The following is a 243,793-nucleotide window of genomic DNA, read 5'->3' as shown; positions in this document are numbered from 1 at the left end:
TCTAAATATGCCTTTACCTTCATTCCCTTCTGAGAGCTTCCAGAGGCACCTGTCTGAGCGCTATTGGAAACAAAATGCTAGATGGACCTTGGTCTGAGAAGCAAAATAATTCTTATGTCCCAGTAGGAGTTTCCCATGTTCCTAGCTGGGCCCTCCAAAGTAGGGATGAGCAAAAGGTAGACTGGAATCTACTGGTAAATCACTGTATGAGTCATAGTGGACCAGCAAAGGGTTTCTAACTCCCTTTTTAAAAAAAAAGTAGTAATAAAAGGCTCCTCTCCACTTCAAAATCAGAATATTAGACTCTCTGATCTGTAGAAAATCAAATGCTTTGATTTGTACTTGTATATGCAGGCCATCCCTTGTATATGCAGGCCATGGCTAATGTGGTGCAGTAAGTAATTGGCTCTGTCCTCTGAACTATCATTTTGCATCTGTCTCCATTTGGTAGATCTTAGGCTTCTAGTAGACCTCATAAGCCTGAAATCTGACGACATCTACTGTGATGTACAACTGGGAAGTGGTACCTTCTGCCTTTCCCTTGTGTCCTCTGCCCTCATTACGAAAAGCAAGCCATATGAACATCTCTGCCTGTGCCAGTCGCTGGCAGCCATGAGGCAAGGACAAGAGTACCCTGCAGGTTGCAGAAAGTTTTCTACTCCCCACAGTATAAGTCATCTGGAAGTGCCCTAAGCTAATGCTGTCCTTGATGGCTTTTTATGGTCAGCATCACGAAGGAAGAGAGGATGTTTCCTTTGAAAATTTACCGCAAAGATGCAAGTCACAGCTGGCCACCTAAGGCTGGGAGTGAGAGTGGGGGGAAGAGATCATTTTACAATTGTGCTAACTTTGTATCTGGAAACTAACGGCAGAGATATAATCTCTGTAATGCAGCCTTTATTTGATTTCTTGTCCAAGTTTGCATAGAAGATAAAAATAAATGCATCTAGTATACAAAGAAAATGAGTCTGGAAAATAAATCAAGAGAGTGATTTTACTCATCTAGGAGCAACCCATTAACACATTTAGAATAATACACTGAGCCAGATGTACAGCATGTAGCTGGACCACTTGAGAGGGAGACACTTTTATCTACTCTGCCTTGAGGCTGATGGTTCCCAACGCTGCCATCTATAGGCAGTCTCAACACACAACTTTTCTTCCTAATCCGTCTACTCTGTCCTGCATGCATGTGTGTGTGTGTGTGTGTGCTTGCGTTTTTTCTTATTTATTACTCTAAGGAGACAATAGTTTAATTACATTGAATACGTTGCGGCTGAGAGAGGAAACAAATCTAAAGGAACTAACTACTTTAGAGGAATTATTTCTGTTAGAATTATTTCTGCAACAGTTACAAATGAAAAATGTGAAAGAGATGGAAAATATTTGCATTGTACTTTATTCTTGTAGCCTTTCGTAATCTACCCAGAGAATGCCTGTTATTGAGCAGATTAAAAATATAATAAATATGTATGTGTAAGAACTGAATAGATTAAATGTTAGTATTTTTCACATAGATAATAATGTTCTGAGTACAATATAATGACTTCCTTAAAATCTGAATGGTGCAGAAGATTTAATAAAAGTGAGATAAATGTGAATACTATGTCTATATGGAATGAATAATATTAGTGTACTAAGGCCACTTTCTGGGTGCTTATAAACCTGAAGGAAGAGGGCATTAGGAACTTTATATGTTCCTCTTTACTAAAAATTTAAAAGAATGGTTTTAGTAAATCGCAACATAAACATATAACCAGATTAGTCATTTCTGTCCAAGATAGAAATTACTGCTTATACTATTCATTCTGGTAATTTATATATTTTTACAGTACTTAAGTTTCCAAAAAAGCAAAAGCAAAAGAAATGGAGGGGGAGGGAGAAAGAGAGACCAGAGCATGAAACTGATCCATACACAGTAATCATTTACGTCACCCTTGCTATAACTAAAAGAAAGGGTGGGAAGAATTTAACACTTAAATCTCAGGTATATTCATTAATATAAGCAGTGTATAAATCCAAACAAGCACCCATACAAAATTGACAGCTGCAAGACATACATTCAAACATAGAAAGATCTTCAGTCCGTTGAATGATAGGTGGTGGGTGTTTATCCTTAGAAGCTTGAGGTTTAAGCCTCTTTGCAATGGTAAGGGATCTCAGTATCTACTTTTGCTGTCCATTCATTAATTCCCACATCACAGGGATGCAATTTGAAAGTGCCTGAACATCTGCTATGATCACAGATTTTTCAAGAACAAAATTTAAATGAGCAATGCCTTCCATCCCCAAAGAAGCCACTATAAGGGGGCATGCCCACATGATATGTCCTCATTACATTACCAGTGTCTGGTGGAGCTAGCCAGCTTCTTCTTAGCAAGCCTCTGAGGTCCAATATACATGAAACATCAATTTTTGTTGAAGGAGCATCAATTTTAATTATGCAGAAATAGTATATATGGAAGCTAGTCCAACTTTCCATTGATTAGACTGTATAAACCTTTCCAACTCCTTATGCCATTCCTGAACATCTATTTTACTTCATTTCAAAAACATGGCTAGAGTTGAGCCAAGTCAAAATACAGGGTAAATGAATTTCCCCCTTAATACTTTCCTCAGTTCGATCTTATAATTTATTCACTAATTAATTCTGTAGTAGTTGTTTTAAATCACTCAGTTAACCAAAAACATTTGTTTAAAACTGATATTCTGTATGATATTGATTATATCTGTACCTGGACTGAAATTATAAAATCCTTTCAATTTTTGTATTGTAGTCCAGTACCTCTGACAGAAAATGCTGTTAAATCCTGTTTTCTTTTTAAAATATTTTTTTCTCCACAATATCAACTGAGTACTTTCTGCCTCAACCATGGATTACACTTCATTGGTGTAATCTGGTATCTTAAATTAGACTTCCGCTCTAATTTGTACTTTTGATTTTCTGGTCCTCCATTAAATAGGACAACTCTTTTAACAACGCTTTAAAATGTATGGCCTTTGAAACAAACGTGTGAGAGCCCTAGCTTGAAATGTCATCATAGTTCAGTGGATAATAAAGTGTCTAATTTGAAGCAATGGGGAAGAGAGAGATTTCTGCTTTTCCAGTCTTTCTAACTTTTAGAAAATTAATAAAATAACCTTGCTGGTCCGGAAGAAGTCTTTCCACATATACATGTCCAAACTCTCCCCTACTGAAAAACAAATCCTCCAACCACCCCTATTTGCCAAGCATGGTTCCTATTATCTGGTCCTGTCTCTGGTCTCCAAAGGTACCAGTTTAGGGCACAATAATAGGTCCTTGGGAGGATGCCCCAGGGGCTGTAGGATATTACAGGTGACTCTCTCCACAGGAGAAGAGGGAGGTCTGCCCTCAAGAGCCTCCTCCCTGCAGCTGCGAAGAGTTCCACTGCTGTTGCTCCTCTGCCTTAGGTGGCGTGACAGCAGAGAGGGCAAAAGGGGGGCATTCTGGGAGAGGATTCCGTGCTCCAAGAATAGGGGGGAAGGTACACCACACTGGAAATGACACACTTATTTCCCCTCCTATGGTGACCAATGGGAAAGGAAAATCATTTTTTAAAAGTCAACAGACAGAAAACAAGGGGAAAACAATGCCCTTCCTCCTTCTGCTGCAAACCAAGAAGGGCTTTGGATTTGGCAGTTTGTCTGCCCAAGATTCTCCCTCCCCCATTCCACTGGTTTGTTCTGCCCACGCAAGGCCATAACGGCCAATTCAGGTAGTAAATCCTGAATGTGTTTTCAGTTGCACTTTCTATAATAAGCACAACCAAGTCCACTGTGAACACGGCTGCACTCCGACACATTCTCACTTGGGAGTAAGCCCCATCAAATTTAGGGGGGCTGAACTCTGAATAAACATGGTTAGCACCATGCTGCAAAAGCCTATTAAGCATTCATAACCCCCCCCCCTTTTTTTAAAGAACACTGTCAGAATCCAGCGAAAGTCAGGGTATATATGGCAGGATAAATGGACCCAGAGCATAGTAGGCTCTTCAGGAGGCGTGTTGAACAATGTGTGATGGATAGACTGGGTGTTCAATCAGTGATCCTTGGGATGTTAACAGGGACATCCTTGTGCTGCCTGTCCCTTATTTTTATTAGTAAATTGTTGGGATGTGATGGAATAACTTCCCAAACTGACTGACTGAAAAATCCTTATGGAATAGCAAATAGGAGCTAGGTGATTCTGGGGGTATAAATTATCCTGTCATTTATTCTAGTTTTCAAAAATTGATTTTATGAAAGTCTTGTTTTGTCTAGCTTTGCCAGTCTATTTTATTTTAAAAAACTAAAACGACAAAAAATGCCTTTCAGTACGGGATTCTGTAAAATGATTTCTTACAAGTGCAACATATTCTGCATTGTGAGTTTTCAGCACTGATTTGTGATATTTTAATAAATACGAAGCTGTACTGTAAATTAGCATCAAAATGATCAGTGCCCCCTGTTCTACTGTCCTTGTTACCTGTGGCCTTCATTTGTTTATCTAATGTGTGGGGAAAACACAGACTATTAGTCTGTCCAGGATTTTTCCAGATGAAGAATTGCACCTTACTCGTGCTGCTCAGCATGGGACTTCATTAATTCTTCTTTCTTATCAGCTGCACCAGCTGTTCAAAGGCAACACTAAACTGATAGCTTTCACAAAACACTTTTTATGACTGTGAAAATATGTTTTGTTTACAGGGACAAAGTCACAAAACAACATACAAATGCACTGAGATAGTTGTGTTTGTTTTGTCTCTGGCTAATTTAATGGCATCCGTTATCACTTCTATAGTTAATCCTGTCAGCATTTCCTATTTGTCTGGGGTGTATATATGGAATGTGGAAAGTGCAAGTATCCATTGTCTTCATATGGGAGTGATTTTTCGTTAAAAGAACTTGTTCAGGTTCCAAATGCCAGGATTATTTTTGCAAATGGGTATCTGTAGGCTTTCCCCCCCCCTTTTAGTTAACAAATTCTGATTTCAGAAATTAAATATACCATATTTCTTCGATTCTAAGACACCATCGATTGTAAGAGGCACACTAATTTCAGTACCACCAACAGAAAAAAAAGCTTTGATTCTAAGAATAATAATCGCACCGGCGATTCTAAGACTCACCCCATTTTTAGAGAAGTTTATATGGGAGGAAAAGTGCATCTTAAAATCGAAGAAATACAGTAGTGAGCAATCCATTTCGTATATTGAATAATTGTATATTTTGTGTTTCAAGAAAAAATAGCTAAGGCAATCAAAGTATTTAATTATGAGATGTATCTATGCATTATATCTACATATTAGATACAGTATTCATAAGAGTTTATGAAGTCTTCTGTGTTTTAACAATAGCTCCTTTAATAAAAAAAACAAACGTAAAAACTATTCTTATTGACATCCTTTTAGGACAAAATTTTAGGAACAACTTTAAGTCTTATAATTGCCCTTTGTTAAATTTGCTTGGTTTTGCTTAAGTGTTGGCCTTGGCAAAGTTTTAAACTAACTATTGTAATGTTCCAAACATTTATTTTTAATGTGGCTATATTTTTTTAAGGTATGGCCCCCTTTCAGAAGACACCTTAAACCATGGTGGTTAAGGGTTTAGCCACAGTGGTTAAGGCTTTTTTTGTTAACAAAAAAGCCTTAACCACTGTGGTTTAAGGTGTTTTCTGAACAGGGCCATTGAATCACTATTGCTACAATGCTATGCTCATTTAAATGGAATAAACTTCATTGAACTCAAAGGGACTTACTTTTGAGTAGATATGTATAAAACTGTGCTATAACTGTTTCTTAAGCTTTTACATTTTTTCTGTCTTGAGGTTCAGTACCGTGTTGGCAGGGCAGAACTACAACTTACACAGGTCAGTAACTTTGGAAGGACACAGGGTTAAGCAAAATGTACACTGAATTAGTAAGTATATTTTGATACTTATGAAACTATTGATCTTAGACACACACATTACTTAACATGATATATGTTTGATAAGTTTATTTATGAAGTGTAGTCTTATGATTCTTGGAGAAAGTGCATCTAAATTAAAATCAACGCATTATGTGGTTTATTTCAGATTAACCCATTTACAACCAGCTTTGTATTCCTTGCAGCCATTTGTATAAATATCATAATTTTTCAGTGATTGAAATGAATATGTCTTAAAACTTTCCTTTCCCACAGAAAACAGGTGGATTTGTGCAAATTTTGGAGTATGTTGAAAATTATGCCTGAATGTGTATGCCATGTTTTATGTTCTATTTTGACACTCAGAGGAGATGCTGAATTGCAAGTCAGGTATCAAATTTTTTACATTGTTCAACCAGTAGTGGTTGGATTGGAACAATGTTCAAATATGACATGCATAATTATGTGCTCAGTGAACACACAAGGTTTCATAAAGTTCTAAAAAGGTATCTGATTACAAAGGACCGGAATCATCAGCTGTACTGACAGAAATGGACCCTTTCTTCCCACAGCAGCCCCTCCAGCCCCCTAAAAATTATGCACAGAGAAATAGGAGACCCTGTTTACTGTGGTAAGCAATAGTATGTGGGGTAGGGGGATCCCCAAAAATCGGGCAGAGGAAATTTTCTGCAAGAGGGACCTTGTCTTTCATAAAAGGTCCTTTCATCTTGCAGAAGGCAGATCTTGGATCCAACACAATACAAGAATATTTTACCTTGATATTTAGGAGGGCAGTTTGGGTCCAATGGCCTTGGGTAAACCAATTTATTTGGCCTTAAGTCTATATTTATTAGCTAACTACAAGTCAAGATCATACATTAGGGAAAAGTCTGTTGAACACAATATTTTTCAAACAATTAAGTGCCTCGTGAATATTGTGCCATGGAATGAGATCAGACATTATCAGCTACTGTAAAACATCTGAATATTACCTGAAAGTACTTAGAAAAAAATTGGTAGATAACGTTCAGATGACTTAAAATCCAAGCAAGAATAAGTTGATATAAACTTGGCTAATTTGAAATGATTAATTAGTGACAATGGAGGCAGTAACTAGATGTTAATTAATTAATTATTCTGCATTGGAGGTAAATATTAAGAGCCAAAACAAAGAAATAAAGCAGTAACCTTATGCAGACATTTGAGAGAGACATTAATTAGAGCAATTAATTTAGGGTGGAATACTATGCATGTTTAGACAGGAAAACATTCTATAACTCCCAGCATTCCTCAGTCAGCCATGCCATGCTGGGATCTGTAAGACTTTTTTCTGTCTAAACATGCATAGGATTGCAACTTTAATAATTTATTTATTTATATCCTACTCTTCTACAATTGTACTCAGAGCACTTTACATCAGCAATAAATACACAAAATTAAATAATGGAAATACAGTGGAAAACAACACCAATTAAAAACTAAAGCATCAATTAAAAACCAAAAACTACTTTAAAAACTATGAGGTTCTCTACACACAGGAAAATCCACAGCCTTACTGGGGCTTTTGTCCTCCTCAGTCTTCCCACCATTATGATACAATCCTTAACATGAGACCACATGATTTTGCATTGAAAGCTTCCCTTCTTGGAAAGGCTCCATTGTGTTGAATGAGACACTGCCATCTAGTGGTGGAATTATAGTGCAATCCCACCTTTACACACTGGGAGATCCCAGGTAATTCTGCGACATCCCAGATAATACCACATTATCTCTGTTTCTTTAAAAACTTGGAATACACATATGAAAAACATCTCACTAGACTTAAAAAACAGCTGCACTTGCACCCAATTTCTTTCTTGTCTTAGGCTAAGGTGCTGGTGTGTTGTTGTTGTTGTTTTGCATTTAAAGCCCTAAACAGCTTGGGATCAAAGTATCTTAAGGATGGCCTCCTCTTCTGTGAACCTTAACAGCTACCACCATCTTCTTCAGAGACCATTCTTTGGGTACCCATTTTCAGAAGTGAGGCAAGTGTTGATCCTATAGTTCTTTTTGCTGCTACTGTTTCCTGATATTTATGTAAGTAAAGTTGTTTTGGAGCAGGGATGCACAACCTTTTTGACTCTGAGGGCCTCATCCGGTGTCAGACAGGGCTCCAGGAACTGCACATGTGTGTACATGCACACACACACTACCAGTGATAGATGTTTTCACACACATCCTTTCATTTGTTATTATAATTCTGCTTAGAGAAGTACTTTTAAATGTGTATCCTTCCACTTCCACCATTTCCCCCACTAAGGCAATTTCATTTCATTTTACAAATTAATGATTCCCTTTTTTCTCAGATCAACCCCCACCCCCGCCAGCAAATTGTAATCTTACTTTTAAAAAGTGCACTCCTCCCAGCTTCCTTGTGGTGGCAGCAGCAGCCAGAGACCAAAGTCATAGAGATTCTCTTATAGGCAGCAATCTGCCAGCCAGTCACATACGGCTTTATGGTTCCTGCCCTCCAACTGTGGTTTTTAGAACACCCTCCTGGTAGTGGAAAGATGGTTTGCAAGTGAAAAGAGCAGGGAGTTGAGCTGGGAGGTTCATTTTTCCCACCAGCTGCTGCTTTCACAGTGGGGCTTGGGGTGGGGTAGAAACACACGATAGAGCTTGGGGCCACATGCAGCCCTCAAGTTGAGCACTTATGTTATAGTTTTAATTATGCCTGATCCTCTGAGAGGGTTTTACTTGAAGAAAAATGTTTTTCTGCCAGCTAATACTGCTGACCTGGGTGGAACCATCCACACATGCACAATTGTCTTAATTTTGTAAACCGCCCAGAGAGCTTCAGCTATTGGGCGGTATAGAAATGCAATAAAATAAATAAATAAATAAATAAAAGACATCCATAGAAAAGTGCAGGTGGATGGTGGTGGCTTCCAGGGACTCTTTACTGAGAGGGATGGATGCAGCTGTGTGAAGATCAGACATGCCATTTTGGGAAGTGTGCTGCCTTACTGAGACTCATCCAACCAACTGACGAATGTTCTCTTCTGCTGATCTATGTGGGAACAAATTTACACCCCAAGGAAATGTTGAATAGATCTCCAAATGAATTCAAAATTGAATGGATTCAAGAAGATTTTTGACACTGGAACACTGGGCGGAAATGAATAAAATGTAATTCAACAGACATACATTTAAAGTCTTACATTTGGGTACACTCTCCCCGCTCCCCCCAGGCACAAACATAGCATGGGAGAGCCCTAGTTTGCCAGCTGTCCATATGAAAAGGATCTAGTTGTTTAGTAAAACAGTGGCTGAATATGAGCCTGTAGTGCAAAGTGGCCAGTAATAAAACCTAATGTAAACTGAGGCTGTGTTAAGAGAAATATCATGTCCAAATCATGGGAATAGTTCCACTCTATTCTGTTCAGCTGCATTCAGAGTACTGTGTTCCATTCTGGGCACCACGTTTTAAGTAGGCCATTGGCAAAGTGGAGAGTCTAGAGAAGAGCAATCAGAATGGTGAGCGATCTGGAAACAAAAGCCTGCCTGAAGCAAGGAGGAAAGATATCAAACCAAATAGTAATGCAAGCACAATGCCACAATCATCAGTGGACAGAAGTACGTGCACAAGGTATTGCTAATTTGTAAGCAAGCACTTTGCTTGTGCTCCACATTGGGAGCTTCCTTCCAGCTTCAAATAGCAGCTCGGGATGGGCAGGGAATCCAGATCAGGACCATGGTGGGGGCAAAGGGTTAAAGCTCCCTCTTCCCTCCCCTAATCTAAATCATGCCCTCACCACTGCAGCTGCTATTTACTTTGAAACCATTCACACGATTACTAATTGCATGAATAACATCACATCTGCTTTGGCTCTTACAGTTTTTTTTGGTTTTTTTACAAAATCTTTTATATTAGGCATTAAAATTGTCTACTCAAGTTGTCAGGGAAGAGAGAATTGTGTCCAAATTTGCAGAAACTCAACCTTTGGTTTGTAAATAACTCTATTTCTATCAGGAATGTCAAAGGCAACAATTAAAAATGCAATGACATCTTCCTAGCTAGCTGATACTGCATGTCTATGGATGGAGAGCGTAATTTTGTCTGGATAATCTCCTGATGCAATTGAATTCAGGGCATATAATAGATGGGTTTCCTACAAGAATTAATGATCACTTTCCTCTATTGTTCCATCTCTTAAGATGATCTTTTTTTGCTCCATCTCCCAGAGAGTGAAGCAGCAGAGAATGGCTGCTTAAAATAAGCTTTCCACAGAGATGCCACAAAAAAATCAATTATTGTCTAAATTTACTTAAGTAAAAGCTACCAATAAACCCAAACAGTAATGTACGGAAATAGTCGAGCATTGGAAGGAGGTAGGATGCAGTAAATGTGATTGAATGGAAATATTGGTGGCGTTAGCACTTTCACAATATATTGTGGGAAACGTAGCTGTTCTGCTTTTGCTTTATTGCATGTTATTAACCATTCCGATAATGTGAAGATGTGCAATGTATGTTCAAAAAGCTATTTTCTATAATCACAGGTTTCTGCAATATGACTTCAGAGTGCATGGATTCATAAAATGTAAGAAGCAAGTTGTTTATATTACAAGTTCATATGAGCTTCCAAATGTCATAATCATGCACAGGAACAGCATCCAATGAAACAAACGAATTAGCCTTAGTTTGCATAATTAAGTGCATGCTTGATTTAGAGAAAGTATATCTCACTGGATCAATTTCATTGGTAAAGCTATTTTGTGCGATACTTTGTCACTAGAGCAAAAAGTCTCAAATAAGGAGAACTGGGCAGTAACCTAAACACCACATTGTTTTGCAGGAGCTGTGCAGATATTGTGATGTATCAGCCAGGGCAGAAGAGGATGCAGATAGAACACAAAGGGGAGGTAAAGACAGAATGAAAGGTATTCAGCCAGGAGCAGGTGCATTAAGAAGCATGGGACAAAATTGCAAGGGAGGAGCATGTAAAAGGCTATCACTAGGAAGGGTAGAAAAATAAGAGAATCCTCAAAGCAGAGATGTAACACACATACATGGCCCCAATTCTGATGATATATTCAAGAGTGACAGAGCCCTGCTCTCACTTAATTAATAGTAATAATTACCCCCCACATCTTTCAAGGATGGATCTCACAAAGGGTGGGTTCAAGCCATGATTGCTTTCTAACCACTAGATTATGCAGACAGCCCACTATGCCCCTTCTACAAAATGTGGATTCTCAGAGTGGAATGTTTGGGCGGATTAACCCATCGTGGGAGGCGGAAACATCATGGGCTCCAGGAGAAAATAAACCATGATGGGTAACAAATAACTTTATTATTGTTGTTATTATTTATTCAGGACACGGAAAATAGGTTCTAATACTAAATTCTGGTCCTGTGCCTGAATGAAGTCCTGAAGAGACTACTGGAAATGTATGTGTGGGGAAGGCCCAGGAAGTGTAGAGGGTTTCTGGAAAGTAGAGGTGCCTTATCAAGCAACGCATGGCATAACTGCATTTTCAGTACTGAGCAATTCTCACCCTAAACTGCTAATATTGTGACATGTCAAACCTAAATTATCCAGAGATTACAGGGGTGGTATGAGCCCTTCTGGCACCTCAATTTATTTGAAATGCACAGGGGGAGCTTCGGGGAGGGGCTAGCAACCTACCTGAAAAATTATTTGCTCCCTTCCCTATTGATTTCTATAGGGTGTTTATATCCCATCCTTAAATAAATTCTTGTATCATACCCCCACACACAAATAAAATTCACAGAATTTTGTTAAAAGTCAATCACCCTCCTAAGTTGGCCAACTTCTGAATTGGGTCTCTTTAGTTGAGCTTTTAACAGCCATTTGATCTGCAGGAATTTGTATTTGACAACGTTTGTCTGTATGCAGTGCTTAATTTCTAGAAAAAAGATCCAGCTGATGTGGAAATCCTCCTCTAAACCCTGGTGTGTGGGACTCCCTTCAGGTATTATTGGTGATGGAACAGCCTGTTCTTTCTAGGGTAGTCACCTCATTAAAGAAACCTGAGTTGATCATTTTAGTTGATTGAATCAATTTGCATGTTTACATATACAAACTAGTTCTGAAACAAGTTGCATATTTCCTGTGTTATTTTTTTGCGGGGGGGGGGAGAATCATGGCATAACATGGTAAGAGACATTCCCTTCTCTGTGATGGCTGCCTTCCATCCGCAGTTTTTACAGGTTGGTCGATTAAACATTTATAATCTGCTTAACCGGGGGCACCTTTTTAAGTAATTATCTATAAAACATGTTCCTCTAATTGATGAATCAATGGAATGCAGTTGCCCCAATTCTTGCTTCGTCTATTCCAGGGGCTTAGAACAGGCGGGCGTCAAGAGATGCCAGCACGCAGCTCTTCACGTGTCGAAAGGCGTCACTCGCTCATTTTTGCCCTTCTCTCTCCCAGGTACGGCAAGGACGTTTGTTGTGGGGGCAATGTTGTATTTTGACATGTGGGGGGGAGAATGCCTTCCCTCAAACACTTCCACCTTTACACCCAACTTCCCACACCACCACCTCCCCGATGATATTAGGCAGGGTCAGGCGGGACTGGGGGGGGGTGTCAAAGGAAGGCCCCCCCCCCCGGCCAAATCCTTGAGCCGGGTGACGCTAGTGCGACTCGCTTTCCTCCCAGACAATGCAACAACAACAGCAACAACTAGCAGCCGCCGGCGCCTTTTCCCTTTCCCGCTGGCTCGCCGCCCCTCAGAGAGGCCGAACGGGGCCCGCTCGCCCCCCAGGGAGCCGCTGCCCTCCAGCGCCGAGGCATTGGGCGGCGGCGGCGCCGCCGCGTGCGTGCCTGTGTGCTCGGTTAGCCTGGGGTAGAGGAGGGTTGGCGGTAGCAGCCAGCAGCTCCTGTCAGGGCACGAGGCGGGGGTCCCTCCTGCAGCGGTAGCGGCAGCCGCCAGCCGGCCCCGCCCCGCCCCGCCCGGCGTCTCCCCCCACCCCGCGTCGCCCACCCATATCCCGCTCAGGAGGTGCCGGTGGGCAAGAGAGCGCCTCCAAGCTCGGCCGGGACTCCGAGCAAGAGCGGAGCCCTCCCACCTTCTCCGCCCTCCCTCCTCTGCATCCCTAGCAGCAACTTCCCTGCTCGGTGGTTCTCCTCCTCCTCCTCCACGCGCCACTCAGCCCCTGCTCTCGCTCTCCCTCAGCAGCGGCGGCGGCGGCGGCGGCGGCAGCAACAGCAATCGCAACAACCCCAGCGCTCGTCTCCAGGGGACGATGCTCTGGCTCTCCAGCAGCTTGCGAGCGGTGGCTCAGCTGCTCCGCTCCCCCGGGCTCACCTTCGCCGCCTGGTTCTTGTTGCTTCACCTTGGACCTCCCATGCCTCTGGCTTCCTCTTTTCTGACAGGTAAGGGTGAGAATGGGGATGTTGAGCGGCGGGGTGGGTCGGTGGGGGAGTCGCACGCGCTCACTCTTTCCCGTGCAAAAGTTGCACGTGTACTACGCGGGCAAAAGGAACAGAGAATCGCTTCGGTGCGCGGCACAGATTTGTGTCTTCTTCAGTGCAAAGGGTGACGATGATGCATGCATGCAGCGCCAATAGTGCCGCGTTATGACACTTAGAGGACCAATGCTGAGTTTGGATCCAGACCTCCTCTTACTTAGGATGCTTTTAGGATGTTTTAACTATGTATGCTATGTTTTTAATCAGTATTTTATGTATTTATACTTATTGTTGTTCCCTGCCTCCATCAAAATGGAGAGACGTGTAAGAAATAAAATTATTGTTATTATTACTTAGAGTAGACCTATTAGAATCAATGGGACTGAAGTTAGCCATAACTAGTGTCAGCCCCATTGATTTCAGTGGGTCTGCTCTAAGCATGATGAGGTTTGGATCCAACCCAAGGTAAGGGTTGCTTTGGGCATTACTTTTTGAAAGTAAGCACCTACTAAAATTTTCTTTCCCTCTCTTCATTTTTGGAAACATGGGTACCGGTATGATGGTATTGGTATCCAAACCATCAGGATTGGCTGCAGCTCCCTTTTAAGTGTCAGACCTGGGTTTGGTGCCAAGTACTGTGTGAACTGTTCCTGCAGCCTATTGACTTGCTCTGAGGACGATTTCTTGTAGACCAGAGCAGACAGATAGATCGATAATCTTTGGATGCAGTTTCCCAGTATGAGGATAACCACGGTTTTGTTATGATCATGAGTCGTTCAGCACTTTCCTGGTGTCCTGAAAAGTACTGGGATTAATTTTAAAGATATCATTGCTTGTCAAAAGAGAACAAAAATGATTATTACAGTATATAAGTAACACCTTTTCCAAGCAGGTGAGGACCTAAGCTGCCTCCCACCCCTCCCTTGTCACTTATTGACACCTGGTGCATAAAGAGAAACGTTGAGTCCATTTCTAGAGAAGTGTTAGGTTTCCAAAAATGATGCCAACCTATGATAATGTGTTGGGGGGGGGGTCACCAGGGAGGTTTTGCTCAGTGGACTCATTTTGCTAATTGATGCTGCTTTATGTTTCAAATTCGCTGGTGGATTGAAAGACTGGTATTTCTTTCTGTTGATCTGATCCACATAAATTAACAATAGAAGCTCCCCCCTTTGTTTCCTTAGAGCGATCAAAGTTGCCTAAATTTCATTTTAAAATTGTAACCTTGCAAAACATTTGAGAGGATCAAAAACCATCTCTCTCTGCTGAGATCCAAGTATAATAAGTATCATACATTTAAAAGATGGTGGTTGTTTATGCTTTTGCTTTGTGTGTGTGTGTGAGGTAATAAAATAAAGAGTACTTTTAAAAAGTTTACAAATAGTTAACAAAATACCAATACTTCCAGCCAGATCAAAGGAAAATCCAAATGTATTGAAAAGTAGATCCTATTCATTTCCATGGGGCTTACTTCCATGTAAATATGCTGAGGATTGCAGACTTTAACTGCAGTCCTGAGCACAGACAATTTAATGGCGTTCTGAAGGTGAACACTGAATGGACAGAGTGAGGAAAAAGTTATTAATTTTTAAATTCCCATACAGGCTCTGTTGCAAATTGTGAAAATGAGGGAGAAGTTCTACAGATCCCCTCTATCACAGACAATCCTTGCATAATGTGCATTTGCCTGGTAAGTGTGAATTCCATTGATAAGATCAAATAAGAATGTCTTATGTAATCAAATATTGCTTATCTTTTTCCTTTGTGCAGCCAGCAGTTATCTTGCTTCTATACTAGCTACAAAAATTTCCAGTCCATAATTGTGGAATCATATCCTTGACTTTAACTTGGACACAAATCTTTCAACTGACTTTGCCCGTGACATTGTGAGGTTACCTGAATGTGAATGTGTTTGTGATTGAAGCTGTTTTTCTCCCCAGTGTCCGTGGTGCTGCGGACTGTTCTTTGCATATACAGAGTTTGTGCTCATGGCCAAGGAGAAGGAAGGAATTGACATTTAGTTTGAGCCTTTGCTTCTTTCAGTCCAAGCTCAAAAAATTGGCTCCAGAGATATAATGAGAGATATAACAGGTCAATAAGAGAACAAAATCCAGGTGGTTTGGAAGTCCAAGTCTGCTTTGAAAATGTAGTATGGTATACTTTCAGGCTTTGCATTCTTGGCTAGACGTATTGTAATAAAAAGACAATGCCAGCACACATGATACTTCTATCAAAAAACTGCACTCTCAGGATGACACTGGCTGTTGTTTGTTCGGGAAGTTCAGATTCCCTGTTAGCTAACAATGACCCTGGTTTGTATTCCACAGCAAAGGAAATACCCATTTATTCTTGCAGTGGAGCTCAATTTCACAGTAGAAACACTCTGCAAGCCAGACTTTGAGAGTCACAGAAAAATGATCGGTAATAGGTAGAAAGCAATTTTTAAAAGTTTTTTTTTTAAAAAAAGTTCTTTGACACAAAAGTCATATGGGAACTAGAGCAAAAATAGCTGCATTTATAGACTTTGGAACGTAAAGCAGGGGGTTGGCTCTTGCAGAATGCTTTTGTGGCCATAAAATGATGGTTTTCCATCGGTCAGGTCAGGAATGGAGACAGGTGTTCTTGGTCACTGCTGCACCCAAAAAACTAAGGCCTTTTTATATTTGTTATTAAGGTGCCCATCGCTTCAGTTCATCTCTCAAAGAAGGCAGTTGAAAGCATTATTCAGAGGTTCATGAAAACCTCTGGATCAATATTGCTGAGAGTAAATTCCGAGGCGGAAGAGAAACTGAGGGGAAAATGGGGTGGGTGAAGAAAATGAAATATAAGTAGCCTGTGGTTTTACTTGTCCTAAAGATGTCTGCAGGCAGATGTTTTTGTGTGTGATTTGCTTCAGGATATGTGGTTCATATCTAATCTTATTCAGTGTCCCATTTAAAAATGGAGTAAGGTGTTAAGCAGGTGGCACTGCTAACATTTGTGTAATATTCATAATTTTTGTGGCACAATCACAGAAGAGGTATTTTCCTGGTTAATGTTGTGTTGCTCCTCCCCAACTGCCTTTGTGTGTTTCAGAACTGGGGCTGCCCCAACTACTCTGAAGCTCTCTAGCTACTTTACTGTCTCTCAAACATATTAAGATTTCATCCCCTACCTTTGAGCCACAGTTTGGGCACCAATCTTTTGGTCTCTTGCTCCTGATCCATCTTAGAACATTATTTTAGCTCCATTCAGGGTCTGACCCTGTCTGAGATGGACCTGCTGCACACCAGTTATACACAAATGTGGCTGCCCTTTCCATTACTGCATTCCACATTACTCAACAGTTCCCTAGTCTGCATAATACAGTGAGTTATCATGGGTTAAATAACCCACAATGAACTGTTTTCATGCCGGGTGTGCGCAGCTATTGTTTTGAATCTGCATTGTTTAATTCTGGGTTGCTCTGTGTGATGCAAATTTGGCCACCATGGGTTATTCAAGGGTTAAATAACCCACGATGGTCCTGTCTTGTCATGTGAACCAGCCAGTTAGAGGTGTGGGGAGACAGGGAAACTCCCTTTTTCACTGGTAAACTATAGGAAGGACTGAAGTTTGGAATGTTCTGAAAACTGCAAACGTACCAGAGGCAGTATGCCTATGTACACCAGTTGCTGGGGAACATGGGCAAGATGGTGTGGATTTCCAGTCCTCAACTGGTTGGATACTGTATGAACAGAATGCTGCACTGGATGGACCCTTGGTCTGATCTAGCATGTCTCTTCTAAAGTTCCTTTGTACTTGTGTGATGCTATCTTTCACACTTCGTCTTCTAAATTCGGTTTTGGGAATAAATACAAGATTTTATGGAGTGGGATCCACCCATCACTAATTTTTTGCATACCCCACTAAACAACTTGTGTACCCAGCTGTTTCTGTGCATAATACCTGTTAAAACCAACAAACCAACAGATCAAAACAGTTCACCATGCAAACATAAGAAAGCATGTGTGTACACAAATTTCCAGATGCTGCAAGACTCTGTGTGTGTATGATTGTGCTGATAACTTTTTTATGTGTGAAATGTCATGTCAACCAGAGCAAGAACTGCTCTAAATTTCATCTGTGAAAACATCCTAACAGTACAACCTATACATATCTATTCAAAAGTTACACACATTGAGTTCAATGGAACTTACTCTCAAGTAAGTCCATATAGGATTGTAGCCTTAATGTTAGTTTTATTAGCTTGTAAGTTGGTTACCACTTCCACTATTGCAGTATTATTGAATTAAGTTGTATATGTGAACTATCTCCTAAAAGTGTGGGACCTTATGGGCTGAAATTCTTCGTTAAGCTACAGATAGTCCATCAGTCCAAAGCATCAGAATTTTGGCTGTGAATGGGCTTTTAATGAAAAATAAAACTGAAGTGGGAAAATTTTTATGAGATGCATTTTTCACCAAGAATAGATTAAAAGCAACTTGGGCTGAGCTGACTTCTTTGTATGAAAAAATAATAATGACTGTGTAATTTATCTGTGTGTTTCACTGCTGAAAAGCAGAAGTATAAGTGTGTGTGTGTGTATGTATGTATGTGCATCTATTTGGACAATCATTTCTATATGACCTTTTGCAAGGGCAGTGCTCTGTACTTGAATGGTACCTTCCATCGAAGCAGTTTAGACTACTGTACAAACCTTAATGAGTGGGGCCTCACATGAACTATGTGTCAAACAAAAGCAGGCAATAGAACCCTAGACTATTATCCTGTTAAGCCACATATCTGACACAAAGGATTCTGATTTTCTCAAGCTTATAGTAGACCCATTCAAATCAATGGGATGCATAAGTTATGGTTAACTTGAGTTCCATTGATTTCAATGGGTGTATTCTATGGTTAACTTGAGTTCCATGGATTTCAATGGGCGTATTCTAAGTGTGACAAAGTCTAGATCTAACCCAAAGTATTTAACTTCAGTAGAACTATTCAGAAGTAAGCACTTGGAGTGTTGAAATGACATGCCCTATTTCTTCTGTTTTCTTGAACCATAATCTTTTCTTTGCCCTCCAGAGCTCTTTCTTTTATGTGGTTGAACAACTGTATTTAACAGTGTTTGCTTTGTCATCGAATCAAAATACATTAAACTACATTGCCCTTTGCAGACAAAAAAATTTGTTGTTACACCTCTAAATATGCCCAATATCCATCCGTACAGTAGAACTTTAGCTTAGGGGCTGTGCAGATAGCTGTAACTTGTATGATCTGTGCAGGTCATGTGAATCTTGCCTATACATGTAGGTCCTTATGCAAAATGATCTACTGTACTCATGAGCATCACCACAATCATGATTTGTCCCTTACATGAATATAAATTAATGACTTTGGATGAGAACCATAGTTTCTCCAAGAGGTTCTAGGTTCACGGCAGGCCTGTTCTATGCCTTTGTATTATTTATTTTATTTTTTATTTATAGCATTTATATGCCACTGAATATAATAGAATCTCTCAGTGGTTCACAACATTAAAATGCAATATTAAAACACAGTATTAACGGACTGAATTAGGGCTTTCTAAAACCAGCAGCTTTTTTCAGATAAGATGAAAAGAGCCAGTACTGTGGCTGTGTTTGGACAACATGATCGTCAATGGTGGGGTAATAATCAACTCGACAACTGTTTATCTAGGGGGCATTCCCCACACAACATGATATTGACCATAGTGTGGATTAGGATCAGTGTTGAGTTGAGTATTGGTTCTTGCTGAGTTGACTCACTCCTCCCCTGCCCTCCCTCAGTCCTCCCACTAATATCCCATCAGCCATTGCTGTCAAAAATCTATCCTGCCGGCTGGGCTAGAGCGGCAGCCATCATTTTCACTGCTCTTGCTTTACGAATCTGTGGCTGAGGAAATAACCAACGGTGTCCTTCACACAACACAGTAACCAACAGTGGTTCAAACAGCGAACTCTGACCAGTGTTGGTTATTTGCATTGGTTATTTCGCCCAAATAACCAACCATTGTTTAAAAACTCCTACCATACAACATAACCCATGGTGGGTTAAATAACCAAGCGTTGACTATTTAAAGCACCGTTATTGTGTTGTCTGAACCCAGTCTGTGTCTTATAACTTACACACTTCAGTTTGGTAACTGAAATGCAGGATTGACATTCATGAGGCTTTTCTTTACATGACTCTAAATGAAAAGCTACATAACTGTAGGCATCTCTTCATATTAGGTGATGAATTTTGGGAATGTGGATGCAGATGTAGAGCTTGTTCAGACATGCATATTTATTACTTTACGATTTTAACATTAAGTAATGGCTTGCATGTTTGAATAGATCATCACAAAGGTAACACTACAGACAATTTAATATCACTGCAAACACAGTAGTATCCAATATATTCAGTTCAGCTGCCAGTCAAGTGTAGAATAATGAAATAACGTACAAGGATGTGAACCAGTCCTTGGACTTGGGGTTTTGAAAGAATTCTTGAAAGGAAATTCTTAAATCTGATGTTCGTGGAATTGCTGAATATGAGGAGACATGTTTTGTATGCAAGTTCTTGATATAACAAAGGGAATATTTTCATGTCCACTCTTTGATAAGTAAAATAAACTACCATATTTAGCTGAGTGCATCTATGTCTGAAAATAGTTCACATTGGGTATTGTAGCATTTCATGCAAATATGTTGGGCTGCAGTGTTACCTTTTAAAAGCTCTAAAATCGCAACGGCATAGCAGAAAAAGGTGAGATGAGAACCTGTGAGTAATTGCAGGATTAAAAACCCTTGAGGACTCTCCACAATATCAACCTAGTCTGAATTATTATTATTTTTTTGAGTTTTTAAATGCTGGGATATGATTATGGCTGCGAGGGCTGCAGCTTGGGTGGTGTTGGTGTTGGTAGAAGAACCGTATAATTTCATACCATGTGTCATTGTCTACTTAAAACTGGAGCATCTTACCAGATGGCAGCTGGGATCCAAGAATAACCTTCCCATAAGCTGTTTTTAGATTTTAGTTTCTAAAAACAAAACTAGTGTGTTTGTGGGGAGAATTTAAGCATGCTACTTCAACTGATTGGGTGATAGCAAACATAGGAATCCAGTTGTATTAGATGAGGGACAGTCACTTCCACCACAAAGATTTATACTGGCACAAAGGAAAAGGATGTGTGTCTGTGTCCACAAGCAATATGACAGGTCCACCAGCTGCTTTTGATGGTTAAATAAATGTGAAAAGCCAAAGAAGAACAGGGAACATGCTACATTTCTGGGTTAGAAGAAAAAAAAATCCCTGCCTTTTTTCATGCTTTGGCCTAGTTCTCATTGAGGTGGTAAAATTGTGTCAAACTTCAGTCACTGCAGGTGGGTGCTCAATTGATTGATACCGAAAAAATAAATCCTGCACAGAAAACGAGATGTCAAGAAGAAGAGTTCTAGCCCAGAGTATATGAAGGGAGTTTTCTTTTGGAGATGTATTCAGCCCCCACCTGCAGTCTGAAATGGTACAGCTCGGACACAGATTTATTATCTCAGTGAGAACTAGGACTTAGTTCACTTACAAATGTAGGGAATCTGGCACCGATATCTTACACCCTCACCATACCTTGGAGATGTAACCATAAATCTTAGAAAGTAGATTGTTGCAAGAGCTGATTTCTTAATTCTCCTGCTAAAACAGTTCTTCACTGAATCAAGATTTCCAGGTATGGGGCTTAGATTTTAAACTCTGGCTTGTTTGTTCATTTGTTTGTTTTGCACATTTTTGTTGTAGTGCCTTAGAAAAGCATGTGTGAAGCAACCATTGATAAAAGCCAGAGGACCTTGACAAATGACGTCCGTACCCATTTCCACTCCTTCCACCCCCACAACTTTAAACCTGCCAAGTGTACCTGAGCAGCAGTAATTGTCGTTTCCACCCTTTTATCACCTAAATGTAGAACAGAAGGAAGCCAATGTGAGCCAGAAAGTGTAACCTGGCATTGGAAACATGAGAGAAGTGGGGAGACAGGCACTCAGGAAACGAGAAATCGGAGCTTTGCTTGGCATGAGTTTTATTCACCATGAAACATCATTCCGTAGTTTAAATTTCCATTTCTGTATCCAAACATGCCATGTAGAATTTGACCTTGCAGTTATAAAACTGATGTGAAACTCAGTGTTATAAGAATCTGTACTCTACCTAGCTAAGAAGGGTAATGAAGGAAACCTAACATTCAGCACGTTTGATGTGAAATCATAAAATAAAAATAAACCTTGCCTACTAAAACTCCCCAAACTGTCTTTGCAGTCTTAAATTCTCTAAAGCTCTGTAACACCTGTATCAAACCTAGTTGTTTTCTTTTGCACAAACCTCCATTTGTGAGTGATGCCCAGTCTGGTTTGAAAGCAACTGCTTGGCATATGTCTTTGGTGAAAACAGCAATGGACTTAGTACATCAGGATCTGATTTTTTGTTGTGTCAAGGTATAATCTAGCCCAGATGAAATTTTGTGGAATAGTGCATAATAAAAGAAAATCATCAAACAGTACTTTCAAACAGTACTTTCATATCCATTTTCCCCACCCCCATATCCACATAATTTCAAGAGTTGATGTACATCATCCAATGGAACCTAACTGAATTGAATCTTCTCTTAATTTAAACATCTTTATTTCTGTAAAGAATAATCCATTTTCTTCTTCTGACTCTTAAGCAGTAGTTAACAGTAGCCTTCATTTGCCTCATACTGAAGGTTTTGATCAGAGTTTGGAAAGTGCGTCCCAGAGTAGAAACGTGACCATATGTGGTTCCTTTTAAACGCCTCCAAGAACGTACAAAATGTACTTGAAACAAAAAGCATGTTGAGGCAGGAGTGTATCTGGAACATGTTTCTATGTTGTCATGTTGACCAATATATAAATGATTTAAGCGAGCAATAACGTTGAAAGGGATGAACAAATAAATACATCAAGAATTTAAATGTTCATCAACAACATACTCATGCTGATGGTGCCCTAGCTGAAAGCAAGGTAAGCAGAATAACAATAATTTATATACCATTAAGTAGCCGAAGCTCTCTAGGCCACTGGGAGTCAGGAGATCCGGGTTCTAGTCCTTCACTCGGCCATGGAAGCTCACTGGGTGACTTTGGGCCAGTCACAGACTCTATGCCCAACCTACCTCGCAGGGTTGTCGTTGTGAGGATAAAATGGAGAGAAAGAGGATTATGTACTCCACCTTGGATTCCTGGAGCGGGGGAGGTGGGATATAAATGTAATAAGTAAATAAATGATGCAACATTATAATAAAACATAGTCTAAAAATTTTTAACGTGCAAAATTTAAAACAATTTAAACAGCTGAAAATTTCAATAAACTTTAATAATAGACTTGTTCAAGACATCTGAACAGAATTCAGCTCCTTGCCAGAGATTTTCAGCTATATAACTGCAGTCAAGTTATGTATCAGATCCAGAGTATTTATCTTAGTATTAACCCCCTTATTAATAAGAAAAATATTTGGGGCCTGATCCACAACTGAAGTGCAGTACATAACATTGACTTGTGGGAGCAAGTCATAACAGCTCACTGGTAAAACCTGACGGCCCAGGATATCCTATTCCTTGACTAAGACCTGTGTGTTGCAATTGCTTAGATCGTCAGTCAGAATGGTACCAGTGGTTGTTGCACATACCTTGTGCATAATGCCTCACTGCTTGTCTAGTGCAGGGCAGATGTAAAAACAGGTTGGATTACTCCAGCATGGTTGCTCTTGTAGGGAAGTTTTGTAGCTTAAGCCCTTGACCTAAAAATGAAAAATGATTTAAAAAAAACAAGTACTTAAGATTGTATTGCCTAAGCAATGTCTCTAGTATACTTCTAACGTAAACAGCAGTCCTTGCTGCGTAGAATATTAATGAGCATATGGAAGAAATCACAGGAAATTGAGGTTGAGCAGCTAATGGGAACTGGTATAAAAAATAGACAAATGACTAGATTTGTTAGCTTGGTTCAGAACCAACATTTGAGGTGGTTTTTTGGGGGGGTAATTGCTAACAAATTGCAATGAAGAATTCAGGAGGATGAGCTATGTATTATTATTTTCAAAAGGTCTCTCAAACATTGAGGATCAAACTGCATGTTACATACAGTTTTGTGATACTTTCCCACACTTTCCTGCTGGCGGCTCTAAGGTTGAGCCAATGACCAGTGGAGAGGAGGGGTCTGTTTACACCTTTCCATTCCTGCCATTTGGCCACTCTAAAGGCTTTTCTCCCAGCTAGGGAAAAGATATAGGAGACCCTGTGTCTTTTCCCCCTGTGGGCAGGAAATCAGCTGTGGGATAATCTTGAGCGAACAAATGGATGGAAGCGAAAGGATTAATTGACTCCTCCTCCCTATGTACTCTGAATTTTAGGAAAGCTGATTTTAATAAACTCACAACTATGATAAGTAAGGTCCCATGGCAAGTGACCCTAATGAGAAAAGGAGTCCAAGATGGGTGGGAGTTTTGAAAAAAAGAAATCTTAAAGGCACAATTACAAACAATTCCAACAAGGAAAAAAGATAGAAAACAGCAGAAGAAACAAATGTGGCTCCACAAAAAGCTTAGAGATAACCTGAAAACAAAAAGAAAAAGGATACATACAGGAAGTGGAAGGAAGACCAGGCTACAAAAGAAGAGTACAGACAGATAGCACAGAAGTGCTGATTGCTTCGGGAAGGCTGAAGCTGGGAATGAGGTGAGACTAGCAAGAGATGCTAATAGCAATAAAAAGGCTTTCTTCAGATTCGTGAATAGAAAATGACAGAGGAAAGAAATGGTGGTTCAGCTGCTTAATGAGGATGGCAAATTTATAACAAATAACAAAGAAAAGGCCAAAGTGCTCAATTCCTTTTTTGGCTCAGTCTTCTCCCAAAAGCTGGTCTATGACACCCCTGGAAAAGTGAAGTACAAGCTGAAGAGGCAGGATTGCAGTTTGAGATTGATAAACAAATGGTCAAGGAACCCCTAATTTCTTTGGACAAGTTCAAATTTCCAGGGCCCGATGAACTGCATCCTAGAGTAATGAAGGAGCTAGCAGAAGAAATCTCAGAACCACTGTCTTATTATCTTGGCGAAATCATGGAAGATGGGTGAGGTGCCGGACGACTGGAGGAGGGCTAACGTTGTCCCTTCAAAAGGGGCAAAAAGGAGGAACCTGGGAACTACAGACCAGTCAGTCCGACATCCGTTCCTGGGAATTTTTTGGAGCAGATTATAAAGAAGTCAATCTGTAAGCACCTTGATAACAATGCAGTGATTACTAGAGGCCAACATGGATTTGTCAAGAACAAATCCTGTCAGACTAATTTGATCTCATTTTTTGATCAGGTAACCCCCCTTGACTGTGGGAATGCTGTGGGCATAATATATCTTGACTTCAGCAAAGCTTTTGACAAAGTGCCCCATGATATTCTGATTAGCAAACTAGTTAAAAGTGGGTTAGATGGAACAACTATTAAGTGGATTCAGAGTGCTTATCAACAGTACCTTCTCAAACTTCTTTTTATTTTCTCCCTCTTCCCTCCCCATACACTTTTCCTTGTGTGTCATGTCTTTTTTTAGAATGTAAGCCTGAGGGTAGGGACTGTCTTCTTTATTGATACATTGTAAGCCGCTCCGAGAGCCGCTCCGAGAGCTGAGGTGCGGGATAAAAATACTCTAAATAAATAAATAAACTGGGGGGAGGTAACAAGTGGGGTACTGCAGGGCTCAGTCCTGGGCCCAGTGCTCTTCAACATTTTTATTAATGATTTGGGCAAGGAGGTGCAGGGAATGCTTATCAAATTTGCAGATGACACAAAATTGGGTGAGATAGCTAATACCCTGGAAGACAGAAACAAACTTCAAAGTGATCTTGATAGGGCTGAAAACAACAGAATGAAATTTAATTGGGATAAATACCAACTTGTACATCTAGGAAAAAGAAGCCAAATGCACAATTATAAGATGGGAGATACTTGGCTCAGCAATACTACAAACGACAAGGATCTTGGAATTGTTGTAGATCACAAGCTGAATATGAGCCAACAGTTTGATGTGGCTGCAAAAAAGCAAATGCTATTTTGGGCTGCATTGATAGAAGTATAGCTTCCAAATCACATGAGGTACTGGTTCCCCTCTATTTGGCACTGGTTAGGCCTCATCTTGAGTATTGCGTCCAGTTCTGGGCTCCACACTTCAAGAAGGACGCAGACAAGCTGGAGTGTGTTCAGAGGAGGGCAACCAGGATGATCAGGGGTCTGGAAACAAAGCCCTATGAGGAGAGACTGAAAGAACAGGGCATGTTTAGCCTGGAGAAGTGAAGACTGAGGGGAGACATGATAGCACTCTTCAAATAATTGAAAGGTTGTCACACAGAGGTGTGCCAGGATCTCTTCTCGATCATCCCAGAGTGCAGGACATGGAATAATGGGCTCAAGTTACAGGAAGCCAGATTCTGGCTGGACATCAGGAAAAACTTCCTGACTGTTAGAGCAGTACGAAAATGGTACCAGTTACCTAGGGAGGTTGTGGGCTCTCCCACACTAGAGGCATTCAAGAAGCAGCTGGACAACCATCTGTCAGGGCTGCTTTAATGTGGATTCCTGCATTGAACAGGGGGTTGGACTCGATGGTCTTATAGGCCCCTTCCAACTCAACTCTTTTATGATTCTATCATTCCCCACAGCCATTCTTTTGCTCAACCTTGAAGTTGCTCACAGCTACTTTTCATTTTTTTTGAAATATGGTGTAACAGGTAATTTAGCTCTGGTAGGTTGCTTATACTTGTGTTATAATATGAAACCAATTTATATCCACTGTTGCAGTAATGGAAAAATTGCAAGAGTTGGCATTCTGTTTGTGGTTGCACAATTTCTAGCAGAACAACTAATGCAACTAATACAAACAACATCTGGCCTAATGAAGTTATAATGAGTATGGAACACCTTGTGGAATGCCTTGCGCAACGGCTTAGGAACATGGGAAGCTGCCTTATTCTGAGTCAGACCATTGGTCCACCTAGCTCAGTATTGTCGACATTGACTGGCAGCGATTTTCCAGGGTTTCAGGCAGGATTCTATCCTCATCCTTCTTGGAGGAGCCGAGGATTGAACCTGAGACCTTCTGCATGCAAAGCAGGTGCTCTCTCACACTGAGCCATGTTGCAGAACAACATGTTCAACTGGAATCCAAATATTGTATTTGACACTTGTGCAAGGCTGAAAACAAGGTTTCCATATGTGGTGGAAGCTCTGTACAAGTGGAATGACACTATTGGGTACAATCCACAATTCCCACCCATTACTAGTTAGATATATATCTATGTCCATAAATCATTCCTGTGGAAATGTAAGGAAAGCATTTTAACAGTGCCAGTTTTTAGTTACCATTAAATCAATTGTGGCTGTGCTAGCTCATACGTTACTTATAGCCATAGGGCAATTCCACATGGAGGATTTTAGAGTACAGGCCTACTTCTTACCTCCAAACATCCACATTCTACACCACATCAACCACCTTCAATAGCAATCCCTCCCTTCCCAGAATTCCAAGAGCCATTGACCATCTTGTCTGGACTTAGTCCGCTAACCTCATCCAATTAACCATGGCCACCGGACAGATGTTTAGGTCTGAGACATCTGTTCCTGGTTCAAATATAAAAGAAAAGTAAAACCTCTGGACACATCTTTCCCAGTAGTTTTGTGTGCACATTGGATAGGCATGATAATGACAGTGCCCTGTAGAACTCTGGATAGCTCCCAAAATAAGAGGAAGCTACTTGCAGGTCAAGCAATCAGGTAAGGCATGAAACAGATTAAAATTTCAGATCACATTCACTTCAATGGAAGGGTCAATTTAGTGCATGAAAAGTGGTGCCTTCATGAAGTTGTCTCCTCTTTTGCTCAGGGTGGAGAATGTGTCTTTTGATGCACAAACTATACAGCAAAGGAGACGTGGAGTTCTGGAGTGAAGCAACTGTGGGAAATGGCCCCTTGTAACATAACAGGATTTTGTTTTACCATAAAGCTGCACCCACTGATAGATGTGATACAAAAAAGCCAATAGGTCTTTATAGGTGATGAGAAATCTATTCATTTAATATATCTCTGTCACACAGTGAAGATCGCTTATAGTTTCAGATTTTGATGTCCTTTTGCCACAAGGGGGATCGGATCAACACTACGGTTAATTAACTGATGCTGAGCTTCAACAGTAAAAAGAGTCAAGGGCTTCAGTATGGCATAATTAAGGGCTCCAGAAATCTGAATCAAACATATATAATTAAAATGAATAAATAATTAAAATTGCAAAGGGCAGCTCACTATAAACTAAATGGGAAAATCTAATGCAGGTTGCAAAACTCTCTGGAACGTTTCTCCTTTATATGCAAAATGGGTCTTGGTCTGTGCTAAGGAAGGATTATTGCCAATGTGCAATGTTGTTAAAGAGAAGGTTCAATATCAAAATTCAGTTTTAAAGGCATACTGTTATGTTTGCATACTCCTTTATAAGCTTTCAAGTTTCTTCTATTGAGTTGCTAATAGAGTTTTTAAAAATTACGATCTTGTAATTCAGTTGCAGGATTTCTGGTGTTCTGTTGATGTTGCCATATAAAAGTCAGTGTTCATAATGTTTAATATTTAATTTTTGAGATGGATACTTTAATGAATTTAATTCATAATTAAACTTAAAAGCACATTATAAAAATAAACATAACTTCGTATGAAATGTTTTCCTTGTCAAGACTATTGAAACTGCCACTCTTCAAGTGTTTTTATCATAATGTAATTAAAATAGTAACATTGTCCTTTAACCTAAAATAGTTTCACTTCTCTCAAGCAATGCCTTTGTTGTCTTAAGAACATAAGAAGAGCCCTGTTGGAACAGATCGCAGGCCCATCAAGTTGGACAAAATGTCCCCCTTAATATGTTTTTCCTTTCACTGGCTTGGATCCAACCCCCGCCACCATGTGAAATTGGAACCCCGAAGACTGCAGAGCCTGTCAGACCCCCTTCCCTGAAAACCATCTGGAAGGTCCTCTAACATTCTGGAGTTCAAGGAAAGGGAGACGGCTACCTCTGATGTGGGTGGGGAACGGAAAAGCCCTTTTGAAATGAGCAGAAACAACCTTGTGCTACTTTGGATCCAAGCCATTGATTCTTTGCACTTTGTAGGTTAGTATCTATTTCATCACTTGAGTTGCATAGGTGGATCCCTGCTGACAACTCATCATCCCTAACTCTTAATTACCGTGATATGAAATTCCACATGCCTCTGAAATGAAATTGGTGTTTGTTTTTCAAATTTTGAGCCTTATTATTTGAATTTCACCAACCACTTTTAAAGACTGAAACCTGGATTTTGCCAGGATGGGCAAGATTGGAAGACATTGCCCTTCAGTCAAGTGGTCCAACCACCTGTGGAGCATCAGAAGCTACACTGGTCCATCTAATTTAGTGTTGTCTACACCGACTGGTTGTGTCTCCCCAGGGTTTTAGGCAGGGTTCTTTCCCAATTCTACCTGGAGATGCCAGGAACTCACCCTGGAACTTTCTGCATGCAAAGCAGGTGATCTACCACTGAGTTAGGGCCCCTCCCAATCTATGGCTCCAGTAGCCTTCTGATTTTAGAGCTTGTTTCCAAGTTGGTGCCACCCTCATAAAATCCCAGGAAACCTTATCTTTGTTTTTCTGCGACTGCTAGGCAGGTTAGGAATCTTTCGCAAAATGCTGTTTTTCCCTAAACTCCTCCACTCCACCCCAACGATGCCAATGGGGAAAGCGAGTGAAGAGAGTGACTGGCACAAAATTATAAACCCTTAAAGACACTCGTCAATAGCAATCTGTACATGTGTAGTTGCGTAGTCAACTTGTTCTGCTCACTATTACCCCCTCCCCAATTCCTGCTTTTATACATTCCACTTAAATGCAAACCTGGAATTGTACACTTCTCTTCAAATGAATGTGGCATTTCAGACAGAAAAAACATCTGTAGCTGGCTTTCTTCCTCTGTGGATTTTTTCAGCCATGCATAATCCCATTTCCTGGCATTTGAGGAAGATTAGTTGGATTAACAAGATGCTATCTGCTGTCACTACCTATGGAAAAGTAACCTCCTAGCAAAGATCGTAATGGCATTTGATATATCACACAGCTTTTATAACCATCACGAGGTGTAACTGCGAGGGCCAATTCTAAAGCAGGTTGTGTTTCAAGTCCCACAGGGCCCCTTCTAGGCTTGTAAGACTTGCTGGTGGTCGAGGCCAACCCTGCAGATGTCTTTTACAGTGTCCCACTGGTGACCAGAAGTCACTTTGTCAAAATGACAGATGAGTTGTACATGTAGCTTTTTCACTCTTTCTGCTCATGTGTGATGTCAGCTCTGCTCACTTGTCAAAAGCAGGTATTTTTTTTACATCCAGCAGAGCTAGCGGGAGGGGGGAGAGAAAGAGAGCAAAGGAAGCACAATCTGGTTGAATTGCTTTTAGTCAACATTTACTGAGGATAATAAACTCTGCTCTTTCCCTAATTTGTTTTGTGTGCTTGGATGCAGAAGGAGAAACGAGACTTGCTTTCTCAAAGTGGTTCTGGCCCTGCAGGGTTAAGATTTTTCAAAAAGATATTATTATCCTCTCAGACATAATGCAAGACATTTATTCCCATAAGTAAATCCATTATGGGTACCAAACCTGCTTATGTGAATTATTGATCCTTAGCAATGAATGGGTGCATGAACTGATTCACTGAAGAGTCAGCTCTTGTTCGGGTTGTGGTTCTAGCCACTCCCTGCAGAATTGAATTTTCAGAAGAAAATACAATTATAACCATGGTGAAGTTATAATTATAACCATGGTGGGGCAGCTGGGAGTTGACTACTGGTCTAGAGCCAGTGTCCACACCATTGAGGGAACTTTAGGAGCTTTAGAGAGCTTCTGAGGCTCTCTGTAGAGATGCCTGGAGAGGAAGCAAAATGTCAGCTAAAGGCTCAGGAGGTTTTGAAGAGACAGGAAAAAGTGACTTCCACTCCTCCCCATTAAAGCCATTTTCTCTTGTTGCCCTTGAGATGTTTAAGAAAAGGTTCAAGATCTTCATAAACATGTCCGCAAAACTCAAAATACTGTTACTTCCTTTTCACACAGCTGGAAACTGTGTGGGCTTGAATGTGTGGAGTACAAATGAGATGAAACTCATTGGGAGGGTTTGTGCATAACGGCTGCAAATCTTGGGTTAATTAACCCATGATTTGCCTGGTAATGTACCACTGGCTCTTTAAATATGTCATCTCTGATCAGCTGGATGACAAGTTGTTGTGTGACATGCAAACCCAGACATTTTGTGTTGTTTGTGGGTTAAACAACACAAAGTTAACCCAACAACTAATAACAGGTTAATTAACTCACGATTTCCCGCTGTTACGTGCAAACCAGTTCATTGTATAGCATCCAGGGTTTTACCCTTAGAGGGAGCCTACAAATCATCTTAAATTACATAAGTACATTTTACACCTCTGGGGTTGTGTACACTGAGCCTACAATCACGTGGAGGTTGGGATCAAGGACAGAAGTGTGATCCATGTCATGTTTTCAGCCATCTGTAGAGGGCTATTGTAAAACCAATGATTTAGTTTAAATTCTTGTGGCTGAGTTTGTTTGTTTTAAATCAACCTTCTCTCTTGTGACCTTTGCCTACCTAACATTGTATGAATTTTCAAATGAATACACAAAGGATTTAACTCTGGAATCAGTCTCATGAGCTGCTGACTCTCTTTCAACTTTATTCACCCTAGTAATTTTTGGCCCTTAAGGGTGTAAAACTAAAATCAAGTGAAAACATGATTTAGGGATAGGAATCTTATTTTTTTTCTTTAGCAGATGTTAAGTAATCCTTGCAGTTATTCACTTTGCTAGTAATTCTGTGCCTGCTCTGGCTTAATCTATTTTATTTAATAGATGTACATACCGCCTTTCTGCTAGGGAGCCCAAGACAACATACATGGTCCTCCTCCTCTCCATTTTATTCTCACAAGAGCCTTGTGAAGTAGGTTAGGCTGAGAGCCAGTGATTTAAAGTCACCCAGTGAGCTTAATGGCCAAGTGGGAACTAGAACTCAGATCTCTGGAGTCCCCGTCTAACATTCTAACCACTACGCCACACTGGCTTTGGGATTTCATCTTTCTTGGATTTTAGATCTAAAGCTTCATATGAAGTGTTCTTCTGCTGAAAATCCCATTGAAGTGAATAAGACTTAGCATTGCATTTTCATGGTTGGTTTGCCAGTTAGTTTTCCTATTGCAGTACAGTAGTAATTGCAGTTGTGGGTTACTTGGGTAATTAAAGTCAATCATATTTGTAAAGCAGCATGAATTGTAGCAGTCATGATGTATATGCAGAGCAGTTAGCAACATTAAACTTCATAGAAAAGAGTGGGAATTTCTGCATGGTGCCTTTGAATTTGACCATGAATCCTACCATGTAATCTATAGCTGCATTGTGAAGGTGAACTGATTTTTTAAAAGAATATTCTTGCAGAATGTCAGTTTCATGCAAGTTAAATAGGTTTAGGTTTGCAGAGCAATTGTGTGATGACCAACAGAGTGGTCTTCAAAAAGCAGCTGGAGAATGGATACTATGCCCATATCTGTCAACATTTAAAAATTTAAAAGCATTTAAATGAGAGAGATCTAGGTTCTATTAATTCATAACAAAAGTAAAAATAATTCAGCTGCATATTTCAAAATTTGGATTCATTATTGTCACATTGCCAAGACGCATTAAAAGCAAAAATATTCAGACTTTTCCTATTGGCTTCTCTTAAGGTTACACAGAAAATTTAGATTTAAAGGACTTTAAGTTTAGTAGATTAGCAAAGCCTATCTCACAAGGGCTTCTGCTTTATCTGATCACCTTGCACTTGGAATTCTTGCCTTGTCGTAATTGCCATTCATTGGGATGTGCTACTAAAACATCTTGTGATGCTTTAGAGATGAAAACCATCAGAACCCAAGTGCAATGTAGAAACGATAAGAAGGGTTTAGGAAATTAGGCCAACCTTAAAAACTGTAGTATATTGCCTAAAACGTAGCTTTTGCAGACTTGAAAGTATCTTGGGTTTTTCATGAAAAATGACACACCACTTTTACAACTTTGTTTACATAGGTCTGCCAGGGTTATTTTCTCTCTCTTGTAATATTTGCTACTACACAGCACAGGCAAGATCACAGAAGAAAATAAAACTAGGGTCAGCCCTTACTCTTGTTGCAAGTACATTAAAGCAGCACTGTCTGGAGGCCTCTTGTTTAGATAATTTTGTAATAGAAAACAGATTATATAAATAATAATAATAATAATAATAATAGATTGCTGCTGGTTTCTTTGGGCTACTATTTTTATTTTACTGTTGCTTTTTCAAGCTCTTTGGACAGATTTTCACAATTTATGCAAAGACAACAAAGAACCTCCTTGACATGTTTTTTTCCTTGTGTTTAAACCTGTGGTATTATTTATATTTTGCTAAAACATACATTTCAAGTTAGAAGGGGGATTAAAAAGATGTACAGAGAATAATGCCTTAGACAAAAAAGGACACCATGCTTTTAACAGTCTTGCTTCTCCCATTTAGAACTGCAGATAACACGAAAAAGAAAAAAACACGTATTCCCCGTTGCTTCTTCTGGCGTCTGTCATACTCTTAGGAATACAGTATCATGAGAACACTGTAGTTTGGTGATGTATTAGGGTCATATATCTCTAGAAGATCGTTTCTTTAAAGGATATGAGCAGTAAAAGACATGATTCTGGCCAGACAGATCAGCAGGGGATTTTGCTTTCTTTTTTTCCTTTTTCTTTAATCTAAGTCTGTTTTTGTGTTATACAGAAGTGAATTTCTTCATGGGATATGACTTGATGCAAAATAAGCTGGGGGGCCCAGTGGGCTTTGTAAACCCTTTTGAAACTGAACAGCTTCAAGGGCCGCTTTGTTCAGAGATTTTAGTACAGGCTCTGGCCACAAGGAAGCCCAACAAGGTAATATTTGTCATGGCCCAAATCTCCAGTGTAAAGACCCTCTAAGCAGACCTTTGATATGTAGGAGAGAGAGAGAAAAAATCACAATCAAGGCAGCTGTGATGGATGCAGTAAGCTGAAGCACAATGCTAGTTGCATGAAATTGCAGCAAAATATTCAAAATGTCATTAATTTTCTTGATAAAATAAAATGGCGTAATACTAGAGAAATAAATGCAGGGTCTAATGATTCTTTTTGGGTAGGTTTATATGTCTAGACCAGGTCAGCCAGTCTGGTATTTTACATGGTTGGTATCCGACCCATGGTGAGACCAGGAAAGAGTTCTTGTTCTAAACTGATAACATAGGTAGGCTTCATCTGGGCACAGTGCCAATGATAAGCGCAACTAAAGAACTCATCAATTGTCATGCATATGTCCAGGAGTGATATCAGTTTTGTTTTTATGAAGCCCTACAGTATGAGGCATACAGACTTCTGATTATTGGAATTTTGGATGCCTCGTTAGGATTGGTAAATAAAGGATAAATTACAATTTTGGAAAGGAGAATAAGGGTCCCAGGGTGTGTGTGCACGAGACAGTTTTATATTTTTTAACTAGTTTCTTAATTTTATTATTGTGGTAAATTAAGTTGATGTAATGTGATTATTGTATGTGTAATAAAATTCAAATTAAAATTATTTTTTTAAAAAAGGATTGGTAAATTTCTCTTTATTTTGAAGGGTTGCTTCCAGGCATTTCTACACTACAAACCTAAACTTGTCCAACATTCAGTCGAACTTTCTGGGGACCTTTGGAAATGGCAGTTCTGTAAACGACACTTGGGATCAGAGAATTTTCAACATGTTCACCAAATGTCAATTTCCAAGATTCTTGACAGTCAAAATCATATAAAACAATGTATGTTTGTAGTGTGTGTACATTGCCTTAACTCCAGAACATCTTGGTCTGTGGGCAAACTAGTTTTACAGTTTTCTATAATTCTTCAAGCAGTGCCCCAGAAGAGTCAACAGTAGGCCCTAGAAATGTAATGAGCACCACTGGGTTTTTTTTTTAACTGCTGAATGACAGGGCTCACTAATGTATGGTTGACAAAACAGTGCACCTTCTGTGGGGAAAGTGGAAGGTTAATTGGGGTGGCTGAAACCTCACATAAAGCTTAGGGATGTGTGGCTGTGCTGGCAAAATGGAAACGGGGGTTATATTAAGGAGGCTGGGGAGGCTGGAAAACTGAGTGAAACCAAAACCTAGGAAGCAGGGCAGCTAGCACTGCAGCAATAGATCTGCTGTGCATTTTTGGTGCAAACTGTAATGGTCATCTATTGGGTGGTGCCAACAACTACATGGTTTCTCTTCAATGCTCAAATAAGCTTTGTAATTGTGTTTGTAACTATTTTTTTTAAACATGGAAGTATCCATGCATAACCATATATCTACATATGCTCATAAAGACGGGGGGCGGGGGGAAGCCCTGAGTTTTTCTTTAGGAGTGAAACCGGCTAAAGCAGCTTACTCCATTGATGCGTGTGAGATGAGGGGAAAGCAGTTGCAATTAGGAAAACAGAGGAAAGCAGATTTTTCATACCTTGCAAAGAAGCGTTCCTCTATTTCCATGTGTTTACAGTTATCTGGCTACCGACGTTACAAATCTCTGAACCTAAAAACCTGATGTTTTAATTTTCTGCATAGTTAACTGGAATAGCGGCCCCCATTCTAGGAAGTCCTGCCAGGCATGTACAAACCAGCATTAACATTTAAACTCATAAGGCTGTAGGGAAAGATTAGCCACATTTTTGCCAATTCTCACCTTCCAAAGGTAAACCCCAGTGCTGATTTCCTCTTTCCTTAGATGTTACAATTTACTCCTGTTTCAGGAAACTCACCCTATTGGCTGATCGCCCCTAGATCAAGTCCATACCGATGAGATTCCTTTAAAGAGGGAATAGTGTCCCTATGCATTGTCACTTATTTATTTGATTCATACCCTGCATTTCCACCTCCAAAAATGGCACTCAAGGTAGCTAACAATCAAATCAAGATTAAAATGAACTTATCCTTTGACCATATCAAAGGTGGCGGTGGCGGTTGGTTTTAGTTTAGTTTATTTACAAAATTTCTATACTGCTCCATATCTGAAACAGATTGTGGAGCTGTGAGCATAAGAAGTAAAGCAGTAAAAGATACAAAACCATTAAAATTACAATTTTTAAATAACAGAATGCCAATAAAAACGTGGCTATCAGTCAAGGAATGCTTCCTGGAATAGAGCTGTTTTCAGGAGGTTCCTTGAAGCAACACAGTGTTATGGCTGCCTGACCTCCAGGGTCAGCGAGTTCTAAAAAAAGGGGGCCACCATGCAAAAGGCTCTTCTTTTGGACTCCAATCATGCCATAGGAGCACATGGAACCACCAGGAGCATGTCCTCTGACAACCTCAGTGATTGGGCAGGTTGGTAAGGGAGAAGGCTCTCTCTCAGGTATCCTGGTCTCAAGTTGCTTAGGACTTTGTTACACTAGTACCAAAATCTTAAACCTGGCCTGGTAATGAATAGGCAGCCAGTGCAGTTCCCTCAGCAGAGAAGTTGCACGCTGAAAAGGGGCAGCTAATTCTGCACTAGCTTCAACTTCTGGAGCAGTGTTAAGGGCAGCCCCACATAGAGCATATTGCAGTAATCCGGTTTTGAGGTTACTAACACCTGTACCTCTGTTGCCAAGCTATCCCTGTTCAGGAGAGGCCGTAGTTGAAAAGTGAGCTGATGCTGGTAAAAGGCTTGTCTGTCTGTATATACATATGTGTGTAAGTGCACGCATACGCACAGAAAGGCAGCTCAATCTACATATTACTTAGGGACTATTTATTTTTATTTTTATTTTTTTATTTATCATACTTATACCCCGCTCCTCAGCCAAAAAAGGCTCTCGGAGCGGCTTACACTTAGCAAAAAAGACAGTCCCTGCCCTCAGGCTTACAATCTAATAAAGACATGACACACAAGGAAAAGGAGTCAAGGAGGGACGGAGGGAGGGAGGAGAGAGAAAGAGAGAGAGAGAGAGAGAGAGAGAGAGAGAGTCAGTCCAGCAGGAGCAGGCCCCGATGTTACTTCTGCCTGCTCCTGTCCCCTCGGTCCTTCTTCTTCCCCACAGGGCCAAGATGGCAGTTTGCCCTGGGGGTGGGGGAAGAGTCCAGCAGGAGCAAGCCCCGATGTTACTTCTGCCTGCTCCTGTCCCCTCGGTCCTTCTTCTTCCCCACAGGGCCAAGATGGCAGTTTGCCCTGTGGGGGGGGGGGGAGAGTCTAGCAGGAGCAGGCCCCGATGTTACTTCTGCCTGCTCCTGTCCCCTCGGTCCTTAACTTAATTTAAAGTTAAGTCAATTTAATTTAGTGGACTCCCATTCTATTAAAGTATTCTGTTTTAATAGGGAAATGGGTTGCTCTCTCTCTCTCTCTCTCTCTCTCTCTCTCTCTCTCTCTCTCTCTCTCTCTCTCTCTCTCTCTCTCTCTCTCTCTCTCACACACACACACACACACACACACACAGAGTTCTATAGTACTAGGGCAGTACCCTGCTGACAGGAAAACTCAGATGTGCAGCTGGGCACAGGAGAAAATTTGTTTAAGCATCAGGCACACTGCAGGAAGTGATTGTTTGGCCTTTAGGGACTGGTGTGAACTGCTTGTACAACTCAGTAGTGGGATGAAAATTTGCAGTGAAATGTAAGGTCTTTGTGCAAGCTCAAATCTTTGCTTTTATTAATGTATCCTTTGGGTCAAAGTGGAATGCCAAAGGGAATAATTGATGTTGGCAAAGGTCCCTTTTAGATGGATCAGTAACAGTAGCATCAGCAGTGCCTTGCTGCACTGGGCACCGTCGCCCTTTCAACCTGCAAGATTCAGGACCTGTCTTGACATTGACACAGGAGTGTTTTTGGAATGATTCTAGCTGAGGTGTAAGCATGTTGGAATTGAAAAAACTCACTGAAATACATGAGAAAAATCTATGGGCAGGATCCAGTAGGGACCCAGGATCATGGCAGAGTGGGCTTCCCTATATAAGGAGTTTCATAAGAAGAGCACCAATTGTAACTTAAAGTGTGGTTTCTTTTGATTCCACTACATGCCTTCCGACAGTGCCAGCACTTGAAGCAGGTTCTCGTCAGATAGATTTGCTTCTGGACAGGTGTGATGGAGAAAATTGTTTGATGTGAACAGAAACTTATGTGTGCACATTTATCTTTGTAGTTACTACCTATGTGACCCATGCATATATGGGTCCTGATCATGTATAAATGTATACATAAAAGCCCAGCTTCATATAAATTGTTGTTTTATGAGCTCTGTGTGTGTGTGTTGTGAGCCTAATGATTTCTCCCGTGCCCTTTTACATGTAGAATATACGCACCGGGGCCCTTTGTGAACTGAACGTACATGATTTTCATTGCTATCAAGAAGTTTGAGGGTATATAACAAAGGCTGGATTACATATTTTCCAGATTTATGAAATGCACAGGGTAAATATTTTTTAAATTGCATGATACTGAAAATACAATACAGGGCTGTTGAAAGCATCTTTTGTTGAAAATGAGAAAAAGAAAGCACAACCAGAATGAACATTGGAAGTGAAATTAGCGTCTTGAGGATTTGCATCTGCACTAGCTGTACAGTCTGTATCTCCTCTGCACCTGATAATCAAACTTTAGGCTCAGAACACAGCAAGTCAGATTATTCTAGATTGCATCCCAGATTCCCAAAAGAAAGCATAGCTCCTGTTCCAAGTCACATGCATGTTGAAGAAAGCAGCTCTTACAGTGGTTGATCATTTCTTCTTTCTTTCTTTTAGCGGAGACGCAATAGGGAATCCTGCAGGAATTTTGGCAGCTGACCTAAAACTGTGGTTTGGAATAGGTCCCATTCTAGGTCTCTGCCAAACATTTTAGAATTTTTTTAAAAAACCCTTTTCTTTTCATGTTGGCATTTTATTTTACCGTACCATATGAGTTAAGGATTTTTAGTCCTGATATGATTTGTCATTATAATGGGTTTTTTTAATATACACAGAGTTATTTGATGGTAGGTAAAATATAGGCCATGTTTAGGGGATGAATAAGTTATTGGTGAGTTGGAATTCTAGAACAGGCAACACTAAAGTCAAGCCTCTGTTTGGTTTCTCTTCCTTGTAGATGAGTTGACATAAGCTTTAATTTCCTAGAAAAGACAGTTTAATTTCAGAATTCATTTCAGAAATTCACTTTGCAATAGATAAAAGCAATGGACTTCTAACGAAGCGATCAGATATCCCTTGATCATTGTATATATCAAAGGCAGTTGCTGGTTTCCATCTGTTTGTCACATCCTAAAGTCACAATCTAGCATAACCAAGAAATGATAAGAGTGAGCTTAGATCCCATTACATTCTGTAGAACAAAGTGAATAGTCTGAATTGGTAAGATTACTAGGACAAAGACAAGGACAACCCCCCCCTTAAAAAAACAGAAAAGCTTTCCCATAAGAAAGGGCAGACAGTTGAATTAGGGGTAGATTGTAACATGTTTAACACACCTCTACATTCTCTCATATAAGTTAATTGTATTTTGGCTCCGCCCCTTTTTGCTTTTGGCCCCTCCCACTACTGGAATGCAGCTACTGAGAGCTTTTCTGAAAAGGAATTTGGCCTTCATGCTGAAAGAGGTTCAACTCCCCCACTCTAGGAGAAGGCAGAATTCCCCATGCATCTCAAGGAAAAAAGAGCTCAATTGATTCTTCCAAATAACAACAAATTCCTTATTCTAAGGCAAGTTGAAGATTCCAGGATGAGCAGTGTCTGGCCAAGTAGTCCAAGGGCAGTTTTATGAGAGGTGACATTATTATGTTTTATTGCTTTGAAAAATGCCATCCCACTGTTCCACCCCTTGGCCCATCCGGCTGAATATTCAGCGAAGTACTTTCTCACATTCCTAGGTAAAATGAATGGGAGCTGCTCAAGAGTTAAGTAGCACTGTGACTTAGCTTCCATTGGCTTCATAGGGTCTTGCACTAGGGAATGTCCTGGTGCCCTAAGTAGTTGTGTGTGGGTTTTTTTTAAAAAAAATCCTGTCTATATCAATTGTCTAATTTTTATGGTCTTTTCCTGTCTTTATGCATGAAAACTAAATTAAAAAACAAAACACAAAGATGTGAATCTATAAACCATCTGTTTAAAATAACTGTTGTGCATGACTATAATTACATGTTATTTATTATGAATCTTGGGATCCTATTATGGATTTTGCCTGCCGCCTAGGTTTATGATTTATAAAATGGTTTATGTATTTATGAGCAACATGTCTCTTTTGTACTTGCTCACTGATGCCAAAAGTACACGGCCGTCCTCTTTCTTTTAGAAAAGAGGGAGAAAATCCTGTATTCCCTGCCTTATATTAAAAAAAAGTTGGCTTCTGAATGTTGGAGTCTGAGAGGGATTTCTCTTTCTTTCTTCAGAGCAGCATTTTCAATGTATCTGTGAGCTTTCAACAACTTCTGAAACACATTGTTGACAATGTATATGGAGATTTGGCAGCGTACAGGATTTTCTTCATTTTTGTCCCGTTAGCTTTTAGTTTATGGCTCAGTTAAATGTATGGATATATTGAAATGTTGTGTTTTATGGTTAAAGATGCAGCCTATTTGGAAGAAATGGAGTTGTGGTTTAAAGCTTAATTGAGTTAATTGCTCTTCTCCCCCAACTCTCTCTTCCCACTTCAAAATATCGGAAACAAGAAAACAGATTTTACTAGACTAGTGGCATGAGTTAAGAATGAAATTTGGGGCTAAAGATTAAAACAAGAATCAAAAGGATTGTTTCTTGTTTGATGAGGTTTTATCTCCTTATCCTTACAATCCATATAGGGCCTCGGAGACCTGCCTTTTACAACACTAGGCTGCAATAGACAAAACAATGATTTACCAACTCTGCTTAACCTGAGAGGGCAACAGAAAAAGTCGGGTGGGTGGAATGATATATAGAGAAACATCTTCTTCCTCCACATCAAATTTTACTATTCATGACATTTCTGAAGATATAACCTACATGGTATGAATCATGTTAGACCATAACACATTTCAAAAGATATTCTGGAGTGGTTTAAGGGTCATATCTAGCTGGAGCAGAAAGCAGGCACGACTCCAAAGGTTTCAGTGGAATTACACATGCTTGTTTTAAGAGATGAATATTCAGCAGATCTTTTGAAGTATAGAATAGGTAATGCAATATCTTCCTTGAGCCAGCTGTGTGTTGGCAGAGAATCATGCAAGTTTTCAACCTGTATAGACCTCTTCATCAGGCAGGCTGGAATGGTAGAGGGGCTTTGTTTGTTAGCTGTATTATGAAGCAATGCTTAATTATAGGTTCTTTTGGCTGGATGGAGACAGTAAGACAGTACATTTTATGATGACCACAATGTTATGCATAAGCTTTTGAGCTATTCAGGACTTTCCTTTATGCTCAGTAGCTATAGCCCACTGTCAATGGGGAAGCGACTAAAAAATGCATCTGTTAGCTGGAAGGAAGGAATCGTGGATTAGCAATGGGTGAAGAGCAGGGTGAGTGGGGAACAGGTGGTTTGAAGGTTGGTAATTGTAGTGGAGGCTGGTGGCTCTGATCTACTGTGTGTGTTTGTGTGAATCCGGTCTGGATATGGAAGCACCTTGGATAGCTCCTTTAGAGATCTGATTGATTGATTAATTTGATTGATTGATTACATTTATATACCGCCCCATAGCCGAAGCTCTCTGGGCAGTTTACAAAAGTTAAAAACAGTGAACATTAAAAAAGGATACAAAATTTAAAACCATCAAAAACATAAACAGTATGAAAACAACGGTATCCATTTTAAAACAACAGTTTTGGGGTCCGTTAAAAAACAAACAAACTTAGCATTGTTAAAAGCTGTTGATAGGCCTTTGGTCAAATCCAGCAGGTCTGCTCTTATATCCTGCAGACATGCCAGGCAGCATGGGGCCAGACCCAGCAGGGACCATGATGCCACGGGCTGGAACAATATACATAGCCTCTATGCAAAGTTAACTTTCTTCTGGAACCGGAACATTTCCTGCTGTTTCTGCTGCTGCCTCCTTAGAGTATTAACAATAGCTATTGCTAGCTGCAGTGCTTCTCTTGGATAGCCGTGAGATCTTAGCGCATCCACCCTTGCACAGGCTGTAGAGACATGTTCATGCCAGAGGGGCCACCCGTGAGAGTCAAAGAGCGAGTTTTCAGCAGCATCATGGTAACAGTAGTTGGTGTACAGGTCACTGCTAATAATGTGCTGTAAGTGGCTGTCCTGCCAATGGAGATCGCACACCTCAATGGCTCGAGTGAACACCGTCCGGTGAGACCTGTTGGATGAATCTTGGATTGCATTTGCACCCTGAGGCAAAGCATTGGTTAGACTAGGCAGGTCATTTCCATGGTTCCCATCTTCCCAGGGACAAACATCAACACTGTTCCATTTCTTCAGCTGTTTTAGCCAACTGGCCTTTTGTTCCACCTTGCGATGCGGATTGAAGACTATGCACACCCAAAGAGCACCTAGTTCATCCCCGAGCTGCCTATATTTGTCTGTCATTGCAGTTCCTTGTTGCCTCCAAAGAGACAGACGATGGTCAGCCATGAACTGTTCTGTTATCAAGGTCAGCATTCGAACATTGATTGGCTCTGACTGAAACCCAGAGTGGATTCATTCCCCACTGACATCGGAGCCATCAGTCTCCACTGGGTAATTGCATGAGAGGAGTAATTGAGTTGAGGCTTTGGCTGGTTCAGGAACAGGTTTGCATAAGAAGTGGCCTTTGAGAGAGACTGGGATGATATTTTTCTACTAGAAACGGATAATACCCACTTCAGAAGTTGATTTCTGGGTGATGTTCAGAAAATAGGGAATTCCACTGAAGAGAATTCCCTGGATGGGAATGATCCTAGATCTGTTCCCTGTTCAAGTGTTCATCCTTCATGTGCGAAGGGGAGAACAGAGATGCATTTGCTGCCCCTGCCATTGCATCCTTGCTGCTCTGCTGTTGATGGGAAGGTCTGAAGAGGAAGCCAGCTCTACACATATTTATTTATTTCCAAAATGGATTAGTTGCTCTAAGGGCGTTATACAATAAAACAAATCCAAAAATCCATATACAGCAACTCAGAAACAACCAATTAAAACAGAGAAGCTTAAATAAAACCAAAATGAAACAAATGACCACAAATAGTACATCCAGCTTAAAATATCTGATAGATTTTTTAAAAAATTAATAATTCTAAAATGTAAAACTTTATGGCTTTACATTTTTTTTGAAGAAATTAAGTTTTTATAGTTTTTAAAATAAAACAGGCACCTCTGGATTACCATCCTTTGTTCACTCATGTTTTTCGGAGCATCCAGATAATCTGTTTCTAAACTGTTGACCTCAGTGTTTTCTGTGTTCTCCTCCCATGTTTTTGCAGACCTGGTTTGTAGAGATGCTTTTGGTAATCAAAATACTGTTGGAACTCCATTTTGGACAGCCAAAGCGCTGTTAAGGGTTTGCACCTTTAAACTGAATACCAGAAATAACACTATATTTTGCCATTAAAAAAGAAAAGAAATGAGCAAGCCAGGAATTAGAGATCCCCTCCACCCCCGCTGCAACACCTGGTAGCAGAAACTGACATGGGGCAATTCACAGAGAGGAGAAATCATTCATTAACCTCCCAGCTGGAATTATTAGGAAGGAAACTGGGCTGAACTTGCAAGCAATAAACATTTATTTGAAGTTCCCAAGGACCTGTGCCAACTGGAACTTACTTGTGACTAGATATTATAGAAAGATTTTGACTATGGGGAAAGGGCAGTGCTAATTAATGTAAGTGCTATATTAAATGTTGTGTGGAACCTCTGTTTTAATTGCACTGCTACCTAATTGTGAGAAATTGTTGCCTTATCAGTGCCAAAGTGGAAACACCCCAACTCTACCCACTGTATGAATACTGTTAATTAACAATTAAATGTGCCTATGTGCTAGATATACATGCCAAAGGCACAAACCCCTCTGCATAGGAAAAAAAAAAGGAGAGGGGCTGACAATCTTATTTGTATTAATCACGGGTTTAGTTATTAGAAAAGAAATAACCACAGCTGAAAAATACTCTTAAAGTACAGTGTTTTTCTGCAATTTAATCTTGAATGTCTCCAACAGTGGGTCTTTGAAGCTTGCTATGAATCTTTCTGTACTTTGAAATCTTTTTATCTCTCCCTCTGTCTTTCAGACATGGTGCCCTTTCAGAGTTTATTGTCATATGAGGAAAGCAGAATTTGGCCTTGAGATTACTTAGCCTGTTTCCTCCATGAACGCTGTGCCCTGCATTGAGCCAATTCAGAAATGCAAGGAAGCCATACACATGAGCAATGGTCCATGTAACCCAGATTTATGACTAAGAGTTTGCAACTGTATAGTAGTGTAAAACAGCCAGAAGAACACATGAGTGAATCATTTTGACAACAGACAGTATTCTGACAGCAGCTGATCCTTAGTTTGAAAACTTAAATTCTTCCTGCTCATACTTTATAGTCATTGCAGTTGAAATAATTGCAGATTTGGCTTGGCAAGGGGGTAATGAATCATATTTTATAACAAAACAGACACGAACTGCAAAAGGAATAAGAGAGAGTGTGATCATTTGGAGTTCCCCCCCCCCTTTTAAAACACACATACACACACCAAGAGGCTCAGATATAGCAAAAACTTTGAGTTATGCTTCCGAAGTACTTTAGCCCAGGCTGTAGAAACAAAGAAAAGAAGCTCGGAGCCTCTTCATTACTTAGTTTTATGATTGACATTCTTCTTTCCCTTTGATTCTCTCCCCCCCTTTTGGGGCTCTCTAATTATGCCATACGATCTACTAAGGTGCAGAAGTGGCATCTGCCAAATGGCTTCTGTGTCATGTAATGGACCAAACCAGTAATTAGAGGCGGAGCTTGCTGCAGAGGGGGGCCCTAGTATGCTGTGTTTAAGGAAGGAATTTCCAGTCGTAAAGTTTTATTTCTAAAAATAAATGGTGCAAGACTAGGCTGGGCCAGAGTGGCAGGGGAGGCTTAAAAATCTGAAGATGCTATTCATCGTTTTTGTTATTTATTAGCGGAATTGCTACCATCATTTGCCTTTGTCACCAGGTTTTCTTTACTGAAAACAAGCTGAATCACATGAGGAAGCAGCTCCCACACTCCTGAAGTAACTTGGATTAGTATTAGCTTTTAGACAGAAGAATATTTGCAGAGCGCCTAAATGTAAGGGATACAATTCAGACGAAGTTAAACGCATTTAAATGAGACATAATGCCAAACCATAGTTCATTGTAATGAAGATGAGCTGCAGCAAGCTTTAGGCTGGCTTCCTGCTTCTCCGATGCGCCATGAGGAGGTGCTCGGAAACTTTTGCTTCTGTTTTGGATTAACTGTTGTTTGCTGTGTTGTTTGAATCCAAACAAACTATGGTTAATCTTAACTATGGTTTGTTGAAACAAGCCAACTTAAAGCCATAGTTTATGAATTTGGCTTGTTTCAACTAACCTAGTTAAGACTATCCACAGTTTAGGTTTGGATGACACTCTAATGCTGCGGTTAATCTAAAACAGAAGTGAAGCCTTCCAGTCTCCTCCTTGCAGCCACTCTGGAAGAGGGGTGTGTGTATGTGGACCCAAGACTCTCTTCTGATAACTCTAAACCATGGTTTAGATTGATGTACAAACAGAGTCAATAAAACATAATCTTAATTCTCTGCTATTGAAATCAATGAGGCTTAAAGGTGCTTAATGCTTATTTCATGTATATTTAGACTTTTTCTATCCTTCCTTTCAGCATTACTGCCCCCCCACCCCGTGTTGGCCCTTGCTTTGCATTTATTTATTTATTTTAAAAAATGGAGTTCATTGAAGCCATCCTTGTCTTTATTTGGGTAAGAAATTTAGGCTTGCATTTTTTAAAAAATAACTGTAATATGTAGACCTGTTGAACAGTCGTGGCTAAATATTTTTGTTCGCACAAGGAAGTCCTGGACCAGGTATTCTAAAAGTCCAGCTACAGTTTACACAAATATTATCATTTCTACAGTATACCAAAAAGTAACATTAGCATGAAACGAGTCACATGTTTCCTTTGGCATGACTTTATCTAGGTTTACTCTTTTTAAAAGTTGCCATTGCTCCCCCTTTCTCCCCCATTTTTCAACTCCCCTCTGCTGCATATGGGTCACAAGGGAGAAACTGTGTATGTTTGTATGGAGGGGTAATAATATCCTCTCTGTATCCCAAATATCTCTTGTCAAGGAGAGGGAAAGTTTCCAAATCTGACTTCATAGTGTACTTCCTTCGGCAGAAAATGGAGACTGATAACTAGATTTTTGCTTTCCACTTTCTTCCCACAGAACAAAGAAGCGTCATGCAAACAAGAAAAGTGTCCAGTACTTTCGAAGGAGTGTGCTCTGGTCATTAAGCAGAAAGGAACGTGCTGTGAGCGATGCAAAGGTGCAGTGGTCTTCGTATTTCTCTCTCATTTCTATTAAAACTAATTTTATTTCATTTGGATTTGGCAGAATGAAGACCAAAACTGTACAGTGTTTGCCTACACACACATCTTAAAACTATTCCAATGGCATTTGTTCTTTTACCGCCCTTTTAATTAACAGGAGGCATAAAACTGCAGTAGAAAACATCTTCTTTGTTGCAGTAGTGAAAACACGTCCACAGTGTCCCTATTTATCTATTATTTGTGATGAAGATGGATTGATTTCAGTGATGTGTTTTATTTTATGAAAATAATGGACTTATGAAAAAACTTTCATAAGTCCATTAGTAAAAATGAATGAATGCCAATTGCAAATACAATATTAGGCAAGCTCGATAATTTCAAAGTTGTAGTTAATATATTTCAGGTCAGTATGTGAGATAATACATACATGACATTGAAATACATATATGTCAGAGTGAAATGGAACAAATAGTGGCAGCAAAACTGAAGGTGTCCCAGCAATTTTAGTGGAAGAGGTTTGAACTCTTTTGAAGTAGATGAGTGGGTGTCAGCATATCATGCATAGTTCTTTGGATTGCTAAAATTTTAGTGTGCCAACAGTTTTCAGAAACTTTTCCCCTCCTTAAATGTAAGGGAACTGCATGCTATTGTCTTTAAACTATTCCAATAAAAAATCTGCTTAACATAACGTTTAAGCATGGCTGGTTGGGGAATGCTGGGAGTTGTAGGACTTTTTTTCTATTTAAACATTCATAGGTTTGCATCCTAAATAAGTGTGCTTTAATCTCCCCCCTCCAAATATTTCAGATCAAATACTCATGTAGTATTGGGACAAAAAATTAACATGGGGTAGTTTTTAAAGTTTTGCTGTTTACCAAATACAAGTAAAACATGCTAAATTAGATCTCTCTAGGGCAGGGTTCTTTCATTCTAGCCAGGATACCAATGGTGAGGGATGATGGAAGTTTATTTATTTATTTATTGCATTTCTATACCGCCCAATAGCCGAAGCTCTCTGGGCAGTTTACAAAATTAAGACAATTCAAAGTGTAAAACAACAGTATAAAACCATAATACAGTATAAATGTATTAGGTCAAAACATTTGTAGAGCCACAAGTTGCTCTAGGGCATCAGAACATTTTTGATGTAAATTGAACATTTTCTTATGCAAATGGACCAAATCAACCTAATTAATTCAATATTTTACAACCCCCTATCACTGATTGATCAAGCTGATTTAAATAATTGACTCAAATCAACAAGAGAAGACCTTGGTTTAAATCAAGCTTGCTGCTGAAAGTTCTATGCAAGTAATATATTGTCTAGTTTAGCCCTAAACAGAACAGAAAATACAAGGTTCTCAGTAAAAAATTCAAAATGAACTCTCTCAAGTGTAAGAAACCTCACAGTACTACATTGGACCATTTAAACTTTTTTTTTGCTAAGTTTATAATATTTGATGGTACAATTATTCTCAAAACAGCCGTATCAGTCATCCCCCTCCCCCAAACACAACAGTATTAGTTTTATCTAGTATTCAGTTTTACGGAAGAGATATATCTGGTGGTCTGTGGACCCCTGGTGTGATTCCCTTTCAACTATGAAAAGTCTTCCTCAGGTGCTCCTGTAGACACAAAAGCATTCTTATAACAGTTTACAGAGACTGATAATGTTGAAAAGTAGTTTGTCTTTTCCGAATGACTGAATTCTTTCAGTGGTCTACTGGTTGGTAAAGGAAACCCCCCCCCAAAAAAAATGTGTGGGATAAGAGTGAGATAATCCTCTGACTTTTCCAACTCCTTCTTCCCAATGTGTAGATTCTTCCACTACCAGTTGCAGCCACAGCAGTCAGGAAGTGAGTACCACCATCTCTCTTAGGCCCAAAAGCCGTGGCAGTTTTTTCCTAAGGAAAAGTGTGTGTGTGAGAATATAGCAAATGGAATCTGTGCTACAGTATAATGTCATACCTTTTTCTTTCTAGTTTTTTCCACTGTTCCTTTAACACTCTGCCTCCATCCATCCTTTCCTATATTATCGCTCCACCAAACTCTTGTGTAAATAAAAACGCCTTACACAGATATTTGAAACAATTGACAGTGGGAGCCTGTCTGATCTCCAGTGGCAAATCGTTGCATAACTGGGGGCCAACTACCAAAAAAAGTCCTGGTCTCTGCACATTCCAAATTATAGTGGGGGACTATCAGAGCACCCTGCTCCTGTGAGCGAGTCTCTTGGCAGTGGGACACAGTAGCAAGGCAGGCACTCAAGTAACCAGGGCCTAAGCAGTGCAGGGCTTTATATACAGTTAAAACACACACACACACACACACACACACATATATGAATGAATGAGCAAAGCAAAAAAATGGAGAAAAAGAAAAAAAGAGAAAAACGTTACAAAACATCACAAACTTAACTAATAATATGATACACTATGTCTAGTAAAAGCACATATACAAAACATATAAGGCCATATTCCATTTGAGGCAATCTTCATGTCAGACATGTAGGCTGTTAATTACTTCCCTTTAGCCAGCCCAGTGTTATGTAATGACCACATCATATTGATTGATTGATTGATTGCATTTTATACCGCCCAATAGCCAAAGCTCTCTGGGTGGTTTACAAAAATTAAAACCATGGAAACCATTCAAAATATAAAACAGTATAAAAACGTAATATAGAATACAATATAAAAACAACCAGGATAAAAGTGCACCCTGGCAGCCAGTGGCCGTCAGTGGAGCTCTTGAAGCACCAAAGTGATAGAAGACCACTTCGGGAGCCCCTTGACCAACCTGGCTGTCACATTTTGCACAGCCTCTAGCCTTCAAGGGAAGCCCTGTATACAACAGGTTACAATAATCAAGCCTGGAAGTGATCAAGGCATGAACTGTGGTGGTAAGATTGGCCTCTGACAGAAAGGGGCAGACCTGGCAGAGGATATGTATTTGGGGAAAGCAGCGCCGGACCACAGCCGCCACCTGTGATGACAGGGTGAGGGACTGGTCAAGAATGACACCCAGGTCTTGCGCCTTTGTCACAATCATCAGTCGGATTCCTGAGAGAGACACATCTGCATCCAATCTGCCAGCCGCCAACCTCGACCAACCCACCAACAACTCGGTCTTCTCTGGATTAAACTTCAGTTTGCTTCCGGACATCTAATTACAGACCTCAGCCAGACAGAACAGCAACTTTAGTCAGAGAAACATAGGAAGCTGCCTTACATTGAGTCTGACAGAGCCCTGTTCCATATAGCCCAGTAGTGTTGACACTGACTGGTAGTGGCTCTCTAAGGCAGCCTTCCCCAACCTAGTGTCTTCTGGATGTTTTGGACTACAATCACTGACTATTAACTATGCTGCCTTGGGCTGATTGACATTCACAACATCTGGAGGGCACCAGGTTGGGGGAAGTTGCTTTAGGATTCCAGATGGACCTTCTCCCTGCAGTGCGCGTGTGCTGTATGACTGAGCTATGGCAAAGCTCAGAACTTTCAGACAACAAGAGCTGTAATTAGGCTGGACAGAGAGGAAAAACTGAAATGAATGCCCATGTTTGATTGGTAGGGAACTCCATGTGTGTGAGTTTGACAGAGCTATTAATTAATTTTTATGAGACTATAAATGCAGGTTTAGCAAATCTGTGATTAGCTTTAATTGTAACTGGGTTATTTTTAAAATGTGAGGGAAATTGTTATTGATTTTTAAAAATAATAATCAAAAAGCCTATTTAAATCAAAATATCCCATTTAATTTTTTAAAAAGTTTAAAAACAAACAAAAAATCATTCATTTTTAACCACCCTGTTTGTGATAATACTGTCATTGGTGCTGTCACAGTGTGCTTTGCCTGTTATATTATGGGACCGAAGAATTGGTGCAGATGTACTGCTGATTATCACTTAACCATGGTTAAGGGTCTCATTAAGTCTGCATTTTTGCATGTTCCTGCCCCATTGCCCTTTCCTTCCCTGGACTGGATTCCCCTTTCTCCTGTTAACCATGAATAAAGAACATATTCATGTCAACATAATCTGCAGTCAAAGCTATAAGATTGTCTCTTAACGTGGCCTTCTTAGCTAACTTCAGACTCTGGTTTCAAAATCTAGTTAAGTAAGGAGACCTAGGCCAGATCTACACCAAGCAGGATATAGCACTATGGAAGTGGTAGGAAAGCAGTATATGGTATGTGTCAATGGGCCTCAACAGTTGTCAGTGCACTTCAATACCACTATATAGCAGTAGTTTGGCTCCTGCCTCTTATATACTACTTTCATACTGCTATATCCTGCTTGGTGTAGATCTGGTCCTAGTTACCTGTAACCACAATGGTCATTGGTACTCATGTATTCTTTAACTTTGGTTAAGGTGGATGTTGGAGGGCTGCAGGGAGGGCGGATGTGATCCTGCAACCTGGTCCTGGTCTCTTTACTACATTTAAGAGAAGCCCCCCATCTACATCAGCCTTTTAGGTTTACAATGACTTACCTATGGAAAGTTATTCTTACACCAACTATAGGTTATGTGGGTTGTTGTTGGACTACAATTCTCATCATTCCTGACCACTAATCATACTGGTTGGGGAAGATTGGAGTTGTAGTCCAACTATCTGGGGACCCAAAGATGGGAAGCACTGTTCTACTCACTCACTGCATCAAGTTGTGGATCTCTGTGTCCTACTCTTAAGTCACTTGCAATGTTTTGGCACTCTCTAGTGTGGTGAATAATTGTGAAAATTACAGCCACTCATCAACCAAAGAAGAACAAATTGCACTAATTCAAATAGCTTTGCACTTGTTGACTTAGTATTACTGCTGCTTAGCACTGGGCATTTGGCTGGTCAAAAATAGTTGATCAGTTCTGAAGTTACTCAATTTGCTAAACATTTGAAGAACTACATTCAAGCAAGAAGATACTCCTTAAAAAGAAGAGAAAAACATCGAGAGGAAAGGTAGCACATGCTAGTTTTAATAAATATATTTATATATAAATAAATATATACTCACAGTAACAACAATAATGATAAAATCTATAATTATGTACATACAACTCTCACTATGTATGAAAAGAGCATGTATCTCGGGGTGGAATCTCATATTCTGTACCCTCTCTGTTATCCATTTACTTCTTATATACATTATTTTAAAAATCAAATTTCAATAGCAAATCAGATGATTAGCATGATATTCTTCAGGTATTAGATGGTATAGCGTTTCAGCTATTGCGCAGTATAGAAATGAAATAAGTAAATAATCTACCCAACTTTTCTAAATTCAATAAAGGGACGCTACTCTTCCTTAAATCTCAGGTTTTGCTGCCCTTTTGTTGCATAATCTGACAGACTCGATTAATTTAATGAATTGCACTATTTGCTAAACATGCTAAATCTTTGTAAAACTCTGAAAAGTCCTCCAGACATGAACAGAATAATTTAAGGAGAGAGAGACCATAAAATGTAGTAATGGGGAGCTCTGAACCTCAGATCTACTGCAAACATAGTACCAATGTACTGGGAAAAAGCATAAGGCTAGGAAAACAGAATATGCTATAATCCTGACAAAACAGATGTGTTGGATACATCCCCCTGCCCCCCTGGATGCTTAAAAGCATTTGATGGATGATATGTTTCTGCTCTTGTTCTGACATGCAGCTTTGGTTTTATGAATGCACACTGCATCCACCAATTTATGCAAAACATTGGCTTTAAAACAACAACAACAAACAAGCAAACTACTTTTTAAGATGACTGTGGTCTGATATTGCATGCATTAAAAATAGTTACTATCCCATAGGGTCCCAGTGGTCTCTTACTCGGCTTGTTGATCAGGTCTGTATTCACTTATCTTTAGCAACAGTGGGCTCATCTACACCAAGCAGGATATTCCACTATGAAAGCAGTATATAAAAGTCAGGAGACACACTACTGCTTTATAGTGGTATTGAAGTGCATTGACACATAGCATATACTGGCTGACATGATCCTTATTCATGCCCGTTTTGAAGGAAATCCAATCATGCCCTGAATTTTGGGAAATATTTAAAAGATTCCCCCCGCCCCCAATTTACAGAAATGCAGGTATCTCCGTCATTTCCCCACATACACACATCTAAGTGACCACCATGAGAGCTTCCACATAGATCCTTATTCATGCCCATTTTTCCAGAGGACCTTTTCTTCTGTCACCCCCGGATTGTGGAACAGCCTGCCAGAGGAGATTCGTAAAATTAACTATCTCTGTGATTTTAAGGCAGGTTTGAAGACTAGCCTTTTCTGGCAGGCCTACCCAGATCAATGTAAAATCAAGAATTTTTAAGATGTGTTGATTCCTGTACTAATGTTGTTCCCCGCCTCGATCCAAAGGGAGAGGTGGGTAAGAAATAAATATATTATTATTATTATACCGCTTTCATACCACTTTCATAGTGTTATATCCTGCTTGGTGTAGATGTGTCATGGGCCCCAACAGTTGTCAGTGCACTTCAGTACCACTATAAAGCTGTAGTGTAGATCCTGCAGTGCACTTCAATACTGCTATAAAGCAGTAGTGTGGCTCCTGTCTTTTATATACCGCTTTCATACTGCTTTCATAGTGGAATATCCTGCTAGGTGTAGATGAGTCCTCTGTGATATTGCATACTTCCAGATCATTGATTGGACCCTGCGTACTTTTAAAGAGTAAGCATCTCACTGACCACACAAATGATGTGTAACTAATCAGGTACTTTATAGTTTCAACTTATTAAATTATTCATATATTTATTTAAAATATTTAAATTTTAAATTTGTTCAGGAATCCAGAGCAGGTTGGTATACTTAGCCAGTGACTTCATTATATGATCTAGGTATTTATAGTTGTCTATCTGTTCCCTCTCTTCAGTGTAGACATGGGTTTGGTTTCAGTCTCTGCCTTTAGGGTGATTGTTGAAAACTGCCAAGGACACCTCATAATTACAGGGCACCGTATCAAGACAGGGAAGGAAAGGAAATTTGGCTATGATACAGAGAAATTCAGCTGAAAGATTTAGAGCACCTCATGCACCTAGAACAATTATAGCGTGGGAGGCTTTGTGTAAGCAGTCAAGAATCCAGCCTGTCACTAAGGAAGACAGCTATGCTTACCAAAATGATCTGAATCCAATGTATTCTAGAAGCTGTACTCCAAACAATGCTTTTTTCATTAGATAGAAACTGAAATCTCAGAGCCTTTCAACATAGCATGAAAAGCAAGTAAATAAACAAAAACATTGTAGCTTTATCAGTGGCTTGAGACCCCAGCTGGCCTTCTCCAATCTCTAGTTTGAAAACTTTCTCGGTTTTCATTGACATTGTGCACAAATGGTAGATCCACTGATGCCTAATAGACAATGCATTCTGTTAACCTACTATATTATAGCAAGAGTTGACTTAAATAAGATTAGTCCTGGAACCTGTTTTTCAGTACAAGGACCCAGACCTTGTGCAAGATTATGTGAAATAACAATTCTAAAAGTGTTGCTTAAGCATGTGGAGAGTGAAATGTGCCTTCTGATGGAGCAACGGCAACCAGCCCAAACACATCTGAAATGTCAGGGAAAGGCTTCCAGTTGCAAAACTTGCTAAGTTTCGCCAGGCCTCATTTCTAGAAGCTAGAGGCTCTTGGTGTTGAATCCAGACTTAGTTGCACTTAGGTCCCACTGAAATCAATGGAATTTAGTCACCATGACTTAAGTTTCATTGCTTTCATTGGGAACTAAACGTAAATAACTACTTTCTACTAACTAGATCCAACCCACAGTACTGGACTACTTTCCTGACACTGACAATCTTTACGCAGTTCTTCATATAGTACTAAACCATGAGTTTTGCCTGTTTTCTGCTACAGTTGTAGAAATAGGGCAAAAAATGCCTTTTCCCTTCTTTCATTTATTCGATATATTTAATCAAAACATATGAGATCACAGATTGCAATAGAAATGGTTTTGGCAGCCTCTCCTTATTTAGTTGGACGAAGATATGTCATTTTAATTTGGGTCTGTCTCCATCTATAACAATATGTATTTGCTTTCTGAATAAGTGTTTGTTATTAGTGGATTGGAGCTGGATAAGGTACGTTTATGAAAACTGTTAGGCGTACTCTGTTCTTGTTCCCAGTGTATACCTCCCATTGATGTCAATATGAATGCAGGGCAAAGATCACTCCCTAGAACCAGAGATGCAGAGATTTGGAGACGGACTCCTGACATCTTCTCCACTCCCCTTGTTTATCAGCATTTCCTAAATCCGGACCCCCAGTCCTTATCGGGGGGGGGGGTAAGCACCACTGTGGCCAAAGTGGAGGTTTAGGAGCACCACTGTTACCCTTGCACTCTCTGTGTGATTTTATTCAATCTGCAGTTACTTTCTAATTGCTCAGAAAATGCAGGTCAAATCTATACCACAAAGTTAAGGTGCTTTACTAGTCATTCCGTCTTCCCAAAGGAAGGCCAGGAACTTAGAATCATAGAGATGGAAGGGACTTCAAAGGTCATCTAGTTCAATGTCTCGATGCAGGAAATTCACTGCTACATTTTATCATGGATAGTATCATGGATAGGTGGACAATCCAACCTCTGCTTAAACATTTCTAACAAAGGAGAGTCCACTAACCTTCTGAGGCTGCCTGTTTCATTATTCCAACAGCTTGCACCCCCAAGGTGCAAGCTTAATGCTTAATCAAAATTCTTTGCCTTGTAATTTGATCCCACTGATTTGGGTCCTCCGGAGCAACAGAAAACAAATTTGCTCCATCATCTATTTTTCATTTTTGCTTATTTCTTTCATAGTGCCTTTCTGCATCTAACCAAGGCAGTTTACAAAAAGTTCTGTAAATAAAAGCTATAATCATATAAAAACAGAGTAAAACAGTAAAAGCTACATTAATGACCATAACAACACTTTAAAAGGCTAAGTTAAGAAGATATGTCTTGACCCCCTCCCCCCCCCCTTGATGAATGCAGAGACAGTCCGGACAATCCTATTGTGGCTATCCTATTGTCTCTTGCCTCTTCAGCAGGCTAAACATGGCCAGCTCCATCAAACATTCCTCATAGGACTTGGTCTTCAAGTTAGAAATACCCTAACAAAGAATTCTCAGCCCTTCTGGCTAAACTAAAATTGCCAGTTTTCTTTAATGACAATCAAAATGGTATAAAGCCAGTATGTTTGTAGTGTGAATGTGCCCTCATACTATCTGTGACAGACAGCAGAAAATATAACCCCTAGTTTTGATTAATTTGACATTTGTTTTGAGTACTTCTTGTTCTTTCTAAAGATCCACATCTCCTTTGTGAAGAGCAACCCCACAGTTAGTATCAGGTGGCTATGTGTTTACCTTTTTACCTGTGTTTACCTTTTTATTCTCCCAGCATTTTAACAGTCTATAAATAAATTTTAACTTGGTGTTTTAAATTTGTAATTTTGCATTGCTGCTGTTTTGATCTGGTTGAGCTTTTATATTGTATTTTATATTATGGTTTTATACTGTTGTTTTATACTTCGAATGTTTTTAATTTTTGTGAACCGCCCAGAGAGCTCCAGCTATTGGGCAGTATAGAAATGTAATTAATAAATAAATAATAAATAAATATTTTAAAAAATTGCTCATATATTCACAGTTGTTTACAGATTCTTTAGATGAAAGCATGATCCTATAGTTAGGTTTCTGTGCCTAACCAGCACTCTTGGAGAGTTTATTTAGAGTAGGGAAAATGCAACACTTAATTGTGAAAGCAAAAGAAAGTGCAATTTCCTCTTGTGTACTGTGCTATTCTGCCATACCATAGTTCCACCTAGAGGTTATATAGCAGAAAAGCAGGACAAGAAACATTCTTCTTGTAGTGCTGAGATCTGAGTTCTGCTACAAAACCGAAAGTAGATACAGCCAATCAACAGCCTCATATAGAAAAGCCTTAAAAGTCAACACAGTTTACAGGTGAAGCATAATCTGTGCATCTATGAATATATCCCTAAAGGACATTTTCCTATTTTGCAACAGTGATAGATTGGCAACTCATATTTAGATTGTGATTCATTACTGCCAGGAAAGCCTTTTCAACAACACTCAACCCTAGTATCTCCATATTTTGTGTTATGTAAGCATATCTTCACAACAACTACTTGCTCTACCTCTTCAAGGCCACTGAGAATTTTAATCCAGTTCTCAATAGTTTTTGCAGCAGTTCCTTCCAATTTTGTTTCATCTCCCTAATTCAAAATTTAATGTTCTTCACTGTTTTGTCCAAATCACTAATGAAAAGTGACCTAGGGCGGACTTGTCTTTGACATGCCCCTCACCTGTACAATCATCCACTAATGACTGCTCTTTCTGTCTGACAACCAATTGTAAACTCATTTTCAGTAATACCTTCTAACCTTATGCCTTTGGTTTAGATATGAACTTCATGGAGAATGAATTTGGAAAACTTAGCAAAAATCAAACGTTGCATTTATTTGTTACCTTCCTGTTCATAGAATCATACTATAGTAGAGTTGGAAGGGGCCTATAAGGCCATCAAGTCCAACCCCCTGCTCAGTGCAGGAATCCACCTTAAAGCATTCCTGACAGATGGCTGCCCAGTGCCCAGCTGCCTCTTGAATGCCTCTAGTATGGGAGAGTCTACTACCTCCCTAGGTAATTGGTTCCATTGTTGCACTGCTCTAACAGTCAGGAAGTTTTTCCTGATGTCCAGCTGGAATCTGGCTTCCTTTAACTTGAGCCCGTTATTCCGTGTCCTGCACTCTGGGAGGATCGAGACGAGATCCTGGCACACCTCTGTGTGACAACCTTTTAAGTATTTGAAGAGTGCTATCATGTTTCCCCTCAGCCTTCTCTTCTCCAGGCTAAACATGGCCAGTTCTTTCAGTATCTTCTCATAGGTCTTTGTTTCCAGACCCCTGATCATCCTCATTGCCCTCCTCTGAACCCCCTTCAGCTTGTCTAGATCCTTCTTGAAGTGTGCTGCCCAGAACTGGACGCAATACTCAGGATGACGCCTAACCACTGCCAAATAGAGAGGAACCAGTACCTCACGTGATTTGGAAGCTATACTTCTATCAAAGCATCCCAAAATAGCATTTGATTTTTTTGCAGCCACATCGCACTGTTTATTTATTTATTTAGAGTATTTTTATCCCGCACCTCAGCCAAAAGGCTCTCAGAGCGGCTTACAATGTATCAATAAAGAAGACAGTCCCTACCCTCAGGCTTACATTCTAAAAAAAGACATGACACACAAGGAAAAGTGTATGGGGAGGGAAGAGGGAGAAAATAAAAAGAAATTAAGGAGACTGCTTAGGCTGGTGGGAAGGCCCTGCTCCGTCCTCTCATCTCCCAATGGAGGGGCAAACCAAGGTGAAGATGTTAGCCCTGTAAGGGGGTGTGTGTCCAACTGAAGCAGGCTCTGATGGTGCCCGCCTGCTCCAGTCTCCCTCGCATCTTCTTCCCCACTGTTGGCTCATATTCAGATTGTGATCTACAACAATTCCAAGATCCTTCTCGCTTGTAGTATTGCTGAGCCAAGTGTCCCCCATCTTGTAACTGTGCATTTGGTTTCTTTTTCATAGGCATAGAACTTGGTATTTATCGCTATTAAATTTCATTCTGTTGTTTTCAGCCTAGCACTCCAGCCTATCAAGATCACTTTGAAGTTTGTTTCTGCCTTCCAGAGTATTAGCTATCCCACACATCTTCCAAGCACCCAAGGCATATTTGCACCCTGGTACTAGTCAGATCTAAGAGCGTTGAGCCTTTGAGATGGAACTTCGTTACACACTTCCAGTGCTTTCTTTGGAACTGAATGTAAAATAGAATGTACCTCATTCATTTTAGTTTGGTGCAGTAGCTGGTGTTTGGACTTTCATCCAGGAAACAGCTGGGTTCAAATTCCTATTGTCAGGAAAGTTCATTAGGTGACCTTGTGTTAGTCTCCCTTGCTGGCTAAGCTTCCTCACAAAATTGTTGTGAGAAGAAAATAGTGTGTGTTGGGGAGGGGAGATCATGTATAGTGTATATTGTTCAGGGCCAGCTCAAGACATTTTGCTACCTGAGGTGAAGTACAAGATGGTGCCCTTCCCCCATTCCAAGCTCTGTCCTACAACAGAAGGAAGGGCTGAGGAGGAACAGTTGACTGCGTTACTCTGCTAATAGTAAGACTGGTCCACAACTGCCCTAAGCGCTATGGAGAGATGACAGGATAAAAATGTAATAAACAAAATGTCCTTTTCACACCTAACAAATTGAAACTATTTTTCCCCATCTTCGACAGCACATTTGGCAAGATTTGTTATTAATTGCCAGTTATCATCCTGTTTCTTTCCAGATGCTTCCAAATGTTTTGTTTTATCGTTCTAACAAGTTACCAGGCATAATTTCAGCTATTGGCCTATAATTTTCCTGCTTCTGTTCCTCTCCTCCTCCCTTGCTTCTTGTCTTGAAGAAGGGCCAAGCTACACAAGATGTACCCAGCAGTTACAGCTTTCTTTTTTACTCTATCAGGATGAGCCCTCCAAGACCTGTAATTTTTATTGAAAAAAGGGATCCATTTGTTTCATTGAATCCACGGTAAAAGCTTTAAAACAGCTCTTACTCCCATGCAATGGTCGTGATCCAGACTGGGGCCCAAGTGCCTACTTTAAAGGAAAAAGGAAGACATAGCAAGTAACAGTATCTTCAGAGAAATATCTACGGGACCGCCTGACTTGCTACGAACCTGTCTGCAGGAGAGGCCCTTTTAAGGGTGCCACTAGCTGCACAGGCCTGTTTGCTGGGCACACATGAAAAGGCTTTCTCCTGTATTGCTTCCAAACTATGGAATGCACACCTTGTGTAGTTCTTGATGGCTGCTCCTAGACTCTGGAACTCCTGGACTCTGGCTAGCTCCATCTCTAATAATTTTCTTCTTTAAACAGGACTTTGGCCCATAAACTGATTCATACACGTTGTCGCAGCAATAGCACTAATGACATTGCACTAGCCAATACCTGTGCAACATAACTAGCACAGTGGGGAAAAGTGGCCTATGTGCCTCATTTTAAAGGGGAAATTTTTATTGCTGAATTCTGGTGGGAAATCACTGCTTTTACTGTCAGCACTAGTGACATTGCGCAAGCATTGATTTACGTTAGCGTATCACCATTAGTGCTAGTGCTGGAACAGCCTTGGATACTACTTAGTATTTCCTCAAGTTAAAATGCCCTTTTAAGTGCCCCGTGGCTAGTAGACTGAACATAGTAAACACACACACACTTCTGCCTTTCTATTTATGGAACACCTAAAGCAGCTCACAACGCTTTTATATATAAAAAAGACATTCACACACAATTTATTTATTCCGGTGGACTTCAGTAGAAAGCTGATTTGCATGAGTGGACTCATCTGTCTGTACTCTGAAGGTATCACAGCCATAGTGTCCCATTTTGAAATGTGAGAGTTCCTCACGCACTGGCCTTAACTGTGGTTTGTCAATGCTAACCAGGGAGAACTCCTAACCTGGAATCTGTAACATGCTTCAGTCTTTGGTTTCAACTCCTAGGTTATGTGGGCATGTGGTTAATCTCAGTGCAGACAAAATGATGAATCACAATTAATTGTGGAGTAGGAAGTTGTGTGTGGGAGGGGGATCAGTCCACTTCTACTCTGTTAACTATTGTTAAGAATTATTCCTGCAGCACTCTTAATTAATGAATGAGTGGGGATTATTACATGTTTACCATCAGTAAAATTGTCCACGAACAGAATTTGGGGCAATGCCAGCGATTTTATTCTGTTACAAATATATATAGGATTTGCAGTTCCTTAACTTTGTCAACATATTAATGTTTACGAAATACAGATGATTTCTTTTAGGGCATTGTTGGCTTCTCTTTATATTTCTACACTAGTTTGTCTGGACTTTCCTCTGAGGAACAATTTATCAAGAATTAAATATAACATGTCCTTGGATGTATTTTTTTTTCTTCCTGATGTTTATTTTTAATGCCAATAGAAACTTTAAAAAAAGCTCAGCGAAAGCAGCAAAAGAAAAAGAATAAGGAAACTCCACTGTAGGAAAAGGGGGTGATGGGGGCCAATCTACAGTATGTTACCGTGAACATTTCCTCTTGGGAGTATAGGAAATGACTTGCTTATAAAATTCCTGCAAGACTAAAATAAGCAAAAATCCCAGATGGATTCTGAGTTTCAAAATGACTGTTTTGAATGAACTCCCCAGGAAAAGGGCGGGCAGCTTATTTAACACTAGGGGATACACTGAAATTGTATAATGATCAGGAAGATCATGGCTTATATATACACATTAATTGCATCCTTTAAAAATAACTATGATAATGATGATGATGCAATCAACAGACATGTTATATGAATGTGATTTGTAGGGGAAAATAGACTGGTCACATTAATCTGCATAGCATTTTCTCAAACATGGCAGATTCAAACCGTAGGGGGTGGGCCATGCTCTACTTTTTCTTCAGTATCCTTATTTAGAGACTTTTACCGTAAAATGTGGAAATATCTCCTTTGGAAGATGCTTATGTATGAGTCCCAACCTAGAAAGGAAGATCCTGCTTCTGTATATGCAGTTGATGTAGAGGTGCACCTGCCTTGTAGTGTTTATGCGGGCTTCACTGATCTGGCTGGATGGCTCTTGTGATGCATTCGGTGACTGGGCATCCTCATCTTTGGCTACTAGTTGTTGCACTTGATTACTTGTTGCATCTAGTTAGAACTTGGTGAAGATCATGGACTAAAGTAGCACAACAGTTAAGGTGTAATGTAGTTTGATATATTTATATGATTGTTTCTGTTTGTACCTACATATTGGTGATTTGTTTACTGTTCTTGTGTGCCACTATGAGCAAAATTTGGAAAACTGACATATAAATAAAACTTGATCATGATGGTGATATCTTAGAACATGGATTAATAGTGAAATTACTGTTGTCATCCTATTGATATAATATCTGTGTTTGTAGATATTGTAGCATTGGTTATTTGCTTTCTAAATAATCCAGAAGACAAGGGCAGGAGCAAAAGCCATGATGACATTCCTCTGCCCTAGGCTGGAGATAATTAATGACAGAAAGAAATGGCAATTTGAGGCAGGAAAGTGGTCCAACCTGTGGAATCTGCTGCCTAAGTTTTATGATACTTCTTGATAAGGTTGGATCTGCAGAATGTAGAGGTGATTTCTTCTTCTTCTTCTTCTTCTTCTTCTTCTTCTTCTTCTTCTTCTTCTTCTTCTTCTTCATTTAAAAAATACTAAATGGGTAATGCAACTTTTTCTTTCTCATCAAGATGGGGGGAGGGAAGCTTTTGAGCCTTGGATGGATCTTCTTAGTAAAGAGCTAGGCGATTGTCTGCAAGTTTGAAGTAAATCCATAGCTCGTACAATTTGGCAAAGTACAGTTGAAATTTAAGCGGTCTGCACTTCTGCTGCCTATACTTTAGGAATACCCTGGAATAAAGCCCGTGGTTCTCCCACCCCCTTGATTTAATCCAGAAGTTTTCTCCTCTTCATCTGGAAGATAATAGTATGAATGGCCTTAATACTTGATTACGGTGTAATGAACAGGATGGAGAGCAGTCCCTTCACAGATATCTCTGAATGTGAGGAATTTAGTAATTGCTACTTTCTGAGCCAAATGTGCTCTGTGCTCAGTCATGTAGCAGGTGGAATTCTACCTGGCTGAATAAACCTGCCAAAGTTGAAGACATTTAGCACTCAGGCGATTTTCGGAAGAATTTTGCAGACGTTCGTAGCCTGATTAAGTGGTTTACAGCAGTACTTCTTTGCGATTGCAACTTCTTGAACAATGAACAGAACTGGGAGACAGAATGTGTGGCTTGGACAAATACATAAGAATGTTCTTGCTGTTTTCATAGGCAGTGCCTTTTATTTTAGTAACAGTAGATTGCTTAAAATGAAAGGAATACTCTACTTTTCCTTTCCTCCCTTCAATCTCCTAATTATCGAATAGCTAGAAAGGGTCATTATTACTAAAGCTCATCATAACCACACCATTGCCTCCCATCCTTTTCAGTGGTTCCCTGCCTCTTATATTGTGTTATGCTTAGCTAACTGACAGTTGGCACATTTTCAAATGTATTTTCTGACCCATGAGGTTAGAAACTTGCTTTATTTTCCAAGTGGTGACCTTTTTAAAAAAAATAAAGAATCCAAAAACGTGCTCTCAACAACAGATTATCTGTAGAGCGATATGTACAGAAACTGAGCAGCCCCGTATGGAATGCAGTGGTTTTTAGCAGCTTTGTGTAGATGGCTAACATAAAAAGAACTACTCTGCTTATATCTGTCTCTTTCTTTTCTTTCTAGGTTGCAGTTTTGAACAGAATTCATATAATAGCTCAGTGTCATGGAAGGCGCCAGACAAACCCTGTATCATGCACCAATGTCAGGTAAGTAATGGATTTAATGGATTTGAAAAAGTCTGGATTTTTGGTATTTCTAAGTCTCAAGAAAGGAAGAGAGTACTATCTTGTATTGATTCATATAGTGAACTTGATCATGGGTTGGGAGCTAAATGAAGAATCTAGAGGTAAGTGAAGAATGGAAGGCACCATTGGCATAAGGGTATTGCTGTGTGTATTCTTTTGCTGGGACATTTGCCTATGAAAATAGCAAGAAAATAAAGATCTCCCTGGGGAAAGATCCAGAGCTTTCTGTGAAAGCACTTTTAGAAAGAGAAATGGATTCAAGATGTTAAAGGAGTGGGTTTCTGAAAATCTGAAATGTTTATATTAAATATGAAACTTGCCTTAGGCTTCTCAAACCCAAAAATGTTAGAGGGTATGTCTAAACGTTACTTTTTCCTAACACTTGTGGGGAGCAGAAGCCAAACAGTAAATGTTTAGCTCTTGGATCTTGTAGTTTGAGAATACATTTGGAGGATACATAAGGGTAAAACATATGTCAGATTTTCAAACTTGATTAGATTCAGGTAGGATCCTAAGCAAGTATTTGAGGCCAACAAACTGAAGCTTATATGGGGAAACTTTGGAAGGTTTTTCAGAAAGTGCAGTTGGTTCAAAATATAGTGAATGGGACCAGTTCTTAATAGCTATATTGACTAAAAAAAACTGCCAGTTCTTAATAGCTATATTGACATCCTGATTATTTCTGTGCATAATTCAAAATATTTGTATAGGCCTCTAAAACCCTAAGTGATGACCCAAGTGCCTCAGGGAACACGGGGAGAAGTCCTTCTTTGGATATCATTGCCATTGGGCAGGAGATGGATGTTGACCATCTCATGTTGGGTAAGCCTTCTGTGTGGTAGCACCTTGGCTTTGGTGTAGTTTCTCCAAAGAGACTTGCCTCGTACCAACCCTTTTGTCCTTCCAGTACTAGGTGAAACCCCTTTTTAATTCTCACAGCCCATTTAAACCCTTGTTTTTCTATCCCTCCATTTATCTGACTGCATTGCCCTCCCATTTTGTAAGAATGTGTTTAACTCTGTTGTTATTGTTTATACTTTATATTTGGAGAGAATCTGAGAATTTTTTCACTGAAGAGCAGGATCTTAAATATCCGGGGCGGGGGTGTGGGGAACCAAACAAAATAACCCACGAATACCTTGGGGCCCAAAATACATGCAACATGAAATGTGTGGCTATTGCCACAAATGACAACTGCACATTTAATTCTCCTCTTCAACATCTATGCCAATGTACCCATATCCTGACATTGCTGTGTTGTGCCGCTCACCCCCACCCCCGTTTTGGTAATCATAGGCTGCCACTTGTGAGCAAGAAAACCCCTTAACTCTGTGACATCAGGATATGAATAAATTGTTCCAGATGTTGTGGGGAGGGAGGGAGGGATTAAATGCACAGTTGGTGTTTACGTTAAATTCAGGCTGGTTAGGCTACTTCAGGCCTTCGTACACTCTGCCCTTTCAGTGCCTAACTGCAGAAATGGCCTTGCGACTTCTATTTAGAACTCAGATTTGGAACTTTTGAAAAGTCTCTCTCTCCTGCTCTGTGCTTAGGAACGCAAACAGATACATCGGAATACAGCAACCTGTGCACAGAGATCTCCTTATGTATTTATCAAGATTTTGACTTCTGGAGCAAGGAGTGCAGGAAGTGATCATTTACTAGACCCCTATCAGCAGAAACATCAGAGATAAGAGGCTTCCATTCTGCAGGAGGAGAACCTTTTATCTCTTTCCATAAGCCCCTTTCCTCCAAGGAAGTAGGGTAGAAAGAATGTTTTTATCAGGTCTGTTACCATCAAAGCAGAATGGCTGATTATTTTCACGTTTCCTGTGTGCTAAGGACTTGGGATAATGCTGGAATTCCCCCCTCCCCATCCTTAGGAAGGTTTCTTGGTTTCCTACCTCATAGCGAGATCTGGCAGGCTCAGATTAGAAGGCCTAAATAACCCTTGACTTTTGGATTAATCTCAGTATGGGACATAGTGTGCAATTATCAAGTACAGTTGGTTTCCCTATGTAATGCCCACAAGCATACTGTGAATAGCTGAGGCAGTCTGCAACTCATCCTGGTAGCTATATGCTACCTCAGGTAGCAGAGACAGTAAGCCTATATACCCAACTTGGTGGGGATCATGGGCAGGAGGGTGGAGTTGCACTCATGCCTTGCTTGTGGGTTCTTGGTTGACAGCTGGTTGGCCACTGTGTGAACAGAATGCTGGACTAGATGGAGCCTTGGTCTGATCCAGCATGGCTCGTCTTATGGTCTTACCCGAAGCCCTGTTGATCCACTTCATTGATCCACTTCAGGTTCTTCAATTGAAACTTAGTACTTCATTAAGGACGTATCAGCATTTCTGCCATATTCTTTGGCATATATCATAGAATACCTCTTATCTCACTCATAGCTGTGTTCCTTCTCCGTTGACCCATGGGTGCTAGTGATTGTGGGGAGGAATGGAGAATTGGTAAGGAGAGAATGGGGCAATTAATCTTATTCCTGCCTGCCATTCTTTCATTCCAAATCATCTCCCACAGTTGCTTTGCCCATCATTGGATTTGGAAAGCATCTTTCCCTATCAGGCAAGCTTTTGGAACCTTGTGGAAGGAAAAGCTGTTGAGGGGCAGTTTGGAGTGGAGAAATGTACAGAAAAAATGTAAAGCACCCATCCCTCCTGCATCACTTCTCTGCTCTAAGTTATCCCCTCCCCAACCTCTTTAAGGAGCTTCTCCTTTAAAAAAGAAGAAGTGGTATTGGGGCTCTGTTACAAGCATTAGTATGTCACATGGTGAGATGGAACTATATTCTGGGGGAGGGGGGATGATGACTACAATGACAACATCACATTGGGTCTGTTCAGACAGCATGCTAAGCCATGATTAGGCACTGGTTAGTGAGTGTGTTTACACTGTGGGTTATATATCCCCCATGATTAGGAATGGTTCACATGACATGCTAAGCCATAATGTTGAGCTCAAAGTGCTTAACCTCCATGACTTAGGCCGTTGCTAGACGAGGGTTTAGCCCGGGCTGATACCCAGGCTCACCCCGTGCATCCAGATGCTAAACCCTCCCTTAGCCTGGGATAACCAGCACCGGTTGTGGCCCGGTATTTCCGCAGCCCCGGGCTGAGCAAACTCTAGCCAGTTCTACAGCTTTTCCCAGCTACGCTGCTTACTCGTGAGTAGCCGGGAGAAGTTGTGCACTGGGCACAGCGCTCTACAGGAGCGCTGTGCCTATCAGGCTGGGGGGGAAATCGTGGGGGGGAGAGATGGGGGCCAAGGGGGAAGAACGGACCTGGTGGGAGAGATGGGGGAAGAGCGGAGCCAGGGTGGGGAGATTGCGGCCGGGGGGGTGGAGGGGGCATCGGGCATGGCGGGCGGGCGATCAGACATGGCGGGCAGGCGATTGGACATGGCGGGGGGGGCGATCAGATATGGGGGGGCGGGCAATCGGACATGGCGGGCGGGGGCAGGAGGGAACCTTTAAAAAAAAGAAGCTTACCTTATAGTTGGTGCACTCCTGCCTTTAAATGTAAAAAAAAAAAAAATGGCTGACGCGACGGGGCTTTCCTTTACGCCGTCGCGTGTCACGTGTAGACAGGAGTGACAGCCTGCGCTACTTTTAGCGTGGGCTGGCCCCTCCACACGCCGGGATTTAAAGGTAGGTCTTGCAAGGCCTTTAGTGTGTCATCTGAACAGGGTCAATCTCTGCCCATTAAGTAAATGCATCAATTTTGACCTGACTGGGCTCCTTATCTTCCTTTCCCCAAATTTACATTCATGTGTACTCTGTTGTGCCTTACCTACTTACAACCATAAAAGATCCCTAAAGACCTGATGGTCTCAGGTAGTAGAGAAATGTTTTACATTCTAATCTTTTTATATTTCCTTGGTGGGGGGGAAAGTTGGTTTTAGCTTGCTAAATGGTTTTGCTGCCTTAGTTATGGTGCTTTAAATAAACTGGTCTCTACACCAACGCTGCTGATTTCAAATTTCCTTGGTCTCCACTACTAATATTTGGCTGTGCTGGTTAACATCCTTTCGTTATTATCTGGTGTTTTCTTTAATATAGATTTTGCTTTTATTTTTATGTTAAATACTTTTGCCTGAAGAAGCGTTATGTGTCACTTAAAAGCTTGCATCTGACATTTTAAGCATAAGTTGGTTCAATGAAGTTTCAGCTCAGGCTGATTAGGCTACGAAGAGCTTTCCCCCCACTTTTAGGGATGCTAAAAGGCACATGAGCACCTCACTTATGCAATTTGAGAGCTTGGGTGAATTTTGTAAAGAAAGACAGAAAGTAGAAAAGTCAATTTTAAATACAGCTGCAAAGAAAGACAAAAACTGCTTGAAGTTTTATGTGTGAAAATGCTTTCAGACTCTGATCAGTTTCTTTACCATTATATTAACTGTATATATCATTCATTTCTGTAGCTTTCTTAAGTGTGTGGACGGTTCTTTTGTGTTTGTAGCATGAAATAAAATAAATAAATAATGCTGAATGTTTAATTGACCCCAGAATAGTTGTTTTAAATAGATATTGTTTTTAAATAGATATTGTTTTTATGCTTTTAAATTTTTGTATATCTGTTTTTAATGTTCACTGTTTTTAACTTTTGTAAACTGCCCAGAGAGCTTCAGCTATGGGGCGGTAGATAAATGTAATAAAATAAATAAATAAATAACTGTTGGGTTTGTTGTGCTCCCTGGCAGGAAGGAGTGATAACAGAATCTGCGATTCACTGCATTGTCCACTGTAAAAACCCTTCAAAACAGCCAGGAATGTGTTGCCCGACATGTCCAGGTAAGATTCAAAGAGACAGTGTTATGTACATCTAAAGTATTTGAAAATACAATAGATCTAGGTTCTCCATGTTAATTATTACAGTGGGATTTCATGAATGGGAGCTTTTTCTGGAAATAGATGCATGGATAGATCTGATTGGCTAAGAGTCAGATCTGAACAGTTCTTGCACCTTAGATCCTTTTAACTATTTGCTTTTCACTGCATCGCTGTTCTTTCCCCCAGATCTTATTCTTACAGCTTCTGTGTGCAAGTTGCTTTCTGTGGTGCTTATCACCAGCTAGGAGTCTCTTGGCAGGGAAGACCTCAATTTCTCTGGCAGCCTATTCCTCCTCCTCTCAGGGCTTTCCATTCTATCAGGGCAGAACTGTCCAGGATTCCTAGCTGCCATTTCTGGCTGGCTTTTTCTGCTGGCCATGCATTTCCTGCTCATGCCAAAATAGGCTCCCGCATACTTTCCAACTCTCTGAATCTTCCCCAGTTTTGACATCCCCATTGAGTTTGGTGTAAACAAACCAATTAGGGACACTGCAGTAATCGGAGAGGTTTCATTCCTGATGCAGATATTGTAGTTCTGTTGGTGTGGACAATTACTTTGAACTCACATTTGGCCTATTTTTTATCTGATTTAATTTGTGTTGGGTGGGTGGGTGTCTGACTGAACGTGGCCTCTTGCATCAGCTAGCCGTGGGTTTAAGAATAGGGATGCACATCTGAATGTTCATGTCCTTCAAAGCAATGGGCAGCATCCCTAATTTTGGGGTATGCATTCCAACGCAAGTTCAGTTTACTCTTGCAATTTGTAAAAGTTAGGAAACTTTCCAGAATTTCAATAGATATTTGAGAACATGGGACACCAAAGCAGAACAAACCTTAGAAATAGAGGGTGATGCTTCACACGCCCCTCATCCTAATATTACAAATTAAGTCTGACCAAGTCTAGGAAAGGGATGGCCAGAGGATAGATGGGGATCTTCTGATAGATCTTTGGGCTTTGTCCATTCTCTTCTGCTGCCCCTTACGCCTGGAACGCTCTTCCAGAACATTTGAGAACTACAAGTTCAACCGCAGCTTTTAAAGCTCAACTAAAAACTTTTCTTCTTCCTAAAGCTTTTAAAACTTGATGTTGTGCAGACTTCTACTGTTACTTTCTACTGTTAGTTTTACCCTACCCTGTGCCTGCTTACCCTACCCTGTACCTGTTTGCATTCTCTTCCCCTCCTTATTGTTTTACTATGATTTTATTAGATTGTAAGCCTATGCGGCAGGGTCTTGCTATTTACTGTTTTACTCTGTACAGCACCATGTACACTGATGGTGCTATATAAATAAATAATAATAATAATAATAATAATAATAATAATAATAATTTGCAATAGATCAGCAAGGCTTTCTGACTTCCAATTGTTTAATGACAGCAACAGTAAATCAAGCCTCCCAACCATTATACTACTGAAATGAGGAAAGTTTGTGGTAATCAGGAATGGTTTAGGGTGTGGTAGGAGTGGTTTTCAGTTCAGTTTTGGTATTCTAAACAAATTCCTGGACTGAGAATTCTCTAGAATCTAAACGTATATCTATTGCACCTGGCTCCGGTTGATAAATCTTGGGATTCAACAAGATCCCACAAGCCTGAAGTCTGATCAGTTCTGGTCTAGAGAACAATGCTGCAGTTGATAAAACCTAAAACAAAATGTGTGTTTTGAACTGGAGCATCATATCATTGGCTGAAATTCAGTTCGTTATCCACCATCATGCCTAAATCATTTTTTAACATGCTGCTTCCTGTTTGTTTTATGGCTGTATATTTAGTTGTTCTTTCACCCATAGAGTGCTTTATCTTTGTCCTTGCTGATTTGCTCCTGCCTACCCTTTCTTCAGAATCGTTTCGAATTTTTCATTCTGATATTCTATAGTGATTGGAATGTGGCTGGAATAACAGTTTCTATCAACTGCAAATGTTATAATTATACAATTCACACTACTGTTCACTCTTGAATACATATCACCAGGAAGATAATGAATAATATGAAAACCAATAATGACTTTACAGAACATCTGGGGATACTTCTCTTCAATACAAGATTGCTCCATTAATTATTACTAACCTCTTCATTCAATTCGTTTGTCCAAACACTTACTATACCTTACAATAACTTATCATAGAGTGGTATGAACTTCTTTATGAGGATTTACAGTAATTGTAACTGGGTTGGGGCTAGGTCACATGTCTTGTAGAAGATCCATTTACCTTGATCACTAACCCCATTAGGTTGATCTGCCATTCATGACGCTCCCACCTCCACCTGTTATATGGGAAAGCGATTTTGTATGATTGTCACTGAACATATTAAATTGCCTTTTACTGTCTTGTGTGAAACTGAAGCAATGCTGGCATGCTTTTCTTTATCATGAGTAATCTCTACCTCAGTTCCTTATCACTAAGGGTATCACATTGATTCCCCCACCCCAACGAACACAATAAATCTCTTTAGTTTCTAAATAATATATAATCAATACATAATAGTCATATCCAGGGTTTACCTACCAGGATTACAAAGTTGTTATTTTCCCATGTTTCTTAAAACCCAAATTCCTGAGATGTGTAATGCATTAATCAGAACTCTCTGCTTAATGCCTTTTAATTAAGTTCCCAGACCTTTGTGGTTATGAAGATAACATTTAAAATGTTAATGTGGTGCGCCCTAAAGGCTTGGAAATGAAAAGGCAATTAACAGGAATCCCCACATGTGCTCATATTATTTTAGATAATGATTTTATCTGAACTTGTGATTTGCAAACAGTAGGTACTGGTAATACTTTTCTCCTGTGGTATTATGAGAGAGATCATGTGCAGATAGAGGGTAAGCATATTTTAAAATTTTCTGTTTCTTCCAGGTTGTACGTTTGAAGGTAGACATTACTATGAAGGTGAGGAATTTCGGCCTGAAGGGAACAAATGCATCACGTGTGCTTGTATTGTAAGTTTTTGGCATTGTATCAATACATATAACTTTAAAGTTGTTATTATTATTATTATTATTATTATTATTAGATCAGGAGATCAGATTCTGGGAGCAACAGTAGATTTATGGCACAATTCGTTTTTTTCTGTTTAGTGCAAATGTCACTTTGAACGCAGATTACTGGATTTTGCTTGGTTTAGGAATATGGGCTTGTTTCTTACTGGCATATAGGCAAAAAGTTTATAAATATCTACCAGTGAGTGTCTGTTGGTGTCTCTCCCACGGCCTCACACCTCAAGTTGGTGCTGCATGGCATAGTGAGCAAAAAGAAAGTTTGTCAAATCCAGTACATGGCCGTTTCTTATGGTGTTAAGCAGAAAAGACAATTTGGCACACCATAGAAAAATGCAGCATATACTTACAAACATTTGGCTAACTCGCACTTGTACAGTTCTTGCCAGCTGAAGATTTGGTTCCACATCCACCACTAGATCATGTTTGTCCAACCTCTGTTTCAGAGGGCCTCTTTGTTCTCTGGATAGTGGTCCTGAAGTGTGTACAAATGGATCTCCTCACAAACGGTTAAGCTCCTTCATAACATTGTCATCATCTAGCAGAAAGGGCTTCATAGCTAAGGAACAAATGTGTGTGGGCATAACATTGCATACCATGTTTGTACATACTGTATACATACAAAACACAAAAAGAGAGGTGTAACATTAAGTACAGAACATATTTATTTCTTACAACCTGAAAGCATTTTTCTGTTCCTTGTGTGTGAAACTGTGAGCAAACATGTTGCTATACCTTGATTACAAATTGGCAGGACCCCAGGTGGCCAGATTTAGCCCATGGGTCATCAATTGTCCACCGCTCCTTTAGGAAAGTAAGGATTAGTTGCCTTAGGTGTCATCTGCCTGAAATCTACTTTATGTGTTACCTGAAGCATGTGATTACTGCTGCCTCTGTAATTACTCTCATGCTACTCTGGTAACATGTAAAACTTCTACTATAGTGGTTAGGGCAGGTTGCAAGATTATATACCACACTTGAGATGCCTGCTGATAATGAATATGCATTTTAAATTCACTTTAGAAATGTGGAAAATGAAAAAGGGATTATAATTTGATTGGTGAGAAAATGCCTTAAGTGTAACCCAAGCAGAAAAGATTTCAGCTACACTCCTATACCCACTTAACTTGGAGTAAATTCCCTTGAACCAAAGGGATATACTTTTGAGAAAATTTGTATGGGATTTATTTGTTTATTGCACTTTTAGACTGCCCAATAACTGGCATTGCCTGGGTGATGTATAAGAAAATTAAAAACGTAACGAACAAAACAATAAACCATGATAGAAGGAGATATAATAAAACCAAGCGCATGGGTAAAAATAGTGCAGCATGTAAAATTGAAGTGAAAACAGCAGCAAAATAAAACAGTGAGAAGATATAGAAACCGTAAAAACAAGATTAAAGGTTTTCACCTGGTCCTGAAAAGATCTTACCATAGGCATCAGGAAAGTCTTTCTGGGGAAAGCATTTCACAGACATGGAACCTCTCTTGTAGCCTTGCCTCATTTGGCAGGGGCACCCGGAGGAGGACCCACTTCCAAAGATGACTATCAGGTCCAAGTGGGTGGATATGAGAGGGGATGCTTCAGGTAATGTGACTATATCCTGCCATTTAGAGCTTTAAAGATTAAAATTAGGTCTATGAATTGGGTGTGGAAATAACTTACAGCTAGTATAGACAGTGTGTCCTATGGGGCTTAGCTGGAATAAAATGTGAAAGGATCTGAATGGGCAGGGAGGAGAACATGCTTTAGTTCAGCCTTCCTCAACCTGGGGCGCTCCAGATGTGTTGGACTGCATCTCCCAGAATGGAGTTGTAGTCCAACACATCTGGAGCGCCCCAGGTTGAGGAAGGCTGCTTTAGTTAAAACCACAGCTATACATAAACAATACAGCAGTTGCCCGTACATTGTGCTAAATGCACAAGTATTATATTAACACAAGAACAATGCAACCAATTCGCCTTATTAGTCCAAAGAGAAAGATATAACTCTTATTTGCAAACTTTGGAGTCAGCCAGTCCATATGTTCTCCTGGTTCACCAAAGTGATGGACACTTCAGTTATTCCTATGAAGACAACTTCAGTTCCAAAACAACATCAGCAAATGGCAACTTATATACTGCAACTTGAAAGTGATAGGCCTGCAGTAACTGCACAGTTATAACAAATTCCAGAAATAGAAAAATACAAAAATAGATTTCCCATCAACCATGCACGTTGCATATTGACCATGCATCAGTTCAATTTACCTCATACACGGTGATAAGAACCTATCCGTATTATTCAGCTTCCCAGTGACACAAGCAGACTCCTTTCCTCCTATCTCTCCCCTGAATGATGATCCTGCCTCTAACAGGCTAAACCAACCAATTCATGGGGTTTACATTGGCATAGTACAATCGTCTCAGCCAGTCCCAGACAATAGTCTGATTTCCCTGTTTTAAACTGTTTTGGATATTTTTGTATCATTTCCAAAGACAGCCCCACATACATTGTACTGCATGGGTCCAAGGAATTGCACTGTAAAGGTGCCAACTGACCAAGTTGAGGCTCAGTATAGTATGTCACGTATAAGAAGTTCATAACTGAGAAGTCTTTTTAATTATTTGCCAGTAGTCCCATGTTCATGGACTCTATTTTTATCCTTCTCTTTCTCTAATAGAACATTTAATGTAATGATAGATTTTAATAATTTGATAGATGTGGAAAGTCATGCTGATTTACCAAATTGCATGGTGTATCATGCTGTTTACATGTCTTGCCATGGAGTAGACTGTCTAGTAGTGCTACACACATCTTGCCCCAAGTGTTACTTTTAGAAAGCCCCAGGTTAACCTGACATCCCCAGTGGAAGGAACAGAGGTGGTGGGGTTGGGAGAAGTCATTGGCCTTGCTCAGACGACACTGTTAACCATGCTGATTAACCTCAAACGGTTAATGGAATGGTTAGCTGTGGTTAACAGTGTCATCTGACACATGTTTTCTCTAACCATGCACACCTGTTAACCACATTGTGGTCAGCCTCACTAACCACATTTTGGTTGCATGGTTAGCGGCAGAAAATTGTTTAAAGGTGTCAACTGACACCCACCTGTGGTTAATGGGCCAAAATGATAGCGGTATTAGTATAGAATAGTTTAACTTGCTCAGGCTGGTCTAGGCTGCAGGCTCTATTGCTGCACTGGACATCTCCACTGCCGACCCTCTCAAAATGGCTGACGCAATCAGCCAAAGCTTGCTGACTCTCTCAAAATGGCAGTGGGAGCGGAACAGTGTTGTTGGGGGGGAAATAGACTCCACACAACTCCACAGTAAATATGATGCACTGAAACAGCAGTGCATCATATTTATTGCACTGCGCTCTGATGGTGAGGCAGAAAGCACAGGAATTGCTCACCAAACGGGCCAAGTAATGCCTGATGAGATTGCTGCTTGCACTAAAATGGCGGGCGCAACTGCCAGGGCTCTTAGTGGTAGGGCTGCTGGGATACAGGGCAGATCATTCAGAGGACTCAGGCACTCAACTAACTGTTATGTGGTTAGTGTGTGGTTACGGAAAACTTAACCACAAAAGGATTAATTGTGTCGTCTGCTAACTTTCTGCATGTGGTTAGCGTTAACCACAGCTGAACATGGTTAAACTAACCACAGAGCCCAGAGTGTTGTCTGAACAGAGCCATTCTCTGAGACCTTGGTAAGCTGGCGTTAGTGAGTTCAATGATATGATTCAATATAAGGCAGCTCCTTCATACATCCCCTATCTTGCAGTAGAGTGCATGAGCCCTGATTCTCTGTCCTCTTTAAATTTGATTTACTTCATTGTACCAATGGATTTGACAAGTGTCTCTGGAATAGTTATCCTTGGCTGATAACTACCATAAGCTAAAAGAGAAGCCCTGTATAACACCTTTCTAAACTGGCAGCTTTGCACATGGCACAGACATGTTGCGTAACTTATAGGATCTGGCCTCTGATGGCTTCAATTAATCATTCAGCACAAACAGATACCGCTCAAGTCAGATCAGAAGATGTACGTTTGCTTTTGCTGGAGGCGAAGTTGGCTGTGTCTCCTCTCCAACACCACCTGAACTCCATCAAACAGGAGTTGTATGTTGATTAATACGATTAATAAGTTGCCAGTTCGTCAGTATTTCCTTCCCCACCCCTGCCATTCCTACCCAAATAAAGCCAGCAGACTTGGACGAAGTATTTGTCAGTGGAAACAAAACATTTAGCAAATTAAATAGCAATGCAGTCCTCCTAGCCATGTTTGTCTTGGTTGTTGTTTTCTTCACTCCTTCTCTATCTCACCTGCTTATTTTCCCCGAAGTTTGGATCATGGTTCCACCTATGTAATTTAGCATGAACACGAACTGTGGAGCCAATATGAAGACACTTGCAGTAGTTTGCTGCCTTCGCTCGAATGGTTCCCCCCCCCATCCATTTTTTTAAAAAAGAAGTTTGCGGCAGCAAATCTCTTATCAGAGAAGTAGGGCAGATGTCTTGTTCCAGATACCTATCTAGTCATGCGATGGTATGGGAATTGGCTTGTGAGTGATATGCTGCAACATGTGAGGACTTTATTAGATGAAAGGTATTTTTCCCCACCCCTAATTAGATTTCCACTGTGATTTGAGATTGTAGTCATTCAGCGTGACTTCTGTAAGGGAGGAAGAAGCAAAGTGTGGAGGAGGAGGACCAAAGAATAGTTTCAGCAAGGATCCCCCCCCCACCCCCAGTTTTGGCTATTGGTTGGTAAATGGAAAAACACAAGACAGTTTCGTTCAAGTATAAACTCCCATTCTCAGGAATGTCTGACTGTCAGAGCCTAGAATAGCACAGCAGCATACTTAGAATAAACCAGCAAAAATGTAGCTAGACTAAAGCAATTCATTTTAATACAGCTGTGCAATTTGCCACCGGCCTGTTCACTAGGGGTGAGAAGCAATATCTTCCAGGGAGGAGCTAAGGGGCAGATTGCCCCTGTTGCCTTCCTACCTGTGTTTTCCCAGCATTCTACCATTTCCAGGTATCTTTCAAGCTGGGACTGACAATCAGCACGCTTCCGCTGCGCGACTCTGCTACTGACAATCAGCGTGGCCTTATGCTGGTGATTCCAGTCAGGGAAATGCACCATAATGCTAAGGCAGCTGCACGTGCAGCAATAGGAACCTAGGAAGTTGTCTTATTCAGAGTCATACCATTAGGCAATCTAGCTATTTTCTATACAGCGGCTTTCCAGTGTATCAGTCATGAGCCTTATGCAGCCCTATCTGGAATACAGTTTGACAATGGAACCAATGCCTGGGAATGGGGATCTCCACTGCTTGGAGTCTTCAAGCAGAGGTTGTAGAGCAATCTGTTGGGGACCTTCTAGCTCTGGATTCCCTGCATTGAGCAGGGAGGATTTGGACTAGATGTTTTAAGGTCTCTTCCAGCCCGATGATTCTAAGAATCTGATCCTGTATCTTCCTGGAGATAGAATGTGCAACATTACAGGAGTACTAGGATTGTAAAATGCCAGAGGCGTTGTGGAGATGGGTATATTTTACCATATGCTGTGAAGTCCTGTTAAAATTTCAAATTTTAGAGATGATATTTGGATTAAAATTGGTAGGATTGTCTACTTAATGTGATACAAAAGCCAAATGTGTCATCCCTAAGATTCAGTGATGTAGTTGCTGGAAAACAGGTCCTTGTGGATTAACAAGATCTGGCATGTTTTGGTGGTGGAAAAGCTTACAGACTAGGTTAGAGGGAACAGAGGTCAAGTGAGTCCAATTAATTTCTTAATAGTTTGGTTGCCTTTCTTGGAATATATTGAGGTTTCCAATGTAGCCTATCCTTGAATGAGGTTTCCAGTATGGTCTCTATCACACAACACACACTTAAGCGTTGCAACCTCTTTGGCACTGTTCACATCTTTTTCGGGGGTACGGTTTAGGTGTTGTTGGGTTGTTGTTGTTGTTTGTGTAATTTGCTCGTAAGGGGAGGGAGGGGGTGTTTAGAGGATTTTCATTTTATTCTTTATTTTTCCAGGCCTGTTGCCTTAATTTGATACTTCAGATAGGACTTGTAGCCTCCCAGATTTTCCTTTTATTCTTTCTATTTAGTTGTAGGTGATGTTTGATCAAGAAGAGGGCTTTGCAGTAATTTAGTAGGAATGATGCCTGATACATTCTCTGCTTCTCCACTATTCTAATGATCCTATTCTAGTGAGACTTCTGGATTTAACAGGATAGATGCTGGTTGCTCCTTTATTCATCTACTTCTGTACTCATATTATTTTATTTTATTTTTAATTATTCAATTTTCAGAGTCATGCACTTATCACACTTTCTTCAGAATCCATACCTTTGGTGGGTCAACTTATGCTTAGTGGAAGCTGGATTAAAACAAATGGACTTTACTGACCTCAGGTTTAGTCTCCATATGTTGGATAGGAATTGTTGAGTGTTACCACTCCAGATGGCATTCATTCTGACTCGTATCAGATGCTTGAAACACTCTCTGTTCCATTAACACCAAACGATCTAGTCCTTTTGGGGACTTAAGTCTTTCCTGATGAACATGAAAATTCACAGTGCCCTTCTTTTTTTACGTATTGCCTTTCCGTCAGTGAGTAGGTTTTAAATGGCTGGATCTCTCTGGGGAAGTACATTTATGTGTGAAAGAAGGGCAGGGTTATGCCGATCACTTACAGAAGCCCAGCTGTCCTGCTGTAATTCATCCATCTAGGACTAATGCTATATAGCACTTGCTCTGATGGGACCAATGGAGCTTTCTGGAGAAATCTTGGCTCTTCCCCTCCCCCTGCCCCCTTTCACCTTGAAGCATCCACTTAAGTGATAGACTAGTGACATTAATCAGGTGTTATTATTCAGAAAACACATTTACAAGAGCTTGAGAAGGAGCCCGCTTGGCTGTACAGGGAGGAGGGGTGGTGGAACTCTTGGCTTTCACATATACTTTCTTGCAGTCTATATTAAATAGTCGGACTCCAATTATCTTATTACTTTCCCACCCGCTTTTGATGTAACTGTTAAAAAAATTTTTTTTTTTAAAAAAAGAGCAGGCTTGGCAAGAAAATGGCTCTCGTGTGAGGCTGGTAACCATGGCAAAGTTTATTGTTAAATGAGAGTATTCCAAACCCATAGCCGGGCTCTTTTAATTGCAGAGTCTCCCGCATACCCATGTTACCGAGACTATAATCTTCATGAGCGCTGGCATGTGAGGTATTTGGAGCTATGGAGTACCACCATGCTGCGAGAGGCCATTGAGTAGTTTCAGAAGAGGACCATTCTACTTTCAGTCTCCAACAGGGAGTGGGGAACAAGGCAAGCAATAGATTGATCTATTAAGTGGTGAAAAATATGTGTTAGATAACTACATTGCTAGAGTGGCTAAATGTTGAACAATGAAACACACACAGAGAGAGAGAGAGACTGACTGACTGAGAGTTGTTACCATTTGACCTTCTCTGGAAGATTGCAGGAAAATAGATACTAAAGTCAGGTATTCTGTGGAATACCTGACTTTAGTATCTATTTTCCTGCCATGTGCCTAATTTCCCATTGGTTTAGTTGTAGTGTGCCATATCAAGTATCTTTAATCACAATAACACTATGGGGTAAGCTAGACTGAAAAGAGGAGCTTCCTCAATTGTTTCTTTCATTGCAGAAATCAGCAGTGCTTACAACTGTTGGACCAATTTGTGCCTGTTGCAATGGGGGGAAAGCAGTGAGCGAGTCAGGCTTTGTAACTTACCCCCAAATTACCCAGTGAACTTAAATTGAATATATAATGCATTTAAAAGTTGGCTGTATAAATTTGAAAGATATTGGGAGTCTCTCTTTTTGTGTGCTGTATTTCTTTTGCAGAACTGTACTTTGATGATCGCTACTGAATTTATTGAGTGCTAACAATGTGCACCACCAAAGCCTGGATGATCTTCATCTGGTGACACATTCTCCCAATGTTTATCCTTTTAAGATGCTTTCAGAACATCCTTACTTTGTAGTATGGATCCATCCAATCTAATATCCCATATTCCTTTCTTCTATGAATTCACCCTGTTCATTTTTGAACCTATTTATTCTGTTTAAAGTAGCAAGGCCTTTTGACAGCTGTACATCGTGTGAAGAAAATGGAGCATCAATCCCACTTCACTGAGAATAGGCTGACATTGCTACTGCTGTCTTTCACTCAGCTCCCATTTGGTAGAAATAATTTCAGATGCTCTTCACTTCCTTTCTTGAGGTGATGTGTATATTGATTTTTTTCATAATGTAATCTGAAAAAAGTTTAATTCGTAAAGTGGGAGGTTGGGCCTAAGGCTTTGGGTAAGGACAGAAAACTTAAGAGAATTCCAGTTCGGCTTTTGGCAAGAACAAGATTTTTATCTGCAATTATTCAAAAATAATAATAATTGTGAACGATCGTAGCTAGAAAAAGTGACTATTATTGCAGAGAAACAGTCAAAGAGTAGGCTTAGTAGATGTTATATTTCTACTGTTGAAACTTAGATTGTAACACCTTTGTGGGGGAGAAGCCTTTGTTTTTGCTTACATTACTTTGTAAAACACAATGCCCATTTATGGTACGACATTAATAACAAATATTTCTATGTTTATTGTTGTCAGAAGGTCAACAGTAAGAGACCGCAGGACCTTCACCCTCTAAGATGTTTACATCATAATCCTGAAAAGCCCTATCAACGTGTTCAGTACTTGTGAGGACCCCCCAAAAATGAAGGGGCAATTAAGCATGCCTAGATGCCAAAATGCACGCCAGCTACACTCTCCTGTTGATGGGTGATCAACATTAGTCTGAAGGGGTTCGTGAGTATGTGTATAGGGCTCCCTCCACATAAGGCCCTTTCAGACTGATGCTGATTATGTATTTACTTTGAGGCATGGTCTGCTCACATGACAGTATGTAGGGGTCGAGGGAAGCCTGCTTGTTCTTGATAATGCTTCCATCAGTGCCTGAACAGGAATCAAGGACTTGCTTGGTCAGTCAAAGGATGTACATGGAGAAGTTGGGGCCACAGACTGCCCTGAAATTGGTAAGGAAGAAACTTTACGGAGCACCTTTTGTCCAGATAGGTACAACGTTTGTTATTCAGTTGATTTTCTACAAAATTAGGAAACCATGAATACATCCTGAAAGGCCCCCATGATACGTGTGCCAAGTTTGGAGGAAGGGCTTTGTTCTGTTTTGTTTTAAAATTAATAGTGGATATTACAAGCATATATATGTATACACATACACACACAAAGGCTGTAAAACTGATTTTTAAAATATCAGTTTTAGTGTGGTTTTCCCATGAATAGTAAATGCTGTACTATGAAATAGATTTGATTCATTTTGATTTAAACAGCCTTAAAAAGAAAAGAAAAAGCCCTAGTAAAGTCTGAATAAAAACAAAGATTTGGAACCAAACTGCAAAGTAAAATGAGCCATGATTTTCTTAAGACAAAATGGGTTAATTGAAATATTTCTCATATGTCTTAATAATAATAGATGCTAATAGATTGTCTTTTAAACAAAATTATGAAAGGTTTGTGTATAGGTGCCTCGTGTGGCGCAGAGCAGTAAAGCAGCAGTTTCTGCAGCTGAAACTCTCCCCACGGCCTGAGTTCGATCCCAGCGGAAGCTGGTTTCAGGCAGCCCGCTCGGGTCAACTCAGCCTTCCATCCTCCCAAGGTCGGTAAAATGAGTGCCCAGTTAGCTGGGGGAAAGGTAATAACGGCTGGGGAAGGCAATGGCAAACCACCCCGCTATTGCACGAGAGGTTCCTTTCCTTTTCCTCCTTGTGTATAGGTAGTCAAAAGGGGTGTTTTTATACTCTAATATTTTCAAAACCAAATTGAATGATACACATGAAATAATCTTGGTCCTCCCTCCCTTCATTTTGTTTGACCTTCATTGTACTGGAATCATAGAATAGTAGAGTTGGAAGGGGCCTAAAGGGCCATCGAATCCAACCCCCTGCTCAATGCAGGAGGTTACTAGTTACTCAATGGGATGTACTTCTGAGTAGCAGTCCATAGAATCATAATGATATTTAGGATGTTAAGCCTGAACAGGGTACAGGAACATGTGTAAAAGGGATGTGGCTCTATCCACCTGCCCGGTCCCCAGTGCCTCTGATCTCCACGTTTTGAGTGGGAAGGACTGAAGGAGGATTTTACTTGCAAGTAGAACTTTGCACAATTAGGGAGGTCAGGGACTTGGGGGCGGGGGAGGTGAACATGAGGACATCGGGTGTGGGGTCGGTGCATCCAGTTCTGTGTCTCTTATTCGTTTTCCTGTTCTTTATTTAGGAATAACACCTGAATAGGGCTTCTGTAACGCTATGGGGCTAATCCGTAGTGGTTTTGTTCTTCAATATGGTTTTGCCTGGATAGGTTTCATTTGTTTAGATGCTGTCAGGTTTGTGTTAGAGAATGGCTCAGCGGAACATATTACTTTGGTCCTGTACAATCTTCATGGCATTCCTATTTGCTTCCAGGCTCAATTCTGAGCTGGTTCTACTTACTTTCAAAGCCCTAAAACAGAGGTGTTGAACAGTTTTCACCCTGATGGCTGGATTTCACTTTGGAGAAGTTCTTTGGCGGGTGTGTGGCATATTCCAGTGGTGGGCGGGGTCAAAGGCAAACACAGCAGGGCCAAAATACAAAAAATAGAAGCATATTTTAGTTTAAAGCTTTTACTGTCTTAGGAGATGCATTTCAACCTTTTATAATTGGGGAGGGGGGGAACTGCCCAAAAGTTGGGAAACCGGCTTACGCACACTTTTAAAAAAGTATATCAAACATAATGTGTCATTTGGTCCTAAGTAGCCTTGTGAGACATGAGGCTGTGAGAATTTCCTTGAGGTTTCCGCTTGTTTGTTTGTTTTTTAAAAAATTCTGTACCCCTATTCTTGTTCCTATCTTAGGAGAAACTGCTATTAAGTAATGCTGATTAAGAACCTTCCACTAAGGACCTTGCTAGACCTACCTTAAAATCCGGGTGTGCTGAGGGGCCAACGCAGGCTGTTGCTCCTATCCACATGTCCGACACAACGGGATAAAAGAAAGCCCCGTCGCATCGGCCATTTTGTTTCATATGTTAAAGGGGCTCACCAGCGACTAAGGTAGTTTTTTTAATTAAAAACAGGGTTCCCCGCCCCCCTGTCCCCGATTTCCCCACCCTGGTCATGATCCCCCCCACAATCTCCGATTCCCCCCGCAATCTCCGATCCCCCCATCCCCCGCAATCTCTGATCCCCCCCATCCCTGAGATTCCCCGCGATCTCCGATCCCCCCATCCCCGCGATCTCCGATCCCCCCATCCCCGCGATCTCCGATCCCCCCATCCCCGCGATCTCCGATCCCCCCATCCCCCATGATCTCCGGTTCCCCCCATCCCCCACGATCTCTGGTTCCCTCATCCCCCACAATCTCTGGTTCCCCCCATCCCCGCGATCTCCGATCCCCCCATCCCCGCGATCTCCGATCCCCCCATCCCCGCGATCTCCGATCCCCCCATCCCCCATGATCTCTGGTTCCCCCCATCCCCCATGATCTCCAGTTCCCCCCATCCCCCATGATCTCTGGTTCCCTCATCCCCCACGATCTCTGGTTCCCCCCATCCCCCACGATCTCTGGTTCCCTCATCCCCCACGATCTCTGATTCCCCCCATCCCCCACGATCTCTGATCCCCCCATCCCCCCCAGCTCCATTTTCCCCCATCTCCCCACCCTGCCCTGATGGCCGCAATGCTCCTGTGGAGCGCTGTGCACCATCCACCGCTTTTCCCGGCTACTCACGAGTAAATGTGGTAGCTGGGAAAAGTGGCGGAACGGGCTACACGCCCACGGTCTCGGGCTCAGCCCGAGACAACAGGAAATATCAGGCCACAAACGGTGCCGGTTATCCCGGGCCAAGGGAGGGTTACCCCTGCCTGAGCCCGGGATCCCCTGTGTGTCATCTGGACGCACAGGGATGAGCCCAGGCCTCGCACCGGGCTAAAGCCTGGTCTAGCAATGGCCTTAAGGATCAATTTCATAGTTGGGCATCCTATATCTGTTGCTTTCAGCAAAAAGAACAAAGAATCTGGAGGCACTTTAAAGATTTATTGTGGCATAAGCTTTAGAAGATTTGGCAAAACAGACTCTGGTGCTCAATAAACCTGTTAGTCTTTAAGGCCCCTCAAGATTCTTTATCTCAAACGAGGGGGGACTGATTTCAGGCATACTGCATATCTTTCAGTCACCTTCTCTTGATTTTAAATTAAACTTTTTGAGTAGATGAACCAATCTTTCCATACACTTACGGTGCAATCCTATGCATGCTTTGACAGAAAAAAAGTTCTACAGCTCCCATCTTTCCCCAGCCAGCATTTATATTACTTTTCAGTATCAATATGGTTATAGCACAGGGATGGGGAATTCCTTGATCTATGAGGCGAGACTTAGATAAAGGAAAAATGTTTACCTTTCATGTTGGGTTTCAGTCTACATAAAATAGACTATTAAAACAGAATTGTAGGGTAAGTATGAAAGAATTGGCCTGAAAGGCAACAGTGATTTTATTCATTTAATTAAAAATGTTATGAAATCATACTTGGTCACCAGCTCAAAAAAGGTGTAAGTTTTCTCTTTCACCTTCTGTGCTTGCAAGCAGAGCAAATGTTTGCAGTGTTTTTTTGTTATTTTTAAAAAAGGGCTGCCAGCAAATTTAAAGAAATTTAGTTGATGAATCATTTGGTTTAATCAATTAATTAGTTAATTAATCAGTCAGATGTATATAACGTTGCATGTTAACCAAACCTCATTATACTGTTTTTACAAGATCTACTCATTGTTATTTAAAAAAGGACTTCTTTTTTTAAAAAAACCAAAACACCAATACAGTGACCTGGCATGTAGGACTGGTGTAATGGTCAGAAATCCAGGTGTTTCTGGGGAATAATCGCATCCCTGGATTTGAGGACAAAGTAGGCAAATGTCCCTCTGTGTAAATCCTACGATGGAATTGTTTCTCATGTGACAATTCATTAACTGATGTTGGCAACTTCACTTGATGACTTACATGAGTGAATGAGCCATGGCAGACAGAATTTTCAAATCTCCCAATGTTACCCAGAACTCAATACTTTTGATGGAGTCACACATTTAGCTGTCATGTATTCATGCAGTGTAAACCAGCAAACCATATAGCCAAGAATGGAAATGGTGTTGTATTCACATGAAACAGAGGGTGTTCAAATTAACACCTCCTGAATGTAAAACAAAACAAGGAGGCATTTTCTCCGCCCTGGCATTAGAAATGGTGGTGGCCAACTGTAGAATCAAAATGGCAGATACAGCTATGGGTTCACATCCTAATTCATGTGGTCTCTTTTAAGTATGAGTATGGATATTATAAATAACCTGTGTTTCTATACATCTCCCCAGCATCTTGGTCTCTGGTGGAGGTAGGTAACTAAGATTGATCAGTCACTGGTTTAACCCATTAGGGTCTGTTCTTAAGTTTCTTTTACAACATTTGCTGGACAGGGTTCTTTTGTATTGTCCCCCTAGAGTGTATACAAACGGGGGGATATTTATTGAACACACATAATGATGTTAAAGGTTGACAAGTCCCAGTTCATAAAGCCTTCCTAATTAACAAGCCAGGATTGATTGCTTCCACTGACAAGGAAAGACTTAGGTTTACACAGTTCAAGCCATAAATGTGGGCCATTAACAGGCTGCCCCTGATGAGAACCTACATTTTTATGGGCTTGGGGCTTCACTGGAGTTCATAAATATGTTTGTTTGAATGGATACCTTAGAAAATGTGAAAAAAAGTTGTTTCCCAGGGACGAGGTGCAAAAGATGGAAGAGAAAAACAAAGCCTCTGGAAGCCACTTGGAAATAAATGAATAATAACCCCTGATGACCGTAAGGGAACGAAACCATAGCACATTACTGCAGACATGTCCAGAGAGCGCGGTGGATTTATGTTCAGCTGCTGAAGCACTTTTTATAAATTGCTTTCAAATGGAATGTGTGTGGTATCTCATGGGGCCACTTGTTTGAAAAATTGATTTAGGTCTAGAAGATTCCCACAACTTGTAGTAGGAAGCAGTAAAAGCAACAGCTTGTCAATGATTAGAGCCTTTGTTTGCGAAACATTTTATGATGAGTCTAGGATCCTTCTGGCTTGCAGACTGCAGTTTTGGATACATTTTCCAGGGACAGGTCGCATGAAAAAAACAAAGTGTAGGGTGAAATACACGCCGTCATGCCTTTATTGCGGTGCAGCTTACCACATGCTGGCTGCCATCGTATTTACCACATTTACCTCACGGCGAGATAAAACACGTCTAGCACATAAATGCCACTGCCTGGAGAGAGAAAGGGGAAGGTATGTCCAATACGAAGAGCAAGTGCAGAGGTGGCTGGGAAATGCACCATGCCACGAGTGCAGCAACTGCAAGGGTAGGTGTTCCGTAGGATTGCCACACCAGCAAATACGCTGTAGTATTCTAACCCTCTGCAATAATTGCAAGCGCTTCGTTCATTCTGGCAAGGCATCTGGTGTGCAGGCATTGCGGTAGCAGAAACCCATGCTTGGGGAAAAAAAAGGCTGGGGACAGTATTTTTGGCACAGGATAATCCATTGCTGTATAAACTTCTAATTTGGCAGCAAGTTAAGAGAGAGATTGATGCAGAGGTAATTGCAAGCCCCACCTAAACTTGGGGCCTTGGGGGAGGTAGCCTTCAGGGGAGGGAACTCTGCCTCTGAGACATAAGCTGAGCAACCACTTCGCTCCCAAGAACGTCGGCGTCTCAAGGGGTAGTCCAGTAGGGCTCCAGTGAGAAGGACTGTTTGGTTGCAAAGGAAGTTTTCATACGAGTAAAGTCTTCCTCATGAGTAAGACCCTCACGAGTAGGACTTTTGTGAGAGGGACTGTGATGAACAACAGTTGAGCCCTGGGTGGGTTCTAGACACGCTGGCTATATAAGCTTTTAGTTAGAGCGTGCTAGGTGCTCGAACAATGTGCTTTGAACTCTTGTTTCTCTGACCCGTTCCATGACTGAACCTTCGTACTGCTGACCCTCCAACTCCCGCTTGACTCTGCTTCTTGGACTACATTTGTGTTTGACACGTGTTTGGACCTGGGCTGCAACTCAGACCTTTCTATTGGAACTCACCCTCTTGCCTGGGCCTTTGACCATTGCCTGTTTCATGAATAGTCCTGCCTTGAACTGCTTTCTTGCTGAATTGGAAGTCCTATGACCATTTGGCTCTTTATTGACTTGTTATTGGATTTGCCCCTTAATTTGCCCTAATGCTGAGTCCCATCCAGCCAAAGCAGTATACCTACATTTGTTTGTTTTAAGAAACACAATTTTTGGAGGGGAGAACTCGGAGTGGCAAACTAGCAGACATGTATATCTAAGCCTCTTTCTGCTTTCAACTTCTCCATTCCAGTTCACACTCTGTATGCTTCAACAACAACACCCTCATTGGAGTTTCAAATGCATGTTTGCCCTTGATATGAACCTGCCTGGAAGAAAAGTGCCTCGGATGGGCAATTTGAAGCAGAGACGTGTCCTTTTGAAGCCACCTTTTATGCTTACTGTGTAACTAGCCCATGTTACTCTAGTTCCCACCATATTCTGCTAATACTGATTATACCCATCATAGTACCCTCATATTATATTTGCTCCAATATTTACATGACTTTTCCCCAGGGCCAGCCCTTCTATGAAACAGTGTGAGACACCCACATCAGGCAGTGGAGCGGGAGGAATGTTGTGTTGTGTTGCTTGCCCCCTGCCAGGAGGGCCTGCCGCTGCTGTCTCCAGCAGATGCTCTGGAGAGCCCTGCCAGCCACTTTCTCACCATGGCATTTGCCACAGTGAGAGAGAGCAGCCGACGGGGCTCCCTTGAGGAGTTGCCCACCCTCTGTTTCCGTGGTCGCACACCTCCTTGTGCCGCCACTGCATTGGCTCTATGGCGAGCTGTAGGGCTGAGAAAAGCAGTTGCTTCCCCAGAGTCTCACAAGAGCCCTGCAGCGGATTCTTCCAGCCACATGGCTTTCCACAGAACCGATGTGGTGGAGGTGACAACGAGAAGGGGAAGGAGGGAGCAATGTGGCAGCAGGAGGAAAGGGTGTGATGTATTAGGAAGGGCACAGTGCAATGGCATTATGTTCTCTCCCACCTCAGATGGCAAGAGAACTTGGGCGGGGGCTGCTTCTTCCCTACTCTAGTTTGCTTGTTTTGATAAACCCCACTGCCACTCATTTTACTAAAATCAATTTATTGAAACCTTGAATAGCTATTCCACAATACAGTGGCACCATTAACACTTCCTACCACATGAAAAATATGTACATCAAGTATTTATGGATAGCAAAGGCATGTTGGCACTTATTAGAGTTTTTTTTTTTTTAAATAGCTTCTGTGATTCAGGCCAGAACATTGTCTTGTTAACTAAGTTTCATCCCCAGTCCAAGCAGCTGAGGATCCCTGAGCACAAGTTAGAGCCAACCTCAGCTCTTTAGGTCTTCTGGTGTTAGTTGATATCAGTGTATTTCATCACAATCGCTTTAGTTTTGCATAATCAGAAAAATACCACTGGTGAAATTGTTTGTGGAGAAGCTACATGCCAGGGTTTATATTTAGAAGGGTTTTTGTTTTGTTTTTTTTGGCAATTCTTTGCATAACAAATACATCTTGAGAAAATGTGTGACCCATTTCAATCCATATTATATGCCTAAAAAATTAAATTTCCAATTGTGCTAGGCCAAGATTCAAGATACATAATCAAAACATAATTTCCACCCTGACCGCTGAATTTTATGACTGGGAAATCACTATTTTATTATACAATGGATAAGTACCAGTCCTTTAAAATATCCCTTTGGGCTGGTGAAATTATTTTATTTGACATCGTTTTTTTTGGATTTAAGAAAATTACACACACACACAGAAAGCAAGTAAGTTTGAGATGCATAAATTTGGAGGATGGAATAAATATTTCTCATTTGAGAATTTTGAATGGGATTTTTAGTTCCGTTGAAACATGACAAGAATTTGTAGAGTAGGGGAATTCTTCTTGAGTAGCTACAAAGATTGTTTCCTGGAGATTGCACATAGATGAAATATATGTTGAAAATCAGATACATAAACAGAAAAACCAAACCAGATAGTTCAAACCTTCTTAGGGTGAATTCTAAACAACATCCCATCATGCAACATTGACCATTGGTAGGATGAGCCATGCAGAGGAGTCTAATATGTGATCATACTGGATACTGGAAGCATGGCAGCTGCAGAGTAAATGGAACATTGGGCCCTTTGACATGGGCCAGTTCCTCAAAGTTCCTTTCATATTGTAATTGAGGTTTGTCAGCTGAAAATCGGGATCGTAATCTTTACATGAAGAACCTGATCTGCTCTGTCGTGCAGTCGCAGCAGCCCGTTATCAAGCTGGGCAAAGCACGCACACTTCCCAAGCCAGTGCAAAGGCACAATTTTGTCCCTGTTTTTTGTGGACTGCTCACCTCTCTGCACCAGGGCTGGAACAGCTTTAGATACAGCTATGCAGAGTCTGACAAAGAGCCCTTGACGTGATGTAGAAACTTGTCTGGGTCAGAGATGAGGTGGAATGGGAGGCAAGCATCTGTTTCTGTCCACCTTTCACAAACCGGCACTGCAAAAGATGGCAGTTAGTGTGGGTGCAAAAGGCACATAGGATAAGGTGACCATATGAAAAGGAGGACAGGGCTCCTGTATCTTTAACAGTTGTATTGAAAAGGAAATTTCAGCAGGTGTCATTTATATATATGGAGAACCTGGCTTTCCTCTTCATCACAACCGTTAAAGCTGCAGCTGCCCTGCTCTCTTTTCTATCTGTTCACTCTAGTATAGCTCCTGCAGCTTTTACTATTGTGATGAAGAGGGAATTTAACCAGGTTCTCCATATATACAAATGACAGCTGCTGAAATTCCCTTTTCTATGCAAGTGTTAAAGACACAGGAGCCCTGTCCTCCTTTTCATATGGTCACCCTAACATAGGATGGAACCATTGGTATGGCAGAAATTATTGCCAGGGAGGTCATTTTTGATGGATTGTGTGTGTATGTATTAACCACCTCAAATATGTTTGTCATTAATCGTGCAGTCTTGTACATGTCTACTCAGAAGTAAGCTCCATTGAATTTGATGGGACTTACTCTCAGGCAAGTATGTATAGGATTGCAGCCTACATCTTGCTTCCAAATAATTTTAAAATCAGTATATATTAGCAATGCTGTCTGATCCAAAGGCTTGTAATTTTTTCTTATATACGCTTTCGTTTACCTAGATTTTAGGTTAGGCAAATAGTTATATTTAGAAGATATGCTGGGGGATTGTGTTGGAAGTTTTAGTGTCACATCGTTGATTCAGCTATGCTTTTGACAAAGACCAATATTTTATTTCTTGAATGCAGCAACAAACAATATTGGAATTAGAACCAAGGCTGATAAATTAGATGGACCTTTAGAGCATGGTCTATAACCTTGTTGTTTTCTTGCACCACCTAGTGGTTTTCATGTGAAACGTCCTGGTTCTCAAGGGAATAGTGGGCATTATTTTACCTGTGCCAAAATTGTAAGTTACCAGGGAATGACTAAGGACTGAAAGGAGAATAAAATCCAGACCATGGCAGGTTGAAAGATCATAGAGATCTTAAAAATGAACAGCAAAATCTATTGCCTTGGAGTGTCCTAAGAACCTGTAGCCAATCCTATCAAAACTTCTCTTGTGTGGTGTTGGTTGATAGTGGAAAATAATTTTTAAAATTGCTGAGATATTTGAGCCATCTGAACTGAAGCCCACTGAATAATATAAACCAACTATTTTACATGATGTGAACAATGGGATAGGAAGTGTTAATGTATTCTTGCCATTCTTCTAGAGAATAAGTAAGCAAATGCTATACAAATGTAATTGCCAATGCAAGTGCAAGATTAACCTTTGAGTCATCCATTGTTATTTGCTTAAATTTAAAGTGAGTTCAGAAGAAAGAAGGAGGCATTCTGTGGTTTATTGTTTTAAAGGATCCCTGTGCACCTATATTAAATAGCCAGACACTTTCTCCTATTACAGTATTGTTTTGTAATCACTGTGCCCGAGTCCCAAATTTGGTGCTTCATTTTTGGTTGTTGTTGTTACTGTGCATACTTAACAATTTTATTACTCGTTTAATGAAATATATATATATATCTCCGAAAGGATTTTATGGGTTTTGTCCTTATTTCTTTCCAGGGCCTTATTAAAGGCAAAGACAAAAGGAGCTTAGATGCTGTTGGAATGTTAGCAAACTGCTTTCCCTGTATCACTCACATGGCTGCGTGTTTTACAGCTGCTACGTTTCAGCAATGGTTTTAAAAACACATACTTTAAAGGAGAGAGTGAATCTCATTTTGCCATTTAAAAGTGTTCAAAGGCTGGGAAGGGAGGAGTAGACTGCTGGCTAATGTCACTTGCACTTAGGGCAACTTGTAATGGTGTGTTTTCAGCTCTCCTGGGAGAACCACAGATGCTTGGTTGTGATGTCACCTCCAACATGGTGTCCACATACTTCCATGTCGTTTACTTTTGACTTCACCTCTTTGACTATAGCATTGTTCAAACCCTGCTCTGCTTCTTGTCAGTTGGTTCATTCCCTCTTGGAGATTTTGTCTGTCTGTCACATTTGTATCTTGTCCATTCTCCAAGTTGCTCAGCAAGACATATAACAGATTTATCTCCTCTTTCTGCTTGCGAAATCCTATAAGATAGGTTAGATTGGGCCTGTTCAGACAACATGCGAAGCCATGGTTAGGCCACTATTGCAGAAAATGGTTAGTGAGCATGTTTAAAATGTGGTTATGTAGCCACCATGGTTAGGAATGGTTCATACGACGTACTAAGCCATAATGTGTAACTCAGAATGCTTAACCACTATGGCTTAGTGTATCGTCTGAACAGGGTCATTGAGAACTAGTGACTGGCCCATGGTCACTCCATGAGCATAGAGTTCAACCCATCTCTACCCTGCCCAAATCCGTCACTCTAACTACTTGATCCACCAGTTCTCAAAAGCTTTGGAGGTGCCAGGCTCCCTCACCCCAAGCATGGAGCAAAGCATTGTAGAAATGCACTATTTGCAAACCCAGCTAAACTACAGTGGAAAAGATGAATGATGAGAAGAATTTCATTTGTTAAAAACATAAAGATTATGCCCATGAAAAGGAGTCAAGGGTAAGGCTTGCTACGCTAGCAAATCAGCCATGTACTAGTGTGCCATTATAAAATGTGATGTTAGTCTGGTGTTGCAGGAGGCTTTATAGCAACACTATTGAGATGAGTAAGTGCTACTCTCTCTATCTGACTAGCTTGCTTCTGAGATTCACCAGAACAAGAGAGAATAAGACACACGCTGCTTAGTGTTAAATTTACAAATCTTTACCAAATGTTTTGGGCTTCAAGAATTAATGTATGGGTAGTGGTCTCTGAAACTTCTCCTAAGCTAGACAACTCAAATATGGTATTAAAGAATATATATATATATATATATATATATATATATATATATATATATATTTATAGCTCAACCAGTCTATGGGAATAACAAGCTTTAGCTAAGATGAGGCAGATCACAAACATTCTTAAAAGTATAATGGAAGATCGTAGCAAACATATTGTTAACACAATAAAATCTAGTTTCTTCTCACTATAACAGTCAATATCAAAAGTTCATATTTACCTAAAAGGAGGGCATGGCGGGAGACGCCAGCCTAAGCAGGTATGGCAGGTTTCTCATCCTCTCAGGATCTCTTTCTTAAATAGATCACACTCTGGCTTTTTATAACCCCTATGATACTGATGACCTCATCCTTAGTTTTGGAACTGGTCATACCTCTATTTTCATTTTTTTTCAATATAGCAAGGTCCGCCACTAATACCAGTGACACCTAGGCCCTTTCTACACCTATGGATTATCCCAGGCAAATGGAGGGATCATCCTTGCCTGCTGCTTCGATCCCCTGTGTGTCATTTGGATGCATGGGGATGATCCTGGGACGATCCCGTGACAAACGTCTGGTGTAGAAACAGGTATCCTTGCAAAGTTAAGCTACATGCTGCTTCTAGCACTTGGCTGACCCATTTGTGGCAGCCTACCTCTATTTCCAAGAATATATTCTATTGCTCATAGTTATCTCACAACATATTCATACAGAAGTAGTTACAGCTACAATATACAATACATTCTTACAAATTTTACACACTACAATGCATATTCCCCTATGTCGTGAGCAATTATGTCAAAGCAAATGCTTAGCGCTAGGATGTGTGCTGGCAGATCATTGTGGGTTTTGTAATTAATATATTTATATCTAATATAATGAATCAATATAAATGATTTTCCTTTTAATTTCTTATATATTTCCCCTAATTTGTTCCCCCTTCCTTTTACCTGCCGATAACAGTTTCTCCTAACATTGTGCATCTTATTTTTCACTCTGTCATTTTAAAATGATCATCCTAAGTATTTGGAGATAAAATGCTTCCTATTTACAACATCAGCTGCTCATTCATAAAAATAAAATTGGACATATCTAGATTATTCACCTTTATTTCTTTTTACCTGTGCTCTAGGCAATTTCCTTTTTAGCAAGACCACCAATATTTGGGGAAACTGATTTACTCAATTTGATTGATAGTGCCACAAGACACAGAATTTCTCTTCCATCAAAGATTTCACAGTGTCCATTGGATATCTGAATGTCCTAGCTTCTATTTGTTTAAACGTTAATGTTTCTTGACATTTCACAGATGTGTGTGTGTGGAGATTATTTATTTATTTATTTATTTATTTATTTATTTATGTATTTATTACATTTCTATATCGCCCAGTAGCCGAAGCTCTCTGGGCGGTTCACAAAAATTTCAAAGATGCAGTAGTGTGTGAGGAGTTTTTACCATGGACCCCATGGTTCTGTTCCATGAGAACAAAATTAATAGGATCAGTAGAATAATACTTATTTAAGGGTGGTTCATACCACTTTTCAGGCAAACCTCACAAAGACCCTGTTCAAATGACACACTAAGCTGTGGTGTTAAATATTTTGACCTAAATGTTATGGCTTGGCATGTTGTGTGAACCATTCCTAACCAAGGCCCAAAGTATGGAAAGAATAAGCATCAATAAAATATGGGAAGAGCAAGCATTAATAAAATATGGAAAGAATAAGCATTAATGAAAGTATATAACAATACAGCAAAGTTACAAGGATTTTAAAAAGTGAAATCTTCTCTCCTTTGGGCAAGATTCTTCTTAGGTCACCCTGTAATGCCATCTGGGGAGGGAGAGGCCACCTTAGCTGGAGTACTAGGCCGGATGGTGGGCGGCTCTGCAAGCTGTTTCATCTTTTCTTGCTCCTCTCCGCGTGGCAAGTTGCTCATTGAGTAGCCTTGTGGTTGGGGAAGGGAGAGGCCAGCATATGTTCACAATATGCACTTCTTTTTTAGTCGCACAGAACTCCTCCTTGGGCTAAATATTCAGCTTTTTTCAAAGGGAAAAGTTGATGTTTCTGAGTAGAGTAAGGGTAAGCATTACTGCTTTTTGGCTGGATGGAAGTTCCGCATTATGCGAATGGAGAACATCCTTGCAAACTTAATTTAATTAGGCTAACCACCAGTCTCTCTCTCTCTCTCTCTCTCTCCAGTTGCTTGCCAATATCCCAGAAGAGCCATTCCTCTTCTGATCTCAGTAGTCCATCATCATACAATTTAGCTATTTTAACAGCACTTACAGTTTTGTCTGGATAGCTCTGTCTCAAAAGAACAGTTTGAACTTCTACTGATACTGAATGGCATGTGTACTCAGAACCTTGCACAGTGGTTTTCAAACATTCTGCCTTCAGGGAATCCTAGGGTGGCCACTCGTGCATTGGCAATAAGCAGGAAATGCATCATCATAAAAGATAACAACAATGAAAAGAGACACAGATTTGCATAACATCTATATAATAATACAATAACTATAATTTAAATAAATCTCACCATAGGGTGGAAGACTGTGACCAGGTGACCTTTCAGTCTGGCATCCAGGTGCCAAGTATTGATGGGCCACTTCAAGGTCCCTACACCCCCTTCTTAGGTTGGGATGGACTTGAATTGGACGTCAGATAGAAGACACCTTCAAATAGATGACTGTCCTCTATCAGCTCTCCAAAACAGAGGACTGTCCTCTAAAGTAGGACACCTGGCCACCCTAACCCATTTACAGTAGCCTTTCTGCCCAGGAATCCCTGTATGTTACAGAAGGTTCTGGAGCATATTCTGACGTGCATGTTCAGTTTATATGGTCAGGTTGGCGTGGTCTATTTTGACTCCCCGTTTCATGAACACTCAACCTTCTCATACAGCTGTGCATTATAGTAGTGAACAGCCTGTCTCAGAAAAGCTGTTTCAGCTTTATGGCTCACAATGAGGGCCCCCAAGTCCTTTGGAACATGGTTGGAACATCAATGAAATCACGTAATGTCACTTAAATACTTGAATACAATTTCTCTGTATGTAGAGAAATTTGATGTGCTAGTGGTAAGCCACAGCCCCTGCAACCACCTACCTATTGCAGCTACAGCTGGTGTATTAATTATGTATTATTGGTTGTTCAACCCTGCCAAAGCGATACCTTTGAAGACTGCCTTGACATGTTTGCTTCTCGAGTCCTAGCAGGAAGTATTGGCAAGTTCCTGACCTGGCAGGAAGAAGGTTTCACTGATGTCAGCTGGCATTCAAGATCTATGAGTTAGATGCCGCCCAAAGTAGTATGTTCTGTAAAAAGAAGGAAGAATGACATGGGCTCATAATTAAAAGATTTTTTTCTCCTAAAATATGATTATTCAACCTGAGACAGAGAGCAATGATGAGAAATCTAGAAAATGGAAGGCTTTATTTTGCTGTCAGTGGGGAGAGAAAAAGAAGAGAGATACATTTGCCTGTTTCCTAAATCACAGTTATAATGAAGAAGACTTAAACACTTATTCTATCCCTGCACTGATAGCACCTTTGTCTGATAAATTAAGCACCCAGCCAGCTGTGTTTGAATATGAACTCATCTTCCATGGGAAATGTCATCTTCTAGCTTTTCCAAAAGCATCTTCACGCAGTGTCTGTTTCTTGGTTCTCTGCTCTTGGTTGTTTTTTGCCTTTTAGGATTGAAAGCATCTCCCCCCCCCCCCCCCTCGCTTTTGTTTCACACCTTATTCTTCTCCTCTTTTGAAAATCTTGTGAATTTGAGCAAAGAGACAGCCTGAAGATGGAAAAGTACATTTCATGCTGGAATGGCTAATCTCTTATCCCCCCCCCCATGGAACATCATTTCTTTTGCTGTGCTTTATTTGAATATTATATTCATCAGTATAATATTCTGAGACCTTTCCATTTGAGAGCTACATTTAAAAGTGTGGATTTACCTTGCATTCACAAAAAATAAAATAAAAAGCTAAAAATCTTCATTATGCAAGAAGTGATCTGGCTGCAGTATTTGTAGCAGCTCATCCTACATAGAATCCTGGGAGCAAATATACCCATATATGCCCTTACTATTAAGCCAAGCAGAAGGAAAATACATTACCTTGTAATGTAAGATGTAATTTATTGATTTATTTATTGCGATGAGTAGAAGAAGGTAATTTAGGGCACCTATCCCATGCATATTTAGACAGAAGAAAAACCCAACAACTCCCAGCATTCCCCAGCCAGCCATTCTGGGAGTTGTAGGACTTTTTTCTGTCTAAACGTGCATAGGATTATGTCCTGGTTTGATTGCAAAATCTTTTGCACATTCTCCTACAATAGCGCATTTGGGTAGTGTGGTAGAGTACATGCTTCACCATTCAGAAGGTCCCAGGTTTAGTCCCCAACATCTTCAGTTAAAAAGGTTCAGAGAGCAGCTGATGTGAAAGACCCACCCCCCGCCTGAGACCCTGTAGAGCCATTCTGCCAGTCAAAAGTCGGAAGCAGAAAGTAGATGGACAAACGGTCTGACCGGGCGTGAGTCAGTTTCCTATGTTCATAAATTAGTTCTCTATTTTCTCTGAATCTGAGAAAACACTGCTGCTCTTTTAGAGATGCTGTGGTCTAGTGAGAAAAGGCAGGCCAGATATTGGATGGCTGAGAAAGGAACTGTTCCACATGTGATGACTGTGACTCTGTTCAGTCGACATGCTAAGCATCGGTGGTTAAGCATTTTGAGCTAAACATTATGGCTTAGCGTGTCATGTGAACCATTTATTTATTTATTTATTTATTACATTTCTATACCGCCCAATAGCTGGAGCTCTCTGGGCGGTTCACAAAAATTAAAACCATTCAAAGTATAAAACAACAATATAAAACCATAATATAAAATACAATATAAAAGCTCAACCAGATAAAAACAGCAGCAATGCAAAATTACAAATTTAAAACCATGTTATTTAAAATTTATAGATTGTTAAAATGTTGGGAGAATAAAAAGGTCTTCACCTGGCGTCTAAAAGCATATAATGTAGGTGCCAAGCGAACCTCCTTAGGGAGCTCATTCCACAGCCGGGGTGCCATAGCAGAGAAGGCCCTCCTCCTGGTAGCCACCTGCCTCACTTCCATGGTCACACCATTTGTAACCATGGTGGCTACATAACCACAGTTTAAACACGCTCACTAACCATTTGCTACAAAAGGGTTAGCGGCCTAACCATGGCTTAGCGTGTTGTCTGAACAGGCCCTATGGCACCAAGTTGTGCCGATAGCACTGTCTTGCCAGTGGGTTTTGCCTAGGCATGCTGAAGGCCTCAGTGGAATTTCCTTCTTTTGCGCTCCCCCCCCACCTCTCATGCCTCCCCCCCCCCCCGCCCCAGTTAAATACTGGCTCCTTTAATACCCAGTCGATTTTGTGGCAGGTGTTTTAGTAATTCCTTCGTATATAAGCTGAATGACAAGTCCTTAAATGTTTCTCTGGGCTTAAAAATAGCTAGACATCTGCTACTTCATTATGTATAATTTAAGAGATTTGCTTTCAGGAAAAGATTTCTTTCTAAGAATCGGAAATGTAATGCATGCAGGATACAATTTGTGGAGAAGGTTTACTTGAAGGGTGAGCACTTCGCTGGCATCTTAATGAATGAGAGCATTTTCTCTCTGCCTGTCTCTTCTTTCTGTCTCTGTTTCTTTCTCTTTTCCCTAATTTGGGGAGCGGGGAAGATGAGGGGAAGTAGCTGATTTCAGAAGGACCGATATCATAACACCTGTTTACACCAGGCTTGAATTTAGCCTTCACATGCCTGTGGAATACACTGGAAATTACTCAAGACTCTTCATGAGAATTCCCTGCATTACGAAATTTCCTGTTGGAGGTTTTGTTTTAACAAAGTTTCATTGTACCTATCTAGTGCCTTTCTGTGTGTCTGCTTTTTTAAATCCCCCGAATCAAACTTCATTAGCTTTGCACTGCAGCTTGGAAGAAGGAAGAAAAAGCAACTACTAACAAGAATACTTAAGAAATGTCTTGACTTAATGAGAATATTACAGGGTGGAACTGTTCCTGTAAGACTTGCCAGCATTAACTATAACCCCCTAAATAATCCATCATGCTAGGCAGGGAGGGATGTGAAAACCTCATTGGGAAATCTTGCCAGCTTGATTGAAACTTTCTAGTCTCCCCTCAAGATCCCTTGGGTGTTTTGCCTGAGGAGGTCTGTTCAAATTTTGCTTAAGGCAAAATCTGGTGGCAATCTAGGAATGTGCAGAACCCCTTGAGGAATTTCTATAGTCTTTCTCATTAACATTTTTTTGGCTTCTCTCAAAATTCTTCAAATGTTTCCCCTGAACCTCGAATTCATTTCAAATTTCGCTTCAGAGTTCAATCCTGCCCTCAACTTATACCGGCTGAACACAAGGCGGTAAAACCCCGTGTAGTGAAACCCCCTTCCTGCCAATTTGCTTGACGGGGAGATGGAGCACCTCTGGATTGAGGTTCTTGCCCATGTTTTGAGCAAATGGCATAGACTTAAAGATAAGAGTGCAGGTGTCCTGAGTACAATATGGGACTGGCTGCTATTCTCATCCCTGTTCATCCATGCAAGTCTCCTTGCAGACACTGTGGCTTGGCAGAAAGGCAGCTTTAAAGATCATGATCTGAAATGGAGATGATTAATTATGGGGCTTTGGCTACGTTAAAGTATTTCCAATACTGATTTACTAATATGAAAAAGCAGGTAGAAACCTCATAGAGGGAAAGGACACGGCTCTGCACAGTCCTGTATAGACTGCGATTGACCTGCTAAATCCCCCCGCCCACATTTGTACGTTGGCCCAGAACATTAAGCACAATGGCTCAGTGGCATTATAATAAAACTGTCAGACATCAGTATCAGTAATTTACGCCATTATTTTTAGATCCTCTGTAGGAAAAATGTGTTGCTTTTTGCTGTTGAAAAATGAGGTGTGATTCTATAGGGCCCGGCTGAAAAAGAACAGATGCTGACATTTCTAGAGTTAATATTTTTTCCTTACAAACACATCTGTCATCAGCCTCCACTTAGAAGAGCAGTGAAGCACATATCTAAATAAACATGGCACTTGGCTCCAACACGGAACCTGCTTTTTGCGCAGCAGCAGCTATTATTTTGTCATTGTGGGTGGAAGGTATTTCGGCTGTTAACCAGTGGCCTATAGTTATGGTTTGGCCATGGAGCTGCTCTTCACTTTTTAAAGTAATTTCAGATGACATCTTCTCATATTGTTAAAAGATTGGCTGGCACTGCAAGATTAGAATTTGCGTAAAGCCAGCTGATAAACTCCGCCAGTTTATACAGCTGAGAACATTGTGGCCTGGAACATACACCAAGGAGCAAAGGAGGGAAATTAGTTTATCTTGGGTGAGTGTTCACCAATTTGAGGAAATGAACATCTCCTCCTTTCCAGCCTTCTGACCCTTCCCTGAGAGACATTTTTGCTACGCTTTTTTCCAGCTGAAGAAAGGAATAGAAAGTGGATTTTAGAACTTACATTCTCTCCAATTTCATAGGTTATTGCCTGGTGGAAAACAGGAAAATATAGTGTCCTGTGGAGTACCTAGCTAGTATTTTCCCAGCCCGAAACAATAACAAATACAGCCCCTCAATGTTGACTGAGAATGAATGAAGGCAGTAGAGGAATTGAATGAAAAGCCAAGGGTAACAAGGAACACAGAGAAGAAACAAATGGTAGATGCAGTGTTAACAAGGGCAAAATGAGAGCTTATACTAGGTTGGATCCAGACCAAGTTAATTGTACCTAGATCTCACTGGAATTAGTCTGTATACTCAGTCATGACTAATGTAACTCCTAATAATTTCAGTGGGAACTAAATGAGACAGGGGCCTTAGCTAGACCTAAGGTTTATCCCAGGATCGTCCCTGCCTGCTCCCGTGATCCCCTGTGTGTCATTTACATGAACAGGGATGACCCTGGGACAATCCCAGCATAAACCTTAGGTCTAGCTAAGGGCTTACTTAGTTTGGATTCAATCCACTTGGTTTTGGATGTGGAACTTAAAATTATTTCAGGAGTTTAAAGTTGAGATAGAGATGTTAAATTTCCAGAAATTTTGAAGCCATGGGAAAAAACCATCCCCCCGGCCCCCAGTTTTTTGGTTTTTTTTTAAAAAAATATGATTTTTTGGGGGGGGGACAAATTGAAATAATGCAATAATAGCACTTTTTACAGATTGAAATTCACTTTATTACTTTAGGAACATAAAATGTAATTATTTCCAATTTGGTTTGGCATAAAATTATTACATTCGGTATATTAAAAGTACAGTGTATTCAAACAATTATTACAAATTTAATTTACTTTTAATTTTTTTTTACTTGTTTTTGGTAAAAAAAAATGGAGCTACAAGCTCATGAACTGTTAGGAACAGCTGAACTGTAAGGAACATCTTTGGTTCTGCCAGTTTATAAGGAGCAGGGAATTTTTTAAAATAACAACAACAACAGAAGAAACAAAGAAAATTATGTCTCCACTAGCCCTACAGTGTCAAGACATAGAATCATAGAATCATAGAATAGCAGAGTTGGAAGGGGCCTACAAAGCCATCAAGTCCAACCCCCTGCTCAATGCAGGAATCCACCCTAAAAAAAAGTACCCATTCCCATAAAAAGAACTGAGAAAAAAAGGGGGGGGGCAAGATTCAATGAATATGCATGAAATTTAATCAGACTCATTTTCTGACCTATTGCTCTCACGATCAGTTTCAGTCTCTGCAGTGCCCCCTAGAGGCATTTGAGAGTTGTAGTCTCAGGTTGCAATCTAGGACTTGCTTGTCCTTGGTGCACAGAAATTGTAATAATCTGATACTGTACTTAGTTTTTAGAAATCATTTGGAGAAGTAAATATCTGAACACCTTGTCTTAAACATTTTATTCACCATGCTAAAATAAAACATCCCATAATCCATTTTTCTTCATTTTTTTTCAATTTTTCAGAAAAAATATATGAAAAAGGCTTTGGAAAAAACCGGGGGGGGGGAACCGTTTCCCCCTGAATTTTTCAGGTTCCCCCCCCCATGCCTTCACATCTCTTAAGTTGAGACTGTAAAGGGACAATAACTGATAGAAAAAGAAATTACTTTACTTCTTTGGCCTGTTTCCTATACAGTTTTCCAACATATCCATGTGGCGAGCTGTCAGCTTTGCTGACTGGGCAAAGCTGGGAATTTTAGGACATTTTTCAGTCTAAACATGCATAGGATTTTACCTTAAACCTATTGTAGTTTTCACTTTCTATGTCTTGCATAGCAGGAGGGCATGGAATTGCCATACTAAGCATCTTAATTTGCAGACATGCTGTAGTATGGGATAATCATAAGGTAATCACCCTTTCAAAACTGCCTTGTACTGCATCTTTAGCACCCACATCCATGCTTTAAGGTTATGTGGATCTAGTTAAAAGTGACATGTGAACGATCCTTCATTTTCAGTCCTGTGACTTCCAGGATACTTTCTAGGACATGAATACTTTGATACAGATAAATTTGCTGTGAACATTTTGCCTCTAGCATTCCAAAGTGCTGCCTTAGCCAGCAATGTAGTTCTGTGAAAAAAACCTTGACTCCCTTGTCTTCTCTCCATCAACGCACAATACAGGCCAGTATGAGGAGTGTTAGATTACTTTTATGTAATCCTTTGGATCTAGGAGGATGGGAAGCAGAGGAGGAAATATAACAAAAATAAGCACTGCTCAGGAGCACGGCTTCCTAAAATACTCTCTGAAACTGTGGTCACTCTTCGAACACTGGCAATAAAATCCATACCAGCTTCCCTTTGGAGTGAACCAATTCCCTTTATTTCAAGTGTGGAGTGACCTTCGTGACTGCAATATAGTGATCCACATGGGCATGATTATTAATATCAAAAGAACAACAAGTTCCTTGGAATCTTAAAGACCAACAACTTTATTGCAGCAGAAACCTTTGTTTATGTCACTATTATCATGTCACTATGATGCTAAAGAAGTTAAGGTGAAGACCTCCAGGCTCAGTACATTCAGTGATAAGCAGTTTATTGACTCCGGAGATAAATGGTCTGCTAGGGAGGTGCCATAGCTCAAGTGGTAGAGAGCCTCCTTTGCATGCAGAAGATTCCAGGTTCAATCCCTGACATCTGCAGGTAGTGCTGGCAAAGAATCCTGCTGGAAAACCCGAAGAGCCACTGCCAGTCAGTGTTGACATTACTGGACTAGATGGATCTATGATCTGATTCTGTATACAACAACTTCCTGTGTTGCTATGAAATTAAGTAGTTCTGTAGTCATGAATGAGTTATACATAGATGATAGACACACTCTACAGTGCTGGATGCATAACAGATACTTACTAAAATTAATGTGTGACTGGCAAAAACAAGTCCACGAAGCCTTTTGCAAAGTTTCCTGCATATCTTCTCAGACATTTCCTGTGTAAGCATGTCTGCTGCTGAACTAGGTATAATATTTCCAACCTCCTATGTCTGTGCATTTTGAAGAACAAGCAGGATTTCCTGTTAATGCCGCTCTTTGATAACTGTGTTGAAGGAAGTGGCATGTGTGAAATCCTGTATTTCCGGAGATTACATCAGTGATAAGGGTGGAATGCAAATGTTCTTTAAGAGAAAGAGTGTGTGTTGTATGTGCCTGTGCACATTGACAGCCTAGTGTTTTATATAGTTCATAAGCAGACCATTTCCACAGAGTTTACTTATACTGCAGGAGGCATGGAAATAGCAAAAGAAGAAAAGTGCACAAAGGGAGGATTTGTAGTGGTGGGGAGCAGGGAAGGAATGCCTGGGGTTTAGCAATGAGTCCATGGCCAAAAAGCTACATGCATTAAGGAGTACCATGAATACATCTGGATGGATGTGTGTCTGAGGTTTCTGTTGCAGCCACTTAGACAGTGCAATAGATATTCCAGATTTTTGTTTAAAATCAGTCATGTGAATAGTTACAGTGCTTATGGACAGCTAAGGACCAGTCCCAGTAATATCCTGTGTAGTGGATCATGTTTCCAAGTCTCAGCAGTGCATGTGCCTGGCCCCATGTGAAGTAAGTCAGGAGTGAGTCTGTACACACCCACACCCACCCACACCCCACCTGATCTCTAAAGGTGTCCACAAACTCCCAGACCCCAATTTGGTGCTTCACAAAATGGTCCAATTTGACTTGGACCAATTTGGAGTCCATCCGCTTTAATTTGGTACCGAATCTGAGTTCAGGTTCAGAAATCTGAGGCTTTGTGCCTCCCATTGAATATCATGGGAAATCTCGAAATGGCTACAGCTGTTTTTCCACCTCTTAGTCAGAACTGGATGGCATAACAGCCCATTAGGAGGGTTATGCCTGCTAAATAGGTGCAGGGTTTTTGTGCTATGTGCCTTTATATTTCTGTAAACCACCCAGAGAGCCTTGGCTATGGGAGCGGTATATAAGTGTAATAAATAAATAAATAAATATTATATTTTGACTTTTGTTTTCCAAGGGAACTGCCTATAACTTTCCTATTTCTTAGCAGAATTGTTGAAAATTGCAGGAAAAGTTGCCCTGTGTACTGATTGCCCCTCTATAATTAATTAGGACTCTTAATTAGTAAGCAAAGATTCTAGAGTAATGAACCAGCAATTAAGCACTTTCATATAATTACATAATCTGTATTATTTTAACAATTACATGAAATAGAAACTTCTTGCTAGTGTGTTCTTTAACACGCTGGGCTATATATTATAGCATACTATCTGACATCATACCAAACCATGGCTTAGGAAGTTTATTGTTTGAGGTGTAACCTAAATTGATAAACTAAAATTTGTGATCAGTCATTAGGCTTGAAGCAGAAAATCATAGTTTGAAGTGGGTTTGTATTCCATATTAGTGCTTTGGCATGATGTGTGTACTGAGAAACCATAGTTATGGTTATTATTCCATGTCTAGAGGCTGCTGCACCATGGAGTGAATTTATGAAGCAAAGTGCTGGGAGGATGAATAACAAAAGTACACAAGCAGCTGCAGGCCATGGTTTGTCTGACGTATGTCTGGTTTGATTCTAAACATGGTTAGTGAAAACCATGGTTTGGTGTAAAAAGAAGTACTTTCATCTCCTGATTTGTCTTCTGATGTTCAGGATCGTATCTCGGCCTGTCTCACCGATGTCTCAGCCTGGATGCTTTGGCTTCGCCCGAAACTAAACATGGCAAAAACAGAACTGCTAGTTTTTCCTCCTAAACCTCTCCTCTTCTCTCATTTTCTATCACTGTTAATAATGTTATACTCTATCCTGTTGAGGAAGCTCATAGTCTTGGTTTTATTTTTAATTCTTCACTTTCTTTTTCCTCCCATATTGAGGCTGTAGCTAAGTCTTGTCATTTCTTCTTGTATAACATCTCTGGAATTCGCCCGTTCTTATTGGTCTTTTCCACCATTCATGCCTTGGTTATTTCCCGCTTGGATTATTGTAATCTCCTGTTGACTGGTCTTCCTTTTTCTCATCTTACCCCATTGGGAGGGGAAAGGCCAACCAACCCCATTGGTTTCCATTCATCATTCTGCGGCTAAGATTATTTTTCTGGCTCGTCGTTTTGATCACGTCACCCCACTTCTAAAATCCCTTCACTGGCTCCCTATCTCTTACAGAATTCAATACAAGAGTCTCCTTTTGACTTTTAAAGCTTGTCATGGTCTGGCTCCTCCCTATCCCTCGTCTCTTATTTCACCTTACTGTCCTGCTCGCACCCTTCGCTCTCATAACACTATGTCTCTCACTCACCCAAGAGTTTCTACCCAAGAGTTTCTACTTCTCTCGCTCATCTTCGCCCGTTTTTGCTCGCTGCCCCCTATGCCTGGAATTGTCTTCCACCGCATCTGCGAACCGCGACGTCGATCTCAGTTTTTAAATCTTACTTGAAAACGTTTCTTTTCTCAAAAGCTTATAATCCGTAGTGTGACGATACTAGTTTTTATTATTTGTTTTATTGTCCCCCATGCTGGTTGGCCTTTCCCCTCCCTGTTCGTTTGTTACTGTGATTTTAGAATGTAAGCCATAGGGCAGGGTGTTTTGTATTCTGTTTTATTTTGTTCTGTACAGCACCATGAAAATTGATGGTGCTATATAAATAAATATTATTAATAATTCTTTACGAAGCGCATAAACTCTGGAATTCACTACCACAAGATGTGTTGATGACTACCACTTTGGATGGTTTTAAAAGGGGATGGATAAATTCCTGGAGAAGAAGTCTATCAATGGCTATTAGTCCTGATGGCTAAGTGCAACCTCCAGTATTAGAGGCAGTAAGCCTGTATACACCAGTTGTTGTAGGAACATGGGTAGGAGGGGGCTGTTGCACCATGTCCTGCTTGTGGTTCCCTGGTTGATAGCTGTCTGGTTGCTGTGTGAACAGAGTACTAGACTAGATGGACCCTTAGTCTGATCCAGCAGGGCTCTTCCTATGTTCTTCAAGCAGAATGTTAGGGTGCTGTGTTGCAGGTTTAACTCAGCTTCTTTACTAAGAGGAAATTCTTTGACATCATTGCAGTGCAGTTTGGCTATAAGCCTGACATACTGAAGTGTATTTTTGTGTTTTCAGGAAGCATAGCTGCTGGAAACTAGAATAGATGACAAACAGCAGCATTGATTTGGCACTTGGCATCCCACGCTTCGGTACATTTGCCAGTTGTAGAGAAGGATGGCTGTAATTCAGTGGCTTCCTTTTGATCTAAATTACTAGCTGATGGACGGTACGAAATTTTTGGTGCAGCTGGATGCAACCACAAAAAGCTTAATTCCAAACGAGGATCAGTGTCATAATTACTTGGGGTTCTAACGTCCCAAGAATTTTATGTTACATGAACAAAGAGCTCCTAGAATTGTAGCATGCCAGGCTAATGAGCAGAACTTTTTCATAAAGTCTGGTGGCATGTCCTGGCACAGGGTTATTAAAATGTTCTATATATAATATAAACTCTTTAAAACATAGCATATTTTCACATTTAGATGTTGTAATTAACTACTTTTTATATGTCATTCATCATCAAAATTTAGCACACCCGCAACAAAATTGTGATTTCTAATTCCCCAATATATTAATTTTTGTGAACTACCCAGAGAGCTTTGGCTATTGGGCCGTATGGAAATTTAATAAATAAATAACATTAGGCTAGCTAAATAAATTCAGTCTAACTGGTGAGAGCATTTTTCTTTTCTTTTTTTTTTTAAACTTCAAAGATATCTAGGTGCAACCAGAGCATAAACAAAAATTAAAAGTAATGGACAACATATGGCAAGGAGGAGGAATCAAGATAATATCGGCTTGCAAGTTGTTATGCAGAAGTTAATGACATGTTAAACTTCCATAGTTTTAATCCTATGAAAGATAATCAAAGGCATTTTTTAGTTTTAAAGAACATTGACTGAGTTCAACTTCAATATGCATCTAAAAATAATGAAGCAGATAAAATTTACATCTAGAGCAGATGTATAACTAAGGAACTGACATGTTTGAATTGGGCTAATGAGAATATTTCCTCATCACCTTTTGGTTTATACTTTTCAACGCTGAAATTAAAACACACACGGAAACCTCTGTTCCCACTGCTTTGTACCTGTTTCTAAAAGTCCTCTTTTAAAACACATCTAAAAGTAATGCTTATTCAGTTGTAATGTTGCTGTATCTACCAGTGCTTTGATAATATTGCGTCCTAGTTAACCTTTCCTTCCCTTCCCCTACATGGTCTAAAATTAGGTTTGACGGTCATCAGAACAGGGACCTATCTTCTTGCTTAAGTTATCCCATAAAGCACAATTTACAGTAAATGATCTCTACAAACTAATGAATTAATTTGTGTATACTAGCTACAGTATCATTTGTAGCTCATTTAATTTTGTTCCTTTCTGGAATGTCATAGTTTAGATAGCCTTTCTTGCTGAGTGTTGGATCAGCTTCACACTGTGATCCATTTAAAACTCTAACATTTCAGAAAACTTAACTGTAACGGTTCTGATCAAAATCAATGAATGTGACCAATCCAGAATATTATTATAATTACTATTTCTAATTAATTTAAGGCTAAATGTTATGCATGTTTAGACAGGAAAAAAATCCTAAAACTTCCACCATGCGCCAGCTAAAATAGTCACCATAAAAAAATATGAACAGAATAGCAGAGAACAAGTAGCAAAATAGCAGAGAAGTTATTTCCTAGTGAAGAATTAGAACTAAATCCACATTTAGTTCAAGAACTTAATGTGGGTTTAGTTTTAATTCTTTCCTAAGAAACAACTTTTCTCTGATGTTTTGCTACTTGTTCTCTACTATTCTGTTCTGGAAATTACTCATAATTCACTTGTGAATCAATAGGAAAAGGTTCTTTCATTCATACACTACTTACTTGCTGACCATGGTTTTGTGATTGTAGGAGTACTTTGTAGGCCTCTGCACTTTCCCCTTCCAATCCACCCCCAACCCCTGCATTCCAGGTTATAGAAAACTGTGGCTACTACTATGATGTAAACCTATGACATAATTATAGTTAATGCTAACCATAGTTCGCTGTCAAACCAGGATTAGAAGCTTTCCAAAATTCCCTCTCCTGTTTTTAAGCTTCCCCCATGGTAGGAGGAGCAATTTCACCATGTTTCAAAGTGATAGGTTTAATTCTCTCAAACTGCACCTGCACATTCTTCCGAAAGATCTCTTCTCTGAGCTGCACGAGTGGAAAAAATTCATTTCAGCATTTCCCGACTGATTCATAATTCAGAGCAGCAGTTCCAGACCGCAATAGACTTTCTATCCCTGGTTGCTATGTTGAAAGGATTATGAGCGCAGGCCTAAGGCTGTATCCATTTAAGATGTTTCATCAGTCCCCTTGGGGCAAGTTGCTGGGGGCACGAGGGGGGGGAAAGAAGGCCCATTCTTTTCAGAGAGTTCAGTGTCTAAAAATCTTGTTAGATTCCCTGTGCGATAAAGATAATGCATTAATTTCTTTGTATTAAGATGAAAACGTATCGGTAAACTCCCCGTACATCAAAGCTTCGTCCTCTGTACTCTGGAGAGGGCGGCTTTATATCAATTATCTCTCACGAGAGGCTTAGAGAGGCATCCTGCGAGCAAGTGACTGTGGACAACTCATATATTTTTTATTCATGTAGCATCTAGGCATGGAGAGTTTATTGCTGGCTGCTTTTGCTGCTCCAAATTATGAAGTACACAGGAAATTTAGCTGAGATGATACGGGACAAATGGTATTTTTTTAAAGTATGAGTTGATTGCAGTCCTTTTTGGTGTGCGCACAAGACCTTTGGCAACAGATTAGAGATGTATATGGTTTTCTCCATCTTGCTGCCCGTTCATGCTTAGCCTTGTATGCCCCAACCCCTTCTCCAATTTGTTTTCTTCTGAAATTAGAAAAGTAACTCACACCGAAACAGATTATTATTTAGGCCGATAACTTCCTAGGGACAGAGATGTCTTTTCTCTTTCTGCACACCACACCACAGATGAACTGTGCTCCTTGAGTAGGGCCTCTCTGTACTATATACATGCTGATAATATTTCATTTAAAGGGCTGGGTTGGCCAAAACAATATTTCCCTTACAGTTTGACCTTCACCCTCTCGTCTGTATTCCCAAGACCTTTATTGTACCATATAACTTCAAGGCACGCTATTACTATTATTATTACTACTACTATTAACTACATTTCTATACCCATAGCCGAAGCTCTCTGGGCAGTTTACAAAAAATGTTGTACCATACCATTTTCTCCAGTTCTGGCCTCATGCTCCCTTATTATTTTCTCCTTTTCCTTCTGCTGTGCCTGCTTCATTATTGTTTAAGTGGGTGGGGGTGGGAGGTTGCACGTTCATTTTTTGCTCTTTGTCTTCCTTGGAACAGAAGTATTTAGAGCAGCAATTGCCTGGTGTTACAAAAGAGCTCAGATGTGTGTTGGCTCTCTGTACACATGTATAGTGCACTGTGTAATTAATTGGCACTACCCTTGATACCTTGGCTCAGGAATCCATCTTGTTTCCAAAGGCTGCCAGGAATGTTGTAAAGGCTCTGGATGGCTGCAGAAGGGCATGAGCTACACTGTGAACATGCTTCCCCGGTTTAGTAGATTAAAGGGAGTTGCTCCCTATAACTACAGAAACATGCAAATGCCTGCCTGATTGCTATTTCATCATCCAGCCAACAGACTCGCAAGGGTACCTTTGAATTTGCCAATCCAGAACATTGGTGAGAAATGTGGCCCAACCCTGAAGCATTCCCAGCCTCTAGAGTAGTCAACACTTTTCAGAAACCATGGATTACTTTTTGTTTGGGTATAGATAGCTAATTATCTTTTACACTACTCCTATGGCCTGTATACAAAGCCAGATGTCAATCAAGGAGCAAGGAAGCACCCTGAGCTTTCTTTTCTTTCATTAGGCAGGAAATATTGTTCTGTTCGTTCTGACCAGTCCTGGGTCCAGTCTCTGAGCCATCAAGTGCTTTGAACACTTTGTTTTGAACTCTATAACTCCACTGGAGTTTGGGCAGCCGTTTATTATTTCTGATTGAGCATCCCTCACATTGATGCGTCCCAGCTCTCAGATTAAACCTGGGGTCCAATTGGCTTCTAATATAGTTCCTTGCAACTCTTTCCTAACCTGAATACCCACTCTGTTGTGGCACCCATCCAATGTTTCCAGGGCCAGAGTCCCATAATCTTCCTGTTCAACCACCTTGTTACCAAGATTGCACAGAGAGATCCGTTTGCCTTGTATACTGAGAGAGAAAGCTTTAACCTCAGATAAAGTGCCCGTTGATTCCAAAGTCAGGTCCCAAATTTTGCAGGACCCTGAACCGTCATCCTCAGAGGATTGTGATCCTTCTGAGGAAGAGGTTCCAGAGTTAATAGTTCCGTGAAAAACTAAGGCTATGGAAAGGCATCATGATGCTTCCACTTCCCTGGGACCCTTTCTCTGGAAAGACCCAAGGGGCCAGCTCCCCTTAGACCAGAGAAGGTTCCCTTGTCATCCTCAGCCTCTTGAGGATACTAGCATGCCACAGCCACTCCCACATTATCACAGCCTACGATTGCTAAAACAGACCAGAGCCTCCTTTTAAGAGAACAAGTCCCAGTCAGCATGGAGGTGAGGGCAAACAGCCTACATCCGGCAACGCTTCTATTTAACTCTCAGTCTTGTTCTGATCCTTGTTGGAGAGACAGGCAGACAGACCTCTCTAGCTTCCAGCCCCAGCGCTACTTGGAGTTTTCCGTGGTGCTGATCTTTCTTTGTCTTGCTTCCTGAAATACCTGAGCCAACCTGACCCCTGCTTCAGGTCTGATCCCTAGCAGAACTGTCCAGCCCAAGCCACATCACAGAGCATCATCGGAACCCACAGCCTGAAATGGTACAGAATGCAGCCCAACCTGTGAGGCCACACAGGCAGCCAGGCGCTCTCTGTATGAGTTGCTGCCCTTGTGTCTAAGGGAGGTGGCCAAGCAGAGGCCTTAAGCTGAGCGCAGCCAGTTTTAATTTTTGGGGGAATTCTAAGGAGAGGCTTCTTTCCCAAGGTTGTCCATCCAGGTTCTATTTCTGAGCCAAATAGTAGAGGCTCCCGTTCCCTGGAAATGATTAAACCTCCATTTGGTCTCCATCATCGCCTATCCAAGAGCCTTTTTCTTGCGTGTTTATAGATAACGTGTTTCAGCCTGTAATCCACAATTTGGTTACGTCTTTTGCCCCCCCTTTTTAATTTGGAACTAAAGCTGAGAAACTTGAAGGTACTCTGTGTCCACAGCATTTTTCTTATTATTTGTATCCAACCAAGAAGTGGTACATCTTAATCTGATGCCAGGTAATTACCCAAAGATCCGCTCCCCCTGTTTTTCTCCTCTCAAAGAAAAAATGAGTCCAAGGGATCCAGTTTCTAATAATTGGTACAACAATCAAGATTCTCAATGCCGTTAAATTTGATTTCAGGACTTTTGGTTCCCAGCCTCCTAACCTACTCTGGATACAGCTTTATAAAGAACAATTAGGCGGTGTTTGGATGCAATGATTTATTTTTTAATTAATTTATGAGATATCTATGCCGTTTTTCAGAGCCAATGTCTTTTCAAAGCAATGTATAATAAAAAATGATCACCATAAAATGATGATAAAGTAAAACATCCAATATTAAAATAATAAAGCAGTAAAATATTATCCACCATTCCAATCAGCTAAAAGAGCAGCATAACAGCAAAACTCCAGCCCAATGGTCAATTAAAAAGTTTCAAAATTAAGCAAGAGCAATAATTAAGCCACCTTTAAACCATAGATGGACTGAAATAAAAATATCTTCAGGGCTGGTCTAAAAGAAAATGAAGAGAGAGTCAAGCATATTTCTCTAGGGAGGGAGTTCCATAAATGTGAAGCCACCACTTAAAAGACATAGTTTAGTGTTCCATGATTTAGCACCATGAGCACAAATCTTAAGCTTGTGTGCTCCCCACTCTCCTCCCTCCATAACTGCAAGGAGAGGTTTGGAAGCTTTTGCTTCCAATTTAAGTTAACTGCTGTTTAGCCTTGACCCTATTCAGATGACATGCTAAGCCACAGTGGTTAAGCATTTTGAGCTAACCGTTTTGGCTTAATGTGTTGTGTGAACCATTCATAACCATGGTGGCTACATAACCATAGTTTAAACATGCACACAAACCATTTTCTGCAAAAGGGTTAGCAGCCTAACCAAGGCTTAGCGTGTTGCCTGAACAGGCGCATTAAGTTCAAAGCCTAACTCTGGTTAATCTTAAGTATGGTTTATTGAAGCAAGGCAGCTTCATAAGCCACAGCTTGAAGTTGGCTTGTTTCAGTAAACCATAAAATTTTAACCCATGGCAAGTCTGATTGGGGTTGGGAAGTGAGGGGTATGTGTGTTTCTGCATCCTTCCCATCTGGAAGCATAATGAAGTCCACTGTCACGGGTGCTGTTTTTCACTGTTGCACGGTTTTACACTGTTGATCCTGTGCTAAAATGGTAGGAAAACAGCCTTCCTTCTTCTTCTGGGTCCTGCTTACAGCTTGCCAGTGACTCCTTTCAGAACTCCATGGGGCCAACCAGTGGAGGCTGGGCCTCTGATGTTTTAAAAACTCCCACCACACAGAAAGAATGTCTGAAAGAAAGGTTTATATGTGTGTAACGTTTTCTGTATGCAACTTTATAGGTGTAGCAAAGGGAACATTCAAACATGCCAGTCCCCATCTGCATTCTGAAGTTTTTCCAGGCGTGTTCATTCACAGAGTGAGATACCGCGTGCAGAATTCAGTTTCCCAAAAATCTTGCTTCCTTATCGTTGTTGAGAAGATACACTTCAAAGTGCACAAGCTAGGCCGCTAAAATAAAAAATTTCATTGGTTGTGTGTTTAGCTTTGTTGCCTTGTCCTTCTGCATGAATAGCGAAACTAGGATAAATTATGCAAAATAAGAAAAGTCATGCGAATGTTTGTTTCTTTGAAAAATGTACTTTTGATGTGTTTTTATTTTGTTTTTATTCTATTTTATATTGTCCACTGCTCTGAAATTCTGAATGGGGAGCGGTATATAAGTATTGTAAATAAATAAAATAAATAAATGTGTGTATAATTTGTACAGATTAGAAAATTCAGGTTTCTTTAGTTCAGAATTTGGGCTGCCTGGATGCAGAGTACACAGAGCCCTGGGAATCTCAAGGAGCGTGCTGCATATCTTTCCTAAATGATAGCTTGTTGAAGTATATCTAGAGACATTTTGCTCAGACTACGTTGCATCCTTCTGTTGTCACCAGAGCATGTGTGTGTTCTCTAACTGCCCCTGTTTTCTTTTAGGGTGGCAGGACACAGTGTGTGCAAGAAGTGTGTCCCATTCTTTCATGTCCCCAGCATCTCAGTCACACGCCTCCCGGGCAGTGTTGCCCAAAATGTTTGGGTGAGTGGTTGTTTTCACAGGCATAATGCATGTACTACGTACACTTTTCACTAACATTTCACAGTATTTTGAGGAAGCTTTTGCAAACTTATGTAGTCTATTGCATTATTCAGGATAAAACTATAGACAGAATAGTTCAAAAAAGATGTCAATCTAACATAGAATAACAGTTAAAAATATATCTCTTGCAACATTATTATCCTTGTCATCACTGTTATTATTTTAATAATTTACACCTCACTTTTCTATAGCAGGAATAAGCCCAAATCTTTTTCATGTGTGTTTGATTTTTATAACTGTGGGATGTATCATGGCCTAAATCCAGATTTAGCTGCATGTAGCTGGGTTGGAAGCAGACCTCCCTGCCCCTCCTCACCACAGCGGCCCCTCCAGCCCCCTGAAAATGCTAAACTGAGGGTTGGGGGATCCTGCTGAACAGAATGAGCTGTGATGTGGGATGGGGAGGAGGGGGATTCCTGGAAATTGGGAAGAGGCAATGTCTGTGCGTGGAGCCCTTCCATCAGTGGAAGCCAGATCCTGGATCCAACCCCATATGCTTCAGAGAGTAAACATGGTGCTGTTTCTGGAAGATCTCTATTGGTAGTATCCACTGCGCTTCCCCTGATTTTGTTGTGCAAGCGGGCCTCACTGCTTGCACAAGGGGGATTTATTGCTTCATAGAGCAAGCCCCGAAATGAGTGGAAACACTCATTTCCAGGTCATGTCCAGTTGACAGAGCTCTGTTTATGTGAGCACCGCTGATATGCCCCATTTCTGCTCATTTCCAGTTCCTACCTGAAGAGCTAAATTGCCTTGGGCAAATGGTGGGTCCTGAAGGCGCTTGGGCAGTGTTGGCTACTGGCCTATATATGCATCTCCTTTTTCTTTCAAAATGAGAGCAGTGCTTCTGACACGATATGGGAATGACTCTTGAGGGGGCACACATGTCTCTTAAAATGGTGGTTGATTCTCCCTAAACATGAGGGAATGGGAATTGTGGGTTCAAAGCACTGTAGGCAAGCTCTCAGCCCGTAGCAGGAAAGGGCAGTTGCTATTTCTGTTTAGGCCTCCAGGCTTCTGTCCCAGTTATAGTGCAATCCTACACACGTCTACTCAGATGTAAGTCCTACTGAGTTCAATGGAGCTTACTTCCAGGTAAGTGGGTATAGGATTGCAGTCCTAATGGGCTAGCTTATCAGATCCCCTGCCAGCCCAATTTTCAGGTACATTATTTGTGCTATGAATCCAGGCAATATCTTTAAGGTCAGTCACAAAACCATGGTAGGGGAAGAAGTCTGGCCAGTTAAATTCTGATAGTTGCCTGAATTGTATATTCTGTCTAGATAACAAAACAATAACTTCCAGCAATAAAATCATCATCATCCCATCGCCACATGGATAGGTTTATGTATGTGATCATCTACTGCCCTGTCTTAAGACAGAAACGGCTGAATAGTAAAAGTCCACACAGAACATGTGTGTAAAAACGCCCTGTTCTTTGCGCTTTTTAAATGGAGCCAGCCTGATTGCACAAGTGACCCAAGCAAGATTGTTGGCACTGAGAATGTAGTAGTGTGCTAGTCGAAAGGTGTGCCCCGGGATCCGTAGGCCAGCAGCAGCAGCGCTGTTTCCCCTGCTCTGTTGCAAGAGAGCAGGAGGCACATCTCTTGCGTTTGGCAGTGCATCTGCTTGGGTCGGCACAATGTCTTGTGTCTAGATGTATCTGCAGTCTAAATTGGAGATGGAATGATACAACTGGCTTTGGGGAGGATACCACTGAGCACCAAGCGAGAGGCTTTGCAAGTGAATAAACTAGGTAACTCATTTAGCGTTTCCAGCCTCGCCAGACCAATATAATGTGTCTTCATGCAATGTACAGCAATGCAAAGGATGTGTTGTCCCATATGGGATTTCTGAACATCTTGAACTGATTTTCATAGGACAGTCTTGGCGTTGACTGGGATTTTTCATATCCTGCAAGACTTGGCTGGCATGCCATAAAAGTTGTACTGAATTATCTTCTGGGCTGGTGCACATCATCACTTAGTGATTACTGCTTTCTAACTCAAAACATTACATCAAGGAGATTGTTCTGCAGGATGTGCTGAGCCATTTTAAAGTCGTGTGCTTGTTGTAAGGATTGACTTTATCATTGCAGGTGGGGATCATTTGAATGTCTGTTTACAGCAGATGAGATTTGTTAAAGGCACACTGTCTCTGAATCAAAGTGCCCCAATACATTACAACGAAACCCTGACAGCCAGGGCACAGCTCTTATACCAGGAACATAGGCACACATACTGATTTGCTCACATATATGAGCTCTGCCATGTGTGTAAGTGCTGTGATGCACTTCAAGAATCTGTTTAGATGTCGAGCAGTATATACGTGTTGTGAATAAATACAATAAGAGCTCTGCACAGGCAGGGTGTGCACCCCCGTTCTCTTCAGCCTTGGGGGATGCTCATAACCCTTTTGTATATGTGGAGCATTCCATGGCACTGTGGAATATGAGAGACCCTCTGCTCCCAAGGAACTCTGAGTAGTCTATTAGAACTCCCTGAATTTGTTTTTCATTCTAAAAGCAGGTTCCTGAATTTTTTTAGCCCCTGCATGTGTTTGTTGATGTCAAAGCTGATGCCTTCAGCTTCCCAAATCCCCAATTTTCAGTCTCTCAAGTGTATATGAGCTACATGTACTAAAATTTCTGGCATCACTTTCCCCCCCTAGCGCTGCCACTTCCTTTCTTCCTCTCTCTCTCTCTCTCTCTCTCTCTCTGTGTGCGTGTGTGTCTGTCTCTCTCTGTCTTTCCCCTCATGTGACAGAGAGAGGACAGATGGTAGCATGCCTGCCTGCCTGCCTGGTAGGATCTGGCTTTTATTAGGAGTTGGTTTAGATAAGCAAAGAGGACAAAGGAAGCATTTCTCCACAAAGCGGATAGTCAAATTGCAAAATTCACTGCCACGAGATGTTGTGACAGCACCAACTTGGGTAACTTTATGAATTGTCTACGCCTCTTTGATAGAGATGCTATCACTGGGCACCAATCATAATGGCTATATGCTAACTTCAGATTCAGATGTATTATGCTTCTGAATGCCAGTTTCTGGGATACAACAGTGGGACAAATAGTGCTGCATATCATGCTTATGGGCTTCCCATGGGTAATTTTAGGCCCTGGGCATCATGGTTTTATGGAGGTCCCCTTTAGATATCCATGTTTATTACTTCATTTGTGAAACACACAAGTAATACTTTGCTTCTTCACCCACCCCCGGCACTGCCATGTGCTTCTACATTCCTGATATATTAGATCAAGAGTGGCTACTACTCCTGATGGCTATATGCTACCTTCAGTATCAGAAGCATATGCCTATGTACACCAGTTGCTGGGGAACATGGGTGGGAGAGTGCTATTGCACTCATGTCGTACTTGTGGGTTCTCCCATGGTGAACAGAATCCTGGACTAGATGGACCCTTGGTCTGATCCAGCAGGGCTCTTCTTACGTTCTTAAGAACAGAACAGTTTACCAACCAGGGATGGGGGGGGGGATCCTGATGTGCAGTCTTGCATCTTAAACTCACTTAAATCAGAGCACCAGCCGGATGACAGGAATAAATAGGGTTTCCTTCTGCTGCCCTGGTGCCTTCATAACTCAGCACTGTCTGGGGGCTGGACTTTGGCGCCAGGATCTAGCCCTGGTCTTAAGTTCTTAAAACAATTTCAGGAGATCCTTGCTCCCTTTCTCAGACTCTCTATAGACTGAGAGTGGGGGCACATGTCCACCTGCCCAGCAGCCTTTTCAGGCTGTTGCCCATTCTTTTAATTGAGCCAATGTGCCCCATGGTCATGTGTGCGATAATGTGAAGAGGATGAAATCTGGAAAATGTGGAAGGCTTTCTTTATATCCTGGAGAGAGAGAGAGAGAGCTCTGAGCAAATATGCCCCCTCACAATGGCTTCCTGATCCTTTATATATACTTCTATCCAAACCTCTCCAACAAATCTGCTGTGTTGTGCTGGTGGATCTGCTAGACAACAACCTGCGGAGCCTCTTGGCATATTATGCTTTGTTATTAGTTCTGTCACCTCCTGTAAAAATCCCTAGAACAACCCCCCCTCAAATGTTACGCTTAAGTAACCATTCATCGTGGAATTCTATGATTCCATTCAAGTTGGGTGAGTGAGGAAAGCCACCTTTCCCTCACTTCATCTCCCCACAAACCTGCAACAAAAGGACCTTCCCCCACCAAGCCACCTTTCCTGATCCTCCCCTGGGCAACAAAAACAAGTGCCAAAGCCAAAATATTCCAAGCAGGTCAGAATAGAGGGGACGAGGCTACAGGGATCGGTGATCTGACTCAGTAATCGTATGTCCATAAATTGCTTTAGCGTTCAATGGAGCCTGATAGCCCTGATTTTGGAGGGGCTGTGAATCCATTCTGGGCTTTGGGCTCAGGGTTCTGCACCTCGGAGAGCTCCTTCAGGGTGCTGCCTGGTTCTGATTAAAACCCAGAATGGATTCACAGCCCCAGCGGAATCGGAACCACCAGCTGCCGCTGTTAGAATTCCTCTGCTGCGCCAGTGATGTGACAGCTTTTCTAAAGTCATGTTATAGTTCCTCATCTTTGCTTCAGTTCATTGCGGTTTGTTAAACAAAATAACCTACTAGAAATAGATTAAAAACAGAGCAATACAGCCAGTGCTAGGTTGGTGCGGGGTGTGTGTGCGGGGAGCCTTGGTTTTGTGACAATAAGCACAGCTATCTTTGTTGGCAATGTGGCCGCTTTTCAACCACAATCTGTTTCTCTTGTTGCTTATATCCAGGACAGAGGAAAGTGTTCGATCTCCCATTTGGAAGCTGCCTCTTCCACAGCGATGTTTATGATAATGGAACCTCCTTTGTCTACGACAACTGTACGAAGTGTACATGTAGGGTGAGTCAGTATTACACCGTCCTTCATGGTGTTATTTTTAGGGCACAACATTGATATTCTTATAGTTTGGAGGCTAGAATGCTTGCTCCTTCTTCATGGTCACACACACACACACACACACACACACACACACACACACAGGTTATGCGCCTGAACGATCATTTGGAATATTCTAGAGCTGAACAGAATTTAGGTGGGCTGAGGTGGGGAATCCTCCTGTTATCTCTGACCAATGTTTGGAGATTCCCGCCCCAGTCCCAACCCCCCAATAGACTTCTGGTGGCAGAGTTTGGCCAGGGAGCCAAGCTTCCATGGGCCAGATGGGGAGCATCTACTAGGCTTGTGAGCTGGTGGTTTCCCTCCCCTGTTGTAAATAGCCAGGGCTTTGTAGAAGTGGAGAGGTAGGTCTTGCAGTTGGCTCCTAGGCCCACCATTCCTGACCATGGACCTTCTTCCTGCCTCCCCACCCCATGCATACTGCAGCTGCACGGACTCTTATTGTGTTGCTGCACCCTCCATTTTCTCAGCACCACCACCATGTAAAAGTACTGTGCATAGGGGTGTAGAGAGAAATTGAGGCAGGCTGCTCGCAAGAGGGAACAACTCAGCACAGCTCATCTTGAGTGGTTGCCATCTGGAATCTACTTGCACCCACACATCCTCTGCCAAGGCAAGCAGGCATGCAGATGCTCATTAGGAGGCTATGAGGCAGCTGCATGGGCCACCTGGCAGCCCTCTATGGGTTGCCTTTGCAGGTGGGGAGCAGGCAGACTATCAGCCCAAGAGTTCCCCACTGACAAAGGCAGGACATTGCTCCATTTCTGTGCAGACTGCAGAGGAGAGGCAGCCAGCATGGAAACTCAGTGTGCTGGCAGAGGAAGGACAGCATGCCCCATCCCTCCTCCGTCAGCACATTCTCTTTCTATGCCACCGCTTATCCTTAAAGCAGACCTGCATTACCTGTGAACCACCAAAGTAGATATAAGCAAGCAACCAAGTATTGGTCTATCTGATTTTGGAAAGCTACCTTGTACCTTTCCAGTCTTAGACAACCAGCAAAAACCCAGCATACATGGCTGGTGGGTTGTTTTCAGTTTGGTGGGTCAAATTAATGCACAAAATGTTGAACTTCGGCACTGGTAGCAGAAGAACAGTTGCCACTGAATTCTGGCAGCAAACCATAACGGTAAGCATAAAACGGCCAAATTTTGCTTTAAAATAAAACAAGCCTTTTAAAACTAAATTTGGCCTTTTTAAGCCACTGTTGCGATCTCGATAGCACATCAACAGTTGTTTTGCCACCGTTGCTGCTGCAGCAACCTTGGAGGCAGCGGTGGGTGGCCACCTTTAAGGCTGGTGGGGGTATGGGACACACACACATGGCCTGCATGGTGAATGTAGTTCACCCCTGGTCCAAACCAAGCCGTAGTGGAATAAATTGGCAACTGCTTAGTGTATCCAGCATTCATTAACTGTGGAGGGAATATCATCATCATCATCCATCTGTAGTTTCTTCCTTCTTTCCATGCAGAATTCCACTGTGGTGTGTAAGAAGAAATGTGCGCCTCCTGGGGAGTGCCTCAAAACCAAAGATCAGTGCTGCAAGGAGTGCGTGTCGTACATGTCTTCTGAGGAAGCAAAAGTGTGCAAGTTTGGCAACAAGTTCTTCCGGGTAAACGCCCTGAAAAGTGCCTCCTGGTCACCACTGCACCACTTGAATTATCAACCAGGCTGCCATGCAGTCCGGGTTGTGTGTTTTTATTTTCTAGCCGAATCCGCTCGATGCAGACAGGCCCCCACATAAGACATATAGATACAACATGGCTGGATTAGCCAGCCCTACAATCTTGTTGGCTGACTCTTTTCTCCCTGGGCAGACAACCAAGCCCCTGCCCTTTGCTATAAAATGCATTGAGTGATGCGATTCATTTTCTCCAGCAGATTCCTGATAGCCATGGAAAAGGTAGTTCTCTGTGGCCGGCAGGCAGCAGCCCAGCCGAAAGGGAACCTCCTCCTCCCACCCCCACCCCCAAGTGAGCCAATAGGAGCTTAATCTGCTTTTCTGGATATAATTCAATACACAGTTATAAGTACAGACAGTGTTTTATGGATTGGGAAGACGTGTGGTAATAATCTACTCCTGCCCTCCACCCACACAAGGTCATTGGGGATTCCCTCCAAAACACTTCCCATATTATTGGGCGCTTGTTTGTTTTTTCAAGTGGTGCAGGGTTTCGCTCTCCCCCCACAACTCTCTGTTGGAACTGATTTCTGTCACTGTGCGGACCATCTGTGTGTTGAGAGATCCTGGGATCAGATGAAAAGTTAAATCCCTTATGCAAACAGTATTTACCCAGCCAATGCTGCTTTTCATTAATTTGCATTTTCCCTTTTGCACAAAGCTGCAATGTATGTAGGTCCTGGAAACCCTGTTTACAATAAATTGAAAAGAACTACTATCTATTCTGACAGTGCTCACACACAGAAGAAGCATTAGAGACTCAACCAATTGTTATCTCTTTAACTTCAAGCTCTATCAGACCAGCATTTTATTGCACACTCATTACTGGGCACTCACGGATTTTCGCGGGTCCCTCTCACAATGTTGCCTGCTTCCTGCACGCCTCCCGCCCCTTCTAGCCTTCTTCACGTGACATTAAAACACCCCAGTAAAGCCAACTTATTTTTAAAGATGGAAGTTGCTGCTATCTCCTGCTGTGTGCAGGAGAAGCAGCGTGATCAAAATGTCCCACTGAATGTCCCACACGCTCGTTACTTCAAATATTGATAGAACTTCTTTTCTTTATCAACAAGCTACACTGTTGTCTAGCCTGCAACTCTATTCTTTTTTCTTTTAGTCCTCACTTTCTGCATAAGAGCTTCTATAGTGACAGACCGCACTTTCTAGGACATATCTCTATATACAGCACCATAGGCATAAGAAATCAAGTGCGCAGAGAATATCTACTTCTTGCTCGTCACCCACAGAGATGGCCCAAGGTACTGCATTGCCAGAGAGGGAAAATCCCAGTGGTACCCCTCCCCGGGACCACAATCCTCTGGGTCTATTCCCCTGTTCAGGTTCTCTTGTACAGTATTTGTTCATCTTAGGCTGGCTTTCACAGGAAAAATTCCCAATGAACTGTTTCCCACGAGTCTGAGTTGTCTTCTCCCACTCATAATGGTACCCAACATCTACTACTTGAAGTAGTGAGGGACAAACATGTGGGCGGAGAAGTGACGGTAAGCAAACGTAATTTGCCCTTATGTGATGATGCTCTTACTTTATTTATTATTTATTTATGACATTTATATACCGCCACATAGCCGAAGTGCTCTGGGCAGTTTACAAAAGATTAGAAACATTAAAGACGGTATACAAAATTTAAAACCATAAAAACAGACAATATACACAAAGACAACATACATCTAAAACCAAACCTAGAAAACAGACCCAGGGTTAATTAAAATCTCATCACACGCAGCTAAATGCCTGGGCCAAGCGAAAAAAGTCTTGACCTGGTGTCGAAAAGATAGCATACAAAACATAGCAAAAGCTGCGCAAAAGCTGGGAAGCCACCAAATGATTGATGGTCAGGATAGGGCTGGGGGTGGGGATGCATGGCTGTCTAGGGAAGGAGAAGGTCTGGTTTTGGCTTCTGGGCCTCAGGTTTCCCATCTGCATCACTGATCTAGAGAAAGAGAGAGAAGAGAGTCCTTGTGATTTTCATATTGACTGGATCCAAAGACCTCCTTGAAGTTTACCCATGGGCTTGACCTTTTTCACTTTGAACAGCAGACTCACTGGGATTTTCTCTCTCTGGCAACACCATATCTTGAGCCATCTCTGTAGGTAAGTGGCAAAAAGCAGATATTCTCTGCACCCTTGATTTCTTATGCCTATGGTGCCGTATACAGAGATATGTGCTAGAAAGTGCGGTCTGTCACTATAGAAGCTCTTATGCAGGAAGTGAGGACTAAAAGAAAAAAAATAGAGAGTTGCAGGCTAGACAACTGTGTAGCTTATTGATAAAAAAAAAAAGTTCTATCAATATTTGAAGTAACCAAAGGTGTCCCAGTGTAATGTTTCCTGGCAATAGAATGTGTGTGTAAATGGACATTGCTGAGGGTTTCACTGAATGGAAGACATAAGGCAATATCCCATGGGGCCACTCTGCCTCCACTGGTTCTGTTGAACTCTCAGGATTTTTGAGCTTCTAAAAATCACCCTGAGAACAAGCAGAAATGCTTGTTCCTAGATTGGGACAGGTTAGCAGAGCTCCCTTCTGGAAGTTCCGCTTACCATCTGGAAATGGGTGTTGGGGGTTATTTTCAGAGGCATGAAGGCCCCATTGCATGTTCGGTGGTTCCTGTGACCACACTGGCACAATAAAATACTACCCGTACTTTCTCAGAAAAGGTAAACAGTAAGAAAAGTAATAGTAGTTGTAACATTTTATTGTGCAACCATAAGTTGTCACAACATGAAATTATAACAGTTATATAAAACAAACGACGTGAAGGAAAAAATAGACAGTTCTTAAATATTGTTAACAATATTGATTTTTTTAAAATTGCCTTACTCCATCTCCTGGAATCTCTGTTGTAGTCCAGATCATACTAAGCCATAACACTGCTTTGTATCTATCTGCCCCACCTTCATTGTATTCCAATAAATCAAAAGCTTCCATATGCTGGCTGTAAAAGGTCTAGTGCGGAACCACTGGTGGGTGAGAGAATGCTTTAAGAACCTCATTTGGCACATGCAGTCCATAAGGAAGTGAGCCAGGGCATTACTAAAGCAACACTTTGGAGTCACAGAGCCTTTGGAAGGGAGGGGTACAGTCAAACATATCTGTACCTGCTAGAATGTAGGTAATTTTTCCCCTCTGTATCTGTTCTAAACATTTTCAGATGTTTAGTAGATCGGGTGTCTGCCTTAGCACTGTAAGTAATCTGAATTTGAATTCCATATTAAGTACATTCCTGGATTAAAGCGGAACGATGCCACATCTGGGAATAAATGCTCTGTGTCCTGACATCTTAATCAAATAGTTTCACATGCAATAACTTAAACATGCCAATCACAGTGGCCACATTGAATCAGATTTTTCTAATTAGGTCATCTCAAATGAGGCAGTCATGATACCGGGTGATCGCAATGTGCTTGTTTTTCAGGAGAAAACGCAGCTAATCAGGTTGTTGATAGGAAATTCTAATGTATCTTCATTAAGTGTGGAATAATACTCTCCTATCTGGAAGGACGGGAGTGAAAAATTATCCCTGATGAGTTTCTGTCCTTAATCCAACTGGGTGGAGATGGACACCTCATAACTGATTTAGACTAAACAATGACATAACTCCAATAGGGAGAACGTTGCTTTTCCCCTTGTATAACAGGATGATGCATTATTGGAACAGCTTCCTTCTGCTGCCCCAGCTGATGGCTATATCATGTTCTCTCTCCTGCAGGATGGAGAGATGTGGTCCTCCGTTAACTGCACCATCTGTGCTTGTGTGAAAGGCAAGACAGAGTGTCGCAAGAAGCAGTGCATTCCAGTCAGCAGCTGCCCTCATGTGAGTGTAACAATGAGTATGTTTTTTTTCTTTCTTCTGTTTATAAATTGATGGGGCTTTTTAGTCGAAAATTTGGCAAGCTTGGGGAAAAGGAGAACCATAATTAGACTTCTGGTTCTGTGACAGAGTAAAATATCCAGAGCAGTATAGCATAGCTTTTCTTCATTATTTCTTACAATTTGTCTGTTTTCCTCTAAGCATTACTCTCCAGTCCAGTGACTTTCCTAGTCCCATTTTTGCATAATTTATTTTTCCATTTGTGCTTGGAAGTGTCCCTTTAAAAATATTTGGTCTTAAGTGGCTTCCAGATGAGGGTTTTAATTGTACAATTGCACAACTCTCCCGTGTTTTCCCATCGCTTCTTCCATCTTTTTCCTTACAACCAAAAATCATTAAGGAGGGAAAAATGGAATAATGGCACAGTGCCTTTTGACTGGTAGCTCTAGGAGCCATCTATCTGGAAGCACCGTTACTTGTAAATATGCCTTATTAATTTCAGTGAAATTTGTTTGCTTTCATGTGTGTTAAGAATTGCAGCATAAGTTATTAATCTGCTCCTACTGGTGGAGATGAATGAACAGTTTTATGTTGTCCAAATACTGGGCTGGTTCATACATTTTGCCAGTACTACTGAATTTCCTACAGATAAATGCCCTCAGATTTGCATTCATCCATTTTGCATGGGGAAAGTAGAACATGTGTCCCCATTTGCATGGGGAAAATAGTATTCCAGTGCCTCTCTGCGTACAGTTGAGGTCATGATCACTCAACTTCTTTGTGAATGACATTTCTATTGCCCTTTCCTAAACTCAAGGTAGCATATATAAAATCGACACAATATTGATTAGAACAGCATAAAAACAATGCCACAAAAATAGTGACTATGTCATTAAGCTCCACCTGTTAATTCCTTCCCTTTTAGAGATACCAAAGTTGCAGAAATACTAGGTACATGTGTACATCTGAGTTACAGGCTCTTTCCGCCCCAGGAAGCTGAGAAAAAGTATGCTGAAGCACATGTAGAAAATCGGGTGTATGGGTTGGTTCTATGTCAGCAAAACTGAAAAAAAGAACAGTTTATATTTTTTTTCTAATTTAGTCTTTTGATTCAAATATTTCCAAAATAGGGTGATGGAATCATATTCGATTAGGATTTAGGATCATTTTCTAAACTTCGCCAACGTACCTTTTCTAGTGTTCTTATGAGAATGACAGAATTAGTATGTATGGCTTATACATGTGTGAACTCTACCTTATTACAGTGTCTGTAGTTATTCTGTGCTCAGGAAAAAAAGACATGGTCTCACCAAAAATAATTAGGCTGTTTCGCAGTTTTTTCAGTGGATGTTCCTCAGAGCCATGCACCATAAAAACACCATGTCATCAGCCATAATGGACTGCACTCATCTGAAACAGCCTCATGTTACTTCCCAGCAAAAAACACTTCCTGTTGGTTTTGAGTTAAGACTGCTTAAGTAATCTAATACTAGTCTTTATTTGTGGGAGTGGGGTGGGGGAGGGAATGAAGCTATAACATTGCATCTAAATCCATTAGGTATTGAAAAAATCTTTTTAAAATAATAATAATCAGAAACTCAATAGCATAGTAGATTCTATTGGATGTTAATAAAAAAATTACCTTACAGTGATCATTATGTGAGGCTACCAGTGGCCCTGTGCTTTGTTACCAGACCAACCTAGCTCTGCTAAGAAACCAGAATTTTTGAAGTTGGCAACTCTAATTATTCCAGACTGGTTTGGTTTCACAGGGTGGTGGTGGTGGAGGTGGGTGGGTGTCACTGTTAGCAAGTGGGACCTATAACAACATAATGCAGTATGGAGTGCTCCTATTGAGGTTTCCAGTCACTTCCATTTCCAGTTTTTCTCCATCAGTCCACTAGTATTCTATGCTCAGTCTTCATAATTTAACTTGATTTAAGCATCTTTATCTTGCTTGTCACTTAAAAACAGGAGTAACTTAAAAACAGTCAATAAAAACAAGACAGTCCCTGTCTGTTAGCTTACAAACGAAAAACAACATGATACATGGTGAAGGAAAAGGAATGGACTGTTTTGGCTCCCCCCCCCCCCCCAAATATATTTTGTAATTCTGTAAACCTTGTGCATGGATTATGCCGTTTTGCCTACATAAAGAGCACCACTTGGAGAATTGAGTTTGCTATTAGTATATATGAAATTCATTGAACAAAAAAACTATAGTTTACAAAACAACATTAAGGCTCTACAGCTTTCAACCAAACACCAAAAAGCACGGAAATTGGGAGTTAAGGCTCACAAGTCTTAATGCCACGTCCTCCCTAAGGAGGCAGAAAGTGCCAATGAAATGCTCATTCTCCCAAAGCAGATAAACCATGAGGGCAGGATGGAGGATATGATATGCAGAGGTGACTGTGGGGCTGTGAAAAATTGATGACGAACAACTTAGGGCCACCTACTTCTCTCTTTTTTAGAGCATCTCCTTATGTTGAGAGTTGCTACGCAATACATGTGATGGGCACCAGGTTGGGGAATGCTGTTCTAGAGAAAGGGCAGGCAGAATTTAGATCTCCAGATGTTTTGGAGTCTAACTCATAAAAAATCCCTACCAGCATGGGCAGTGATCAGTAATGCTTGGAGTTGATGTCCAAAACATCAGGATAGATCTATTTTGTGCGCACATCTGTTCTAAAGTATCATGTTTTCCAGCATTAAGATATGTGATCCATCAAAGAACTCCAAAACAGATGCATCACTTTAAATAGACTGTCTTAAACCAATGAATTAATCTTGAATACCTAATCCAGACAGTTCTTCAGATGTCAACATTAGTTTTCAACACATGGCATAGGTTGTCTATTTATTGAATATCAGATATATGGTGTTAGGGGACTAAGATAGAGGATTTTTCTTACATGTTCAGCAGTTGAGATCAAAGGATAACGACCAAAACCTGAAAGTGCCTGGCACATGCTCTGGTTCTAGACCTGTAACGGATAGTGTCCCTTTTGTCATCAATCACGTTGCTATATGGGAGATGTGTATGAGAGAAAAGTATTGGGCAGACCCTGCATTTGGGAAGACTATAGAACAGTGTTCCTCAACCTGTGGCCCTCCAGATGTTTGAGATTACAAGTCCCGCCATTCCTGACCATGGGACATACTGACTTGCAATGATGGGAGTTGTAGTTCAGCACCTTTGGAGGGCACCAGGTTGGGGAAAGGCTGCTCTAAAAAAAAGAGAGAGAAGTAGGTTGCCCTAAGGAAGCATTTCATGTTTTGTGTCTGTATTTGGAGACAACTTGAAAAAATATTCTACTGGAATTAAAAATCCCTGATTAATTCTGGAAGCACACAAGATGATACAGGAAAATATTCTATATTAGAATAAGTTACAGTTTGTTGGTTAGTATAGCTCATTTTATGCTACATGCTTTTTCTTCCTGGGCAGCCCTTCAGATAGAGGATGCCTTCAAAATAGAGGACTGTTTTCTGATAGTAAAAGCGGACGCATGGTCACTTATAGAGGATTCCATGTTCATGGTGCTTCTTCCCTGGATGACTGTGGGGAAAGCCAAATACATGTTAGGAGAGGTGAAATAGATGTGTAGGCCACTGGGCAATGTGTAATATCATATGATGTCTGATGGCACATAGAAACCTTATGGTATGCTGAGCAGGTCCAACCCTTCTCTGAGACCATTTTGGATATCCAGGTTGTTTAGCCAATTGCTTGAAAACAGACCACCGAAATCCAGTGTGTAGGCCTCTGCATTCAGCAGGAATGATTTTGGGAGATTTATTGTATGGATATATTTTGAACCTATGAACTTGAGGTGAGTTTCAAATTCATTCAGGGCATGTTGTCCCATGCCTAACACAGACAGCATTAAATTTTTATACACATCTGTTATTCTTACAAACAAACAAAAAGAGAAGTGACTGGTCACACACCAGTGCCAAATGAGGCACAAAACAACAGCAGCTGCTCCTGTTGCACAATGGAACAACAACAAAAAAATCCTAATTAGTTTTGTCTTTTAAAAAGAAGGAAAAGAAAGGGAAGGGGGGAAGGGAAGGGAAGAAGAGAAAGAAAGAAAGAAAGAAAGAGAAGGAAGGAAGGAAAGAAAGAAAAGGGAAAATCTTGGATATAAAATTGAAGTACTAAAAAAGGAAGGGAAGAAAAAGTTCCTACAAAAATCATATATTCTCAAATGTGGTCTGCTTATAAATATTCATGTACCAAAATGGAATTGCATCTCATAGACCACTCCTAAGGGAGCCCTCAGTGCTAACGAACTCTAGCAGCACATGTTAGCAATAATGGACTTCCTTATTCCACAAGACAAAAACAGAGTCCTGTGCCAACATGGTGGCTCAAATAACCAGCCTTAGCAGGTTGGCTTGCAGACCCCAATTTTGCTTGAATTCTTGCCATTTTCAGCTTGGATGATGGCAGCAGTTCCTTTATGCAAACACAGAGGTAAGACTATCCAGTGCAATTAAGAGGCATTCATCTATATCTCTCCCATCCATGCTAGTGTAGTTTGCCCAATTAAGATCTTTCCCAGTGGACATAGTTTTTTTTTGGGGGGGGGGTTGTGGGGTGAGTGTGTTGTAGTGATCCCATTAAAAGGACATGAAAGTGATTTATTACAACAGGTGCTTTATATTGAAGGGAGCAACTTTTTGTCTTGCCAAAAGCTCAGAGCAACTTGACAGCACTGCTTGCTTGCACACTAAATTGTGAATAGCTGTCAAAATTGGATAGGAAAGTCCAAAGTCCTGTTTATATCCTTTTTGCCTGATAGGCATTACATTTATATTACTTTTTTTATCATGCTCTTCCTCTAAGGCAGGAGTGGGTAACTTGTAGCCCTCCAGATATTTTGGCCTACAACTCCCATCATCCCTCACAATTGGGTATGTCTGATGAGAATTGTAGGCCAAAACATTTGGAGGACCAGAAGTTGCTCACCCTTGCTCTGAGGAGATCAGGGTAGTATCCCTGGTCCCCCTTTTATCTTCACAACAACCTTGCGAGGTAAGTTAGACTGAGAGAATAGCTCACCCAAGGTCACTAAAGGCTAAGCTTTATGGCTGAGTGGAGATTTGAACCCAGGTCTTCCTAGCCTATGTCCAACACTCTAGCTACTATACCACACTGGCTTATTATGAAACAGATTTTGCCAAGATTCAGTCCCAGAAACAGTTTTCAATGCCACTGTTCAGCCCTGGAAAATAGGTTAATGTATGTTTTTGTGGTTTTTAATTGTATGCTTTTGTGGTTTAAAATTTTTGTATTATTATTTTTAAGTGTTTTTATCTTATGTAAACCCTCAGAGAGCTTCAGCTATGGGGTGGTATACAAATGCAATAAATAAATAAACAAACAAACATAGAAGGGTGTGCTTCTAAGTTTCTGTAGAAGGTGTTTTCATCACAACTGGGTAGCCACAACTAAGCACAGTAGAGATGAATACAGATGCTAAGCTGTATTCACATCTGGTGAATAACTGGTAATCTTTCATTTACCAATGTTATCAATGATAACATTCTCCACGCCACTTAAAATGATAGTAGAAATTCCCAATTTACCAAGTGTCCCAAGTGTGAGACATCTAGCCAGAGATGAGCTAGAATGTCTCTTGGAGCTAGTTTTGACCTTTGAGGCCCTTCACAGCTTGGGAAATTGGTACCCGAATGATCACCTCTTCCCACATGTGCCTACCTGTGCCTTGAGCTCATCATCTGAGATCCTTCTCTGGGCGCCCCCAACAAATGTACTGTGCACATGGTCACACATCAAAGGGCCTTTTCAGCAGCATCTCCTGATTTAATATCTTTGTGGCACCAGGAAAAGACCTTTTCATTTTTCCATGCTTTTTAATTTAGGTGGTGGTTTGCTATTGCAAGTTTTGTGAATGTTTATTCCTCTGTGGTGGGGTTTTTTTTTTATTGCTCTGGTATCTCTGGTCTCTGTGTTTAAAGTGATTTTGTTTGTTTTTACCCTACAGTAGCATTTATTTTATTCATAGCATTTTTATTGTAATTGTGACTATTGATTTATTTTAATTTGTAAACAGCCCAGGTATCTGAAAGAAAGAAAGAAAGAAAGAAAGCGAGAGAGAGAGAGCCCCTTTTAAGAAATTTAGGTAGGGGCAATAACTCAGTGGTAAATCACATGCTTTGCCTAAATAAAGTCCCCTGCTCAGTCTGTAGCATCTCCAGTTCAAAGGATCAGGTAGCAGGTAATAGAAAAGAATGTCTGCCAGGGTCTCTTGAGAACTGCTGGCAGCCAGGGGCGAGATGGACAAATAGTCAGGCCTGGTGTAATGCAGCAGCATTGTATTTTCCTAAATGCTGAGGCTTCCTGAATGTCTCCACAAGGAAGTTGCAACCCACTCGGCAGCCAGCAGTGATTTTCCAAAATTAAGCTAAATTAGACTTTTAGGCTGGGACTCAAAGAACAACACAAGTAGTTTCCAGCCCCCAAGGGAGCGTTGGGCTTTTGTTTCTTATGCCACCTGGCAAATCACTTGCGAAACTGAGGGGATTTTCAAAACCAAATTATGCTATGGTGCAGGGACCTGCTGTATGAAAAGAAAAGAAAAGCCAGAAATCCCGAAGGGCATATCCAAGCTCTTGGGCATGCCTAAAGTAGCTCTTTGAATCTTGGCCATAGCTTCTAATTCAAATGAAATTAATTAAGTTATTTTTAACGTCTTGAACTAAGGATTCCAAAAAAACAAATACCATATGTTTCTTAATTTTAGCCACTGCTGCTCCTGCCAGAATTCGTAACAAAGGTTTGGCCCTTTCAGCATATTAAATAAAGAGGTGAACCTTGCCTTTTATTTGAAATACAAGAATAATTTACAGAACCAAATGAGATTAAAATGGCTTTTGACTATCCACTGAGCCAGGATCACTGGAAAATTTCTTCACGTTCTTTTCCTTTGATGGATTAGAGATGTTTAAAACGCATCATTAAAAAAAAAAAAAAAGAGGCCGTACAGGCAAATTGGATAATACTTGGTGATGGATCATTTGCATAGCTGCTTCACACATCTACACATAAAGTAAAACAACCATTTAAAATCTTACCCCCAAACTTTTGTAGCTATGCACTTATTAATGCAGATAACTTTATTTTAGGGAAGAATTATAATTCCACTTTGGGGGGGGGGTTAAAATTCAATTGACTTTTCCAGTTCAACCCTGTAGATTTCATTCCATTTCCCCCTACTGGTGTCAACTCAATCTCTAGTCAGTCAAGCCAATACACAGATTCTAGTATTTATTTATTTACTTATTTATTATTGGTGACAATTTGTGCAGTTTCGGGGAGGGGATCTTGAAATTTGCGCAAATGGTGTTGTCATTTTTATTTTTATTGATGAACTCGAGCAAGTGCACACAATTGCAAGTCCACTTGTCTGCAAGTAGCCCCTCTGTTCAGCTTCACGCTCTCCACACACTATTGTGTCCATTCACCCACCCACCCCTCCTTGGGGAAGAGCCAAAGGGAAGGATGGAACTGATAGATTCTTTGACAACTGAATGTGGCTCTGCTGGGATGAATGAAGTAGTGTGGGGATTACAATTTGCACAAATGGCGGAATCCCCCTCCCCCATATGCAAAATATTTCTGGAATCGGGGAGGGGTCCGCCACCCATTTACTGGAATGGAAATGATGCAAAATCCAGTTGGGTGTAAATGGAACACAATTCCCAGCATTGCAATCCCTACTTTAATGTAAGTAACACTCTTGTTCAAACACTGATGTTTATTTAAAAAAAACACCCACACAATTAAGCGGATTGCCCACATTTTGGCTGTGATCTTATGCTTATTTAATCATTTATTTATTTAAGAAATTTATATTCTGTTTTTCGCCTTTGAAAAATGAATAGCAAAAAGCAGCTTACAAAATGTAAAAAGCATGAAAACCAAAACCAAACAGTCAATTAAATTTACAACAAGCGAAAAGCAGCAGCAGACAAAAACACAAAGACTAACACTCTAACACTCAATAAATAAAATTAAACATCAACAGAATCAAACGCTTGTTGAAACAGAAATATCTTCACTTGCCTGTGGAACACAGTTAAAGAGGAAGATGATGATCTAACCTTTTGGAACAGGGAGCTTCACATCTGGGCTGCCGCCACCAAGAAATCCCTCTTGTGTATTGCTACCAACTGTGCCTTTGAAGAGGGGTGCAGCAGGACCATGGACAGGCCTGGTGGTACTAGGAACAGATGCAGTAGACACACCAGCCAAAGCTGAGCAGAAGCACTCCTGGCCATAGGTGATGCCTGAGCCTGTGTTCAGGAGAAATCCCAAGCTATGAAGCTAATCCTTTAATGGGAGTGCAATCCAGAACCTTCTGTGAATATGACAGACAGGAGATATAGAGCTGAGTGTCATCAGCATACTGATGAAAATCCACTACCAGTCCCCGGATGACCTCTCCCAGTGGTTTCAAGTAGATGTTGAAAAGCATAAAAGACAAAAGCAAACCTTTTGGGAAGAAATCAGTTTGCCTTGATTATAATAGCATTTAAAAACGTAATAAAACAAATTGTAGGCCTTCACTATAAAACATCCATAAAAGCAGAATAGCCTGAACTACTTTATTCTTTGCCGTGAGCTACTCGCTTCAATTAAAGTTGTCAAGATCTGGCACAGAATCTGGTTTCATTTGTTCTACCATTTTATCTTCTCTTCTTGTATGGTATCCCAAAGAGCAAATGTATTAAGAATGTGCAACCCCTCCAGCCTGGCATGGCCTGCTTTCTTTATCTCCTTCTTGCTCCTGTAAACCAACTTGAAGTGCTCCACAGACTTCCAGATCTTCTCAACCTGTTTTCTTGGGGCAATGCTGGAAGTGAAGAAGCAGGAATTCTGCGGTATATATGAGAAGGAAATGATGCTGGTAATATTATTGAAGCTTGGTTTGCCTGTGATGGACCAGCAGGAAAGGAGAGACTAAGTGGACTTTGGAGGCAGTTTTGGAACATTGTTGCTGTTGCTGCTGATGCTAATTTCACTTCTTTCATTTGTGCCTGCTGACACCACATGCAACATCTTTTAGAATAGAATGAAGAATGCATGAGTATCTTTGGACTGACTGTTCTTAAATTCAAAGGCACCTACACTTACATTTTTACCTTTCACCATTACAAAAGTATCATATTGTATTTTTCCTTCAGTCAATTAGTCTTATAGCTCAGTTTCCAATGATGGGTTTTGGTATTGGTTTCTGTAGCGTCTAGTAGTGAAAAATCAAAAGTTGTGACCCAGCCGATGCTTCTGCAGTTGGAGTAGTCTGATACTCCTGCAGACACTCCTGTAAGAGAAAAACTATTGCTCATCTTGAGTGAAGTGAAAATGTATATATAAAGGTTTCGATAGAGTCCTCTTAGTTACTTTAAAGCCTCTGTGAACGGTTTACTGGTCAAGTGTCTGGTCAAAGCTAAAGCAAGACAGATAAATGTCAACTCTTTGTGCTGCTAGTAGTTGGTATTTAGTCATTTTCATCCTTTGTTTGTTTGTTTCCCTACAAACCAAGATTACACCTGCTTCTGCTACCTATAAAAATGGTGATGTCTCTATCTTTCAATTGGGAGCTGCAATAGTAGAGACAGATATGAAATTAACTGACAATAGGCATGGCTTTTTATTATTTTATTGGCCATAGAGAGGATTTGTCCTGCACTTTCTAATCTTTCTTACTTCTGCTGAGACCAGGTTCACAAAAGATAGACAATTTCATAGGATGAGATATGTTTCCAGAGTTTTTCTATACTTGTAAAATGTAACTGTTGCTCCAAATCCCCCCCGCCCCAATTAAGCATGTTTATATTTATCCCATCTAGGGAAAGATCCTCAATCGAAAAGGATGCTGTCCCATTTGCACTGAAAGTGAGTAAGTTCATTCTTCACATTTTTTCATCAGTTTATTTGTTAGAAAAATAAGCCTGATTTGTCTTGCAAATCCGCCCCCTCATTTTGAGTAACAGAAGAAGTATTTGTATCAGGGTTAAGATTACTCATAAATGCTGAATAGCATATTTGTTGTTTTCAATACTTCTCCATATACGTCTTGGTAATTTTATAATTCGTTGTTTATCTCGAAACCATTTCCCAAACATTAAAAAAGACATACCCCAGAATGGGAACATTTTAATAGAAAGGTCAATATCCTCAGATTAGCATAGTCTGCATCTATCTCAGGATGACTTACATTGCTGGAAAGCTTTGACCAAAAGTTATTTGGTAAAATGAAGAGTACCATAATATTTAAAAGCAGAAATGTTCTGTTTTTTTTCTCTTTTATGCTGCCTGAAACAGGATTGGGAATTCCTAATCCTGATCCTGTTACCATAAAGCAGCAAAACTGATTACTAAAACCATTCTAAATTGAAATCATTGGATAGGGAGCAGTATATAAATATTGTAAACAAACATAAATAAATAAAACAGGATAGTCTGAATTGATAGTTGTAAATATTATCTGTTAAAATGCACTGTCCTTTGAGTCTGGAAGTCTCTGATTCAAATGCTTGGCCTTAGATGAGTCACTATTCTCTGATCCATAGCCCTTCCATCAGCAAAATGGGTATAACTATGACGTTACCTTACAAGGACTACTGTGATAATTTATGTGAAGAACTTTGAGCACTTAGGAAAAGTGCTATATACAAATTATTATTATCCTCATTTTGTTTTTCCTCTGGAGCTCTATAAATATTAAATTGTATATCATCATCATCATCATCATCATCATCATCATCATCATCATCATTTTCATCCTTGTTTTACCCTCCTGAGCATGGAAATAGAATTATATGCCCTCATGACTGAAGGCCAGTTTGTATGCTGAATCACATTGTTCTTGTTGGCAAATTATATAGCATTCATTCATTTACATATGGTTCGCTGTTTTACAAATCTTACCTGCAGATGTTTGTGAAAAAACATTTAGTTTTAACACAGAGCTCTGACATTTTGTGAAACACATGGAAGCCATTTTGGAACAGAACAAGGTATCTTAGCGCCAATTCTTACTTTCCTTTTTGTATTCAGGTATGCATACCAGAGTGCAAAATGTAAGAACATCCAATCAAGTGTATAGGGCTAGTACTTGTTTCTGTTCATTTTTTAAAAAATAACTCAGAAGGAGCAGCTGGGAAAGGCTTGGATGTCCATTTTTAAGTTTTTGTTTTAAAGAGATGCATATCAAATTCAGCACCTGTGTGTCTTCCACCCTAGGTAAAGTACACATGAATTTTGTGCCCAAGTATGCAGGCTACAAAAAGAAAATTAGAAATTGGGCCACTAGGAACCAAGAAAACTTTTCTAGAATTCATGGTGAAGAAGTTGGAATGATAAACTAAATTTCTGTTAGAAGGGTGAATTTGCACATGCATGGGCATCATTCAGATTCTCCTCAATTATTTGCAGCTGAATGTGTAAACCAACTTTGTTGGAAATTTATTGAGATAATGTGAACTGATATGAAAGTTCTGTCTGTGGTGTCTGATCTGTGATGACCCATTCGCATATGTAAGCCAATACTTGATTTTTCAGTTGTCAAGTGATGAAGATAAATGCCTGAAATTATGCACATACAGCTGCTAACTTTAATTCTCCTGGCCCTGTAAATTTGGCTTTTTCCAGGGGATTCATGCCTAGCCTACTGAGCCAAAAGTTGACACCAATTCCTCGGTTGCACAGCTAACATAGCCAGATGGTTAGCAAGCAGTCTCTTTTCTCACAAAAGACAACCTTTGACAACCAGCCCAGACACTGAAGAAATAGTCTGGAGTTAGGAGTCAATAATTCTGTCTTCTTGGATTGGGGTTTGATGTTTCAAAATATTCCTGGGGAAATGAGTGAGACCCAGGTTCGTTTGCAGAGGTGTGAATATATATTATTGGAAAGGGTAATAATCTACTTTCTCCAAAGAAAGCAAGTGCTAAATGTTAAGTCTCTCCAGCATTGATTTATAAGGCAGCACAGAGGTACAATTTAAAACCTGGTAAAAACAAAATATGATGTATGAGAAATCTACTGGAGTTCAGAGGATGTACAAAAGAGAAAGTGAAAAGGGAACAGCCCATAAACATTCAAATAGGAAGAATTCCTTGGACAACATCCTGGAAATAGGTTATGATTGACAGCGGCTTGAATTACAGCTCATGATTACTCCTAAAAATATTCACCCTGACAGTTGTTTCCATTGCTATTAATCCATTAAGTAGCCTAAAATTTAAACATTTTAACATGCAATTAATACTTGCAAAATACCAGACTGATAAGGAAGGAAACTTCACTGGATGGTTTCCTATACAATTTAATAGAGTGCTAGACTAGATGGACCCTTGGTCTGATCCAGCATGGCTCTTCTTATGTTCTTATCCTGGCGCACAATGTGCTACTAAATTAAACTAGATTTCACCAGAAACAAAGTTTACAGTGAACTTCAGAAGTTGATTGCTTATAATTCATTTCCCCATTAATCACAGCATTTTGTGGTCCTTATGTTTGCAAAACACAACAGTTTTGTTAATCTAACAACTGATACCTTGTGTCTCAGGACTACTTCCCATGTTTCTTTCCCCAGCCAACAATGGCCATGATCCAGACAGAGTTAAGTTTCACGCTTCTAAGTTCCATTGGTTTTAATGGGAGAGAATTAGGTATACTGTATGTTCCTTTTTTCACATTGAACTCAGTGGGAATTAAATTGCTTGATTTAGATTCTATTACATCCAGATTCTAGTTGTTTTCAGGGGTTGTGGTCTACTATATAAATTGACAGTCAAATATTGAGCGCTGTTTTGCTTATGATGGAAAACATAAGCAGATTTTTTTAACATGACAACTCTATTTCTAACTGTAGAAATATTATGTAACTTTGCTGAAGTGCAAAGCCACCATAATGTATTGTATTATTGTGCAGTAGAGCTGAGATTGTATTTGGTACACTCACCTAAAGAGAACTCCTTACTTTATGCACAAAACATATATAGTATATAGTCATCTTTAAACATCCATGTACATACATCTGGGGACCCTGCTCAATCAGCATTCTTGACATGTCTCTATGGGGGTTTAACATCACTTGTACATGTGTATAAGTCATCTGCTGCCCCCCAAAATTGTAAAGAAAATAAAAATTTGAGGAGGTAAAATGCCATCTGGAGCAGCCATTTTATTTTATTTTTTTAAAACCCTGTTAGTGCTCCATAGTTACTATGGGACAACAAAATGGTCAAAACTAGTTTGCAAGAAAGCTAGTTTTGACCCTTTTGGTGCTCCTTAGCTTATCAGCAGACCATTAATCCCCCACAGATGCTGTAGGGGGTGAGGTATGGCATGTGGGAGTGGGTCCAGAGGGCAAAAATGACTCCGGATCACCCAAAATTGCCCACCCCTGCCTTTGTATGGCTTTATACATTCTGGTGCTGTTCAAAAAACAAACAAATGAATAAATAAATAAATAAATTACAGTAGTAGATCAACTGTGTTGAAATGTTGTATAGGCTCATTTTAATTTTTTTTACAAATTCATTTCCACTCTGCATATGATATAACTAGCTTTCAATTTATGTTTGCCCCGATTTGATTTAAGGGTTGGTTCCTTGCTTTGATATTGAACCCTAATTCACATTTTGGCTAGCTGCATTTTTTATTCCATTTTAGGTTTGTTTTTTTTTAACAACAACCCCGTTGAATTATGTATGTGTGAACAAATTACTCCCTTTTATATTTTTTAATGTCATATTTTTACTCAGAAAATGTCCAAAACCCTCTTAGTTATGGTTTATATAATATTTTCCTTGGCTGCTGTAAATCAACTGCATGGCCTGCCTCTAGAGTGTGTTACATCTGGACACTTTGAAATTAACTTTACTGCTCGGGTGTCCTGGCCTTCCTTTCCCCTGCTGCCTTTTGTACAGACTGTGTTGGTCTTGAATTCCAGTTCTTCTCACCTGCAAAATGATCATCATCCTCGTATGGGCATTTCTTTCTTTTGTGCTGTTGTATGTGGGTTATGAGATACCATGCAAACAGTCGAAAAATCCTTCAGAACTCCTTCCGATGGCTAAGTAATTAGAGTATCAACTCACCACACCATGAGCTCTTAAAGTCAGACTGCCAAGTCCAGGGACAACAAGAATCTAAGTCTTAGATTCTTGATTGAGGATGGTGGGCGTTGAGTGTGTGAAATTAAATTCACAAATGGGAAAACAAGTGGGAGAAGCTTCCATTCACTCAAGCCTGCAAGCGTGTGTGTGTGTATGCATATGACCATATGCTGCTTATCCTCAGGCCTGAGTAATTATGGAAAAAGGATGTCTATTTAATGAGGACATAGGAAAGCCACTGCAACGAGGATGTTTTAAGAGCAAAACAGAATATAAGCATATAAAAAACACACACACACACACACACACACACACACACTTCAGCAGGAGAAGTTTCAGCATGTGCTTAACTCTGTCCTATTGAACTTTGCTATGTTTGTATGGATTTCAACTTGCTCTTACAATCCAGGTCTATCATCAGAGATAGTATGGCCTCAAAGTTTTATCACTTATCTAAGTGCTCAATAATCTGGATTGATTATTGTGCAGTGGTGTAAGAGACAATGTGCCTGTCCTGCTAAACCATGACCCTGATGACCTTATTATTATTATTATTATTATTATTATTATTATTGTTTATTTATATAGCACCATCAATGTACATGGTGCTGTACAGAGTAAAACAATAAATAGCAAGACCCTGCCGCATAGGCTTACATTCTAATAAAATCATAATAAAACAATAAGGAGGGGAAGAGAATGCACCAAACAGGCAGCATAAAAGTCAGAGCAAAATCAAGTTTTAAAAGCTTTAGGAAAAAGAAAAGTTTTTAGCTGAGCTTTAAAAGCTGCGATTGAACTGCCAGGAAAGGTGAAGACGGGGTTTAATTTGTGCCAGAATAGCTTCAATAGCTTCGGCTATTGGGCGGTATAGAAATGTAATAAATAAATAAATAAATAAATAAACTCATAAGAGGATCTGCCCTGGCATATTTTTCCCATGCCAGGCCTTAATTCTGAACCCCTACCCCCACCCCACCCAGTAAAAAAAGATTAACGTGTCTCTGAACGTATTTTGAGAGCATTTCCCTCAACTTTGAATAAGGAGGGATCAGAGGCTGTTGTATCTAGACAATGAATGACCAGCATTTTCCCTAGAAATGAAGCAGTGCTTCCTCCTCAATCCTAAAATTTTGCAGATGCACATGTGGTCACACGCTGAGGCTTCTCTGGGCCAGAAGAGTGAGGTGGGAGATGAGCTAGACCATTTCTTGTCCACGATTGACTTGAGTCAATGTGTTTTCACATGGGGGCCAGAGGGAAATAGGGCAATGGTATCAAAAGGTTTGAGATGTCCCCTGCAACCATGCTAAATACACAGTAATAAAGACTGAGGATTTGTTTAAATAATTTTTAGTGGTTTTATTGAATTGGCTTTGTTTTGGTGATTTTTGGCTTGTCATATGTAATTTGGTTATGGAGATTCATCACTTCATTAGTGTTGGGGAAGCTGATGAATCAATAAATACACAAACTAGCACCAGGACACTCTTATGAACTCTTTCTTCACTGCTCCAGTTCATAGGATCAGGCCGTTGGGGACGTCATAAGTTATTATTTCTTGTTTAGTAAACTTGGCAGTAAACATTTAAGAATCCAGTCCAACACAGACATAAGCATGCTTAAGCCCATTTATTTCAAATACACTTAACTCTGTGTTGGATTGTAGCCTTAATATAGTCTTTTGTGTTCAAATCTTTCTTCTTCCGAATAAGAATACTTTTTAAAGATCTAGGTTGTATCTAGATAACTCCAGTAGCCTTTCCTTTACTATAGCAGACCAGAAATACTACTTTAAATTCAAAACCACAACATTGAAGTCAGTCAGTGAACTTTATCACCCAATGTTTTAAAAAATAAGTGTTTAATTGCACTGTATGTACTTGACATATCACACTCTGTGGGCATCATCAGACGAGTGTTTTATTGCACACTTGTTGCTGGGCATTCACGGATTTTCACGGGTCCCTCTCACGACGATGTCTGCCTCCTGCGTGCCTCCCGCCCCCTCTAGCCTTTTTCGTGTGACAAAAAACACACCCCAGTAAGTCTGACTTATTTTTTGAGATGGAAGTTGCCGCTGTCTCCTGCTGTGTGCAGGAGAAGCAGGACGATCAAAACAGCCCACTGAATGGGCCACGTGCACGTTGTTTACTTCCTCTTTCCTCTCCCTTAAGAATGAGGAAGTAATGAGGGACAAACAGGCAGGCGGAAAAGTAATGGTAAGGAAACGTGATTTCCCCCCGTGTGATGACCCTCTGTATCTAGTTGATATCATACTCCAGCCTTCCCCAATCTGGTCCTTTCCCCCAGACGTGTTGGACTGCATCTTCCATCATTCCCAACCAGAATATTTGGAAAGGCTGAATACTCTATAAAGCACCTTGGAAATTAAAACAAAATGTTCAGTAGAATCTGGTGGCTCCAGTTTAGGTGGAAATGTGAATCATTCTGGATTTCGGTCAGAACCAGCCAGAACTCTAAAGGAGCTATCAGGTGCTGAACCTATTTGGGGGGGATGGGAACTACCAGCCTCCACTGCAAATTTTTCTTTTAGAGCCTCAGTTCAGGTGGTACATCACTAAAATATGTACTTTCCCTTTGTGTTTTGATTTTTATTCGCATGTGTATTTAGGTGAAGAAGAAATAATTCTTAGATATATTAAGCAATTACATGTACAGGCTGCCCATATTTAAGAATAAATTATTTTTGTTTTTAAAAAATCTCAATTGTAGGGCAATTGCTGATGATTTCCTTATTTTCCTATACAAGCCCAGGCCATATTAAAATGTTATGGACAGAAATAGCATGGATAAATGAATAGCTTTTTCCAACAATAAAATACATTTTGGAAATACCTTAATTAAAGTGAGTAGCTACCAGAATATGAAGAAGAAGAACAGTCGTTCCTATATTTTTGGTACCTATATGTGCAGTTTTGCTCCTAGTGAGAAAATTATATAATAAGTGGATGTTCAGTCCCAGTACAGAACAAGTAACACTTTCACTCTTCACTCTTTCCTTTTCAATAATGCTTGATGTGGGTATGGGGAAGCTGGCAACTGTCTACCTGCCTGGGGACTAGTAACCACCTCATGGAGCTGGCAGGACAAGGGGAAGTTGTGACTCAGGGAAGCCGGAGCTATCTCCTGACTTCTTGGTGGTGGATGTGGTGGGTTTTGCCGCTGGCATTGTATATAAAAGCGGTCTGTGGAGCTGGCTGGGGAAGAAGGAGAGCTCAGGCTAAAGTTCCTGCAGGCTGTGTCCGTGGGCGGTGAGGGGGCAGCGAGAAGCAACCTGTATTCCCTCATTATCTTCTGGGGACCAGGAAAGCGTCACAGTGTTCGTTACACTTCGGTGACCACACAAAGCATGAGATTTAAATGTGTTTTCTTTAAAATCCTTGTACTTGCATCTGGGAGTTCCGATTGGACAGTAGCTTCCTCGCTCACGTGAAGCAATTATTAAGGATGCAAATCTCTTATTCACAATCTGTGTGTTTCCTGTTGGGTGCTGCAATACGTAGTACTGTGTGAGACCTGGGACACGGAAATGAGCTCAGATCTTGCATAGCCAAGACACTCATGAGATGACCTTGAGACTGCTTAATTTGACCCACCTCACAGGGGTATTGTGAATTGGAGAGGGGTGGAAACCATGAGGATGAATGCGGTTTTAGAATGTAAAGGTGTAAAAACAAAAAGAACAAGTAACGAATTATGACTAGCAGTGGTGATGTGATATTAGTGATATGCCATTCCCATGAAATTAATAGCAGAGGGTCTGCAGTCTGTAAAAAGATTCCCAGCTCTGCATGAGCTTTGGCAGTGCAGCCCAATCCTATACACATTTACATGGAAGTAAGTCCCACTATGGTCAGTCGGATTTGCTGCCAAGTCAATTTGCATAGAATGATAGCATTTTAAGCAAAAACAGGTTTTTCCCATAATCGTACCTTCTGCCCCTACATGGTGAACTTCTTGAGAGTGGAGTTTCAAAAGTTGTTTTTGATGCAGTGTGAGGAACTGCAGTATATGTGTGTAGAAGAAGAAACCCACTACAAGCGCTGGTATATTGCTACAAGGTCTACCAAGATCATGACTTCGTTTTCTAACAGACCAGTCCAATGCTTGGGCCTGAAGTAAGTTCCAGTGAATTCAGTGGGACTGGGGCCTTAGCTAGGCCTAAGGTTTATCCCAGGATCATCCCAGGGTCGTCCCTGCCTGCTCCCGGGATATCCTGTGTGTCATTTACATGAACAGGGATGACCCCGGGATGATCCCAGGATAAACCTTAGGTCTAGCTAAAGCCTTATTCTTGAATAAGTGTGCATAGGGATTGCGTGTTAAACCTGCAATATGCAACTCATTAATTCTATGTCCACTAATAATTTATATTACCCCAACAACCTGTTGGAGAGATAATAGACTGTGGGTCCTTGTAACCTACAAGGACCACTCTAGGATGTCTGTGTTTTGCCAAGGACCATTTCATACATTTCTTAGCAGTAGAACCAGGGTTCTCACTGATGCTCTCTTGAGAGGGAGCTGCAGCTAACCCTGCCTCTCTGATGAATGAACTTGTATGGCTATCATGTTTCCAGGCGTAAATTTGTCTCATATCCACACATTATATTTTTAGGTATATTCCAAAAGTATGTGATATATAAATGTTGGAAGATCTTTACATGGATATAAATCCCTGCCTTTTGAAACATACAAATTGGTTTTGCTGCTGCTTTTGTTTCTCACTCCCCTGCAGAGCCTGGAGTTTGCACTGTATTTGGAGACCCCCACTACAACACTTTTGACGGACGGACATTTAACTTTCAGGGAACATGTCAGTACGTTTTGACGAAAGACTGCTCCTCCTCTACCTCGCCCTTCCAGGTGCTGGTGAAGAATGATGCCCGGCGGACCCGCTCTTTTTCCTGGACCAAAACTGTAGACCTTGTGCTGGGCAGCAGCACCGTCAGCCTGCACCAGCACCTCACAGTAAAGTGGAACGGGACACGGATATCCCTACCTTATGAAACGCCACACTTTCACATTGACCTGGAAGGCTATCTATTGAAAGTGACAACCAAAACAGGTGGGGCTACGATGAGCACCGTTGTTACACTTCTAAGCCCACAATGATAGCACAAGTATGAGACAGAGATGGGCCATGTGGCTGGGAATGATGGGAGATACAATCCAACCCATCTGGCAGACACCAAGTTGGGGACATAGGAAATAGGGATGTTTTGTTTGGAGTCTCCAAATGCCAGGAAACACTTGTTTGTTTATTAGAAAGGCTTTTATCCTACCTTCCCACTATAGAATTGAACATAAATATATATATATATATATAATAAAACAACAACAAACAACTGAAACCAAAAAAGAGAGTGTGCAGCAGATAATTAAAAGTTCAAAATCAGCATAAAAAGGCAATGCTAAGAAAAAGCTCAGCTAAACTGAACTGTCTTCATGAGGGAGTGGAATGTAAAAAGAGAAAAGGGCCAGATGGACCCCTTACAGGATAGAATTCTGCAACTGAAGTAGGGGTACACATAAAAAGACCTCTTGCATAGCCTGACCAATCGATCATCAGCCTGCATTGGGATGCAGGGAAGGGCCTCTCCATCAGATCTTGGAGTCTGGGCAAGGTAAGATGGGAAGATGCAGTCCTTTAGGTATCCTGGATACAAGCATTTTAGGGCTTTACCCAGCACTTTGAATTGCTCCTGGAAACATCTTTATAGCCAGTGCAGTTGTTCTAGAATAGCCATATTATGTTCACATGTCTGTGTTCCTGTGAACACCTTAGCTGATGTGTTCTGGACAGTTGAAGCTTCTGGAGACTCTTCAGAGGTAGCATTATAGTCCAATCCTGAGGTAGCCAAGGCAGGTATCACTATGGTTAGGTGTAAAATGTTGTACAAACAAGTATTTTATCAGTACTGAAGTAGATTAACACTAACACAATCTTTTTATTTATTTATTTATTTATTTCCCCATATTTATTTCAATTTCTAGATTTCCCATCCTAAGGGCTTGGGAGGGCAACATATTAACATCAAAAGTCAATGAACAATCCTATGGCGATAATCGCCAGCCCCCGAATATCCAAAACAGGGTGGCCAGAGCAGGGAGGCAAAGCTTTAAATGCCTTTCCTCACTACTTGGCTGAGGTCTAGGTAATGAGTAGGACTAAAACAAATATATAAGTTCCAAAAGCGTTTTGTTGTTTCATATCTCTCTCCCATCCTTTCTTTATGCACACATTAGGAAGAACTATCAGAAATTCCAGGGCTTATCTCTAAAACTATTGGAGTCAGACAGTAGTGTTCAGCCACCCACTCCTGATGAAATGAACCAATTCATAGCTTACAAGACTGCCAGAGGCAGGGCTTGTGTAAAGCCAATCAGGGAAACTTTTGCACACATGAGGTTTCCATTTCTCATTAAATGAAACTTGATTTGAATTACCAGAAGAGATAGAATTTCCACTTGACACCCCTCCACCTGGCAACAAGGCTTATTGGCATTTGTTGGTTACTAAGGTAACAGCCAAGGATAATACACACAGAATTGACAGTTTTGCAAGCTTTGCTGATCCCCCAAATTGAGTTTGGCCCTCATAAAATGGCAGTAATGATGTCAAGCAAACTCAAGATTATCGTCACAATCCTGAAAAGCTCTTGAAGACTTCCCATGGCTCCCTAGCATATTGTATGAAAACCTCTGGTCTAAGCTATAGTTATGGCTTAAGCAGAGATCAAGAATAAGCAAGCACCATGCCAGAGGTGCTTGTAGAGCGAGGAATAAGTTTAGCAAAACCTGTCCAACCCAAACAAACTTAGTGAAACAAAACAAATCCAGAAGGCTTTAGCAGGCTCACTAGCCAACATGGCCTGCATGAAAATTCCTTGCTGAACCAAAAAATGATATGATGTTAGACCCCAAGTGTGAAAGAAAAGCTGTTTGCTGTTCCTCCCTGAAGTGTGGTGGTGTTGTGTAACATCTGTCTGGGTTGTTCTCTGCCTAAACGAATTGCTTCTGTGTTTGGATTCAATCTTTTGTGTGCATGTGTGTCTTGCATCATTCAAAATTCAAATATGATTTAATAGGGAAATTGAGAACATCTGGTAGCTACTTTAAAGAAAACGGATAATGGGAAAGCACAGAAATCTGACAGTGCAGAATCCTGAACATTATATTGGTGATCAAGGTGCTTGACAATTGGACGGTCATTCGTTTTTAGATAGCCTAATCCATAGGTGCCAAATTGAAACAATTTGGAACTTGGGGGACCAAATTCCTATCCACCAGATGCTGAAAACATCTGTTTATGAACAACAGTTCTATTCTACTTTTCAAGCAGCACACTGAAGGACCTGCTTGTGGGCTGATCTATACATGAGGCACAAAGGGCCAACAACATTCGAAAAAGTTAAAATGTAAAAAATGAATAAAAACAATTAAATAAGACACCATGGTTGGAAGACCTTGGTAACTGAAAGTCTCTCTTCTCCCACGTATGCTCTTTCATGCTCTCCAACCCATGTTGGAAGTCCTGTGTCGGGTCCTCCCTCCCTCTACCCACTGAAGTACCGAAACTTTTCAGCTTTCATGCTGGTATTGTGGAACACCCTTCCCCCCCAAAAGCTCTCATCCTTAAGTGTGCTTCATCATCTAGTTAAGGAATGGGTATTCTATGAGGCCTCTGTGATTGGGATAGACCTCTCTTTTTCTGCTGATCATTTGTTGTGGTTTTCTGTAGTTTATTGTTTTTATTTATGCTCAGACTTTTTTTTTAATGTTAGCTTTGGAATCCTTGAAGAAAAGGGGTAGATAGATAGATAGATAGATAGATAGAATGTCCCACTACCACTTCTTCTCTGTATTACTCTCCCCTATCAGATTTCTTGTGGCTGCAGCAAGCACGCATCTGGGAACCTTGGTGGAGAAAAATGGTTGGGAGACAACAGTGCAGGGAAGAAGCAGCTGGTGGCATAAGGCTTAAGCAGGGCATTCGGCTTCAATATAGGAGAAGGATTCATACTGCACATGATGTATGGTAGATATCCTGGTTCCCAAGCCAAGGTCTTCCATTGAGCATCTATATTGCCCTTGGTCTACCATGCGAGAGATAGATGTAAAGCGTAGTTATCATCTTTTGAGAGCATTTAAGAGTCATCACAGCATCTCTTGCTGAGCCAAGAATTCATACACCTGTTGCTTTGTCCCTTGCAAAATAGAGCCTCAGCCCTGGGTTAAGTTACAAGACAATTTTTTTTGTGCCTTTCTGTAGAATGCACACAAGAGAAGCATTATTCATAAGTTCTAATTAAAAGCATCTTGAGCATCTCTCTTTGCTGCCAGCTGAATTATGAAATTCCACTAAATTCCAAAGAACTGTTGTGGATTCCTGAAATTGTCTAAACTATGATGCTCTTGTTATTCTGTTTGTCTGTTCTCTCAGCTCAGTAAACTACAGCAAGCACCATTGTCTTTGTTTTGGCAGAGATAGGGCAAAGATGGCATATAATGGGCCCACTCAATAGTGTGTAATTGCAGCATTTAATTTTCCCATTAACCAGAAGGGCTCATATTCCTAACACTGAATGCATATCTTACATTCTGATCCTGAGACTGGCTGCACAAAGCATAAAGGCTTTAGGTTGGCAACGATGGTGAAAAGTTGCATCAGCTTCTCAGAACCATGTGCATGTATGGATCTAAAGGTTTGGCAGTGCTAAGGACATATATGCCCCTTTATTGAGCTAGACCATTGGTCCCTCTAGCCCAGTAATGTTTTTCCAAGGTGGCAGAAGGAATTCTTTCCCAGTCCTGTTGAGAACCTTTTAACTGAAAATACCAGGAACTGAACCTGGGACTTCCTGCAGGTTCCTTACTGCTGAGCTATGGACCCTCTCCAGTAAAAGCTTAGATCATTCCAGTACAAGTAATGGAAGTTAAACCACAACATATCTGTTGAAAAGTTCTGTATCTTGCTTTTATGAGAGAAAAACGGTAGTTAATTGGGGGTGTTGCCATGTGTTTTCACTGCCTCTTTCCGAGTCTTATATGTATTAGATAGTCAGGTGCTGTTTGTTTGTTATATCATTATTGATTAAAATATTTTATAGTGCTTTTCTTAAAATATCAAAGAAGTTGTTTTTTACACGTCAACATGCCTTCTGTTAAGTCAGATTCTTGGTCCATCTACCCCAGTATTGTCCATTTTGCTAGTGGCTCTCTGGAGTCTTAGGAAGAGGTCTTTCCTAAGGATGGGCGAATCTGTCAGTTTTGCTTTTGGTTGCATTCATATCCAAATTCTTTCTGTCATGAATATGAAGCATTTTGCAAATTTTGCAAAACTTCTTACCAAAAGTGAACTGAAACAAAATTTTCACCCATCCCAACAAGCCAAATTCAGTAGGTGGACCATGATGTATCTGCCTGCCATAAAACTGTTAAAGATGAGGAACCTGTCAGAAAAAAAAGACAGCAGCAACACACAGGGCTTCAAGCTCAGGCTTTTAAGGCAAATCTCAGTTTCGGTTTCTTCCCCATTCGATTTTTTAAAAACCTCAAATTACTTCTGACCTGAATATGAAGAGATTTTCAAAATTTGGTAAGTTCTTATTAAAAATGAACTTCAATAAAATCCTTACCCATCCCTTGTTTTCCCCAGATACTTTTAAAACTAGCGATACTGAGGGTGGAATCTTAGACCATTATACACTCTTTCCACTGAACAGTGGGCCCTCTTCAAAATAATCTATTTGCCAAAAATATAAAGCAAATGAATAGCAAAATACAATGCGATAATTAAAACAATGTAGAACTATGTCCACAATCAAACGTATACATACTATCACTGCTGCTAATGCACATACATTTAAAAACAGCAGCAACAACATCAGTGTTTGACATGCCTCCTAAACCTTAATATTAGGACTTGGGTGGGAGGGGGGGTTTCCATAAAGTTTGGGCAAAAATGTTAACAACTCTGCCTTTAGCAACTACAGATGATCCCTCCATTAGCACCATAATGCGGCGTATTCCCCTTTCCCTAAAATAGGTCTATTGGGTGTGTGTGGGTATGTGTGGATAATGAGACATACTCCTTCATCCAACAGGAGGTAAGTTGATATGGCCGTAGCTGGTGCATGAGGCACTTTTTCATCTTTTGTGCCAGCACTGCTTTTGAGGCTCTATAAATCTGTGAATTGTGCTTAAGAAAATCCAGGAAGAGCCAATGTCCCAACCCATTATGTCCATACAAATTTATCCACTAGGTAAAGCTAAAACCGGCATGGCACCAAACCTACTGGCTTTGTGTGTGGACAAAAAGATGGGAACTCTCTGAGCTATAGAAACCACTTGCTTTCCATTAGACATGACATTGTTCTTTGCCAATAATTAAAGTGAGTCAAGTGGATCAGGCTGCTAAGATGGATAGTAACCTCTTTTTAAAATGATGTTAACCACCTTTTGCTCAGGCAATTTTTCAGTACATCTTTGTATGCAAAACAGTGAGTATAATCTATGTTAAGAGTTGCGGGAACAGAATCCAGGAATAGCACTTATGCCTGATTAATGTCCTTGAAGGGTATGATTTGTGAATGTACCTCATTTCTCAGCGTTGTCTCTCACTGTAGCCCTGTGCTGGTGGAAGAGTTTATCCCCACGGCTACTGTAGAGTAATTCATCCAATATCCATCTGATTAGTCCTTTTGTAAGATGCTGAAATTTAACCATCAGTATATCTTAAGTATTTGTGGATGCCTTTTCTTTGAAAAATACATGATATAGAGTGATATATATATATATATATATATATATATATATATATATATATATGAAAATATCACATTTATTACAATTCTGGTTAATAATACTCCTAGAGTAAACACTGTTCATTATTATCCCTCAAAAAAATAGTCTTTGAAAGAGAAACATATATGAATGCTTGTTAGAACCAAAACTATTTCACTGATTCTGACTGTTGCATGGCATTACACAGTGAATCTGTTCAAATGGGCCTAGATTTACTGCAATTAATCTTAAAGAACTATGAATGGTTTCCTTACTGTAAAGTCAGTATTGGATAGAATCCAATCACCAGTCTGGTCACTGGTAGAACTCAAGCTGACCTTTCTCTGGACAATATGCCAGTTGGTATATATGCCAATTATCAGTAGTCATTTCCATAGAATATTCTATTTAAAAATGTTTGAGGTAGTTGTCGATCCATTGTGATTTTCAGCCCAAACTCTCAGTGTCAAGGTGATTTTAAATAGAGGGGGTCACACTTGGTTACTAATTATGCCACACTCTTCAGCTGATGCATCTTTCTGAAGCTTCACTTCCCATAGAAACAATGTAAATGGGTATAGTTCAGAATCCTTTGGAAGGTTTTTTGTTTTGTTTTTGAGCTGGGTTAGTGACACACAGCCTGCAACAGCCTTTGGAGTATCCATGGTCCATATTTAATATGCAATGCATATGCATGTGTTCTGATCCCTTACTTAGGATCGTTTTGATCAGCTCTGTCCATTTTAGTACAATTCCCTGAGTCCTTTCAGCAGACCTTTGTGAAGGGCATGCTGCCTTCAGCCTGGAAGTCTTTCAGAATGAGGTGGCAGAATGAGTTGCACTATTGCAGTTGCAGGTTGTTGAATGCTCCCCTACATTAAAACCTTCCTATAAATCGGGAACCATTATAGCAGGATAAGAACTCTTTCCTCTGGTGTACTTCCCCCCCCCCTTTCAGCTGTGGGAATTCGAAAATGATAGCCTCTTTCTTGTAGTCCCCCCATGTTGTAGTCTGAAGTAGCACAGTCCCTTCCACCATGTCATCCTGTTGCATGTATTGACCAAGCTTTACCTAAAGTCCTGACTTCAAGTATTTTGGTCCATCGCAGAAGATTATTATTGTCATCATCATCATTATCATCATCAACAACAACATCATCATATTAAGCACATTCCACAGTACAAAGCCTTATATCATGAACAATACCTCTACAACTCAACAGTTGTCCAATAAGCTGTTCATACACAAACTGTCCATTGCAGAATGTGAGATGTCTAAGTAAATTGGCACTTCACAATGATAAGTAAATTGAGCCAAGTTGAGCAATACTTGATAGCTGTGAGTCAGAAACCATGAGATTTGATTATGCTTCCTTTCTTTGGCAGGTGCTGCCCACAGTTCCCATCTGATTCACCTCCTGTCTCATCCTTTATATATAGGAGGAGCCATAGCTCAGTGGCAGAGAAATGCTTTGCAGTGCTAAGGTCCCAGGTGCACTTACTGGCATTTCCAGTTAAAAAGCTCAGGCGGTAGAACTGGCAAAGACCACTGCCTGAGAATCTGGAGAGCTCCACCCAGCCGGTGCTGCCAGCACTAATCTAGATGGACCAAGTGGTCTGGCACAATAGATCAGGTAGTTTTGTGTGCTCAGATGTACACTGTTGAAGATTAACTCTTTTGTTGTTGTTGTTCTTGTCCTCTGCACTAGGACTGGAAATCTCTTGGGATGGAGACAGTTTTGTGGAAGTCATGGCAGCACCACATCTTAAAGGCAGGCTTTGTGGTCTGTGTGGCAACTACAATGGCCACAAGAGAGATGACCTGATTGGAGGTGATGGGAATTTTAAGTTTGATGTGGATGACTTTGCTGAGTCCTGGCGGGTGGAATCAAATGAATTCTGTACTCGACCTCCAAGGAAGCAGTTTCCTGAGCTGTGCCAAGGAACAGTGAGGGTAAAACTCCGCGCCCATCGAGAATGTCAAAAACTCAAAGCATGGGATTTTCAGACTTGCCACTCAACTGTGGACTACACTATGTTTTATCGGTAAGTGCAGCCTTTTGTTGAGCATACCAGGGACAAAACTGATGAGCACGAAGATGCTGTAAATCCTCTGGAAAGTGAAACAATTTTGCTCTGAGCTTGCTCACACTGGATATTAACTATAATAGCGCATAATTGGTAAGAGGCTAATAGCAAAGGGAAGCAATAGTGCAAGGGAACTAATCAACACTGTCTAGCAAAGTGAAAGCCACAAAACTGAACCCTAAGGGAAATTAAAGGGAGGAGGAAGGTTTAGCTACATGCATGAACTCATAAGCCTCATTTTTCTCTCTCAAACATTTGGTCTGATTTGTAAAGACATTTAATCTAAATAGTATTGCATGCTTGGAAACCCTTTAAAAGTTTCACAACAGACTTTCTAAAAGAATCTGTGGTTTGGGCATTCATAGCAAGTAAAGGTTGCTTTGCATATCGGTAGGAGGAAAAGAGGGATTTAAATAAATGTCTAAGCAAAAGTTTATGAATTGAAATGCTTCAAATGATACTGGATAATTTAGGGCATCTAAAAAGCGTAATGGGGAGCACATGATTTGGAAGGGGGAAGTGGATAATTTATAGTAGTTTTGCTGCCATGTAGTTGAGATTCTTACTCACCAGAGTTGCTATTTAGAAGCCTGTTTTATAAGCTTTTAAAAAAGGTTTGCTTAGTGTGGTTGAATGGACAGCCTCAGTCACTCATTTAAGTATGTGGATTAAAAACTTGGAAAAAATACTTTCTTGTGACTAGCTTTATCTATTACCAGAACAAAGAAAAAAAATTAAGCCTAGTTTCATGTCAGACATGGTAATGTTAACATACTTGTTTAAGAACAACTTTTTCTGTTTCTAGATTAGCATCAGATATAGGTAGCCATCTTAAAATAAATATATATGTTCCGTATTTTAATGTTTGAAAACTGCCCAGAGAGCTTCGGCTATGGGGCGGTATATACATGTAAATAATAATAATAATAATAATAATAATAATAATAATAATAATAATAATAATAATAATAATTTCTTAATTAGGTTTTGCTTGATGTAAAAAGTAAAGGAAGATTGGTTTTGGATTCATAGTTTACCCAGCAAAAATAACGTTCAGAAAACATCATATTAGGAAAATTGCTTGCAAAAATGTGTATATTGGGCAGACATGCAATAACATGCATGTATTAGGAGAAATGTGCATTAAAATGATTATGAATTTTCATGCAAGTTTTAAAAAATATTCCCAGACTTTGAGATGAACTTAAATTAAGACTAAGAAATTCTCAAAGAGAATTTCAGTTTTAAGAGAAACTGAACTTAAAAGTGAAAACGTCAGAAACGAAGAGAACGTGAAACTGAGGGCTTTGCTAGACCTACCTTAAAATCCGGGTGTGAGGAGGGGAGAGCCTGCGATGCAACTATCGCGGGCTGTCACCCTAGTCTATACATCAGGTGCGACGAGCTAAAGGAAAGACCCTTCGCGTCCGCCATTTTTTTTTTAAGATTTAAAGGGCCGGCTGTGCAGGAGCGCACGAATGACGAAAGGTAAGGTTTTTTTTTTTTTTAAAAAAAATAGATTTCCTCGCTCTCCCCACCCTGCCCCGATGGGCACAGTGCGCCTGGGGAGTGCTGCGCTCTGTGCGCGGCTTCTCCTGGCTATGCGTGAGTAATTGCGTGGAGCCAGGGAAAGCTGCGGAACGGGCTACATGCTTGCGGTTTGGGGCTCAGCCCGAGACCGTGGGAAAAATCGGGCTTAAAGGGGTAGGCTATATCCCGGGGCCAGGGAGGGTTGATCCCTCCCTGATCCCGGGATTCCCTATGCATCATCTGGATGCACAGGGTCAATCCCGGGTATCAGCCCGGGATATAGCCTGGTCTAGCAAAGGCCTGACAGATTCTTCTATCCCTGATAGATATAGAAGTACACACACACACACACACGTTATAGCAGCATGGGATTGTATCACACAGAAGCAGCTCCTAAGCTGTTGGCTGTGCAAGCAAAGAAGATTTTAAGAACAGGACTAATAGTGCTTCAGTAAGGTTAAGAACCAGAGGGTTTTAATATTAATATTACAATATATTATATACTGGACCTGAAGCTATGACCATGGAGAAGTGCAGTCCCAAAAGAAGAGGGGGTTTCACATGACACTCATAGTATTTTAATTTCCTCTGTGGTGTTAGATGAACAAAGAGCATTAGGCACAGTTATCCGAGGGAGATCTGTTGCCTATATTTCAGCAATAGCTCAATTTTACCTCTGCCATATTTCACAGGTGAGTGATGAAAGCTGAAAATGTGGACCAGGCACTGAGAAATCAGACCTTATTTCATCCAACACTGCATCTGCGCTTTTATTCTGTATCTGGGATTTCCCCCTCTTTTAAAGTTTCTTGTGATTAGTGCAATAAACTCCTTGACACTGGGAAGAGAAGTGATTTATATCTTGGCAAGGGCAAGCACAAAACATCACAGCAAAATGACGTGCAAAGGTTACCATGGCTAGTTTCATCTTTTCACAATAGAAAATAATATGTCATGTGGCCTGGAAAACATTTTTTTAAAGGGTATGTTTTCTGAAGTTGAGGACTTATGTTTAAGGGATACTGGTGGCACCATTCTAAATGCATTTCTATGACATGAAGAACACAAGAAGATCCCTGCTGGATTAGATTAAAATCCCATCATTGGGTTTCCAGCAGTTGCCAAAAGATGCCTTTGGGAAGCCCACAGATAGGGCATGAGGGCTGCAGCTCTCTTCCCTTGTTCATCCCCAACAAATCACATTCAAATGTATCCTGCTTTTGAACCTAAAGATTCCATTTGCTATCTCACTAATAGCTTTTGTTAGACCTATTCTCTGTGAATTTTTCTGACCCCCTCTTAAATCCACCAGAGCCAATGGCCGTCACTACCTCTTTGTGACAGAAAGTTCCAAAAATTCATGATGCGTTATGCCAAGAAGTACTTCATTTTGTCTGTGACCATCCTGAATGTGGCCCTTCGTTCAAGTGTTATGAGAGAGGGAGAGAAAAATATCACCCTCCATCTTTTTCATACCATGCATGAGTTTATAAACGTCTATCACGCCCCCACTTCATCATCTCCTTTCTAAATTTAAAAGACCAAAATGCTTTAGCTTTTCTTTGCACAGAAGCTGCTCTAGTCTTTGATCATTTTGGTCTTTTCTACACTTTTTCCAGCTCTGTGATATCCTTTATAACAGGGGTGGGGAATCCATGGCCTTCCATATGTTGTTAGACTCCAAATCCCATCAGCCTCATTCAGTGTAGGCAATGACCAGGGATGATGGGAATTATAGTCTAACAAGATCTGGAGGATGTGGATCCCCACCCCTGCTTTATAAAATGAGACAACTAGTACTGGCTATTAATAGCCGAAGCTCTCTGGGCAGTTTACAAAAACAGATTGTGTGTTTGGTTGGGGGAGGAGTATGTCTAGAAACAGGTTCCAACAGGCATTGGGGTGGTGTAGATTCCATGGATGTGTGGATCTTTTTTTTAATCTTCTGGGATTTTATGCAAATTTAATCATACAAAAGTTAGTGGGAAATATGCAAATATATTTGCCTTTTTATACATCTCCAATCTCGCTTCAGCCTCCTCTGTGTACCACTAAGAAAAATAAATAAAAATAATATTGTGTACCAGCAAAAGTTATGTAAATTGCGGTGGACATTTTCAAAGGGGGGGGGACACACAATTCCATCAGTGAGCAGGTAATGGAACAAAAAACGCCTGACAATCAGCAAAGCACGCAGGGAACAAATTAAACAAAATCCGCAGTAATTAGCTCATTGGGAACCACTGACATAGAGCATGTTACAATAATCCAAACAGGATGTAACTAAGCCATGTGTCACTGTGGCCAGGTCAGACATCTCTAGAAACACTAGGAATTACCCAGATCACACCTCCCGAACCTATGCTGAAATCCACACACTTTTCAGTATTTTGTGATGCCATTCACAACTTAAAAAATGCACACAAAAATGCATATAGTAAAGAAAATACTGCACAAAAGTGCATATACTGGGGAAAAGTATGTGAAATGACCTGCATTATATGGCTTGCAAAAAAGGTTGCACACATTAGGAAAGGTGTGTATAAAGTATATTCGATTAAATGTTAAGGCGTGCACGCACACACATACACACAAATCTGAAATTGCCCAGGGAAGCACCCTGGCTATTCAGCCTTAATTGTCACTCCCACTGAGAACTGCAGCCATATTTTTTATGTGTACAGCAGGAACCTAGAGCAGCTTATATTTGTAAAAATACGAAAAAAGAGAGGTAGCCCTCAGACCACCTCTGAAGTACTTCATACGCATTAAAAAATAATAATTACTAAATTTATGTGGATTTTAAAGGATTTTTTCCCTTTAAAAGTCTGCATGGAAATAGGACAGAACAGAGCTACGGGAGAATACATGTGAAGCAGACACAAACCAGATTAAGACTGTGCTGTCTTTCCCCAGGAGCAGTGCAGCGCTGGCAGGCTAGTGCTGTATGTCCGTAAGCACTGCTGAGCCAAGGATGCTAGCCTTGCATGTGGTTAGATCTGGCACCCGGGGAAGAGGAGTATAAACATTGCTCCTTGTGTGTTTACTGCCAGCATAGGCAAGGGCAGGTGTGTGGATTTGAATGCTGTAAGTCATAGATGCGGTTTCCCTTTGACAAGAATGCTTTAAAAGAGTAGAACTGCAAATCACTGGCCTTCAGACTGCTGTCCTTAATGCATGTTGTAGAGTTGCAGTGTCTGTTGGATGGAAACAAGGTGAGCGCCCTTTCCACCCCCTTCCATGTTGATCTCTGGAGGGACAGTTATTCTGTGGGGTTCATATGTTATATAAAAAAAGCACATTCCATAGATTATAGTATCTTTCTTGCTATTGCATTGTTTTCTCTTTGAAACCTATGCAAAAGCATTACAGGTTTGAGCCATTTTTGTCCAGATCAACACTCGCTTAATTTTCACCACAGTTCTCTTTAAGGCATCTAGTTTTGATAAGAATTCTGAGAAATAGGACTGTACGCGATCGTTACAAAATAGGTTATGTTCTCTTTTCACATACCAAAAAAGGCAATCAACCAAGCATTCAACCATCTCACGACATTGTATTAACAAAGAAATTTCTGTAATGACACATTCACTTGTAAGATTCTTTTCTTGAGTTGTGATTTATTCCTTATTTAGGAATCAAAACATACAGCAAGACCACTATTTGGGTTAACTTTTATGTATTCAAAGTTAAAACGCTGAGTGGCAAAATAGCTGGCAGGCTGTTTGAAAAGTGTCCAAGGGAGAGGTACAGCCTCCCATTTCTCTTAAGAGTTTAGGCTTTCTTTTATTTTCTAATCACTGTACTACTGAGCGGTAATGTCAGCGGTCCCCAAGCTATTTGAGTCAGTCAGCACATTTGGAATGTTCAGAGGGTGTCAGGGCACTCTCACAAAATGGCTGCAACGGTTGAGCATGGCCAGTCACAAAATACTGCCCATTCATAAAATGACTGCAATGGGTGGACCTGGCCAGTCACAAAAACACTTATTTCCCAGAAGGCAAACTAGTGACACTAAAAGAGGAGTAACCTAAGTACATGGCAGAGGTGGGGTCTAAAACAAAACCACCCTTTTTAAACCCAATAAAGAAGGTGCTGGAGGACAGTGCTTTCCTTTGCGTCATGGCAACATCCCAATAATAATAATAATAATAATAATGATGATGATGATGCACCTGGTGGGCATCAAGAGAGATGTCAGCAGTCACCCCCTGTCCTGCTCACATATACCCACAACTAGAGAACTACACTTGCGGGAGGGCAGGCACAGATAAGCTGAATCTGCCCCGTCATTATCTCTTATCTACTTGCATGAAGGTTGAGCTGCTAGCAACTCAATTCAGACCATTATTGCATTGTGACATGAGATTTGGAAGCTGAATTCTTACCTTAGATGTCTAAAGTATATAAAGTCAATGTGCGGCCCACAAATTTCATTTCTTTAAAAAGAAAAAGACAGAGAGAAAGCTGACATTATTGTATGCTTATCAATTGCCATGGCAAAAGCCATTGGTATTGAATACCTACCCCTTGCTATATAGCTATGAAGACACTGGGACACTTTCTGTGTCTGTAGCTGGCTTTGGCAACTCTAATCCTATAAATCTAATTTACAGAGTCATTACAAGGATCCAAAGGCAAGGTGCAGTTTTCCACCAGTACACCAGGGCTTTTCAGGCCCTGCTCCCCATCATAGCTCTGTGTGTTCTGCAGAAAGCTGTTCCTAAAGATTCAGAGGCCCTCTACCAAGTGGTCACAGCTGACAGAGAAAATTGGCTGCCTTTCTAGTGCATCTACCCTGTGGATCCTGACCATACTAAAATTTATTTAAGGGAAATATCTTAAATTTCAAAGAATTTGTCATAGTAATCTCTGAACAACACCAACACAATATTCTAGACATGAGGAAAAACATTCTTGAAGATTTATAACTGTAGCCAGAATCCATGAAATTGGGTTGCATTTAAGGTCTTGAAACAACAACGTTGAGAAACATGGGTGCAGTCCACCATAAAATTAGGTGCATTGACACCTACTGATTTCAGCACTTAGTTATTTTGGACAATTAAGGCTAAACGTGTGTGCCAAAATAAGTGGATAAGGCTAGCTTTTGGGCCTATTTAACTGGTATTCATCTGGGACCTTAGGGATATATAGCATTCACCGTCATGGAATTGTGTGCCACTGGGGAATTTTTGTGAATATCACAACTACACAGGCAAGATCAGTTGTGTGGCTCTTCCCCACATTTGGCAATACACTGGGAGGGTGTTAATTTGGCAGGATAAGCTCATGCAATTGGATCTACCCATATTATTGTGAACTGTTATAGTTAGAAACATTCTCCAGTGGTGTGGAATCATTCCGCAACCTTCACCCACTACTGGATTTGTGTGAGTGAAACGTTGTGGGGAGTGATCCTTATGGAAAATTCTAGCACAAACTGTTAGCAAAGAAAAAACAAAACCATGTCTCACAAGAAGTAGTTAGGCTGCATGTGTGAAAATATACATAATGTACTGAACTGCATTATTAAAGTCAAACCATTGTTATTTCTTCAGGTCTTTGAAACATGGGACATTCAAGAGACCGCATAAGTGTTGACTTGTATGCAAATCTGAACTTCTAGGGCCCAATCCTATGCATTTTTAGACAAAAAGCTGGAGAATGCTTGGGCATTGTAGGACTTTTTCTATCTAACCTGCATAGGGTTGTACCATTAAATACCTATTCAAATAACGGACTGCAACATTGCAGTGAATATGTCAATGTCAGCTACCGCCAAATTAAGAAAACGTATTGGGATTTTATGTGTAACAAAGTCTGTTGCTAAGGGGTCTCACCAATTAATGTATTTCTCATTTATCTGAAATCAGTCACAGGCTACCAAATGCACATTAATTACAGTGATTAAATGGTGTGTTCATTGGCATAGAAGAAAGTCACATAGCTCATTTTTCTTGAGTTGTATTACTTTTTAATCACATCCATTCGGATGTTTTTAAAAAGAAGTAAAAGCTGATAGTCAAAATGGTAGTTGGCCTCATTTGATGTAATCAGATTATGAAGCACATTCTGTACGAATGTGCAACGGCAATTAATTTTTCTTGAATATTCCTATGTAACAAGAGAAATGCAGTTTAAAAAAAAGATAATTGTGAAGGATAGCTTTCAGACAGCATGAGTGGAAATGCATGCACTTTCCATTAAACTAAAATATTCAGACTAAGGCAGAATCTACACTACTGCTTTAAAATGGTTTATAACTGTAGTGACAACTGTTGGGGCCCAGGACACACTGAAATATACAGTTTTGAAATCATATTCAAAATGTCATATCTTGCTTGGTGTAGATCTGGGCCTAATCTACACCAAGGAGGATATTACACTATGAAAGTGGTATGAAAGTGGTATATAAAAGGCAGGAGCCACACCAAGCAGGATATAGCACTATGAAAGTGGTATGAAAGCGGTATATGGTATGTGTCAATGGGCCCCAACAATTGCCAGTAGTGTGGCTCCCGCCTTTTATATACCACTTTCGTACCACTTTCTTAGTGTAATATCCTGCTTAGTGTAGATGAGGCCATAGCCTAAGACTAAAGCATGAAAACCTGGAATATACTGTACTCCATGAAGAGTGGTGTTGTAGAGCCAGAGTGCACAGGGATGCAGCGCTGGCACTTTTTTTATGAGCAGGGGGAGCGGACGTTGCCTGCCACCCCACTCAGATATCCCTCTGAGTTTAGCTGCAATCCTCACAGTAGCTAGGGGCAAACTAATTTTCCCAGCGACATTATATTGCTACGTGTCCTAATACAAAGTATTTGCGGGGGGTGGGGTGGTTTGGTCTTGAACGGGCAGTGAAGGCCCATTAACTTTGCAGAAGATCTGCTCCTGGTGGAGATGAAACTCCCAAAGATGGATCAATGCAGCTGCCTGGATTTTTTTTACTCTCCTTGAGGGTGTGGATATGGGGGCTGTCATGATGAGTGCCTGTACTTCAAAATTTACCACTACACTGCTGTCCTTGAGGGGAACAAAATCTAAGGCAGGGCCTCCCTATATTCCTCCTCTCCCTCTGCACCCCAGCCATGAGCCTGAATGAGGATTAGAATACGCACCCCAAATTTACAGTTACGTCCTCATTTGCCAACCAGTCCTACGCATGTTTGTTCAGAAGTAATTGGAGTTAGTGGGGCTTGTGCCCAGAAAAAATGTGCAGCCTTAGGTCAGTAACTCAGACTTAGTCATGAAACTCAATTTTATCTAAGTTAAATTTGTAATGTATCAAATATCTATTACTCTACGTATGGGTTCCTTCCTTTTAAGAATATTTAATCTCATTTTCTAGGAATATTGCATTTAAAATATTTTGTGCACTTTCTCAAATGCCTAGACAACTTCTTTTACTAATTAATTAAGAAGTAACACCACTATCATGGAATGGAAACTATATGTATGTATTCATTTATTGCATTTATATCCCACCTTTTCCTCCAAGGAGCCCAAGGGAGTTTACATGATCTTCTGCTCCTCCATTTTATCCTCACCACAACCCTGTTATGTAGGTTAACCTGAGAGTCTGTGACTGGTCCAAAGTGAGCTTCGTGGCCAAGCAGGGACTTGAACCCTGGTCTCCTCAATCCCACGCCAGCACTCTAACCACTACACCATACTGGCTCTAAGTAATATTAAGTTGCCATGCCTATAATTTGTACAGTTTGATTCCATGCTGCCATATATTGTCATCAGGCCATTCAGTTCTGCTTATAGAAACTATTGCAGAATTCCTTCTTATTAGTCTGGAACCATTCAGAAATGCCATTTAGATTTCAGACATAGAAGTTTGTCTGTTATGGTGAAGAATCAGGGAACATAGCAGAGTTCATTTCAGATTCATATTTATCTAAGAATGAACATGTACCCATCATCCTTTGCCATACCTCCATGTTTGGTAAGGGATTACATACACTACAGAAAACTATACACTTCTGTCTGTTTATAAAAGTACCTCAGGAACCCTGAACTTGGAGGAGCCCCCACTCCATCTTTGTGTTTGTGGTTATTACAGCTGTAAAACATTGAAGCCATGCCAGAGGATTCACAGATGTCTTCTTTCCCACTGAGGTACTGGGAGTGGGATGTTGAGAAGGAGAATGTGGGGGTGGGACACCAGATCCTGACAAGATTATAGTGCTGGACAGACTTCACTCACCTGGGACTCTCAATGGCTTCCTTCCAGTCTAAGAATGGTGCGTTCCCCCTGTGACCCACTTCATGCTTTCCCTCTATGGAAAGCTAATGATTTTTGTTGTGGTTGAGGAACAGGGAAGGATGTTATAGGGAAAGCAGATGAAGACGCATACTATTTTGTAATTAGAACTTAGAAGTTCCTCTTGGTTGACAAAGATAGCGTGTTAGGAATGGTTGTTTTTTGTTCACCCCCAATTACACAATCGTATCATGCTTCTATATAAAGCATTTAATTGCTGTATCTATACTCTTGCAGGCATGTATTTTTGTTCACATGTGCATTTTCCTTTTATTTGTAAAGAAATGCAAATAGTCTGTGGACTAATTTTAAATAACTATTAAGTACGTGTTACTAACAGAAACACTGAATTATTTTCTCTCTTTAATTACACTTCACTCCCTCCCTCTCTTTGTGAGTGTGTTCGTATTGATGCAGCAGAAAGCCTAACTTTTTAGTTCATTACTTGGGTCAGTGAAATCTGAGCCAGATATTTCATAATGATCTGTTGCCCCTCCCTGTCTGAGTAATGTGTCTGAGATTCATAGATTCATTTAGGATAGGTCCCTATAGGCATGTGGAAATAGTTTTAAAAGATTTGTATGGGGTTGGGGGGTGGGTAGATGCCTCATAATTTGAGGCCACCACAAGCCCAGCCATACACCTGCAGTGAACTGTTCCCTCACGGGCAGGTTATCTTTTGATCCCCTATCTTCCTACTGTATTGCCATTGGCTGTAAAGCAAATAAGTTTCCAGAAAAGCTGTATTCAGGAATTGCCCTGCCTCCCACCATTGTGCCGTGCCCTCTTTCCCTGAACATGCAGGGGTCTAGCTCTTAGGGAAATGAACATATGTTCTGCAGACTTCTTCCCCCCCCTTCAGACTGTCTCCAGCGTGTGGCCAGTTGGAGAGGGAGTGGCACGAGGCATGGTGAAGGGGGTGGAGCAAGTTTGTGTGGCTCTGTTGTGGCTCTCCATGTGTTTGAGATTGTGTGGAGAAAATTGACAGAAAAAAAGTTAAAAGATTCATGCTTGATGTAGCTTCCCCTACTCTGTCCCCATGTACTTAGCCAGGGGGTGGGCAATTTATGGGCCTCCAGATGTTTGGGCCTATAGTCAGCAAAGTCAATGGTGAGGGATGCTGGGAGTTGTAGGTTAAAGCACCTGGAGAGCTACAAATTGCTCATCCTTGCACTAGGCAGATAAGCTCCCATCAGCCTTTCTGGGCCTTTTCCTCTTGCTCTGCAAGCATTACCTTGTGTACTCCACTAAAATATGCAGTTTAATCTGTTATAGAGGTTTGTGTCATAATCACATTTTTAGGTGCATATTTAAAGGATCTTAGGTGTACACCTGAACATGTAAGATTTGAAGAGGCCCTCAGCCTGTACCTCAGTCGAATTAAAATCTATTGCCCAACACCAGATTGCAACTGTTTCACTCACCTTACTATGGTGTGTTTTGATTTATGGATATTTGGTGTGAGGTGGCAAAATCCCTTGGGGTGTGGGGGGAAAATGAATTGTAACCATTTTGTTTCCAGAAATCCCTATTTTCTTTACTAAGATGCAATTCAAAATGGTGACCACTCTTTGCCACTCATTGGGATCATCATTATAGTGGGCTGTAGTTGAAGATCAACAGAAAATCACACACGTTTGCAGAATAAGCAAGTCCTTCCTCCACCAGCTCATTTTATTTGAGTGGTACCATGGTAAATATCCCTTTCAAAATATATATAAATTCACACTCTGCCATTTTGTGCAACATTATTTTAAACCTGAAATGCTAGAAAAATCTTTTTAAAAAAACATTTTGATTTCTTTTTTTTAAAATAAAAATGTCCTTCATAAACCCCAAAGATGCTTTATTGAAAAGTAGACTCAAAACATTTCAAAGGCATTGCACACTCTTTTTTTTTTATGAAGTAAGGAGCTAGGGGTGGCAACGGCCGACAGAAAGCTCTGGCGTGGGCTGGTCCATGAAGTCACGAAGAGTCGGAAGCGACTGAACGAATAAACAACAAACAAGGTCCATTGAGTTTGATGGGACTTACTCTCAAGTAAACATGCTGATGAACAAATGAAATGATTTGGCGAAAGAGGCATTTTACGTAACTATTTGTCCTTGAATTATTTGGTTAGTTTCAGGAATTATTGGTTGAAAGCCCGCCTCCTAGTGTAAGAACATGATAAAAAGCTTATACCTGCTTATTTGATACGTCCATGGGCTGCTACTGGCTTTCAAATTCATCAGGGCTGAGGGGAGATTTTTCCTTCATGACCTGATTTGAAGGGCTAAACATGGTGGGTAGATCAGTGTGTTGGAAGAACTAGGTTTTCAATTCAGCTCAGTATTTAATGTAGAGAATCACTAATATTAAAATCCAGGGCAGAATCTACACTATTGCTTTAAAACAGTTTATAATGGTATTGACAACTGTTGGGGCCCAGGACACACTCCCTATACAGTTTTCAAACTGTTTTCAAAGTGTCATATCCTGCTTGGTGTAGATCTGGCCCCAACCGAGGAATATATATTTGCCACAGTGGTTCTTCAGGCCTTAAGTAAATGTTAGGTATGTCTGCTTGTGTAGTGGAGAAGCGAAGGGACTGAAAGATTGCTTTCTTTGTTTTCTCATTTAAGCTTTACAACCAAGAACAGCTGAAGCACCGTTTGGGAAACGCATTTATATGAATTCCTCTTACTGGAAATGTTTATACGTCCTTCCTGAGAAATTGCCCGAGTGTCTTGATAATATAGCACAAGCTTCAAATCTGTGCAAGCTGGAAGAAGGTGGGAGGGAGAGAAGTACCTTTGCAGGAGAACCTTATGATATCATTCCCTGTAAAGAAGATTAGAAAAATGCCTTCCATTTAGTGCAGTTGGATCTATTTCAAAGGCGAATGTATCTTCCAGAAATATTACTGTGGACTAGAGAGCTAAATGCCATTTTTGACAGGAATTATTTAGCAGCATTCAGGGAGGATGGAGGCAAAAACAAATCACCTGGGATCAACTGAAACATTATGATTTTTTACTAAGTGACTTTTGGAAGCTATTGGTAATCCTGATTGATTGGTTTTGCTCTTGCTATCTCATTATAAGGTCAGTTCAGTTCTCTAGTAGAGAATTAAACAAAAACAATAGTGGAACATTGTCTAACATCGTTCAGATTTTATATTAGGTATGCTAAATGATGTAGTTAAGGTACCAAAGTCCTAACAAAATGCAGTAGAATTAGCAATGGCTTAGCCCCCCGGCCTAATTAGAAATGAATATTCCAGATCAAACCAGAGAGATAAGTTCCTGACCAACTGAAATGGAAGAGAAATCAAAGATATCTTATTTTTCTCCAGTTTAGGAAAGAGTTCTAACAGTTTAGGGTGACCATATGAAAAGAAGGACAGGGCTCCTGTATCTTTAACAGTTGCATAGAAAAGGGAATTTCAGCAGGTGTCATTTGTATATATGGAGAACCTGGTGAAATTCCCTCTTCATCACAACAGTTAAAGCTTCAGGTGTTATACTAGAGTGACCAGATTTAAAAGAGGGCAAGGCACCTGCAGCTTTAACTGCTGTGATGAAGAGGAAATTTCACCAGGTTCCCCACATATACAAATGACACCTGCTGAAATTCTCTTTTCAGTAAAACTGTTAAAGATACAGGAGCCCTGTCCTCCTTTTCATATGGTCACCCAATGTAACCCACCCTCCAATTTTCAGGAGCTCATTCCAAAGTTTTGTGCCCTGTTGCACTTCTGATTATGTTATTGGGAACACAATGGAGTCTAAAGGACTTCCTTGTCCCAACTGTGATAAAGAATGCTGCCCTCTTTCATTACTCAAGTTTACTTGGGTAATGAAAGAGTAGGGAGGGCTCATGGCAGTGCCTCTATTAGGCTCTAGACCAGGGCCTAATAGGGCCTAACTTGTGGCCCTCTAGATATTTTGGCCTACAGCTCCCATAAGCCCCAGGTAGCATAGCCAATGGTGAGGCAAAACTTTTCTTGTCACCTGACAGGATGTTCTAGAACATCTGTCTACATTAGCACCATTTTAAGTTACCACTGAGTAAAGATTGCCTGAATTCATCTGAAGTTGCAAATCACTGTGTGAAATTGTCGAAATGCAAATCTAAATTCCAACTAACTATTAGTGAGTGACAGTGCTTGTCTGAAAGTGATGTGTGTCGTGCGAAAGTGATGAAGGCTCAGTGTCTGATTTGACCCTTTAAATTCCACATTCCCTGTATCATGAGGATATATTTTTTTTAATTCTTGAAAATGAGAAATGTAAATGGATGTGTGGCACTTTTATGTGGACTACACCATATTGTTTTCAAAGAATCCGAATTCCATCTTCAAAATAAACTCTAAGTAAATTATAGGTGCAAAATAGGAGGGAAGGGAATGAAACCCCTGGGGGGTGAGGGAGGGACAATTAGCAGAGAAAACATGAAAGTAAGCCTGAGCCATTATGTAATATCTGCAGTAGACACTGGGTAAAACTTCTGAAATTAAAATGGTTGGAGGAAATTTTAAATAGCTAATAAGGCAGTTGGAACTGGATCAGTTTTTCATTCCCAGGCACCATAGAAGAGGGCAAGCACCATAGCAGAGAAGGTATGCCTTATAAAGGCCATTGGAAAGTCTGTTATATACCTTTTGCCTTTTCTGTATGGTTTGCAACTATTAATTAATTTTATACATGATTATGGAAGGGAAATTCAAGACTGCCATATTATTTCAGAAAAACCCAGTTGCTGCCTTGGGAACTGCACTTCTGTCTAAATATTAATCAATACACAGGAATCCCAAGTGCATACATGATATAAAAGCATAGGCTGCTTACAGATGGGTGACTCATACGAGAACTAAACAGAATAAAGAATTAGTTTCTTCCCATTAAAATTTACTTTCAGGTATAGCCAGTTGTTTATTATTCCATAGGAAAATGGCTGCCTTCCTCTTTAAGGAATTTGATTTTTCTCTGTATCCTTTGAGCAAAACGGCTTTTGCATTAATAACACGGAACTGATCCCACTTGCTTTGCAGACTGTAAAATTTCCCAGAAGAAGGTACATTTTTAATGAACACTGGAAACCACAGGCCATCCTGTGTGTGCAGTTAATTTAACTTGGGCACAGTATGTTGTGAAAGCTATGTGCTGATGGCTGACCACTTAAGCACTGATAACAATTCATGTTCATGCAGGTAGTCTAGGTGCAACTGCTAAAAGACTGCTTCATCTCTTGAAAATATATTGCCCTGATTTAAAAAGTGCAGTCACGTCTAGATATGCTAACATATTCTTTGGTCGTGTAAGGTGTTGAGACTGAACAATCCCCTTCCACATTGCCCAAAAGCAACATAGTTGCAACCTGGTGCATTGAGGCCTGATGTTCATAGCTCACACATCCCACACTTCTGACCCCCAAGACATTGGCCAGAATTGTAAACATGACCAATGAAAATTAGTTGCATGTTGCGTATGGCACAGGACTACATCTCATGTGCTGTGGACTCAATCATGGCAATTAACCAGCTTATTCTGCTGAATGCTCAAACGTGAAAGTCTGATGCACTTTGATCAGTATGTATTAAGATGAAATGCAGCGGCTGAGGCATATTTATATTGTAGATCTGTTGTTTCCAACCTCACTTGCATTATTTGTGCACAACAAAGGGCAGCCTAAATGCAGACAGATTTCCTCCTCTTTTCTCCATTCTCTCCTGTCTGTGCAAACAGTGTGTCCCTTGACTAGTGGATGTATACTGCTGATGTAGAATATGTATCCCACTGAGCTGTAGGCTGCTGTCTGGCTGAAAGCAAGCAATTGAATCAAGTCCACAGCACTTAGCTTACATTTGTCTTCTAATTCTTCTCCTACTTGTATGTTCGGATGTCAGCCTTAAGTCCTATTCCATTAAGACAGATGTTTTACTGTAATGCATCTTACAGACTATATTCCTGAACAGGACTGGAAGATGACTTGCCATAATTTCTGCTACTATGGGCCTTTGTGTTATATTCTTTCCAAGAAGGTTGCAGTTGACTCTTCCACAGGCTGCTCATCCAGGAATGTCCTTAATCCATCATTCCAACTTGTTTCCTTAAATACTGAATGTCTTTCTTTCTTTCTCATCCTAAAGCACTTACACAGGGACCCTCTTTCTGAGTACTGAATAATAGCTCCCTCCTTCCTACTCCCTTTCCTCCGAGGTTCTTGTCAAGGTTTCCTCGCATAGGATGAACAGCTGCATAGATTATAGGAGTCAACAGGCTTTCTGGCATTCAAGGAGATGCCATTTTACTTTTTTAACTGTTCTTGGGGTGCAGACTGATGCTGGTTTCAAGATCTAGTTCCAAGGTAAAGGCCTTTTGCATGTTGTATAGTGATTAGACAAGGAACAGGAATAAGATCCATAACCAAGATGGGGCCTAAAGGCAAACAGATTACTCTGAATGGTTAAAAGTTTTTCCAGATGCAAAGGAAATTGGGAGATTGAAATCTTCCTTTACCCTCTATAATGGAAGCCAAGTTGGTATTAAACAATTACTGGTTTCTGTTTTGTGGTCCATATGAAGATTTATTGACTTGAGAACAAATATTGACTGAGAGGGAAAAGCCCAAGTTCACTATTTACCCAAAGGCACTATAAATTCAAATGTTAACTGAAAGCAGAAGTTTGTATGCTAGAAACATTCTACTGCAAGCTGTTTACAGTATGGATAATGGCTCTTCCAATAATCCAAACCACCCCAAAGCTTCCTATTCTGAACGGCACAGCACAAGCCCCAAATGAGGAAAAGGAATGGGAAGGCTTTTCTTCTTCTAGATGGTGCATGAATTCCATATGTTGCTAAAGAACCACATCCAGCCATCCTCAGTTTCTCTAACACAGTGATGCCAAGATTGCTTCATTTAAGATGAGTCCTTTTCTTATCCTGTGATTAAATAATAATAATAATAATAATAATAATAATAATAATAATAATAATAATTACATTTATATACCGCGCCATAGCCAAAGCTCTCTGGGCTGTTTACAAAAGTTAAACTCTTTAGAAGGGATAATGTTTATTTCGTAATGCTGTTGCAAGCATTTTTACAGTATGTCATGTATATATGGATTGGGTGCAGGTAAATCACATAAGGCCCTTTCGGACAATACAATGAAAGTATGGGGGATGGGGCAGGAGGAAGCAAGATCATGTGTGCTGTCACCACCCCCAAACAGTATACATTTCAAAGTCTGAAGAGAACACACATGACTATAGAGATCTACGGATTGTGATGTTTTTAATTTCCGAATTTGGGCAAATTCTCATTTGGGCAAACTCGCACTTACACAGATTTGTGCTACAAAAATGCACAAATCACCCAAATGGCCAAGTCACCCCAAGACATGCATTTTCATGCTTTAGCCTATGGAGGAAATGCACATTTTCTTCCATTTTTTAAATTTTGCATATTTTCCAACCCTATTGCTAAATTTGTGCAGAATTCAGAAAAGTTAGAAAAATGGTCCACAAGCCTGTGGAATCCACTGCGGATCTGCTGCGGAATCTGCAGTTTGGCGTCATAAAAATCCAAACTCATTGATTCAGTTGTGGATTTCTCCAACATCCCTACATGACTAAACTGTAACTTTATCACACACACACACACCCTTCTTTCAATCAGCAGTCTTCCTCTATCAACAATCCTTATCACCTGAAGAAGCTCTATGAGCATACCGTTGTAAATGTATAGGCTTTCTTCAGAGCCAGAAATGAATGTGTGTAGGTCAGAGTGGGTCCTACCGCCAAACGTCCTGCCACACACTTGGACTGAATGATTGAAAAACTACATAGTGGTTCAGTGATCTGTGTACCTGTAGCAGAGAACACCTAGATTCACCTCAGTGAAGGGAAGTTTAAATTACAGACTTAGGTGTGCATATTGAATATTACAGACTTAGGGGAGCATATAACATTTATTTATTTAAATAATATTTGTCCCATTCCTCAGCCAAAAAGGTTCCAAGGTTGGCTTTCAATTAATCCGCAAAAAAGACAGTCCCTGCTCACAGGTCTGCAATCGGAAAAGATTATTATTAGCATCTGCATTTAAAAATGAAGGTGGACTTCCAGGGAAGGTTAAATAAGTCCCAGTGCAAGTAATAGGTCATAAGAGCACAGTTATATGTTTGTCCCACAGTGACCTCAATGTAAGGGTATTTAGGCTTCTTTGAGACGTACCCTATATTTTAAAGTGCAGATATTAATGGCTTCCCTTTTTATTCATCTGATATGAATAAGTTCCCTGGGGAGAACCAAATTTGAGATTTATCTTACATGCACCAGTGGAAACACATAATTTCTCAAGGCTGTTTGGGGAAGACTACATATCCAAGAATGTCCATTCATCCAGTGAGGGGATGTCCACTCCTCTTTCCTGACCTCATACTCTGGGAAACTGTGCCCCTCCAAATTACAAAGAAGGCACCATCTGAGTAGTAGTTCAGTACACCTCAACATATATTTCATCACCAAATGGCCAATCGCAACCAAATTTACATGGAATACCTAAGCACAACACTGGGATAAATATATTTTAAAGAATACTAGCTGACATGAATTCATCCTAATAGTACTGATAAGACAGCTGTGAGAATGCCTTGTTTAGTATTACATTCCTTAAACATATTTTATCCACTCTACAATCAAAATGATTGCCCTAGCTGGAACAGAGATATCCTGCCGGTATCTGCATTTTGTAGTAAACTGGGATTTAAAAAGTATATTGAAGTATAATAACATAGGAAAGAGGGCTGGGATTCATGAGAGTGGTTTTGTCTTGGGTATATACATTATCAGCTTGTCTTTAGTGAATACCTCAGCAAAAGCTGTGCATTACGTTTTCCTGAATATATAACATGAGACACTTCATCTTTAAGACTTTGCTTAGCAATCCCCTTGATAGCTTGTAAATTTTAACATAGAACTCCTCTTTTCCTCCAAATCACACAGGAACTGTAATCTGAATGGAAGTAGCAGGGACAGGATGAATCCCACCTCCACTGTTTTTTCTTTTCAGTACAGATGTGATACTGGTGACACACATGTATAGACTTGTGGACTCCCCAGAAAGAGGCATTTCTCCCAGGCTCTTTCCCAAAGTGAATTGTTAGCCTGCCTAGAACAATATATACTAGTGCAAAGAGTTCATGTAAATTTTGTCAAATATTTTAAAACTTGGAAGGCTTCTCTAAAAGATGGATTGCTGCACTTTTGGGGTTATAGCAAGCGTCTATAATTTTGAGCCCTACCAAGCAGAATATAGTCCATCAACCATTCATGTTGTTGTGATTGACTGCATCCTTCTGTGATCCTTTTCCAACTTGAACGCAGTGCTGTTTAATTGCCTTTTGGATCCTGTCTTTCCCATCTATCTACATTCCTAAGTATTATAGTGGGGTGGAGCTGGTAAGAAAGTCGCACTTTAATGCTACTTTGAGTATCTAGTAGTGGTTGAGATTTCCTTAAATATCATACTTCATTACAGAGGGTCTTGATTTGCAGGAATAGGTCAGTCACAATAAGAAGCAGAAGAGATTCTCATATCAGATCTCAAATTTATATAAAATATGGAATACTGCCATCAAATAATGGCAGCATAAACACAGAGAAAAACACCTGGAGTTGTAATGGAATCATATTTCTAATTTACTTCCAACTCAGAGTCCAAAATTTTAAAGTTGGTTTCATGGTGATCTCCTAGAGGACATCAATTGATGCAACGCACACACTTTTGGCAGAAAAGCAGTGTTTTCAAATGTGATCTCATGGCTGAATCCTCAACAGGTCTTGGTCACTTTTCCAAAAGACTGCCACCCAGAGCCAGTCTTTTAAGAGGGAGAGAGTGGGTGCACTGAATCTAGGTCTCATCTTGGAGCAGTCCCAAATCTTTGTATTCTCATTATGCTGGAAGGCTATCAGTTGTGCCCATTTGTGAAGAAGTGATACTAGAGCTATACAAACCCATGTAAAAGCAGTGGTCTGAAGAGACCACCAGTTCTGGGTTTAAAATATTTAGATATATGTCATGATCCCTTATCTTCAATAAACAGGCAGCCCTTTCTTTAATAATATATTAAAAATATATACTGCTTATAAAATCCCCAAATTGGGGCCTAACTGTGTAACACTACTGATGCGAAATTAAATGCCTTTGACATGGGATTGGGGGATAGTCACTGGTAGTACAGCTCACAGGGAGGATGATTTTATGCCTTCCCTCCCCAGCCACAAACTTAATAACTCCCTGCACAGCAATTACCATTAGAAACAAACTCCCATTGGCACCAGTAGGATTCCCCCTCCTAATTGCTGCACCAGGGGGTGATTTTTACTGGGATCTTAGCTGGGGATGGAAAGCTTAAATCTCCCTTTGCCGCATGCAGTGATGCCAATGACAGTCGCTCCTCCTTGCACTGATTTGTACTATTTAATTACCAATTAAATTACAAGAACAATGTAATTGCTAGTCACAGTGTCAGCATCACAGCTAGCTAAGCCCTTAGACTATGGGATTTGCTGTCACCTGCTCCAACAAAACAGTCCAAGTATTGTCATACTGGATCACAACAGTGGCTCATCTAGCATGTCAGTATATCTCCATCTGTGGCTAGTTTGAGAATGGGATCATGTGGCCAAGATACTTCTTTCAATATCTTTAAAGTTAAGGATGTAAGGTAGGTTCCAGGTTGAATATTGAAGCACCTATATAAATATCACTGGTTGAAATTTTCAGACATAACTAATGGTGCCGGCTGTTGGGGCTCTGATGCATGCAAATACCGTCAGTCTGGTTCAGCTGAACTATGTATGTATGTATTTCTTTATTAGTGATACTAATAAAATGAAATAAATCCTCGAGCTATGGCTAACTGCACTTGTGGATAGACCCCATTGTTAGAGGTAAAATTGCCGTTTTGTCGAACCACAAAGATAGGGACATAATTAACTTGAATGACAAATTTTGACTAAAAGAAGAATTCAGATCTGTGTAGAGATGGCGTAATACTCTGGGCCTACTTTGCTTTAAAAGGCTTTAAAGGTCATCAGTGTGTTTGTTGCTTTACAGATCAGCACCTGCCTCCAAAGAGCTTACATTCTACACTTTGGCAAAGCAGGAAACAACTGAAGGAAGAAAGGCAACAGGTTATGGATTTGTATAAATCCAGTTACACAGACATAATCTTCGTTTCAGTTGAGGATGAGAAATGAGGGTCTAGACTGGGGTAGGCCACCTTTTGGGGCCCCATGGACACATTTGGCAATTTGAGAAACTGTTGTGGGCGGTCCACAAAATGGCTGTCATAGGGGCCATGGGTAATCCCAAAGGAGAAGTAACTTGCCCAAAAGTGTAAGTACAAAGCAGAGGTTGGATCTGAGTCCCCAAAATGTTACTCTTTTAAACCCACCTTTTTCAGATGCAGCTGAAAGGTATATGTTAATTTTAGACTGTAAGCCATATGGCAGATTGTCTTGTTTTATTCTGTACAGCGCTATGAACATTGAGGCACTTTATAAAACAACAACAACAAGTGGGAGGGGTTGGGCACTTTGGTGGGCACCAAGAGAAGTGTCCGGGGAGTAGGCATTCCAAGAGACGTAGAGCTGTTGCAACTCCAATTCTCTCTCTCGCCCTCTTCCCGATACTGTCTAGTTTTGCCCAATGTGTACATGATGTCATCATGCTTTGTGTTTTCCTGCTCCTCTCCAGTCATTGGCTGTCAATGATAGGGCCAGGGAAATGCACAACATGATACTACATTATGTGTTGTCACATCTAAAATTAGCTATTATCAGGAGGAGAGGGAAAGCGAAACAACTATTATTATTATTATTATTATTATTATTATTATTTATATAGCACCATCAATGTACATGGTGCTGTACAGAGTAAAACAGTAAATAGCAAGACCCTGCCGCATAGGCTTACATTCTAATAAAACCATAATAAAACAATAAGGAGGGGAAGAGAAAGCAAACAGGCACAGGGTAGGGTAAACAGGCACTGGGTGGGGTAAAACTAACAGTATAAAGTCAGAACAAAATCAAGTTTTAAAAGCTTTAGGAAAAAGAAAAGTTTTTAGCTGAGCTTTAAAAGCTGCGGTTGAACTTGTAGTTCTCAAATGTTCTGGTAGAGCGTTCCAGGCATAAGGGGCAGCAGAAGAAAATGGACGAAGCCGAGCAAGGGAAGTAGAGATGTTGGTGAGAAACATGGCATCAGAGGAGCGAAGAGCACGAGCGGGGCAGTAGTGTGAGATGAGAGAGGAGAGATAATGTCTAGTTAAACCCTAAGGAGTTATGCGTCTTAGACATGCTTCACCAAGCAAGCCAGTGTTCAAATTGCTGCACTGGCACAATGTGTCAAAACATGACCTCAGGCCAAGATTTATAAGCTTGCCACGGGCAGGTACTGAAGCACAAATGTTTACATTCAGGTTGTCAAGAACCACGTGAACAAGCATATCAACTGTTGATCTTGGCATCCCACTTTTTAATTCTTCAAGTAATGTTTCCTCAGATCCTCTCACCCAGGTTTTCATGCATTCACGACAAAGCCTACAACAAGGCCTTGTAACACTGAGCATTGGAAGCAGTGCCCTGGCTCTGAACTTCACATCAAGGTTTCCATTGGCTGTCCGGCTTGTATCCACGTAGAATTATCCATTGGCTCGTTGCATCACTTAGTCTCTGTTGCCCATCTAATTGGCAGTGGGCAAAAGCAACTTGTGTGTGGAGCTCTAAGCCCACTCTTTGGAGTGGTGCTTTCTGGCAAACTCTTCACACTGATCTTCTGTTGGGTTTTCAGCCACTGGGAATTTTTGAGGGGGACAGTTGAGGAAAATGTTTACACAGGTTAACATCCTGTTCAGTTTGATTACTGCTGTGCAGAGGTTAGCTCCAGGCTCCTGAGCCTCTGAGAGTTGTGAAAGGGATGTATAGACAAGAACAACAGCTGGACGCCTGATCTGGAAATCACAAATAGTAACTTGTTTGTCACTTTCCAGACCCCTGGTGCATATATTTTCTGACTTGCTTTTTGCTTGTGTTTGTGATATCTGGATGAGACAATGAAATGGATTTGGAGTGTAATTGCTTGAGCTTTGCTCAGTGGCTTTTCTTTTAGTGCCCAAGGGATTTTCTGAGGAAGGTTTTGGGGGAAAAGTCCAATAGACGAGCCAACGGTGTTGGCCTTGTGTCTTTAGTATTTACAAAATAGTCTAAATGTACTGGAGTCGACAGTCCCTTGGAGATGAGGCTCCGAATTTGAGTGACAAGCACAGGAAAATGGACTAACTTAATGAAGTACTTTCTTATGATTATTTCCACATTAAAATAAAATAAAGCTCTTCTGCTCATATCATTGATAGCCCTTCCCCATCTCATATATGTATTTGTGTAGAGAAAGAGAGAGTGACTATCAAAATTTTGGTGAATGCTGGCATTTCTGCTTGACTGCTAATGATCCCAGGCGAGTTTTATGAATGTCTGATTTTTCTCACTTTTCAAACATATACCAATGAATGCTGATATTCACATTTAGATAAACTTGTAAATAATGGGTGTTTTTCTCAGAGTTGGACAGTCACAAAATTTAACTGGAACATGCGTATGTCAACATTCTACAGGTTTTGGACATCCATTGTAATACATGTATAATTTCAGTCTTTTTTCAGGGTCGAAGGGCACCATTCCGAGAAACTCAGAAACCTATCCCAAACCTATGATAGTTAAAAGTACATGCGGTCATTAAATAACTCACTGAAGTGTTCCACCTGTCCTGTCTTCAAAGAGTATGGAATACATGGGTGAAAACACAAGGGAGATAGAGCAGGTATCTCCTTTCTTTAATTTGAGGTGGGGATTAATTTGGGCTGCTTTATGTGTCACCTCAACCTGCAGTTCCACATCACATGTCTCCAATTTCAAGCTTGCAGCTCCTCGCCCTCAACAGCCTCAGAATTGATTATCGTCACAGACATATATCGGTTTTGTGATTGTACCTTTCATCTAATTTCAGTGACATTTGTCCTTATATAAAAAGAAGCCACTCTTCCATTGTTTTTTCTCCCTGTAATTTGACAACAGCTCATAGAGAAGGGCCCACAGATTATTTGTTCTACAACTTCCATCATCCCTATGCTGGCTAGGCCTGATGGGAGTTGGAGTCTTCTGGATGCCCACCCCTGACTTAGGGCAAAACAGTCACTACTCAGCCTTCCTGAACCCAACGCAAAAGGAGCTTTCTGGTCTGCTGCAAAATCTTTAAAGGGCCTGGGACCAGTGTATGTTAGGAAGTGCCATTTCTATAGCTCTTGGATTGGATCCAGATTTAGGTCTGCAAAACTGGTCTGATGGAAGGGGACATCCCCACCCCCTCTTCCTCAGTGCAGCTCTACCAGTCCCATGACATAAGGGTTGCAGGGCCCTGGTGAATGGGGTGAGCTGTGGTCTTGGGGAGAGTACTTTGGGTACTGTTCCTGGCCCTGGAATTGTAAGGTATGCTTAAGCATGGAGTTGGCCTTCTAGGAAATGAGACTGCTGCCTGTAAATAAGTGCTGAGTTGATTATTTATTTATTTATTCATTCATTCATTAAAACATTTGTATCCCACCCTATTATCATTGGGAACTCAGGGTGGCGTACAGATAAAATCAGAACTATATGAACATAATTAGCTGAAAAAGTATTAAATTGTAACCATTTAAAACCGGCAGAATTTTTTTAAAAGTAATAAAACAATTAAAATAAATTAAAGCTATGTGTAACCATGGAGAATTTAGCCCTTGAAGGCTTTGATCAAAAGCCATGTTTTAACTTGGAACCGACACGAAGCCAGTGTCGGCACCAATTGGGACTCCAAGGGGAGGTTATTCCACAAGCAAGGTGCCACAACAGAGAAAGGGAAGTCTACATTTATAATACAGCACTAAAGCAGGAACTGCTCTTTTGCGTGGAGGCCACACAACATGTGTAATAGCAAAAACGAGTCAGACCCACCCTGGCTAAGTATCAATTGCTTCTCAGCAGTCCTGAGTTCCTTCTGCTCTTTGAGTACAGCGCTTTGTTTCCTGTCCTGAAAACCGTATTGTCGTGTGCTGAAAACAGGTGCTGTGGTTTAATCCAGAGGCAGCTGACTTTTGGGTGCTCTTTGAAGTGTTCCTCCCACTGTGTCTTCTCTCACGCGGATGTCATGTGGTTTAATTAATTTGGGATAAGTTCTGTGACCTTTGAATAAAAGACATTAGGGATACTCCAGAAATATTGTAATTGTAGCATAGCTGGTGGTCTGTGCAGATGTTCTTGTCGCTGCAGAGCTACTTAATGGCTTCCTACAGATGTTCCCGTGAGCACGCATGTGTATCTTCTTTCCGTCTTCATTTATGACACCCAAGACCTATTTCTTAATTTTTATTTTTATCATTGCTGGATGTTTAATCACAAACAGCAGAAGCAAGGAAAACATTCCCTGGACTAGCAGTGTGGGTTTCCTCACCTTTTTATTTAGATTGTGGATGCTGCGTAGGCAGGAACTTCCCTCCTCAGTGGCAAAGCTCTTGCCACAAACAACTACATCTGCAGATGTTTTCTATGTCTCTTTCTACTTTTGTGTTCCATTTCCTCTTGTGGTTTCCATTCCCACAGTGCCTGATTCATGGGACTCTTCCTCTCCTGCGAGTGCCATGCGACATATGTCATTTTTTTAAAAAAAATTTTTGCCATCCTCTGGCAAATGTGAGGATGGTGAAGTCCAGATGAGTTCAAGAGCTCTGCCTTCCTGACTCTTGTTCCCACTGCTGATGCTGAAGTTTATGTTTCAGGAGCTGAAAGAGATCGCTAAAGGGCTCAGGTTGCTGTCAAGCATTGTATTTTCCCCCCCACCCAGAAGCACATGTGCATTTCATGGGAATAAGTGCATCCTCTTCTTGAGAATTCCTTCATGACAACCTCACCCATGGTCAGCTTGCAGTGCTGGCAAAACCCAAGTTTATAACCCATATTTATAACTCGTGTAGTCATCCAAAGTGGCCTTTCAAAATATAAAACCCTAAAAATAAATAAATTATGGGAAGTCCCCCAAAATGTTTTTTTTTTTTAAAAAAAAATACAGCATCAAATCTGGGAAAAATAGATTTTACAACAAGAAAACTGTAATTTATGCACACTGTGGTGCTCTGGCAAAAGAACAGACATTGTGCATCTTTACCGCATATTTCTTAGAGCAGTTGCTCACATAATTGGGCTGTAATTAATTTCACTCGTGATTTCTGCTGTTCTACTTTGCAGAACACCCTTTCCTCCTCCTTCACGCTACAGGCCCTTTGGGAGTGGTTGTGAGGCTTGCCAGACACCAATCTGACGATATATATTCCCTTGTACTGTCTGCATATATGATTTTGCTTGTCGCTCTGCCTGTAGGAGATCAGCACCTGGACTGAAGACAATTGGCTAAAGTTTAAGCAGAGTAAGTTAGGGCTGATGATGATGAGAAGGGGCAGACAGACAGAGAACCCAGCCAAGCCTCCGACAGTGCTATCCATCAAGGGTATTTGGCCTCCAAACGTAGGCATGACATGAGTGCGTACCTGGTAATCAGGCTTCATGTCTAAGGCAAAGCAGCTGCAACCTCAACTATGTTGGATGGATTCAACTTCACAGTAACAGATATTTCTGACATGTGTTTCTCAAAACGTTTCTTTATAGGTAGCTTTTCTTTAACTTGACAATGCAGTTTCAAATCCTTTATTTATTTATTTTTAATTCCACAGCTTAGTGGCTGGTTGATTTGACTTAGCAACTCTTTTGGTTCTTTTATCCCTCACCATGAGAATTCATTCCATCCCTTTTGTCTCCCAGGCCACTGATGTCTTTCAGTCCTTTTTTTTAAAAAAGACATAATTCAATTTGAACTGAATTGTTTCTGTTTGTTTTATTGTTAATTTCTACAGCATCTTCGACATGCAAGCTGCTAGGTCTGGTTCTCTGGTTAGTCTTCATAACAGGCTTGAGATACAGATTACTATTACTATTTCCATCTTCAGGGCCATCCCAAGACATTTTGCTTTTCGACACAAAAGACAAGATGGCACCCCCTTCCCTTCCATGAACATAAGCGAATTGGACTGGCAGTAGAGTCATTCTTTCAGTCTGGCAATGGATCAGCATCCTCTACCAAATCTGAAGGCAGCAGAATAGCTTGGGGGCATAGGACAAGCCATAAGGCCCACAGCTCTCTCTAACACCTTGCTGCTGCCGCCGCTGCCGCCATCTGGGACAACTGTCTCGGGCCTTAGCTAGACCTAAGGTTTATCCCTGGATTATCCAGGGGTCAAACGTGTTCATCTAGGTGACACACAGGGGATCCAGTGCTCAGGCAGGAGCAAAACCTGGATGATCCCAGGATAAACCTTAGGTCTAGCTGTGGCCTCACTCTGCCTAATGGTAGGGCTGGCCCTGCCCATCTCATCGCCAAGTAAGCTACTAAGACCAACATCACTTACCAAAAGTTATTTATTGAATCCATGTCCATGGAAATGAATGTAATGTCATCAAAATTTATCCAGAAATCCCGTTGATTTGAGTAGGGTTTACTTCCTACTGAATTAAATATGCGTAGGATTGCAGTCCAAGTTTCCCAACCTACCACTCCAGGGAGAACAGTTTTTCAAAGTTTTTCTTCCGTGGTAAACGTTTAACTGCCCTAGAAAAGGCAAGGGACAGGAAAAGTTAGGACAACCTCTCTAATCTCAATGGTTATGAAGTGCAATGTGTTTTTCATCCATCAGCTAACATTTTGCAATAATAAAAGTTAGAGTAGGTATAACACATCCACTGTTATTCTACAGTTATTCTTGTTTCTTCACATCATCTACACTTAAGTCTGTTTGGGCTGAGCATGATAAAACATTGCCAGCTCGTGGCAATAATTCTCCTTTCATGTGTAGGATGTGTGACAGGAACCTAGAGTTGCTAATAAAGCACTGGTTCTTAAAATATTTTTCTGAGGTTAATATTAGTGCTACAGAGACCCAGGACTTAACAGCAATGGTGAAATTTTCAGTACAAAAGCTTGCTCACCTCAGAAGCTTCAAGTTGTGCTCCAACGTATGTTTTGAACCATGCAAATATCAATTTCTTCTTTGCAATGCTGCTTAGTGTGTGTTAGAAATAAGGATCTAGTCCCTATGAAGACCAAAGTCTGGAGCCAGAAAGTGGAACTGAGATAAAGTCAAGAGCATGAGACAGGCACATGCTTGTGGCAATATCAGACTCTTAGACTTATGTGGAGAGATAATGAATGCATTGTGCAGGCCACTGCCTTGTTTTCTTGTGACCTTACTAACTGGAATAGATAATGGGAAAGCAAGCTGTATTGAGCTATGATTAAAGATGGGGCTCACAGACACCCTTAGCAACAGGAGCACACAGACCAGATTCTAGGTGTCCTCCGCCATCTTGTATTAATGCTGAAGTAAGCAGGAAATGAATAAAGGACAGCGTCCCATTCCCTCATGCCTGGCTGACCCAGATCTTCTCATGGGATCCAACTTTGAAGCCAATACCAAATTATATGGTGGCAGGGCGTCCGGTTTATAGACCAACAATTCCAGTTCAGTTGCTGCTCAACCATTTCATTTACTGTACTCGTTGCAGCAGATCACAATATGGCTCAAAGTACATAGCAGAAAAATAAGAAATACCTTGTACTGTTCTCTCTAGATCCCAGTACACTTACATGCTTGATATCACCTCCCCTTTTCCTCGTTCTTTTGTTTATTCTACTTAAAATTATCCATTTATGATGCGATTTTCAAAGCCATTACGTGAAGTTACCTCTAACTTTAGTTTTCTTCTGTGCCTTTCATAATGTACCTCTATGAATGATATTTGATTCTTCTTTAAAGGGTAAACTGTTTTATTGAAGATAACTGGTAGAAATTAGAAGAACATTTGCATCTTCTCTGTTGGTTTTCAATTCAAGACAGCAGTAACTCTTTGAGGAATAAAATAGGCTTCTTTACTGGCATAATATAATACAGACCTTCCTGAAAGGAAGATGGAATTGGCACTGAAAACAACAAAATACTTAATGGAAACCCTAGAAAAAGAATATTAGAAACCTATATACTTCAGTTTTAACTTATACTATTTTTAATGCATTCTCTTCCCCTACTTTTCAAAATTAAATGGGCTTAGGCAGGTCCAATCTGTTTGGATTGGTGGACACATTTGGAATTTAGAGAGTGTTGTGGGTGCTCTCACAAAATGGCTGCCATGGGGTGGGGCTTGCCAATTCATAAACTGGCTGCCATGGTGGGTGTGGCTAGTCAGAAAACACTCTTTGCCAGAAGGCAAATTGGTGAGACTAAAACAAAAGCTCTTCAGTTCTAAAACACAAACCCACGGCTTTGAACCCAAATAACGATGTTATTGGAGGGTATTAAGCAATGTCTGCAGCACACAGCTAAAGAAATATTTAATTTTAAAAATATTAAGAAACAAAATAAAAATCAGGAGTGCAGGGACCCTGGCAGGCACCAAGACCAAAATCCTTTAAATCAGGAGTGGCTGTTGAAGTTGTATGGCATATAGAAATGGCCTCTACAACCGAGGAAGGCCATGTGCAGATACTGTAAGTCAGAAGGGAAACTGCATCCGCATTGTGCAGGTGCATGTCTGCTGGCTGACCAGGCTTGCCCAGGACAGGATTAAAGTCTTTATCCTGTGCTCATGCTGAGTACTAGGGCGATCATTTAGAAATCACCAAGGGGAAAAAAAGGGGCGGGGAAGCGAACTGATTTTCGTAAAGTGTGCTTATGGTATTTATATGCACAGATGCAAATTTAGAAATGATTATTATAAATTGAATAGAAATAGAGTACCTCTAGTTATAGTGGGGAAGATTGGTGAGCTGTGTGCCTTGCTCAGCCTGTTGTCCAGGTGCTGTTGAAGGGCATCTTTCGGTCCCAGCTCTTCCTTCTGATGGCTCCTGATGGTTAAATGGGACTTGCACTGGGCAGCCCTTTAAATAGAGGATGGCTTCAAAATAGAGGATTGTCCTTTGTAAAAGAGGACACATGACCACAGTACGAGAGCACATCTGACTAGTCAGTAAACATGCCCCCCCTATGTTGGTGACCCATATGCCTCTTGGCTTTTGTTGTCATCTCGTCATACTTGCCAATAAGGTGATGGCCCCCTCCTCCACACTGGTTGCCACTAATTGGTAGTGGTATCTTTCTACATCCCCCTGTGGGCCACTGTGGTTTCAAATTCTTCTCAAGTAATTTCACTTTACGTAGCATTCAGTGTCAACTGAGACCTGAGTGAAAGCCCCCTGAGCAATCACACTAGCATTTCTGACAGTGCAACCCTGTCCAGGTTTTCTCAGAACCCTGTCCATGTTTACTTCAGGATTGGAACTTGAACGTCTTTTAGCTTCTCTTGGAATTCCTCGGAGGAATGTTATCCTCCTGTCAACTCTTGATTCCTGTCTGTTCCGGATCATGAATCTCTCCTGCAAAATCTGCACTGACTTTACATTCTGTGTTACGGATGTGTAATATTTTCCACACACATATTCCTCTACTGGACTCAGCCCTTAATTTTCTGCATATGTAACTTTTCTTTAAAATTTGACGTGGGTTTGGGCTTCTGACATAACATTTTTGATAGGCATATTATTTGGAGGTGACGGTTAATGGGAACATGACATCAAAAGCAGTCTGTCAACATTACAGTTCATGAGGGGAAACCGAGAACAGAAGTATGAACTCTAAGTGAGTTTTCTGCTTCCTCCATCTTGTTAGCCAAAACAACAGGCTAGTCCCTAAACCAATCCCCCCCCCGCCTCCATCAAGAGCCAAAGGGCTTTCTCAGTGTTATGCAGCCCCCTAAAGGAGGAATCCTTCTAGTCCATCCTACTAGAAAGGGTGTTGTAGAGAGCTTAAGAATGCAAAGACTTCTCAGCTAGTGGGAGTGTTTATTATTATATCACAGGACCTCCTAGGAAATATATACAGTGAATCATCATCAGAAGCTGAAGATAACTTTACTTGAGTTTACTGTTCCTGTTCCAGGCATTCATTTTGCATTTCATTGGATGGGATGCCTTTGTGTTGAGCAGTTCCAGGAACTCTAGTAGAACTTGTGTTTGTTTTAAATTGGAGTGATAGGATGAAAGAGACATATGTATATGAAATAGATCTCCCCTTTTTTAAAAAAAACGTTGTGAGGTCTAGTGGAGCTATTTTTCTCTGCTGTTATGGGTGACGCATAGCAGGGACTCTCACCTTGCGCCTTGAAACAAGGCTCTGTGACCCAATGGGGGAGGGGAAAACAATATTTGAGCCACCCCAAATGTAACTGCAGCGTAACAAAGGCAGGTTGCACCCCTGTAAAGGCCATCCTTTTGTTTTTCCAGAATAGAAGGAAAACAAAAGTAAGGTATAGAATCAGCCTTTTCCCAGAAATTGAAAATGGGAGTGGTGTGTGTGTGTGAGAGAGAGAGAGAGAAAGAGAGAGAGAGAATGATCAATGGGGTGAGAGGTGAGCCCCCTCAATCCAGGCAAATGTGGGCTCAGACTTTATGATGCCACAGTTAAAAAATGAAAGATGATTCACACTCATGGCCATTGGATAAGATTTTACTCCATGTTTTGATGATATAACTATACAAATTAAAGTCTGCTACATCTAGATTCTTCTTTGTTTCTTCTAATTTTGCACAACCCTGTGGTCTTCGAGTGCAGTGCCGTCTTCTTGTCCCTTCTTGTGCAACAGTTGCTTCCTGTTCAACCCTAGTTCTATTCTTATAATTTTATTTTATTTTATTTATTTATTTATTTTTATGCCGCCATTCAGCCAAAAAAGGCTCTCATGGCGGCTTACAAAAGTATTTCTTGACAGTCCCTGCCCACAGGCTTACAATCTAAAAGACATGACACAAAAGGAAAGGGGATTGGGAGGGAGGAGGAGGAGGGGGGAAAGGAAAGCAAACTCAGGCACTACAATCTTAGTTGGAAAGTTCAGCAGTTGCAGTTGACAGCAGGAGGGAGGGGGGCTCTCAGCTGGAGCTGGACCCAGGCACGGTGGAGAGATGCCTGGCTGCTGCTTCCTCCCTCACTGGTGGCCTCTGCAGAGACAGTTGGTAGCAGGAGGGAGGGGGCTCTCAGCTGGAGCTGGACCCAGGCATGGTGGAGAGATGTATAAGCCTATTTGTTCATTCACATCACTGAGCTGATGACAACTTCTGGTTCAGACTCTGTCGGGGGCAACACTTTCATGCTTATGTGTAAGTTATTTGAGAATCTAATAATTACAGGGCTAGTACAGGGGGAATACAGTGGTTGTTTTGAGGGCAGGGGGTCTTGAGACTCATCCATCTAACCTAATGAAAACACATTAATTCTGTTCAGATGACACGCTAAACCATGGTGGTGAAACATTTTGAGCTAAACATTAGGGCTTAGCGTGTCGTGTGAACCGTTCCTAACCACGGTGGCTACATAACCACGGTTTAAACATGCTCACTAACCATTTGCTGCAAAAGGATTAGCGACTTAACCATGGCTTAGCGTATCATCTGAACAGGCCCATTGTATAAGAAACTGTGTGTGTTGGTTTCAGGGAGGAGTTAATGCAACTGCCTATGTCTCCTTTCTTTATGGACCTTTGCTTAATACTAGCTGGTAAAACCCTGGGCTCTGTGATTTTGAATGTCTATGTGTTGTCTCTTTGTTAGAATATTTGCCAAAGAAACCTGGCAGCCAGTCTTAGTCCTGCAGGCTTTGTAAAGCCAGCCTTGGTTAATGGGTGGTAAACTGGGGAGACGCATTGGAATTGCTGTCAGTGCAAGACGAGTAATGTAGATTCATGATTTCTTTGTAAAACAGGGGTGAGCAACTTGGGGCCTTCTAGCTGTTGCTAGACTGCAGCTTCCAGCAACTCTAGCCAGCCTAGCCAGTGGGGCGGGATGAAGGAAGCTGCAGCCCAAGAACATCTGGACAGCTGCAAAGTGCCCACCCTTGTTTTAAAGTAAGTTCCCCAAGGCCAAAGGGGTAATGTAAGCATCAAACTACATATTATGTTAATTTCATGAAAGCAATTAGCAAGCTTTTTTAAAAAAAATAAAAATAAGACTTTAATACCCACTAGAGTGTGTGTTGGGAGGGGGGGCAGCAGAATCAAGTTCACAGAAGTGAGATTAACTATTTTCCCACTGTGGTCCTGATGAAAATTTGCCCCTCCCAAAGTTGCTATTAGCCCCACTTGGACCCCACGGGGCTTCCTTCCTGCGCTAGTAGCAGCGAGGGATGTGTGTGTGTATGATTTACATTAGGATTGCAATGAGGGGGAAGGATTAAATACCCTCCCTTGTGCACTGCAGTCCCACCTCCACCCACCCTCCGCAGCAGCTATTTACATTTAAAAAAAAATTCCCGAGGGCTTTGAGCTTTTTCCAGGCAGCCATAATATTTCCAGTGGCAGTGGTTGCACTTGTAGAAACTATGTAGAGCGTGCTGGTTCCCAAATTTCACCAGAGCTGAGGGGCGACCCCTTAAGCCACCACCAAGTGAGAACCTGCCGTCATTGTTGTTTGCATTTTAATTAAACAAAATAGTGTCGCCCAGATGAAATTTCCACAGTTGACAAGGATAGGCTGTCCCCATAAGCTATTTCAAATACACAGTTTACTTTTTAATATATAGCGTTTTAGTACAATGAAATGTTATGACTCATTTCCTCTCGCAATTCACAGTAGAGGCAAAAAAAAAGTGTGTGTGTTGCTGGTGATGGGGAACTACGTGCATGGGATACATCTGACTTTTTAAATATGTGCATCTTCGGGCAATATAAATCATTACACAGAAAGCTATGTAAATGTTTGAAGCTGCAATCTTAAACACACTTACTAGAGAGTAGATCCCATTGAACACAAGGGAACCTATATCCAAGTAAACACCCATTGGCTTGTCCTGCACGAAGCTTTTCATGAATCCTGGTTTTGTTTCAGTATGGTCATGTTTTATTTTGGCTTAAGAATGTCTTGCTGTGGTTTAGCCTAGTTTGGCTTGACTTGAAACAAACTTGAGATTATAATTAAGATAAAACTAAAACAAGCTACTCTTAGTTAACAAAAATAAGACTGTCCATACAGGGGCATGCACTGATTTAATCAAATCATTAAAATGCTTCATGTTTGCATGCAGAAAATACCTTATTTACCTTCAAAGCTTACATTAAAAAAAAGCTTCTTAAATAACCTTCTAAAAATTAATATCAGGTGGAAAGAATAATTGAATTATGTTACCTACTGTACACAGTATTTTATAAATAGTGTACACAGTATTTTATACTGCAAAAGTAGCTCCAAGTTACTGTGGAGGGTGAGGGTACTGAACACTGTATTAGCAGACCTCTGTTGCTTTGCAGACAAGATCATTTTTGTAACTGTAGTGGCAAGCATTTCCATGCAGCTCAAGACAGCTATATAAAATAGCAGTACAGATAATAGGCCTTGCTTGATGATTAACGTAGTGCTTTCAAGCACTTGTGATGACCATCCTTATAATATCCTATAGGAAAACTATTTTGAAAACTTTTGGTGTGTTAAATAATGTCATTATTAATAGGGCTTTATATGTGGATAGGCATTGAGACTTTCCCCCTCCAAGACATCTCCTGCACTTTTCTTCCTTTATTCTGCTTTAAAAAGGATTGAAGATAGGCTGAAATAAAAATTAATGTGGCATATTGGCAACGTGTAATGCCAGTGTAGTGCTTTAATACAGCCACTAGATGGCGCTGTTTCGCTGACCATATAGAGCATTGCCGAGAAATGACATTTCAGTTCCAAATCACGTTTTTGCTGTCTAAAGGAACATCATTGTAACCCCAGAAAGACTCCGGAAGAAGAAAGCCTGGTAAGTGTGCAGGATTTTTGCTTAATGGGCTGAGCAACTTGTGACCTTGCAGATATTATGGCCTACAGCTCCATCAGCCCTAGCTCGCATAGACAATGGTAAGGGGTGAGGGAAGTAGGCCGAAGCATCCCCAATGTACGACAATTTGGCATCTATGGCAGAATGAATGAAATCCATTAATGGACATAACCAACATCTGCTGTGAACTGTCAGAAACAGTTTCTTTTCAGATAGAGACACGGAATTGTTCATCCACCACCCCCTTTTTTCTGTTTCTCCTTTCTCCATGTCCCAATTGTTGAGGCTTCAAAGACAAAAACAGAAAAAAACATGAGTCTTTACCAGCTCCAGAGTCTGCGGTTAGGGATGAGTTAACAAATTACCAGATAGGATAGGCTGCAGCTCAAATCATGGATCTTCTTTATTGGCTGAGCAAAGTCAAAGCCTATTTGCTGTTCCATTTGTTTTGTTTTGTCTGGTTGTGATGTGACAACATTGACAAACGTTGAGATATTGGAATGATATTTGGTAAACGTGTTTAGGGCCGAGGACTTTATTTCAGGTTTGGATGCCAGCAGAACCTTCAAAACAGGGGGAGGCATATCTACCTTGAACACTGAGACGTCAGATTGAAAGTTGGTGGGCACATTTAGGACAATATTCTGTGTTTCAAGGATGTTTCCAAGGCAGACAGGAAACATGGAAAGCACGCAACACAGCGCATTTCAAAATTGAGAGATCATAGTGAAACATGAGAGGAAAAGGAAAAGTGCAAAACATACTACAATGTATTTGCGTTGCATATTGAGATACTGTCAGGAAAGTTGGTGCAATGCTTAGGGCACAATTCTACATGTAATGTTCAAAATCAAGCTCAACACCTGCACTGATTTTCAAGAGGGCCTGGGGCAAGTGAAGCCTCTGAAAACAATTTACTAGTGTAAAGCTGCAGATCCCAGTAAGATCAGGATGTTAAAATACAGTAGTAAGAGGGATTGGTGTGTAATAAGAAAAAAGTAGTAAAATGTTGGAACCTTTGAGCATCAATATAGAAATCTGATTTGGAAACCAGGCAGGGGGTTCCTCTGAGTTTATACTGCAACTCTCCAGGGGTGGGGGGGATCTACACTGGAACCCCTTCTGTATGTGAGTCAGCCCAGCGGCAAGATGGCACCAGTGTCCTTTGGTGGCTTCACTAACCCAATGACAAAGACCACTTCATATCATCTGAGCCCTTGGTACAGCCCTGTCAAGCATTGGTTTCCAATACTTGCAGAGGCATACAATCTCTCCTATGCTCTCTTTGCTGGGAGCATAACCACACAGACCTAGAGTGCCACACAACTCTTGCATTTAGACTATAGATGGCTTTGTAGGGCCAAGCCTTGCTTTGCAGTAGTTATACTGAAATCGGTGGGACCCCTTCCACGAGCAAGGCTAACATATGTGCAAAGTACACAACCATGGGTCTGTTTTCTGAGAGACATGTAGGCATGTGCTTTGCATTCTTAACTCTGTTCCAAATATTCTTAATGAGTCCCTTCTGGTGTACACTGGGAGAATTTATTTCTAGCCTTATTTTCCAAGTATGCCTGGTATGAACTTGAAACCCAAATACAAGCTGCACGAAAGCCCCACTGTCTGCAGATACTGCTTCAGTATTTACAGAAGAACTATAACTTCAAGTCCTTGAAGCAAAACAGTCATGGCAGTTCATGGAACAGTACACAGCTAGGAGTTAATTCAAGACCAGCCCACAGATTAGGCAATGCCTTGATTCATCCAAGCCTGAACTGCCAACCTGGGTACACATCCCACATCTCACAGTGACTTGTTCCAGTTCATACTGTTACAGATGCTGACAGGCCATCCTTTGTTAGATGCATGGCTTGCTAATGGCCCTAGATGATGTTTCATCTAGGTCAGAGCCTAACTGCCCCCTTTCCTTCACCCCATTCCTGGGTGACGAAAGCCTGGGGGTGTTATTTTGGCTGTTTCAGGCGGTGACATTTGATGTGTTACCCATTGTCAGCCCTATGACCTCATTTCATGCTCCCCCAGCCTCTCCCCCATTTGCCCACGCCTACTCCCAAAATTTTGTTGCAAGTTCATGGTTGCGAATATTCGGGCCAGCGTTTGTTTTATGGATGGGAACTAATTACAGGAGATGTTCTTTTTATAGAAGGTGATCTGTCTCCAAGCCTTGGAAAGTGATACCCATCAGAACTTGGAGAAAGTGACACCTCCCCAGATGAAGGGGGAGGGTGCAGTTTAAATTGAGAGAGAAGGAGAGAGAGAGAGACTGAACCTGAAGCATCCTTATGGTGTGATGCCTCTCTACAGAGAAGTAATACAGGATTGGTGGGTGTGCTATCTGCTTGTAGGAGTGCATTTACTTCCACTATGCTTTGCTGATATATTTGTAAATAAAGCAGATACTACAAAGACATTGGAAATCTCTAGTACTTTCTCATCTAAAGGCAGGAAGAGTAAAGCTTGTAGCAGTAGCCCCACTGTTGCAGAGCCAGAGTGAAGCTTGGATCACATTATTCTCTTCATCAAAAAAGGGCAATGGGGCATCCCAGGGTTCTGTCATCTCCATGGCTACATTGACACATATGCTTCTTCCCCCATGCAGCTGCAGTGGTGGAGCCATTCACATGGGGGGGGGGGTTTAAACAGAGATACTGGGGCCTTGTGGTGGCTTGCTTCTGATTTCAAAATTTCTAGTACATGCCTGTGTGTGTGTGTGTGTGTGGGAGAGAGAGAGAGAGAGAGAGAAGCCTAGGTCTCTGGCAGGTCAGGATGGAGGCGTTGTGCAGAGAAACAGGTGTCACAGCTATTCCCATTGCTGTTACACCTCCATCACCTCCCTTTCCTTCCGGCCCTTGGCTCCCTGCTTCCCTCAGCTCAAAAGAGCCTGTGTAGGCAGCCGCACAGGAACCATATCCATACACGTTGCAAAAATGGTATTTTGGTTGCAAGCTGGATGACTTGATGCCTTCGTATACATGTATTGATTATACATCTCCAAGATGTTCACTAAGTGAAAATGCTGCTGTTGACTTTTTACACCAACGTGTTCCAACTTTTCTAATAGTTTTGGCGACCAGCTCAGTTTTCTGTTTTTCACATACATAACTCTGGCAATTGGCTCAAAGGCCAAGAACCAAAACCCAACCAGTCACTGCTTTTTGTTTTTGCTTTAGCAGGCAGTGACGGAAAGTTATCTACTCCCACCTGGCTGATGTGGAATGTTGTAAGAATGCTCTGTAGAGAGTACAGCGTAATCTCTAGAAAGGCAGGTGAAGTGAACAGCCTTGTAGGCCATGGCGGAGCTCGGTTGTTGGGCATTTCATAGTTCGTCATAGAAGAGGTGCTGGTTTGAGACCCAGCACCTGGGGTAAAAGACCTGCTCTGCAGTTCTTTTGTACAGTTGTAAATGTACAGTTAGGGCATTTGGGGCTAAAGTCCTCACCACCAGCAGACCAGGTTGGCAGTGAGGCAATGCTAGCAGATGCAGTCAGCGCTGTTGACACCAAGAGCGGTGGAATAATAATGGGCTCTGTAATTACCCAGGTGGAATCAGAGGACACTAGCATGCCTTTGCGTTTGGAAGCCTCTGTGCGGGAAGGAAGGAGGGAAGAGGTCAGATGACACAATTTCATTGAAAGAGCTGCCACCAGATAAGTAGGTAGGTAGGTGGGTGGGTGGGTTTTTTTGACCCATGGAGACTGGCTGGAGAAGGACTGGTTCATCAGGCAATTCAATCAATGGGGATTGGATGTTCAAGTGGGCTGCTGGACAAGGCTCAACCTGTTTTCAGGTGGGCCCCAGCACATGAGCTTCTAATTGAAATGACTAGGAGCTGTGCAGCAGGCCACTAGCTTGTTGATTTCTACGGAGAACTTCCCAGTGCGTTGCAGACTTTTTGCACAGCATTTGTTTTATTCTTAGGAATAGGGGAACTGGCTCCTAAGGTGTCTGACACTGGCTTGGCTTTGGTTCAGAAGCTGAACTGAAAACAAAAAAAAATGTGATTCACTTTCCGTGTGGCTTCCTAGCACAAGGGAAAGGGGAAGCCCACTTTATGCTTCATCGGGAGAATATTATGAGGAATATTGTGAGGAAATGAGTGGGCTATTTATTGCCTTCTAAACTATGGCTCCAGATTTAAGGAGGATTACGGATAAAGCCCTTTGAGGTGGGTATTAAGATTGTATAGTCCTGACCGTTTTTATTTTGTGTGGTTTTAGAGAACATTCCAGGAGATTTCATTATTCATTACATCTTATTATTGTGGTGTGGTTAAGGCTGTAAAATGCAAATTTGGCTTGAAGTTCTTTTTCACATAAAGATTTAAAAATACGCATAACAGTTGTACTGGTGCTTTGTTTATTTTTTTGTTAAGGCTCTATATTTTTTTAACAGGCTACCCTGAAAGTTTTTAATGACACAACATAGCTCTGCATAAAATGTTAACGGATTACGCTGACCGACATTTATTGAAAGGAGCTTGCAAAATAGCGTATTTGCTTACCTCTTTGTTGGAAGGTTTTCATTCTAAAATAGCAACGTTCAGAATTCCTGTTGTATTTTTATTAACATGAAAAAATCCAAAGTGCATTGAAGTTGATTCTGGTGTTTGACTATTGGGGGGGGGGGGGCGGGGAGTGGGACCTGCGGCAATATTTTGCAGTATGGCGTGCTTCTCTTCAGGGTTCCAGCCGGGCAGCCATTCCTTCGTACCCCATTCAACTCCTCCTTCTGCAACTTTTCTGTTTCCCCCCTCGTGGCCATTGTACTTCTGCAAACTCTTAGCGGTGGGTCTGGCAGCAACCATTTAAATTTCTCATAATGTCCTGGAGTGATGTTATATCAGGTGCATTCTGGGAAGTTACCATGGTGGCAGCTTCCAGACCCAGTTCTGAGAATGCAGCTACCATCACCACCACCGGGTAAACTAGAAGAGAGAGGCAAACTATTATGAGAAAATACATGGAGTAAGACCAAGGAAGAAGACTTTGGCCTGGTTCAGACAACACACTAAACCATGCTGCTTAACAGCAAAATGGTTAAGGGAATGCATTGCATTCCCTTAACCATTTTGTGGTAAAGCAGCATGGTTTAGTGTGTTGTCTGAACCAGGCCTATACTAGCAAGACCAGAATATGGCTGATGTGGATGAGGCCTGACCAGGAAGTAGTTATATTAGGACAGGAGGGACTCATGCACTGTATGAAGAGCCCTGCTTTGAGAGCAATACTTTGCTTTCTTCCCGTACTCTGCAGCCTCAGGTGGTTTACTGCATTGCAAGGCACAGAGAAGCAGCTCTCATAAGCTTGTTGTACATGCGCTGATGGCCTCAGACCTGCCAGTGCACACTCACCTGTTATGATACCAGCAGAAAGGGAAAGGCTGTTCTATTTCATAAGAGAGAAAGGGATCTCTCTCTCTCTCTCTCTCTCTCTCTCTCTCTCTCTCTCTCTCTCTCTCTCTTAGCTAGACCTAAGGTTTGTCCCGGGATCGTCCCGGGATCATCCCTGTGCATCTAAATGACACACAGGGGATCCTGGGAGAAGGCAGGGACGATCCCGGGATGATCCCGGGATAAACCTTAGGTCTTTCTAAGGCCTCTCTCTCTCTCTCTCGTGATCGCAATGGGGAATTCACATACTTGCTTTTTGTGAAGCATTTCAGCATTATTTGACATCTCCAGGAGAAGAAAGAGTTCCCCTTTGCATGAAGCAAAAACAAAACTCCAGGCCTTTCAGTCACAATATTAAACAAATCCCCTTGAAATAGGATTTCAGCAGTGCCCAGTTGGGCTGCCAAGGGCCGGATCTACACTACTGCTTTAAAGCGCTTTATAACAGTTTTATAGCGCTTTAAGGCAGTTAAAGCATTTTATAACTGTTATAAAGCACTTTAAAGCAGTAGTGTAGATCCGGCCAAGTAGATTTTGGATATCTTCAGTATTAACTTAGGTGACGTGAATACTAGAACGTGGATTGCAACTCTCTGGTGACTAGACTTTCCTCCAAAGGCACTCATTGTACAGGATGCTACACATGGTAATTAAGACTTAAAAAATTTCAGCTGGCAACTCTTTTACAATGACCCCGCCCCCTCCAGACCTCCCAATTTGTATACGTTCCTGTGATACTACCTTTAATTGGGGATGTAATCTACATGATTGGAAGGGGGCTGCTGTAGACGCACCAGGCTACTTAAATTTTACACCTCTGTGACATCTATGTAAATCTAGAATGTCCCTATCTTTTAACTTGAGTTTCTGTTGCCTCTCTTCTGCGTAATGTCATGGCAGGGAAGAATGTGTGCATTTTAGTGTGCACTACATCATACTAGCTTTGCGAAATGAAAGGCCCGGAATACTAAATGCAAAAAGGCATTCCCACTTACAGTGATGGATGTGGAGTGCTTGTTTACTGTGAAGTAAAAGGAACTGCAGATGTCTGATGAAAGACACCAAACATCTGCAGTTTCAATACCACAGAGCAACATGCAAGGGCAACAGCAAAAGTAGCCTTCATTAAAAGAAAAAAAAATGAATGAATGAAAGAAAAAAGGACAAAAAGCAAAGGGCTCTATTTTTTTTTTAACCCTCTTGTAGGACTTGGACACTTTCCATAGTTTAATGTGAAAAAGGCCTGTTGCTCAATAAGTGCACTCATTTGGTTTGCTTTGAAGATGTGGGAGCAATGCGGAGCTGCTTCACGCAGGGGCGTGTCCCACAGGCGACAGATGCTGTTGCTTTTTGTGAATTTCTCCCTGCAACAGGCTGTGATTATATATGCATCCAATTATCACTGCTTCTTCACAAATGGGACACTCTGGCATCAACATGTGGGCGTGAGCGACCAGGGCAACATCTAGTGAGATCCAGCCTGGCTCTGCATCTCATCAAATAGGGGAAAGAAGCCAGAGGGAAGAGGGGGGGGGATGCTTAGGAAAACAGAAGAGGGCAGGGTGAAGCAACCCCCCTCCCTCGGCCCACTGCTTCCACCTTGCAAATGCCCATGCTTTGAAGTTTGGAGGTAAACACAGGTTTGGGAATCCCATATTCCCCTCTGCCTGCCCAGTTCCAGGCGTTTGCTAGACCTGCCGGAAAGTCCGCGACGGAAGAGGGGAGAGCCCGCGATGCAAGTATCGCGGGCTGTCGCCCTAGTACAGATGTCAAGTGAGGCGACTCAAGGAGAGAGCCCTCGCGTCCAGCAATTTTTTTCTTAAAGAGACAATGCGCAGGAATGCTCATGCTCACAGATAAGGTTTTTTTTTTAAAAAAAAAAACTTAAATTCATTTCCCCGCTCCCCCCACCCTGCCCCCAATGGGTGCAGCGCTCCTAGGGAGCACTGCGCCCTGTGAGTGGCTCCCGGCTCCTTGTGAGTAATCGCGCATGGAGCCGGGGGAAACCACTTACATGGGCGACACGCTCGTGGTCTCAAGCTCAGCCCGAGACCGCAGGAAATACCGGGCCAAAAGTGGTGCCCATTATCCCGGGGCAAGGGAGGTTGATCCCTGCCTGAGCCCGGGATCCCCTGTGTGGATCTGGACGCACAGGGGCGATCCCGGGTATCAGCCTGGGATAACCCCTCATCTAACTAAGGCCCCAGTCTCGTATCAAACAACACGCCTTACCTGTATTTGCTCTAAGATCAACTCTTAATGTTACAAAGGCATCACAGAATCAAAAGTTAAGGTTCTTTTTTTAAAGCATCCTTAAACTACGTCTTTTTTTAAACAAAGAAAATGTGTTTATCCTGGAAGAATTTCCATGTTTCTACCTTCTGTGAGCCTTCAAATTATATCTATTTTTCAGTCTATGGACTAAAGTTCTTTTTACTCTTTTTATGCATGTGGTAATAGGTAGTAATGTGATCCTGTATGAGCATGAAGCCTACATATGAGGAAATATCCAGCTAAATTTGTCATGGATTTGAATCTTATGATAGAAAGTTTCTTAAAATAATTTTAATAACTTTATAGGGACAAATAACCTGATTTGCCCCTGTGAATACATTTTTGCTACTAAAAGCTGTGATTGATTTACTACACAAACATAATTTCTATGTACAAAAAAGTATGCAAATGTAACTGGGAGAGTAACATGTGATGACACCCTAGTTTGCTCTGTGTCTACATGCTTTGGAAAGCCATGGCTTCTCATCTTCTGTACACCCACCAAAATAGATACAGGTGTGGCAGTAACACGTGAAATTTGCACACAGTTGTCATGCTTTCCCTGTGCTAAAATGCTATCCTCCTAGAAAATTTGTCACCTTCAAAACAACCCTTCAATAAACCTGTTTGTTGCAAAAATGACATTGTCTGACATTTTGCATATTGAACACTAGAGGGAGCCAATGTCTGTAGTGTTTTGCTGTCTAAAATCAAGGCTTCTAACCCTTATTGCTTTATAAAGTTTTCTCAAAGCAATACAAAAAATAAATAAAGTGTTAGCATTAATATTAAGATTCCATCTTTTTTCATATGTTTATATCGTTGAATCTCCCTTTTATCTAATTTTCTACCAGTTTGATGGAACAGATATTTCAGCTTTAGCTGATATTGAATGTTGTAGTATAAAGATATAGCTGACTGCTTCTTAACAGCTACTTTATACCAGTGTAGTGCCACATAATTTACAGAATGTAGAAGGGGCTATAGTCCCTGGCCAGAGAACTTTCTTTTCTAATGAAATTCAAGTTCTTCAATTTTGGAGATGTATGAGGAATTTTATTCAGTTTGTTCTTGATCAAGATTTACCCAGTTCCTACCTTCCAGATCAAACACGGACTCAGACGCAACCTGCGGCCGACGTCTGTACATTTCCAAGCCAGCAGTGTCATTTGCGGGCCAAAACAAATGTGTTCGACACCATGTGTACTCTTGAAAGATGCGCACAAATGTACTTTAATCAGCAGCAGAAGAATGTGCACATTTCAAAGTTGTTCAGAATTGATTCCATACATTGGGGGAAATACAATCAAAATATGCATGGGTTTTCATGCGAAAAGAAGGAAACCCACAAAGCTCATAATCTGATATGGATTTGAGGAAGAACAAGCTTTTAGCTGGAATTCGGAGAACATCACTGAGCCTGAGTTTTGCTGGTTCCATCTCCCTATTTAGCTCAACACAAGCTTGTCAGCAGTCTGTGTGACTGTTGAACCATTCCAGCAAACACTTTGCTGAAAATGTGTCAACTTACCAATATATCAAACTGCATTACATGGAGGTTGGCCCTAAAACTATTCTCTTCGGGAATGGCTTTCAGTGGATTAAGGGGATGGGGATGCTGTTGGTTATAAACGTGATTATATTTCAGATTTCATATCAGGCTGTTAAAACCTTCCCGGAAGCCTTACAGTGGGGGTGTTGAACCTCTCTCAGCTTGAGGGCCGGATTCCATTTCAGAGAAGCTCTTGGGGGCCGCATTCCAGTGGTGGGCAGGGCCAAAGGCAAAAGGAGCAGAGGCAAAATACCAAAAGTATTAGCATATTAGTTTAAAGCTCGTATTGCTAGTAACTAAGCCTTGGGAGAGACATTGCAACCTTGTAGAATGGGGAAACACTGCTCAAAAGCCAAGAAAGGGGCGGGGCCAGGGAAAAGGGGCGGAACCATCTGGAGAACCCTGGAGGGCCAGGTTGGACCTTGGGCCTGAGGTTCAGCAGCCTTGCCTTACTGGCAAACTAAACATTACAATCAATGCACACTTCCTCTGTCCCTCTTCAATGTCTAGTAGAATGTTGGTTGCGATGTCATGATGTTCCGTAGTTCCCAGTCTCTGCTCCATATCATTGGCTGCTGATGGTGGGGTGGGAGGGAATATCACAACAAGAGATTAGTTCTATCAGATGTGGCAGGGTGGGGGGAACTAGTTACGGAGCAGCATTCGTTTTTATCACGGAAGAACGTGAAATGCAATGGTTTGTTCTTGGGTTGCTCCTCAGTTCACATTAGAAGGAGACTTCCACCAACTCACCTCCATCTGCAGCCCCCTACAACTTGTCATTCCCATGGGTCCTCCAACTCTTTGGATTTGCCAGGGCTCCAGGGGCCTCCAAAGGGAAGGGGTAGCTGTGAAAGCCCTGCTACGTTCTGTGAACTCGGTCCACTCGTGGAGGAGCAGATCCAAGCCTTTGCAAACATTTGGAAAACCAAAGAGTCTAATGTGCCCAATTCCCTTCACTCCCCTCCCCACTGACTGGGGTGTTCTCTGCAGGTCCTGCGTGACAGACATGTGCGAGTGCCCGGTTCATAAGAACTGCTACTGTGAATCGTTCCTTGCCTATGCCAGAGCCTGTCAGAGGGAAGGCCTGAAAGTCCATTGGAAACCTGAGCAAAATTGTGCTGGTAAGTGGGACACAGCCCTTGCTTCACGGCAACGGTGTGTGATGGAGGGACACATTTTACAACATGCACTGGTAACGAATCCTGAAGACTGCTTCTCTCTCCCTCCCCAATTTCCACTTCAAATCATCCTTCTCCCCCTCCTCCCAGCTTCCTCCCCAAGTTGTGGTCTTGTGGCTTAGGGGGTGTTGATTTTGAGTGGAGAAACAGTGAAGCAGGGGAAGGATTAAATGCCCCACCCCAGAGCTGTTTTCCTTAACATAAACAGCCCTTGGGGCATGTGCATGTCATGTAGTTCTGCCCTGAATGCATAATTCAGCTGTTTACATTATTGCAGTGCTGTAATGCCAACAAGAAAAAAAGAAAGGAAAAGTGAGGATCAAGAAATGGTTACCAGGTGCTGAGATGCAGTGACCAGACGGTTTCCATTGGTGGAGAGAACACAGGAAGCACATCTGACAAGCAGAATTCCAGCAGTTTTGTACTAACAAGCCCATTGTAAAACTCTGCATCAGATACCTATTTCACTTGTCTAAGCCTATTGAACAGAGGGGCAGTTAGTGGAAAGATCACAGAGCTCTCGTTCTGAAATATCCCGGCTGATTACTAACATTTCCGGCACTGCTTTCAGCTCACGTGGAAGCACAGCTGTAACAGATCTGCCTTCATAGGAAGGGGAAAAGGCAAGCGAGGCTGTGGTGGGAATATGCAGCTGATTTGCATCTATTTTATTCATTAAACTGACAAGCCGTGCCATCTCCTAACCATTTAAGCCCATGTGCTTGCAATTAAGTGGGGATGAGAGGAATGGCTGGGTTCCACTCTGAAAAGGTGTCGGTGGAGTGGAGTTATTCCACTCTGCCAAAAGTGGATTAGGCTATAGGATTTGGGGGGGGAGGGGTAAGAGAGAAATTTGTTCTGCATTTTAATCTGAATTTACCCGATTCTGCACTTTTAAACCATGATGTGAACTGAAACTCAGCTATCCTCTGAAATTCGCACTTCTCCAATTTTTTGCATTGGAGTTCTCCAATCAAATGATGTGTGCAGAAATGTCTGTATTATGGGAAATGCATGCACAAATGGGTATGTTTGTGAAAAGAATGCCAAATGTACATTGCGTTAGGAAAATCGGTGGCAAAAATGGGAATATTGTGATTTTTATTAGGAGAAATGCATGCAAAATGCATACAACTTTCATTCGAACTGAACTTCAGTTTGGAAAAATGAGAAATGGAGAGAAGCTGAAATGGATAGATTCTTTCTTCCACCCCTAACTCAGCCATGTTTGGCATGTACGAAGAGGCCTCTGGTGGGGTGAAAGGGTGATGTTGGCGATGTTGCTCCCTTGCCTCTCTAGGTGCCTCACAGCATGCAGAGTGGCCATGACTACAGCACAGGAAGGGATGTCCCCAAACTGTATGACACCCACCTAGTATGCCAGCCTTCCTCAACCTGCAGTGCTCCAGATGTGTTGAACTACAACTCCCAGAATGCCCCAGCCAGCTCTGCTGGCTGGGGCATTCTGGGAGATGCAGTCCAACACATCTGGAGCGCCCCAGGTTGAGGAAGGCTATAGTATGCTGTATGACCAGCATACCAAAAAGCTGTTTTTATTCAGTAGGTCTTATGTCCGTTCCAGAAACAACTTCATGTATTTCTGCCACCTTGCTACATAAGTCTACAAAGCAGCCATTAGAACCTGGGATACTGGCCAAGAGTTCAACTGGTGCAAAACTTTTCCCACTCGCCCAAAATGGGTTTAGTCCCATGATGAGAAGCTAGATAGAGTTCAGGTTGAAGTGAAACCTAATATTAACGTTGTTTAATGCCGCTACTTGGGGGCTACCTAACTATGGTGTGGGTGTGTGCATATGCATGTATGTGGAGGGTAGGGATTACATACACACATGAAATGTAATGTATTCATTCAAGAAATACATGCTTGCTAATTTTATACAGCAGGGCCAGGGAACTGGTATTGGCTGTAGCTTCCCACTGTGTGGACATCTAAGATGACCACCTACAAATGAGGACAGACAATAAAAGAGTCGTGTGGCATCTTAAAGACTACCACATTTATTCTGGCATAAACTTTCATGGACTATAGCCCCCTTTATCAGATGCACTGAATGTTGTGGAGAGTTTCAGGTCTTTATACAGTGCATATGAGGTTGGGGGCAGGAAGAATTATAAATAGTGAGGTCAGAAGGAAATTAGATGGAAGAAGTGAGAATCACATTATTAACAGCGGTAATTTACAGGGCAGTTGTTGCTGATAAGACAAACACCCTAGTACTAGGTAAGTGAATTAACACACATGGTGTGATAAAAATCCTTCATCCCAATTCAAGCCTCTGGTGATAGAATTAAACTTGTTGATGAATTCTAACTCAGCAGTCTCTCGTTCTAACCTCCCAGTGAAGTGTCTTTGCTCCACAATGGCCACTTTAAGATCAGTGATGGAGTGTCCTGAGAGGCTGAAGTTTTTAAATATGGCCATTTCTGTGGTCAGCTTTGTGTCCATTTGCATAGAGACTGGCCTGTTTGTCCTATGTAGAATGCAGAAGGGTGTTGCTGGCAGAAGATGGGATATATCATCTTGGAAGCTGAACAGATGAATGAACCCCTGATGTTGCATGTGACATTATTGCATAAGACTCCTGGTTGATTTTTCTGCAATAGATTTGACACAGTTACCCTCTGGAAGTAAGGAGAGGGCATCTATAGTTTTCATAGCTGTGTCAAAATAGCATTCAGCAGGGGCAGCTTTTCTCACCCTTGAGCAACAATCAGTGCCTGCCTAAACTCTGTCTTCTATGCAATTATGAAAAGTCCATGTGGTGGTGACCATTATAGTTCTAACTTAATCAGCAATCAAAGCAAAAGGTTTCGGAGTTAAATTTTACAGACAATAGGATGGTGTCAACTGGGACTTGCAACAAACTGTTGCAGTGTGAAGTGCAAAGAAACTTTATTAACAGTACAACTGTATACATGTCCACTCAGAAGTAAGTACCACTATATTTAGTGGGATTTACTTCCAGGTAGAGAATGGTCCTCTCCCTGTTGGGCAGAGTTGAACCTATTGAATTCAAATTTGACTGATGCAGAATTTTGTTTTAGCTTATTTGCACATTTCTTCATAAACAGTAGTAAAAGATCTTGAGATTAAAACAGTTCAAATGTGGGAGAAAGTGAACCTGAGACATTTTGTCCATGCTTAACAGAACAGTACAGCTGGAACACCTTTCCCTCACCACTGAACAACTGCAGCCTGCCTTTATAAATGTAAATTTAAGGAGCAGAGTTTTCCTTTAATTCCAATTGTAAGGCTTTCATGCGAGCCTAAACTCTGGTACCAGTTCAAGACCTGTCATGCCCTTCCTTAGCCGCATTATAAGAACACAGCTCCAATTAAAAAAAAATTCTAAAGCTCACTGTTTGCTGATGCTACTCCCATGCCACCATTAAACCTTATGCTGGGATTCCTTATCTGACTGACTGCTGATTTGTGGGATAAAGAGAAATTGCCCTCCATAGCTTTGCAAGGGTTCATTTGTGTCCACGGTAGGGTAGCCAGATGCGAAAGAGGATACGGCCCCTGTACCTTTAATAGTTGGGCAGTAGACCAAACTTCAGTTTGCTATGCAAACTACACTGGCTGAAACTCCCTCTACTATTAGGGGTAAAGGAGCCCCGCCCTCTTTTGCATCCAGCCACCCTAGTTCACCTTGAATTTCACCTCCGATTTGTGCCCCGGATTGTGCAGCCTTTGCTAAATTTCAGCAGTGCTTGAATCCAGGTATGCTGTACTTAATTCTAAGTGGGGGCTTTTACAGCAAACAGTTGCCTTTTTTGTCTCCATAATGGAGGATACACCACTGGACATGATTGTTTCTCTTGTAGATGCCTTTATTACTGCATGTCACTTTCTAATGGGGTTGTGACCTAGGCGGTCGTAGAAAAGGAATGGGTGGTTATTGGGAAAGATAAGAAAAAGTAGATTTTTTTTGCTGCTCCAGAAGATATTGAAGTACATATTGGTAATTATATGTGACACAAGGTCTACTGATTCCCGTTAGCATCCTCTTTGGTGGAGGGTACATTAGCAGATGGGGTGAATGATAGAGCTAAAAATAGTTGTTCATTTGCCCTGAAAGTTGTGATCATCTTTTATAATGGAGAAAAACAATACAAGCAAAGTGGTTCCGAGTATGATTGTAGCCCCAGATCTCATTAATGGACTTCATCTCTTTCTCTCTCCCTCTCTCTCTCCCCCACCCCAGTTTCTTGACCTTTGTCTTTAACAGCAAAGAACTGGAAGGTGAATTAAATAGATTACAGGAGCAATAAAGTGCCCACTTGTAATTTGGGCTGGGGTAATGGAATCAAGTACAGTAAGACTGCACAAATACATCCAGTCCCAAAGATGGCCAGATGCAAATGAAGACAGGAGCCCTGCACATTTAATACTTGTGTAAGAGAGTGGATTTCAGCAGGTGTCAATATTTCCCCCATGTAAATCCTTACAGCCAAGCTAACATAGAAAACCACGAACATAAATATGCATAAAAGGAAAGATTGGTGGTATTTAAAGGAAATATAGAAGCTGAACTTGTTACATCTTTAGAGGGACAGTTATGTGAATCAGTGTCAGCAAAAACAACAAAATGTCATGTGGCATCTTAATGACCAATTGTGCTATAAATTTTCATGGGTGAGAAATGTAACATGAGTATCTAAGTGCAGGGACACACACACAGAGAGAGGGAGACGGAGACGGAGAGAGAGACAGGGGGAATACATATTTATTTTACAAAGTGGAGTCAACACCAAGACACACGTGCAAGAGATAGCTATAGGCATGCTATTTGGCTATGAGGAGCACAAATGAAACAGAAGCAAATCAAATGAGTGCAGGAACCAATCAAGCATGGATGTAATTTAAACTGGATGATAAATATAAGGAAAACCTTCTTTATGGCAAGGTCAGCACAACAGTGGAATAGTCTACTTACAGAAGTTGGGTTCTCCATCTCAGGAGCTTTTTAATAAGAGGCTGGCTGGACAGTCACCTCTCATGGATGGTTTAATTGGTTTTCCTGCGCGTTGCAGAGGGTTGGACTAGCTCATCCTTGTGGTCCCTTCCGACTCCACAAATCTATGATTCTATGAAATAGGAATAGCAAGGTCCATTGTTCCCCAAGCAGGTGCCCCCTGGATGGAGGCTGGGTGATGGAGAGCTGCAGTCCAACACACCGGCAGGACACTAGGTTGCAGTGAAAATAACTAAACAAGGACAATTATTTTCTGTAGTGAACTAGTGATTCCCAAGATTTATTGGGATCAATTTCCACAGTGTCACATTGGGAGGGAAAGAAGGTGTCATTTGATTCCAGATCTGAGGCTAGTAATGGGGGATTTTTACGCATTAGCTGTTTTGAAGGGAAAGAACAATGTTAAAATTATTATATGCAGATAGATCACTTGAGTCGGGTGATCAGGTTCCCTGCTATGCTGGGTGGGTGGGTGTGTATATGAGAGAGGGTGTTGTTGTTGTTTTTGCTTTGGCCCCACCTATTCTGCAAAAAGAATGTGGTTCTCAGGCTGGAAAAAGTTCCTCATCCCTTTGCTAAACCGTAATGCTAAATTAGTGTTACATCCAAACTGTGCCACAGCGGAGTCCTTTAAAGCAACATTATCCAGACACCTCGCATCATAAGAATTCAGCTGCTCAAACTCAGTGTTAGTTAGCCCACAGTTGAAGTATTTTGTCTAATCCCCGTGGCTACATTTTAAGGGTTTGGAAAATATTTAAAAGGAAAACCAGAGAGCAATGAATCGTTTAGAATGCTGTGACATTAAAAGGAAGATTTGCCTATAAAGGAAAACAGTTTATTTAGCCTTGAGAAAAGATTAAAACACTAATTGTTAAAAAAAAAAATACTACTGACAAAGCAAGGTGGTCAACGGCTGTTGTCAACTGACAGGAGGGAGAGAGGGGGCTAGTTTAGATGAGACTTTAGGAACATTTCCTAACCATGACTTTACTACAAAGGGCCACAAGTGGAACTCAGGAGGGCTTCTGATTCTCATACTCATCAGAGGGCCCCTTGCCCTGTTTGCCATGGTGCTCAGTAGCCAAATCTAAAGCCCGAGACAGCCGGATGAATGCTCTTGGAGTGTGGTGAGTGAGAAGCCCCACTGTACAGCAGACAGAGCAAGTGGGCTTTTGTAAAATTAAAGGCAGGGTTTTTGAATCACAGTCCTTGGAATCGGTTGGCTAAATGGAGAGAAACTGTAGCATCCCTTTCTTGGGCTTGTAAAGAACAGCTGGATACGATTCCGGGGCGAGGGGGTTGGGTTTATTCGGAGGGCTACCTTATTGTATCTGTTTTTGTACACTGGTATCTTTGGCTTGATGTCATTTATGTGATATTTTGTTTCCAAAACATCTCTCTGACTGCTTTTATCTCTGGTCTGTTGATTGCTTCTTCCTCAGTGCCAGGAACTACATTAGATGGTTTCCTGACTGTGTCATGACTATGACCTCATCTACACCAAGCGGAATATTGCATTATGAAAGCAGTATATAAAAGGCAGGAGCCGCACTACTGCTTTATAGCGGTATTGAAGTGCACTGACAACTGTTGGGGCCCATGGACACATACCATATACCGCTTTCATACCACTATACCCTGCATGGTGTGGCTCCTGCCTTTTATATACCACTTTCATACCGCTTTCATAGTGCAGTATCCTGTTTGGTATAGATGAGGCCTTAGTAACACAGAATAGCACATGTAGGTCAAGTTTATTTCCAAGTTTTAAAAATCGCAAGCACCTCAATAGAAAAGGGCCATTGACTCAGTGTATTCTTCATGTCTCAGCCTTTTAAAGAGAAACAAAATCTACAGGCATGATTAAATATTGATGTAGCGTGTGTGTGTTTTTAAAGAATGCAATAAGCATTTTGAGTGATGTGCTCTTCGACGTCGGTAAACTTTATCATTCCAGTGAGATGAGATCTTATCAAACACATTTGAGGGAAGGGGAGGTTACTGAAAAGCTCCCCCAACTCTAATTTGGTCTGTTGTCAAAGTAGAAGCCAACTGTAACTATTATGTTGATTGTTCATTGCATGAATCCACATTTCCTTCTGTCAGTCCTGCTCCTACAGGTGGTCAGTTTCATTGGCTGACTTCTAATGTGTCAGATGCAGATGTGCTTCCTGCGAACAGGAGCATGGCTTCTGTCCACAGAAAGCTTTTGGATCCAGTGTGGCACTTGGCTGAATGTGCAGGAGGTGATTTTCATCAATGCCACTCACCTCCTGCAGCCCCCTGTGCCTCCTGAAAATCTGCTCAAGATGTAGTGCTGGAGGTTGCAGTCTGGAGGGGAAGTTGGTGACCCCCCCCCCTTTGCTGGCAGAAGCATTCTGAATGGAAATTGCTTGCGGTACTCCAACTGGTGGAGACAAGGTCTGGATCCAACCCATTTTTTCAAAGAGAATAATTTCTCTACATTCGCTCTCTGAATTCCATTCATGCTTTGATCAATCGGTAGCATAGAGATGTTATCTTGTGAAAATTGGCCCTTAAATTCACTGAGCAATATGCCAGAGAAAGTTGGGAGTTAGCAGAAGATACATTAATATCATTTGTCACATGTTGTAGTAAATAACTCATTTTCCTGCTGACTCAAAATTCAAATGTGATTATCTCTGCTCTGTTCAAAGCTATAGTTCATATCTCTGTGGCCAAGTAAGTTCCCTGGAGTGTGACTGAGGCTTTTTTTTAAGCATTCCTTCCTTTCCTTTAATGTTCCACTGATAATTTGTGATAAGAAATGTGGCGTTGAAATGCCAAAAGATTACCAATATGGACTGGCTCCAAAGTTAGTCATATTTAGAGTAGACCTGTTGAAATCAGTGGGATTCAAATTATTTATGACTAATTTATTTCAATGGGTCTGTTCTAAGTATAATTAACTCTGGTTCCAACTGATTGGATATTGTAAAACCTATGTGTAACGTATTCAAACAGTGCCACTCAATTTTCTTTGAACTGTCTTCCAGCAACACAATGTAAACACGGTGCAGTTTATGATACCTGCGGTCCTGGATGTGTGAAAACCTGTGACAACTGGAATGAGATTGGTCCCTGCAATAAACCATGTGTTGCCGGATGCCACTGCCCGGCAAACTTAGTCCATCACAAAGGACGATGCATCAAGCCCATTCTCTGCCCACAACGGTGACATTAGCTTTTATCGCCGAGGACTTTGACACTTGTATCTTTGATACCTTTCGAAGCTCACAGCCAATGAAGGACTGCAGTGTTTGTTGGCAGATTTTGCAAAGCGCTCTCGCAAAGAGTGCAGAAATGTGTGTGCCTATATATTTATATGTGTATATGGATATACAAGTGTGTATGTAAGTACGTGTGTGGTCATAGAAATATGTGTGCAGTTATGAGCAGTTTCTGCCTGTATGTATGAGTGCTTTGACCATATGTGCAGAGAGAACAGATGTAAAGAATTCAATGGCCATGCGCTTGGCATCTCGGGATAAAGGAAATGGCAGCAGCATCTGCCACGCACCAGCACAATCTGAATGCCCCACGTGTTGAAGCCCCAAACCAAATCCTCAGTCCAGCAACCCTAGTATAATCCTACCACATGATGTCCAACAGGCCATCACTCACTTCTGTGGCCTAGCACCACTAGGGCTCGCCCTACCATTAGGCAGACTGAGGCAACTGCCTCAGGTGGCAGTTTCCGGGAGGATGGGTAAAGGTGGCAAGGTGTTGGAGGGGAGAGCTGCATGTGTTCCACTGTGCCCTCAAAGCTACCTTGCTGCACTCAATGCAGCAGAGGCAGTCAGCGTTGAAGCAAGATTCAGCTGCCAATCTGGTTGGCTTCTGTACCTGGAATAGGGGAGGGGCATCTGGTCCTTTGCCTCAGGCATCAAAACTTCTTGGGCCGGCCTTGACCCTCACTGGTTCTAAAGCATCGAGGCCCTTATCCCATCGGGCACCATTTCCTCAGCCATATATAATATATACATACATATATATCCCCACATACACATAAACATACATGTGCGCACACATAGGAAAATAGGCAACATTTATATAAATCATAGAAGGATGAATTATTATATGTATATTTTTTTGCTATAAAGTTTATGTATTAGTATTTCTATGATCCTGTAAGCCATGTGAGTCATTTGTATAAATAAATCAGGTGTTGGATGGCATAAGAATTGCCCCCCTGGGTAATTTGACCAGTCCGTCACCTTCTAGTTTCCATGGAAATGCCACCAGGGCTACAGAATTTCCAGGTAAAGGGTTATTGTTCGGATCAGTTTTATGGATGTATAAGAAACATGTTTTGTCTGAATTTAAGCTTGATCCAGAGACAGGTCATGCTTTCCTCCTCGGAGCAGCCTTGGATGATTGTGAAGAGCAGCTTAATCATACAAAGCAAGCTGGGTGGTGTGCATTATGGTGTGCATTATGCTTCGCTGGTTCATTCAGATATTCTTTAGACAACACCCTAATTCAGCCTTCCCTGGTAGAGGCTGGTAGCTCCAATTTTGGTGGGGCTCTGAATGCATTCTGGATTTTAGTTAGAACTAGCCAGAACCCTAAAGGATATATTTATCTTGAATAGCTCCTTTAGAGTTCTGGCTGGTTCTGATTGAAACACCAAAATGGATTCATGCAGCCCCCAGAAATCGGAGCCTCCACTGGCCTTCCCCAACCTGGCAGCCTCTGGATCTATTGGAATACGTCTCCCATCAACCCCCAAACAGCACACAGTGTTGTCAGGGGGAGGATGGGAGATGCAGTCTGACACATCTGGAGGGCACCAGGTTGGGGGTGGTGTTGCAGCTGCATGGGAGCTGCTTTTACTTGTAGCCAGGGGCGTGTTTAAATGAACACAGACACAGTGGGGCCAAGCATGTGGTTCCCAATCATGGAACTGGCACCTGATTGGGAAAGAGGATGCCAACCACTTTGGAAATAAAGTTACATGCAAGCAATTCCCCCCCCCCCCCCAATAGCTAGGTCATTAAAATGTGTGTGTGTGTGTGTCCCCCGGTATGTGGGAGCCACTTTTGAAAGAAAGAAACTTTGGATACAGGTACAGTAATACATAAAGGTCACAATCCTCTCTCCACTCACTTGGGAACTCAACCGAACTCAATGTGTCTTCTGAAGATAAATTTATAGAATCATGCTCTGAGATTAAGACTAAATTTCTAAAACTGACCAGATGAGATTAAAGAAACATTTGGGGACAAAATTTAACAGATTAAAACATGCTACAGCCAGTTGAAGACAATGGGCAGTATCCAATACCTTCACATAAGTGCAACGGGATGCTAGCAGCTGCAGAAGCAAGCAGAAAGAGCAGAAGCACTCATTTCCAGAATGGAGCAGGTTAGCGGAGCTTGCCAAAGGCAGGTTCGCTGAAATGTCCTGTTCCAGAAACAAATGTTCCTACTCATTTCCAGGGTTGCTTTAAGAAGTGCTAGTTCCTGTTGTGGTAGCAGTAGGTCCCACAAGCTCAACGGAACTAATGGAGGTGTAGTTAGGGTGACCATATGCAAAGGAGGACAGGCTCCTGTATCTTTAACCGTTGCATTGAAAAGGGAATTTCAGCAGGTGTCATTTGTATATATGGGGAACCTGGTGAAATTTTCTCTTCATCCCAGCAGTTAAAGCTGCAGGTGCCCTGCTCTCTTTTAAATCTGGTCATTCTAGTATAGCTCCTACAGCTTTAACTGTTGTGATGAAGAGGGAATTTCACCAGGTTCTCCATATATACAAATGACGCCTGCTGAAATTCCCTCTTCTATGCAACTGTTAAAGTTACAAGAGCCCTGTCCTCCTTTTCATATGGTCACCCTAGGTGTAGTGGTAGTGTGGGATACTATCCAGTGAGCTTTAGGGTGCCTAACTTTATGAGCTGGTTCAAATTATGGTCTGGCATTACGAGCATGGACAGGCTCAAGCTTCAGAGTTGTGTGCACCCCCTCACGTGCTGCAATTTCATTATTTGCTTCCAAATTTTGGCAAACCATAGTTAGCCATTTCCTCTGAACTGGACAAACTGTGGCTTTTTGAACCAGGATCCAGCACTGAGATCATGTCATAGCATGGCCGTCATGTTGGGATAAAGTCAAAGATTCAGTGCCTTTATTTTCAAAATGGCTTGCCAAGGTGAGGCATGTTGTGTCTGTGTGCAGCCAGTATTGTCTTAATGACACCTGATCCTTGAAAACACTGGTTCTCTTTTACGTGGTCTCCAGAAAGTATTGGAGGAAAGCTTGCCTAGAGTAGTTAATGGCGAGCTTCTTATTGCACAATGGTGAAAAAGGGAAAGATCAAGGAGAATATCATGATACTACACTAAGTGACCACATCTGGCATGGCCAATTCCTACCAATCATCTGAAATTTGACAACATTTTGTTCTCCCAGCATGTCGACCGAAGGGGAGAGAAATAATAAACTTGCTTGTGCCACCTTCTTTACAATCGTTTGATCTTCTGGAGTTGTTGCTAGGCGTCAGCTGAGAAATATGTCCAAAAAGGGACATGTACAAAATATAGGGAAGAACTGAAAGCTATATCTTCCTGCGATTGGCTCAACTGTTTCCCACAGAGAGGTTTTTGTGCCATTTCAAATACTCCTATCCCATTAAAAAAATAATAAATAAAAATCACTGAGAGCGTCTATGTGCTGTACAGGTTGAACAACAAAAGGAAAAAGTCTGTTTATTTAAATATTTAAATGCATCTACCCATATATGTTATGTTTGATATCCATTGAAAATAAATATTAAACAATTAAGGAAAATACATTTGTTAAATATATACTGTTCTTTCTTTTTTAACAAGAAAATACAAAGCCCAAAAGTTAGATGTAATATTTAAGTGTGCAATATCACCAGCAATTTTTGAAAAAAAAAAAAACCCTTTAGTTTTCTATTGAATGTAACTTTGTCCACAGTTTGACAATTCATTTTGGTTAACATTTGTTGAAGGCTACTGAAGGTAAGATAAGATTGCTTCAAAGGCTAGATCTGGCCCATGGGCCACCACTAGACCATCCCAGGTCAGGAAAGACAAATGGATTTAGTTTTCCATAATAATCAATGACAGGTATGCAGGTAAGAGTGCCTTCTAGCTTGGGCAGGTTCCACACAGGCCAACCATTTACAAGTATATTCATTTGGGGTTAAATCAAATGGAGGTTGCTGAGATTTAGCAAGATAGGAATAATTACAAAAAGCAGAAAGAAGGTATTTCCCTGCTAGTAGATCCCTTCTTAGCCACTCATCCTACAAGGCCTTGGGCTCCGCTATCCACTGGCAGAAGTAAAAGTCCCTGTTTTCATCTCGGACTTCGGTTGGGATTGTCCTAGCAACCCTTTGCCTCCCTGTGCACCATTTAAGATGTGGTTCTCTTAATGAATTGTAACATAAATCAACTATGATTTCTTTGCTCATGGATTATTCAAAGATTCCTGTTTAATTTTTTAAAAATCTCCAATAGTTCTCATGCAGTGGGACCTATTACCTTTAGGTAGGACAAGTTGGTTTGTCAAGTACCGTGGCTGTTACATTGTCATTAGGAGAGTTTGTGATGGGCTGTGGAAATGTAGGATTACTCACAAGAGGCACCTACTCTGCATCTTCTGGTACTTTACATGCTGCTGTTGTTGTTGTTGTTTATCGATTTATAGCCCACTTTTTAGAAAGTCTCCCAAGCAGTGAGAGAGAATGCTGTCCATTCAAAGCTGCTTCTTGGCTATAGTGGGGAAAGTAGCCTTCAACTATATTGGCTCCCCACACCACCACCTGAAGAGTGTTGAGCCTGGCTCCGCACCCTTTGACATGACCAGAGTCCTTGCATCTACCGGGGCACGATTAAGCAGTAGAACCCTCAGGAGGAAGACGCTAGAGGCTGCGTTTGCCAGGGAAATTTGTCTGTCCTCTTTGATGATTACTCCACTCTCCTGCAGAGTATTATGAGTGGGACAAGGGATTGCTTGTAGTATTTGATCTGTAGATTCAAACTGACCTGAGCCACACCCCCGGACTACTGTGAAGTCTGGAATGTAGTTATCCTTCAGATCGTCACACTTTCCCAAATTTTGTAATGCAGATCTAGGCTCAAAAACGCCTTTTAATTTTTTTAGGATAAAGTACTTTCAATATAGGATATCTTACCACCCTTCACCTTTCCTTTTAGCAGCCTAAAGAAGCCCAGCTCTTTCATCTTCTAGCAGGCCTGGCCCTAGAGCAAATGGTGTCCCAAGCATCTCTGGTGGCACCTTTCCATTTGTATCCCATTTAACAATTTTGATACATGATTTGCATGCAGCCATCTCTTCTGTATGAGACAATGTATTGATATGTATGGATCTCATCACAGTCACTCACACGGTTTGCTAAATATAGGCACTGATGCCGAACATTTCCTCAAGGATCTTAATATAACATTGCCCACCCAGGTCACTGTTGCCTTATGTAATATGAACCATTTTTAAGCTTTATTTTTTAAAGGAGTAGCAGTTTTACTCTGGATAAAGGAAAAGAAAAGGCCACTTATAAAATGCAGACAATGCTGGACCTCAAGGGTTTTAAATTTTTTGTTTTGAACATAAAGTTCCAGTTGAAATAAGATGCATCATGTTACCAGGATGCAAATCCGTACAGTTTACTTTGAATCTTGCAAGGGAAAGAGAGATTTTTCAAATGCTGGTTGCATTAGTAGAAAGAAAACCCATTGGAAGGGCTTTCCTTTCAAATGCTGTTATGCTAATGGTTATCATGCTTCTAAGCTGCATTCATTAGCTGGAGCAGGCTATGCAGAATTCTTGCTTTTAATACCATGGTGAAGATCCACTTACCCCTGCCATTCAACTAAAAATGTGGTTTGAAAAAGAACAATTTGAGGCACAACCTCATAGACTGTTGGAGCATCCATGATGTAAGCTGCTTTTATCCCTGCATATTTTAGTGTTGAAGTGGTTTTGTTTGCTTGTGGGAGGCAAAGATGCTTTCTGCTGCAGAACTCCTCCGTCATCTATAACCCCTTTGTAAAGACTGTTTGGAATTAGCTTCCAGAGTTCTGAACTTTAAATAAGCCGATCATGGCAGCCACTTTTTTAAAGGTCAAAAATCTGTGAGTGGTGTTGTTGTTGTTTTTAAACAAAGAAATACTTTAAAAAGACCTTTAAAAGGTCAAAACATACAGTGTTATTTAAATTCCACATTTGCTTGCTTGTGTCCATATTCTGGATCTAATCAGTTTCTCGCTTGGCAGTAAATGCTTTTCATCTTCACTTACTGATTCAAATCTTGGTTTCTTGAGAAACTTGAGCAAATTTTTAAAATACACATCCTGTAATGATATGTATTTTTTAAAATCACCTTTACTTGTCTCTGTATCCTGAATATAATTAGATACAGGTGAGTACTGCCTGGCAGTTCTGACGATTATATCAGTTATTGCAAATTGTTGTTGAATTTGTTAGATTGATAGAAATACCTGATGAAGTCCTCACAGAGTTGAAACAGATATATACTAGGGTTTTGTAGACATTCATGTCATAGCTGTTGTTAAATAGACCAGCATATCAGATACAGTTGTTTTGAAACTCTGATTGATTGTATACAATTGTAAACCATTTTGGCACAATTGCACTTGTGACTATTTTTATTATAAATTTGGAAATTAACTGGCCCAGTGCTATCTCGTTGGTGTCTTACACCACCAGTGTTTATATTCATATTACAATGGGGTTAAAGTATGACTAACATCATCTTGACCCAACCTATAAATTGCCCCTATCCATTGTAAAAAAAAGTGCATTGATTATTTAAAAAAATTGGCAGAGGATGTAGTGCAAATGGAATCAATCAATCAAAGCAATAATTTTGATGGGATGCTGGATAACTGTATTTCCATAGATCAGTTTTTAAATTGTTTGTATAAAGTTAAGGATTATTGTGTTGTTGTTATTGTTGTTGTTTTTGAAGAAACTTAGTGAATTTTACAGAGCAATGACATTAGAGCGATGCCACCCGATTTTGGACTTCAGTGTTCAAATCATTTTAATGTGATCAAAAGACCTTTGGAAAAAATAATCTGAGGACTGTTTGGCTTTAAGTCTTGCGTTTTCAAGCTCTTTGACAGTTATGTGAAAAATGAAAAGATTTTGGAGGACTGTGTGGCTAAGTCTTGTTATTTCCAAGTTCTCCCACAAGGGGGAAAAAAGGATCCCAATTGTTCAAAGTCTGAACTCAGTACAATAAACCCTCAGCTGATGGAGGCTTCACTCATTGGGGTAAATAAATAATGGTAGGTTATTTATGGTAACACAGTAATGGTAACACAGTAAAGCATTTTCTATTTGGGAATTTCATCTTGCTGCCAAATATAGGAGTTTGGCTAGAATAGCACACAGTAAATAATATTTCATCTACAGTATCTCAGCACTTTCTCAATTTGGCAATAGACAGATCTTTACGCTTCTCATTTTTGGTGTATGATCATTGCTGCTTTAAGAAATCATTGGGTTAATTTACATTGGTTTTTGGCTTCATTCATTGGTATAAGAATGCTGCGTTGATGCTGAAAACGCGCCATCTCTTTGCTTTTGAAATAATGTGTCCTTACCATTTTCAAAATATTGTCACTCTTTATAAAAGCCCCGTAGATATTTTTACTGTTCATGTTGAAAGTGATAGGTAGGCAGTTTCTGGAAAGTTAACTTTTCACTGAACTGTGTTTGAGTGTTTATGTCTCCAAAAATCACCTCTCAGTGAGGATGCATGTAAACGTGTTTCATCAGTATTGCAATGGTCATTCGGTCCATATATTTATGAAGGCTTCTTGTTTTATTCTTTTAGAAAATATCTCATCTATTTCTTCCATTCAGATGCTGCAAGGGAGGTTCATAGTGCTTGTAAATGTCTCTTTGCAATGTCTTCTTTATGCAGTAATGTTGATAGTATGATTGGTTTAATTTCTCTGCAAACAATGTGAGGTTTCCATTCCACTGTAGCGTTTTGCCTTACAGACCGATGCTGATCAGTAAATGGATTGTCTTGGTGGCAGAAGTTGAACTTTGGGATGGCAAAGAAAAGAGGATTATTCCAGGAAGTAGTCTGACTGCAGAGGCAGAGGCAGATGGATTGAAGGAGCTGGGGTCACTGAAGGAGGGGCAGTCCACGTCGGGCCGTGAGGTCATCTCTTTGGCAGGCGGGGGTCCCAATTTGCCCAACCCTCTCTCAGGCTGAGCAGCCTTAGCGGGAATGCTGTAGGGCGAAGGCACACTTCTTGTAGGCGGCGTAAAGCAGGAGGATGGCCCGCAGCATTTGGCGGCACATGGCCATAGCCAGGTGCACTTGGGGTTCCCGGAGCCCGTTGGGCCTGCGCTGCTGGGGGCTGATGACTTGGCAGAAAGCCGAGCGCTCCGAGACCCGCAGGGAGCCCGTCCAGTGCGGAGGCTGCGCTGTCACCAGGTGTCCAAAGACTGAGTCGAGCCCTGTAAGTCTAACGGCCTGAGGCTTGTGCACAGCCCCGCCACACTCCCTGGTCTCCTTGGCAACTCCAGGGGCTTGCAGTTGCCTGGCGACGGCCTTAGCACTGGGATCCAGCACCAGGCTGAGCCCCTGGAAGCAAAGCTGTACCTCTAAGTCGGTGGCGGAGGCTGGGCTCTGTCTGCCCCGGAAAGGGTGCTTCGTGCTACTGGGCCTGGGCACGGCACGCCGCAGCCACTGCAGGGACTCATCCAGTGGGGACCAGGGTGCCCATAGCTGGTACCCACTGGCCATGGTCAGCGCTGGCCAGATGCTGCCACCAGGCTCTCCCCAGACTCTTGTTGCATTTCCCCTGTGCCTGGTGCCCTTGGCAACCTATTATGAGCAGGGATTCAGCCTGGAACACGCAGGCCGAGTCAGGGTTCCGCAAGCTCCTCCTCCTTGCTCTCACAGAATGGCTTGGCCTCGAAGGATAGAACGTCTCCAACCCCACCGCCGGATGTTGGCTTGAATTCAGACTTTGTCTCCCAAGAATGGAAGGGATCCTCCTGTCCGTGGAAGGCTTTTGATCCACTGGAGGAATCCCACTGATGGGACAGAGGAGGAGGCCGTTTTAGTTATTCCCCCCCCCCATCCCTCTACAATTGCATATTTAAATCTGATCACTTGCACAAACTGATTCCATTGATCAGGCTCTTTGTGAATGCTCATTCAGACATTCAAGCCATCACTTGTTGCTGCTTTCAAGCATGTGTGAATCAACCCCCAGAATTCACATGCTATATCGACAGGGAAACAAATCTCAAATGATATCATAGTTCTACACACCACTGAAGAATTTCCTTCATTCAGCTCATCTTTATTTTGATTACATATTCTCTGTACATGGTAATATCCCACCTTCCCAAAAAGTGACCAAAGAAGACTATAGCTTAAGTATGCTAAATATTTGCCATGGCACAGTGCTAGCTTGTGCTGCATTTGATCTGCTGAGCCAATACATAGCATATAGTTTGGTATTATCTGCTATGATGATATGCTTTTATTATACAGATGATACCATATCAGTAGATTGAAGAGAGGTGTATATTCCTACCTACTGATTTGCATAGAAAAGGGATTGGGACAAAATCCCAGGGTACATGACTATCCTTTGAGAGTACGCCTGTTTCCACATCTCAAACATGGGTCTGAACTTGAACTTTTCCATTTTAAGACTGTCTACCAATAATAACCATTTCCACTATTCTCTCTTGCGTGTAGCCCTTGATATACTTTTGACACTTTGATCTTCCAATGGGGAATTGCTTTGATACTAGGAGTGAAATTGAGGCCTTAGCTAGACCAGGCTATATCCTGGGGCAAACCCCGGGATCGTCCCTGTGCGTCCACATGATGTCCAGGGGATCCCTGGATCAGGGAGGGATCATCCCTCCCTTGCCCCAGGAGAGAGCCCTCCCCTTTGGGCCCACTTTTTCCACGGTCCTGGGCTGAGCCCAAGACCGCAGAACATGTGGCCTGTTTCCGCGGTTTGACCTGGCCCGGCGTGATTACTTGCATGGAGCCGGGAGCCGCATATGGGGCACAGAGCTCCACAGGAGTGCCTCACCCATCAGGGTTAGGGTGGGGGGAGCATGGAAACCAAATTAAATTTTAAAAAACACTAACCTTCAGCGCACGAGCGTTCGTGCGCTGCTGTAGCTTTAAAAATAAAAAATGGGCACGACGCCTCTCTTCCTGAGGTCGTCACGCTTTACATGTAAACGGGGGAGAGATCTCACGTTAATCCCAACGCGAGATCTCCCCTCCTCTGTCCCCGAACAAAAGGTAGGTCTAGCTAAGGCCAAAGATAGGAATGTACAAGTTGCTGTCTTGTGAAGGAGACACATGGGGCAGGGTTGCTGGATTCCATCCATCGTAGAAGATGGTGAAATAAACTGCCAGTTAAATCAGAAAAGCAGCAGCATTCCTGCGGAAACTGGGAATAAAGGGTAGTCACTAGTTCGTAGATATTGCAATGATGTCCTGATTCATGCTGATAAATATTGATTTTCACACTGTGTTAAATGCTTTAGGGATGTAACTTTGCCTGTTCTTAATGCCTGATTAACGTAACCTCCAAAATGTTTCTGGAGATGATCTTGATGGGATGCTGAAGATTGGAGCCTGCATCCTGATTTGAATCCCAGATGTGGTAATTAAGAAGTCCTTCTGAAACCCCTGATGTATATTTTCTTAATGCTTCTGAAAACATCACTTTTTAGTATCCAAACCACTCTTGAAAGCCTTCCCCTGGCTGTACAGACTCTGGCATGTATCCAATTGACAGGCATTTAGTAGTTTTAGGTGTGGTTATCAAGAATTTCTCACTGTGTGGCCTTTTTGTAGAGAGTGGGAAACATGTAGCCCTTCAGCTGTTAATGAACTACCACACCCATCATCCTTCACCATTGTCCAGGCTGGCTGGGGCTGATGGGAATTGGAGTCCAACAGCATCTGGAGGCTGTTGTTTCCCCAGTCTTGTCACAGATGGTAAGGACTGGTCAGGGGAACATTCTAGTTAGAAATTACAATAGAATGTAATGATGAGTCAATCCCTTATGTCCATGTGAAGCACACAGCCAAAATGTTGTGTAATGATGGGCCTATGGGTTATGGGAGCATGGCATGCAAGACACCACACCAGTAGCAATGCAGGTCTTGCTAGGACTGTGGGTGCAGCTATCTCTTGTAGGGCATGGGTTGTAAGGAGCAAGGGAAAATGAATCCCTGACAGTTGAGAAAAGCATCATGGATCAGGGCTTGAGGCTTGGAAGTTTGACTCCTTAAACATTTCCAATATTGATCTCAGGGTACTGAGTTTTGCATAAATGAACTATGGTAAATGGTTCCCCTTTGTCTTAATAAAAAGGTTAGGAGTCACTGATTTAATAGAAATGCATGTCCATTTACAGTAGTTAGAGATAAAATGTATTTATTGGTAGATTAGTAACTCTGTAATTTGGAAGAATGTATGACCTATGCCCTTCACCATGTTGTTAAAGCTTTTAAGGAAGAAAAATGAATTTATATCCACCTTATCACTTAAACATATCCAAGCAGAAAATTGGCAAACGTTTCCCATTTGATTGCTGATGGGAAATATTTGATTTCTTTTTGTTGAACTTTGACAGGGGAAAAAATATCTTGCATATAATTTTCTCTTGCTGGAGTACTGCCCTTAAAAAGACTGGATTTTTCACCTCTTATTTTAAAGTGCATCACAATGGCTGTTTTCACTAAAGAATGAAATGGTATGGTTATTTTCAAAATATTCCTGGAAAACCTTGTTGGGAAAAGCAATTCTACGTGGCAGAGATGAGAATTTTATAGTCAGGCCTGGCAGCTTGGAGGGTGACTGGGTGGCATCTTAAGAAAATGTGGTTCAGGCAGGCAGTGAGTAGCCCTGATTGTTTGTCAGGAACCAGGCTAGAGCCTGCTGTTTCATTAGCTGGGATGGAACCACACTGTCTCTTTTTTATTCCTGTTGGTAATCCTATGCCTCTTCTTCTTTTTAAACATTTCCGAAGATAACATCGTCCCTGTGCAGAGTGAGAATTTCAATTAGCATTTCAAGGCAGCACTATTGTGAAATTAACCAGAAAAACCCAGGCACTGTGTAACTGATCAATAAAGAGGCAGTTGCTGTGAAATTGACTCAAAGTGAAAGGATTCTTCTGAGCACAATTGTTAATACCCCCTGGACATCATGAATGGCAATTACTTGAGAGAATGTGGTGCTTTGGTAAACCCAAACCAGCAGCCACCCCTTTTCTTCCTGACCTTGTGTGCACAACCTTCAATAGCTGCATAAAACTTTCGTGGACCACTTTGGTGGAATAGTTTGATGAAAATGTCAACCCAGTGTGCAGCTGCTGTAAAAAAGAAAAGAAAAGAAAAAAAGGCAAACTCCATGTTAGGCATAATTAGGAAAGGAAGCAAGAATAAAACTGCAAATCTCATATTACCACACTTTGAATATTGTCTACAGTTGTAGAATATTGTAGAATTGGGAAACGTGCAGGAAAGGACAACGAAAATGATCAAGGGGCTGACATATAGAGGTGTAAAAAATTGTGCATGGTGTGGAGAATGTGAACAGGGAGACATTTTTCTCCCTCTCTCAAAATACTAGAACCCGGGATCATCCCATGAAACTGATTGGTGGAAGATTCCGGACAAATAAAAGGTAGTACTTCTTCACACAGTGCATAATTAAACTATGGAATTCACTACCACAAGATGTGGTGATGGGCACCAATTTGGATGGCTTTGGAAGGATGTTAGACAAATACCTGGGGGAGAAGACTATCAATGGCTATTGGTCCTGATGGCTATGTGCTACCTCTAGTATCAGAAGCAGTATGCTTATGTACATCAGTTATTGGAGAACATGGGTGAGAGGGTGCTGATGCATTCATGTCCTGCTTGTGGGTTTCCTATGGGCAGCTGGTTGGCCACTATGTGAACAGAATGCTGGATTAGATGAACTCACAAGATCAGCTATGATCCAGCATAGCTCATCTTGTGGTCATGTTCTTAACTATATTGATGAGATTCAAAGAGTGCATTCATTTAATACAGTAGGACAATCTCTTCCCCTCTGTTTCTACTATGGAATGGCTCATAATTCTCTGCTTTCTATAGCTGCAAATGCACCTGCTTGTTCACAGGCTTTGCCACTCGACTGAAGTCTGATCTTGGTTTAGGTCTTTGAACCTTACTTAAAAATCTGGGCTGACATGAGAAACTTTCCTCCCCCTGCAGTAGAATGGCCACTGATCTCTATCCAAAGTAGATTTAAGACACAATCCTATGCATTTTTAGACAGAAAAAAGTCCTAAACCTCCCAGCACCCCCCAGCTAGCCATGGAGTTTTAAGACTTTTTTTTCTGTCTAAGCATGCATAGTATTGTGCCCTTAGGCAGATTGAATGGCTCACACTTCACAGGATCTGTTAAAAATAAAATGAAATGGAAATAATTTCAGAGTTTGATGGTGTGTTCGGTGGGGCAGCTGTAATTGGTAAGGACTCCAAGGAGCATTTGTCTTTCTCTTTCTCACCTGGTGGTAGTGTGGAACAGCCTGATTTGAGCACAGATGCTGAACACCTTTAAAATGTCATTCCGTACTGCTGTCATTGCACTGCCCACTCCTCTTTGCCTGAGCAACACCCTCACTTGATGCTGGAAAGGACAGATCTCACATTTGTTGGCCGTTTTCCCCTTGGCTGCCTTTCTTTTGTCAGCAGAGACCAGGATCCCAGAAGAAGAGACCAAACTTCAAAAGAAAGCATCCAAGTGAATAACCAAATGAAGTTTTTCTATATGGTTATGTGCTACCTCCAGTATCCAAGGCAGTAAGCCTGTGTGCACCAGTTGCTGGGGAACATGGGCAGGAGGGTGCGGTTGTACCATATCCTGCTTTCTTGGTCCCTGGTCAACAGTTGGTTGGCCACTGTGTGAACAGAGAGCTGAACTAGATGGACCCTTGGTCTGATCCAGCACGGCTCTTCTTACGTTAATCTGTCCTCAGCAGTGCATATAGATCAAATCAAACAGGAGGAAGTTACATTCTTGAAAACAAAATTACATAATGACTAATCAAAGGTTTGTTTCTTTTTTGCTCTCACTTTTTTTGTTTTTTTGTCCTCTTTAGAATTGGCTGCCTGCAGCGAGAGAGTTTTAATGGAGAAACTGTAACCTATAAAAGTGATAAGCGTTATTCCAGCCAAAATCATTGTCCAAACAGAGCTGTCTGCTTTCTGAACATGTGTGTATGTGGCTTCAGATTCTTTTCTTTATTTTGGACAGGGAAGTGCACAGTCGAGAGAAGCCATATTTTAGAGTTGTCAAGATTTAAATATATGAACTGGGGTGCAGAATTTTGAGCATATAATTGCCTTTTATTTATTTATTTATTTATTTATTTATTTATTTATTTATTACATTTTTATACCACCCAATAGCCGAAGCTCTCTGGGCGGTTCACAAAAATTAAAACCACAGTAAAACACCCAACAGTTTAAAACACAATTACGAAATACAGTATAAAAAGCGCAACCAGGATAAAACCACACAGCAAAGTTGATATAGGATTAAAATACAGAGTTAAAACAGTAAAATTTAAATTTAAGTTAAAATTAAGTGTTAAAATACTGAGTGAATAAAAAGGTCTTCAGCTGGCGACGAAAGCAGTACAGTGTAGGCGCCAAGTGGACCTCTCTGGGGGTCCTCTACTGAGTCAAACTATTGTTTCAGCAAGCCAAACATTGTCTACTCCAGAGATGGACAGACTTCAAGCTTTCTGATCTATTTTGGGGTGTGTTTTCACTAGAGCCTTGAGATCCACTAAGTGGAGTGGCCTGCAAAACACACACACACAGTGGAGTCTAATGGCTCTGATTTCGGTGGGGCTGTGAATCTATTTTGGGTTTCAGTCAGAACCAGCCAGAACTCTAAAGGAGGTATCCAAGGTGCTGAACCCTATCCCCACAATGGATTCAGAATATTGGATAGCACCTTTAGAGTTCTAGCTGATTCTAACTGAAACCCAGAATGCATTCACAGCTTTGTTTAGTGCCACAACAGAACGGAGATTACAGTCTTTCCACACAAAAATCCATGCCTGGTTATCCCCAACCTATCTTCATTTCAGCAGTATAATTAAGGGGATAATTTTGTTGCGGCTGTTGTTAAACAACTGGGACCCAGAAATCCTTGCCAATCTACTACAAATCACCCAGAGGTAGCAACTGTACAATCAGTAGGATGTCAGGCAATCTCTTAATTCCAAGTTATCCAATCGGATTTACCATGCTGGGTCTAAACTCCGACCTAATCCCCGTCTAACTGGTACTTACTTTATGAGATAAATTTTTCAGCATGTATTTTTGGATGATGATGATTATTTATTATTTATTAAATTTACATACCGCCCCATAGCCGAAGCGCTCTGTGCGTTTTACAAAAGTTAAAAACAGTGAACATTAAAAACAAATATACAAAATTTAAAACCATAAAAAGCATAAAATACAAACAAAAGCAGACAATATCCATTGAAAACAACTATTCTGGGGTCAGTTAAAAACTTAGCATATGCTGTTAAATGCCTGGGAGAAAAGTCTTGACCTGGCGCCGAAAAGGTAACAATGTTGGCACTAGGTGGGCCTCATGGGGCGATCATTCCATAATGGGGGGGGGGTCACCATTGAGAAAGCCCTCTCTGTTGTTGCCATTCCCCAAGCTTCCCTTGGGGTAGGCACCCGGATGTCGAGTGTAGTGTACGGGTACGTTCATGTCAAGAGAGGCGTTCTGTCAGGTATTGTGGTCCCAAGCTGGATGATGAGTGGCCAGCATTCATCAGTGGCAGAGTGACAGGATTCTACACTAGCTCTAACTTCTGAAATGACAGGTTAAATATATTATCATTAGGAATGCTGGAGAAATTCAAGATGGACTAAAATGAGTTTGGATTTCTAAGAATCTGACTTGCAGACTCCACTGCAGAGTGGTCTTCCCAGGCCACACAGAGTCTGCAGATTCTGGACTTCCTTGAAATTTATGCAAATTCATTTGCAGGAAAATATGTTTCTGCTGAAACACATGCCATGCTGGAAAATATATGTGGGGAAAAGTCGAATGGAATGGGGGACAATTCACTCAATGTTATGTCCAAACATAAATTCTGTAAATTGTTGCGAACTTTCTTATAGAATTATTTGAGTAGTTTTCTGCATAATGGGAAAAAGAAATTTAAATCTGTCTCTGAATGGGTGCCGGAATGAATGACACGGCACAGTCCATGAAATATATGTGGGATGGATCCTTAATTATCATATATGCTCATAGGAAAATTAGATGCGGAGTTAAGCTGGTTTGTAGCCTAAATGGGGCTACTGAGAAACAACAGGGAGGTTATCTGCATACCTAGAGAAATCCCAATGTTTGCAAGAGTAGAAAATACTATTTACGGGTGGAAGGAAATGTAGGGGACAAAATGTCCAATGAGAACTGAGTTTGTGCAGTGACCACAGAATGCTGAGTGGCTGTTGAGCAGCGGGGAATGGAATGGAGTATCCTTAGAGAAGGCATCCCTGGCTTGCTAGCTGGCTGCCTGGATCACTGAACAAGAGCACTCCACACTGCAAAATTACAAATATCACTTGTAGTAGACATAACTCTAAAGTTACTATGATCTGAATGGTAACTGAAACATTAAAGACCAGAATGACCGTGTTGTTGGTTTTCCTCCTCCTTTGCCCACTCCCTCCCTGTTTCCCAAATGCCTTTGTGGTGTCGTAGTATTGGCATGTAGAGTGGCTGGGTTTGTTTCTTTATCACTCCAGTGTGCCACCACTGTAGCCTGGCAAAACAACCCATTACCAACACCCAATTCTGGGTTCACTTGTAATGACAACCCATGGTTTTAACAACCCCAAGTTCACAACCCATCAACAAACCATGGGTTCTCTTTCTGGGTTGTTGATGGTTAACAAACCATGATTTGCTAAGTGCAGCTAGGTGCATCATCATCACCTTAGCTTGTTTGTTTGTTTATTTATTTATTGCATCTGTATACTGCCCCATAGCCAAAGCTCTCTGGGTGGTTCATGTTGAAACCCCCCAGCACAATGTACTGTGGAGGCTTCAGCACCAATCCCAAGACCATTACAGCTAGCTCAGGAAGGGAGACTGTCGAGAAGTGGAGTGGGTGGTTCACCAACAGAATCCTATTCTCTTCCAAACACCTACCTTCAGATAGACACACTCGAAACTGGAAGACTGTGGGGGCACCTGGACAGGGAGATCAAATCACGACAGACCATTGTAACACTGCACCCCCAAGTCTTGCCTGCTGCAACACAGAGAAACCAAGTTGGTAAAGCTGGGAAAGATTTACTCCTCCAGGGATGATGGAAGTTAAAAGTCCAAAAGGTACCAGGTTGGGGAAGGCTGGATTTAAAATCAAATCAAATCATGGCATTTCTGCTATCTTATTGCTGGTACAATCTGTCTAATTCTGTTGTAGTGCAGATAAAACAGCTGAACAATTCTTAAACGCACCTTCCATATCTACAGTTCTAGCATTCATAGTTTTCCAGTCATTTCCAAAGGTCGTCTTCTTATCTAAAACACAGCCCTGAACCCTAGGCAATAAATATTGCAAGAACAACTCATCCCCGTGGGGTTGAATGGAAGCTTTGAAACTTTCTTGATGATTATGACCTCCCATTATGCTGTTCATCAATGAAGTAAAGACCTTGACTAGTAGTTTCATCAACAGGAGGCAAGTATCTCTCTTTGGAGCCTGTGCGATTGTTGAATAAAAAGGTTTTAATGGTTATTCTGAATTGCATTACAGAAGACTGCTCAAAAGACATGTCAGTTATTGTTTCTGTTTCGTGTGTGCATGCGTGCGGGGAACTGTGTAACTACAGAATTAATTGTATTATGAGCATATAATCAAAGTTTTGAAATCATTACTGCAACTTCTATTATTTATCATTTTTATTACATTTTCTTGCTTGCTGGTCATATACCTTTTTTCAATGTAGCATCATGACCTAAAGAGTCTGAAGGTTAATAATACCACCCACCCTCTGTACACACACTATCCAAACCTATACACAACAGACTGAGTCAGGTTAAAAATGCAATTGGTATCATTCCCTCTAAGAGCATCTTTAAACGAGCATTTTCTAGCACACTCGTTACTGGCCACTCATGGATGTTCACGGGTCATTCTGATGACGATGTCAGCCCCCTGTGCATCTCCCACTCCATTTTCTGGTTGTAGCATTAAAAATAAAACCAAAGAAAACCCGACTCTTCTGGAATATATCCATATTTGTCAGCTTTTCCTGCTGCGCTATAAAATGTCAACTAGAGGATGTCGTTCCATTCAACTGTATTGAGGCTGTACAAGCCACATGGTTGTGCATCTCTTCTGTTCTTTTTCCCATGTAATTACAGATCGTTGCAGAAGTGGAAGAGAAGCAGGAAGCAAAGCCATGGTAAGGGAACGTGATTCTCCCCCCCCCCCCATCTGAAGGAGCCCAAAGAGCGAAAGAAAGACACCAAAAACTCTGTGTGTGTGTGTGCGCGCGTGCATGCGGTGTATGTGTGTGTAAGGGTTGAGGGAGGGCACTGTAATGGAAATTACTGGAAGACAATTGTACATCAAGGAGTGTAGTTAGCATATAGCTGATGCTCCTTCTACACCTGAACCTCCTTTTGAGGTTCCGGTCGCCTTAAATGGTTTGTAATACTTCATCTCGTTTTAGCTCAAGGTTTGCCACCTCCTTAGTTATCTGTCCAAGCTAGTAAGTGCTGGGAAGAAAATCTCAAGGTCAACCACATGTTTTGGGAGTTTAGAGAGTATGGAGATGATCACACAGTTATCTGTGTTGGCCTTGGCCAATATAGACTTACCTATCAAGGCTGTTGCCTAATTAAGACAACAGGTGTGATTAATGTATCAATTTGGGCCTGTCACATGACCTTTACCCAAAAACAGTCCCTGCCCATGGGCTTACAATCTAAAAAAAAAAAAAAAATACACAAAAGGAAAGGGGATTGGGAGGGAGGAGGGGGGAAGAAGCAAATTGAGGCAGTCGATTTAGTTGCGAAGTTCAGCAGGTCACGGACACATTGGAAAAACTGTCACTTCTTCTCCCTCTGATGGCCTCTTAGATACAGGCACGATGGAGGGATGCCCGGCGGCTGCTTCCTTTCCTTCTGATGGCGTCAACAGTGACACTTGGTAGCAGGAGGGAGGGGGCTCTCAGCTGGAGCTGGACCCAGGCACGGTGGAGAGGTGCCTGGCTGCTGCTTCCTCCCTCACTGGTGGCCTCTGCAGTGACACTTGGTAGCAGGAGGGAGGGGGCTCTCAGCTGGAGCTGGACCCAGGCACGGTGGAGAGGTGCCTGGCTGCTGCTTCCTCCCTCACTAGTGGCCTCTGCAGTGATAGTTGGTAGCAGGAGGGAGGGGGGCTCTCAGCTGGAGCTGGACCCAGGCACGGTGGAGAGGTGCCTGGCTGCTGCTTCCTCTTCCCCGATGAATATATGTATCAAAATAAAAGAGAAAAAAAGCCACCAAAAAGTCGGGGGGAGAGCAGCGTAAGCAAAGCAAGCAAGGACAGCAACAGGAAGAGATTCGTGCAGGCAAGGATTACAGTGATGTGATATTTACAAGTGATGTGAAGATGCATGAGCAAAGGCTTAAAGGGTGGCGGAGGTTGAGTGACTCAATACACACAGATAAAATAAGGAAATGAAAGGGTTTGTTTTGACGCTGGCATTTTAAATAGAGTGAAAAGCAGGATGGTTAGAAAAACGTAGATGTTTTCAGAATATATCAATGTGGTACACGACCAGGGCAAGAAGGATGCAACTACCACAGAGAAGAGCACCTTTATTGTACTTTGTACAAGTGAAGTTTGCTGTCCTCAGCTACCAGAGAGGACTCCTTCCACTGGAAATCGTAGGGATGAAAGTGAGAAGATGAGATGGAGACGGTAGGCATGTGTGGCGCAAATATAAATTTACTTCTGTAGCTGTTTAAGGACATGCTGGTAGGTGTCATACTTTGGCTGTAGCAGGCTCTAGATGCAGTGGAGTCAGCAAACAGCCCAGCCTACAGGTGGTTAGGTGATGGGTTTCAGGCTACAACAGAAGTGGTTTAAGTCCAGGCAGAGGTCAGAGCACAGGCAGGCAAGAGGAGCAGGCAACAACAGAAGTGTCAGGATAACAAACAACAACAGAAGTGTCAGGATAACAAGCAAGAGGTCAAACACGGCAAATCAGTCAAGTACATTATGCACTCCAGAAGCAGAGTTATTAAGCAGTCCAAAAGGTCAGGAAACACAGAGCATCAATCACAGGCACGGTTTAGGAGACAAGGCAGGATGGACCAAGTTGATCCAACGCTGGCTGGATTTTCTGTGCAGGCTTTTAAGCCAAAGCCTGCTAGGCCCCACCCCAAGCTCAGCTGCAGTAATCAAGCTTCCCTTTGCGGAGCCTTTCTCCTGAGGAGTCACTTTCTCCTGAAGAGACCTTTTCTGGAGGGGAGCACTCAAACTGCCTTGGTCGCCCTGTGGGATGACCTCTGCCAGGAGAGAGACAGGAGGAGTGCGACCCTGTTGGTTCTCCTGGACCTCTCAGCGGCTTTCTATACCATCGACCATGGTATCCTTCTGGATAGGTTGTCTGAGCTGGGAGTTGGAGGTACTGCGTTGCAGTGGTTCTGCTCCTACTTGGATGGCTGATTCCAGAAGGTGGTGCTAGGGGATTATTGCTCTGTGCCGTGGCTCCTAAGCTATGGGGTTCTACAGGGCTCTATCTTATCCCCTATGCTGTTTAACATATACATGAAGCCGCTGGGGGAGGTTATCCGGAGATGTGGACTGAGGTGTCATCAATATGCAGATGATACCCAGCTCTACCTTTCCTTTTCATCAAATCCAGGTGAGGCAGTGACTGTTCTGAACCAGTGCCTGGGCACGGTAATGGACTGGATGAGGGCTAACAAACTGAGACTCAATCCAGACAAGAAGGGGGTACTGTTAGCGGGTGGTTCATCTGTCTGGCGAGGTGATGTTTGCCCTGTCCTGGACGGGGTTGCACTCCCCCTAAAGGATCGGGTCTGTAGTTTGGGGGTGCTCTTGGATCCAGAACTGTCCCTTGAGGCACAGGTGAACTCAGTGGCAAAGAGCACCTTTTATCAGCTTAGGCTGATATACCAACTATGCCCTTATCTGGACAGAGATAGCCTAGCTACAGTTATCCATGCTCTGATAACCTCTCGTTTGGATTACTGCAATGCGTTATACGTGGGGCTGCCTTTGAAAACGGTCCGGAAGCTTCAGCTGGTACAAAACAGGGCAGCCCGTTTACTAACAGGGACTGGCCGGCGAGATCATATTACGCCAGTCCTTTTACAACTTCATTGGCTGCCAGTCCAGGTCCGGACCCGATTCAAAGTGCTGGTATTGACATTCAAAGCCCTAAACGGTTTGGGGCCAGGTTATTTGAAGGAACGCCTCCTCCCATATGTACCTGCCTGGACCTTAAGATCATCTACAGGGGCTCTTCTCCGTGAGCCCCTGCCGAAGGAAGTGAGGCAGGTGGCTACTAGGAGGAGGGCTTTCTCTGCTGTGGCACCCCGGTTGTGGAATGAGCTCCCCAGAGAGGTCCGCCTGGCGCCTACACTGTACTCCTTTCGTCGCCAGCTGAAGACCTTTTTATTCTCCCAATATTTTAACACTTAATTTTAACTTAAATTTAAATTTTACTGTTTTAACTCTGTATTTTAATTTTATATCAATTTTGCTGCATGGTTTTTATTCTGGTTGTGCTTTTTATATTGTATTGTGTATTTGTGCTTTTAACCTGTTGATTGTCTTACTATGATTTTAATTTTTGTGAACCGCCCAGAGAGCTTCGGCTATTGGGCGGTATAGAAATGTAATAAATAAATAAAATAAATAAATAATTCACACAAGAGCCTTACTTGCCTGTTGCAATGCTCCCAGGGGTCAGGAGGTTGCTCTGCCTCTGAGGCAGAACCCCTTTCCCCTGACAGGGATGAACCTGAAACAATCTCCTGTGAGAGCTCAGGCTCCTGTGGGTTTGGTGGCAGCCCCTGGTCTGGGGTGGCCTGGGTTTCTGGGTCCTCTAGCTCTTCCTCTGAAGAGGATTCCGCCAGCGGTGGCATGACAGTAGGGCAAGGACTGGAGAGATGAACTTCTAAGCTCTCCTAAGGTTCACCTCAGAAAGACATCTGGCATGGTCTCTATCCTCTTTCGGCCCAAGGGCCAAATTCAATTTTGGAAAACCTCCCAGGAGTTGCATTCCATGGGTAGGCGGGGCTGAAGGCAAAAGGGGTGGGGCCAAAATACTAAAAATACCAGGATATTGCAGTTTAAGACTCTTACTGCCAGAAACTAAGCATTTGAACCTTTTATAATGGAGGAGAAACTGCACAAAACCCAGGAAACCCACCAAATGATCAGTGCTTGGGGAGAAAGGGGCGTGACTTTCTCAGGAACCCTGGAGGGCCAGACTGGGATCTCAGAGGGCCTGAAGTTCCCCACTCCTGGTCTTGACTATGTTTCCATACCCTGCTCCCCCCGACCACTCCACCTCTGATAGATCAGTGAAAGGGCCACAGCTTGATGGTAGAACATGTGCTTTCTTTGCAGAAGATTCCCAACCATCTTGTCTTGCATCTTCACTGAAATGGTCAGCTAGTGGAGGATCAGTGTTGGGCTGGCCTGGTTCCCCTCCCATTCCATGTACGAAAGCCATCTACAGAGTCTTCAACTCTGACAATGGGACAGCATCCTCCACTGCACCTGACAGCAACAGGAAACTTTGGGGGCACAGAACAGGCTGTGTTGCACACAGGTCTTTCCTTCAATACCTTGCTGCCACCTTCCAGCATCTGCCACCTGAGGCAACTGACTGCCTAACAGTAAGGCTAGCCATGGATGTGATGAGAAATACTTCTGAAAGAGGTCAGAGCTTGATGGACCAATCCTGGGTTACTGGTAGATCTATCCCCAAATTTGTCTAATTCTACTTAAAAACTGTTACTTAATGGCTAACACCACATCATATGGTGGCTAATCCCATAAATCTATTTAGCTTAGAGAAGAGAAGATTAATGGAATACCTACTGGTGGGTTTTCAAATATCTGAAATTTATAACTCAGGGAATTGTGTTCTAAAGGCATTTCAAACAGCTGGCATATTCTGAGGAGGAAGTGGAATCTATGTAAGAATTTCAGGTGTCATTTCAAAACCAAAACACAACTAGGTTTCTAACTTCCTGACCTCTGTGTAATGAGTTGTGTGTATTTGGTTTGTGTTTCTGGGGGGACTTATTTGAGTGTTACACTGATTAGTATAAAAGGACTTGCCTGATACTATCCTGTGTCTGGAGTGTTCTGTTTATGCTCAGGAACACCAAACATTACATCCTGCCCCTTCTATGCAAAAACTGGTGGCTCATGGGAAAAGCAGAGCTTGAAAGAAGTGGTAAATTATAATTTACTGATTGTTCAATGCTCAATAGTGGCTACCTAAATGAACATGGTTTGACCAGTATTATTTATTTAATAACTTTGTATGCCTCGTTTCCATTAAAAAAAAAAAAAAAAAACGGCTCTCAGGGCAGCTGACAACAAAAAACAAATGAAAACATTTTTTTCTAATTAGAACATAACATAAAAACACACTTAAAATGCACATACAATAAAAGAAATAAATGGGACCCAACCAATTGAAAGCCCCTTCTGCAACAGACCAGTTTATAAGCCAAAGGCCTGCCTGACTAAAAGCATTTTGCTGGCTTGGTGAGCAGCCCCATCAAAAGCATTTGTACAAATTCCTCTCAGAAAATCTGTATGGCCTCCCTGTGTTATTTCTGTTCGTTGCATGAATTCAGTTGAAAGAAATTTGGCTGCCGTTGTTCTCTGAAGAAGCTGTTCATCTTCCACCCCCCACCAAAATAATAGCATTCACTTTGGTTCAAATATGGTTGTGTCCGCACTGGGTAGTAATTCTAATTCTGTATTTAAAATGAAAACATAAATGTATGGTTATCTCTCAGAAGCAGGTGAGATTTTTAGTATTAATATTCACAATGTGTGGTACGTTATTGTCCTCTGAGACTGCTGACTGAAATCTTGAAGGCATTTGTAGTCAGTGGTGTGGACTCCAAATGAGCAGTGGCCATGCTGGCAGTCTGACTTGGCTTTGTTAAGTGTTATGTTTCATAACTATTTAATATGCACAGAAAATCATTAGTATGGGGTGTGTGTTTAGGTCTTGAGATAAATATGTGTATCCCTCTAATACAAGCTAATTGAAAGTGATTTTCAGCAGCTATTGAAAATGTACGTGTCTGTAAAATGAAATTTTATGGACTCTGATGAGGGGTACCTTGGCATGCTAGAACTGGTTACCTGTCTGATGATGGGTACTTTGGCCTGCTGGAATAGGCTGAGCTGGTTCCACTCCTGGGCAGGATCTACACTACTGCTTTAAATAAAGTGACCATATTTTGGAAACCAAAAAGGAGGACAACATGGTCGCCCCCAAGGGGGCGTGTCCAGTACCAAGGGGGCGTGCCCACCCGAACATAGCCTTGGTCACATGTCTGATTTTACAGCACACATTTAAGACAAATCTGTTCTACATAACATCTTAATGTCAAAATCACTGAAATAAAGAACAAGGGAGAGATTCAATGTATCTGAAATTAACTTCACTCACTCCTACTTTTGTAGGTTTTGCTGTACTTTGAAGCTTTTGCTGTACTCTGTGCGTTACATTCTCCCCTTCCCTCAAATATCTTTTCTGACTGTTGTATCTTCACTCATTGCAAGCTGCTGTTGTTAACAGGGTTTGCTACTGCCCCCAGATCTGTTTCAAATTTGGTATGGCTAAAGCTCTACCTAAAAGCTTTCATGGTGCCAACTTTCAGCTCTTTATCTTTAAAAATGACAGTTTAAAAAATAATAATTTTAAAACCTCATTTTTTAAAAAATTCCTAAAAAATCAATGGATGAACAGATCTGTTTCAAATTTGGTGTGGCTAAAGCTCTACCTAAATCCTTTCATGGTGCAAAGTTTCATCTCTTTATCTTTAAAAATAATGATTTAAATTTTTTTTAAAAAATCAATGGATGAACGGATCTGTTTCAAATTTGGTATGACTAAAGCCCTTCCTAAGAGCTACCATTGTGCCAAGTTTCATGTCTTTATCTTAAAAAATGATGGAGTTATAAGCATTTTTGTTAATTCCCATTAGAGCTGCTCTTTGAAAAAAAATCCGGATTTCCCCTCCTCCCGGATTTGCCATCAAAAATCCGGGCAAATCCGGTCATATGGTCACCCTAGCTTTAAAGTGCTTTAAAGCACTTTATAACAGTTTTGACAACTGTTGGGGCCCAGGACACACTCCGTATACAGTTGTCAAAACTGTTATAAAGCGCTTTAAAGCAGTATTGTAGATCCGGCCCTGGTGGCAATGAATGTTCATAAATATTGAAATTGCTGAAGGGGAAATGCCAGATAAAAAATGTTGATGGTGTGAGGTAGCAAAAGGTTGCTATGGCTGCAGGAAAAACTCACTTAGGCCCTATGGACAAGAGGAAATTTGTTCTGTTGGGAAGCAGAAAGAATTTATATGCAGAGAGCTTCGGCTATTAGATGGTATAAAAATATAACAAATAAATAAATAAATAAATAATTTGATGCATAATCTTCTGTCTTTTGCAGAAAGTTGTACTTAATGGAATACTGCTATTTCTATGCATTTGTTTTTGTTTTTTCTTCCTCTGTTTCCCCCTTGTTTCCTTTCCCCTTCCCCCCTTTTCCCACAGTTTGTTTAGTTTAGTTAACACACATACACACACATCAACAGACACAGGGAAACAGAGAAAGGGAAAGGAAACAGGAAACAGAGTTGCAAAGTTCAAAGTTGCTCGGCTGGTTACCAAACCATTTTTTATAAAAGTATCTGTTCTGGAACAAATAGAAAGGGTTAAAACAAAAACTAATCTAGGGTGACCATATGAAAAGGAAGACAGGGCTCCTGTATCTTTAACAGTTGCATAGAAAAGGTGGCAGCAAGTGTCATTTGTATATATGGAGAACCTGGTGAAATTCCCTCTTCATCAGAACAGTTAAAGTGCAGGAGCTATATTAGAATGACCAGATTTAAAAGAGGGCAGGGCACCTGCAGCTTTAACGGTTGTGATGAAGAAGAAATTTCACCAGGTTTTCCATATATACAGATGACACATGCTGAAATTCCCTTTTCAATACAACTGTTAAAGATACAGGAGCCCTGTCCTCCTTTTCATATGGTCACCCTAACTAATCAACCTGACCTGGAATTAAATCCAAATTTGTAACATTCAAAATGGGGTGAAGTCGTGGGCAGCACAGAGAAGGAGCACACCTACGCTGAATCTTACGCTCCTCATTTCATAGACACACACCCAGCACATGGTGGAAACCTAGGCAGGATCTACACTACTGCTTTAAAATAGTTTATAACAGTATTGACAATTGTTGGGGCCCAGGACACCCTCCATAAACAGTTTTCAAAGTATTATATCCTGTTTGGTGTAGAATTGGCCTAGGCATGTTTAGCCTTGAGAAGAGAAGGCTGAGGGGAGACATGATATTTCAAATAATTGAAAGGTTGTCACACAGTGGAGGGCCAGGATCTCTTCTCGATCATCCCAGAGTGCAGGACACGGAATAATGGGCTCAAGTTAGAGGAAGCCAGATTCTGGCTTGACATCAGGAAAAACTTCCTGACTGTTAGAGCAGTACGACAATGGAACCAGTTACCTAGGGAGGCTGTGGGCTCTCCCACACTGGAGGACTTCAAGAGGCAGCTGGACAACCATCTGTCAGGGATGCTTTAAGGTGGATTTCTGCATTGAGCAGGGGTTTGGACTCGATGGCCTTATAAGCCCCTTCCAACTCTACTCTTCTATGATTCTACTCCGGGACAGAACCTGGTGTAATTCTCTTCCATTGACTCCAATGTGAGGAAAGAAGATAAAATGAAGATCATTCCTCCCTGCTACCACACATTTTTCTGTGTTCCCCCCTTCCCTAACAAGATGGTTTGGATCCAACAGATGTTCCATTGATGATGTTTCCTATGGTGGATTCCCCGCTCTGCAGAAATGTGACTCTAAGATCATTCTGTTGGGTAAAAGTGAACTAGGTGAAAAAGTGTTTGGTCCAGACTGAATGAAACCATATTTTTCATTAATATCTGTGATAGGGACGGGGTAGAATGAATCAACTGGTTCAGCATATCCTGCTATTTTTTTTTAGCTTCAACTGATGAAGTTTTAGCATTGAGGACCTACTTTAAGTCGCCATGAGCAAGTTTTGATGGCTGCCAAGTTTCTTGTCTGTAGCTTTCCATCATACACTGAGCGAACTGATTTTCTGTCAAAATAAGGAGGTGATGAATTAGATCCACCAGCTGTGGAGTCCAGGTTCTTGACAATTCTGACAAAGAAAAGGACACACAGTTCTATATTTGTTATTGTATGACTTCTATATGTTGCCTGGGGCTTCTGCATTTTTTTACTGACATTGAAATGCTAATTACTCATCTCTCACACATTTTAAAATCATAAGCTAGCACATTTTGTATCTTGCAAAGCTCTAATTGCAACTCAAAAGAGGTGCAAAACTTTATTCACAGAAACATTGTAAAGGCATTTAGAACCACAACCAAGGCCATAGCTAGACCTAAGGTTTATCCCTGGATCGTCCAGGGGTCAAACCTGTTCATCTAGGTGACACACAGGGGATCCAGTGCTCAGGCAGGGGCGAACCCTGGATGATCCCAGGATAAACCTTAGGTCTAGCTGTGGCCCTAGTCTACTTTATCACACTGAGGTTTCTCACAGTGAAGGTACCAAAAATCTGCTTTCTATGTTTGTTTCAATATTCAGAGTTCAATTAGTTCTCTGCTGGTATAAACCAGCTTTGAGCAATTTTACCTCTAGAGAACCTCTTCCACATCAGGAAAGGAATGCTTTTTCAACCTCAATCTTGCCAAGATTGGTGACTTTTTGAGGTCAATCACATTCCATCTCATTTCTGCAGAAGTATTAAAAATAGAAATCTAAATTCTTTTTTGTGAGCATTTTTTGTAATATGTGTATTAATGAATGCATTTTTGTACGCATTGTTAAACATACATGTTTCTCCCTCAAGAACCTTACATTGCTGAAATGTTATTTGGTGTGCACATTCTGAAATATACACATCTTGTGTGCACCTTTTCCTAATATGCACGTGTTGGATGCATTTCCGCTGACATGAGCTGTATCCAAAATCATACTCATCCCTATTCCACATTAACTTCCCCGTCAGGTGGAATCCCTGTGCTTTGCCAAGAATCCTGGGGGTTCCAATGTCAGGGGGGCAGTGAATTTGCTCTGGGTTTCAGTCAGAACTCTAAAGAAGCAATCCAAGGTGTGAAGCACCTTGGATAGCCCATTTATTTATTTATTATTGCATTTATATCTTGCCTTTTTTCCTCCAAGGATCCCAAGGCAGCATGCATATTCATCATCCTCTCCATGTTATCCTCACAACAACAACAACAACAACAACCCTGTGAGGTAGGTTGGGCTGAGAGTCTGTGACTGGCCCAAAGTCACCCAGTGGGTTTCCATGGTCGAGTGGGGACTAGAACCCGGATCTCCCGACTCCCAGTCCAACACTTTAGCCACTACACCACACTGGTTCTGATTGGTTTTGACTGAAACCTGCAGTGTGTTCACCACTCCACTGGCATCAGAGCCAACTACTTCCACTGATGTCAAGGTAACAGGAAGTACAGTCAGGGTAGCAGGAAGTGCAGGGACAGCTATCTTAGGGGGCTCAGGAGGAACAGTGTGGGGGGATATCTGATGCCTGAGGAAGCTGCCTCACATTAGCATTCTGTGCGAGCACAGGAAATACCCCATTCAGTTGTTCCTGTTGTGTTATTCCATCACTGACAACAGGTTCAGCATCGTTTCACTTATTAATACTATGTTCGATGGATGTCTGGATACCCTACGGAACCATAGCAACAGTTTTGTTGTTCTTGATATCTCTCCACAGCAGGTGTCTGCGAGAGAATGGGGATCGTCTCTCAGATCACATTTTGTCTTTAAATTTTGATGTTTTCCTACTCCTTTTCAAATCCCCTGCATGTTTTATTAAACTGTGACTTGTTCAAGATGGCATGCTGAAACAGTTGGAGATCTGTTATATTGCTGCATCCTGCTTCTCTCTATGTAGGTTAAGAAACACAGGAGATAAATATGAGGAGTGCAATGTACCTATCTCCTTCTTCAAGGATCTTTCTGCCACATTAAGTATTTAAGTCAGAACAAATGTATTTGTTTACCACCTGAGCTGATGGGCAGAATACACCCATACAATCTCATGACTGAGCTGTAAGATTACAGCAATGTTCAGCAGTGGAACAGCAGTGGAACAACATGAAGTGTGGATACTCAAAATCACCTACCATGGATTCGTTGAGTCTCCTCACTTTTAGCAGTCAGTTGTGCTTAGTTGCAATGGGAAGAAAAAAAGTATGCCTTGCCTTGCTCATTCAAGGCAATCTTTTGAGTGGATGAAGGATTCTAATCTGTGCATTAATAATTGTGAGTACAGTCCAAAACTTAATTAACCTCAAGTTTTAAAACAGGGTTTTCTTCCTTGGGTAACCAAGAGCAGGTTCTCATATGGACAGGGGTGTGTTTGCCAGGGGTGTCCGCAGTGCATGGAGCTACACTTTAAACTATTTGTAGGGACTTAGGGCTGTCGTCAGCTGTTTCTCATCTTTGGAAATCATTAATGCAGAGGGGCTTTTGTTGTTTCATTTCTTCTTTATTTATTTATTTATTTGCGGGGGTGGTGGTGGTATTCTGGTTGGTTTTCTATTCCTGGCTCTGCTTCTGAAGAACCACTTTATAGTCTGCTTTTACAGTTTTTGATTCAATGCTTTCTTGACTAACAGTACTTTCCCCCTTAGACTTTCTTTCTTTCTGCAATATAGATCCTCTTTTTTTTCTCTTGCAAGGAATTTAAGGCAGCTTACATGGTCCTCCTTCTCTCTGTTTTGATCCTCACAGCAACCCTTTGAGGTAGGTTAGGCTTGTCAGTGATTGGCTGAAAGTCATCCAGCTCCCATGCAGGCATCATCTCCTGAGTTATACTCCCTCACCCTAACCGCTTCACCACACTGGTTCCAAAGCTAAAATAAATTCTGGATCTAAGAGCACCCATAGTTTTCATCTTGGTGTTCATAGACTGTCTGTACTTATGGCAGCAGGGAAATGTGCACGTGCATTCAGCATTGGTGCTACCATATCTTTTTGTGCATATAAGGTTGGATCCAGATTTAGTCCTATCTAGAGTAGACCCACTGAAATCAATGGGAGTTAAGTTACATCCCATGGATTTCAATGGGCTAAGTACAACTAAATGTGGATCCGACCCATAAAGTATAGAGCAGCCTTCTCCAAGATAGCGCCCTCCAGATGTTTTGGATTTCAGCTCCCATCAGCCTCAGCCAGCATGGCCAATGGTTAGGAATGTTGGAAGTTGTTATCCAAAACAAGAGCACTATGTTGGAGACAACAGGGGTAGAGACACTTGTACAGACTCGGAAAGAGTAACCTTCTTCAGATACAGCTGCTAGTGGTGCTATTAGTTATTTAATTTCAACTGTAGCCTTCAAACCAAAGAGACGCAGTAAGATCTTGATAGGTAAGAAGAACTTCAGGGTTGACTTCAGTCTTTAACTCTTTTTATTTAAAGCCCGATGGTCCAGGGGTAGAGTTTTGCATTCTACATAGCAAGAAGAGAGGAAATGGATGGAAGAAGGATTGGTAAACAGGGAAAGGATATGAGCTTGTTTCAGTTATACATGCTCAGGTTTGGTTACAGTCTTAGGCCTTAGCTAGACCTAAGGTTTATCCCGGGATCGTCCCTGTTCATGTAAATAACACACAGGGGATCCTGGGAGCAGGCAGGGACAACCCCGGGACGATCCCGGGATAAACCTTAGGTCTAGCTAAGGCCTTAGTTGCAATATAGCATGGAAACTATGAGGTTGAACCAGAGGCCTCATGAGAAAGGAGGGGTTGAAAGAAGGAAGGTGTTTTAAGGAGGGATATCAAGGAAGTAAAAGAGGTAGCATCACACAGATGTTCTGGGAGACAATTCCAAACATATGGGGCAGCATTGGAGAAAGGGTGGAGTCTTTTGTAGGAAGAGGAGATCCTTGGCTGGTGGATCATGTCCATCTTTCTCACATTACAGCACACAGTTTGTTGGATCTTATATTTGGCATGGTAACCTATTTAAAGAAAATAAAATCTCTGATTTGGGCAATGACTAAACTATGGTTATGAATTCTTAGATCATGCATATGGCTGGGTTTCTCATTCTTGGAAATGACTCCAGAAAACCTGGGAAATGCCAAGCCTGGCATGGCTTACATGCTAACTCCTTGATTCAACTCGATGGTTACATGCATTAATAGCGTATAACAACTGATGCTCCTCCCCACACTTCTACATCCCAATCAAAAAGTGTGTGTTCAGCTGGGTCTGTGGGGACCTTGTACATCCACACCATAATGTGCCCATCTGTATGCCCATAATGTGCCTATCCTCAAGGACACCTGCTGCAACAAATAGATTATGGGTTTGAGCTAGGATCTGCCTTCTGTGAGGAGAAGGAAATTTCCATGATATGAACACCCTGCTCCAAAACACACTGCAACTCATCCCATTCAGCAATGTTTCCTGACTCTTTGTGTAGCATTTTCGTGTGGATGGAGGGGCTGCCATGGGCAGGAGGGGCACGGGAAATCCACTCCCACCAGTGCAGTTGGTCCAGCATAAAGCTGGGTCCAACCCCTCCTGTATTGTTTTGCTGCATTGAAGCATCTGAATATAATTATGATTCACATTACTTTTCAAATTATTATTATAAGAACAATTTGTTTTCAAGGTTGAACTGTGTGGTCTAGCACACCACAAACAGAAAGCAAGAATGGTGAATGCTCTGGAGAGTTAAATTAGGGAAGGTGCGAAAACTGGTGGTACTTTCCCTGGAATCGCTAAAGCCAAGACTGGTTGATTTCTTTACTGAATGGTGATACTTATTGCCTCCATCTGTAGTAGAAAACCAGACATGAGTGCTTATTTTTGATTGATCAACCCTGAGGTCAAACAGAGTATACAATATTGGACATAGGGAGAAAGATTGGTAGCATTTGATAGAAATCGCTTGAGAAAAATCATCAAGAAATGAACTATGCCAGTCCTAGAATTGGAATAGGATTGGGCTGATTCCATGGGAATGTTGGAGAATGAGAGTGAATTCCATAGTTAAACTATGGAATTTGCTACGACAGGATGTAGTGATGGCCATCAGTTTGGATGGCTTTAAAAGGGTGTTGGATTGGGGGGGGCATATGAAAGAGGACAGGGCTTCTGTATCTAGTCCAGTAGTCTGTTCACAGAGTGGCCAAACAGCTGTTGACCAAGGACCAACAAAGCAGGACACGGTGCAACAGCATCTTCCACCCATGATCCCCAGCAACTGGTGCTAGGGTGACCATATGAAAAGGAGGACAGGGCTCCTGTATCTTTAACAGCAGTACAGAAAAGGGAATTTCAGCAGGTGACATTTGTATGCATGCAGCATCTGGTGAAATTCCCTCTTCATCACAACATTTAAAGCTGCAGGAGCCCTCCCCTCTTTTGTATGTGGTAATGCTAGGCAAAGCTCCTGCAGTTTTAACTATTGTGATGAAGAGGGAATTTCGCCAGTGCTGCATGCATACAAATAGCACCTGCTGAAATTTCCCTTTCAATACAACTGTTAAAAATACAGAACCCCTGCCCTCCTTTTCATATGGTCACCCTAGGGTTGGATAAATTCCTGGGATAGAAGGCTATCAATGGCTACTTGCCCTGATGTTATTTGCAGGTGTTATTTGTATGCATGCAGCACCTGGCGAAATTCCCTCTTCATCACAATAGTTAAAGCTGCAGGAGCTTTGCCTAGCATTACCAGATACAAAAGAGGGGAGGGCTCTTGCAGCTTTAAATGTTGTGATGAAGAGGGAATTTCACCAGGTGCTGCATGCATACAAATAACACCTGCTGAAATTCCCTTTTATGTACTGCTGTTAAAGATCCTCCTTTATCATATGGTCACCCTAGCCCATATGCACCAGTTGCTGGGGATCATGGGTGGGAGGTGCTGTTGCACCGTGTCCTGCTTCGTTGGTCACTGGTCAACAGCTGTTTGGCCACTCTGTGTACAGACTACTGGACTAGATGGACCCTAGGTCTGATCCAGCACGGCTCTTCTTATGTTCTCATGGACATTTCAGATTTATGGCTGCTCACAATTAGGGTCAGATGAATTTGTCAATTTTTACTTCTCTCCATTTCTCATTTTTCCAGTCTTAAGTTTGATTCATCTAGCACAAAAATTCATAAGCATTATTGTGCACATTTCTCATAATATATGCATTTTGGTTTTAATGCTTGCTTAATATTCACATTTTTTGCAAGCAATTTTCTTAGCATGAAGTATTTTTCAAAATTATTTCCCGTAATATATGTACTTTTGAACACATTTGTTTTTATTGGAGAAGTGCAGGTTTTGAAGGATAATGGAGTTTCATTTCACACAGTGGTTTTAAAGTGAGAAATTAGGCACTGAATGAATTTTTCCAACACAACTAGTTTTCCCACCATCAACAAAGATTATACACTGTTGGAGATTTCTGCTGGCAGTTCTGTAAGAGAAATACTATTTTATATAACTGGAAGGTATCGTCTCTCCTAGGGCATGGTTCTAATGTGTATAATCAGGATTATGATGGAGTTTCATTTTCAGAAGGACAGTGATTTTTTCAAGGAGTTGAACATGTGAAAAAAGAACTACATTGGAAAATCTTGAATCATCCCCTACAAGGGAAAAATGTTTTGGCTTCCAGCATTTCAGAAATAATTCCTGGCAGATTATATTGAAAATAATAGCTTGATTAAAAGCACACTGTATTGGGGCCCAAGAAAACAAATTAATGAATATGCTAGCTGTTTGGGGGAAAGGGTTGAAAAAATGGCTAAATAAGGAAATATGTCGGTGTATAAAGAGGACCTTTAAAAAGTGTGCATTGTTTTTGTAATTCTCATATAAAATGTGTCTGTTCTTTATAATAAATTAATACTTGTGTCTACATAATTGAATGACTATTTGGAAAGATTGCATGACAAACGGCAGGTCTACACTGCACAGGGTTGCAGGAGGGAGGGGGGAGGACCTCACAGTGTTATGCTCATGAGATCCTCACCCTCAATCTACATGTGGCGCGTGACATCCCGGGAGGACGGAGGATGTCGCACCTGCCATTTTGTGTTTTTTGCTTTTAATTGAAAAAGAGCACACAAGCGCTTGGACACAAAAGGTAATTTTTTTTAAAAAAATACTCCCACTCTTCCACTCCACCCCCAATGGGCACGGAGCTCTTGAAGAGCTCCATGCCCCGTGCCTTGCACAGGGCACAGTTACTTGCAAGGAGCCAGGACAAAACTGTGACAGTGGGCCACACCTCTGGATCATCCTGAGACCATGAGAAAAAACGTGATTAAAGGGTAGGGCTATATCCCGGGGAAAGGGAAGGATCATCCCTCCCTGCTCCCGGGATCCCCTGTGCCCCTCCCCCCCGTCCGTGATCTCCCCACCCTGGCTCCGCTCTTCCTCCCCATCTCTCCTGCCAGGTCCGCTCTTTCCCCTGGCCCCCATCTCCCCCCCCGGCCCGATGGGCACAGCACTCGGCTTCTCCCAGCTACTCGTGAGTAAGCGAGCAGTTGGGAAAAGCCACGGAAGTCGCTAGACCTTCTGCAGCCCCGGCCTCAGCCTGGGTCTGCGGAAAAGCCGGGCCATAAGCGGATCCGGTTATCCCGGGTCAAGGGAGGACTTAGCCCGGTCTGACCCCGGGATCCCCTGTGCATCATCTGAATACACAGCAGAGAGCCCGGGCCTCACACCGGGCTAAATCCTCATCTAGCAACGGCCTAATTTTCTCAGGATTAAATCCAAATGATTTGATGAAAGAATATGCATTGAGCAAAGAACTTGCATTACCCAGAATTCCTCACCTACCGTCATAGAGTCTTGTGGTGGGGGCAGCACAAAGAACCAGATGTGACTGAATTCTGCAGCATGTATCTGTTCTATCCTATATAGCTGCAGCATTTGTAAGTCTTAATGCTCAACAACTGTGCTTAAAACGTATATAATTGGGGGAGAGAGAGAAAATGTCTTTCCTTCCATTTGAGGCTTAGAATTGCTCAGAGGGAAAGGAGCTTTATGAGCGACAAATTAGCTGCAGCATTAGGTCCAAAGTAGCACATTTTATAGGTTTATTTGAAAAATCCGCATGAACCATTAGCTTCAAGCACGTTTTATAGCGAGTAAATGGTACTGAAAGCTCCAGGAGCAGATGGGTTGCATTCCAGCATTGGGAATGAGCTGTCAAAGGAAACGAGAGAGCCAAGAGTTCCACAGCAGTGGTAGCAAAATTACGTAGTCTCTTGGGAACATCTCCCCAAAGCCAAATATAATAGAGGAACAGGAGACGGAATTGGAAAGGGCAGAATCCTGAGTGAGTTTCTCAAATAACTGCAGCACAGGTCTAGCACTTTTGAAGACACTGCGATCCTTAAAGACGGACATACTTGGTTAGCCTAATTCATGTGCTGAAATGCAGAGCAAGGCCACAGCTCAGTGGGAGAGCACACGTTTCGCAGGCAGGAGGTCACAGGTTCAATCCTCCCAGGCATCTCTGAGCAGGACTAGGGAAGACTCCTACCTGAAATCCTGGAGAACTGCTCCCACTCAGTGATGTATAGGGATGTGAATTGCCGTCCGAATCAGCTCCCTGTGAGTAGCCATCCCCTCCACCTTGTTCAGTAAACATTAACTCTTTAGCTCCAGGTTGAGTGACCTGTAGCCCGAGTTCTGCTAACAATATGGCAGGTGCCTGACCTAGTCCGGGTGTCCAATAGATTCCCCCACATCTGCCTGTCAGACCCAGACCCCTAAACTGGGCTGCACCACATTCATGGGCCCACTCTTTGAGTGCCCTGTGGCTTGACAACCGCCCGGCACCTGTCCACCCTCGTCTGGAGCCTCCATTGTTGTGCACAATGAAATTGTGTATTTCTTACATTGCGCAAATGCGGACTTTATGAAAATCTTAGGAAAAGTGCACAATGGAGGATCCGCAATTTAGGTAACCATGGAGGCGGATGTCCTCGCAGCTACATCGGGCACTTGCTAATCCTCAAAGCTGCTCACACGGCACTGCATGTGGGGTGGATGGCAAAGGGTTTGCGGGCGTCTGACAGAACCAGACATAAGTAAGTCTGTCCACCCCTAGTGTCGTAGCTATTACTCAACTAGGCTTCCCCAACCTTGTGCCCTCCAAAGTGTTGGACTGTTGATGATTGGATTGTAGTCCAACGCATCTCAAGGGCACCAGATTGGGGAACTGTTAGCTGCAGGAGACTGTGTGTGAAGGGATTAACCAAGAAGTAAAGCAAAAAAACAGTCAACAGTTCTAGCACACTGGTTTCTAGCACACTAAGTTCCGGCAGTCTAGAACCAGACTCAAGAAGGAGTCCAAGGGTCAGTAGCAAGGTCAGGGTAAACAACGTACAAGGCACTATAATTGGCAGAACAATGTTGTTCCAGCACTGGCAAGGCAGAAACTAAAGGCTTTTAGCACCAGAGCCTGCTAAGCCCCACTTAGGACTCAGTTGCAATACATTAGAGCTCTCTGGTCAGAGCCCTACTCATGAAGAGTCACTTTCTCCTGAGGAGTCCTTCTTTGCAAGTGCATACACCTTCTCATGGGGGCCTGACTGGCCTGTCGCTTGAGATGATGATGTTCCTGGCTGCCTGAGGGTAGCTCACTCTCTTCCTCAGAGGCAGAATCCCCTCCCCCTGACAGGGATAGACCTACAGCCCCCTCCCCTGATGGTCCATGCGCTTCTTCATCTGGTGGTGACAGTGACTGATCTGGGGTACCCTTGGTTTCTGGGAGCTCCAGCTCTTCCACTGAGGAGGATTCCTCTTGTGGGGCCATGACAGGAAGGCTGATGAATAGGATGGCTCTGTAAATTACTTATTAGTCTTACCGGTTTTCTAAAAAATAAATTAAAAAAATGACATTTCATTTTAAATTACTTTGAATTACAATTATATGGAATAATTACAATCCTCACTCAAATCCCTTACCTTCCAGTTTACTCCTGTTTCCACAAATTGAGCCTATCCTTTGAATAACGTACCTGCTTGGTCAATTTAGCCATGTGAGTATTTCTGATCAATACTGCCTCTCTAAAGGTTTTAGTGGGAGTTTGCATTTCATTTATATAGATTTTAATTAAACACCAGGGGCAATTCTTTCCTGCATTTCTGAATCATTTATTGCTCTTTTATGATATATCTTGGGAGATACTGGAATCTGCTTAAACTTCAGTGAATTATTAAGTACCATGCTTTCCTGAGCCAAGATAGTATAAATTTTGGATTTTGTCCTTGTGTGAGAGAAATTCTTTTCCCTATCTGGAGATACCTATTGTTGTTTTTACCAGCCTTAAACTTTAGCCATGTTGTTGGTGTTGTTGTTGTTTACCAGCCACAACAGTAGCTATAGATGAGTCTGTGTTCAGACAACATGATAGACAATGGTGGGTAAACAGTCAACTCCACATTTGATTGTCAAGGGGCTACTCCGCACATGATTATAAACAACTGTGGTGTGGCTTAAGGCCAGTGTCCAGTTGACTATTAGTCAATAGTGTGCTTGACTGACACATCCCCCTCTCCCCCCCCAGTCCTCCCACTGGTATCCCATCAGCCATTGAGAGTTCTGCCGACTGGACTAGAGTGGCACCCACTACTTTGGTCCCTCTTGCCAGGTGACTCTGTAGTCACCAAAAATAACCAACTGTGTGCAGTGAAATAGTCAACAGTGCCCGGCACACCGCATGATAACCAATAGCTGTTCAAATAATCAACTCTGCACAGTGTTGGCCGAATAACCAACTGTGGTGGGGAAAAGTCCTGACAAAAGAGACAATATTTTGCCTATTTAACCTACAGTTGATTATCATGTCATCCGAACCCAATCTAAGAAAGCCCAGATTCCTTTTATAAGGTATTGGAACAATTTCTACATCAGATGACTATATTTTTTGAACTTAGTATTTACATGTTAGATACCCCTGAAGTTAGATAATTTACTATAGGAGAATGTTTGCCCTTTTCTGGGGAAGCAGCTGGCTGGGGCATGCTGGGAGTTGTAGGATTGCACCCTAAATCTTTAAATCCAATACTTTCAGCATCAATTAAATAATCAAAGAGTTCAGGGCATATTTTCCTTCAACCATGCATCTGATAGAACACCGTGTCATGATGTAGCATCCCTCAGAGACATTGTGGGGTGACATGGAAGGGATGGAATTCTAACTCAAGGAAAAGCTAGGCTCCCACAGATGATGGATCAGATTCAGATGTAGTCATACTTCAAGTAGTTCTATTGGTAAATTGGTGTCAAATGGATTAACCCAGACTAGAAGAAAAAAAGAACTTGAAATATGTGCAGAGCCAGTAACTCAAGCACATGATCTCAGTTAAAAGGTTTAATTTTTACAATGTGTGACATTCTTCTAATGGGAAACTTCAAGAGGAGAACAGTCTGTATGGACACATGGGAAAGGGACCTAGGCAAAATGGTAAAGGCTGATGAGCAGGTGGACATGACAGGCAAAATCTTTGTGTAACGCTCCATGAATTCTGTTCAAAATCATGAATGGATATAATGTTACATCTATGCAACTATGATACATACGTAAGAATGGGAAGTGTTGGGAGGGACATGATGAAAAGAAAGCTTCCATGCATGTTTGGCAATCCTGTCTATTCTTATAAAGGATTTTGGTTGACTGGTCATAGACATGATAAAAGAACTAATGATGACATCCCTGAATCTGCACTGCTTAACGTTGGTTGGAAAGTCAGACTCTCACAGCTGCAAAGACAATGGGTCAGATCCAGATTTATGCTGGATCAACTGTGTTGGCAGAAGTGGACTTCCCTGCCCCTCCAGCCCCCTGAAAATGCTTCACAGAGAGTCAGGAGACTCCTGCAAAACAGGATCATCTATGGTGCGGGGAGAATGGAAAGGGGAGGGATTCCCCAAAACTGGGCATAAGGACCTTCCGTGAACAGAGCCCTTCCTCGCATGGAAGGTCCCTTCCTTTTGTGAAAGGCAGATACTGGATCTAACCCAAAGTTTTTATTTTTCCACTTGTTGCAAAATTGGGGGAAATACCCTGTTACTCACCATATTGGTGCATCACTAAGAGCTGGGGTATTGCTGAGATGGAAGATCTGACAGATGAGAGGCACAAAAGCCACTGGATTTTACAAAAGTAAGCTTTTCATCAACTGAAGTGCTTCTTCTTTTTAACCATCAAGGACAATTACAAAGAAGACAGATCAAAGCTTGATAAGTGTATGGGAACCCATACTATAAGGGGAAACTTTATAGTAGTTGCTTATATTAGGAAGTTTGTTGATAGGTTCAGTTCTATGTTTTTACATATAATGTAATAGTAGTATAACTTTTATTATATGTAATAAAATTGTATTAAAACTATAGCAGAGAAAACTGAACAGAGGCATAGCAGAGTGCAGAGCATGCAGAAGGTAAGAGGTTCAATCCCTGGTTTCTTCAGGTAGGGCTAAGAGAGAATCCTTCCTGAAACCCTGGAGAGCTATGCTGCCAGTCAGTGCTGCCAGTACTGGGCTTGAAGGTGTTACATGATGTGCTCTCATTAGACCCGTGTACAAACTTGCACACGTTCTAATGAGACTTACACCCTCTTATAAGGAATCTTTTGACATTGGCAATAGAGCATCTGTGGCTAAGGCCACAGCTAGACCTAAGGTTTATCCTGGGATCATCCCGGGTTTGTCTCTGCTTGAGCGCTGGATGCCCTATGTGTCACCTAGATGAACAGGTTTGACCCCTGGATGATCCAGGGATAAACCTTAGGTCTAGCTATGGCCCTAGTAAGGCGATTCTTACTCAAGAAACTTACAGCACTGAAGGGGATAACGCTACAATGGCACATTTATTGAGGTTGAAACAAATACAAAGGCACAAGCTAGTTTTGGGGAAATTAGCTGAGCAAGTAGAGGCTTAGAAGCAGTTTCAAGACTGAAAAATAGACTTTTTGAGACTTAAGAGCATACACACAGAGACAACAGGGGAAACAGTAGAGGGAATCTTTAAAGGCAATATACCTTTCCTTGGGCTGCAGCCCTTTCCTGTAGAGCAGAACTGGGGAGCGTTGCAACTCTTGGTGTTAGGTGAAGAGGAAAAGAATACAGCAAGGCAAAGCACTCTCCCATGGCAGCTTGCTCTCTCAAGCTGGAATATGTAGTATGCTCTGTGTTTCTAGTTCAAAAGAGAGAGAGAGAGCTAGCCTGCCTGATACCCCAAACTTGAGGGTTTTTGTATGATCTTATCTAAAGATCTACTTGCTATGGGAACAAAAGAGGGTGATTTGGGATGATGGATGTAATTGATGCAGCCTGGAGTTCAGCAACAGGGCTGCATTAGCATGTGTTTGACCAGGTATGACTCTTGCCATCCAGCATTCATATTCTGCTCAGTTTTACCCCTACCTTTGTCTCTGGGGAATGCATTTGAAGAAGTCTATCAGGAAATGGTTACTTGACCCAGGCCTTTTGTGAATGCTCTCAGTCTGTAGGTGGGGTTTGGGGTTGTTTCAAAATGGAGTCAGTACTGCTCACAGAAGCTACCTTGTAACAAAGGACCAAGGGTCTGTCTCAGTATAAGGCAGCTTCCTAGGTTACTAAGGCTAACCAGCCCCCACAGCAGATGAGCCTCCTGTCCAGAGACATGCTGCTGAATGCCTTTGTTTACTGGGATGCCTTGGGGAAGCTGGGGGTGGCGACAGCCGACAGAAAGCTCTGGCGTGGGCTGGTCCATGAAGTCACAAAGAGTCGGAAACGACTGAACGAATAAACAACAACTGGGATCCTTATCAAGGATTCAACCCTCAGCTG

The 243,793-nt window shown here is 41.3% G+C and overlaps 2 protein-coding genes across 2 annotated transcripts; one reads left to right on the top strand and one right to left on the bottom strand.

Moving 5' to 3' along the window:
* Positions 1–13,123: 13,123 nt before the first annotated feature.
* On the top strand, positions 13,124–203,474 carry BMPER (BMP binding endothelial regulator). Its single transcript, XM_063129831.1, has 15 exons — positions 13,124–13,294; positions 14,935–15,020; positions 45,774–45,873; positions 62,230–62,312; positions 67,067–67,157; positions 70,056–70,138; positions 111,612–111,711; positions 116,540–116,649; positions 118,181–118,321; positions 122,122–122,226; positions 132,109–132,154; positions 141,149–141,478; positions 148,908–149,244; positions 194,307–194,437; positions 202,515–203,474. Exons 1-15 carry the CDS (start codon positions 13,165–13,167, stop codon positions 202,694–202,696), a joined length of 2,055 nt encoding a protein of 684 aa, XP_062985901.1. The 5' UTR covers positions 13,124–13,164; the 3' UTR covers positions 202,697–203,474.
* A 7,291-nt stretch (positions 203,475–210,765) lies between these two features.
* Positions 210,766–211,296, bottom strand: LOC134392095 (FANCD2 opposite strand protein-like). The gene has a single exon (XM_063116119.1). The coding sequence runs from the start codon at positions 211,294–211,296 to the stop codon at positions 210,766–210,768; it is 531 nt and encodes a 176-aa protein (XP_062972189.1).
* Between the last annotated feature and the right edge of the window lie 32,497 nt (positions 211,297–243,793).

The sequence above is a fragment of the Elgaria multicarinata genome, chromosome 1, assembly GCF_023053635.1.
Source record: "Elgaria multicarinata webbii isolate HBS135686 ecotype San Diego chromosome 1, rElgMul1.1.pri, whole genome shotgun sequence".
Classification (NCBI taxonomy): domain Eukaryota; kingdom Metazoa; phylum Chordata; class Lepidosauria; order Squamata; family Anguidae; genus Elgaria; species Elgaria multicarinata.
The sequence above is the reverse complement of the archived record's forward strand: the minus strand, read 5'-3'. Positions and strand labels throughout refer to the sequence as shown.

What these genes read in the sequence shown, in the direction of transcription:
- BMPER (XM_063129831.1), top strand. Translation starts at nt 13,165, where the DNA reads ATGCTCTGGCTCTCCAGCAGCTTGCGAGCGGTGGCTCAGCTGCTCCGC. An exon ending in TTGGCAACAAGTTCTTCCGG is followed by an intron (nt 118,322 to 122,121) that starts GTAAACGCCCTG and finishes TCTCTCCTGCAG; the next exon opens with GATGGAGAGATGTGGTCCTC. An exon ending in ACCTGAGCAAAATTGTGCTG is followed by an intron (nt 194,438 to 202,514) that starts GTAAGTGGGACA and finishes ACTGTCTTCCAG; the next exon opens with CAACACAATGTAAACACGGT.
- LOC134392095 (XM_063116119.1), bottom strand. Translation starts at nt 211,296, where the DNA reads ATGGCCAGTGGGTACCAGCTATGGGCACCCTGGTCCCCACTGGATGAG.